Source organism: Lithobates pipiens, unplaced genomic scaffold (assembly GCF_037356315.1).
Source record: "Lithobates pipiens isolate NorthernLeopardFrog02 unplaced genomic scaffold, aLitPip1_a1.2 Scaffold_10, whole genome shotgun sequence".
NCBI classification, from domain to species: domain Eukaryota; kingdom Metazoa; phylum Chordata; class Amphibia; order Anura; family Ranidae; genus Lithobates; species Lithobates pipiens.
In genome coordinates, this window is record NW_027507686.1 from 28,949,661 (window position 1) to 29,238,018 (window position 288,358).

General features: G+C 44.5%; 2 protein-coding genes and 1 long non-coding RNA gene across 3 annotated transcripts; 2 read left to right on the top strand and 1 right to left on the bottom strand.

The window, feature by feature from the left end:
• Positions 1–2,469: 2,469 nt before the first annotated feature.
• Positions 2,470–164,828, top strand: JPH3 (junctophilin 3). Its single transcript, XM_077453355.1, has 5 exons — positions 2,470–2,971; positions 84,047–84,824; positions 142,179–142,303; positions 147,163–148,067; positions 163,554–164,828. Exons 1-5 carry the CDS (start codon positions 2,590–2,592, stop codon positions 163,632–163,634), a joined length of 2,271 nt encoding a protein of 756 aa, XP_077309481.1. The 5' UTR covers positions 2,470–2,589; the 3' UTR covers positions 163,635–164,828.
• A 3-nt stretch (positions 164,829–164,831) lies between these two features.
• LOC143928646 (uncharacterized) lies at positions 164,832–170,419 on the top strand. The gene is made up of 2 exons (XR_013262483.1): positions 164,832–166,877; positions 166,910–170,419. It is a non-coding gene; the product is annotated as an uncharacterized LOC143928646 (long non-coding RNA).
• Positions 170,420–186,244: 15,825 nt separating this feature from the next.
• On the bottom strand, positions 186,245–241,244 carry KLHDC4 (kelch domain containing 4). The gene is made up of 12 exons (XM_077453357.1): positions 241,042–241,244; positions 233,634–233,725; positions 230,236–230,314; positions 220,635–220,733; positions 208,974–209,110; positions 207,040–207,132; positions 205,060–205,219; positions 202,939–203,008; positions 192,008–192,216; positions 190,488–190,905; positions 187,914–188,036; positions 186,245–186,551 (listed from the first exon to the last, which is right to left on the bottom strand). Exons 1-12 carry the CDS (start codon positions 241,138–241,140, stop codon positions 186,376–186,378), a joined length of 1,755 nt encoding a protein of 584 aa, XP_077309483.1. The 5' UTR covers positions 241,141–241,244; the 3' UTR covers positions 186,245–186,375.
• Between the last annotated feature and the right edge of the window lie 47,114 nt (positions 241,245–288,358).

The window sequence follows — 288,358 nt, forward strand, 5'->3', positions numbered from 1 at the left end:
GGAGCATCACTGGGGGCTACATTATCCATAGGAAAGGGGCATCATTAGGGGCATCACCCTTAGGAGAGGGACAACACTGGGGCCATGCATCATCCATAGGAGAGGGGTATCACTGGGGGCATTTGTCATCTATAGGAGAGGGGCATCATCCAGAGGATAGAGGGCATCATTCATAGGAGAGGGGTCATTACTGGTGCATCATCCATATGAGAGGAGCATCATGGTGCCATCATCCATACAAAAGGGGCATCACTGAGGGCATCATCCATAAGATAAAGGTCAACACTGATGGCATCAACTAAAGTAGAGGGGGCATCATCCATAGGAGGGGGTATCACTGGGGGGGATTATCCACAAAAGAGGCAATTATCTACAAAAGAGGGAGTATCACTAGGAGCATCATCTGCAGAAGAGGGGACATCATCCACAAACGAGGGGGTATTACTATGGGCACCATCTACAGAAGAAGGTGCATCACTGGTGGCATCATTAGCTTCACTGGAGACAGAGTGTTAGAAACAGACGATTTGTATCTTCAATTGGGGCATCTCCTGGAGGAAAGGGGTACCATTTGTAGGAAAGGGGTCTCTTCTATAGAAGATGGGTTTTCTCCTTAAGAGTGAGGTATCCTCCATAACAGAGGGGTATCTTCGGTAGGGTATCATCTTTATGAGAGGGCTATCTTTCATAGAGAGGGTCATCATCCATAGGAGAGGTATATCTCCCATTATTGAGGGCTATTTTCCATAGCAGAGGGTATCTTCCATAGGAAAGGGGCATCTATAGTAGAGAGATACCTTCCAATCATAGCAGGGGACATCTTCCATTCTGGAGGGGTATCATCTATAGTAGAGAGATACCTTCCATAGCAAAAGGGACTCTTCCATAGGAAGGGACATCTTCCATACTAGAGGGGTATCATCTAAAGTAAAGGGTTATCTTCCAAAGGAGAGGGGTATCTCCCATTATTGAGGGCTGGTTTCCATAGGAGATGGGTTTCATCCATAGGACAAGGGTATCATCTATAGTAGAGAGGTACCTTCCATAGCAGAGGGCATCTTCCATAGGAAAGAGGTATCTTCCATACTGGAGGGGTATCATCTATAGTAGAGGGCAATCTTCCATAGGACAAGAAGCATCTTCCATACTGGAGGGATATCATCTAAAGCAGAGAGCTATCTTCCATAGGAGAGGGGTATCTCCCATTATTGAGGGCTATTTTCCATAGGAGAGGGGCTTCATCCATCAGACAAAGGTATCATCTATAGTAGAGAGGTACATTCCATAGCCAAGGGCATCTTCCATACTGGAGGGGTATCATCTATAGTAGAGAGGCACCTTCCATAGCAAAGGGCATCCTCCATAGGAAAGAAGCATCTTTCCATATAGGAGGGGTATTTTCTATAGTAGAGGACTATCTTCCATAGGAGAGGGGTATCATACATAGGAAATGGGTATCTCCCATTATTGAGGGCTATTTTTCATAGGAGAGGTGGTTTATCAATAGGGCAAGGGGTATAGTAGAGAGGTGTGTCCATAGCAGGGGGCATCTTCCATAGGAAAGGGGCATTAGAGGTATCGTCTATAATAGAGAGGTACCTTCCATAGAAGAGGACATCTTCCATAGGAAAGAAGCATCTTCCATATAGAAGGGGTATTTTCTATAGTAGAGGACTATCTTCCATAGCAGGGGACATCTTCCATAGGAAAGGGTCATCTTCCATACTGGAGAGGTATCATCTATAGTAGAGAGGTACCTTCCATAGAAGAGGGGTATCATCCATAGGAAATGAGTATCATCTATAGTAAAGGGGTGTCTTCTATAGCAGAGGGCATCTTCCATACCAGAGGGGTATCATCTATAGTAGAGAGGTACCTTTCATAGCAGGGGGCATCTTCCATACTGGAGGGGTATCATCTATAGTAGAAAGGTACCTTCCATAGAAGAGGGGTATCATCCATAGGAAATGAGTATCATTTATAGTAAAGGGGTGTCTTCTATAGCAGAGGGCATCTTCCATACCAGAGGGGTATCATCTATAGTAGAGAGGTACCTTCCATAGCAGGGGGCATCTTCCATAGGAAAGGGGCATCTTCTATACTGGATGGGTATCATCTATAGTAGAGAGGTACCTTCCATAGAAGAGGGGTATCATCCATAGGATATGAGTACCATCTATAGCAGAGGGCATCTTCCATACCGGAGGGGTATCATCTATATAGATGGGTAAATCTTTCAAAGAATAGGGCATCTTTCTATACCGGAGGGGTATCCTCTATACCGGAGGGGCATCATCCATAGCAGAGGGGTATCCTCTATACGTGAGGGGTATCCTCTATACCGGGGGGTATCAGCTATAGGATTGGGGCATCTCGGGTCCGGTGTGTCCCTCGTCTCTCCCATTGGCTGTGGCGGAGGGGGCGGTTTCTCCCGGACGGGTAGCTGCATTGCTCCTCCCGCTCCTCCTCCGCTCTTCTCCCCCCCTCCTCCCCCCCTCCCCGGTCTGCTGGGGCGCCCGCCGGGGATCTGAGCATGCAGCATCGGAGGGGCCCCTGATCTCGGTGCAGTGGCCCCGGCCAGTTACATGCATGTCCAGTGGGGGCAGATTTAATTTCGATGACGGGGGGTCGTACTGCGGAGGCTGGCAGGATGGCAAGGCTCACGGGCACGGCATCTGTACGGGTCCCAAGGGGCAGGGCGAGTACAGCGGCTCCTGGTCACACGGCTTCGAGGTGCTCGGGGTCTACACCTGGCCCAGCGGGAACACCTACCGGGGCACCTGGGCGCAGGGCAAGCGGCACGGTATCGGCCTGGAGAGCAAGGGCAAGTGGCTGTACCGGGGAGAGTGGACCAACGGCTTCAAGGGGCGCTACGGGGTACGGGAGTGTATCGGCACCGGGGCCAAGTACGAGGGCACCTGGACCAACGGGCTGCAGGATGGCTACGGCACCGAGACCTACTCCGATGGAGGTGAGAGGGGTCCCCAGACCGACACCTACTGACTGAGGGGACCGGGGGGTACAAGGGGCAGAGAGGGGTCCCCCAACCGACACCTACTGACTGCGGGGACCGGGGGCACAGAGGGGTCCCCCGACCCACACCTACTGACTACAGGATTGGGGTGTGTGGGAGACACAGTATAACGGGGTGTCACAGAGCTACAGGGGGTCACCAAAATAAAGGGGCTCACACAGGAGGGTAAGGGGCACACGGGATGTGAAGATTATGTGGGATAGCTGGGCTGTGGGGGGGACACAGGTGGATAGGGGGGTGCAGGGGTATAAGGAAAGGGCCCAGGGGTATAGAGTTGGGGGCACAAGGGTATGGAGGATCAAACTGGTATGTGGGTCGCAGGAATATTGGGGATAACATACTTAGGGATATGGGGTGATCATAGGGCTATGAGGTTATCATTGAGGATAGCAGAGGTATGGAGGTATCACAGGAATGGGGGAATCATGGGGGATAGCAGGGATATGAGGATCACAGCTGTATGGGGAATCACAGGGGTATAGGGGGTGGGAGGGGTATATGGAATCACAAGAGTATGGGGGATGGCATAGGCTTTTGGAGGATTACAGGGGGTGAAGGGTGATGGGTATTGGGAATCACTGTGACATAAGGGGATAGCAGGGGTATGGAGAATAACAGGAGTATGGGGGAAGACTAGGGAATGGGGGGGGGGGGGTCACAGGGGTATAGGGGGTGGCAGTTGTATATGAAATCACAGGAGTATGGGGGATGGCATAGGTATGGAGGATCACAAGGGGTGGGGGGTGATTGATATGGGGGATCAAGGGGGCATAGGGGGACCACAGACATATGGGGAATCACAGGAGTATGGGAGAAGACTAGGGAACGGGGGATCACGGGGTACAGGAGGTGGCAGGGTTATATGAAATCACAGAACTATGGGGGATTTTATAGGCTTTGGAGGATTACAAGGGGTGGGGGGTGATGGGAATGGGGGATCACGGGGCACAGGGGAGATCAGGGGTATGGGTAATCACAGAAGTATGGGAGAAGACTAGGATATTGGGGGATCACAGGGGTATATGGAATCACAGGAGTATGGGGGGTGGCGTAGGCTTTGGAGGATCAAAAGAATCACAAAGGGTGTGGGGGGGGTGATGGGGTATGCGGGATTACGGGTCATAGGGGGATGGCACGCATATGGGGAATCACAGGAGTATGGGAGAAGACTAGTGAAGAGGGGGATCACAGGAGTATAGGGGGTGGCAGTGGTATATGGAATCACAGGAGTGTGGGGGGTGGCATAGACTTTGAATTATTGAGGATCACAAGGGGTGGGGGTGACAGGGTATGGAGGATCACAGGCACAGGTGGTGGAGGGGATATGGGGGATTGCAGGGGATGACAGGGATATAGGGTGGATGATAGGAAGGGGTATGGGGTAGGTTGATAGGGGTATGGAGGATAGCAGGGGTATAGGGGGGAAAGTAGGGGTATGGATAGGGTGGCAAGCTGGTATGGAGAAGGGTGGTAGAGTGTTGTGACATTGGGCAAGATTGGAGAGTGTCACGGTGGTGGGGCATGGGAGAGGATGGCAGGGCTCTGAGGCTTGAGATAGATGACAAGGTGCTTGGGGAGGATGCCCTGGGAAATGGGGAAGACAGCAGTGACCGGGCATGGGGAGAATGGCAGATGGATGGGGCAGGATGGCAGGGGGTGCTGAGTCCAGGGGTGGATGGCAATGTGTTGGGGCATGTAAGAGTACAGCAGGATGATGGGCAACATAGAAGGATAACCAGACATAAGCTGAATCTGAGGAAATCTCAGGATTTTGGGTGATCTATTGGGGGGTGGCAGTAATACCAGCCCTGCTTGGCAGGGAACAGATGGAGGATTGCTGGTTGGGCCTATGTTTGCACAAGGACTCCTGATTCTGCACGATCCAGAGGCACATGGGGTAGCCGTCACTAAAAAATTCTGCCATCAAATACATTTTTTTCCTATCGTTGGCAAAAAATTGATGAGCACCTGTGCTGGTTCTTGTCTCAGAAGTTGCTGTTCTTGCTGCCATCTGTGGGGTAAATGGCAGAGCTGTGGTGGCACAGACTGGCACAGTTTAAGCTGCCTGACATAAGGGAGGCTTATTCTCCAAATGTTGCTGATGCTGAATATTGTAAGAGAGATGCAGATATTGCATTGGAATGGTATAATAGTACATTGTAAACTTGATGTGTGCAAGGGGAATTTGGCACACTGGGGGTCATTTGATGAGGGGGGACAAGTACAAATAAATAAAAACCCTTTTAAAAAAAAAGTCCCATTTTTATTCCCTCAGTGTGCAGCTCCTATGAGCACATTGCACTAACCATTGCAGCCAGTAGGATTTCTTCCTTTTTCCCATGTGACTGCAGTAAATGGAAATGTGATTGGTTGCTGGATTACTACACTTTGAACCCAATCACTGCACTTTGCCCATTTATTTGGATCGCTTTAAATGGCACTTTTAAACGAAGATTCAAAAGACTGTGGCAAATGTAACAAATCGCCTCCAGTTTTTACAACTGCAACTTTAAGAAAGCAGGTGGCTGCCATGATATATCTCTCAAAGTGAGCGGTTCAGTATTCTGGGACTTTGTGAAAGGCTTTGTAGAGATTTTTCGAGGAAAGTGGCGGTGATCAGGTCATGTAGGGATCAAAGCTGGGTGTTGTAATCTGGTAGCAGCATGAATTGGATGTTTCTTTAATATTGAAGCCGTGTGTTAATCTATAGTAGAGATAAGTAGCTGGTCAGTCCCTAGCTGCTCTGGAAGTCCCTGCATTGAAGAACATACTAGCATTTATAGTTCCCTATCAGCCAGAGACCTACAGGTACCAGCGGCATAATCCAAGAGTTAATATGGGCCTTGCATGTGAGGCTGCAATAAGCGATTTTCTCTGGAGACTTCAATTGTGACAGAGCAGCCTCCATCCTTGCTTCCTCTTCCAGATTAACAGCCTCCCTAATGCTCCTATTTTATAAATCCAGCCCTTCTAATACTCCTGTTTTACACCTTCAGCCTCTTTTATCACCCCTATTTTATACCTCTGGCCTCCCTAATGTGCCTATTTTTTACCTGCAGCCCCGTAATGGTCTTATTTTATACCTCCAGCTCCTGTAATGCTCCTATTTTATACCTTCAGCCTCTCTAATGTGCCTATTTTTTTTACCTCCAGACTCTATTGCTCCTACTTTATGTCTCCAGCCCTGCTAATGCTCCTATTATATACCTCCAGCCCGTTTAATGCGCCCATTTTATACCTCCAGCCCCTCTAATGCTCCTGTTTTATACCCCCAGCCCCTGTAATCCTCCAATATTATACCTCCAGCCTCTAATGCTCCTATTTTATACCTACAACCCCTCTAATGCCCATTTTTATACTTCAAGCCCCTGTAATGCTCCTATTTGTTACCTCCATCCACTCTAATGCCCCTATTTTATACCTCCAGTAGAGCTGCATGATTCTGGCCAAAATGAGAATCATGATTTTTTTGCTTAGAATAAAAAGATCATGATTCTCAAAACGTAAAATCTTTCCCATTATACAAAAAAAAAAAAAAAAAAAATTGGCTAACTGGTTAGTTTTTTTCATTTTTTTTTTTTTTTTAAATTAAAGCAATTAAAAAAAATTGCCTTTGAAAGACGGCTGCGCAAATAAAGTGGGACATAAAATCATAAAATATTGCTACAACCACCACTTTATTCTCTAAGGTGTCTACTAAAAAAAAAAAAAAGAAAAAAAAAAATAAATAATTTATATATATATATATATATATATATATATATAATGTTTGGGGGTTCTAAGGAATTTTCTAGCCAAAAAAAAAGATTTTAACTTGAAACCAACAAAAGTCAGAAAAAGGTTTATTGTTTAAGTGGTTAAACTTTTTTCACTTACACACAAAGACTATTCAATTGACAAATTGTTACAATGTTTATACTTAAAGAGGAAGTAAACCCTGATGGGTTTACTTCCTCTTTTTTTCCCTGCAAAGGTAAAGCATAATGGACTACTATGCATCGCATAGTAGCTCATTATGTGTCACTTACCTGACACAGGAGCCAGCGAAGTCGCCGCTGTCACCTGTAGTCCGCCGCATCCATCTTGGTTGTGGCGTCTCTCGCAGCTCCGACGAATGACAGCGGAGAAGCCGCGATGACGTCACTCCCGCGCATGCGCACGGGAGTCGCGTCTCGGAGCTCCGACGCTGCCATTCGCCGGAGCCGCGATGACGTCACTCCCGCGCATGCGCACGGGAGTAGACAAATTTGGCAAATCCATTCTTGGACTTGCCGCATTTAGTGCGCCTGCGCGCCGCTGTCTACGGCGCATGCGCCGTAGACAGCGGTGCCCATTTTCGGGCAAATATCTCCTAAACCATATAGGTTTAGGAGATATTACTTGGACCTACAGGTAAGCCTTAATCTAGGCTTACCTGTAGGTCAAAGTTGTTTGGAAGGGTTTACTTCCATTTTAAGTTCAACTGATAAAGAATGTTTTGATTCTTGGTAGACTGCCCATTTTTTCTCTTTCTTTCTTTTGAGGGCTGGGGCTTCAGAAGAGCAGAGAGAATGCTTTGCATAGAAAGAATTGTGACACACTTTAGTCAAGATCATTGTAACGATTCTTGACAATAAATTGTGCAGCTCTAACTTCCAGCCTCTAATGCTCATATTTTTTTTTTACCTCCAGCCCCTCTAATGCTCATATTTTTTTTTACCTCCAGCCCTACTAATGCTCATATTTTATACCTCCAGACCCTCTAATGCTCTTATTTTATACCTCCAGACCCTCTAATGCTCTTATTTTATACCTTCAGACCCTCTAATGCTCTTATTTTATACCTCCAGCCCCTCAAAAGCTCTTATTTTATGCCTCCAGCCAATCAAACGCTCTTATTTTATACCTCCAGCGTCTTTAAAGCTCCTATTTATACCTCCAGCCCCTCCAGTGCTACTATTTTATACCCCCAGCCCATCTAATGCTCTTATTTTATACCTCCAGCCCCTTTAAAGCTCATATTTTATACCTCCAGCCCCTCTAATGCTCCTTTTTTATACCTCCAGCCCCTCTAATGCTCCTATTTTCTACCTCCAGACCCTCTAATGCTCTTATTTTTATACCTCCAGCCCCTCAAAAGCTCTTATTTTATACCTCTAGCCCCTCAAAAGTTCTTATTTTATACCTCCAGCCCCCCAAAAGCTCTTATTTTATACCTCCAGCCCCTCTAATTCTCTTATTCTATACCTCCAGCCCCTCTAATACTCCTATTTTATACCTCCAGCCCCTCTAATGCTCCTATTGTATACCTCCAGTCCCTCTAATGCTCTTATTTTATACCTCCAGCCCCTCAAAAGCTCTTATTTTATACCTCCAGACCCTCAAAAGCTCTTATTTTATACCTCCAGCCCCTCTAAAGCTCATATTTTATACCTCCAGACCCTCTAATGCTCCTATTTTATACCTCCAGATCCTCTAATGCTCCTATTTTCTACCTCCAGACCCTCTAATGCTCTTATTTTATACCTCCAGCCCCATCAAAAACTCTTATTCGCATATCATCCAAAAACACATCGTGTTCAATGATGGTCGTTCACATCTATGTGTAGCGATTGCTATGCGAATGCGAGGCATAACGAAAAGGGTCCTGTGTGAGTTTACTGCTATTTTCCTCACCATAGAGATCAATAGAAACCAACATGAAATCGCATCTTGTGTTCAGGTGTGTGCAAATGCTGCTTTTTCTGTGTAGATCTTTACATACTTCCCTCCTCGCAGAAATTGCAGCTGCGCCCAATCCCATCCGAAAGAACAGAACAAGAGATTACAGCGCACACATACACACATTGCTCTGTTTGTATGGTCTTATATTAGCACCATCTTTAATGTAATGCATTGTTAGGGTGTGCCCCCCAAGTCTTTGTTTGTCAATCCCATCCGAAAACGCATTACATTTTTTATTACATTTGCAATGTCTTTAGCACAAATCACAACGCAAAATTGCACGAACTCCAGCAAAAATGCTCATGAGAATCGCACCCATTCATACCGCATAAGTGTGCATCCAGGCTTAGGCCCCTTTCACACTGGGGTCGTTTTCAGGCGCTACAGCGCTAGAAATAGCGCCTGTGTAGCATCTGAAAAAAATGGCCCCTTTCATTCCGGAGGGCTTTCACACTGGAGCGGTGCGCTAGCAGGAAGGTGAAAAAAGTCCTGCTAGCCGCATCTTTGGAGCCACCGGCGGCGCTTTGCAGGCAGATTTAACCCTTTTCCGGCCGCTAGCGGGGGTTAAAACCACCCGCTAGCAGCCACAGACCGCCGCTAAAATTACGGTAAAGCGCCACTAAAAATATAACCGCCGACACCCGCACCGCCCCAGTGTGAAAGGGGTCTTAGAGTGGATATAATTCATAACACTACCCTGATCGAGATCATATAATTCTGTATGTTTTAAATCGTTTAAAATCTGCAGCTTTAAGCCACCCGGTCACACCAGTATGACTTCAGGTACGACATGCGATTTACAAATCGTACCTGAAGTAGCATCTAATGTGTTTCCAAAGCAGATGCAAAGGTTTTTAATTTTTATTTTATTAAAATACCAAAAATGTTATACTTACCTGCTCTGTGTATTTTTTTTAAGCACAGAGAGGCCCCAAACTTCCTTTTCTGGGGTCCCCTGCTGGCGCTGTCTACTCCTCCTCTTCTGTGTCTAACCCCCCCTAGCAAGCTGCTTGCTAGGAGGGCAGACATACATGCTTATTTCTGAGCCAGGCTATGTGCATCTATAGCCACACACATCTTTAAAGGAGAAGTACAGCCAAAACTTGCTTGGCTGTGCTCCTCCTGTGGATTACAGGAGTGCAGTTCGTTCTGCACTCCTGTGACCTTTTTTTCAGCAGACAGCGGGCTGACATCACAAAGTCAGTCCAGGCTCGGGCAAGATCATGACAGTGGATTTGGGATCCGCCCACATGACTGGACCAGCACCCGGCTCAGCCTCCCAGCAAACCATTAAGAGCCTGATTTGGCTGCTTCCAACTCCTCCATAGCCCAGTGAGCATGGGGGGGGCGACAGAGCTAAGAGCTGCTTACTGCAGCAGCTCTCTGCTTATGGAGCTGTGAGAGCCGAGCGATCAGTGGTGTTCGATCGCTCGGTTCTCAGTGTTGGAGGTGCCAGGGAACAGATGCACTATCTGGGTAAGTATGAGAATAAAAAAAAAAAAAAAAACGTACATCTCTTTTAATTAAAGGTCTTTGTTTGGAAACTTCCTATTATAGGGTGACAACGCCCAGTCCCTGTCCCCCAAATGTGCTCCTGCATTGTCCCCCTGTCACAAGCACTCCCTGTTGGCTGGACAGACACACATTGCACAGGCATGGTTCACTATTATCATCATTAGCAAGTGAGCTGGTCCAGAGCTGTATTGTGTAGCGACGCTGGATTGCATATAGACAGGAAGTGGTGGAAAGAGGCTGCTGGAGATCAGCAGTATTAGGGTTGGGAAAATGAAAAAAGGTGTAAATGGTATTTTATAAAGAAAAATATAAATGGCCATGGTTTATGAAATGTAGTGAACAGAGCAAACTAATATTTCATGTGTAATACCTGGGAGATCTTCCAAATTAGGTCCCACAAGGGATGGTTCAGTCCTAGGACACCTTATGCGATGTCCTATTCCCATTCATTAGGACAGAGAACATGCTGATCCTGGTGCAAGAGAACTGTAAGAACCAAATTCTGATGACTTATTTTATAATTGCGACATCATTTAAATATATGTTCTACCACATATTCCCGACATCAGTTCATCGCTGGTCAGAAGACAATTACAGTACATCTACAATGAAACTCTTATTTGGGGGGGGGGGGGGGGGGGAGGGGATAGAGTAGAAAGTAGTTAAAAACCTGGTGAGTTTGTTTTCAGTGCTTCATTAGCAGTACAGGGAAGTACTGGCTGCGTCCAGAGCCAACCACTCACAGGTAATCACCGCTTAGCGATTACCTGCAAACGGCTTCAATTACTCTACAGGTGTCCGTATTCTCCCATTGTTTTCAATGAGGCTACCTCCTGCAACTAATCTCCGGGGGCCCCTGCTGATTTTCTCGAATCTGCTCGCTGTCGGCCACAAACACAGAATGTGCCCTTAAGGCTCGGTTCACACTGCTGCGATGCGGGAACGCTGCAAATCTACTGCGGGTTCCCGCATCGCATGCCTCCAGGTGGCAGTTCACACTGCCCTATGCAAACTGCTGGGAGTGTCAGTGAAAAGTTAATGACACCCCCAGATCAGTTCGCATATCGCAGTGCGATCTGCAAACTCGGACAGGAATCGGATCGCATGGTGTGAACACCCATGCGATCCAATTCTGCTGCGGACCAAAAAAAGGGTCCTGTGCAAGTTTGGGCCGGATGCGATGCGAATTCAGCCATACTATCTGTATGGCTGAACTTGCATCGCACAGAGATCGCATGTGATTTGCACTGCAGTGCGGTGCGAATCACATCCGATCTCGTACACCGCAGCAGTGTGTACCCAGCCTTAACCACTTGCAGACCGGACCATTTTGCTGGTCAAAGACCAGACCACTTTTTGCGATTCGGCACTGCATCGCTTTAACTGACAATTGCGCGGTCGTGCGACGTGGCTCCCAAACAAAATTGACGTCCTTTTTTTCCCACAAATAGAGCTTTCTTTTGGTGGTATTTGATCACCTCTGCGGTTTTTATTTTTTGCGCTATAAACAAAAATAGAGCGACAATTTTGAAAAAAACGCATTATTTTTTACTTTTTGTTATAATAAATATCCCCCAAAAATATATAAAAAAAAATTTTTTTCCCTCAGTTTAGGCCGATACGTATTCTTCTACATATTTTTGGTAAAAAAAATCGCAATAAGCGATTATTGATTGGTTTGCGCAAAAGTTATAGCGTTTACAAAATAGGGATAGTTTTATAGCATTTTTATTAATAATTTTTTTTTTTTTTTTTTACTAGTAATGGCGGCGATCAGCGATTTTTATTGTGACTGCGACATTGTGGGGGACCCATCGGACATTTTTGACACATTTTTGGGACCATTGTCATTTATACTGTAATCACTGCTATATAAATGCAGTGATTCCTGTGTAAATGACACTGGCAGTGAAGGGGTTAACCAGTGAGTGGCAGTGTAGGGGTTAAGTGTTCCTAGGGGTGTGTTACTAACTGTGGGGGGGTTGGGCTTTCATTTAGTGAACACTGATCTCTGCTCCAATCACATGGAGCAGAGATCAGCGTCACTAGTTGCTAGGCAGAATGGAAAAATGCTGTTTACACAGCATTTCCTCCATTCGGCCGCTCCGTGAGACGATCGCGGGGATGCCCGCGGCGATCGAGTCCGCGGGTCCCGCGACCGGACTCACGGGGGTCCCGACCAGCGCGGGAGCGCGCCGCCGGCGGCGCGCTCCCGATGGCAGGGCGGCATTGAATATTGGACGTACCTGTACACCAATATGCCTGCCAGTGCCATTCTGTCGACGTACATCATCGTGCGCTGGTCGGGAAGTGGTTAAGCAGTACTCTTCTGTCTTCCCTTCAGTCTTGCACATTTGTACCGGCTCCTCTTCTGTGCTGAAATGGCTTAGTCTGATTTCACTGCACACTGTGAGCTTCTCACAATGTCCAATAGAAGCTACGGCAAGTCAGAAAGAGCCCTGCCTCGTTTCCTGCCTGGAGGACATCCAGCATCATCTAGGCCATGGGTGATCAACATGTGGCCCCCAGCTGTTGTGAAACTACAAGTCCCATGAGGCATTGCAAGGCTGACAATTACAAATATGACTCCCAAAGGCAGAGGCATGATGGGACTTGCAGTCCTACAGCAGCTGGAGGGCCACAGGTTGAGCACACATGATCTAGACCAGCGATGGCCAACCTTGGCACCCCAGTTTTGGAACTACACTTCCCATGATGCTCGTGCACTCTGAAGTGTAGTTGAGCATCATGGAAAATGTAGTTCCAAAACATCTGGGGTGCCAAGGTTCGCCATCACTGATCTAGGCCTTTCCTCGCCAGCCTGTCCCTGTCCTTGGCCCGCCCATTTCATTCATTGGATTTCAGTTCTTTCATTCATGGAGGTTCAGCAGCATATGTAGGCGGTTTGCATGCACATACAGCCTGGCTAGAAACGCCCACTTCTCCAGATGGACACTCACCCATCAAGGTATTTTTTTATATTTGCATAACTCCTCCCTAGAGCCAGCCTACTGCTTGCATCAGATCTGAGGGCTCTTGCCCCTCCCGCCAGCCTTAATCCACCTGTGTGGCATAGAGACTCAATGATGACATCACTGAGTCTAAAATGAGGTGTGCGATGAAAATGGAAATAATTTATATAAAAATGTTATTATGGTGTGGCTTGGAGGGGAGGGAGGGGGGGAGGTAATTTAAGCAGATTAAACTCCAGTTTTAAAGTGTTACCAAACCCAGGACCCTGCATTCCCTATGTCTGGTCTCTCACAGTACACAGAACATGGAAATGCAATTATTTGAGTAAATATAAACAGCTAAATACATTTTCTCATCAGCAGTTAGAACAGTCTTGTGACTTCTATCACTGTCCGGCCGAGCACTGGTTAAAGCTTGTAGGAGGAGTTTTCATTCTCCTCTGACTGTCTGGACAGTGCTGATTGGCCCTGTGCTGATCACATGCACTCTCCCCAAAAAAAACAGAAAAACTCAATAACAATACACACCAAACCGAGGATGTGCAGAGTGACTCTTAGGGCTCTGTGCTATCAGCAGATGGATTGGGGATAGTAAAAGAAGGGGAGGATCAGAGAAGACAGGATCAAACTGCCCTTTTACACAATGCGGAGGATTAGCCCCTTAGGTTCCACAGTGATTATAACAAGCATGCTTTACTGCATATACAAACAGATTTTACTGTTGTGGGTTTAGTAATACTTTAATGCTGGGTTCACACCATTGCAAATTGGATGAGGATTCCCCACATCCAATTTGCAATATCAGAAGATTTTGACCATCTCTCTATGGAGCCATTTCACATATCTCCGCTGCTGCTCTGGTGCGAATTTGCACATGAGCCCTGTGCGTCTTTTGGTCTGTTTCAGGTCTGAATTCAGCCCAAATTTCGGGCTGAAATTGGACCTGAAACAGTGAACCAGGACGCACCGGAACCCTGCTGGGAGCCACATGCGGCAATGGTGTGAACCCAGCCTTAGAGATTTTCTTTCACTTTCTGTCCCAGAGACACAACAGGAAGGGAGAGCAAATATCTCAATATCTTCATAGACAGTTGTCCTCGGAACCAATGTCCCTGTTGGAAACATTTCTTCTTTTACTGTTCTGGTGACAACAGAAATGTAAAAAAAATTGTCATCACTCTCAGTCCTGGGAATGCAATAATAAAAACCCGACAGGGCCTACAACCGTTGACATACGTAGACATATAATGAGAGTTCTTTCCCCTTTTTTCTGGTCTCCGTATCCCCTCTCCTATCCGGTATGCATTGTGTATTACCTGCTCTTCCCCATGACAGGGTTAGGCAACCTTTTAAACACAGCATGCCAAAAAATGTTTTCAAAGTAATTGAGCATGGCGATTTTATAACAAAATAAATCAAACTTCACACTTTCAATCATGAAAAGGTATTTTTATAAAGTAAATGCTGTAAACGACTTTAGTAATGAGAAATGAACGCCTCAGATCAGCCCCAATTCCTGCAACTCCACACCACAGATCACTGTCCTCCCTGAAAATTTGTTTCACCACTGTAACCCTCTGCACATATGCCCCACCGCTGTATCACTCTGCTCATCTGCCCCACCACTGTTCCCCCTTTCTCATCTGCCCCATCACTGTAACCCCCTGCTCTTCTGTCCCACTGCTGAACCCTCTTCTCATCTCTTCCACCACTGTACCTCCCTGAACATCTGCCCCACCGCTGTACCCTCTTCTCATCTATATGTGTGATATGCAGAGTGGTGAAAGGAAGCATTGATGAGACACATCTACCTGTCCTGGCACACTCATCCTGATCTACCTCTCACATCCAGCCCACATGCTTGTATGTGATGTATGTGATGTACTAGATGTATGTGATGTATGGGATGTACGTGATGTAAGTGATGTACATTATGTATGGGATGTATGTGATGTACAGGATGTATGTGATATATGGGATGTACGTGATGTATGTGATATATGGGATGTATGTGATGTACGGGATGTCTGTGATGTATGGGATGTACATGATGTCCGAGATGTATGTGATGTACATGATGTACGCGTTGTAGGGATGTCTGTGGTGTATGGGATGTATGTGATGTACAGGATGTACATGTTGTATGGGATGTACGTGATGTATGGGCTGTACGGGATGTACATGATGTACGGGATGTATGTGATGTGTGGGATGTATAAGATGTATGGGATGTATGGCATGTACGTGATGTACAGGGTGTATGATATATATGTAAAGTATGTGATGTACATGATGTATGGGATATACGTGATATACATGATGTACGGGATGTATGTGATGTACAGGATGTATATAATGTAAGGGATTTACGTGATGTACGGCATATATGGGATGTATGTGATGTACGGGATTTATGGGATGTATGCGATGTATGGGATGTACGTGATGTATGTGATATACGTAAAGTACATGACCTATGTGATGTATGAAATGTACATGATGTATGTGATGTGCGGGATGTATATGATGTATGGGATGTACGTGATGTACGGGATATATGAGATGTATGTGATGTATGTGATATATGGGATGTATGCGATGTATGGGATGTACGTAATGTATGTGATGTACAGGATGTATCTGATGTACAGGATGTATGGGATGTATGTGATGTACGGGATGTATGTGATATATGGGATGTATGTGATGCATGTGATGTTTGTGATGTGTGGGATGTTTGTGATGTATGGGATGTTTGTGATGTACGGGATGTATGGGATATATGTGATGTATGGGATGTCATATACAAGCATATGAAATGGATGCACAATGAGCTCAGGTCAGGGGCATTTTCTGAAAGCAGTGGGCCTGTGTGCAGGATCATAAGTTGGGCCCACAGCTTTCAGAAAATGCCTCTGACCTGAGCTCATTGTGCATCCATCCCATGGGCATAATGCACTGAATACTGGCTGTGGCTTAAAGGGACACAGAGTGCCGGGGTTGAGTAGTAAGTGACACAAAGGTTCAGGAATAATTTCAACAAAATTCCCAGAAGCTCAACAGTAATTCTACAAACTGTCACTTGATTGGTTTTCTCAATAACAGTGAATTCCCTTCTTTCTGAGATTGGAAGTGGCAACCAACCAAGTCATCTTCCTCCAGATGGCAGGCGGGGCTAGCAGGTCTGCGGTTGGCTTTAACAGTGGCCAAGACAGTCCTCCTCCTCCTGGAAAAAGGGACCACCACCCTAGCAGAACTGCACCCAATCTCTTCCCCTTCACAAAAGCTGACGATCGCAGCTACAGAAAGAGAACCAAACGTTGTTTGCCATCTTTTACAATGTGTGGGGGCACAGTGCCTCCCCCTCAGTACAGGTGTGGTGTGGGGAATTCTGAAATTGGAATGTATTAGTGTCTCACTGACACTTCCCTGCATTGCTCTGCTGATGGGGAGGGAGTCGGGTGCCAGAAAAAGAGGCTTCACGTGCTGCTTGCAGCACCTGTGTCGGGGGTTGCCTACCCCTGGTATATGATATACTGTACATCTTCAATAAAACATGTTTGAAACAAAAAAAAAACCCTGACAGGGGACTATGGTCTTAGTCTGCCATGAACTCAGTATGTTCATTTAAATATAAAGAGAGCCAATACAAAATACTAGTAATGCACTGAAATTTCGGCCGCTGAAAATTATCAGCTGAAAATAGGGTTTTCAGCCTTGTGCCCAAATTTTGCCAAGATTTTGCCACGATTTTACCTTGCTTATGGTGTTATTTTCATGGTCACCTGAATCAAAAAATGCATCAAAAATGCAACATGGATACATTTTTGATATGTTCTTGTTGCATTTTCAAAGCATTTCAATGAGGAAGTGCGTTTTTGGTGCGATTTGCCAAATATGCACCAAAAATACAGCAAGCAGGATTTTTAACACCACTTCAAATGGCTGAAAATAAATGTATTTAAAGTAAATTCATGATATTAAAAAGTTGAATATAATGTAATTAGTTATAAATATATATATATATATTTAAAAAAAGGTAAATTTCGGTTTTGGCCAAATGCATCCTGAATTTTTGGTTTTGGCACCAAAATTTTTATTTCGGTGCACCACTTTAAAATACTCATTCATTGGTACTACACTCCGACAGGTTACATGCTCTATACCAGGCATCTTCAAAGTCCAGCCTGCGTTCCAGTTTAATACGCTCCCCCCTGGTAATTTGGATATAGATATCTTTTGTGGCTCCCATGGCCACAAAAGATATATACCGTATTTATCGGCGATGTCTCGGAGGGGACATGGAGGGGGGCGGAACGAATGCCGTCAGATTACATACAGGAGAATCTCCTGTTTACTCGGTGAGCATCTGTAATAGGAAGTTCCATCTCCTGAGCTGGCATTGGACGGCTGTTCTGTCCATCATAGGAGGAGGGACTTTGTATTAAAGAGGCCGCGAGTAAACAGGAGATTCTCCTGTATGTAATCTGTCTGCAATCGTCCTGTCCCCTCCGAGGCTGCAGATGGGCATGAATAAGGCTGCACTGATGGCAATGGTAAGGCTGCATTTATGGCACTTGTGAGGCTGCATTCATGGCACTTGTGAGGCTGCATTCATGGAACTTGTGAGGCTGCATTCATGGCAATGGTGAGGCTGTAGATGGGCACTGGCCCTTATTTTGCTATACAGTTCTTTGTTTAAATGTAGTTTTTTCCTGAAACTTACATACGGTATATCCAAATAACACACCCAATTATCTTTAGTCCTGAGCGGCGCTCAGGGATTTCTTGGGGGGCCACAAAAGATATATATATATATATATATCTCCAAATAACAGGCCCAAGCTAATTTCGTCACCACACACAGCTACAAAGGCAAGATAATTCTTGATGGGTAGTGTAGTAGTGCTTGGACTAACACACTTAGACCAAATTTTAATGGTTCACAGAATGTCAGGCAAAATGGTCAGCCCTCACGCATGTTCACTTCATCGAATCTTGCCCTCTTTGAAAAAAGTTTGGACACCCCTGCTCTATACCCTTCAACTGACGATAGATGCTGGAGATGCAAGAAAGCTCCTGGTACGATTCATTATATATACTTGCTTTGCCTTCTTATGAAACCTTTTTGATAAGCTGTTGACACTCAAATCTACCACCTTTTTGATGCTTGGATCCCTTTTACATTTGTTGCTCTTAGATTTATCTCCTCCGGCTTTCTCTAAATCCTCTAAACAACTGCTGGTGCATGTCCTCATGGCAGCACAATGCTTAGTTGTCCTTTATTGGAAATTACGTCAACCTCCCTCTCTGACGGAGCTCCACGCCAGGATCAGAGATGTCAAAAGGATGACGTATCTTACAGCTATATTAACAACTGTTGATCAATACAGTAGGGTTTTGAAAATGTAGCATACGATCATCTCTGGTTGTCTTTCACCTAGACCAGGGGCGCATGTGGCCCCAGGCAGCTATGAATGTGGCACAACATAAAATCATAACATTTCTTGAAAATGATGATTTTTTTTGTAAAAATACATTTACACTTAGTAAAAACATGCGGCCGAAGAAAAAAATGACAGTGTCTCTATACTTGACTCATATAAGTCTTAGCTTCCCGAAGAAAAATATCCCATTCTTCACAATCGTAATTCATGCCATCAGTTTTTGGCAGCACCTATATTTGTAAGGAACTTTTCAAGTACGAAGCAAAAAATGGCAAAATCAGTCCAAAATATCTGATGAGCACCTTGAGAATTAATTGAGAATTGCTACATCCATTGAACCAGATATTTATGCCTTAGTTCCCCATGATTAAGCTCCGGGGTGGATTGAAACACGTTGGGGGTGTGGCCTGGCTGGAGCCCAGGCTGAGGCTGTTGCACTTTCTTACCTGGGGTTTGCAGAGATGCGTGGCTCATGTGGACATTTTCTTCCCTGTACATGACTGCTTCATGTACCACGATTGCACTAGATGACTGAGTTGCTCAGTTGACATGCTTACTCTCTGGTCTGTATATTAACAAACCCGACTCATTGCTTCTCTCCTTGACCTCTCAGTCCACAGTAGAACCTCTACTGCTTAAATGTCTGCTACTTTGCGTAGCTCAGCCATCCCAACCATATTAATGGAATCTAAGGCCGCGTACACACGGGCGGACTGTTCGCCCAACTTTGTCCGCTGAACAGTGTTTCAGCGGACAGTCCGCTCGTGTGTGGGCTTCAGCGGACAGTTTCAACGGACAGTCTGACGAACAAAGTTTTTCGGAATTTCCGTAAGACTGTCCGCTGAAACTTGGTTTGAGCGGACAGTCCGCTCGTGTGTAGGCTTGTTCGATAAACTAAGTCTCGCGCATGCTCAGAAAGAATTTACACGGCGAAGGTTGCATTGCAGTGTATTGGACTTCGAATTTCTCGTCCCGTCGTACGTGCCGTTCACGTCATCGCGCAAGTTTTCAGCGGACTGTTCGTTCGTCGTGTGTGGTCAAGTCCGTTCATGCTAATTTTGAACGGACTGTTTGTCAAACTGTTTGACGAACCTAGTTGGGCGGACAGTCCGCCCGTGTGTACGCGGCCTAAGGGTTTCTGCAGAGGTTGTGAGGTGTTCTTTGGATTGTGACTGATTGACCTTCCATCTGATGGTACCTACATATGGTCCTGGGTCAATGTAACTTGGCAAAGCCAACTGCATGAACCTATTGATATTCTAAGCTGCTTGCATGTGTGGCATCCAGACCACCACTATGAGGGAGCCATTCTTCTCACTAGCCATCATTAGAAGGGTCATTTTCCCCTCTGGTGAATTGGGTTTAGCAGGGGTTCCCTGAGACCTGAAAGTTATTTTAAGGGTTCCTGTAGGGCAGCCTTTCTCAACCTTTTCAACACAGAGGAACCCTTGAAATAGTTCTCTGGTCTCGGGGAACCCCTGCTAAAAATGAGAAATCTACAACTCATGATACATTAGTATGATGGTCAGTGGGAAGAATGGTCCTTACACTTGTGGTCATTGGGAAGAATTACCTCCTTACAGAGAGCTAAAAAGATCAATGGTGTCGGTGGGAACTTATCTGAGAGGCAGAAATTGCCCAATGCTGAAGGAACCCCTAGAAACCTCTGGAGGAACCCTGGGGTTCTACAGAACCCTGGTTGAGAATCATTGCTGTAGGGTATAAAAGTTGAAAATGGCTGGTCTAACCATTGTATCTTAAACTTGTCATACACTGTGTATCTTTTTTTTCTCTGTTGTATACCAAATTTAGGGACGCACGGATACCATTCCTTTATTGTATTGCAAGTACGAGATATTTTAAATCAATCCGATACCGAGTACCGATACTTCGTGGTGTGATTTGCATCCATACAAAATGAACTGGCGTAAAGTGAACTGCAAAGAATTGCATGCGATTTGAACAGGAATGAAGTGCGATTCCTATCTGAATCGCACGCAAATTCCCCCACCGTGTGAGCCCTGTAAAGAAAGCGAAGCGCCATGTAGCACAGCAATAGGCAGTTTAATAAAATATTATAACTCACAAAGTAAATATCTAGTCAAATTCATATCTGCAGCGTCCCCGTCCCGCCGATGATAGCAAACCACGGCCGCTGGAGGTGCTTCCAGGTGCAGAGGAGACATTGCAGGACTCTTGTGGGTTTAGGGTGGAAGTGATGTCAGTTTAGGGGCGGACCGCCGGACATCTCCAGCCCTGTGAGCACCTCCAGCGGCCGTGGTTTGCTATCATCTGCAGGACGGGGACGCTGCAGATATGGATTTGACTAGATGTTTACTTTGTAGTTATAAATACAATTTATCTTTAACAAATTCTTAATTTATACAAAGGGGCCAGTTTAGTAGCAAGCTTAATAGAAGGGTATTGTTAACCAGTTTCAGCCCCGGACCATTTTGCTGGCTTAAGACCAGAGCACTTTTTGCGATTCGGCACTGCATCGGTTTAATTGACAACTGCGCGGTCGTGCGACGTGGCTCCCAAACAAAACTGATGTCCTTTTTTCCCCCACAAATAGAGCTTTCCTTTGGTGGTATTTGAAACCACTGCGGTTTTTATTTTTTGTGCTATAAACAAAAAAAGAGTGACAATTTTGAAAAAAACACATTATTTTTTACTTTTTGCTATAATAAATATCTCCAAAAAATATATAAAAAAACATTTTTTTCCCTCAGTTTAGGCCGATACGTATTCTTCTACATATTTTTGGTTAAAAAAAATCACAATAAGCGATTATTGATTGGTTTGTGCAAAAGTTATAGCGTTTACAAAATAGGGGATAGTTTTATGGCATTTTTATTAATATTTTTTTTTTACTAGTAATGGCGGCGATCAGCGATTTTTATTGTGACTGCGACATTATGGCGGACACATCGGACATTTTTGACACTTTTTTGGGACCATTGTCATTTATACAGCAATCAGTGCTATACAAATGCACCGATTACTGTGTAAATGACAGCGGCAGTGAAGGTGTTAACCAGGTGGTGGCAATGTAGGGGTTAAGTGTGTCCTAGTGGCTGTGTTTTACTGATCTCTGCTCCAATCACAGGGAGCATAGATCAGTGTCACTTGTTGCTAGGCAGAACGGGGAGATGCTGTTTACATCGGCATCTCCCGGTTCTTCGTCCCCATGAGTCGATCGCAGGTACCCCGGCGGCGATCGAGTCTGCGGGACCCGTGATCGGTGGCACGCACATGATGGCATGGCAGAAAATTCAAAGGGACGTACCTGTATGCCCATTTGCCTGTCCGTGCTATTCTGCCGACATACATCGTCCTGTGCCGGTCGGGAAGCGGTTACAGGCAAGTACATTAAAGTGGAACTTTAGGCCACAAATAAAAATGGGCAAACAGGGAGGAATTTTAATGCAGAAGAGACATGCTTTGCCTTGCATTAAAGCCTTAGGGCCAGTTCACACCATAGAAACGCAGTCCGGATGCGTTCCAGATGCTTTTCTTCATGTTTTTGACGCGTTTCAGTGCATTTTTGATGCATTTTTTATGTGTTTTGGATGCAGTGTAGGGCATTCCCCCCCTTTTTTTTTCTTAAGGACGTGTGTTCCAGTGCATTTTTGGTGTGTTTAGGTGGGTTCCAGTGTGTTTTTGATGCATTTTACAGTGCCCCAGTACAGTCCAGTGCAGGAAAAATGCAACCTGTTCTATGTTTTTTTTCTGGAACTGCAAGCACTGGTGTGAATGATGCCATTGAAAACCATATAACCGACTTTCCATGCGGTTTTGATGCAGAAACATGAAATGTGGTGTGAACTGGCCCTTAAAGTGATTGTAAACGATCACCTTGTAGAACAACTCATTCAGTTTAAAATTGAAATGAAAGGCAAAACATTTGTGTTTAGATATACTGAAAAAAAAACTAAAAAATTATAAATGCTTTTTGTCCCATTGTTATGAGTGATCGCATTCCCTCTGTTCCATCTGTTGTTGTCTGCATAAGAGCTGGGGGAGGAGAAGCAACAGCACACTGAACTTTACAGTAAATGGCTGTCACAGGGAGGGGTGTGTCAGGACAAGTCTGATCATTGGAGGAAAGCATACTGATTTCCCAGCACAGCTAGAGAACTGACCACAATGTGCTCCCCTGCTTAGCGGGGTCAGTTTTTAATAGGAAAGCAGAGGCAGACTGACAGGAACACCGGGGATTTCACGCAAAGGAAGCAATACAGAAAATCTGAATACTTTCTCATACAACTAAATTTTTCTTACCCAAGCCAGATCTGATCCAACCATGTGCACTAAAGCGGCTCTCGATGCTGTCTCCCTAGCAGATTGAAAGCAGCTGTCAATTAAATGCTGTAATGAGGGAGTGGGGGCGTGGCCAAGCCACCCACTCTGTGTCAATCGAAGCAGACAGGGCGGCTCGGGTGCGAGCGCGTTTGGGTGCCCCCATGAAAGACAGCCTTTAATTTCACTTTAATAATGCACTTAATAAAGATTATTTCTTGTTAACTTCTTCAATATTAATTTTTATCTGATGATTAGCACATGAAAAGTCTCAGCTACTTTTTTTTTCTCTTTCCATTCTGCTCATTTTGTGTATGCGGAAAGGGGGGGATCTACATTAGCAAAGAGGTTCCTTATGCCATTATTTCTCTGATCTCCATTGGCTGCCCATACCAGGAAACATTTTTCAAAAAGAGTGGACCAAGAGTCCAAAAAATGTAATTCAATACCTTAAAGTGGACCTGTCAGCAATCTTCATATATAAATTCCTGACATGTCACAGTATACAGCGACAGTAACACTTCTCAGGCTTCTTGGGACACCTAGTCACTATCTACCTTTGCCTGGAGCATAGACGAGCTCCCTTCCCGGCCAGCACTCACAGCGGTGGGCACAGGACTTCCTATACAGCCTGAGCGGCTCACACTCATATCCTTGGTTCATGGTGTGAATGGACTCTTAGGCTGGCTACGTAACTATTTGCCACAATAAATGATTTTCTCAGATTTTACTGGACACTGTGAGCGTCTCACAACGTCCATCAGAAGCTGCAGCAAGTCAGGTAGAGTAATTTCCTGGCTGGAGGACATCCAGCATCATCTAGCTCTTTCTTCCCCAGCCTGACTGTCCCTGGCCCGGCTGCCCCATTCATTCATTGGACTTTGGACTTCAGTGCATGGCAATGCATCATACTGCATTGTGCTAAAAATTCGGTGACACGTCCATGGCAATTTGATGCATTCGTAGCCCATTATTATCACTGGGCTGCCTTTATGCAATGCATGTTAATTATTATTATTATACAGGATTTATATAGTGCCAACAGCGCTTAACTAAATGAAGGCAGACATTACAGTTACATTACAATTCGGTACAAGAGGAATCAGAGGGCCCTGCTCACTAGAGCTTACAATCTAGGAGGGAGAGTCAATTGATACAAAAGGTAATAGCTGATGGAGAAAGTAAAACAGTGTATTAGTTAGAAGCAGGATAAGCTTCTTTAAAGAGAAGGGTTTTCAGGGATCGTCTAAAGATGGATAGATTTTTGGACTGTCGGACAGATTGGGGTAGGGAGTTCCAAAGGGTGGGCGAAGCTCTGCAGAAATCCTGTAGGTGAGCATGGGAGGAGGCGACAAGGGAGCTGGAGAGCAGGAGGTCTTGGGAGGACCGAAGAGAGAGGCTTGGTTGGTATTTTGAGACTAGGTTAGTGGTGTAGTGGGGGGCAGAGTTGTGGATGGCTTTGTAAATTATTGTTAGTACTTTGAATTTTATTCGTTGGGTGAGCGGAAGCCAGTGCAGGGATTGGCAGAGAGGGGCGGAGGACACTGAACTGTTGGTAAGGTGGATGAGTCTTGCAGTGGCATTCATCATGGACTGAAGGGGGGATAGTGTATGTAATGGTAGTCCAACAAGGAGGGAGTTGCAGTAGTCTAAGTGAGAAATAATCAGGGAGTGAATTAGAAGCTTGGTGTTGTCATTGGTTAAAAAGGGGGCGTATTCTAGAGATGTTGCGGAGTCTAAGGCGGTATGATTTGGACAGGGATTGAATGTTGGCCTGAAAGGACAGTTCAGAGTCTAGGGTTACCCCTAGCACCCTGGCATGTGGGGACGGACTGATAGTTGTGCCATTGATCTTGACAGAGAAGTCAGGGGAAGGGGCATGTGCGGGAGGAAATATTATGAGCTCGGGTTTTAGATAGATTCAGTTTGAGGAAGTGGTGTGACATCCAGGCTGATATGTCTGTTAGTAAATCAGTGATGTGTGAGGAGACTGATGGGGTGAGCTGAGGGGTAGAGCGATAGAGTTGGGTGTCATCGGCAAACAAATGGTAGTGGAAGCCTTGGGAGGCTATCATCTGACACAGGGAGGATGTGCAGATCAAGAATAGAAGCGGTCCAAGGACAGAACCTTGGGGGACCCCAACGGTAAGAGGTGTTGGAGAGGGGGAAGGAGACTTGTAAGTGACACTGGAGGTGTGGTGAGATAGGTAGGGTTCCAACAGCCATGGATACCAAGCAAATTGAGTTGAGGAGGAGGGAGTGATCAACTGTATCAAAGTCAGCAGAGAGGTCCAAGAGTAACAGTGCAGAATAATGACCGTTGGTTTTATCTGTTAGTAAGTCGTTAGTGAGTTTTAGTAGAGCAGTGTCTGTGGAGTGTTGTGGACGAAATCCAGACTGAAGGGGCTCAAGAAGGTTATACTCAATGAGATGGTCGCTCAGTCGATTGTAGACTAAACGTTCAAGGAGTTTGGAGGCAAAAGGGAGTAAGGAGATGGGTCTTAGGTTGTTAGGATTGGTGGGGTCCAGAGAGGCCTTTTTTGGTATTGGAGTGACTAGTGCATTTTTCAGAGGGTTGGGGAAGATAGAGAGGGAGAGGTTGAAGATATGAGTTAAAGAGTGGAGGATAGAGTCAGAGGGTGACCGTAGTATTTGAGAGGGAATGGGGTCCAGCGGGCAGGAGGTTAGGTTGGCTTTAGAAAAAAGTTTATTGACTTCCTCTGTAGTAGATGGGTTAAACAAGAGTTTTGATTGTACAGGAGGACAAAGAGTGTAAACCGAGGGAGATATCTGTAGAGCGGAGATTTCGAGACAAATTGTCTCAATCTTTTTTTTTTTAAGTGATTAGCAATCTCCTGTTAGGCTGGATTCACACTTATGCATTTTTAATGCTTTTTGCATTTTGCAGATTTGCACTACAGAATGTGTTCCATAGGAAACCATGTTAAATAGGCTGTAGTGCAAATCTGCAAAATGCAAAAAGCACTAAAACTGCATAGGTGTGAATCCAGCCTCAATGTTATATTTTGTGACACATTAATGTGACATTAAAGCACAACAGAAATGTAAATTAATCCAAAATCCCCTGTAACTGCTGGGCACTCACCTATGCAGTGCCCCTGGATGACGTAATTCTATTACGAAACGCGTAGGGAGGAGCGCTGACGTCACCTCTTGTCTACAGCTGGAGATCCAGGAAGGACGGGTTTGCTCTTGTGCATCCGGCAGGCGCACTCGGCTTAGGGCTCATGCTTTCTACATTTCTGTAAGTGCAATTGCTTTTATATTTTCCAATAAATCGTGGGTTTTATGCTATTGGAGCCTCTTATTTTTTTTATGGAAAAACACCAACGGGTTTGAGTCTATTGGAGGTGGATTGAGGAGTGTGCGTTTATCAGACCCTGGATATTGCCTATAAGGGGATGCCATAGAAGTAACTCTACTCACTCTGGTGGCGGAATATCACAAACAGTCAGCCTTTTGAAGACTGCTTTGGTTGTTTTGGCTGCTGATGGATGTCTAATTTTTAATTCTTAATTCTCACGGGTGGATAAGAACTTTTTTGCCCAATTTTTAACCCTTAGTTCTCACGGGTGAATAAGAACTTTTTTGTAATGATATGTTCAGAGACAATTCATCTTTAATTATTTTTAATTTGTTTCACTTACAATATTTTTTTGGATATATTGAGAGGCGATCTAGCATCTCTCGCTTTATTGTTGTTTATTTTATTGTTTGCTGCATGTGTCTTGTTATACGTACAGAGTATGATTTTCATGGTTCATGCACATGTGGCTTTATGCTAGATGGTGTCATATTTATTTAAGTCACTATTGTAATGATTTATTGTTTTTTATAGGGATTATATCAAGCACAATTCTTGGGTTCATTATACACTAATAATATATTTTATTCAGATATATTATATTAAGTTAGCGCAATTCTTTTTATTTTCCGTTATTATTGCATCCACTGACGCCGATTCTGGGGGCTATTATTGCGTCCATTTACACTATTATTGGAGGTTATTATTGTTTTTATGGACACCAACACTGGGGGATATTCTTGTGTCCACTGACACCAATATTGGGGTTATTTTGCACTCATTGGCACCAAAGCTGGAGGCTATTATTGTATCCACTGGCACCAGGCCTGGGGGTTATTTTTGCATCCACTGACATTAGTGTTGGGGTTTTTATTGTATTCACAGACAACAACACTGTGGGTATCATTTACACCAGAACTGGGGCTATTATTGCGTCCACTGACACTAGTGCTAGGGGTTATTATTGTGCCCACTGACACCAGTGTTGGGGCTATTATTGCCTCCACTGACACCCATGCTGGGGGTTATTATTGCATCCATTGACACCAGTGTTGTGGGCTATTATTGTATCCACTGACAAACAACAATACTGAGGGTATTATTGCACTGACTTATTATTGCACTTCCAATGCATTGAAGAGATGGCTCTGGGAAAGGCTGACAGGATGCTGTTTCCTGAAAACATCACAGCCCCCTGCCTCAGTACTCTCAGTCCTGATCCAAGCACAGGGCTGGCTATTGGGTAGAGCTATATCAAAATGCATAGAAGGCCCACATGTAATGCTGAGCCTCCATGATTGAAAGAACTGAAATCCAATAAATTAAAAGGGGTGGGTCATGGACAGTTAGGCTGGGGAGGAAAGGACTAGATGATGCCGAATGTCCTTCAGCCAGGTAATCTAAGGTACTGCAGCTTTTAATACACATTGCGAGAATCACACAGTGTGAAGCAAAATCTGAATAAGCAATTTCAGTCCATCGACAAATATGTAATAAGAAAAAGTATTTCCGATGGAGCCTAAAAGTGGCTGATGCTACATAATACAGTCATAAAAACCCTTCAGCTGTTGTCATTATCAGAAAACCTGCCCTGGGAAATGTCAGTGTGCATGTAGACAGGAATTGGCTGCAAAGAGAATGTGGGAGATCAGAAGCAGTAAAACATGACAAAGAATGCAAAATTAAAAGGAAACTGAATTATATACTAAAAATGGCAATTTTTCAATTTTGGGCTTCCATCGATTTTTAAATCACAGGGTCAGCAGCTTTCTAAATGTCATTTTATTAGATTTGGATTTGTGTAATCCTAGCGCAAAATGTTGTAATGAAAATTTCCTATTGCAATTAAAAATACTGATTGCAAATAGAAATCATCCATTATCTGCGGGTTAATAGCAATAGAAATATGCTAATTCTATGATTGTTACTAACCAGAAACAAAGATGTTGATCATTATTATTTTGTTACACTCTATGTTATTGTATGTTATCACCCCAATGGCCTTTGTAGGACTTTATATTATTATTATATTATTGTTATTTGGTTACATTATATATTATTTTCTGTTATCACCCTAGCCGCCTCCATAGGACCTCACATTTCATTCATTGGAGTTTGAGGGAGAGGTTATTATTATTATTATTTATAATATTATTTTTATTATTTTGTTACATTTTATATTTGATGTTATTGCGGCAGCGGCCTGTGTAGGACTTCACATAACTTTATTTTGAGGTTGAAGAGGTTATTATTATTTTTATTATTTTGTTACATTGTATTTTATGTTATCACCCCAGCTGCCTGTGTTGGACTTTTAATTACATTATTTTGAGGTTGAGGAAGAGGTTATTCTTTATTATTATTATTTTGTTACATTGTATATTATTTTATACTATCACCCCAGTGGCCTGTATCACATTTCACTTTTTTTGGGGGGTTGCAGAAGAAGTTTTTAATATTATTATTCTCTATATTAATATATATATATATATATATTTTTTTTACATTGTGCATTTTAAGTTGTCACTCCAGTGGCCCGTGTAGGACTTCACATTTCATTATTTTGAGTTTTTGACTGGTCCTCGTCACCCACTTCCGGGAGACTGCGCCACGGTGACCTTGGCCCCCCTCCTCCTTCCTCCGCTGCCGGGCCAGTTAGAAAGCACAGCGCACTTTGCACATGTGCAGTAGGGAGGTCTCACCACGAATGGCAGCGGCAGCACCCGAGAGCCAATCTGAAAATCGGCTGGGGTGCCAACATTGCGGGATCGATGTACCAGTAAGTGCTACAGCATTTGTAGCTGCTGACTTTTAATTTTTTGGGGAGGAGGCAGAACTACTCTTTAATATTTTTTTCTTTTTTTACATTGTACATTTGATGTTGTCGTCACAGTGGCCTGTGTAGGACTTGACATTTCATTATTTGGAGGTTGAGGAAAGAGGTTGAGGTTGTTATTATTATTATTAGTATTAATATTATTAACAATACTAATATTATTATTTTGTTACCGTATTTATTATTTTTTATTCTCACCCCCGCAGCCTGTGTAGGACTTCTCATTTAATTATTTGGAGGATAATGAAGAGGTTGTTATTATTATTAGTATTATTAATAAGAATAATATTATTATTTTGTTACATTGTTTATTATTTTATATTCTCACTCCTGCAGCCTGTGTAGGACTTTTAATTTCATTATTTGGAGGCTAAGGGAGAGGTTATTATTATTATTATTATTTTTATTATTATTAATAATAATAATAATAATAATAATAATAATAATATTATTTTGTTACATTGTTTATTATTTTAGGTTCTCACCCCCACGGCGTGTGTAGGACTTCTCATTTCATTATTTGGAGGTTAAGGGAGAGATTGTTATTATTATTATTAAAAATAATAATAATAATAATAATATTATTATTTTGTTACATTGTTTATTATTTTAAATTCTCACCCCCGCAGCTTGTGTAGGACTCCTCATTTCATTATTTGGAGGTTAAGGAAGAGGTTATTATTATTATTTTGTTACATTGTTTATTATTTTATGTTCTCACCCCCGCATCCTGTGTAGGACTTCTCATTTCATTATTAGGAGGTTGAGGAAGAGGTTATTATTATTATTATTTTGTTACATTGTATATTATTTTATGTTATCACCCCAGCGGCCTGTGTAGGACTTCACATTTTATTATCTGCAGGTTGAGGAAGAGGTTATAAATATATTATTATTATTATCTATATTAATATCATTACTATTTTTTTTTTTTTTTTTTTTTTAATGTTATCACCCCAATGGCCTATGTAGGACTTTATATGTGATTTTTTGGAGAGGAAGAGGTTATTATTATCATTATTCTTATTTTGTTATCACCTCAGCAGCATGTATGTGACTTCTCATTTTATTATCTGGAGGTTGAGGAAGATAGAGGAATGTGGTTATAATGAAATAAAAAGGACCGTCGCTGCTAATACAAGGGGTTGGTGATCCTAAGTATGAACAATCAGGGGGTCCCGCTCGGGGTTTGCGCCAGCCTTGCAGTAATAATATTTTTCTCTGGTCGGAAGCGCGTCAGTCTCCGGGGAGAAAGCAGCGCAGTGTTTCAGCAGCCCACCTCTCGGATCATGGGATTGATCGGCGTGCTGATTAATTTATGGTGGTGGGGGGATGGACTCAGCAGGTCACAGTCTTGATCAATACATAATCCGGGGGCCAGTGTTCCCTGGAGAGCCGCACCATCCTGCATTACGGTGCAACCATTGTGCCTTCCTCCGGCGCCCGGCTCCCTCTGCGGATTGGGGGGGGGGGGGACAAAAAAATGTCACAGGACAATTAGATGCAGCTGCTGGGCCGCAGCAAGCAGGAGGAACTGAGCAATGTAAAATGCTGAAAAAATCAATGAACGATGGCTGGAGTTGCAAGTTCCTTATTAGCAGACAGCACCCCCCACCCCCCCCCCCCCTCCTCCTTCTTCCCCTCCCTGCGAGGAAAATGTCAGCGTAATAACCAAGAGCAGGTCTTATTTGCTGGATTCCCCTAAGAGAGCAATATATATGCAGCTCAGCTCTGCAGTGCCTTCATCACTACAGAAAGGCCCAGTCCTGTCGGATACCAACCAACCTGAGCCAGCTGAGGAGGGGAATACAGATTCATAGAGAAAATCATAGATATTATTATTACCAGTAATATTTATTAACACTGAATAGTAAAACACCATCAGAGACAGCTAGATAAATAGACAGATATACTGTAGATAGATCAATCTTCCAAAGGAATCAATGTAAAAACACTGGGAAAAATCAATCACTAACTATTAGAATTGAATATATGTTTACAGGAATTTAAAGTGATCAAGGTCAGAGATCATACTGCACTAGGGCATACATCTAAATGGTACTGAAAGCAGCATCTCTCCTGTGTGTAGTGCAGCTGGTCAATTTACTAGAGACTGGTGACATCACTGAGAATGCAGCCTATCCATTCATTAGAGACCGGTGACATCACTGAGAATGCAGTCTATCCATTCACTAGTGACCAGTGACATTACTGAGAATGCAGCCTATCCATGCGCTAGAGACCAGTGACATCACTCAGAATGCAGCCTATTCATTCACTAGAGACCAGTGACATCACTGAGAATGCAGCCTATTCATTCACTAGAGACTGGTGACCAGGGGAGGGCTGGCAGCCTTAGGCCTGGGGGGCAAGTCCAGTCAAGTGGCCCATTGAACCACTGAATCAGCTCACCACCCATCTACACCACATTCCCCGTAGAGAGAGAGAGGGAGACTGCTCCACATTGCCCCAAAGAGAGAGAGACTGCTTGACACTGCCTGCACAGAGAGAGGGACTGCTTCACACTGCCTGCACAGAGAGAGACCGCTTCACACTGCCTGCACAGAGAGAGACCCCGCTTCACACTGCCTCCACAGAGAGAGACCGCTTCACACTGCCTGCACAGAGAGAGACCCCGCTTCACACTGCCTCCACAGAGAGAGACCGCTTCACACTGCCTGCACAGAGAGAGACCCCGCTTCACACTGCCTCCACAGAGAGAGACCGCTTCACACTGCCTGCACAGAGAGAGACCCCGCTTCACACTGCCTGCACAGACCCCGCGTCACACTGCCTGCACAAAGAGAGCAGTCACTTTCTGTGCAGGCACTGTGAAGCAGTCAGTCTCTGTACAGGCAGTGTGAAGTGGAGCAGTCTCTCAGAGAATGGAGCAGTCTCTCAGAAAGAGACTGCATGATTGCCCCCAGAGAGACTGAGAAAAAGAGCTTGCCCCTTCCCCACACCCAGTACACAGACCAATGAGACTGCAGGAAGATGAAGACTAAAGACTGTGCTGTCACTGCCACCACACTAAGCACTACCTGTGAAGTCCGGAGCTTCTCTGGTGAGTGAGCACCACACCACTGGGCAAGCCAAGCAAGCAGAGTAGCTGAGAATCACAGTGAGCGCAGCAGGCTAAACACGCAAGTCCTGCTGTCTCCCCGGCATGAACACCAGATTCACAAGGGTGCAGGTTCCTCCTGTCTCAATTGCGGATAGTAAGAAATGCACATGCAGACACATGCTGGAGCACCGGACAGATTAAGGGCATTGTGGGCCTGGTGCTGCAGTGGAGCATGTTTAGGAGTGGCAGGGATATGAGGTAAGTAATGTCATATCTAGGGTTGCCACCTGTCCAGGATTCACCCGGACAGTTCGGGTTTGGGTTCATGTGTCCGGGTTTCAGACTGTCTGAAACCCGGACACATTATTTAGACTGGACTATGGCTTTTCAGCAGGATTGCTGGTAGTGGTTGTCTCAGCTGCGAGTGTCTGTTACACTCTTTCACAGTCCCTAAAGCCAGCACTAACAAACCACCCCCCCCCCCCCAAAACACATACAGATGGGAGAGGAGAGAGGGCTCGATCTGCACCTCTTCCACCCCAACCCTACCCCTCTGTGTCTGCCCACACTCCAATCCCTAGCGCTGTGCCTCAGAAAAGGAAAGTGGGAGCCAGAAATTTGAAGTCCAGCAGCCTCAGATCCATCTGGTGCTGACTGCCAAGGGGTGAGTGGGCTCACCATCCATCCATCCCTGTCTGTGACTGAAGTCTCCCCCCTTCTCTCTCTTGCCTCTGAGTAAGTACAATAAGGCAAATTAGGGTTCTCAGAGCACCCTTACATCAGAGTTCCCCTTTACACCAGAGGCCGTAGTGTTTCCCCTTACATTAGAGTCCTCTTCGTACATCAGAGTTCTCAGTGTTCGCCCTTAAAGCGTAGGTCCACCGTAAAGTGGAGCTTCCGCTCATTGGAACCCTCCCCCCCTCCGGCGCCACAATTGGCACCTTTCAGGGGGGAGGGGGGTGCAGGTACCTGTACAGTACAGGTATCTGCACCCACTTCCGGCGTAGATTCTGCAGAAGCTACATCCCTTTCCGCAGAATCCACGCCCCTTTCCGAAGGTCCCCCGCTGCCTGATGGGAAACACACGGATCCCAGAGACAGCGGGGACCATCCTTATTGCACAGCGCGACTTGCGCATGCGCAGTAGGGAACCGGGAACTGAAGCCGCAAGGGTCCACTTCCTGATTCACATACCCAAGATGGTGGCGGCAGCACCCCGAGAGACGATCGAGAGATCGGCTTCGGGGTGCCGACATCACGCGCACGCTGGGCGGGTAAGTGTCATTATTTTAAAAGTCAGCAGCTGCAGTATTTGTAGCTGCTGGCTTTTAAAAACAAAACAAAAAAAAAACGGCGGACTCCCGCTTTAAATCAGGGTTCCCAGAGCATCCCTTATGTTAGAAGCCCCAGAGGTCTCCCTTACATCAGAGTCTGCAGAGTCCCCCCCCTTACAGTGAAAGGGAACTCTGCAAGTTCAGATGTAAAAGGGGAACTCTGTGGATTCTGATGTAAAGGGGGACTCTTGTTATTAACTTCATATGATTAGAAATGTTATTTAGTAGCAAAATATATGTATAGTTTATACTAAAAATTGCTGTGCACCACAAAAGTGTTCGGGTTTGACTTGAAGAAAAGGTGGCAACCCTAGTCATATCCCAGCTCTTGCCCAGACTTGGTCACAGCCCCACAGGGCTGTAATGTTAGGGAAGCCCAGAACTTGAATTACCAAGCTTCCGTAAGAGCCGTGTGTCGGTGTGTGCTCTGAGGTGAAAGTTTCCAAGCCATCAGAATACAGTGATCAGTGCTGGCAGCTATAGCAGCCAGCACTGATTGCTAAAAACATAAAGACACGCTGGTTGTACTGTCAGTTGATGGAGTCAAATTCTGTACAACCAGTCTGCACAGAGATAGATTGAAATGTCTGCTGAACCGGCAGAATTTCAATCTGTCTATTGTGGCCTAAGTCCACCAGTCTCTGGGTTTAATAATATCCTCAAATCTTTTGAAAGGGGGCTCCACTTAGGTGTAGAAATTCACTTTGAACTCCACCTTATTTCCAGAACTCTCTTTAGGGTCCTTTAACACTGAAGGCGCTGTACAGGTGTTTTAGTGCTAAAAAATAGCACCTGTAAAGCACTTCTTATGCCACCCCAGGTTTCCCACTGGGGCGGTGCGCTTGAAGGACATTCTGAAAAGTCCAGCAAGCAGCATTATTGGGGCGTTTTGGGAGAGGTGCCCAGCCCATTGAAATGAAGGCAACACGGCCGTTTTTAACACTTTCTTTGGCCACTAGTGGGGGTTAAAAGTGCCCCGCTAGCGCCACTAAAACAATGATAAAGCGCCACTAAAACGAGCAGCGCTGTACCACTACCGCCCACATCGCCCCAGTGTGAAAGTACCCTTTGGTATTAGATGTGCAAACAAAAAGGTGAGACCACATCTAATACCTACAGAGAGTAATGGAAATAAGGTGGAGTTCAAAGTGAACTGTGTCATTACCTGCAGGGATTGGCATTTAGGGGGGTTAAAGCAGGCAGGGATGAAATGTGATATCAACTTTTCACTGCCTGTCAAATGCCTCTGAAAAGTGACCTGAGCATGGATCACTTTTCAGAAGAGTGGCAGTGGCTGCTGCAAGTGAATACAAGCATTTAGGCTCACACTGGTGTGCTGCGGTTTGGCTGCAGTGCGGGTGTACTGGCGGGTGTCACACCCCCTCAGACTTCTTTTAGGTTACTCATTGTTGCTGCATGTCCTGAAAGTGCACCAAACATGCAGCATGCGGGACGTTTTGTGCACTTTCAGAACATGCAGTAAAAATGTGCATCCATGTCCCAGGGGCAACATGCATGATGACTGCCAGTACACCAGCACTGCAGCCAAACTGCAGCATGTCAGTGAGAGCCCACATCATACCACCTAGCCCTAGGAGGGCAAGGTACTGGCACAGGCTGCTAGAAAAAAACTCTTTGGCTGCAGAGAGGAGGAGAGAGTAGGAGCTCACTTATTTGGATGGTCCCGGCCTCCCAGGAGCCTCACTGGATTCCAGCCAGATTGAGCAGAGAGCAGGTCCAGCCTCTGCCAGCCAATGGTGTGGAGTAGGGAGGGGCTGGGCGGGGCTGTGCTGTGTAACAGACTGTCAGCCCTGACATGAAGACATCGCTGGCTCACAGTACTGGACTCGGCCAGCTCAAGAACTGTGCATGTTGCGGTTTTGAGCTGACGACACAGCAGCCTTTGCCACCGCATATCAGAGCAGCCCAGGGGGCAATTGCATCCCTGCCCCCTGGCCCAGCCCTCCCCTGCTGGTGACATCACTAAGAATGCAGATTATCCATGCGCTAGAGAATGGTGACATCATGAGGAATGCAGAGTATCCATTCACTAGAGACCAAAGACATCACTAAAAAATGCAGCCTATCCATTCACTAGAGACCGGTGACATCACTGAGAATGCAGCCTATCCATTCACTAGGGACCGGTGACATCACTGAGAATACAGCCTATCCATTTACTAGGGACCAGTGACATCACTGAGAATGCAGCCTATTCATTCACTAGAGACCGGTGACATCACTGAGAATGCAGCCTATCCATTCACTAGAGACCAATGACATTACTAAGAATGCAGCCTATCCATTCACTAGAGACCAGTGACATTACTAAGAATGCAGTCTATCCATGCGGTAGAGACCAGTGACATCATTAGGAATGCAGCCTATCCATTCACTAGAGACCAAAGACATCACTGAAAATGCAGCCTATCCGTTCACTAGAGACCAGTGACATCACTGAGAATGGAGCCTATCCATTCACAAGAGACCAGTGACATCACTGAGAATGGAGCCTATACAGTTACAAGAGATAAGTGACATCACTGAGAATGCAGCCTCTACAGTCACTAGAGACCAGTGACATCATTAGGAATGCAGCCTGTCCATTCACTAGAGACCAGTGACATCACTGAGAATGCAGCCTATCCATTCACTAGAAACCGGTGACATCACTGAGAATGAAGCCTATCCATTCACTAGAAACTGGTGACATCACTGAGAATGGAGCCTATCCATTCACTAGAAACTGGTGACATCACTGAGAATGGAGCCTATCCATTCACTAGAAACTGGTGACATCACTGAGAATGGAGCCTATCCATTCACTAGAAACTGGTGACATCACTGAGAATGGAGCCTATCCATTCACAAGAGACCAGTGACATCACTGAGAATGGAGCCTATCCAGTTACAAGTGACATCACTGAGAATGCAGCCTCTCCAGTCACTAGAGACCAGTGACATCATTAGCAATGCAGCCTATCAATTCACTAGAGACCAGTGGCATCATTGAGAATGCAGCCCATCCTGTACTGAGTTTAGAAAATGTTTGTTGTGTGTAATTTTTTCTCACTATGTTTCTAAACACGTATTTGCTATTGGAAATCCTCCTCTATCGCAGTGTTTAATTCAGAGTGTGCGGCGTGTTGCTGATAACCGTAATTATGAGACAAGTGATAGAAGCGACAAGAGGTCTCTGCTGAATGGGGGAATACCTAGCTGTCATACGGATGTAAAGTAACCTACTGTAACTGCTCTTGTGAGTGACATTAATTGCTGCAATCAGCATTTATTTCTGCCCCCGGCCAGCGGGATTGTAAAATGACCGGACAGCACAAAGCCATCTGCCTGCAGATCCATGTCTCGGCCTGTACCCAGCTCATTGTACTGTGCTTCAGATTACTGGGAGGAGCCACAAGTATGGAAAACTAAAATTCTGCTTAAAAATTATTGGATGTCGGTGGGAGGTATGCTGTGTTAGTGCCTCAGATGTTGCTCTTCTCCAGCACCACCTTTTCTAAGAGATGATTGGTGCCAATAAAGTGAGAGCTTGCACTGAACAGAATCAAGTAACAGGAAGTTGCAGTCCTACCAAGAGCAACCATGAAAGCCCACTTAATGTGGCTATAAGTAACTCTATAACATTCAGGACCTACATTACATCCATATGCACACTGGCATGCTGCACGGCACAGAGGGATCTGCTATCATGCTTCAGATATACCTAGAGGCACTCTAAAAGTCCTGCTCAATGTACAAATATCAGGTAATAGGCAAACAAAAGGAGACTGGTAACATCACTGAAAATGCAGGCTATCCATTCACTAGAGACCAGTGCTATGACTTAGAATGGAGCCTATCCATTCACTAGACACCAGTGACATGACTTAGAATGGAGCCTATCCATTCACTAGAGACCGGTGACATCACTGAGAATGCAGACAATCCATTCACTAGAGACCGGTGACATCACTGAGAATGCAGCCTATCCATTCACTAGAGACTGGTGACATCACTGAGAATGCAGACAATCCATTTACTAGAGACCGGTGACATCACTGAGAATGCAGCCAATCCATTCACTAGAGACCAGTGACTTCACTGAGAATACAGCCTATCCATTCATTAGAGACCGGTGACATCACTGAGAATGCAGCCTATTCATTCACTAGAGACCAGTGACATCACTGAGAATGCAGCCTATCCATGCGCTAGAGACCAGTGACATCACTGAGAATGCAGCCTATTCATTCACTAGAGACTGGTGACATCACTAAGAATACAGCCTATCCATTCACTAGAGACTGGTGACATCACTAAGAATGCAGCCTATCCATTCACTAGAGATCGGTGACATCACTAAGAATGCAGCCTATCCATTCACTAGAGACCATTGACATCACTGAGAATGCAGCCTATTCATTCACCAGAGACTGGTGACATCACTAAGAATGCAGCCTATCCATGCGCTAGAGAACAGTGACATCACTGAGAATGCAGCCTATCCATTCACTAGAGACCAGTGACATCACTAAGGATGCAGCCAATCCATTCACTAGCGACCAGTAAAATCACTGAGAATGCAGTCTATCCATTCACTATAGGCCGATGACATCACTGAGAATGCAGCCAATGCATTCACTAGAGACCAGTGACATCACAAAGAATGCAGCCAATCCATTCACTCAGAAACTGGTGACATCACTGATAATGCAGCCTATCCATTCACTAGAGATCAGTGACATCACTGAGAATGCAGCCTATCAATTCACTAGAGATCAGTAACATCACTGAGAATGCAGCCAATACATTCACTAGAGACCAGTGACATCACTGTGTTTTGACTTTGGCACAGTCTAGCTATGTTTCCTGGACAGGAAATTGAAGTTTCTGTCAGGTTAAAATGGACCTATTATTACAAATGTATGTTCCTTTCTGGGATGGAAACAAACATTAGCAGAAGGGCTAAAGTACTTACCTTTGCTGAAGAACCCACTGCTCTAGGTTTCTGCTAATATAGACAAAAGCTATGGGGGGGGGGGGTGTACAATCAGATTGGCTAAGATGCAGAATGAGGAGCACATCCATTCAGCCAAGTCCATATAAAGGCAAAGTTCTCACACAGGAGCAAAATCTCGTGTATCTTTCTAGTTTGGTGCTGCACTACTTCCTCTCATACTCATTACCTCCAGCTCTTCTCCTTCATGTTGATGGTTTGTCTTGAGGTCAAAGATTCACAGTCGGAAGTCATTGGAGACTTAATGGTGAACATTAGTGCAGATCGTATTGTAAAATATCGACGTCTGCTACCGCAAATTCAATTGTGCCTCCCAAGGACACGTATGGAAGCGCTCAGCGCAGATGTATATATGTTTCAAATTAACGCTAAATGGAGAAACGTCGTGACTGAGCCCACGAAGGGCAGAGACCAGACCCATCATGCTGTGGGGTTTAATGCTGGAAAAATGTCACGACTGGGTCCGAGAAGCACAGAGACTAAGCCCATCACGTTCTCGGGGTGACCTCTGAATGGTGTCCAGTTATGTGTCTGAATAATCTTCTGGAATTTGACTCTGTGGCCGATTTGTCTGAGCTCCGGAAGATTCCCTGTTTCTGTTATGCTCTGTCCAATATTTTTCAAGGTATTCCCCTCCCCCTTTCTGGGCCCCCATTACCTATCCTCCCCAAGAAGTCACATTGGAGGCCACGTTGGCAGCACCCCACTATGAGGCCACATGTTGCCTTGTCCACTGCCCAACCACTTGTGATTTATCAGACAGCACAGCATGGGAGGGTGACAACATTTTCTGAAAAAGTAACGAAATTACATAAAAGAAGCAGAAGCCCCTCCTCATGTGAATTTTTTATTGAATCTCGTGGTGCTTTGTGTATTTCTTCCAGATCTGTGCAGTAATCCAGCGTGAGACTTTGGGGTTGATTTACTAAAGGCAAATAGACTGTGCACTTTGCAAAGTTACCATATAGGTTTATTGGGGTAAAAGATTGCACTTACAGAATTGCTGGTGACGACGTCAGATTGTGACGAAACGCGCGTCGGGAGTTTTGACATGCTCACGTCATCGTGCTGTAACACAATGGACGAGTGTCCGCAAAGCCAGCGGCTCTTTTCTTGACTTTTATTACCAGCAATTCTGTAAGTGCAATTTTTTACCCCAATAAACCTATATGGTACATTTTTTACACTATGGTGAGTCTTTTATATATTTTTTGGGCACCGCTTGATCTATTGCCCTGGTGGTTGATGTGTGAGTTTTCCTGGTCGTCTGGTGCTTAGTTCAAGATTCTTCCTAATCAATATCTATGGATATTCAACACTCTTCTGGATAGAGGCCCTGGCTGGGTAAGCTTGCCTTTTGGTATGCATGCACTCTGTGTGGTGGAGGTGCACCGTCTTTGAGAGGTGTTCATATTGATATTACCAGTGTGCACTATATGGACTATATATATTTTTGCTAACACATAGGTTGCTGTGTGTGTCCGTTCTGGACTTTATTCATATCGCTATTATATATATTCTTTTATTTTTTATTTTTCTTGGCGCTGCTTTAGTGAATTTTAAATATAAATCATTGTATGGGCAACCGAAAGGAAGCTCCCGTGATCCTGATTAGATGATGGAAGTCAGCAGAGCTTCCCCTCATATAATGAAAAAGTCACTCCCATTTAGATTCACTTTCCACACTGACATTATTACAGCTTTTTCATCAGAGCAGAAACAGGTAGGAAACTACAACAAAGTTTGTTAAAATTCTTGCAATGTATAATGTACATTGATCACCCAGTGGGGATTGGGGTTTTTTTTTGTTTTTGTTTTTTCAACAAAAGTGGAGTTACTCTTGCATGCAGAATTTTTTATTTTTTTGTATATTCCTTCAGGCCCTAATTGCACGTGAACGTATTGGAATGACATGTAGAATCGCAACAAATTGTGCGTCGTGTTTGTGGTGCCATTATTTCTTGATGGCACCCAAAACGTGCGATGAACTCTTTTGTCTCTGAGCAGGAGCTTCCTGTAGTAAAGACCGCTCACCGCTGTTCTCTCCCAGGGTGCAGGGTGACTGCTCTTGTCTCCGCCCCCTCCTGTCGTTTTCTGCAGGCAGCCTCTAGTGGGTGGAGCCTGCCAGATCCCTCCCAGAGCTTTGTTCTCTGCGCAGGCTACATGCAGCACAGTGATCATCTCTCTGCGATTTTTACTGGGGATTTATTTCAATAAACATTTTTTGTGCCCACAGTTAAAGTGTTATTAAATCCTTCTTGTAAATATGAATGAATAACTGTAGATGCATACTTTGTTACTATTGCTTCCTGACCCCAGTGTTGTGTTTCCAGCATTACTAGCCTATAAAAGTTTCCCCTATTGAGTTTACATCTATAGGGTGTCACCGTTGTCTCCAGTGTTTCCCTGGGGCCACACCAACTTTCTCGCTCCTGCCACCTAGTGCCCTTCTTGTGGAATGCATACTCAGGAGGTGGATCTTGCGCTGTGTCTAGCCGGTGCATGCTCAGAAGTGTCCATTCCTTTTCTGTGCTCTGTCTCTTGGCCCTGGCACCGCATGGCAGCGCTGTGCTTGTGTGGGGTATATGCCAAAGGCCTCTGCTGTGCTGGCGGCGGGCAGACACAACACTAGCAACCCCTACTGCTGTGAATAGGGCGTGTGCATAAAAAAGTAAGCATTTGGGCCACACATAAAAAAGTCAACAGTGTTACTTTGTATCTCTCAATCTCCTGTATGATCATTGTTTTTAAACAGTGTTACTTTCTATCTCCCTATCATCCATCTGTACAATGTTTATAAGCATTGTTACTGTCTATCTCTCTATCTCCCGACTGAACAAAGTTTATAAACAATATTATGGTGAATCATCCTATCTCCTATCAGATCAATGTTTATAAACAATGTTACTTTGTATTGCTCTGTCTCTTGTCTGAACAATGTTTATAAACAATGTTACTGTGTATCTTCCAATCTCCCATTAGATCCATGTTTATAAACAATGTTACTTTGTATCTCTTTATCTCCAGTCTGAACAATGTTTATAAATAATGTCACTGTGTATCTTCCAATCTCCCATTGGATCCATGTTTATAAACAATGTTACTTTGTATCTCTTTATCTCCAGTCTGAACAATGTTTATAAATAATGTTACTGTGTATCTTCCAATCTCCCATTGGATCAATGTTTATAAACATTGTTACTTTGTATCGCTCTGTCTCCTGTCTCATCAATGCTTATAAACAATATTACTTTCTATCACTATCTCCAGTCTGAACAATGTTTATAAACAATGTTACTGTGTATCTTCCCATCTCCCATCAGATCAATGCTTGTAAACAATGTTACTTTGTATCTTCCAATCTCCCATCTCATCAACGTTTATAAACAATTGTACTTGTATCTCCCTACCTCTCGACTGAACAATGTTTATAGACAATGTTAGTTTGTATCTCCCTATCTCCCATCTGTACAATGTTTATAAGCAATGTTACTTTGTACCTCTCTGTCTTATCAATGTTTATAAACAATGGTACTTTGTATGTCCTGATTGAACGATGTTTACAAACATTGTTACTTTGTATCTATTTATCTCCAGTCTGTCTCCCATTTATAAGCAATGTTACTTTGTATCTCTCTATCTCCTGTCTGACCAATGTTTGTTTATAAACAATGTTACTTTGTATCTCTCTGTCTCCTGTATCATCAATGTTTATGAACAATAGTACTTTGTATCTCCCAGTTGTACAATGTTTATAAACAATGTTACTTTGTATCACTTTATCTCTGTCCATTGTTTATAAACAATGTTACTTCGTATCTCTCTATCTCCTATCAGATCAATGTAGAAATATTACTTTGCATTTCTGTATCTCATATAAAAATAAAAATATTTCACACTATTTGGGTGAAGCTCAATGTAAAATGTAATTTTACACTTTGGGTTTATTATTACTTTATTGCTTGTACTGGCTTTGGAGGTATCCACGGCCCAACAAGATGGATCTCCACTTTGCCTTGAGCTTTGATGTGGGAATCACAGCTGCATCAGAGGAACACTGTGTCTCTGCGCACAGATAACAGCGGCGCCCCGTGTTTCCATGAAGCAGCGAGTGTAGGCTGGGAGGTAGATACTTCAAAAGCCTGTACAGGTAGAAAGGAACAAGGTTATAAGGAGTGGGGACAAAAGCTGTGGTGTTACATGGCGTTGGGCTGCCCGGATTTAGAGCAGGTTGGAGATTATTAAAGCGATAATTACTAATTTTGGTGATCTAAAAAGCTCCGCAGATCCCCCTCTCTGCCCGGGAAGGTTATTCATACATGTCCAGATGTTTTCACACCCCTGCAATAATAGTTTAGTGCGTTCTGTAGGCATTGTGTGGGCTGCCGGCACCGTTCTCAGATCCCTGCCTGCAGAATGATACAGAATAACCGGCGGCTTTTCATTGCAGCAACAGCAACATTAGTCTAAAGAGCGAGTCCACCCAAAACGGGTATTTCAGCCATGGGTGGCACCTGGATGGTTGCTTCACCCACTGGCAACCTTTGGGGTCCCTAGGGGTAAGATCTCCCCTCACTTCCTTGTAGACTTTTCTTTCTATTAAACAGAATGCAGCAGAAGGAGTGAGACTAGTGTGCACATCACTGAATAATCAAGGCATGTAGAGGCCACTTATAGCATAACATATGAAATGACACACCAGCCTTGTACACTACACTATGTGAAAAAAAGGTATGACCTCTTAGCCGCGCACTCTGGAACCAAATTCCAATTTATAATGAAATAAATAAATACATAAAGTGAGCAGCCCGTAGTGTGACCATAAAATCAAAATGTGAAATAGAAATTAATAAATTTCATACCGCGCTCAATAGGACCAAATCATGTCATATAAATTACTCCATATGCATGTGACAAATAATATAAATAAACTTTATAAATGCAACAATCAAATTATAATAGTAAAGTCCATAAACTACAACCAAACGATTCTTCAATCCGGGGCAGGGGAGAAGCAGAGCCCTTGACAGTAAGTGTCCCTCGTGCGTCTCTCTTCTCCCTCCTGCTGGGTGCGGGTCTAGATGAAGTTGTCCAGGGAGACTCCCTGGAGCAGGAACCGGCAGCTCTATACAGGCTCAGCAATGGCCCTGAGCCAGGCACCACCGCACAGGGGATCCCCCGGGTGCTCCGGTTCCCCCCCTGGATGGACTCCGACTGTGGCTCCAAGTGGGTCTGGAAAGAGCCCGCTACCCCCTTGAAAGCCAGTGTGGCCACCTTTCAGTGCACATCAATGCTGCCATATCAGTGCACATCAGTGCAGCCTCATTGGCGTGTTATCAGTGCCGCCTCATCTGTGCCCTATCAGTGCAGCCTCATTGCCCTATCAGTGCAGCCTCATGAGTGTACTATCAGTGCAGCCTCATTGGTGTCTTATCAGTGCACCATCATCAGTGCTTCCTCATCAGTGCCCTATCAGTGCAGACTCATCAGTGCCCTATCAGTGCAGACTCATCAGTGCCCTATCAGTGAAGCCTCATCAGTGCCCTATCAGTGAAGCCTCATCAGTGCCCATCAGTGCAGCCTCATAGGTGTCCTGCCAGTGCAGCCTGATCCGTGCCCTATCAGTGCAGCCTCATCAGTCCCCTATAAGTGCAGCCTCTTTATTGCCCTATCAGTGCAGCCTCATGAGTGTACTATCATTACACATCAGTACCCGATCAGTGCAGCCTCATCGGTGTCCTATTAGTGCACATCAATGCTGCCATATCAGTGCACATAAGTGCAGCCTCATCGGTGTGTTATCAGTGCCACCTCATCCATGCCCTATCAGTGCACCCTCCTCAGTCTCCTATAAGTTAAGCCTCTTTATTTCCCTATCAGTGCATCATCATCAGTGCCACCTCATCAGTGCAGACTCATCAGTGCCCTATCAGTGCAGACTCATCAGTGCCCATCAGTTCAGCCTCATAGGTGTTCTGTCAGTACAGCCTCATCCGTGCCCTATCAGTGCAGCCTCTTTATTGCCCTATCAGTGCAGCCTCATGAGTGTACTATCAGTGTACATCAGTACCCCATCAGTACAGCCTCATCGGTGTCCTATCAGTGCACATCAATGCTGCCATATCAGTGCACATAAGTGCAGCCTCATCGGTGTGTTATCAGTGCCACCTCATCCATGCCCTATCAGTGCACCCTCCTCAGTCTCCTATAAGTTAAGCCTCTTTATTGCCCTATCAGTGCAGCCTCATAGTTAGTCAGGTTGAAAAAAGACACAAGTCTATCTAGTTCAACCACAAAAAAAAATAAAAATAATATCATACAATCCCATATACCCAATTCTATACCCACAGTTTATTCAGAGGAAGGCAAAAATCCCCAGCAGAGCATGATCCAATTTGCTAGAGCAGGGAAAAAAATTCCTTCCCGATCCCCCGGGAGGCAATCGGATTTTCCTGGATCAACTTTACCATGAGTGTACTATCAGTGCACATCAGTACCCCATCAATGCAGCCTCATCGCTGTCCTATCAGTGCACCATCATCAGTGCTGCCTCATCAGTGACCTATCAGCGCAGACTCATTAGTGCCCTATCAGTGGGCCATCATCAGTGCCACCTTCTCAGTGCCCCATCAGTGCAGACTCATCAGTGCCCTATCAGTTCAGCCTCATTAGTGCCCATCAGTGCAGCCTCATAGGTGTCCTATCAGTGCAGCCTCATCAGTGCCCTATCAGTGCACCCTCATCAATGCAGCCACATCAGTGCCCATCAATGCTGCCTTATCAGTGCAGCCTCATCAGTGTCCCATCAGTGCAGCCTCATCAGTGTGGCCTTATCAGTGCCCATCAATGCAGCCTCATCACCACACATTAGTGAAGAAGAAAAATTACTTATTTGCAAAGTTTTTTTTTTTAACAGAAATCAAGAAAAAAAATTTTTTTCCAACATTTTAGGTCTTTTTTCATTTATTTTGCAAAAAAAACACAAAAACCCAGTGGTAATTAAATACCACCAGAAGAAAGTGCTATCTGTCTCAAAAAAATGATAAAAATGTCATATGGGTACAGTGTTGCATGATTGCGCAATTGTCATTCAAAGTGCGACAGCACTGAAAGCTGAAAATTGGCCTGGGCAGGAAGGGGGTGAAAGTGCCCGGTAGGCAAAAGGATGAAAAAAAACTGAGGTCTCCTAACCTTTTTAGCTGGCTCCTGGCAAATGTGTCCAGCCTTGATATACATACATATCATTGTATTTTATTTCCAGTCATTTTAATCATTTACAGTATTTTGTTTGTGTTTTATCTGGAACCTCCTATTAGCTCATGGCCGATGACAGGCACATCTCCCTGTCTGTCGTCGATAAGATTTGCGCGGGCTTTGACTGCAGGCCCCGGCAATTGCAAATGGCCGCCCCAGCGCCAGGCGATGTTGTCAGAGCTGTCACAGCGCGGTGCCCTGATTGATGGCGCGCTGGTTGCGTAGCACCATATGCCAGTCACTCGGCTCCACGGGGAATTTGACGTCGGCTGTCACACATGGAAATCAGGCGGCAGACTCGGAATAAATGAAGTTCTGCGGAGAGGCATCTCACACTCCATTTCCCCCTGTGCGCGTTTTTCCGTTGGGTAAATATTACCGCGCATCCCCTGACAAATTTAAAGCCGTAAATGGTTTTATAGGGCATTTTATGGTGCTTTACATGTAGATGACTTCCGTGACATTGTGTTCCCCGTCACCGGTGCAGGGGGGAAAATTTATTGCCGGCGTCGGCATGACGTTGGCCAATATTCACAATTTTTTTTTTCTTCTTAGATCTTTCAAGAAGAATTCTCCCATTACTATTCTATTTTTATTTTTTTTATTTTTTATCCAGATTTTTTTTAAACATTTTTTTTTATCCCATTGGGATCTCCTGTCCCTGTGACACCCGTACTGAAAATTGTGAGAGTGTCTGTCACTGAGAAAGGAAGACATGAACATCAAAGAAACAGGCTCTCTTATAACTGGCTACACAGTTACAATGCTGCAGTCTGATCACTGGGAGAGGGGGACTGAGGAAATGCTTCCTTCTGCCTGCAGCAGACTGATGACATCATCTCAGCCTAGGCAAAGTCACTGACTAGAGGTCAAAGGTGGCTTTTTAATGGTAAAAGGCAGGGCTTATCTGATAAATGATACGGTTGGTGCATATTGTCACGTGTCAGGGTTTTAATCATGCAGACTTCTGATGTTACTGACAGGTCCACTTTAATCGCCTCCCACCCGCCTAGGGATGGGCCGAACAAGCCCTGGTTCGGTTCACACCAGAACAACTGGAACAGGCAAAAAGTTCTAGAAAACATGCAAACGCTAAAGTTTATAGCACACGAACATGAAAAATCAAATCTAATTTTAAAGGCTTATATGCAAGTTATTGCCATAAAAAAGTGTATGGGGACCTGGGTACTGCCCCAGGGGACATGTATAGATGCAAAAAAAAAAAGGTTTTCAAAACGATTGTTTTTAAAGGAGCAGTGATTTTAATTATGCTTAAAGTGAAACAATAAAAATGAAATATTCCTTTAAATATCGTGCCTGAGGGTCCCCTTAGTCTGCCTGTAAAGTGGTGCATCTGTGCGATGTGCAGAACATGCCGCAGCAATAATGAAATTTCTAAAGGAAAAAATGTAATCTAAACTTGCTTGCGGCTGTAATGTATTGCCGGTAATATAGATGATAAAAAAACAACGATGCCCCCCCTCAGTCCATACCAGGCCCTTCGCCCTCCCCCACCCAAAAGCACCTTGTTCCCATGTTGATGGGGACAAGGGCCTCTTCCCGACAACCCTGGCGGGTGGTTGTCAGCGTTTACGGGCAGGGGGCTTATCGGAATCTGGAAGCCCTGAGATTCCCCCCCCCCCGCCATGTGAATTGGTAGCTGGTACATTGTACCCCTACTCATTCACCAAACAAATGTCAAAAAGTAAAAACCACAAGAGAGTTTTGGACAAGTCCTGTATTAAAAAAACAAACAAAAATGACAGACCTGAAAAATAGCAAAAATGCAAAACGCTCCGACTCCATGGGAGGCCTCCTGCCAGCTGCTGTCTCTTCGCTTTGACAGCTCTTATATAAGCAAGGGCGGGGCCACTCGGTGATGTAACCGGGTGACCCTGGCTCCTTCTGACGTCATGCAGGGGGGCAAGCGGCCTGGTATGGTTCAGGAGGGGGACGGGGGTCGCCAGGCTGCATGCTTGGATAAGGGTCTGGTATGGATTTGTTTTACTTTTTGGCATGGCATTCCCCTAAAAACCAGAGGGCCTGGTATGGATTTTGGGGGGACCTCACGCCGTTTTTTTCTTAATTCTGTCATAGGGTTCCCCTTAACCACTTCAATACACTGTATTATATACACTACACTGACTGCACTATATACTCTGCACTATAATATATATACTACACCGACTGCACTATATACTCTGCACTGTATTATATACAATACACTGACTGCACTTTATACTCTGCACTGTATTATATACAGTATACTACACTGACTGCACTATATACTCTGCACTGTATTATATACAATACACTGACTGCACTTTATACTCTGCACTGTACTATATATACTACACTGACTGCACTATATACTCTGCACTGTATTTTATACAATGCACTGCACTATATACTATGCACTGTATTATATATACTACACTGACTGCACTATATACTCTGCACTGTATTATATATTCTACATTGACTGCTCTATATACTCTGCACTGTATTATATATACTACACTGACTGCACGCTCAATCCACTAACTACCCGCCTAATCTCTCTCTTAATTCACACTATGCATGGCCGCCGTGTAAGCAGCCTTATATAGTGTGGGATGTGGCCAATCATGGCTCTCTGCACCCTGCCTTTGGCCAATCATTGCTCTCACAGCACATCACGCTGTGATTGGCCAAAGCATACAGGTCAGGTGCATACTTTGGCCAATCAGCAGCCTTGAATGCACTGCGATCTCGCAGTGCATTATAGGGCGCTCCTTAGCGGGTGAACGTCCCCTCAAGCCCATCACTACGCCCGCCGTATAGACAAATGATGGCGGAATCTCTTCTCGTTCTGGGACAACGTCATATGACGTTGCCCAATCTTACCGCGATCGCGTACCCCTGGGGGAGCATGGCTGTCGCAGGCGCGCTGTGTCTCTGGGACATGGTGTGATCCCGATCTCAGTAAAGGGCTCTTTACCCGTGTCCAATCACAGCCGATCACATGTAAACACGGAAGTGCCATTCATCAGCTCTCCTTTCCTCACACTGACAGAGTGTGAAGAGATGAGAGCCGATCGGCGGCATCTCCTCACATGGGAGACCTGTACTGATCTTCAGTGCCCTGATGATCTGTGCAGCCCCAACAGTGCCCATTAGTGATGCCAATTCACATCAGGGAGGCCATTCTGTGCCCATCAGTGATGCCAGTCAGTGCTTCCTTTCAGTGACACCCAACAGTGCTGCATCTCTGTGCCACCTATCATTGCCCATCAGTGCCCACCAGTGCTGCCTAAAGAAGATCAGTACACCTCAGTGCTGCATATTAGTGCCTCCTCATCAGTGCCACCTCATCAGTGCTCATCAGTGAAGGAGAAAAATTGCCTGTTTGCAAAAAAAAAAAATTCTCACAAATTTTGGTCCTTTTTTTTTTAGCAAAAACAAAACAAAACTCAGGGGTGACTAAATACCTACAAAAGAAAGCTCTATTTGGGGTGGGGGGGGGGGGGGGAGTTTATAAAAATGTCAAATATGTAGATACAGTGCTGCATCACCGCACAATTGACATTCAAAGTGGTTCAGCGCTGAAAGCTGAAAATTGGCCTGGGCAGGAAGGGGGTGAAAGTGCCCAGTAGGCAAGTGGTTAAAGGGGGTTCTCCATTACAAAAAATGCCCATCTTAGGATGGTATTATGTATGCTTTCAATGGAGGGGTATGTAGTATTGCCCCTCCCCCCCCCCCCCCCACACTTCCCATGGCACATATTCTCCCTGAACTCCCTTCTTCCCCATTGAATTAGAATAAAATCTCAAAATCTTCAGTCTCATTGTTCCTCTCTGTGCTCAGTAGACACCGAAGTGTCAGCAAGACAGGAGAAATTAAAACTCATTGTCGGCAGGCTCGATCCGTAGGCCGCCATGAATTATGCAGGCCTCTAAAGGAGCGCACATTAAGAATCTCGCACTGGAATTCACTCACCGACGTGTTTTCAAAGAGGGATAACTTCAGCTAATAATCAGGATGAATTTAGCCTCTGCGCCCTTCTGCCACTTGCGCCATTATTTGCCTTGATAGCGAAACTGGCCATCTCTAATTATGGCAAAAAACAATGCAGAAATCCAGCCATATGGGATGGTCAGATGTTTTGCAAAATGTATTCTTGGCTGTGTTCCCAAATGTCTGACACAGATCAGACACAAAGTTACAATGTTGCAGTCTGTTCAGGGGGGAAAGAAAATCTTTGATTTAGTTTTAGTTGTTTTGTGTGTTTAAGAAAGGTTCCAGTGAAGTGATAGCGATAAAGATTATACATTATTCAGAAATATCATTGGCTTCCTCGCGCCTCTGGGTGTCTGTCTTTAGTTTTTCCTTGGGAAATTTGAGTGAAATTTGAGTGACTCTCCTGCGTTGCGTTCTTTGCGATTTTTGTGTGCGTCTTTCTAGTGGCACCATTCATCTTTCTCTCCACACCGTAAATGCGTCAAAAAAGTTGTGAATTTGCCAAGCACGCTTTGCAACGTGTGTTTTTTGCATGTTGTTTGCACAAAAAACGTACATGTGTTTGGGGTGTCATTAGGAAATAATGGCATCGCAAACACATTGTGCATTTTAGCTAATTTTTCGTGCATTTGCAGAAATGGGGGAGGATAAAGTGCACTTCTGACAGAATTTGCCCTACGTCCAGATTTGAACAGGGCCCAAAGATCAAGTTTAATCTGCTTCAATTTTGCCTTCCTTGGTTCCTCCCTTCGCCCAACCAAGAGGATAATGATATTTGAAAAAGAAAAAAAAACTTTCTATTTTCATGACAAACCTTATTTTAGAGCCACAGATGTCATCACTGTCACATGTCTCTGTGTTTCTCTATTCAGTGCAGGCAGATCAGGCTGGTGGGAGTAGCAGGCAGGGTGCTGTACACAGCTTCCTGAAAAACATCACAACACCCGCGATATTTAATAATATTATTAATATTATTATTATTTCTATTGATAATATTATTATTTTAAATATATATGTTATATTTGATAAAATTTTATATATATATATACGCACACACACACATTATTTCATTGTTATTATTAATAGTATAATATATTATATTATAATAATATAATATATTATTATCAATAATTATAATATATATATATATATATATATATATATATATAATATTTATATACAGTATTTAATTGTTATTATTAATAATATAATTATTATCAATAATAATATATATATATAATAATATATAATTATTATTATTATTATATGGGTTTTATATAGCGCTAACAGTTTGCACAACGCTTTACAACATGAGGGCAGACATTACAGTTACATTACAATTTGGTACAAGAGGAATCAGAAGGCCCTGCTTGTTAGAGTTTACAATCTAAAAAGGAAGGGTCAATTTTATATATATATATATATATATATATATATATATATATATATATATATATATATATATATATATATATATATATATTTATTATCAATAATTATATATATATATAAATATATATATATATATATATATATATATATATATATATATATATTCGTTCTTTTAATAATAATATTATTATTATTAGAGGTAACAATAATAAAAATGTGTGTGTGTGTGTGTGTGTATATATATATATATATATATATATATATATTGTCTTATGATTCCTATGTACCCACCTGGTGCCCCTGACCTTTCATATCCTCCCCTAACCCTCCTAGAGACGTGTCAGTAATCAAGTTCATATTGTACAAGGGTGCTTATGATGTCATTGGGTCCAGGTCCCCGAGAACGATCATATAGCGTCCGCCCCGTACTGCGCATGCGCAGTACGGGGCAGAAGAAGCTTTGTAAAATTTCCAAAGCTGAACGGCGCCTGCGCCGTGAGTGGAGGTGGTAGCCCCACCATCCAAGCGGGCATAGGGTTGTGAAAATTAGATGGCTCCTCGCGGGCGAGCTTCGCTCGCCACGCTTCGGGCTCGGCCTCGCTGCGCTCGGCTCTTTTTTATTCCTACTCTATGTCCACTTGGATGGTGTGGCTGGACTCAGTGCGCAGGGGCCGTTCATCCTCGGCTATTTTCGGAATCTGTGTTGCTGTGTACTGCGCATGCGCAGTACACAGCGGACGCTATCTGATAGGGGACCTTATATGATAAGACACCAGCCATCAAAGTCTATCTGTCTGTCTTTTATATCCACACTGTAACCGTACAGGTTATACGGAGAGAAGGGACTGAAAGGATCAAAAATATCTCCAACCAACTCAAAGGGTCGACCAGTAAAGCCTTCCTAAAACAGAAGGTGTTCATATGTCTCATCCCATCACATATCCCAAAAATAAGAGGACCAGTCTATATTTTAGGAAAGTGGGCGGAGCCATGGAAATCATTCCTTCACACCACATTTTGCCAGATGATCATCCAGAACCGCTGGTGCAAAGTGAAAATATAACCTAATATCATTGAGCCATTTATTCCAAACTGCATACAGCTGTTTCTGGCTTTTTAACTATTATCAGTGCAGTGTATGGAAACCCTGCACTATATACACATAGAATTCTGCTTTTGTACTTTTATTTATTTATTTCGATATTGTAGGACCACTATAGAGTTGCTGGTGGCCGTTCCTCCTTTCTCGCCGGCTGCAGTATTTGAGGAGGGGTAGTGTGAAGGAACACGTTTGTAGCTCAGTTAATTGACAGGGGGAGGGGGGAATAGGAGACTCATATCGCTACATCAACACCTCCACCGCGATGGGCGTCTAAGCGTTGTGTTGGCGGCTGGGAAGTAATGAAGACGGATGGCCCTGCTTCTCCTGAGAAGCCATCATGCAGTAATGCAATATATTCCTCGCATTCCCTGCCATCTCCATATGGAAGTGTGCCGGGATCTGATTAACTGCGCACAGGCAGCCAGCAAATAGGAATTTGGAGATCTCTTCTCCGGGAGATGGATTTGGCCACTTATGTCCTCTTCTACGTGTTATCGGGGGCCTTTCTTTTATGGATGTATGAAAAAAAAAAAGAATTTGCACCCCGAGGGTGAAAAGCTCCCAACCAGGGCAAAGAAAGCGGTTAATTGGACAGAAATGAGACTTGTTGGAAAGTACGAAACTTGTGTTTATTAAATATCAATAAAAGTAATAATTCTTGTTAGGCACACGGTGTTATAAGGAAAATACATAAACAAAACTGTTAGGATGCAATCAAAAAGTCCAGTAACATTATGCACGATTACTAGAGTTTTTGAATTTTAGACATCCAACGCTATTGGCTATTGGATGTTTGTTTTTAACTATGACCCCAAGGAGGGGATACTATACTGATATTGTATTCATATACAATCGGTCTCATCGGACCACAGCTTATGGTTCCAGTAATCCATGTCCTTAGTCTGCTTGTCTTCAGACAACTGTTTGCGGGCTTTCTTGTGCATCATCTTTAAGAAGAGGCTTCCTTCTGGGATGACAGCCATGCAGACCAATTGGATACAGTGTGCGGCGTGTGGTCTGAGCACTGACAGGCTGACCCCCCACCCCTTCAACCTCTGCAGCAATGCTGGCAGCAGTCCTACATCTATTTCCCAAAGACAACCAATGGATATGACGCTGAGCATGTGACCTCAACTTCTTTTTGTCCATCATGACGAGGCCTGTTCCGAGGCAAACCTGTCTTGTTAGGCCGCTGTATGCTCTTGGCCACCATGCTGCCACTCAGTTTCAGGTTCTTGGCAATCTTCCTATAGCCTAGGCCAGTGATGGTGAACCTTGGCACCCCAGATGTTTTGAAACTACATTTCCCATGATGCCCATGCACTCTGCAGTGTAGTGGAGCATCATGGGAAATGTAGTTCCAAAACATCTGGGGTGCCAAGGTTCGCCATCACTGGCCTAGACCATCTTTATGCAAAGCAACATATCTTTTTTTTAGATCCTCAGAGAGTTCTTTGCCATGAGGTGCCATGTTGAACTTCCAGTTACCAGTATAAGAGAGTGAGAGCGATAACACCAAATTTAACACACCTGCTCCCCATTCATACCTGAGAACTTGTAACACTAACCAGTCACACGACACCAGGGAGGGAAAATGGCTAATTGGACCCAATTTGTACACTCACTACTTTACATTGTAGCAAAGTGTCATTTCTTTAGTGATGTCGTGTGCGATTTCAACAGGAATGCGCTTGAATTGTAACGCAGAGGTTTCGGAGCATTTTCATGGGTATGAATACTCTTGAAAATACTTGGCATTGGCACAGATACCGATATCGATGCAACCCTAATTTGTAGAATACAAAGTTGCATTCATTTGCGTCTTTTATATCTGCCCAGAGTTCAGCTTTCATAGACATTTATTGGGTTGGGGATTTTAGAAATGATGTTATTAATGATGATGAACACTGAAGATACGAGACGTTGTTTATAATAAATGTGATGCATCGGAGAAGAATGTCAGAGCGAAGTATGGGAGTTCTTGGTTTTTAGAACGTTACGTTCTGTTCTTTCTGGGAAATCCTCCTGGACTGGCTCTTTAATATGTATAAAAAAAAAGGGGGCAGATCTATGCAAAGCAGAAATCCAGCGTCAAACTGGCAGAGACATTATAATCCTGACCACCATTAAATATCGCCACCTGTCGAGGGGTAGAGAGCGCCCCCCACAGGCAGATCTGTTATGTATTAGTAGGACAGAGCGCCGCGTCCTCATGGTGTATTATATAGTCTATTATTAAAGTGCTCAGAAAAAGATACAATAGTGAAGTAATTAACCACTAATGAAGACTTGGTTCTGTTAAACAAAAAAGCTGGCGGGCCAGATTTTACAAAATTATACCGAAGGCCAACCACCACCAGTAATAGATGATGAGGCTTGAAGGGAGCAGGACGCCACTCAACCGACTCGATGCTTATTGGAGTGTATGGCCTCAGACAGCACTGCTCCACTGGCCACGCCCCCTTATGCATTTTACCCCACCCGGAGCTTAGCCATAGCCCCCAGTGGGCTTGACAAAATGCATTAGTGGGTGTGGCACAAGCTCCATACTGGAGGGTGCAGACGTAAAGAAACGGCTGGGAGCCTTGGCCTATGGATTACTACATTGGCTCTAATGAAGGGGGAGTGTGTCTTCAAAAATTGTCTGGAGGACTCTCAGCATCATCTAACTTAGTGGTCTTCAAACTGCAGCCCTGATGCCAAATATGGCCCTTTGCTTGCCTTTATCCTTTATCCGGCCCTTCAGCCATTATTCCCCCCCCCCCCCCACTGACACCAACATTGGGGCCTAATTTCCGCCACTGACACCAACAACGGGGCACTAGTCCTCCCACTGACACCAGCTATTTCTACCCTGAGGCCTGGTTCACACCTATGCAACACACTACAGTCCATTTAACATGGTTTCCTATTTAACACATTCACATCTGTGCAATTTATGGAAAGGGCCAGGGACTTTTTTCATTTTTTTTCGTTCTATAGACTTTAATGGATCAAAAATGTGTATTGAAAAATACAAAATGCACCTAGAATGTGCAAACTGCAACCTGCATAGGTGTGAATCAGGCCTAATATCAAAGATCAGCATTCTTTACTCCCACTGGCCACAGTCCGGCCCCCAGTAAATGCAGGCCCCTTTTTTACAAAGTTTGGAGACCCCTGATCTAGCTCTTTCCTCCTCAGCCTGACTGTCCATGGCCCGCCCCTTTCATTCATTGGGTTTCAGTTCTTTCAATCATGGAGGCTCAGAATCCCATGTGGGTGTTCTGCATGCAAATACATGCAATGCATGCAAATACAGTCTGCATTGGAACGCCCACTCCTCCACACTGACACCCGCCCATCAAGGCCATTTAAAATTTGCATAACTCCTCCCACTGCTTGCATCAGGACTGAGGGCTACTGAGGCAGGGTGCTGTGGTGTTATCAGGAAGCAATGTACAGCCTCTTCCATCAGACATGATCTGCCTACATTGCATAGAGCTGGGGTCTCCAAACTTTTCAAGCAAAGGGCCAGTTTATTGTCCTTCCAACCATGGGGGGGTGGGGGGCAGACTGTAACCAGTGGGAATATGCAATGCCCCATCATTGGTAATAATGGGAAGAATAGCGCCCCATCATTGGTGTCAATGGGTGTATACTATGCCCCATCATTGGTATTAGGGGGAGGACAAGTGCCTCATCGTTGATATCAATGGAAGTTATTTACCACATTATTGGTAATAATGCGAATATTAGTGCACCATCATTGGTGTCAGTGGGAGGAGAAATGCCCCGTTGTTGGTATCAGTGGGAGGAATAGTGTTCCAACGTTAGTAACAATGGGGAGAATAGCTCCCCATCATTGGTGTCAGTGGGAGGAAGAGTACTCCATCATTGGTGTCAGTGGGAGTAATAGTGCCTCATCATTGGTGTCTGTGGGAGAAATCACATGCCTGATGAAGGGGTCTTGCGTGACTCTGAAGAGTTGCACTCTCCTTGTGTTGCGATCATGCAATAAATCACCCGTTTGGACGCTATTTATGTCGTTCCATGGTGTGCTGCCAAATATCTTCACTGTAACTTGAACCAGTATCCAGCTGGTTGTTGCTACAGCACCCAAACTCGAGAGCTCATCCAGGAATGTGTGCGATGGGAATATGAAGTATTATGTGGGAGGAATAGTGCCCCATCGTTGGTGTCTGTGGGGGGAAGAGTACTCCATCATTGGTGTCAGTGGGAGGAAGAGTACTCCATCATTGGTGTCAGTGGGAGGAATAGTGCCCCCATCAATGGTGTCTGTGGAAGTAATAGTGCCCTATCATTGGTGTCAGTGGGAGGAATAGTGCTCCATCATTGGTGTCTGTGGGAGGAATAGTGCCCCATCATTGGTGTCTGTGGGAGGAATAGTGCCCCATCATTGGTGTCTGTGGGAGGAATAGTGCCCCATCATTGGTGTCTGTGGGAGGAATAGTGCCCCATCATTGGTGTCTGTGGGAGGAATAGTGCCTCCATCGTTGGTGTCAGTGCGATGAATAGTGCCCCATCGTTGGTGTCTGTGGGGGGAAGAGTACTCCATCATTGGTGTCAGTGGGAGGAAGAGTACTCCATCATTGGTGTCAGTGGGAGGAATAGTGCCCCCATCAATGGTGTCTGTGGAAGTAATAGTGCCCTATCATTGGTGTCAGTGGGAGGAATAGTGCTCCATCATTGGTGTCTGTGGGAGGAATAGTGCCCCATCATTGGTGTCTGTGGGAGGAATAGTGCCCCATCATTGGTGTCTGTGGGAGGAATAGTGCCCCATCATTGGTGTCTGTGGGAGGAATAGTGCCCCATCATTGGTGTCTGTGGGAGGAATAGTGCCTCCATCGTTGGTGTCAGTGGGGGCAATAGTGTCCCATCATTGGTGTCAGTGGAAGGAATAGTACACCATCATTGGTGTCAGTGGGAGGAATAATGCCCCATCATTGGTGTCAGTGCGATGAATAGTGCCCCATCGTTGGTATTAATGGGAGGAATAGCTCCCAGTCTACGGTGTCAGTGGCAGGAACTATGCCCCACTGTTGCTGACAGCGGGGGGGGGGGGGGGGGAGAATAATGCACTGAGGGCCAGATAACAGCAAGCAAAGGGCCACGTATGGCCCCCCGAGCTGCAGTTTGGAGACCACTGACACAGAGAAGCGCAGACTAAAATAAGATATGTAGTAAAAATTGAAAGGTTTCATTTGATAATGTCATTATTCATAGACGTGTGCACAGGGTGTGCCAGGCGTGCCTGGGTACACCCTAATCACCCTGTGTGGTGCAGATTCCCCCTGTTTAAACCCCTGATATTTCACCAAGGCCCTATAACAAAAAAAAAATGTGCAAAAAAAAATAATAAAAAACAAATGAATACAAATAAACATGACCTATGAACACCATCCACTGCCCTACTGACCCCAATCTCTGCCCTACTGACACCATCAGTATACTGTATATACACATGCACACATCCATGTGTATTTGAGCTGTACACTGTAATGCAATAGGCTGTGCACAGCTATGTCATTATCATATTGAAGGGGGGGGGGGGGGGAAGAAACCAGAGAAGGCAAAATATTAAAACCACCCAAAGCCCTTCCCATCGACTCCAATGCATTTTGCCAAAATCGTTAGATTTTGGCCGAAATTTCACGGAAGTGAAAACTCTCAATTTTGCTCCTTTCTCGGTAACAAGTTACATTTATACAACCGGCCTTCTATGTAAGAAGGAAAGTCCCTGGTTAATTTCAGCTGTCAGTGAGTAGATGTGGCGGCGGGGGGCCGGTGGGGGCCCCCCTCTGGATATCAGGGTTGCATGATGTGCGATCGCAGAGCGGCCCCGGCGGCCGGTGATAGATTATTATAACACGGATCCTCTTGTGTGCCATTCCTGCGAGATCAGCACCATGGACAGCCCCCCTCCCCCCCCCATCTCATCATATCTTCCAGCACTGAGTGCGCAGACAGGGCCACCCTGAGCTACCCGGCCCCAATGCAGCACAACCGAGAAGGGCCGGCGGCATTTTCTGCCGTCTAAGGACTTTGTTGATTGGCCATTGAGTAACCGGGTAGTGCCAGAGCAGTTAATGGATAATGGAGATTACATCTGGTCAGCATTTTATCTCCCCCCCCATCCCCCACCATCCCCCACCTCCCTCTGCATACACCGCAGCCAACAGTGACTCAAGAATCTGCTTCATTAGAGAATGTTTTATATCTCAGGTGCTCCAGCTAAGACGCGCTCGCATTGTGCGCCGCTTTCATCGCTTTCTCTCTCTCTTTTTTTTTTTTTTTCCATTCATGTTTTTATTCCATTATGAATCATTCCTGTTTGTTGACATAAAGAGCCACAAAACTGCAAAATCATATTTAAAGGACCCCCCCCCCCAAAAAAAAGAAAAAAAATGAAAGCAGGAGCTGTGTGGCCCCTCCCCCTCTTCGGCGCGTCACGACTGAGCTGGTCTGATCTGGCACAAAGGACGATATTTAGAAAGCCGTGTCACCGGCGGTGAATCAATCACTGTCATATAAATCGCATGAATCCGGGAGACTCACCTGCAGAGAGATGAAAGGAAGACTGACACTATTGGATGATAGATCGATAGATAGATAGATAGAATGTATACATACACTATATTACCAAAAGTATTGGGACGCCTGCCTTTACACACACGTGAACTTTAATGGCATCCCAGTCCGTAAGGTTCAATATTGAAGTTGGCCCACCCTTTGCGGCTATAACAGCTTCAACTCTTCTGGGAAGGCCGTCCACAAGGTTTAGGAGTGTGTCTATGGGAATGTTTGACCATTCTTCCAGAAGCGCGTTTGTGAGGTCAGGCACTGATGTTGGATGAGAAGGCCTCCAACTCTGCCGAGTTCAGTTAGTAGAGCTCTGAGAGCTGATTGGTGGGAAGGGACATTCATTAGGGGCGCCCGGGCACCGTTTGCTGTGTCACGTCACCCCCTCTGTGTAGAATGGATAGATTTATGCATAACATGAATCTATCCATGGCCACTGTAGCCACTCCCCTTTTCAGACGTCATGCGCCTGAATTCCAGCGGCGGGGGTGTATTTTTGAAGCACCTGATTAGAGCCATATGATCTAATAAGCTTTAAAAAAAGGTGGAGTGGTGGCGCAGAGAATTGCACTCGGAGTCCACCCAGGTGTGTTAGAAAATCAAATGAATATTCACTTTTCTAACACTGAACCGCCTCTCAGCCAATTAGGAGACGTGGGTATAATACCCGTCACCTGATTGGCAGAAGGCACAGGAGTTCTGATTGGACTCATCCCACAGCTCGCCACCTGACCTGCTGCCTGATCCCCCACCAAGATGGGGGTAAGTGCCAGGTGTGCAGCGGGCGGGCAGCGGTGGGTGGGGTTGTGGCTGCATTTGACGGGCAAAGAGGCTGCATTTGATGGGCACAGTGGCTGCATATGATGGGCACAAGTGGGTACATTTGATGGGCACAGTGGCTGCATTTGACGGGCACAGTGGCAGCATTTGATGGGCACAGTGGCAGCATTTGATGGGAACAGTTGCTGTATTTGATGGGCACAGTTGCTGCATTTGATTGAGCACAGTTGCTGCATTTGATTGGGCACAGTAGCTGCATTTGATGGGCACAGTGTCTGCATTTGACGGGCACAGTGGCGGCATTTGATGATGCACAGTGGCTGCATTTGATGGGGCACAGTGGCTGCATTTGATTGGGCACAGTGGCACCATTTAATGGGCACAGTGGCTGCATTTGATGGGGTGCAGTGGCTGCATTTGATTGGGCACAGTAGCTGCATTTGATTGGGCACAGTAGCTGCATTTGACGGGCACAGTGGCTGCATCTGATGGGGTACAGTGGCTGCACAATGGCTGCATTTGATGAGGCACAATGGCTGCATTTGATGGGCACAGTGGCAGCATTTGATGGGCACAGTGGCTGCATCTGATGGGGTATAATGGCTGCATTTGATGGGGCACAATGGCTGCATTTGATGAGGCACAATGGCTGCATTTGATGGGTACAGTGGCTGCATCTGATGGGGTATAATGGCTGCATTTGATGGGGCACAATGGCTGCATTTGATGAGGCACAATGGCTGCATTTGATGGGTACAGTGGCTGCATTTGATGAGTGCAACTGGCTGCGTATGATGGGCACAAGTGATTGCATTTGATGGGCACAGTGTTTGCATTTGATAGGAACAGTGGCGGCATTTGATGGGCACAAAACGCTGCATATTATGGACACAGTGTTTGCAATTGATGGGCACAGTGGCTGCATTTGATGGGCACAAAGGGCGGCATTTGATGGGCACAGTGGTGGCATTTGATGGGCACAGTGGTGGCATTTGATGGGCACAGTGGCGGCATTTGATGGGCACAGTGGCAGCATATTTTCAGTATTTTTCAGAATTTTTTAGTTTGTTTGTGTCCACCCAAAAATTTTAAGCACCAACCGCCACTGGACAGACCCCTTTTCATACAGCACACAGGAACAGAGCTGAGACTGTCATTCACAGGCTGTGTACAGTCCCTCCCCATCACCTTTTTTTCTCTTGGGGTCAGGAAAACTCATCAGAAGTGATTCATGCTGATAGCAGAGAATGAAGCAGTCAGAAATGACACTTTGTGCTCTTAATTGAGACAAGTACACACTATAGAGGGGTGATGCTTTGTTCATATTTCATGTCTGAGGTTTCCAACCACTTTCATTTTTTTCTTGGCTGTTGTATCGCTAAGACACATGAACTTTCTTCGTGGAAATGGCGGCGGGCCTGCGATTCGATTGATTTCTGAGGCATCAGAAGGAATCTGCGTAGAGAATTCTCATCTTGGAAAAAATATGAAACAATTATGATGAAAGGGACTTTGACAGACGCACAATGGGAGCGCGGCGCTGCGCGCGTTACGTCGTGCATGCTGGAGAGAATAATGCAGGACTCTCCGACAATTACAGACAAAAGAGACGAGGGAACTGTTGGGGAATTAGGCGATAGCTGCAGCCAGCCGCTAATTCAATTGATGGGAATCCGCCGAGACCTTCCTAGAAAAGCGGCATTAGAGAGGAGCGTGATATTAATTGTGCCGTGATTGACTTCATTACTCCGCCTAAAAGTGAAATGTCCACCTCTATAAGATGAAGGCTGTGTCTCACTTGTGCGACTGGTCATGCGCTTTGGGACTTCAGAATCGCATGACAAGTCGTACTTCATGATTTCCAGTGAGTACCGTTCATATCTGTGCGACTTCAAGTCGCAGCGACTACAAAGTAGTCCCTGCACTACTTTGGTCACTTTGATCGGGCTTGAGGTCCACAGACTTCAAGAATACACAGGATCTTTCCAGTCGCATCAAAATCGCAGCAAAAAAATTGCGATAAAATCGCGTGACTTTCAGGTCGCAATAGTGGAAATCTAGGCTAAGAAACATAATATTCCCAAGTCAATAATATAGGTTGTAGGGATTGTAGTGCCTTGTAGATTCTTACCTGCTTCCGGTATGATACTGAGATAGTCCTGTTTTTCGCAGGTATTATTTTATAGAGGACACAGACAGCACGGGAGTTCTAACCCTTCTATACTCCATTCAAACAAAAAATGTTTTTATTTTCACGGAAGAATTCAGGCAGTGTTCAATAGATGGAAAAGGGGGGCAGGGAGTCGACTGAATAACAGCAACTGTACTTCATTGAAGGGTTTTAAATTCTTACATATATCCAGTGAAGTGACCAGCCTCAGGTGACACACAGATATGAAATACATCCTCCTACATAAGTTTTACCTGTTCATCTGCAGCTGTCTCTCCTCTACATCCATTCAAAGTGCTGAATTTATAAAGCTTGCCTGAGTGTTCAGAAAAAAGGGGGAAGAGAGCTGAAATTACACTCTGCGGTGCTCAGTGAGGAGAGCTCTGACAGCTGTTTGGAGGGAAGAGAACCCCCTTCACGCAGAACACAGGAATAGGGCAGAGGCTGTCAATCACAGGCTAAGTGCTGGAGCACCCTCCCCTGTCACCATTTTTCTCTTGTTGTCAGGAAAACTTGTCATCAGCAGCAGACAGAAATGACACACTTAAATTACAATTACACACTATAGAGCAGTGGTCTCCAATCTGCCATCCGGGGGCCAGATGCCACCCCTTTGCTTGCTTTTATCCTGCCCTTGGGGCACTTTTCATTCCACTGATGCAAGGTGCCAATGATGGGGCACTATTCCTCCCACTGACACCAACAATAGGGCACTATCCAACCCACTGACACCAACAATGAGGCATTATTCTTCCCACTAACACTAACAATGGGGCACTATTCCTCCCACTGACACCAATGATGAGCCACTATTCCTTCCACTGACAGCAATGATGGGGCACTATTCCTCCCAATGACACCCAATGATGAGGCACGATTCCTCTCACTGACACCAACAATGGGGCACTATTACTTACACTGACAGCAACGATGAGGCACTATTCCTCTCACTGACACCAGCGATGGGGCACTATTCTTCTCACTGACACCAACAATGAGGCACTATTCCTCCCACTGACACTAACAATGAAGCACTATTCCTCCCACTGATTCCAATGATGAGGCACAATTCCTTCCACTGACAGCAGTGATGGGGCACTATTCCTCCCAATGACACCCCAAGATGGAGCACTATTCCTCTCACTGACACCAACAATGGGGCACTATTACTTACACTGACACCAACGATGGGGCACTATTCCTCCCACTGACACCAACAATGTGGCACTATTACTTACACTGACACCAACTGACACTTATTTAATACTTTCTTCAGCTCTGTGTACACAAAAGAGCATGGGGGAGCGCATGTCCATAATGGGGGTGATAGTGACACAGCCCCAAATGATCCACAATGGCTCAAAAGTGATATGGTCCAGAAATATTTAGACAGAATAAAGGTGGATAAAGCACCTGGCCCTGATGGCATCCACCCACGGATCCTAAAAGAATTGAGCTCTGTAATTTCAGAGCCATTGTATCAAATTTTTAGGGACTCATTAATGATGGGAATAGTCCCACTGGATTGGCGCAGGGCGAACGTGGTGCCTATATTTAAAAAGGGATCAAAGTCTTTACCAAGTAACTATAGACCTGTTAGCTTAACTTCTATAGCTGGGAAGATACTGGAGCGTTTAATAAAAGACCACATCGACGAGTTCTTGCTGAACAAAAACACTTTAAAGCGGAGGTCCACCCTAAAGTGGACCTTCCGCTCATCGGAATCCTCCCCCCCTCCGGCGCCACAATTGGCACCTTTCAGGGGGGAGGGGGGTGCAGTTACCTGGATAATCCAGGTAACTGCACCCACTTCCGGGATAGCTCTCCGCGGAAAGGGGCGTAGATTACGCCCCTTTCCGCAAGTGCCCGCCCCCTTCTGCAAGTGCCCCGCTGCCTGCTGGGAAACACACAGATCCCAGAGGCAGCGGGGACCGTCCTTATTGCGCAGCGCGGCTCGCGCATGCGCAGTAGGGAACCGGGAAATGAAGCCGAAAGGCTCCATTTCCTGATTCCCATACCCAAGATGGCGGCGGCAGGACCCGAGTGATGATCTAGAGATCGGCTTCGGGTGCCGACATCGCGGGCGCGCTGGACAGGTAAGTGTCACTATTTTAAAAGTCAGCAGCTGCAGTATTTGTAGCTGCTGGCTTTTAAAAAAAAAAAAAAACGCGGAGTCCCGGCGGAGTCCCGGCGGACTCCCGCTTTAAGCAACAGACAACATGGATTCATGAAAGACAGAAGTTGTCAGACAAACCTGATTTCTTTTTATGAGGAGGTAAGTAAAGCCTTGGACAGAGGGGTGGCGGTGGACGTGGTATACTTGGATTTTGCAAAAGTGTTCGATACAGTTCCGCACACACGGCTCATGTGTAAGGTAAAGTCTACAGGTTTGGAAATATCAGTTTGTAAATGGATAGAAAATTGGCTAAAAGACAGAATTCAGAGAGTAGGGATTAATGATTCTTACTCTGAATGGTCTAAGGTTATCAGTGATGTACCCCAAGGTTCAGTACTGGGACCCTTACTTTTTAACATCTTTATAAATGATATTGGGTCTGGGATCAAAAGTAACATTTCTGTCTTTGCAGATGACACCAAGATATGCAGTGGAATAACGTCCTTACAGGATGTCTCCAATTTACAAGCCAACCTCAATACACTGTCTAATTGGGCGACTATGTGGCAGATGAGGTTTAATGTTGAGAAATGTAAAGTTATGCACTTGGGGGCTAAGAATATGCATCATACATGCTAGGGGGAGTACAACTGGGGGGGATCTATAGTGGAGAAGGATCTGGGGGTTTTGGTAGATCATAAGCTCAATAATAGCATGCAATGCCAAGCTGCTGTTTCCAAAGCAAGCAAAGTCCTTTCTTGTATTAAGAGAGGTATGGACTCCAGAGAGAGAGATATCATTTTGCCCCCCTGTACAAATCATTAGTAAGACATCACCTGGAATATGCAGTTCAGTTTTGGGCACCAGTTCTCAAAAAGGATATCGGGGAACTGGAGAAAGTGCAGAGAAGGGCAACCAAACTGATAAGAGGCATGAAGGAACTCAGCTATGAGGAAAGATTAGAGGAACTGAATTTATTCACTCTTGAGAAGAGGAGAATAAGGGGGGATATGATCAACTTGTTCAAATATATTAGGGGTCCATATAGTGAACTTGGTGTTGAGTTGTTCTCTGTACGGTCAACCCAGAGGACAAGGGGGCACTCTTTACGTCTAGAGGAAAAGAGATTTCATCTTCAAGTACGGAAAGGTTTCTTCACAGTTAGAGCTGTGAAAATGTGGAATAGACTCCCGCCAGAGGTGGTTCTGGCCAGCTCAGTAGATTGCTTTAAGAAAGGCCTGGATACTTTCCTGAATGTACATAATATAACTGGGTACTAACATAGGTAAAGTTGATCCAGGGAAAATCCGATCGCCTTTTGGGGGATCAGGAAGGAATTTTTTTCCCCTGCTGTAGCAAATTGGAGCATGCTCTGCTGGTTTTTTTTCCGCCTTCCTCTGGATCAATTGTGGGCATAAAATTGGGTATTTGGATTGTACGATTATTTTTTATTTTATTTATTTGTTTTTAAGGTTGAACTGGATGGACTTGTGTCTTTTTTCAACCTGACTAACTATGTAACTATGTACTATGTAACCATTGATGGGGCACTATTCCTCCCACTGACACTAACAATGGGGCACTATTCCTTCCGCTGACACCAATGATGAGGCACAATTCCTCCCACTGACACCAATGAGGGGGCACTAGGTGTTTTTTTTATGTGGTGCACCTGGTTATTGATTTATTTTATTTTATTTTGGCTGCTAAAAAAATGAGCAACTAATAGAGCGATTATTTCCACCTGTGTGATTGAACACATATTGGTAGCAGGCCGTGTCCCTCGCCTTCCTGCTCACGGGCGAAGACGAGCTTAATCGGGAAGGTGAATTGGGTTTAGGAGTGTTTTCAAAGCACATAATCCTCTTTGTGCTTTGTCTACTGAGACCCGATGGGGGTTGTATCTTATAGCGGACCTGGGAGCTGCAGACAGACAAACAGGACATATCATGGACCTATGTGCCCTTTCACTGGCAGTGCCCGCGCAGGACTACATGTGCCAGCAGAGCCTGCAAATCCCCGTCACTTCCATGACTACTGAGCATATTTATAAAGCTGTGAAGGTGACTTTCATCAAACTTTCCCTGGTGGTGAATCAATCACTGTCATTTAAAATGCATGCACATTGCACATGGAAGATTCACTTGCAATGAATGTTCGGTGAATGTCCCATTTACATATTTTTTAAATATACCCCTATGTGTTGGTTAATATAACTCCAAACCCAATTATTCATAAACTTTAAAACATTACCAGACCCCCAACAGTAAAATCAGTCTCTATATGCAGTAAAGCATGCTTGTTCTACTCACTGTGGAACCTAAGGGGTTAATCCTCAGCATTGTGTAAAAAAGGCTGTTTGATCCTGTCTTCTCTGATCCTCCCCTTCCTCCACAGTCCCCAATCCATATCCTGATAGAACAGAGCCTTGGGGGCACTCTACACATGCTCAGTTTGGTGTGTATTGCTAGAGTTTATTTTTTCACTCGGCCCTGTCTCCCAATTGTCCCGCATTGTCACACACATGCTCCCCTAGTGGAGACCAAAGGCATTGCTCAGGCATGGTCCACTGTTGTCACTATAATGAAGCTGGTCCAGAGAAGGTGAAAAAGGCTGGAGGAGATCAGCAGCACGGAGAAAGGACTGGGAAGATAAAAAGCAAGGAAAATAATATTGCAATTGTTTAGGACAGGGCTTGACAAATTTGCTTTAAATCTAGGAGCCAGCTAAAAAAATAGGAGCCAGTTTTTTAAACTAACAAATCTTATTGGTGTAAGAAGTCACATGTTCCTAAAGGTCAGCTTATCCTTTAACCCCAGAGCCATGTTTGCGTTTTTTGCACACGTTTAAAAAATTATTTTAGGCCTGATAATTACATAAAACCACCAAACAAGATATATTTTCCAAAAGCAGACACCTTAGAGTATAAAATAGCGGTAGACCCAATTTTTTATGTCACATGCTATTACCGCAAGTTAAAAAAAACACATTAACCACCTGCCTACTGGGCACTTTCACCCCCTTCCAGCCCAGGCCAATTTTCAGCTTTCAGTGCTGTTGCACTTTGAATGACAGTTGGGCAGTCATGCAAAGCAGTACCTAAATGAATTTTATTCCACACAAATAGCGCTTTCTTTTGGTGGTATTTAACCACCACTGCGTTTTTTATTTTTTGCTAAACAAGTGAAAAAAGAATTTTTAGAAAACAAAACAAAACAGTTTTCATAGTTTGTTATTACATTTTGCAAACAAGTAATTACCGTATATACTCGAGTATAGGTCGATCCGAATATAAGCCGAGGCCCCTAATTTACCACAAAAAACTGGGAAAACTTATTGACTCGTGTATAAGCCGAGGGTGAGACATGCAGCAGCTACTGTTACATCCCTGTGTCCCGTCCATCCCTGTGTCCATACCTGTGTCCCGTCCATGCCTGTGTCCCGTCCCTCCCTGTGTCCATCGCAGCCTACCTGTCTCTTTGCCTTCTGCAGCCTCTGTGAGCCATGCCGCGCCGCACCTCTCCTCCTCGTCTGACAGACGGCGGCCATTCCACTGTTCAAAAGCCGCGCCTCTCTGTCTGTGATAGGCGGAACACTCAATTTCCCAGCAGTCAGTGTTCCGCCTATCACGGACATCCTCTCATCCTCGTCCGTAGTATGAGAATGAGCGGATGTCCGTGATAGGCGGAACACTGACTGCTGGGAAATTGAGTGTTCCGCCTATCACAGACAGGGAGGCGCGGCTTTTGAATAGTGGAATGGTCGCCGATCTGCGTGACTCGAGTATAAGCCGAGGGGGGCACTTTCAGCCTAAAAAAAGGGGCTGAAAATCTCGGCTTATACTCGAGTATATACGGTATTCTATTTCATTGATGTGCGCTGAGGTGGCTGCACTGATGGGCACTGATAAGGCGGCACTGATGGTCACTAATAGGTGGCACTGATAGGTGGCACTGATGGGCACTTATAGGCACTGTTAGGTGAAACTGATAGGCAGCACTGATGATGAGGCACTGATTGGCAGCACTCATCAGCACTGATAGGTGCCACTGGGGGGAACTGATGGGCATTGATAGGAGGCACTGGCAGGTGGCACTGGTGGGCACAGATGAGGCGGCGAGCATGAGGAAAAAAGAATAGCCGATCATCAACGCTGTTTACATCACACAATCAGCTGTCATTGGGTCGGCCCCTTACTCCGATCTATGATCAGCCGAGTCTCATTTACTCGCTGATCACAGAGTGCACAGCGAAGGAAGATCATGCACGAGAGGGCATGCATGGATGCCCTCCCGGCAGTTGAGCTGCTATTTTAGCTTGGCTAAAATATAAAAGCCGTAGGCGTATATGTGGGAGTGGGGGGCTCAATTTTTTGGGGGGGAGGGGATTTTATGTGCTTGGGTGTAACTTTAATTTTTTTACAATTAAAAAAAAAAAATTTTTCCCACCACATAGGGATCAAAAAGTCCCCCGTGTGATTTTTTTTTTTTGGTGACATTTAGGGGTTGATTTACTAAAGGCAAATCCACTTTGCACTACAAGTGCTCTGCAAGTGCAACTGCGATCCCTGATGCATGCCATCGCAGCGTCAGGGATAAGAAACATAGAAAAGAACAGCGGTTCTCCTGGCATGCAACAGCAACGCATGTTAAATTGCAGAGGTGTGAACAGGGGCCTATTAGGCTAGGTTCGCATTTGTGCATTGTGGGAATGTGTGCAACATTCTGTGCGTTCCCGTAGCACAGAAACAACGTGCATCCCTTTTGCAGGCACGTAACGGTGCAACAAAAAGTACCATGAGTTCTAATGCAGTGCAAAAAAAAAAAGAAAGGTTCATGCACTTCTTTTGTGCAATTTTTACATGTAGGGTAACACATTGAAATGAACGAGTTGCCCGAAACAAGATGCACAAAATCGCATTCATACCTGCACCTTCATTTAACATGGTTTCCTATGGGACACGTTTACACCTATGCATTTTTCAGCGGCTGCATTTTTTTAAAAGGCTCGGAGACTGGTACTCACACATGCAATGCACCGATTGCTGCACGATTTGAAATTGCGGGCAGAATTGCCAAGTGTAAATGGGGGCAGTGGGTTATTAGATGGGTTTCCACCCATGCCCACAAATGCCGCTGGGCGCTTTATTACCCATCCATTTATTACCCAGAAGCTGGTGGTATTTGTGTGCATGTGTGGAAATTCAATGTGCAACAGGTCTCCTCCAGCTCTCAAATGCATTTTCTAACTTTTTTGCGTGCATGCGTTTTTTTTTTTTTTTAAATGGCAGGACAGAGGGCAATCCAAGAGCGGCATAGTCCCACTTTATTGCGCATAACATTAGTTACAGGAACATGTGCATGACTGTATTGCACAGGTGCGTTTCAGCTTTAGGCTGGGTTCACACATATGCAATAGACGTGTGCACTGCTGAAAAATTTGTACGGTTTCATTCGTTTTTTTTTTTTTCGGAAATTCAAAAATTCGGAAATTAGAAAATCCGAAAATAAGAAAGAACAAAAATTCGAAAAAAGAACAAAAATCCAAAAATTTGAAATAATAACTAACTATTAAATTATAGGTATTGGAATTTCCTTTCAAATTTGGCTGTTAGTGAACGTAGCAAATGCAAATTTATCTGAAGTAACGGATTATCCAAAATAATAAATGAATGCCGCATCTAAACAAATGGAACAGAACAAAATAATAATTATTAATAATAATAATAATAATATGTTTTTATTATGAGTGTTACTTATTATTATTATTTTTTTACGTTCCATTTGCTTAGCTGCGGCATTCATTATTACGGATAATCCGTAACTTCGGATTAATTATTATTTGTTACGTTCACTAACAGCCAAATTTGAAAGGAAATTCCAATACCAATAATTTAATAGTTAGTAATAGTTAAGTTATTATTAGTTAGTTATAATTTCAGATTTTCGAATTTTCGGGTTTTTGAATGTTCGGACTTTCATTAATATTTTAGGAATTTTGTTCTTTAGAATTTTCTGACTTTCACTCGAATGCCCTGTGCACACAGTCAGACATTCCAACGACAAAATCCGTCAGATTTTTTCCGATGGATTTTGACCCAAACTTGTCTTGCATACACACGGTCGCACAAAGTTGTTGGAAAATCCGATCATTCAGAACGAGGTGACGTAAAACACGTACGATGGGGCTATAAAGAGGGCCAGTAGCCAATAGCTTTCGTCTCGTAATTTATTCTGAGCATGCGTGGCACTTTGCCCGTCGGAATTCTCTACACACGATCGGAATTTAAACGATCGGATTTTGTTGTCGGACATTTTTAGATCCGGCTCTCAAACTGTGTGTCGGAAATTCTGACGGAAAAAGTCAGATGGAGCCCACACACAATCGGATTTTCCGATAACACAGTCCGATCGCACATTTTCTGTCGGAAAGTCCGACCGTGTGTACAAGGCAATAGTTTTTGATTTTTTTCGAATTTCCGAATTTCCAAATATTCGGAAACATTTGGATATTTCCGAATAAACAAATTTGTCTTAATTCCTTAAAAAAACGAATTCGGAACTAAACTAATTACACATGTCTAATATGCAAATTGAATGTGGGTTTCCCCGCATCTAGTCCGCGTGACATGGTGACCGGCTCTCATAGGCCCCTTTCACACTGGGGTGGTTTTCAGACGCTACAGCGCTAAAAATAGGACCTGAAAAAACCCCGGAGGGTTTTCACACTGGAGCGGTGCGCTAGCAGGATGGTGAAAAAAGTCCTGCTAGCCGCATATTTGGAGTGGTGAAAGGAGCGTGTGTATTCACCGCTCCTACCCATTGAAATCAATGGGACAGCATGGCTATACCGCCAGCAAAGCGCAGCTGCAGCGGCGATTTGCGGGCGGTTTTAACCCCTTTTCGGGCGCTAGCAGGGGTTCAAACCACCCCGCTAGCGGTCGCAGACCGCCGCTAAAACGTCGGTAAAGTGCCGCTAAAAATAGTGGTGCTTTACCGCCGAGGCCCACACCGCCCCAGTGTGAAATGGGCCATACAGTAAAGTATTTATTCCAGAAATAGTCGCACATAAAAAAAGTAACATACAAAGGCAAAGCCGATACAATATTGCACATAGTTAAAGATTGCATTGCATTTAAAGTACACGAGTATGCATGATATCTATAACACCCGACGCGTTTCGAGAGATGGGGCTCATTCTTCAGGGATGTATGCATATGGGATATATCTGGAAATGAATAGTCAAAAAGTAATGTAACACATGAATAAATGATGGACAAATGATAAGAGGGTCCTCACAGAAAAAGGAAAGACCCCATACTCACCAATCAGCAAAGTCTAGGTTCAGTATGTTCACTGAGGATGGCATCAATTTGCCACCTGGGCTTTGCCGATTGGTGAGTATGGGGTCTTTCCTTTTACTCTTTTTCCATTTCATATACTACAAGGCCAGTACTGAAACAAGGCCATCCAGTGCCCAGGGTGAAGATACCACACTGCACCCCCCCGCTTCTCTTAGAGTTAGGGTCAGGGAGTCCCCATCACTACAAAAAAAACATTGTGCCCAGGGCAGCCGGCCCTCCTGCCCTCCCCTTGTTCCGGCCCTGTACAAGGCTATCAGTAGCCCAGCCTCCCCCCCCCCCCCCCAAGGTGGCGATATAGCGGGGAGCGCAGCAGTGAGACATCTGGCTGGATGTAGACTCGCTCTCTGCTCAGTGAAAGTCCCCATCGCCGCAGGTAGAAGAGTTAATTGAACGTTCGGCATGAAAACAATCTGAGTGCTCCGGAGAAGCCAATTTTAGCTCTCGGAATAAAAAAAAAAGGTGAAATTTAAAAAAGGTCTCTTTGAAGGAAACCGTCAGTGACCTAATTTACTCATCCACCTTGGAGTATGTGCGCGGTCAGCGACAAGTGAGTCAGCGGGAGCGACAGAATATTTTCTTTTCGGGGGGCATCGATTAATACCTATCACAGCACAGAGAGGTTGTTTTATGACGGCACTGCAACCTTTTATTCTGTGCAAACAAAGGCAGGCGCTGAGCTTCTGAAGGGGCCGTGAGATCTATAGGGGGAGGGGGTGGGGCGGCTTAGGGAGCGATGAGCTCACAGCGCATAACGCTGAGAAAGGCCGCAGCCAACGCAATGCACCCTTTAAAATGGACCTTAGTAACTTCACAAGCCTGCATGGATACATTTCTGACACCATATACAGCACTATCTTTTTTTTTTTTAAATGCTCCACCTTTCACAAATAAAAAGCTGTCCTTCATCTCCAGTCAGTGTCAAGGCTGAGATGATGTCATCAGTCTGCTGCAGGCAGGAGGAAACATTTCCTTAGTCTCCTCTCTCCCAGTGATCAGTCTGTTGCAGGTAGTGGGAAATGCTTCCTTCGTCTCTTCTCCCCCTGTGATCAGTCTGCTGCAGGCAGGAGGAAGCATTTTCTTAGTCTCCCCTCCCCCAGCGATCAGTCTGCTGCAGCCTGGTGAAAGCATTTCCGCAGTCTCCCCTAACCCCGTGATCAGTCTGCTACAGGCAGGAGAAAGCATTTCCTTAGTCTCCTCTCCCCCCAGTGATCAATCTTCTGCAGGCAGAAGGAAGGATTCCCTCATTGCCCCCCTCTCCCCCCCCAGTGATCAGTCTACTGCAGGCAGGAGGTAGAATTTCCTCAATCTCCCCTCCCTCAGTAATCAGTCTGCTGCATGTAGGGGGAAGCATTTTCTCAGTCTCCCCTTCCCCCCGGTGATCAGACAGTATAATATTTCAGACAAGCTTTTTTATCATTTAAAAAACATCTTTTGCTCCAGTTAGTGGTTTTGCCTTGGCTAAGATGATGTAATTCGCCTGTTGCAGGCAGGAGCAAACATTTCCCTAGTCTCCCCTCACCCCAGTGATCAGTTTGCTGCAGACAGGAGGAAACATTTCCTCAATCTGCCCTCCCCCAGTGATCAGTCTGCTGCAGCAGGAGGAATCTTTTCCTTAGTCTATCCCTCCCCAAGTGATCAGTCTGTTGCAGGCAGGGGGAAGCATTTCCTCAGTCTACCCTTCCCTTGGAGATCAGACAGTATCATTTTTCAGACAAGATTTTTTATCATTTAAAAACCATCTTTGGCCTCCAGTCAGTGGCTTTGGCTAGGCTGAGATGATGTCCTTAGTCTGTTGCAGGCCGGAGCAAACGTTTCCTTAGTCTCCCCTCCACCCAGTGATCGGTCTGCTGCAAGCAGAAGGAAGCATTTCCTCAGTCTCCTCTACCTCAGTGATCAGTCTGCTGCAGGCAGAGTAAACATTTCCTTAGTCTCCCCTTCCCTAGTGATCAATCTGCTGCAGGCGGGTGGACGTATTTCCTCAGTCTCCTCTCTCTCCGTGATCAGAGTGCAACATTGTACCTTTGTAGTGAGTCACAAGGTGAGAGGTAGCAGCAGGGGCTAATTTGTGTCAGGCATTTGTGAACACGGCCAAGAACCGCACCGACCCCAGGATTTACATGACTGTGTGCTGGCCGGCACCTCGATCCGCAAAGTAGATGGTGACCCTGGATGATGCTTGAACATAGATGGCGTCGTCATTCTGGAGAGAAAAGCAGATGAAAGGCCTTGTCAAGGAAAGCATTGTCATTTCTGGACACCCTAAAGGGGGCGGCTATGATAATACGCCTTCAAATAGCATTATGTACTTTTTCTGAACCCCACATCTTGCGCGTGTCTGGAGGTGGCAGCAGGCAGGTCACGTGGTCCATTGAAAGCACTCCCTGTCTTCTGTAAACCTTCCAGCTGCTGCAACTTGGCAGTGATCACTAGAGAGAGGGCAAGTATATTATATTTCTTAGATATTACAAGAAAACCTTCCCTACAAATTTCCATTTTCTCTTAAAAAAAAAAAAAATTAATTATGCATGTCGTAACGAATTCCGTTGGCGCCTGAGCTTCCGCCGATAACGCTCGTGCTATTATAAGACGTAGAAGGTGTTGAGCGTATGACTCACATCTGCTGAGAAAGGAACATGTTTTGTTAAAGAAGCACCCCGATCTAATTAACATGCAGCTTGTTATTTTAAAAATAAGTATTCCGGTTGAAATCAAGATAATAAAAATTCTTTCCTTTGCGACAGTATGCAATTAATTAGCAAATCCAGTGCCTGACACCCGTACATGCTATGTGTCTGCACCGCTATGTCCTGCTGGTTTATGGAAGACAGGAAACTCACAGCAATACTAAGCAGCGAGCTTAGCTTAACCACTTAAGGACCGAGCTTCTTTTTTAGATTTGTTGTTTACAAGTTAAAATTGCTAGAAAATTACTTAGAACTCCCAAACATTATACATTTTTTTTTCTAACGCCCTAGAGAATAAAATGGCGGTCGTTGCAATACTTTCTGTCACACCGTATTTGCGCAGCGGTCTTACAAGCGCTCTTTTTTTTGGGGGGAAAAAATACAACTTTTGAATAAAAAAATAAGACAACAGTAAAGTTAGCCCAATTTTTTTTTATATTGTGAAAGATAAAGTTACGCCGAGTAAATGGATATCCAACATGTCACGCTTCAAAATTGCGCCCGCTCGTGGAATGGCGACAAACTTTACCCTTAAAAATCTCCGTAGGCAACGTTTAAAAAATTCTACAAGTTGCATGTTTTAAGTTACAGAGGAGGTCTAGGGCTAGAATTATTGCTCTCAATCTACCGATCGCAGCGATACCTCACATGTGTGGTTTGAACACCGTTTTTATATGCGGGCGCTGCTCAGCGGGGCGAGGCAAGTATATTTTATTTCACATTTTATTTTTTTATTTTTACACTTTTTTTTTTTTTTAATTGTGTCACTTTTATTCCTATTACAAGGAATGTAAACATCCCTTGTAATAGAAAAAAAACATGACAGAGCCTCTTAAAGCGGGAGTCCGCCAGGAGTGCGCGTTTTTTTTTTTTTAAAAGCCAGCAGCTACAAATACTGCAGCTGCTGACTTTTAAAATAGTGACGGGTCCAGCGCGCCCGCGATGTCGGCACCCAAAGCCGATCTCTCGATCGTCTCTCGGGTGCTACCGCCGCCATCTTGGGTATGGGAATCAGGAAGTGGAGTCTTTTGGCTTCATTTCCCGGTTCCCTACTGCGCATGCGCGAGTCGCGCTGCGCAATGAGGATGGACCCGCTGCCTCTGGGATCCGTGTGTTTCCCAGCAGGCAGCGGGGGACTTTCGGAAAGGGGCGTAATCTACGCCCCTTTCCGCAGAGAGCTATCCCGCAAGTGGGTGCAGATACCTGTACTGTACAGGTACCTGCACCCCCCTCCCCCCTGAAAGGTGCCAATTGTGGCGCCGAAGGGGGGGAGGATTCCAATGAGCAGAAGGTCCACTTTAGGGTGGACCTCTGCTTTAAATATGATATCTGGGGTCAAAAAGACTTCAGATCTCATATTTTCACTAAAATGCAATAAAATATATTTTTTAAAAATTATCATTTAAATATTTTTTTTAAAATGTCCCTTTAAGAGCTATGGGCAGAAGTGACGTTTTGACGTCACTTCCGCCCTGCAATGTCATGGAGACGGGTGGGGACCATCTTCCCCTCACTCGACTCCATGCCAAGGAAGGCACAACATCCGATCGCTTACGCCGCTGTCAACGGCTGCAGTAACCAGAGGGCACCAGAGTGTGGCGGGAGGGGGAAGGTTTCCCTCTCCCGCTGCTGATAAAAGTGATCTCTCTGCGAATCCGCCGCAGAGACCTCTTTTATCTTGAAGCGGACCATTGGCCGAACAAGAGGATACCGGGGTTATGGCAGTTTATGGGAGCTCGACTCGCGCATGCGCAGTAGAAAACAGGCTGTAAGGCTGCAAAGCTTCACTTTCTGTTTTCCTTACTACAGATGCTGCCACCTGCGCCCGAAGCCGATTGAAGAATCGGCTCGGGAGAGGACACCGCGGAAACCCTGGACAGGTAAGTGTCCTATTATTAAAACTTAGCAGCTGCGGTATTTGTAGCTGCTGTCTTTAAAAAAGAATTCTGAAGCAGCTTGCAGGTCCTCTTTAAATAATTAGGCTGCCCTATGCATTTTGTAAAGCGTGACAATGTGCAAAAAAAAAAAAAAAACGCACAGAAAGATTCACATTCCCTTGATTCTCAGATGTGAATGCAGCCTTAGGCTGGGTTCACATATATGCGAATTGGATGCGTTTTTAACCACATCCAATTTGCATAACTTGTGAATGTGATCGCCTTCCAATGCAGCCGCGGCGCGGTTTCAAAAAAGGTCCTGTGTGTTTTTGGGTCCGGTTCAGATGCGATGTCAGTTAAAAATTTGCATCTGAATTGTACGGGAACCGGTGAACAAAAACACACCGGACTGCCGCACCGAAACCACGGCCGCACATGTGTGAACCCAGCCTTAGAGTCATCATTTCAGTGACTCTACTCTTATCAAACAGCTCAGTGGGAGGTTTCAATCAGAAATACCGAGCTTCAAGGCAAAGCTACTTCTGCAATGCTGCCCCCTTTAGCTATCCCACACTACTCTGGGAATCCTTTATTTGTAAAACAGTAATTGCATACTGTATGTATAGTACAAAACCCGACATAAAGAAATAATTTAAAAAACATATAAAGAGTGACAACTAAAGTAAATGTCATCCAAACCCTGAAGATTCGGAGGCCGCGGACCCTCTGATGTACTGTGAGCGCGGATGAGGGATTTGTTTTGCGCGTTTTGCGTTCTGCGGGTTTATGTTTTCTTTATTTCTCCATGAAGTTTCCCCGGAGATTCCGCCTTTGTCTGGCAACAAAGACTTCCTTCGGCTTGGAGAAGAATGATTAATAGAGTGATATCCAGGCGAGTGATAGCGCATGATATGCCACTGATGATGCAGCGCCAGGCGTCCTTTTTGACGTTGTGTTTGATGTTTGGCGTGTTTTCTTTATTATCTCTAGTGAATTGAATCTCCTGAGGCCGCCATTGTGGCAGGCTCCCGGTGAGCTCTGCGCGGTGTAGAAAGGGAACTGTGACAACGCCGGGAAATCCTCTTCAGGGGGTCTCTGCTTTTCTGAGAGATGGATCCAGATCAACTTCCAACACAAGCGTATCAGACATAGAATATGACTAATAGGGCCCATTCAGACCTCGACATCTCGTTACACATGCGTGTAGATGCTCATTTTTCTCCCATTCATCTGCACTGCGTTAAGGCAGCCTGCTAAAAGAAATGGGTTGCCAGTGCACTAAATCATGCAAAAAAAATAAAAATGGCCATGAACCTTATTCGGCAACACACGGTCACATTTTCCGATGAAAAGCTCTCATCGGTCTTTTGCTGGCCGAAATTCCGTGTGTATGTGGCATTAGAGTCTGCAAAAGACTTGAGACTGGTGCGGAGGTTCACCTTCCAGCAGGACAACGACCCTAAACATACAGCCAGAGCTACAATGGAATGGTTTAGACCAAAGCATATTCATGTGTTAGAATGGCAAAGTCAAAGTCCAGACCTAAATCCAATTGAGAATCTGTGGCAAGACTTGAAAATTGCTGCTCACAGACGCTCTCCTTCCAATCTGACCAAGCTTGAGCTATTTTGCAAAGAAGAATGGGCAAAAATGTCACTCTCTAGATGTGCAAAGCTGGTAGAGACATCCCCAAAAAGAAAGGTGGTTCTACAAAATATTGACACAAAAAAAAATTGAAAACCATTTATCATTTTCTTTCCACTTCACAATTATGTGCCACTTTGTGTTGGTCTATCGCATAAAATCCCAATAAAATACATTTACGTTTTTGGTTGTAGCATGACAAAATGTAGAAAATTTCAAGGGGTATGAATACTTTTTCCAGGCACTGTACGTCTGCAGTCTCTGATGCTGAATATTAACTGAATTTCATATGTGGCCCTTTTATGATGTCAGGGGCTCCCATATGTCAAAAATGTGATCGCCCATGCTAGAGCGCATCACTTGAGAGACAGTTCTGAGTCTGCTGACATCACATCCAAGATGGCAGCACCCAGAAGCAGTCTGGGCACATTTGGATGCCTACACAAGAGAGGCTTTTACATAATGAAATAAAAAATACCATTTATATAAATATATATGAATGATCTGATGACTGATCAATGGGTACATAGCAATCGTCAGTACCTAGCTTCTGCTGCACTCATCACGGCATGTTAACCAGCGATGGCGCCAGAACCATTAAGCTTGGGTGACAAGTTTGACGATTAAATGAGAACAGGGCCTTTGCAATTCAACCGCTTGTGCAAACAGCCGCAAGCGCAAACTCTCCGAGCTACTTAGACGCAGCTTTGACATAATGCATCCCCCCGGCTGAGCTGCCGCAACATCTGCTGCCTCGGCACCTGAGACCACATACCTGTCATAGAGAGAATCTACCATAGAAACAAATCTTCACATATTCCTGGCTCAGTGCCACAGATCCAATCTGTGATGTAGCACAAGTACGGCTAAAGGGGGGCTTATCTGGGGACGGGTCACTTTATTGGAGAAAATTTAGGGAGCTCATTATTTATTCTTGTCTTTATTTATTTTTTCTGTAACTTTTACAGTTTGCTGTTCCATGTTTCCACAAATTATTATTCCTCTACTGACCATCTGTGTTTCGTGGAAGCAACCCCTCTTCCTTGCTAAACAACTGCTAAGATAAAATTTCTGCCGTGCTGGTAGCCCATTGTCCAATGATAGTTATCTATCTATCTATCTATCTATCTATCTATCTATCTATCTATCTATCTATCTACCCAGTATGTGTCTATCCAATCTATCTTTAATCTTCTTTTCTATACATAATAAAATATAATATGTAATAAATAATATATTATCTATCTATCTATCTATCTATCTATCTATCTATCTATCTATCTATCTATCTATCTATCTATCTATCTATCTATCTACTGTATCTATCTAGTACCTGTCAACATCTATCTTTGAATGAACAATATATTACAACTATGTAGTTGGGCATTATGAGAAAACTTAACATATCATGTATTATTTCTAGTATGAATTCTATCTATCTATCTATCTATCTATCTATCTATCTATCTATCTATCTATCTGTCTGTCTGTCTGTCTGTCTGTCTGTCTGTCTGTCTGTCTGTCTGTCTGTCTGTCTATCTATCTATCTATCTATCTATCTATCTATCTACCCAGTATGTGTCTATCCAATCTATCTTTAATCTTCTTTTCTATACATAATAAAATATAATATGTAATAAATAATATATTATCTATCTATCTATCTATCTATCTATCTATCTATCTATCTATCTATCTATCTATCTATCTATCTATCTATCTATCTACTGTATCTAGCTAGTACCTGTCAACATCTATATTTGATGTATTCTTCCTATACATAATAACATATAATACATAATGAATATACAATATATTACCACTATGTAGTCGGGCATTATGAGAAAACTTAATATATCATCTATTATTTATATTATGAATTCTATCTATCTATCTATCTATCTATCTATCTATCTATCTATCTATCTATCTATCTATCGATCTATCTATCTACCTATCTACCTATCTACATATTATCTGTCCATCTATCTATCTATCTATCTATTCAGTATGTGTCTATCCAATCTATCTTTAATCTTCTTTTCTGTACATAATAAAATATAATATGTAATAAATAATATATTATTATCTATCTATTATCAATGCATTCTATCTATCTATCTATCTATCTATCTATCTATCTATCTATCTATCTATCTATCTATCTATCTACTTTATCTAGCTAGTACCTGTCAACATCTATCTTTGATGTATTCTTCCTATACATAATAACATATAATAAATAATGAATATACAATATATCACAACTATGTAGTCGGGCATTATGCGAAAACATAATATATAATCTATTATTTCTATTATGAATTCTGTCTATCTATCTATCTATCTATCTATCTATCTATCTATCTATCTATCTATCTATCTATCTATCTATCTATCTATCTCTCTAATTACCTATCTATTCTATCTTTGATTCATTCTTTCTATACATAATTTAAATATAATACATAATGAATATAGTTATACAGTGTATTCTATTACAACTACAGTGGGGAAAATAATTATTTAATCCCCTGCAGATTTAGTAAATTTGCCCACATACAAAAGAAATGAAGGGTCTATCATTTTCATCATGAAGAGAACAGAAAAGCGCCCATTAAATGTAATATTTAATGTATATAAAAACAGAAAGAACTGCGCTTGTCAGATACAAAAGTCAATATTATGTGAATAGCAGCACCGCTAACATGAGATCTAATCACATCAACAAGTATGTAGAAACAATTGTGTTGCGCTTAAATAACTAAAGTGAATTAAAAAAATAATAATATAAAAAAATTTAATCAAAGAAATTCAAAATAATTTAGGTCCATGTGTCTTCAATATGACATTAGAATGCTTTCTCATTAGTAAACAGATGCAGAAGTTCTTATCCACTCAGCTTTTCCACCTTGTGAGAAACACCACCACCATAAGTATGGATGTACGCTTACCAGAGAGTGTTGACCCCCTATTACGGGGGGTCTAAATGGGGCTCTTATATCTCATATGCTCCATCCATGGTGACTTCTCAGCATCAGAAAGACGAGGGAAATCATCCAAACATCATATGGAAACTAATACTCCTCAGATATTCAGCCAGCAAAAGTCGGATTTGAGCTTTTGGTCAGAAATTCCGACAGTGTGTACGCTCCATCGGACTTTTGCTGGCAGAATTCCACGCAGCAAAAGATTGCGAGCAGGTTCTCTATTTTTCAGTCGGAAAAAGTTCCTAACCGAAAATGCGTTGGTCTTTATGTAATCACGCATGCTCGGAAACAATTCAACACATGCTCGGAAGCATTGAACTTCATTTTCTCGGCTCGTCATAGTGTTGTACGTCACCTCGTTCTTGACGGTCGAAAGTTCCAAGAACTTTTGTGTGACCGTGTGTATGCAAGCCAAGCTTAAGCGGAATTCCATCGGAATAACCATCCAAGTTTTTTCTGATAGAATTTCTGATCTCGTGTATGGGGCATTAGTCTTAGATCTTGGTGCTCAGTGGAATATGTCAGCAAAGAGATGCTTTGGACAAAAGAGTTTCCACCTCCGTGCTTGATTGTAGGGATGGTGTTCTTAGGGTCATAGTCAGCATTTTTCTTCCTCCAAACACGGCACGTTAAAGGGGTTGTAAAGGTAAATGTTTTTTCACCTTAATGCATTCTATGCATTAAGGTGAAAAAACATCTGACAGTGCCTACGCCCCCAGCCCCCCCCATTTTACTTGCCTCACCCCTCGAAAGTCCCGCGCTCGTCCCCCGACATCCTTTCCACCGCTCAGCCTGGCCCGCTGATTGGCTGGAGTGGATGGATGGAAAGCAGCGCAGCCATTGGCTCGCGCTGCTGTCAATCACATCCACTGACTCGGAGCGCCGGGGGGCGGGGCCGTGTGATACAGCGAGCGGCTATAGCCGCCGGTTGTATCACGGGAGCGCACCCGCAGATGCTTCTCACCATGCGAGGGAGCTCGCATGAACGTGAGAAGCATCTGCGGGAGGAAGCAGAGACAGCCGTCAAGGGATTCCAGAAGAGAAGGTTCGGGGCCACTCTGTGCAAAACGAGCTGCACAGTGGAGGTAAGTATAACATGTTTGTTATTTAAAAAAAAAAAATTCACTTTACAACCCCTTTAAGTTAATGCCAAAGAGCTCAATTTTGGTATCATCTGACCACAGCACTTTCTCCCAATCATTCTCTGAATCATTTCACAATCGTTCACACCTAGGCGTTTTTGGGCATTTTTCTGCTGTAAGCCTCAGCTCTAAAAACACCCGACAAGCAAAATCCCATTCATTTCAATGGCCCCTGTTCACATCTGAGTGATCTGTCGCCTGAAGCAAAACGCCTGTCGCTCAAAAAAGTACAGGATCTTCTTTTTTGGCAGATTACAGGCGTTTTACTGCCTTTACATTGGTGAACTTTTAATCTTGAAAAGGCCTGTACAAAAACGCTACAAAACTCTGCAAAAACACCCGAAAAATTGCTAGAAAGACGCAGGAAAAATAGCAGCGACTAGGTGCGAACGGAGCCTTAGATGTTCATTGGCATGACTGTACATATGCCTTCTTGAGGAGGGGGACTGCCCATTTTTGGAGGAAGAAAAATGCTGACTATGACCCTAAGAACCCCATCCCTATAGTAAAGCATGGAGGTGGCTAAAGGTACAGGCCGACTTTGCCGCATTGAGGGACCATGTATTGTAAAATCTTGGATGAGAACCTTCTTCCCTCAGCCAGAACACTGAAGATGGGTCATGGATGGGTCTTTCAGCATGACAATGACCCAAAACATATATCGCCAAGGCCACAAAGGAATGGCTCAAGAAGAAGCACCTTAGGGTCATGGAGTGGCCTAGCCAGTCTCCGGACCTATAAAACATTTATGGATGTAGCTGAAACTTCGAGTTGCCAAGAGACAGCTGAGAAACTATCTTCAGGCCGGTCACGTGACTCGTGGCCACTTTACAGCTCTGATACATGGCTTCTGCGAAAAGGGCCGAAATCTCCCTCTGGCGTCAGTCGAGGAGATCTCCCGCAGAAGCCCTGTCTCAGAGCTCCAAAGCGGCCGCAAGTCATGTGACCGCGTCACGTGAAGATAGCTCTAAATAGGTATTTACAACGCTCATTTTTCAAAATGACTTGCATAGTGTGATATGCCAGGCTCTAATAGAGGGGCTGGCAGTGACCATTGTAGGTTTTTCATTTTTAATAATAGTAGCGGCGGCGGGAGTCGGGGCAGACACAGAGAGGGAGCTGACAGGCAAGGAGGAGGGAGAGAGGAGAGCAATGTGGTCAGGGCTCAGAACTTCTGATTTTCATGGTCAGTACAGAGAGGGGATACAGGAAGTAGCAGGTTCAGGGAGGTTTTTTTTTTTTTTACAGACGGGGGCAGATTACACAGCACAAGCACCGTGCTGTTTAATCTGCTTTAAGGGACCAGGATCTGCATTTTTTTTTTTTGGGGTTAACAAACAATTTAATATTTTTTAATAATAAATAATATATTTTAATAATAAATAATATATCATTATTTATTTATTATCAATTCTATCTATCTATCTATCTATCTATCTATCTATCTATCTATCTATCTATCTATCTATCTATCTATCTATCTATCTATCTATCCTATACATAACAACATATAAATTACAACTCCGTAGTGGGGCATTATGGGAAAGGTGAATTGTGTTTTCTCTGGTAATTGTCTCAGCTGGAATCTTGGAATGTTTTTTTCTATGAAGTCTCTGTACACAAATATAACAAAGAAATATCACCGAGTAGTTTCATAGTTGACGTTTGTCTTTGTTCCTTTACAGAGAATACGTTTTCAATTATCAGTGCTTTTCAGCCATTCGGATTCGATCTTTCATTCTTTCAGCTGTCACTTTCTTTAAAGAAGACCGGTCATTTCCACATAGGTACTAAATGGGCTGCAGCAGTGCAAGGCTTGTAGATGACAAATGTGGGGGCCCCAAATCCCCAGCCAATCAGCTTCAGCTTTTTACTGGTAGTATCTTGAGCTTCCCCTCCCATTGGAAATAAGTCCACTGATCATACTCTGTTTCCCCGAAAATAAGACCTAGCGTGATTATCGGTGATGGCTGCAATATAAGCCCTGCCCCCCAATATAAGCCCTTGTTAAAGTCCTTGTAGGTCTTCTTTTCAGGGTAGGGCTTATTTTCAGAGAAATGGGGTAGGACTTATTTGGGGGGTAGGGCTTAAATTGCAGCCATCGCCGACAACCACGCTAGGTTTTATTTTCGGGGAAACAGTGTAGTTATTAGCCAATAGGAGATTGCAGGAAGTGGGAGGGCTCTTGACACTACCAGAAAGTGTTGAAAATGATTGAGATTAGGAGGACCCAAGGTGCTATAATGGTCATTGTATTGTCACAGCTGTCCCAGCACTTTTATGGTGATGACAGGTGATTGATGTCTATAGGGCACCTCGGACAGTTGTTATTTCAGACATTTTGAATAAGGTGGTCCATTACAGTTTTTGTTAACGCTGTCCTCTATTTTTGTCTCTTCCAGGTACCTATCAAGGCCAGTGGGCCGCGGGAATACGACAAGGGTTCGGAGTGCGCCAAAGCGTTCCCTATGGGATGGCTGCAGTTATCAGATCCCCTCTTAGGACCTCTATAAACTCGCTCCGTAGCGAGCATACCAATGGCACGGCCATGCACCCGGACGCCTCATGTGGGGTGGCCGGCAGCCCCGCCGTGTCCAGGGGAGGGTTTGTGTTGATGGCGCACAGCGACGCGGAGATGTTAAAGAACAAGAAGAAGGGCATCTTCCGGAGGTCCATCCTCAGCGGACTGAAGTTGCGCAAGTCGGAGTCAAAGAGCTCATTGGCCAGTCAGCGGAGCAAGCAAAGCTCCTTCCGCAGCGAGGCCGGCATGAGCACCGTCAGCTCCACCGCTAGCGACATCAACTCCACCATCAGCCTAGGCGAAGGCGAGACGGAGCTGTCGGTCATTGAGGACGACATCGATGCCACCACCACCGAGGCCTATATGGGCGAGTGGAAACACGATAAGCGCTCTGGCTTTGGGGTGAGCCAGCGCTCCGATGGGTTGAAGTACGAGGGAGAGTGGGCCAACAACAAGCGGCACGGCTACGGTTGCATGACCTTTCCGGACGGTACCAAGGAGGAGGGAAAGTACAAGCAGAATGTCCTGGTGAGCGGAAAGAGGAAGAACCTGATCCCGCTCCGGGCAAGCAAGATCCGGGAGAAGGTGGACCGGGCCGTGGAGCAGGCCGAGAGGGCGAGCAACATTGCCAAGCAGAAGTCGGAGATTGCGGCATCAAGGTGAGGAGGCGGGGTTCTTGTGCATGTGCATTCTTGGAGGGAAGAGATACATGGTTGCCAACATTACCCGAGTTTGTGGGACAGCTGAAGGGGTGGAGCTTTCCCCCGAAATAGGTGGGGTTAAGGCATGATTTAATATGTTTTGGTTGGAATTATATTGGACCAGGGGTGTGGCCTGCTTTACAGTGGCATATAATCAGGAATGTCGGGAAATGTGTAAGTAGAGTTTTAGTGTTAGTGTTAAGGGCAAGGTGTGGGTTAGTGTTAGGACTGCAGTTAAGGGTTACCATTAAAATCAGGCTTATTGTTAAGATTTCCATTATGGTGAGGTTCAATGCAAGTATTACTATTAAGGTGACTTTTAGTATTAGGATTGCCAATGAGGAGAGGGTTAGTGTTAAGCCCCGTACACACGAGAGGACTTAAGTCCGACAGACTTCCGAAGGAGTTCCGTCGGAGTTCTGCTGGAATTCCGACGGAGTTCTGACAGACTTTTCGGCTGAGCGGACTTGGCCACACACGATCACACTAAACTCTGACGGATTCGAACGTGATGACGTACGACTGGATTCGAATAAGGAAGTTCATAGCCAGTAGCCAATAGCTGCCCTAGCGTCGGTTTTAGTCCGTCGGAGTAGCATACACATGAGCGAATTTTTCGAAGGGACCGGGTCCGGCGGAGTTCCTTCGGAAAAATTTGAAGCATGCTCCATATTCTAAAGTCCTTCGGACTTTGGCGAGTCAAAAGTCCGTTGCAGCCCACACACGATCGAATAGTCCGACGGACTCAGTCCGTCGGACTTTGGATGTTGAAAAGTCCGCTCGTGTGTACGCGGCAATAGGGATACTGTTGGGGTAAGGATTAGTGTTAGGATTACTGATAAGGTGAGGGTTAGTGTTAGGGTTTCTGTTGTGGTGTAGGTTAGGATGAGGGGGTACCATTAGGGTGAGAACTAGTATTAAGGTTAGGGTTACCATTAAGGTCCAGGTTGGTGTTAAGGTTACTATTAAAGTTTAGGGTAAAAAAATATCCAATAGGCGCTTAGACTCTGATGTGAGTTCGTACCGATTAGTGAGAGGACGAAAACATTCAAATATCTCACTGGCTCACAACAGACAAGGCTACCCTCCAGTGAGTACCCCAGCAGGTTACCAGAAAAAAAATATGCACTACTAATTTTAAAGCGAGCCAGACCAAAGAATAAAGGAGTCCAAGTTAATTTATTAGCTATATTTAAAAAGACAGCTAATGCATTTTGAGGATAAAGAAAAACTCCTTCATCAGGGGTTCAGTTAAAGCATTTGTTACCCTAAAAAAAAAGGATTCTGTCCCTTTAAAGCATGTTATGCAGAACAGTGCTTGTGTTGTGTAATTTGGCCCCCTGTATCACCTGAAATACCTGGCTGATTTTGCCTGGCTATACAACCCCCCCCCCCCCCCCGTAAACTGACCACGGTTAATCATGGCTGCTGAGCCCTGACAACGCGGTCAGCTTATGTGCCTTCATCATCTGCAGCCTGCTCTCTGCTCTCCTGTGTCTTCTGTGTCCTCCTCACCCTGCCTGTCAGATAGTCTGTGTGTGAGCCCCCCTCTCCCCTCCCCTTGTAGCACCGCTCTGAGCAGTGCAAACATTACTGTTCACAAGCACTGCCAGCCCCACTGGTAGTGGAACATGTAGTATATATCATGTGCCGTTTTTTCAACATTTATCTTCTAAATACCTTATACGTTCTTCCCCATCAGTGGTCACATGACCGCCGTTGCTCTCTCCCTCGGATGTATATAATACAGAGGGAGGTCACGTGACCGCCCGGCATGTGTCAGAGGGAGAGCTCAGCCCCTCCCTCCCTAGTACATACCCTGGAGAGGCAAGGCTCTCGTGACAGCTACAGTGCGGCCGGCTAGTTCTGGGATGCCGTCATATGGCACGGCAGTGTCCCCTGATCGTGTGGGTGGCGTGACCTGTGATAGCAGTGTTCGGAAGACACTTCTCTAAAAGGAACATGTACACTGATTATTAGTGTCCTGATTATTAGTGCAGTTCCAACAGTGCCTATCTGTGCCCACCAGTGCTACCTATCAGTGCCACCTCAACAGTGCCACCCACCAGTGCAGCCTTATCAGCGCACATCAGTGAAGAAGAAAAATTGCCTGTTTGCAAAGTTTTATAACAAACTACGTAAAGGTTTTTTTTTGTTTGTTTTTTTGGTATTAATTTGTTTATTTAACAAAAAAAAAAAAAACCCAGTGGTGATTAAATACCACCAAAAGGGAGTCCTATTTTTATGAAAAAAAAAAAAAACAATTCATATGGGTACAGTGTTTTATTACAGCGCAATTGTCATTCAAAGTGTGACAGTGCTGAAAGCTGAATATTGGCCTGGGCAGGAAGGGAGTAAAAGTGCCCAGTAGGCAATTGGTTAAGGGTAGAATTGGTGTTAAGGTTACCATTAAAATGGTTGTAAAGGCAGAAAGTTTTTTTATCGTAATGCATTCTATGCATTAATATAAAAAACCTTCTGTGTACAGCATCCCCCTTTTAGCCCCCCTAAAACTTACCTGAGCCCATCTTGATCCAACGATGCCACAGGAGAGTCTCGGCTGGCAGGGACACTCCCTCCTTATTGGTTGAGATGGCAGTGCAGCGCCATTCAAAGTCAGTGAACCAATGAGGAGAGAGAGGGGGTGGGGCCGGGCCGTGGCTCTGTGTGGCTGAATGTAAGTATAACACGTTTGTTATTTTTAAAGAAAACAGGTTCAGGTTACTTTTAAGGTGGGAATTACTGTTATAGTTACGGTTAAAGTAGAACATTTTGGATAGAGTGAGGGAGGGTTATAACCCCTGTCAGATTTTCTTTTGCCACCTGTGTCCCGTTGCAGAGATTTCCCTTCACTTCCTGTCTCATAGCCAAACAGGAAGTGAGTGGAAATCTCTGCAAATTAAGGGAATTCCTTGGGGACCCCCCAGGTCACCAGAATTAGTGTTCCCCTCTATTACTTTTCTGGCAACGACCCAAAATGTGGGATTTTCTTTTACTTTCACTTTTCAATGATAATGGTAAATAGGACAAACAGAGAGGATGAATCTCCCTAACTGAGGCACAGACAGCAATAAAAACTTGATGGCGGGGGTCTAATCCCGCTCCACTCCATCCAATAGAAAAAATAAAAAGCTTTGCCTATAGGCTCCTTTCACACTTGTGCGACTTGGGACTGCAAAGTCACACGGCAAGTCGTACCCTAATGATTTCCAATGAGCACCACTCATATCTGTGCTACTTCAAGTCGCACCGACTTCAAAGTAGTTCCTGTACTACTTTAGTTCGGCTTTGATGCAAGTTGAGGTCCATAGACCTCACGTTTACACAGGCATTCCCTGAAATCGCATCAAAATCGCGGCCGTGACTGTGCAGCAAAATCACGTGACTTTCAAGTCGCGGCAGTGTGAGGGCGGCCTTAGTTATACTTTAGACCCCTTTCACGCTGAGGCTGCATTCACACGACAGCGTTTTGTGAATGACAAAACGCGGAACTCGAATTTGAGATGCCATTCATTTGAATGACACCTCAAATCACGGTGCGGGACACATGTCGCCCCAGAGTAGCTACTTAACTACTTTTGGGAGACATGCGTCCCAAGATGTGGGTTTGGTGCGATTGCAGCATGTTTCGCGTGACAATCGCAGCAGAACCGCACCACGATTTGAGGTGTCATTTAAATAAATGGCATCTCAAATCCGAGTTTGGCGTTTTATCATTCACACCTCGGCGCTGTCAAATCCCGCGATTCAAAACGCTGTAGTGTGAAAGCAGCCTGAGGCAGTTTTCGAGCGCTTTAGCCTGTAAAACGCCTGAAAACTGCCTCTCATGCCTCCCAGTGTGAAAGCCAAAGTGCTTTCATACTGGGGTGGTGCGCTTGCAGGATGGGAAAAAGAGTCCTGCAAGCAGCATCTTTGGGGCGGTGTAGGAGCGGTGTATACACCGCTCCTACACTGCCCCTGCCCATTGGAATGAATAGGCAGCACTTCTGAAGCGCCGCAACACAGGGGTGGTTATTCTTCGGCCACTACCGGGGTTTAAAAGCACCCCGCTAGCGCTGTTTTGGGACCATTCACATTTATACAGCGATCAGTGCGATTAAAAATGCATTGATTACTGTGTAAATGGACCGACAGTAAAGGGGTTAACCCCTAGGTGGTGCTGTAGGGGTTAAGTGTGTCCTAGGGAGTGATTCTAACTGTGATAACTGTGGGGGGAGGGGCTGTGTGTGACACGACACTGATCACAGCTCCCGATCACAGTCATTAGGCAGAACGGGGAAATGCTTGTTTACATTAGTATTTTCCCATTCTTCCTCTCCGCGAGACGATTGCGGGTATGCCCGCGGACTTGATGACCCGCGGCCTGACTCACAGCAGGCACACACCTGCTATCCGGACCTCGCGAGATTACATACATTAACATGATTTCGCGCAGCGAAGCCAACCTGCTGCAGTAGAACTGTGGCGGCTGGTCAGCAAGCGGTTAATGTGAGGACCAGTGGCGTCGCTAGGGGGTGGACTTTAGGGCTATAGCCCCGAATCTAGGGCCCATAGCTCTGAGTCTCTGCAGGGGTCCCCAAGGGGAGGGAAGGCTCTCTGGTGATCCTGATTTTATGGGGGAGGCTCTCTGGGGACCCTGATTTAAAGGGGAGGCTCTCTGGGGACCCTGATGTAAAGGGGGCTCTCTGGGAACCCTGATGTAAGTGTGGCTCTCTGGGGACCCTGATGTAAGTGGGGGCTCTCTGGGGACCCTGGTTTAAGTGGGGGCTCTCTGGGGACCCTGGTGCAAAGGGGAGGCTCTCTGGGGACTCTGATGTAGGGGAGATCTCTGGGGACCCTGAAGCAAGGGGGATGCTTTCTAATGACTCTGATTTTAAGGGGGAGGCTCTCTTGGGACCCTGATTTAAAGGGAAGTCTCTCTGGGGACCCTAATGTAAGGGGGGCTCTCTGGGAACCCTGATGTAGGTGGGGTCTCTCTGGGGACCCTGGTGCAAAGGGGAGGCTCTCTGGGGACCCTGATGTAAGTGGGGGCTCTCTGGGGACCCTGGTGCAAAGGAGAGGCTCTCTCAGGGCTCTAATGTAGGGGGGCTCTCTGGGGACCCTGATGTAAGGGGGGGCTCTCTGGGGACATAAACAAACACACACACATATATTACTGTATATGACATGTGTATGCCCGCCCAAGCGTATGACTTTCTTTACTATGCTGCTATGGGCTCTAGCCCCAGAACTTTTGTAGACCTAGCAATGCCCCTGGTGAGGACTATGTTGATGTTGAGGTGAGAAATAAAGGGATGAAAAGAATAGATGATGCTGGCCATCCTCCAGCCAGGAAATGAGGGGGGGGGGGGGGCTCTGTCTGACTTGCTGCAGCTTCTAATGCACATTGTGAGAAGCTCACAGTGTGCAGTGAAATCAGAGTAAGCCATTTCAATCCAGGAGAGGAGCCGCTACAACTGTGCGAAGACTGAAGGGAAGGCCAGAGGTCAGATTTAATGGTTATTTATTGCACAGCCATAGAGTGTTTAGTACATAGAGTATATGTGGAGTCGCACTAGTCGCAGGACGGTAAGTTGTGTCTGAGCACCTGCAGCTGTCACAATGAAGGAATTCCTCTGCTTGACCCAGTTCCCTTCCTAATCCATTAAAGCCTGTTGTGTTCACCTGTCCGCCCTCTCTGATCACCTTGATGCGCAGTCAGTGCCGTCGTCTTCCTTTTCAGACTCTCAGATGTGACGGAGCGTACGGGGGAATCGCTTTGTGCTGCCGCCCACCTGCCATGTGTGTGCAGCGCTGGGCTCCAGCGATTCATCACCTGTGTGATCGCAGTGGCTCTATGAGAAGTGGGGGGGAGGGGGAGGTGCAACGACACCCATTAAAAGCCAGACAGATCATGTGCCAATAAAAAAAAGAGAGAGCGGTGCGGAGTGATGCTTTGCACACTAAAAAAGGAGATTATGGAGAGAGACGAGACAGAAAAAGTGATCAGACATTACCGGAGTCTGACATGTTGTTGGAAGGAATGATAATTCTCATGTGATGCAAGGTAATGACAGAGCTTTCTGCTTCTGTGGGGCATCGAGGACACAATATGATTCCATCTGGCTGTGATCTCACGTCACTTAGCAGTTCAAGTTCCAGTTGGAACATTGACTGCGGCTTTGAAATCGTGCGACTTCATCTGAAATGGTATGATTTCAAAGCCGCTCAATGTCAGTGCGACTTGGAAGACATCTGTGCGGCTTCATGAACAGATGTCTACGCAAGTCGCACCCGAAATCACCAAACGTCGTGCAGGAACTATTTTTTTTTGGAATGGACGGGGCACTGCAAAGTCGGCGTTGCACCCATTTGAACAGTGCTGTTGGCGGCAATAAGGTGCCTGTCAAAACGCATGACAAATCGCTCCAATGTGAGCGAGAGCTGAATGTCCTCTCATCAGCTATCAGGGAAATAGTGAGCACACATCTAATGGTTAAAGCAGAACTCCAGCCAGACATCTTATATTGTCTATAGGTTTCAGGCAGTTACTTTAGGGTCAGAGTTAATGTTGGGGTTACCATTAAGGTGAGGATTAGTGTTAGAATTATTATTAAGGTGAAGGTTAGGGTTACCAGCCTGGTTAGCGTTAGGGTTCCTGGGAAGGTGAGGATTGGCATTAGAATTATGGTTAGGATAGGTTAATGTTAGGATTAATATTAAGTTAGTATTACTGTTGAGGACGCGTACACACGCGGGGACTGTTCGCTCAGCTTTGTCCGCTGAACAGTGTTTCGGCGGACAGTCCGCTCGTGTGTGGGCTTCAGCGGACAGTTTCAGCGGACAGTCTGACGAACAAAGTTTTTCGGAAATTCCGAAAAACTGTCCGCTGAAACTTGGTTTGAGCGGACAGTCCGCCCGTGTGTAGGCTTGTTCGTCAAACTAAGTCTCGCGCATGCTCATAAAGAATTTACACGCCGAAGGTTGCATTGCAGTGTATAGGACGTCGTTTTCTAGTCCCGTCGTACGTGCCGTTCACGTCATCGCGCACGGTTTCAGCAAACTGTTCGTTCGTCGTGTGTGGGCAAGTCCGTCCATGCTAATTTTGAGCGGACTGTCCGCTGAAACTGTTTGACGAACAAAGTTGAGCGAACAGTCCCCGCGTGTGTACGCGGCCTAAGACTCAGGTACGTTTTTTGCCGCGTACACACGGGCGGAGTGTATGGCCTACTTAGTCCGTCTAAACACATTTCAGCGGACAGTCCGCTCGTGTGTGGGCTTCAGCTGACTTTTTCAGCGTGCAGTCTGGCGTACTAAGTATTTCGGATTTTTCGAAATTCTGTCCGTCATACTTTGGTTTCAGCGGAAAATCCGCTCGTCAGTAGGCTAGTTCGACGGACTAAGAATGGCGCATGCTCAGAAAGGATTTACACGGTGGAAGGGTGCATTGCTGTGTATTGGACTTCCTATTTCTAGTCCCGTCGTACGTGCTGTACACGTCATCGCGCAAGCTTTCGACAGACTGTTTGTGCATCCGTGTGTGGTCAAGTCCGTTCATTCGAAAGTATGACGGACTGTCCGTCGGATTGTATGACGGACTAAGTAGGCCATACAGTCCGCCCGTGTGTACGTGGCTTTAGGGTTACCATTGAAGTAAGAATTACTCTAAGGCCGCGTACACACGGGCGGATTGTCTGCCCAACTAAGTTCGTCAGACAATCCGACAGACAGTCCCTCCAACTTTTGAATGAACAGACTTGGACGGACAAAATTACAGAAATTCCGAAAGACTTAGTCCGCCAGACTGTCCGCTGAAAAAGTCAGCTGAAGCCGCGTACACACGAGAGGATTGTCTGTCCAACTTAGTCCGCTGAAACGTGTTTCAGCGGACAATCCGCTCGTGTGTGGGCTTCAGCTGACTTTTTCAGCGGACAGTCTGGCGGACTAAGTCTTTCGGAATTTCCGTAATATTGTCCGTCCAAACTTGGTTTCAGCGGACAGTCCGCTCGTGAGTAGGCTAGTTCGACGGACTAAGTATGGCGCATGCTCAGAAAGGATTTACACGGCCGAAGGTTGCATTGCAGTGTATTGGACGTCGAATTTCTAGTCCCGTCGTACGTGCCGTACACGTCATCGCGCAAGCTTTCGGCGGACTGTCTGTTCATCGTGTGTGGTCAAGTCCGTTCATTCGAAAGTAGGACGGACTGTCTGTCGGATTGTCTGACGAACTTAGTTGGCCAGACAATCCGCCCGTGTGTACGCAGCCTTAGGGTTACCATTAAGATTCTTGTTACTGTTGGGGTACCATTAAGGTGAGAATCGATGTTAGGGTTACCATTAAGGTTCAGGTTAAGCTGAATGTTCGTATTACCACTACTGTTAAGATTACAGTTAGTGTGGATGCTGCTGTCATGGTGAGCTTTAGTGTTAGGATTTCTGATAAGGAGAAGGTTAATGAGCAAATTACTGGTAAGGTGAAGGTTAACCTTAAGGATTCATGGTAAGGTGAAGGTTAGTGTTAGGCTTACTGGTAAGCAGAAAGGTAGTGTTAGGATTACTGATAAGGAGAAGGTTAGTGTTAGAATTACTGGTAAGGTGAAGGTTAACCTAAGGATTATTGGTAAGGAGAAGGTTAGTGTTAGAATTATTGGTAAAGTGAAGGTTAGTGTTAGGGTTACTGGTAAGGAGAAAGGTGATGTTAGGATAACTGGTAAGGTAAAGGTTAGTGTTCGAATTACTGGTAAGGTGAAGGTTCATGTTAGGATTCATGGTAAGGTGAAGTTTAGTGTTTGGATTACTGGGAAGGTAAAGATTAGTGTTAGGATTATTGGTAAGGAGAAGGTTAGTGCTAGGATTACTGCGAAGGTAAAGGTTAGTGTTAGGATTATTGGTAAAGCGAAGGTCGGTGTTAGGATTACTGGGAATGTAAAGGTTAGTGTTAGGATTTTTGGTAAGGAGAAGTGTATTGTGACATCATAGAGTCCCTGCTGTTAGTATACAATGTCCCAATGCTTGTGTGGGTGGAGGAATCCATTTATTCTTTCATTCTGCTCTCTGGCTGATCAAAAAACAAAAAGCGAGTCATCTATGGCCAGTTTTAGGGTTCCTGACAAGATCAGGGTTGGAAATAGGATTGAACAACACACTCCTGCACTAGAGTCAGCTGACTGTGTAGTGTCACAGGTGCCTGATGGAATCGTGGAAAATCTCATAGATGCCTTGCTGCCCTCTAGGACTGGGGTGATCCTGACAGTGCTGTGAGAATGGAAAAAGAAAAGAAGGACGCACTGCCAGCAGTGGCTCCGGTGTTCCCTCCTCCAACGGCTTCCGCCCTATGTCTCCACTGCCTTTCTCCTAAGCGCTAGGCATCCAATAGGATCGCCTGACGTTTTGGGCAATCTGGAAACAGGTCTCACGACCCGATTCCTGATTGGCGGGGAGGAGATTTAGTGCTTCCAGCTGTCACCACGTGCTTCAATAAATCAGCCCCCCCCCCCCACATTGGAATCCATGGTCCGGAACCCTATATGTAGTTTAGGGGGCCCAGATGCATGGATAGGAGGGGCTGCGCCTGTGTGCCCCTAAAGGTCAGGCCACCACTGGTTAGTATTAAGGTTAGGGTTAGGGTTAGCATTGAGCTGCATTAAGTGTTAGGTTTACTATTACAGTGAGGTTATTGTTACCAGCAAGGTGAATATAGGATTGGCATCAGGATAATGGTTAAGGTAAAAGCTTGTGTTAGGATTACTGTTAGGGCATTGTTAAAAAGGACGTTAGCGTCAGGGTTGCTGTTAAGGTGAAGGTTAGTTTTAGGAATAATGTTAGGGTGAAGGTTAGTTTTAGGAATAATGTTAGGGTGAAGGTTAGTGTAACGGTTAATATTGAGGTGCAACTGAGGAATACCATTAAGATAACGGTTAATGTTAAGGTCACCATTAATTTGCAGCAGGTATGTGTTAGGATTACCATTAAGATAAGTAAGGGAGGGTTTTAACCTCCTTCAGTTTTTGTTTTGACATCTGTGTCCCATCGGGGAGATTTCCCTTCACTTCCTATCCCATTGCCACAACAGGAAGTGAGTGGAAATCCTGGAAAATTAAAGGAATCTCTTGAAAGATTTCCCCTCTAGTACTGTTCTAAGGACAACCCAAAATTTGGAATTTTCTTTTACTTTCACTTTCAATTTTTTCAGGAATTAAAGTTTAATTTTAATTTTATAATCATTATTAGGAAGGGAAGATCCTCACCATACCAACATCCAAAATATGTATATAAGAATTGAGAAACTCAAAAAATTGGTCGACTTTGTGGGCACATAATGAGAGGAAAGATCATTAAAAAAAAGTATAAATTTTATTACAATATGATTAAAAAACATATAAAGACATACAAACAACACCCTGTATAGACACAGTTACCAGTTACCCAATAGTGCAGTTACAGAGGGCTGAATCAGAAGTATAAAGATTGACTTTGTAATATGTCCAATAAAGAGAATTGATCCAGTAACGCCTCCGAAAACTTGACACGTTTCACTGAATTATTAGCTTCCTCAGGACAAATACGGGGTAGGTGCTGGTAAATCTGTGGTTCAGGGTATAGGGACACCTCACAACACTAAATAGACATCCAAGAAGACAAAGTTTCAAATCTCATATATATGAATACGAAAACAATATATATATATATATATATATATATATATATATATATATATACAAGTCATGTGGTCTATAATAGACACAATTGATGTGTAGCAGGTATCTGAGTTTGACATGTAAAAATATCAAAGTGTAAACAAGAGAGGTAAATTGGAATCTGCTCTGCAAGGTTGCACACAGAGAAGAAAGCTGTATACACCGGAGCAGCTTCCAAGGGGGTTTAAACTCTTCCTTGGAAGCAGGGGGTGAAAAATGTGGTGTATTGAAGGATGCATTGGTGCAAAGTAATATGTAATGGGGGATCCAGGGGTGCAAAATTTAGGGTAATGGATGCAGGGGCTGCAGCATGTGGGGTAATGTGTGATGCAGGGGCTGCAGAATGTTGGATAATGTGGGATGCAGGGGCTACAGAATGCTGGATAATGTGGGATGCAGGAATGCAGAATGTAGGGTCAAGGGGGGTGCAGAATGTGGGGTAATGTGGGATGCAAGGGGTACAGAATGTGGTGTAATGTGTGATTCAGGGGGTGCAGAATGTGGGGTAATGTGGTGTGTAGAATGTGGGGTAACATGGAATCCAAGGGGTACAGAATGTGGGGCAATGTGGTGTGTAGAATGTGGAGTAACATGGAATCCAAGGGGTACAGAATAATGGGTAATGGGGGTGCTGGAGGTGGAAAATGTGGGGTATTTGGGGATCCAGAGGATGCAGAATGTGTGGTAATGGGGGATGCAGGGGTGCAAAATGTGGGGTAATGGGTGATCCAAGGTGTGCGGAAAGTAGGGTGATGCAGGAGGCAAGGGGTGCAGAATGTGGGGTAATGTGGGAGACAGGGGGTGCAGATTGTGGAGTAATAGGGGGTGCAGAATAAGGAGTATTGGGAGATATAGGGGATACAGAGTGTGGAGTAATGGGGATGCAGGATGTGAGGTAATGGGGGATTCAGGGGGTACAGAGTGTGGGCTATTAGGGGATGTAGAGTGTGGGTGCTGATAATTGGGGATGGTGGAGTGTGGAATGATGCAGTGTTGGGTAGTGGCGGGTACAGGAGGTGTAGAGTAAGGAGAAGGGGGTATGCAGGGGTTATGGAGAGCAGGATAGTGGGGACTGTGGGGTAGTGGGCAGGACTGAGATGTACCCGGGGGGGCCTGTCAGGCAGGCTGTACCCATGATTTCTTCTAGTGGCTATATATATATATATATATATATATATATATATATATATATATATATATATATATATATATATATATATATACTGTATATACACACATTTGTCGTGCATTATTGCCATGGCAGAGTCGGAGGCTTGGTATGAATCATGCTGAGGACAGCCTGGTTCCCTGTCCAGATGGCTCCTCTCTGCCATGGCACTCCATACAGCAGGCCCCGTCATTTATGGCGTCTGTCCATAGCTGTTACTCATTATGAGTCACTTTCCAGCATCTCGGAGCGAGAGCCACTTCTGTGCACTAAATGATGCTTCTAAGCATCTCTTGTCTCTCCTCTGCAAAATATGAGTCCGGAGGCAAATCCAGCTACCAAACGCCATGTGTAACGTGCTGCGTATTATGGGACTGCAGCTCATCCTAGGAAGCATGCAATGGCACCGCCTGGGCCCACAGTGGCGTCATCCAAAAATAAAACCTGTTACTCTTATAATAGTATTAAACATTTGGGGTTGGTGGGTCATCTAAATACCAAATCCCTCCAAATAATGAAGTCGATAACCTTGAAAGTATAAATACCGGTAATAAATAAATATATATGGCATTCTTCAGGAGCCAAGCAGAAAGATTGATCTAATAAAATATTATTTCAATCTTTTTTGTTTATATTAATATGTTTGTAAACTGCATAAAACATATGACAAGGTTCATTTTTCTGTATAGATTGTTATACAAAATTAAAATATAGAAATAATCTGTAAAATGATACAAATGTTCTACAAAATGATACAAAATTTCTACAAAATAAAACAAATGTTCTACAAAATTATATTATACAAATGTTCTACAAAATGATACAATTCTACAAAATATTATAGAAGTGTTTTACATAAAGATACAAATGTTAAACAAAAATATACTGTATTATACAAATGGTATACAATATTATAAAATGTTATACAAAGTCATATACAAATTTTCTACAAAATGATATTATAGTAATATAATACATAACAATACAAATGTTAAACAAAAATATATTATACAAAATGTTTTACAAAATTATACAAATGTTATTCAAATCTTATACAAAAATACACAAATTTTATACAAACATATATCATAGAAAGGTCCTGCATATTGCTATGAATGTTATAAAATTTTATTATTTTGCTATTTTGCCCTGACCAGTCTGTATAACAAAATGAACCCTTTTTTTATGTTCTCTTGTGATTTTAAAATGTATTTACTGTACATTAATAAAAATAATAATAATTCAAATATTTTTCTTTTCATATTTTAGTTTGTTAGATCTTTTTGTATGCTTGGCACCTATAAAGTCTGATATACTTTCAAAGGTTATTTACTTTGTTACCATAATGATGGCAATGTAGGGAGGTAGATCCCTTTTAGATTGTAAGCTCTAAGGAGCAGGGCTTTCTGCTTCCTCCTGAATTTAATTGTATTGTAACTGTATTGTCTGCCCTCATGTTGTAAAGTGCTGTGCAAAATGTTGGCACTATATAAATCCTGTATAATAATATTAATAAGAATGTGTGGAGACTATAATGATTATATATACCTGCAGAGACTAAGATCCCTGGTGGGTAGACATTCAGCTGGTTCACCATGAACCAGACAAATTTCTATCCATGTATGGGCAGGTTGGTTGTACAGAATTCAATCTACAGATCCACTTCTGCTCAACCAGCATGTCGGATTTTCCCACTCGATCAACACTGCAGGCTATAGCTGGCAGCACAGATCAGTGTATTCTGATGGAGGGGAAGTCTTCCCGCTGTCAGAATACAATACCTCAGCAGGGAGGATTTCCCCATCCACATCAAGTGTGGGAATTTGGGAATAGAGTCATTGATCAATCTATAGGTTGCTTTAGCGGGTCGTGGGAGAAGGTTCGTGGGACTTAAAGGGGAGAGCCAGCAGGGAAAAAAAATAATTTAAAGTCAGCAGCTACAAACACTTTTAATAAGCACACTTACCTGTCCAGGGTGCCCACGATGTCGGTCGCCCGAGGCCGACCATCCCTCGGCTCTCGGGTCCTGGTGCCACCATTCCGACTAAGGGAAACAGGCAGTGGAGCCTTGCAGCTTCACTGCCCATTTCCTACTGCGCATGCGCGACTCGCGCAGCGCTTTGTGAATGGGGCGCGCTGTGTTCTGGGACACACACAGTTCCCAGAACACACCGCGCCCCATTCACTAGAAGACGACGCGAGGAGGAGAAGACCAAAGATCACCACGGAATAGGAAGAGGCAGATTAGGACTATCTGCCTAGCAACAGGCATTTCTGGTAAGTAAAAAAAAAATATTTTTTTTTTCCTCCTATTTTTTAGGATTATTTTTAGGCAATTTTTTTTTTTTTTGAGTGACCCTCCACTTTAAGTTTCTTTATGGTTGGGTCACCCACAAGTTTTGTGGTCTTGTAGTGGGACATATACAATCACTGGCCACTTTATTAGTTGTTCAATTGAATTGTTTCACTGTTCAATTGCTTGGAAACACAAATTGCTAATCCGCCAATTACATGTCAGCAACTCAATGCATTTAGGCATCTAGACATGGTGAAGACGACTTGCTAAAGTTCAAACCGAGCATCAGAATGGAGAAGGAAGGGAACTCAAGTGTCTTTGAATGTGGCATGTTTGTTGGTGCCAGATGGACTGGTCTGAGTATTTCCAAAACTGCTGATCTACTGAGATTTTCACCATCTATAGGGTTTATGCTGGGTTCACACTGCAGCATGGAGCAACTCACAGCAGGGGTCCAGTGCATCCCTGTTCATCGTTTCAGGTACGATTTCAGTCCGAATTTCTGGCTGAATTCGGACCTGAAACGGACCAGGAGACTCATAGGACTCCAGTGCAATTTGCACCGGAGATGCTCCAGAGATGTGTGAACAGGCTTCATAGAGAAGCAATCTCCTGAACATGCGAATTGGATGCATGGAAACCCACTTCCAATTCGCAGTAGTGTGAAGCCCAGAAAATTTCCAGTGCACGGCAGTTGTGTGGACGAAAATGCCTTGTTAATGTCAGAGGTCTGAGGAGAATGGGCAGACTGGTTGGAGATGATAGAAAGGCAACAGAAACTCAAATAACCACTTGTTACACCCAAGGTATGCAGAATACCATCTTTGAATGCACAACACATCGAACCTTGAAGCAAATTGGTTACAGCAGCAGAAGACCACATGATGTGACCTGTCAGCTAAGAACAGGAAACGGAGGCTACAATTCGCAAAGGATCACCAAAATTGGACAATAGAAGGATGGAAAATTGTTACCTGGTCTGATAAGTTTTGATTTTAGCTGCGACATTCAGATGGTCGGGTCAGAATTTGGTGTAAACAACATGAAAGCATGGATCCATCCTGCCTTGTATCACCGGTTCAGGCTACTGGTGGTGGTGTGATGGTGTGGGGGATATTTGCTTGGCACATTTTGGGCCCCTTAGTACCAGTTGAGTATCGTTTAAACACCACAGCCTACCTGAGTATTGTTGCTGACCATGTCATCCCTTCATGACTACAGTGTCCCCATCTTCTGATGGCTCCTTCCAGCAGGATAATGCACCATGTCACAAAGCTCCAATCATCTCATCACTGGACAATGAGGTCACTGTGCTCCAATGGTCTCCACACTCACCAGATCTCATCTTATAGAGCTCCACACTCACCAGATCTCATCCAATAGAGCACCTTTGGGAAGATTTGCATCATGGATGTGCAGCCAAAAAATCTGCAGCAACTGCGTGATGTTATCATGTCGCTATGGACCAAAACCTCTGAGGAATGTTTCTAACATCTTGTTGAATCTATACTATGAAGAATTAGGGCAGTTCTGAAGGCAAAAGAGGGTCCAACCCGGTACTAGCAAAGTGTACCTAATAAAGTGTCTGGTGAGTGTATATTACCTCTATGTGGAGTCACTGTGAAGGGAAGGTTAGTGCAGCCTTCGTCTTTATGGTGACCGTCACTAATAGGCTATGGCAGGTGAAGGATTGTCAAAGCTGGACTGAAGATTGGAAACATGTTGACTCATTGTAAACCTAAGTTCAGACCTTTGCATGTTGGGAACATGCAAAAGATCACGTGCTTTTGCGCTTTCCCACCATGCAGAGAAACACGCTGCCATTTAGCAGCCGTATGGCAGTGCCATTAAATTGTACAGCCAAAACTGCATGGCGCCGCACATTTTTTGGAAAACGGTCTAGGACTTTTTTTTCTGTGTTTCTCGTGGAAAATGTTTTCAGCATCTTGGATGGAGTGGGGATTTTTCTGTCATTCCCAGGCTTCATAACAAAGATTTCCCTTCACTTCCTGTCCAGCTGGCAATTGGGTTGATTTACTAAAGCTGGTGCACTGAGAAACCTGGTGCAGCTGTGCATATTAGCCAATCAGCTTCTAACTTCAGCTTGTTCAATTGAGCTTTGACAATAAAACCTGGAAGCTGATTGGTTTCTATGCAGAGCTGCACCAGATTTTGCACTCTCCAGTTTTAGTAAATAACCTTGGTTTCACCAAACAGAAAGTGCGGAAAAGTCTCCAACAGCAACACCGACCCAAAAAAAGAATAAAATAGAGTTGGGGAAGGCTAGAGCTCCGAAGTTTTATTCTTGTATCCCTGTTACAGATTTTCTCTCACTTCCTGTCTGATAAAGCGTGGCCAACACGGCGGGCTCAGTCACCAAGTGGTGGCAGAAATTTCCGGACAGTGACATGATGGAGGGCAGACATCCTTCACGCTCTCTTCCTCTAAATTGGAACTCTGATAAGGACTCCAAGCGGCAGACCTCTTATCTGGAGACACAAGATGCGGCTCTCCACTCATAATGACTACAACACATAGACTCAACAATTGTTCAATGTATTCATTAAAGAGGAGGGACATTAGAGTGTAAGCTCCTCTGGTGCAGAGACTGATGTGACTGGCTCAGTGTTCTCTGTACAGCACTGCGAAATATGTCAGCACTATATAAGTGTATAATAATAATAGTGTCGAATTGTGGAAGTGGAGGGGGGGTATTAGAGTGTAAGCTCCTCTGGTGCAGAGACTGATGTGATTGGCTCAGTGTTCCTTGTATAGCACTGTGGTATATGTCAGTGCTATATAACTGTATAATAATAATAATAATAGTGTGTAATGGGGGGGGGGGGGGATATAAAGTGTAAGCTCCTCTGGTGCAGAGGCTGATGTGACTGGCGCTATGTTCTCTGTACAGCACTGCAGTTAGGTTTGTCACCTGTCCAGGATTCACCTGAACAGTCTGGGTTTTGAATCATGTGTCCGGGTTTCAGTCCTTCTGAAACCCGAACACATTATTCGGACAGGAATGTGGCTTTGAACAAGGCTTAACAGGAGGGTGAGGGGGCACTATGTGCATCACGTTATTATTCTCTGGAGTGCCCAAAGGAGTCATAGGTCTCTATATCCCAGGTATACAATCCTATAGTGGATATTAAAACAATTTTTTTTTACTGTGTTGCTAAAGTATCCGGGTTTGGCTTGAAGAAAAAGTGGCAACCCTAACTGCGGTATATGTCAGTGCTACTCATACATATAATAATAATACTAATAGTGTGAATTGTGCAATGTTCCCTGTACAGCATTGCATATGTATATATCAGAGCTATATAAATGTATAATTATAGTGTGTAATTGTGGTGGGATATTAGAGTGTTAGCTCCTCCGGTGCAGAAACCAATGTGTTCTCTGTACAGCACTGTGATATATGTCAGTGCTATATAAATGTATAAAAATAATAGTAATGGTGTGTTTGTGTGTGTGTGTGGGGGGGGGGGGGGGGGGGCATTAGAGTGTAAGCTCCTCCGGTGCAGAAACGAATGTGATTGGCTCAGTGTTCTCTGTACAGCACTGTGATATATGTCAGTGCTATATAAATGTATAATAATAATAGTAATGGTGTCTTTGTGTGTGTGTGTGTGTGTGGGGGGGGGGGGGGGGTGGTGGTAGGGTGGGCACATTAGAGTGTAAGCTCCTCTGGTACAGAGACTGATGTGACTGGCTTAGGGTTCTCTGTACAACATTGTGGTATATGTCAGAGCTATATAAATGTATAATAATAGTAAGGACTCTGTCTGACATGATGGAGGTCAGACATTCTTCACGCTCTCTTCCTCTGAAGTGTGACACTGATACAGAGGCGAGGCGGCAGACTTCATATCTGACACACAGGATGCGCCTCTTGACTCAACAACTACAACCACTTACTTCTGGGAGGCCAGAACTTTTCTTTTTAGTTTTGACTTAAATATGGAAGGATATGTGAGAGGACCCCATGCCATTCCTTTTTTTTTTTTTTGCATGGGGTCCCCCTTAAAATACAGACCCTTATTTGAGCATGCAGCCTAGGTTGCCACAAAAGGAGGCGGCAGCAAGCATGCCCTCCCAACTGTCCCTGATTTGGAGGGACAGTCCCTGATTTGGAGCAATGTCCCTCTGTCCCTCATTCCTCCTCATTTGTCCCTCATTTTGGTCTGATCTATATAGATGTATATAAAATGCACTTTTTATCTTTCAAAGTGTTTCCCAGTGCTAAACCTTTCATCATTTCTAAATTGCTGCATTTCTACATTTTAAAAGCCAATATAAATGAATGGTAGTGTAAAAAAAAAAAAAGCACTTGTGGATTTAATTAACCTTTTTTTGGGGTTAATTCTCCTTTAAAGGGGTGTGGCAGGGGGGGCGTGTCCTATGCCTACATACACTTGCTAGCAGGTGTCCCTCATTCCCATCTAAAAATGTTGGGAGGCATGCTGTAATAATATATCAGGCACATGCCCTGCTGAAGGAACAAAAAAAATTACATTGGGTCCCTCCTTTCCCCCTGCCAAAAAAGAGTGTGCCCCCTCCCCCACCTCCTGTAGCATTTCAGTTCTGGCAATCATGGATTCTCAGCATCACATATGGGCATTACTTATGCAAACATAAGGAACGCCCACTCCTTCAGACTGACACCCACCCATTTATATTTGCATAACTCCTCCCATTGGCCAGCCCGCAGCTTGCATCAGGACAGAGGGTCCTTAAAGCGGTAGTAAACCCGCATTTTTTTTTTTTTTTTTTTTTAAACCTGCAAAGCAAAAGGCATAATGAGCTAGTATGCACCGCATACTAGCTCATTATGAAATACTTACCTTAGAACGAGGCCCCGACATCTCGCCCGATCCACGCCGAGGAAGCCGACATGCTCCCTCGGCGTCTCTTCCGGGTATCGCGGCTCCGGCGCTGTGAGTGGCCGGAGCCGCGATATCGTCACTCCCGCGCATGCGCGCGGGAGATTTAAATCCGGCCGGACGAGCGCTGCCGGATTTTCGCGGAGAGAACCCCCTTGTGCGCATGCGCCGCTGCAGTCAGCGGCGCATACCGAGGGGAATATCTCCTAAACCGTACAGGTTTAGGAGATATTTTTTTTACCTACAGGTAAGCCTTATTATAGGCTTTCCTGTAGGTAAAAGTTAAAAAAGTGGGTTTACTTCCACTTTAAGAGGAGTACTAAGGCCGGGGGCTGGGATGTTTTCTATGTACAGCCCCCTGCCAGCCCCTCCCACCAGCCATGATCTGCCTGTATTGTATAGAGAAGCACAGAGACTCAGTGATCACAACTGTGGGTCTAAAATAAGGTTTATTTAACCACTTCCATACCGGGGCATTTTCACCCCCTTCCTGCCCAGGCCAATTTTCAGCTTTCAGCGCTGTCACACTTTGAATGAGAATAGTGCGGTCATGCGACGCTGTACCCAAATAAAATTTTGATCATTTTTTTCCCCCGCAAATAGAGCTTTCTTTTGGTGGTATTTGATCGCCGCTGCGGTTTTTATTTTTTGCACTATAAACAAGAAAAAGCGACAATTTTGAAAAAAAAAAACCACAATATTTATTACTTTTTGCTATAATAAATATCCCAATTTTTGTTTAAAAAAATAGCATTTTTTCCTCCGTTTAGGCCGATACGTATTCTTCTACATATTTTTGGTAAAAAAAAATCGCAATAAACATATATTGATTGGATTGCGCAAAAGTTATACCATCTACAAAATAGGGGATAGAATTATGGCATTTTTATTATTTTTTTATTTTTTACTAGTAATGGCGGCGATCTGCGAATTTTATCGTGACTGCGATATTGCGGCGGACATATCGGATACTTTTGACACTATTTTGGGACCAGAGGAATTTATACAGCAATCAGTGCTATAAAATGCCTTGATTACTGTATAACTGTGACTGGCAGGGAAGGGAATAACACTAGGGGGTGATCAAAGGGTTAACTGTGTGTCCTAGGGAGTGATTCTAACTGTAGGGAGAGGGGACTCACAATGGAGGAGACTGATCCGTGTTCCTCTGTAATGAGAACACACGGATTGGTCTCCTCTCACCTGACAGGATGTGGATCTGTGTATTTAAACACAGATCCACGTCCCTGCTCTGTGATGAGCAAACACGGGTGCCTGGGGGACATTGCGGTCGCCAGGCACATGCATCGGGTCACAAGTGATGTGGCAGGCGCGGCGCTCTCCACAATGCAGGGAATCCCAGGACGTCATATGATGCCCACCCAGAGAGAAGGAGGAGGGTTCCTGTGGGCATCATATGACTATACAGTGGCAGGGTAGTTGTTAAAAAAATGTCATAAGTGTGTTGATGAGCGGGGAGGGGGGAACCAGGTAAGGAAAAATATAAGCAGGTTAAATTTAAGATTTAAAGCGGAGTTCCGCTTAAAAAATTTAAAATTAAAAGTCAGCAGCTACAAATACTGCAGCTGCTGACTTTTATTAATCAGACACTTACCTGTCCCAGGGTCCAGCGATGCGGGGGGAACCAAGCCCTGCTTGTCTCCCCCTGCTCTCTGCTGCGCTGGCATTGTCACTGTGGGCGCCCGGCTGTGGCTTTACAGCCGGGCATGCACTGCGCATTCGTCAGCCGCGTGGCTCGCCGTGATTGGCTGAGCAATCATCTGGGACCTGTGACGTGTCCCAGATTATTGCCAAGAGGGAGGGAGGAGAGGTGATCTCCCTTCTGGTGCCGCTGTGCGCCAGGAGGAAGTGGTATCCAGGTCCCCCCAAAAAAATGACATGCCACATGTGGCATGTCAGGGGAGGTCACCTTCCCTTAAAGCAGAAGTTCCATTTTTGGGTGGAACTCCGCTTTAAGCTCTCACAAAGGTAAACGGAGAGGATTCCTGACACCTCCTGACTTGGGCTTTTTTTTTGTTGTTGGAATCAATGTTTATTGAAGCCGATAAGAAAAGAGCCGAGGAGGGGAGAAAATTTTATAGAGAAAAGTTGAAAAAAAAAAAAGACCAGATGGCCAACTTGATCCCAAGAAAAGAAGTGGGAGTGATGACAAGTGTCGGCAGAAAATTCATTTGGCACAGCGGAATTCTGCAACAAGATTATCTCACAGAATAAAAATCTTCTCTTATTACCTCTTCATCTGCATATCCAGAATATATACAGGCAGAGGAAAGGAGAGCGTGGCTTCCCGGTGGACAGCGCTGAGGTCCTGGGCTCCATTTCCCATTAAGTTCTCAATGTGAGGACGACTAAATGGTTTCCACCCAAAATTTCCAATCCAAAAAATGAATGTAAGCTCCTCTGGTGCAGAGACTGATGTGACTGGCTCAGTGTTCTCTGTACAGCACTGCGGTATATGTCAGAGCTATATAAATGTATAACAATAATAGTGTGTGACAGTGGGGGGACATTAGAGTGCAAGCTCCTTTGGTACAGAGAACGATGTCACTAGCTCAGTGTTCTCTGTACAGCACTGCGGTATATGTCAGAGCTATACAAATGTATAACAATAATAGTGTGTGATTGTGGGGGAGGGGGGCATTAGAGTGTAAGCTCCTCTGGTGCAGAGACTGATGTGACTGGCTGAGTGTTCTCTGTACAGCACTGCGGTATATGTCAGAGTTATGTAATATGTGATGGTGGTGGGAAATAGAAATGACACCGATGGAGTTGGATGAAGAATTTTGAGTGTGAGATGCTGCAGGTTGCAGAGTTGTCACCACCAGAGGAATTGCAGGGGGGGGGGGGGGGTGTTGGATGGTGGTAGAGGGTAGAGTTGCGGTGTAATCCTGGAATGGAGGATGAGTCTCTCTCTCTCTCTTTCTCTCGTCTTTGCTGCTTCGGGGTTGGAGTAAAGTGTGTTTTCTTAGACAGGCTAACAGCTTAATTGCTGCCTTTCAGTGCAGCTCTCTGAAGCTTGTAAACCCGACCGCTTGACTTAAAAAGCCCTTAATCTGTACGGGAAATCTTAGTTCATGAGCCTGCGTACAGTGAAAGTGATCCTGATAAAGCGAAGGACTATAAGAGGGACCCCGGCTATTCACACTCCTTGTGCTCCTACCTTCTGTAAATTATTCCTGGGTGCTCCCACTCCCCCATATTATTCTTGGGTGCTCCCACTCCCCCATATTATTCCTGGTTTCTCCCACCTCCCCCATATTATTCCTGGGTGCTCCCACCTCCCCCATATTATTGCTGGGTGCTCCCACCTCCCCCATATTATTCCTGGTTTCTCCCACCTCCCCCATATTATTCCTGGGTGCTCCCACCTCCCCCATATTATTCCTGGTTTCTCCCACCTCCCCCATATTATTCCTGGGTGCTCCCACCTCCCCCATATTATTCCTGGGTGCTCCCACCTCCCCCATATTATTCCTGGGTGCTCCCACCTCCCCCATATTATTCCTGGTTTCTCCCACCTCCCCCATATTATTCCTGGGTGCTCCCACCTCCCCCATATTATTGCTGGGTGCTCCCACCTCCCCCATATTATTCCTGGTTTCTCCCACCTCCCCCATATTATTCCTGGGTGCTCCCACCTCCCCCATATTATTCCTGGGTGCTCCCACCACCCCCATATTATTCCTGAGTACTCCGACCTCCCCCATATTATTCCTGAGTACTCCGACCTCCCCCATATTATTGCTGGGTGCTCCCACCTCCCCCATATTATTCCTGAGTACTCCGACCTCCCCCATATTATTCCTGAGTACTCCGACCTCCCCCATATTATTGCTGGGTGCTCCCACCTCCCCCATATTATTCCTGAGTACTCCGACCTCCCTCATATTATTGCTGGGTGCTCCCACCTCCCCCATATTATTCCTGGGTGCTCCCACCTCCCCCATATTATTCCTGGGTGCTCCCACCTCCCCCATATTATTGCTGGGTGCTCCCACCTCCCCCATATTATTCCTGGGTGCTCCCACCTCCCCCATATTATTCCTGGGTACTCCCACCTTCCCCATATTATTCCTGGGGACTCCCACCTCCCCCATATTATTCCTGAGTACTCCCACCTCCCCCATATTATTCCTGAGTACTCCCACCTCCCCCATATTATTCCTGAGTACTCCCACCTCCCCCATATTATTGCTGGGTGCTCCCACCTCCCCCATATTATTGCTGGGTGCTCCCACCTCCCCCATATTATTCCTGGGTGCTCCCACCTCCCCCATATTATTCCTGGGGACTCCCACCTCCCCCATATTATTCCTGAGTACTCCCACCTCCCCCATATTATTCCTGAGTACTCCGACCTCCCCCATATTATTCCTGAGTGCTCCCACCTCCCCCATATTATTCCTGGGTACTCCCACCTCCCCCATATTATTCCTGAGTACTCCGACCTCCCCCATATTATTCCTGGGTACTCCCACCTCCCCCATATTATTCCTGGTTGCTCCCACCTCCCCCATATTATTCCTGGTTTCTCCCACCTCCCCCATATTATTTGTGGGTGCTCCCACCTCCCCCATATTATTCCTGGTTTCTCCCACCTCCCCCATATTATTCCTGGTTTCTCCCACCTCCCCCATATTATTCCTGGTTTCTCCCACCTCCCCCATATTATTCCTGGGTGCTCCCACCTCCCCCATATTATTCCTGGTTTCTCCCACCTCCCCCATATTATTCCTGGTTTCTCCCACCTCCCCCATAATATTCCTGGGTGCTCCCACCTCCCCTATCATATTACTAGGTGCTCCCACCTCCTCCTTATTATTCCTGAGTGCTTCCACCCAGGGCCGGGACGAGGGGTGGGCAGGAGGGATGGTTGCCCTGGGCACTATGGTATCATGTGAAGTGGGGGGGACACCACAAGGAGACGGGGGAGGGGAATTGTGTTGAGAAGTGGAATTTGGGGGGAAGGAAGCAGGTAAGAAATGTCCTAGGAGGGCAAATATGGGGAGGTGTGCTAGGAATGGTGATCTGGGAGGATTTGTGTTGGGAGGGGGGATAGGGGAAGAGGATTTGTGTTAGTAGGGGTGGTTGGGGGTATCTGTGCTGGGGGGAATTTGTGCCAGATTGGGGAGGGGACTTTGTGCTGGAAGGGGGGATTTGGAGTGGGGATTTATGCTTAGATGGGTAATTTGAGGGTTAGGGGATATGTTCTAGGAGGGGGGACTTTTTTGTGGGTGGGGGGGGGAATTTGTGCTAGAGCCATATGGGTAAAGAGAATTTGAGCTGGGGTAATAGGGGGCAAAGATTTCTGCTCGGAGGGGCAATTTCTGGAGGGGGGTGGATTTGTACTGAGAGGATGGGGAATTCTTCCTTAGGAATTGAGCTTCCTTTTTAGTATACATTTTTTTTGGAAGGGAGTTTTTTTGGCATGGTCGCCCTGGACTCTAGATGACCTTGTCCCGGCACTGCTTCCACCTCCTCTGTATTATTACTCAGTGCTCCCACCTCTTTATTATCCCTGGGTGCTCCCACCTCCTCCATATTATTCCTTGGTGCTCCCACCTGCTCTGTATTATTACTTGGTGCTCCCATCTCTTTATTATCCCTGGGTGCTCCCACATTCTCCATGTTATTCCTGGGTGCTCCCACCTCTTCTTTTTTATCCCCCAGTGCTCCTAACTACTTTGTATTATCCATGGGTCCCCCCAGCTCCTCCATAGTAACTCCTGAGTTTTCCCACTTCCCCCATATCATTCCTGGGTGCTCCCACTTCCTCCAAATTACTGGGTGCTCCATGTTCTGTACTATTCCTGGGTGATTCAGCCTCCTCTTTATTAATCCTAATTGCTCTCACTTCTTATGTACAGTGCCTTGAAAAAGTATTCACACCCCATGACATTTTCCATATTTTGTCATGTTACAACCAAAAATGTAAATGTATTTTATTGGGATTTTATGTGATAGACCAACACAAAGTGGCACATAATTGTGAAGTGGAAGGAAAATGATAAATGGTTGGCAAAACTATTTACAAATAATTTGTATTCAGCCTCCCTGAATCAATACTTTGTAGAACCTCATTTCACTGCAATTACAGCTGTAAGTCTTTTTGGGGATGTCTCTACCAGCTTTCTACATCTAGAAAGGGACATTTTTGCCCATTCTTCTTTGGAAAATATCTCAAGATTGGATGGAGAGCGTCTGTGAACAGCAATTTTCAAGTCTTGCCACAGATTCTCAATTGGATTTAGGTCTGGACTTTGACTGGGCCATTCTAACACATGAATATGCTTTGATCTAAACCATTCCATTGTAGCTCTGGCTGTATGTTTAGGGTTTCGTTGTCCTGCTGGAAGGTGAACCTCCGCCCCAGTCTCAAGTCTTTTGCAGACTCTAAGCCCTTGTACACACGGTTGGACATTCCGACGTAAAATGTCCGATCGGACCGTGTTATCGGATAATCTGACCGTGTGTGGGCTCCATCGGACTGTTTCCGTTGGAATATCCGACCGACAAAGTTTTAGAGCTGGGCTATAAAATTTTCCGACAACATGGTCCGATGGGACTTTGTCCTACCGTTTGTAGAGAATTCCGATCGGACAAAGTGCCACGCATGCTCAGATCAAATTCCTAGACCAAAGCTATTGGCTACTAGCCTGAACGTAGTCCAGTCGTAACGAAATAACGTCATCACGTTCTGAACGATCAGATTTTCTGACAACTTTGTCCGACCGTGTGTATGCAACACAAGTTTTGGACAAAATCCGTCTGACAAAATCCGACGGATTTTGTTGTCGGAATATCCGACCGCGTGTACAAGGGCTAACAGGTTTTCTTCTAAGATTGCCCTGTATTTGTCTCCTTCCATCTTCCCATCAACTCTGAACAGGTTCCCTGTCCCTGCTGAAGAACATCATTCCCACAACATGATGCTGCCACCACCATGTTTCACAGTGGGGATGATGTGTTCAGGGTGATGTGCAGTGTTAGTTTTCCACCACATATAGCGTTTTACTTTTAGGCCAAAAAGTTCTTCCACATGTTTGTTGTGCCCCCCACGTGACTTCTCACAAACTGCAAACACAACTTCTTATGGCTTTCTTCTTCCCATTCTTCCATAAAGGGCAGATTTGTGGAGAGCACGACTAATAGTTGTCATGTGGACAGATTCTCCCACTTGAGCTGTGGATCTCTGCAGCTCCTCCAGAGTTACCATGGACCTCTTTGCTGCTTCTCTGATGAATGCTCCCCTTGCCCGGCCTCTCAGTTTAGGTGGACTGCCATGTCTTGGTAGGTTTGCAGTTGTGCCATACTCTTTTCATTTTCATATGATGGATTGAACAGAGCTCCGTGAGATATTATAATATTTTTTTATAACCTAACATTGCTTTAAACATCTCCGCAACTTTATCCCTGACCTGTCTGGTGTGTTCCTTGGCCTTCATGATGCTGTTTGTTCACTAAGCTTCTCTAACAAACCTCTGAGGGCTTCAAAGAACTGCTGTATTTATATTGAGAATAAATTACACACAGGCGGACTCTATTTACTAATTAGGTGACTTCTGAAGGCAATTGGTTCCACTAGATCAGTGGTTCTCAACTCGTGTCCTCAGGACCCACTAATAGGTCAGCTTTTAAGTATTGCCTTGGGGGAGATGCAGACTAGAATACTGCAATCACTGAGCAGCAAATTATATCACCTGTGATGTATTTCAGTTATCTCGCAAACCTGGCCTGTTAGTGGGTCCTGAGGACAGGAGTTGAGAACCAGTGCACTAGATTTTAGGGGTATCAGAGTAAAGGGGGTGCTGAACACACATGCATGCCACACTTTTCACATGTTTATTTGTAAAAAAAAATTGAAAAAAATTTATAATTTTCCTTCCACTTCACCATTATGTGCCATTTTGTGTTGGTCTATCACAGTGATGGTGAACCTTGGCACCCCAGATGTTTTGGAACTACATTTCCCATGATGCTCCTGCACTCTGCAGTGCATTTGAGCATTATGGGAAATGTAGTTCCAAAACATCTGGGGTGCCAAGGTTCGCTATCACTGGTCTAGCACATAAAATCCCAATAAAATACATTTACGTGTTTGCTTATAACATGACAAAATGTGGAACATTTCAAGGGGTATGAATACTTTTTCAAGGAACTGTATTATTCCGTAGTGCTCCCACCTCCTCCGTCTTATTCCTGGATGCTCCCACTCCCTCCATATAATATCTGACCCACTATACTGTATGTAATGCGATTTACTCATCATTCAGAGAGAATCTTTGTAGTCGCATACAGGAAGAAAAACGATATTCCTTTCTTTTGAAATGTGAAAAATCTATTTTCACTGGCAATGAAAACTCCTAAATCTCTGGTTGATTTGGAGTGACAGAAGACGTCTGAAGGAGCTCAGCTGTGACAGTTCCTCTCAGTACAGGATTCCTTCATTAAAAAATATGAGCAGGTTGTGTATGGTGGGCAATGAGCCATGAATTGTGTACGGGGGAAGGAAGATTTTCTTATCAGTACAGGAAGAGTTCTTTACAGTAAGAGCGGTTCAGCTATAGAGTGCATCACCACAGCAGATAGTAATGGTAAAATCAATAATGGAATAAGGGACTGGTGAATGTTTTACAGTGTATGATATCCACGGGGCAAATTTTATAATATAATACTGTATGATGGGAAGAGTTTGATTCCAGGAATTGATCTGAGTGCATGTCCTGCGAGCAGAGAAAGAGATCAATTTCTAAAGAGAGGCAAAGCAATGCCCGTTCAGTTCACCGGGTTTTGGATAATTTCATCAAATACACGCTTGTTCATAAAACAATGCAAGGTCTGAGTAGTATACTCCCAACAACTACCAATCAGAATCTATCCTGTACTGAACATCAGTGAAGTGAATTCTGATTGGCTGGAATAGACTCCTTAGTGCTGGTTTTAGTCTGACAGATGAAATAAAACTACAGTAAAACCTTGCAAGCATAATTCGTTCCGGTAACATGCTTGTAATCCAAAGCACTTGTATATCAAAGCGAATTTCCCCATAAGGAATAATGGAAAATCAAATGATTCGTTCCACAACCATTTATTCATAGGTCCTTCAGTTTATAGTCCATATAAAAAGATTATAGCAATGTGATAGGTTGTGTAACCATAAAATGTCCATCCACAAATGGAAGCCTCCACAAGGGGATTAGAAGCAAAATCCAGCAGGAGCTCCAGAGTATAAAAGAGAAGAGAGGCGCCTCTAAGTGTAGCAATATGGTTACATTTAATGAAGGTACAACATATGACAACTCACATGGTTGATGATTATCCACTTCAGCCCCGGAAGAATTTACCCCCTTCCTGGACAGAGCACTTTTTGCGATTCGGCACTGCGTCGCTTTAACTGACATTTGCGCGGTCGTGCGACATGGCTCCCAAACAAAATTGATGTCCTTTTTTTCCCCACAAATAGAGTTTTCTTTTGGTGGTATTTGATCACCCCGCTATAAACAAAAAAAAGAGCGACAATTTAGAAAAAAAACACATTATTTTTTTACTTTTTGCTATAATAAATAACCCCAGCAAATATATTAAAAAAAATATTTTTTTCCTCAGTTTAGGCCAATATGTATTCTTCTATATATTTTTGGTAACAAAAAAATCGGAATAAGCGATTATTGATTGGTTTGCACAAAAGTTATAGCGTTTACAAAATAGGGGATAGTTTTATGGCATTTTTATTAATATTTTTTTTTTTTATATGGCGGCGATCAGCAATTTTTATCGTGACTGCGTCATTATGGCGGACACACAAACATTTTTGACACATTTTTGTGACCATTGTCATTTATACAGCAATCAGTGCTATACAATTGCACTGATTCCTGTGTAAATGACACTGGCAGTGAAGGGGTTAACCACTAGGGGGCAGTGTAGGGGTTAAGTGTGTCCTAGGGGCGTGTTGCTAACTGTGGGGGGGGTGTGGCTGTGTTTTGCAGATCACTGATCTCTGCTCCAATCACAGGGAGCAGAGATCAGTGTCACTGTTGCTAGGCAGAACAGGGAGATGCTTGTTTACTTTAGCATCTCCCCGCTCTTCCTCTCCGTGAGGCGATCGCGGGTATCCCAGCGGCGATCGAGCCTGCGGGACCCGCAACCGGACTCACAGAGCTTCCCACAGATGCGCCCCCACTGCCTCTTAAAGGGCAATGTACAGGTGCGGGATTTTGCCTGTACACGCCCTTCTGCCTACGTATATCGGCGTGAGGTGGTCGGGAAGCTGTTAAAAGAGGCACATCTAAGTATGCAGGCATCCAGGGTAAAGCTGTCTGCAATTGTGATCAGGAAGACTACCCTGCAGTAGAGCGATCTGAAAGCGAGGCTTGAACCGCTCGTGGAGAGCAGCGTGGAAGGGACGACGTGAGTGGTGGTGAGGAGGATTGTCTATGTGGATATCTATACCCCGGATGCCTGTATACTTAGATGTGCCTGTTTTAATCATCAACCATGTGAGTTGCTAAATGTTGTACCTTCATTAAATGTAACCATATTGCTACACTTAGAGGCGCCTCTGTTCATCCGCAGACACCCGCCATCCCATAGGAATGCATGTATGTCCGTATTTCATCCGCAAACGGATGGATGAAATACGGACATAATGTCCGCATGTGTGAAAGGGGCCTTACTCTCAAACCAAGGTTTTACTGTATAACAAAATGTAAAAAACTGATACACAACATCATCTAATATCATCTAATAGATATTATTTATTTTATTGTATTTAGAATTTACACTCATTTTAAAATATTTGACTTCAGTTATAGTGTCTCTAGTTCCTGATGAAGGGGGTGCGGCCTTTTCCTCGAAACACGTTGTTCTGATTTGCTTAAAATTAGAAAATCAGTACATTTAGACTTTCATCTGTCTTCCTTAAGGGCCAGGTCACACCATATAAGTGCATCTGAGTTTGCGTGTTCCCACGCGTTCCTAGCAGCCCATTCATTTCAGTGAGCTGCCAAACGTGCCAGAACGCACATAAAGTATGGCAAGCACACTTTTTAAATTCACACCTCACCATATTCCATGCTACTTGTCTACCAAGCCTTTTGATGCCCAGGTTTGCTAAATGCATTGGCAGAGGGCAGCGTGTTTCTGTGCAGCGTGGAAATACGTGCTCTTGCACGCATTCCTGCATCACAAGTGGTGTGAACTAGCCCAAAGTTTGCGGTAACGTGCATTGTGCGTTGTGGGACTGTCATTCATTCTTAATGGAATGTGGACTTTAGCCACTTACAATGCACAATAACCCATTATCATGCATTGTGGTGCAATTTCTTTGGTGGAGTTTAGCGCATGAAGAAGCCCAATTAAATAATTTGGCTGTCCCAAAACAACGCACTTGAATGGACAAAGTAATGCACCCCAAAAGTGTGATCCCAGCCTAAAATGATACACTGGGGACATGTAGATGAGGCAACATTCACAATAACCATCTATCAGATGCCCATACCGTTTAGGCCAGGGGTCTCAAACTGCTCTCAAATGGCGAAACAACAGCAGGTCCCATCATGCCTCTGCCTGGGGTCAGCCTTGCAATGCCTCATGGGACTTGTAGTTTCGCAACAGCTGGAGGGCCGCCAGTTTGAGGCCCCTGGTTTAGGCCTTCACAATGATTGCTCAGTGATTGGCTGCTCTACATGGTGCACAACTTTTACATTGCATTTTATTATTATTTATTTAGTTTTTTGTATGCATTTTCCGGACGGGGGGGGGGGGGTATTTAATGTACTTAAATGTATGTGTGGTGCATTTTTACATGTGTTGAGTCATTTTGAGGGTTTAGAGAAACTGCAGGAAAAATGTTGCTTGCAGGACTTTTATAGCTGTTGTCTAATAAATGACTTAACAGCCCCGTCCAGTACAATGGCTCCGACCACACTATTCATGGTGCGCACCGCTTCAACCACAAGTGTGAATAGTGCAGATCAGCCAATCAGCTTTCAGGTGACCACAGTCAGATTAGTGGACGGCCATGTCTTGGTAGGTTTGCAGTTGTGTCATACTCTTTCTATTTTCGTATGATGGATTGAACAGTGGTCTGTGAGATGTTCAAAGCTTGGGATATTTTTTTATAACCTAACTCTGCTTTATACTTATCTACAACGTTATCCCTCACCTGTCTGGTGTGTTCCTTGGCCTTCATGATGCTGTTTGTTCACTAAGGTTCTCTTACAAACCTCTGGGGGCTTCACAGAACAGCTGTATTTATACTGAGAATAAATTACGCACAGATGGACTCTATTTACTAATTAGGTGACTTCTGAAGGCAATTGGTTCCACTTGATTTTAGTTAGGGGTATCAGAGTAAAGGGGGCTGAATACAAATGCACGCCACATTTTTCACATATTTATTTGTAAAGAATTTTGAAAACCATTTATCATTTTCCTTCCATTTCACAATTATGTGCCACTTTGTGTTTGTCTATTACATAAAATCCCAATAAAATACATTTATGTTTTTGGTTGTAACATAACAAAATGTCAAAAGAAAAGAAAATGTCAAGGGGTATGAATACTTTTTCAAGTCATTATTTATAGTAATATTGCTCTGTGTGATCCTCGGCTCATTATGACGACAATCCAGCAACAGGAATTCTGCAGCCAATTTATAGACGTTTTTTTTCTGTAAATCTCACAGATGATTGGCTCCTCATTACACCATCGTAGTAAATAATTCAGAATTTTTATACACTGTATTACAATGTATCAGTTCAGTGAGAAGTGACCAATCACCGGGCTCCATATACTGTCTTCCAATGTAGAGGAGTTTAATGACGAATATATAAAATCCAGCGGACAGATTTCATAGAACGTGTCTGTGGTGCAGATCTGTCCTCATGCTTATAGTAAATTACATGTAATTAAAAGCTCATTATCCTAATAAATGTGTGCGGGGATATACAGCTTCCCACACTTGTAGCAAATCCTCTCCTGTGTCCTCTCACTTCCATCTCCACACTATAATTCTATGAAGCTGCAGCAGCTACACTATATTGCCAAAAGTATTGGGACGCCTGCCTTTACATGCACATGAACTTTAATGGCATCACAGTCTTATGCTGGCCATACACTATACAAACAATCAGCGGAAATTTGGTCATTAGACCGCTTGTTCGTTTTTTTCCGGACAGTTAATGGACACAAAATCGATAATCGGTTGGGACGTTTTTGAGCCGAAAAAAAAAAGAACAAGTTTGGAAATTTTCTGCGGAACGAACGATAAATTGAAAGGCTGTGTTTCCCGTCCGACCTGTCCGCACTAGGTATATGTAAATAAACGAACATAAAATGTATTTATTTATGTCCACTGAACGATTTATCGGTCATTACGTGATGGCAGCATCGTTTGTGCTCACGGCCGAACGTTTGTTTTTTCGAATATTGGGTTCGCCCGATTTTTCATATAGTGTATGGCCAGCATTAGTCTGTAGGGCACAATATTGAGTTGGCTCACCCATTGCAGCTATAACAGCTTCGACCCTTCTGGGAAGGCTGCCCACAAGGTTTAGGAGTGTGTCTATGGGAATGTTTGACCATTCTTCCAGAAGCGCGTTTGGGAGGTCAGGTACTGATGTTGGATGAGAATGGGTGGGCCAACTCAATATTGAGCCGCATGGATTAAGACACGCCACTAAAGTTCATGTGCGTGTAAAGAAAGGTGTCCCAATACTTTTGGCAATATAGTGTAGCTGCTGCAGCTTCATAGAATTATAGTGTGGAGATGGAAGTGAGAGGACACAGGAGAGGATTTGCTACAAGTGTGGGAAGCTTTATATCCCCGCACACATTTATTAGGATAATGAGCTTTTAATTACATGTAATTTACTATAAGCATGAGGACAGATCTGCCCCATAGACACGTTCTATGAAACCTGTCCGCTGGATTTTATATATTCGTCATTAAACTCCTCTACATTGGAAGACAGTATATGGAGCCCGGTGATTGGTCACTTCTCACTGAACTGATATATTGTAATACAGTGTATAAAAATTCTGAATTATTTATTACGATGGTGTAATCTGTGAGATTTACAGAAAAAAAACGTCTATAAATTGGCTGCAGAATTCTACGGACTAAGACTGGGACACCTTTAAAGTTGAGGGCCACCCTAAAATAAAATAAAAATGTCATTAATATTCTTTAATATTCTTAAAAAATGTAAAAAAAATAAGATTTTTTTTTTTACTTACCTGAAACTGCTGTTGCTAGGCAGTCTTCCTAATCTGCCTCTTCTTATTCCGCGGCGCTTCCTCCTCTTCGGCGAGTGGCCCGTTGCCTTCTGGGACATGTGTGCATCCCAGAAAACAACGGGGCCATTCACAAAGCGTTGCACGACTTGCGCATGCGCAGTAAAAAACCGGCAGTGAAGCCGCAAGGCTCCACTGCCTGGTAGCCTTTGTTAAGATGGAGGCCTCGGGCTGCCGACATCGGGGGCTCGCTGGACAGGTAAGTGTCCTTATTGAAAGTCAGCTGCACTTCCGGTTCCGGCGCCGCATGTGCTAGCTGCGCCTTCTCTCAGCTCCCGCTCCGGGCTCCCTGAATCGGCCTATAAATTCGGCCTGAGTGGCCCCTCAGCCCAGATATCGCCACCGGGTATCCCCCCCTTACCTCCTGGCACAGATGGACCGGTTTGTGGAGCGGACAGGCCGCAAATCGAGCCCCCGGCTTCGGCCTACATCAATACCGGATCGAACGCTCAGGTGTCTGACATGGAGGTTAGTGGCGCTGCTGCACAGGCTCTCCCCTCCTCACTTCCCGCTCCTCCCCAGGGACAGAACCCTTCTCTGGCTCAACACCAGACCCCACCAGGGGTCACTCTTCCCCACAGCCCCCCCGGGGATGAAGGCCACACGCATCGCATTGCACAGGCCGTGGCTGCTCTCCTCACCCCCATGATAGCAGCCTCTGTGGAGAAGGCGGTCAACGCTGGGATGCAACAGTTGAAAACGCAACTTACTGAACATACCACCAGACTTAACGAACTAGAACATCGTGTCTCAGAGGTAGAAGATGAACTCTACCAAGCTCAGGCCACAGAACGATCCCAGGATAAAACCAATCAGTTCATCCTCCAAAAATTAGAAGACCTGGAAAATAGGTCCAGAAGGAGCAATTTGCGCTTTGTTGGCGTCCTTGAGTCGCTCCCTGCAACTGCCCTATCGGAGTTTTGCTCCAAACGTATCCCGGAAGCTATGGGCCTACCAGGCCCTTTCACGGTCGAACGCGCCCACCGCATGGGTTCCTTCAATGCTGAACGAAAGTCCCCTCGTCCCATCATTGCAAAATACCTCAACTATGCTGACAAGTCGCTCATTCTCCAGAAATTTAGACAGTCCCCCGACCTCTACATTGATGGGGTTAGAATACTCCTTTTTGCCGACTACTCTCTTGATGTCTCCAAGAGGAGGAAGGCCTTCCAGCCGATTTGTTCTGAACTGTTCAAGCAGCAAATAAAGTTTACTCTGGCCTTCCCGGCTACTCTATGGATAAAGTCGCCTAAAGGTGACCAACTCTCCTTTCAGGACCCATCGGAAGCGGAATCCTACCTCAACACGTTGAGACCAGACTTACACCCTCACACGTCTTCCAAATCTGGAACAAATCTCCGCTCCCTGGATCAACGTAGCCCGCGCAAGGATTCTCCTAAACGTTTCCGGCCTTCAGCTCCCGACCATCGGAACCGCAACACCCTGCGCTGATCTCCATTGGCTCGTTCACTGGATTTCTACCTCTCTACCTCAGGTCGTATGACTTGGTTACTGTTTTTTCCCGGGTGCTCCCTCCTTATTTCTTTTCGTTTTCTTCTTGGCTTCTTCCAGAGCGCCTGACTTATCCCTATCCTAATCTTGACCTGACTTCGCTGCCCTCCTGTTGCAGCCGAGATCTGACTTTTAACCTCCGGCTCCCTGCCGGTCTAAATGGACCTATCCAGCCCCGGGCATGGCCCCATCCTGGGGTTTATAGTTATTAATTAATAGTCAATAGCTAACCATTTTTGGCAGCCCACCCGGTTGTTCTCTCCCTAATCCACATTACTTGGCCCCTCGGCTATCCTACCACATTGTAATTGTTACTCTATTTTATTTGTACTTGTTGTTTAATCCCTTTTGGTTCACAGGTACCCGTCATATTAAGTTATGCCATATAGCTGTTGTTATGTTGTTATGATCTATGTTGGACGTGTGCCTTGTCTTTTTCTTCAGGAGTCCACTGTGCACCTTACTCCGGCCATCCCCTATCAGGTGGTCCCGGTCCCCATAGCCCCTATATCCCCCCTGTGGCTCTCGGGTACTCGGGCTGTACTGACACCCTTTTTCTGCACGGGGTCCCATGTGGGGAGCCGTCTCGCACAGTGTTCTCATGCGGAAAAAAGTGAAGTTTGCACTAATAGATGTTGTATATTGTTTAATATCCCTTCCTACCCCGACCTCTCTGTCCTTCCTCCCCCTGTCACCCTCCCTATCCTTTTGCCCCCCAGGTGCGCTTTGCCTGTGGGACGGTTGCCTTTGCACTACATCAGTCCCAACTCTAAATACATTTTATGCTCTCCTCTTGCTGATACTTTGCTTACACGGCCGCTCTATTTATTCCCCTCCTTATTGTAATCTCTTAGGGTAGTTTCCTGGAATGTGAAGGGTCTCCGTTCTCCTCACAAGAGGATGAAGATCCTTCGCCATCTTAAAAGATTGAAGACTGACATAGCCTTGCTACAAGAAACCCACCTCCCAGCTTCTGATTTTCATCGTATGCAGAAACTGTGGGTAGGCTCGGTATTGGGTTCAGAGTCGGTTGGACGCAAAGCGGGTGTTCTCCTCTTAATTCACAGAAACCTTCCCTGTTCCATCCTATCCACTCACGCAGATGACCAAGGGCGGTTCCTTTCGGCCCGAGTAAAAATAGAGTCAAAGGAACTCCAGATCTCCAATGTATATGCCCGCAACAGTCCCTCTAAAGCCTTTTATTGCCAGTTATCCACCTGGCTCCTCGATGTCTCACACGTTCCTCACTTAATTGGTGGGGACTTTAACGACCTTATGGATCCGGTAGTCAACAGATCCTCCCCGAAGTCCCCTCCCGCTATTCCCTCTCAAGCCACGCTTACCCCTTTAGCCTCTACTATAGAGTCACTACACCTCACAGACATCTGGCGTCTATCCCATCCAATAGATAGGGAATATACTTTTTACTCCAACCCCCACAAGGTCCTGACCAGGATAGATTACTTTTTCGGCTCCGATAATCTCCTTCCCCTGATTTCTGACTCGGAGGTGGGGGATATAGCTATCTCAGATCACGCCCCCATAGCTCTCACTTTGGATCGTCTAGATCTCCCGCCTCATCCCAACATATGGCGATTCCCCTCCTTCCTGCACGGTAATACTGACTTCAAGGCCTATATGGAACGCTCCTGGGAGGAATTCTCCTTGGCCAACTCCCCCCATCTGGGCGACCCCAACCTCCTTTGGGATGCTGGGAAAGCATTCCTAAGGGGACGTATCATTTCCTATGCCTCTACCTTTAAACGCCATTCCATGGTCAAATTTAAATCAGCTAGCACTCGACTGCACAAAGCCCAAATCTCCCTTAACACCTCTACCTCCTCTGCGGACAGAGATGAATGGGCCGCCGCCAAATCCTCCTTTGACGCTTGGGCCTCCACCCTTGAGCTCACTAAAAAGGCACATTTTGACGCCACCCTACACAAATTCTTTCGGGATAAATCGGGGTCCATCCACTCTACTCCCCCTGCCATTAACAAGACCATGTTGGAATTCTATTCTGCTCTCTATGGCCCTGACCCGATCGATGTGCCTACTGCCCGGTCTTTCCTTGACAAAGTTCATCTGCCCCACATTTCCCCCGCCCAGCTTGAAACCTTGAACTCCCCTATCACCCTAACCGAAATAGAACACACCATCAAACACCTTCGCCCTTCCAAAGCCCCTGGCCCTGACGGGTTTAACGGTGAGTTCTACAAAACCCTCCTTAATATCACTGCTCCTGTGCTACATTCTGTCTTCTCAGGTATCTGGTGGGGGGGCCCGTACCTGCCCACGGGCAACCAAGCCATTATTAAACTCTTGGCCAAGAAAGGAAAGGACCCCTTGGAACCAGGTTCTTACAGGCCCATTTCTTTGCTGAACCTGGATGTTAAAATCCTGTCAAAAATTGTGGCCACTAGGTTGGCGGATATCCTCCCTGACCTCATACACCCTGCCCAATCCGGTTTTGTTAAGGGTCGTACGCCCACTCTGAATATACAGAAAGTACTCCTGGCCCTTGAACAAGCTAAATGAGATCCAAAGGGAGACTATGCCATCATTACCCTGGACGCTGAAAAAGCCTTTGATAATGTCAGCTTTGATTGGCTCTCACTGTCCCTTACCAAAATGGGTTTTTTCGGGTCCCTTTTGCCATCTCATAAATACCATGTATTCGACCCCTTCAGCCAGGGTGGTGGCAGCGGGACTCCTCTCCGAGGAGTTTCGTCTCCACAAGGGCACTAGGCAAGGCTGCCCTCTGTCCCCTTTATTGTTTAACATCGCCCTAGAACCCCTCTCCAGATATCTCTCTCAGGTCGCTCCCTTGAGCGGCATCTCTGTAGGACCTTTTGAGCTCCGGACATCTCTCTTCGCAGACGACATCCTCATTTTCACTTCAAATCCTGCTGTTGACATCTTACATATTAAAAGTATCTTTGACACCTTCAGGTTATGTTCAGGGCTCCGTATTAACTATGCCAAGAGCGAAATCCTCCCCATTGGTACTCATTCCTCACCCCCTTGGATACATCATTCCCTTTTCCAGGTGGCCCCGTCACACATCACCTACTTGGGAATAAAAATAGGGAAACTGCCCTCCTCACTATACCACCTCAATTTTCCCCCTCTTTTTACTAAACTTAATCAGGAGTTATCTAACTGGATGGATCTCCCCCTGTCGCTCCTGGGAAGGTGCCACCTGGTCAAAATGATTAGCTTCGCTAGACTGTTATACCCTCTGCAAACTATTCCCCTATTGCTTAAACATAAAGATGTTGCTGCCCTCAATTTGAATATCTCAAAATTTTTATGGCATGGCAAAAAGCCTCGTATAGCGTTCAAAAAACTGCACCTTCCTAGGGGCGAGGGGGGTATTGGTTTACCTCACATTAGACTGTATAACCTTGCTTGTTTACTTAGGACTAGCCTTGATTGGATTGCCCAACATTCCCGTCACTCGAACTTTACTCTGGACTCCTTAGTAGCCCTCCTTCATTGCAGATGGAAGACTGTCCCTCTCCCGCTTCAACACAACCTTTTGTTACGAGACACGGCTTTGGCCTGGAGAGAGGTCAGAAAACTCCTCAAGCTCCCGGCTCTCATCTCGTGCCACTTGCCGATTCAAGGGAACCCTGCCTTTCTACCTGGTCTCCACTACAACTCCTACGGCATATGGGGGCAACATGGACTCTCCAAATTTTCCTCACTGTGTAACCCCTCATCTGGGAAGCCGCTGCCCTTCTCGACCGTGGCATCTTTGTTCTCCTTGCCGGTCGCACGCTTTCTATTTCAACCAATGCACCAGCTTCATCTCCAGTACATGTAAAGCCGAACCTCTGAGATTCAAATCTAGCTTCCTGGACCGCCTGCTTCAATCTGGACAGTATTCCATCTCTGACATCTACAAACCTCTTCTTTTGAGCTTCTCTCCACCGCTTTTGTCTACATCTATTGCCAACTGGCGCAAAGACTTCTCGGATCCGGGATTAGTTGACAAACTTCTGCAAGGCCTCTGGGAGGTCCTCCGCCTCACACCTAACGAGACCTGGAGAGAAACCCAGCTAAAAATAGTTCACCGAGCGTTTATTCCTTTCCTCTCCTCAAAATCCACAGTTGACGGAACTCTCTGCCCATTATGCTCGGCTTCTAGACCCTCACTATCCCACCGCTTTTGGTCGTGTTCTTTCATCTCCTCCTTTTGGGATCAAGTTATAGCTTTTATTTTGGAGATCACCCTACTGAAACTGCCCAAGGACCCCCTCCTACTGATCTTTGGCTACTGGGACCCAGTTTTGCTGCCCTGGTCTCTCTTCTCCACAGCCTCTACCCCTGCTAAGCCGGCCGTCCCTCCTCCCTCCAGAGATTGGATCCTGATTTGCCTACTCATCGCTAGACGCCTTATCCTCAGGAACTGGCTCTCCTCTCAAAGCCCTACTATCTCCCAACTCAAACATGAATCTCTTGCCCTCCTGTACAGAGAACGTCTCCTTACAGACTTTAAAAATGCCAAATCCAGGTCCCGTTTTCTTCTCCGATGGCAACATTTTATCTCTTCAGCCCTTTCTTCAGATGACCAACGTGCTTTTTCCACTCTAGCTTTCTCCTATGATGAGCCGATCTCTGAAAATTAACGCCTACCCATGATCTCCCTGCTCACTGCTGTCTCTGGTGATCGTGTTAACACTCATTCCATATACCTGGGACTACTCCATCAAGACTTTTTTCTCCTTTGGCAACCGCCACCCCCCCCCACGCCCCCCCCCTTCCGCCCTCCTTGTTTTCCCCCCGGTTGAAATTTTGTTTTCCATCATGTCAATCATTTCCTGCTTCCCAGTGGTTAGTACACAGATCCATCCAGTTTTTCTATGCTCACTTTACTCGTCTAGTTACGGTATTTTAGCTTAGGTTATGTTTTCGTAAGAAGACTGTTTTGGTCTCACTAAAGAAGCCTTCTCATGCTATTTATCCCCCTATGTGTTTAACTCCTTGGCTTATACATCAGCCCTGTTAACTGTAATTGTCTTTACATGCTCTGCTTTGATGATCTCCCTTTGTGCCTTCCCTTGTTTTTTATATCACTGCTGTACTACACGAAAAGTCTGATGGTAACCTGTCTTAATGTCTTTTGTTCAATTTTCTCAATAAAAACATGTTTAAAAAAAAAAAAAAGTCAGCTGCGGACTTTGAAAAAACAAAAATCGTGCCCGGAATGCCCCTTTAAAGTTTATGTGCGTGTAAAGGCAGGTGTCCCAATACTTTTGACAATATAGTGTATATTGAACCCGTCTTCATTACCTGTCTGAGCGACTTCAATCATCATCCATCTCCTCTCCTCCTGATCCATCGGTAGCCCATCTCTGACCAGTGGCGGCTGGTGTTTTTTTTTGGGGGGCGGCAACCACCCACCCCCCCACTGTTTGCCAGTCAGTCCGGCACTTACCCCATCGTGACGGGTGGCCGGCAGCGTGGTGTACTCTCCTCCATGGCAGCTTTGAGCTCCTCCCCTCCTCCTCCTAGCCATCCAATAGGATCGCCTGTTCTTACAGCCAATAGGGTGACCAATGTCAAAACCCGCTTCCTGATTGGCCGGGAGGAGGATCGGTGTTACAGCAGTGAATATTAATTCGCTGTTGTAACACACCTGGGTGGACTCGGAGCGCGCACTCTCTGCGACCTGAGCCCATCCTATATTGAAGCCTATCGGAGCCCCTGGCTCTAATCGGTGCTTTAAAAAAAAAAAAACAGCCGATCCGCATTGGAATCCGAGCGCCGGCGTTATGAAAGGGGCCGGACACATGGATAGGGGAAGTGGCAATGGACAGGGGGAGGGTGGTGCCCTTGTGCCCTTAATGTACGGCCGCCCCTGCCTCTGACTATGTGTGGGCGTGATCTTGAGGGCTCATACACAAAAAAAACGACCTCAAGAATACACAGGCATCGCTTCAAGTTGCGGCAAAAAATTGCCGCAAAATCATATGACTTTGGGGACGCAATAGTGGAAACATAGCCTATAAGTTCTCACACTCCCTCTGTTCTCAGCTGCATGCAGCCTGATTGCATTTTTTGTGCTTTTTGCATTTTGCAGATTTGCGCTACAGTCCATTCAACATGGTTTCCTATGGAACACATTCTGTACTGCAAATCTGCAAAAAGCACTAAAAATGCCATAGGTGTGAATCAGGCCCAAGCCCTTGTACACACGGTCGGAGAATCCGTCGGAATGTGTCCTATCGGACTGTGTTGTCGGATAATCCGACTGTGTGTGGTCTGCATCGGACTGATTCCGTCGGAATATCCATCGGACCAAATTTTCCAACATGTTGGAAATATTTACGACAAACTGGTCCAATCGGACATACTCCGATCATGTGTAGAGAATTTTGATCGGACAAAGTGTCACGCATGCTCAGATCAAATTCCTACACCAAAGCTTGTGGGCTACTAGCGTGAATGTAGTCCCGTCGTAACGAAATAACGTCATCACGTTCTGAATGATCGGATTTTCCGACAACTTGGTCCGACCGTGTGTATGCAACAGTTTCGGACACAATCCGTCGGACAAAATCCGTCGGACAAAATCCAACGGATTTGGTTGGCAGAATGTCCGACCGTGTGTACAGGGGCTAAGAGCAGGGGGGAGGAGAAGCAACGGCACATTGAGCTTCCCAGGGGCGTGTCAGAACAAGTGTGATCATTGGAGGAGAGCACTTAGTTCCCAGCATGGAGAACTGACCACTCTCTTACTTTGTGTGGTCAGTTTTGATAGGAAAGCAAGGGGATTGGCAGGATCATCAGGGATTTCACACAAAGCAAGCAATACAAAGAGAAGAGGATACTTCCTCATACAAGTACATGGTACAGCAGGGACATATCAGGAATATGAAGTGTGGGGGTAACCAGTGTTAATTTTGGCAGCATATTTCGATTTTGTTTTAGTTTTAGTCTTAGGAATAAAATGGTATTTTAGTTTTAGTCCCAATTTAGTCTTCTGCAATTGTTTTAGTTTTAGTCATATTTAGTCGACTAAATCTCCAGGACATTTTAGCCGACTAAAACAAATTTTAGTTATCTGAAATCTAACGGGTGTAGTTAAATTAAAATGCATTATTTAAGCATTATAGCATTCATTTCTCTACAATTTCCAAGCTCATTATATACTGCTGGAGTGGAAAATCAAATACATTATTTATGGTATTGAGGTGTGAACATGCACTACAGACCAATGTTAATTTTGACGTCAAATTTCAATTTAGCTTTAGTCTTATGCCCCGTACACACCATCAGAAATTCGGCCAGCAAAAGTCCGATGTGAGCTTTTGGTCAGAAAATGCAACCGTGTGTACGCTCTATTGTGATTAAAATGGTATTTCTATATACCTAACAAAGACCAGCTAGAGGTCTTTTGCTGCCCGAATTCCCAGCCAACAAAGGAATGAGCGAATGTTCTCAATTTTCGGTCGGAAAAAGTTTCGATCGGAAATTCCGATCACCTGTACCAATTTCGATGCGCAAAATTCCTACGCATGCTCGGAAGCATTGAACTTAATTTTCTCGGCTCGTCGTAGTGTTGTACGTCACCGCGTTCTAGCCGGTCGAAAGTTCCGAGAACTTTTGTGTGACCATGTGTATGCAAGCCAAGCTCGAGCGGAATTCTGTTGGAAAAAAAATCAAGATTTTTCAGACGGAAAATCCGCTCGTGTGTACGGGGCATTAGTCTTTTGACTAAAATGCCATTTTAGTTTTAGTCGTAATTTAGTCATCTTAATTGTTTTAGCTTTAGTCGTATTTTAGTCGACTAAAATGGTACTAAGTTAGTCGACTAAAATGTTTTAATCGACGAAATTAACACTGGGGGTAATAAACGCTTTAACTTTAACCTGTTCCCGCCAGGGGTGGATCCAGAGTCTAATCTCGGGAGGGGCACTGCTATAAAATATATTTTTTGGGGGCAATTTATATGGGAAATGGCTGGTATTTGCGCTTCAATCATTACGGCACCATAGTTGTTATGGTGTCAGGATGATTGAAGCGTATTATTTATATTAATACATTGTAATATAAAATTAAATGGTTCAACTCACCATAATGCAGAATCAGTGGGAACCCTGAGGATGTCACTTGCCATGTCGCCTGCCACCAAATGTGGATTGTCACTTGCCACGTCACTTGTCACCAAATGCGGATTGTTACTTGCCACGTCACCTGCCACACATTGCGGATTGTCACTTGCCACGTAGCCTGCCACACATTGCGGATTGCCACTTGCAACGTAGCCTGCCACACATTGCGGATTGTCACTTGCCACGTCACCTGCCACACATTGCGGATTGTCACTTGCCACGTCACCTGCCACACATTGCGGATTGTCACTTGCCACGTCGCCTGCCACCAGATGCGGATTGCCACATAGCCTGCCACACATTGCGGATTGCCACTTGCAACGTAGCCTGCCACACATTGCGGATTGTCACTTGCCACGTTGCCTGACACACATTGCGGATTGCCACTTGCCACGTCACCTGCCACACATTGGGGATTGTCACTTGCCACGTCACCTGCCACACATTGCGGATTGTCACTTGCCACGTTGCCTGCCACACATTGTGGATTGCCACTTGCCACGTCACCTGCCACACATTGCGGATTGTCACTTGCCACGTTGCCTGCCACACATTGCGGATTGTCACTTGCCACGTCACCTGCCACACATTGCGGATTGTCACTTGCCACGTTGCCTGACACACATTGCGGATTGCCACTTGCCACGTCACCTGCCACACATTGGGGATTGTCACTTGCCACGTCACCTGCCACACATTGCGGATTGTCACTTGCCACGTTGCCTGCCACACATTGCGGATTGCCACTTGCCACATCACCTGCCACACATTGCGGATTGTCACTTGCCACGTTGCCTGCCACACATTGCAGATTGTCACTTGCCACGTCACCTGCCACACATTGGGGATTGTCACTTGCCACGTCACCTGCCACACATTGCGGATTGTCACTTGCCACGTTGCCTGCCACACATTGCGGATTGCCACTTGCCACGTCACCTGCCACACACTGCGGATTGCCACTTGCCACGTCACCTGCCACACATTGCGGATTGCCACTTGCCACGTCACCTGCCACACATTGCGGATTGTCACTTGCCACGTTGCCTGCCACACATTGCGGATTGCCACTTGCCACGTAGCCTGCCACACACTGCGGATTGCCACTTGCCACGTCACCTGCCACACATTGAGGATTGTCAATTGCCACGTTGCCTGCCACACATTGCGGATTGCCACTTGCCACGTAGCCTGCCACACATTGCGGATTGCCACTTGCCACGTAGCCTGCCACACATTGCGGATTGCCACGTCACCTGCCACACATTGCGGATTGTCACTTGCCACGTCGCCTGCCACACATTGCGGATTGCCACTTGCCACATAGTCTGCCACACATTGCGGATTGTCACCTACTGTGTCACTTTTCTGCTAAGGTGGTCTTTTCTTGGGTCCCAGAGTGAAGATAGGCAGCAGAGAGATGATGCAATCTCTCTGCTGCACACAGTTTCCTACACAGTGAGGGCGGAACTGGAGGGATGCAGGGCAGTGAGAGATGATGTCATCTCCCTGCTCCCCTGCCTGCTGGCTTCCTGATTGGCCAGCAGCCCTCCTAAGCCGCCCAGCTGCCCCCCCCCCCCTCACCGTCCACTCAGCGTGGGTACCTGCGGAACTGGCCGCGCGGGTACCCGCGGAACCGACTGCGATTGGACCCGCGGAACCGGTCGCGATTGGACCCGCGGAACCGGCCCGCTGGTACCCACGGAACCGGCCGCGATTGGACCCGCGGAACCGGCTCGCTGGTACCCGCGGAACCGGCCGCGATTGGACCCGCGGAACCAGCCTGCCGGCTGCCGGTATTCTCGGGGGGGGGCAATTGACCCGTTGCCCCCCCTGGATCCGCCCCTGGTTCCCGCCGAGCATGCTCAGATGTGCATACTCGGCTTTCGGGGGTTGTACAGCTGCGGGCATCATCCCAGTACCGTTGTTTAGAGCGGCCGATTGGCTATCCAGGGATAAAAGCCACTCGGTTGTTATCCCGGAGGAGCAGGAGGAGATGTCCCCCCTCCCTCCACCTCCCGCCGCTCTTCCCAGGCCTCCCGGTGGCATGGGAGACCCGATCGACAATCTGCCGCTTCTGGTGGCTAGGGACAGTCTCGAATGAAGCCGGAAATGGCTTTGTTCCAGCCTCCTTATTGTAAACATAGAAGCGACGTCACAACGTCACTTCCTGTTTACTCGGCTGCCAATGGCGCCGGTTTAAAAAAAATATACAGTATTTAGAATCGTCGAAAACGGCGATCTGAATACTTTACAGTGCAAAGGAGGAATTAGAGGTCTTTTAGACCCCCGATCCCTCCATAAAGAGCACCTGTCACCACCTATTACTGTCAATGTTTACATTGTGACAGCAATAAAAGTGATCAAAAAAAAATTTTTTTTTTAAACACAACTTAATAATATAGAAAAAAAAAATAATAAGAAAAAAAAAATGTGTATATGTAAACGGTGTTCAAATCACACAAGTGAGGTATCACCGCGATCGTCAGAGCGAGAGCAATAATTCTAGCACTAGACCTCCTCTGTAACTCTAACCTGGTAACCGTAAAAAAAAAAAAAATTTTGCATCGCCTATAGAGATTTTTAGGTACCGTAGTTTGTCGCCATTCCACGAGTATCAGCAGTTATAAAGCGTGGTATGTTAGGTATCTATTTACTCGGCGTAACATCATCTTTCACATTATACAAAAAAATTGGGATAACTACACTGTTTCGTTTTTTAAAAATCCATGAAAGTGTCCCTTCTCCCAAAAAGTTGCGTTTAAAACACCACTGCACAAATACCGTGTGACATAAAATATTGCAACAATCGCCATTTTATTCTCTAGATCCTCTGCTAAATATATATATATATATATACAAATACGGATTTTAAAGTGGGGTGCCCCCTAAAAAAAAAAAAAATTTAAAGTCAGCAGCTACAAATATTGCAGCTGCTGACTTTTAATAATCGGACACTTACCTGTCCCAGGGTTCAGCGATGCGGGGGAACCAAGCCCCCCCTCGTTCCGCGCTCCACTCGCGGCGCCGTCATGCGTACTGTGGGCACCCGGCTGTGGCTTCACAGCCGGGTACCCACTGCGCATGCGCGAGCGGCGCAGGCCGCCGTGATACACCGTACAGTCACCTGGGACACGTGACAGGTCCCAGGTGAATGTGCGGCGCGAGAGGAAGTGATGTCACCAGCCCAGGCAAGGAAGAAGGCAGACTACGAGGGACCCCCTAGCAACAGGTATTTAGAGGTGAGTAAAAAATTTTTTTTTTGCCAATTAATATATATATATATTTTTTTAAAGAATTTTAAGCAACTTTTTATTTTTTGGTGGCAACAGCACTTTAACTTGTAAACACCAAATGTCAGAAATGGGCTTAGTCATGAAAGGGTTAACAACGGCAGCCTCCTATTTCTTTCAGGTTAGATAGTTGAGAAAAAAAAAAGGGGGGGAAATTTCAATCTTTCAGATTTCTGAAATTCTTGCACAAGCCCAAGCTTGGCTGCCATGGCATGCTGGGACTTGTAGTTCCACAGTTACATATAGAGATGTGATATTTGTTCATGAAAGGTGGCGAGTTCCTCCTAGAGAAGTATCGCCGCAGCGAGGGAAGATGAAGTGGGAAGGTGCAAGGAGGAGGAAGGGGGGGGGGGGGTATTCGCCTCTCGGTGCTTCCACCGCCGTGCAAATTGTCCCTGAATTATTAATATCCGCTGCAGACAGCTGGCCTTCTGCAGACAGTGTGGAGGGCTGGGAGTGGAGCCTACGCAGCCTGCAGAAACCAGCTGAGCCATGCCACCTGTCTTATGCCACCTCACCCTCTTTTTTTTTTTTTACACCCCAAATTCCACCTATAGGGAGCGCCCGATAGGCTCTCAGTTTTGGGGGGGCGTTCTGTGCCTGCCCCTCCCCCATGACACCTGGCAGTACAGCAGGACACACTGCATAATAAATATCCATATTAATGGACTGACGGAGGGGGCCGCTGCATAATTAATCACAAATCTCTGACACAAAGGACCCCGGAAGATTTATTTTTATTAATTCTAATTATTCTCTAAATATCAATGCCAAAAAAAACAAAACGCTGTGGGGCGCAAGTGACAACCTATCACAGATCCCTCAGTATTATTCAATTATATGTAATACTATTCATTTATAATATTATTATTTAATATATTTATTAATATTATTCCATTTTAGCATGATCTCACTAATGTGACTACTTCCATTTAAATCACAGCCGGCTCCCCCCATGCACTCCCACCATTAACCTGACAAAATATTTGTAAAGTGGACCTGTCAGTAACTTCACCCATCTGCATGATTTATATCTCACATCGCACAATACGCAGCAATACTTTCATTTTCAGAAAAAAAAATTAAACAGCCATGCTCCAACTCCAGCCAGCGACTTTGCCTAGGCTGAGATGATGTTTGCTGCAGGTAGGAGGAAGAATTTCCTTAGTCTCCCCTCCCCCTAGTGATCAGACTGGATGATGCCTGAATGAAGATGGTGCCATCCTTCTGGAAAGAAGGCCAGAAGAAGGTATTGTCAACGGGAGTCCTGTAATCTCATTGAGAGGTAATAAATATCTGGAAGGGTTACAGTGACACATTACTGAGCAGGCAGGGACTTGCCATGAAAATATATCTAATGGTAAGCCTTTATTTTCTGTTTAGGCAGTCTTGTGATTTTCAATGCCTGGCCAATTGGGAGGTGGGGGGGTCTATAGAAGACATAATATTAAATACTAGATGTTGGGGAAACAGAGTAAAAAATAAATATGTGTGTGTGTGTGTGTGTGTGTGTGTGTGTGTGTGTGTGTGTGTGTATATATATATATTTTTTTGCAATATTTGGGCAGCCTATAGAAGGGAAGGAACTCGTCTGTGGTATGAGCGTGAAAATAGGCTTCATTGCCTCCCAAAATATACTGTTTCCCCAAAATCTATTATTTAATATTATGTCTTCTATAGCAATGGATCCCCCCAACTCCCGTATATATATATTCATATTCATATATATTTATATACACACACACATATATTGGGATGCCTTTACACACACACATGAATTTTAATGGCATCCCAGTCTTAGTCCGTAGGGTTCAATATTGAGTTGGCCCCCCTTTGCAGTTATAACAGCTTCAACTCTTCTGGGAAGGCCGTCCACAAGGTTTAGGAGTGTGTCTATGGGAATGACGAGAAGGCCTGGCTTGCTTCTCTGCTCTAATTCAAGGCTGACACCTTAAGAGTTGCCTTCACTGGAATTAAGGGGCCAAGCCCAACCCCTGAAAAACAACCCCACACCATAATCCCCCCCCCCCCCCCCACACCAAATGATTTGGACCAGTGCACAAAGCAAGGTCCATAAAGCCATGGATGAGCGAGTTTGGGGTGGAGGAACTTGACTGGCCTGAGCGGTATACTGTATATACTGTTAGAGGAGGTATGCTGTATATACTATTAGAGGAAAGATATACTGTATATACTATTAGAGGAGAGATATACTGTATATACTATTAGAGGAGAGATATACTGTATATACTATTAGAGGATATATACTGTATATACTATTAGAGGATATATACTGTATATACTATTAGAGGAAAGATATACTGTATATACTATTAGAGGAGAGATATACTGTATATACTATTAGAGGATATATACTGTATATACTATTAGAGGATATATACTGTATATACTATTAGAATAGATATACTGTATATACTATTAGAGGAGAGATCTACTGTATATACTATTAGAGGATATATACTGTATATACTATTAGAAGAGATATACTGTATATACTATTAGAGGAGATATACTGTATATACTATTAGAGGAAATATGCTGTATATACTATTAGAGGAGAGAGATACTGTATATACTATTAGAGGAGAGAGATACTGTATATACTATTAGAGGAGATATTCTGTATATACTATTAGAGGAGATATACTGTATATACTATTAGAGGAGATATACTGTATATACTATTAGAAGAGATATGCTCTATATACTATTAGAGGAGATATGCTCTATATACTATTAGAGGATAGTTATGCTGTATATACTATTAGAGGAGAGATATACTGTATATACTATTAGAGGAGATATACTGTATGTACTATTAGAGGAGATATTCTGTATATACTATTAGAGGAGAGATATACTGTATATATTATTAGAGGAGATATACTATTAGATGATATATACTGTATATACTATTAGAAGAGATATACTGTATATACTATTAGAGGAGAGATATACTGTATATACTATTAGAGGAGATATATACTGTATATACTATTAGAGGAGATATGCTATATATACTACTAGAGGAGAGATATACTGTATATACTATTAGAGGAGAGATATACTGTATATACTATTAGAGGAGAGATATACTGTACATACTATTAGAAGAGATATACTGTATATACTATTAGAGGAGATATGCTGTATATACTATTAGAGGAGAGATATACTGTATATACTATTAGAGGAGAGATATACTGTATATACTATTAGAGGAGATATACTGTATATACTATTAGAGGAGATATATACTGTATACACTATTAGAGGAGATATACTGTATATACTATTAGAGGAGAGATATACTGTATATACTATTAGAGGAGATATATACTGTATACACTATTAGAGGAGATATACTGTATATACTATTAGAGGAGAGATATACTGTATATACTATTAGAGGAGATATATACTGTATACACTATTAGAGGAGATATACTGTATATACTATTAGAGGATATATACTGTATACACTATTAGAGGAGATATACTGTATATACTATTAGAGGATATATACTGTATACACTATTAGAGGAGATATACTGTATATACTATTAGAGGAGAGATATACTGTATATACTATTAGAGGAGATATATACTGTTTACACTATTAGAGGAGATATACTGTATATACTATTAGAGGAGAGATATACTGTATATACTATTAGAGGAGATATATACTGTATACACTATTAGAGGAGATATACTGTATATACTATTAGAGGATATATACTGTATACACTATTAGAGGAGATATACTGTATATACTATTAGAGGATATATACTGTATACACTATTAGAGGAGATATACTGTATATACTATTAGAGGAGAGATATACTGTATATACTATTAGAGGAGATATACTGTATATACTATTAGAGGAGAGATATACTGTATATACTATTAGAGGAGATATATACTGTTTACACTATTAGAGGAGATATACTGTATATACTATTAGAGGAGAGATATACTGTATATACTATTAGAGGAGATATATACTGTATACACTATTAGAGGAGATATACTGTATATACTATTAGAGGAGAGATATACTGTATATACTATTAGAGGAGATATATACTGTATACACTATTAGAGGAGATATACTGTATATACTATTAGAGGAGAGATATACTGTATATACTATTAGAGGAGATATATACTGTATACACTATTAGAGGAGATATACTGTATATACTATTAGAGGATATATACTGTATACACTATTAGAGGAGATATACTGTATATACTATTAGAGGATATATACTGTATACACTATTAGAGGAGATATACTGTATATACTATTAGAGGAGAGATATACTGTATATACTATTAGAGGAGATATATACTGTTTACACTATTAGAGGAGATATACTGTATATACTATTAGAGGAGAGATATACTGTATATACTATAAGAGGAGAGATATACTGTAGTGGGGGTCAAATCGATGTTTGTTTTCAACCACAGTGATGGGAAAATTTAGAAATAATAGAAAACTTCTTGGTCAAAGGAATTTTCAGACAGCGTATGTGGTTTTCGTTCAGAAAATACATTCATTTTAAAACAGAATGTTAAAAGCAAGTGACATTTTCAAACAAAATTCTTTCATTCAGAGAATGTAAAAAGATTTTTCGTCTCAGTATTCTCTTCTAAAAAACTGATCGGTGTGGCCAGCATAAGGCTCGGTGCACACCTATGCAGTTCGCTTTTGATTTGATCTCTGCAGTGCTTTTTTCTGTGCGTTTTGATTTTTGCACACGTGATTTTGCTGTGATTCGCGTTTTTGCTTTTTTTTTTGTTTGGCCAGTTTGTTGGGCAAATTAAAAAACACAAATTGCTGCAAAAATGCATTACATGCTGTTCTTCAGCTTCTCCATTGAAGTCTATTGAACCAAAAAAGAACAGTTTTGTGTTGAAAAAAGTCCTTGACCTTTTCCAAATACACAGCAGCTGAAAAAAGCATAGATGTTAAAGTGTCTCATAGGAAACCATGTTAGATAAACTGTAGTGGGTTTCTGCAAAAAGCACCAAAAAAACACATAGGTGTGATCCAGGTCTAAGACGTTTAGTAACATAATTGGGGTAAACAAAAAACTAAAATTAGGCCTTTATAGTACAAAAAGGGCAAATAATCGTTGCTGTAAGGGGTTCCTTTTTTTTACTGTGGAACAGTAAAATTAATATTTACAGTAGTGATTATTTCTTCTTTTTGTACTATAAAGGGCTCACTTTTTTTTGTTTTTTAACCCCATTATGTTACAGCCCCAATAATCATTTACTTTCATCATTTGTCCGCTTTTGTACAGCTAAGTAGCCAAAATCCTATTGTCGTACAGCAGCCCCCAATGGGGATTGTGCTGGGTGGACTGAAGATCTTTGTGATACTTCTATTATTATATTATACAGGATTTATATAGCGCCAAAAGTTTACGCAGCGTTTTAAAATATAAATATGTTCTGATATTTTTTCTGTGGCACTATTGATAAACTATAGATGAGGAATTTTCTTACCACTCACAGTCGAAAACCAACAAGGAATAAAATTAGGAAATACTAAAAAAAAAAAAACGATCAGCTGCTCACATTAAACGTATGTGTCCCCCACATAAATACAGTTATAAATACATAAATCATGTGGCGCTTGCTCTAGTAATTAACCATACATCATAGTTAGTAAGAAGAGTAATGTTTTACCATAGTAAAAAAAGTAACATTCCTGAAGAAGCCACGTGAGCGGTGGCGCAACGCATTTCTGGTCACAGCCAGGACTGGAAGTCCATACTTCCTTTTATTTGCATGATTGCTATTACTGGGACATACTAAGGAGAGGAGCGGAGATTGACGTTGCGGTCACTGGAGTCATGGAGAACCGCATGAGGATTTCTCGTTTAAGCGCTACTAGACCTGTATGAAAAGCTGGGTCTATATCCAAGGTGAGCGGGCACGCTACACATAGGTGGAGCATGGGCTCTGCGAGCACAGCGAGGTGGAGCAAATTTATTCGGATCATCTATTGACCGAATTGCACAGGATTGAGAAATTTCTGAACACCAGATATTGGATTGGAAGTTTAATATTAGAGCTGCACGATTCTGGCTAAAATGAGAATCACGATTTTTTTGCTTAGAAGATAGATCACGATTCTCTCACGATTCTAACAAATTGGGCTAACTTTAATGTCTTTTTTTTTTTTTTTTTATTCATTGTAGTGTATTTTTTACCAAAAAATTGCATTTGAAAGACCTCTGGGCAAATACAGTGTCACATAAAATATTGCAGCAATTGACATTTTATTCCCTAGGGTCTCTGCTAAAATATATATAGTGTTTGGGGGTTCCAAGTAATTTTCTAGCAAAAAATATTGAACAAAAAAAAATTAAGAAAAAGATTTAGACTTTAAGTGGTTAAACTTCCTGCATGTTGTTTTAAAACTTGGCAGACTGCCTGGATTTATTTTTCCATACAGAAGTTTATCCCTTTGATCTATGAAGGAAGAGTTTGTTACAATGTTTCATGTTAAAAACTTGGCAGACTACCCTTTATACACATAGGCTCCGGGGAGGCTTGGGAGTCCCCAATATCTCTAAATACTACATAGCGGCCCAGATCTCCCCGTTGACTATGCTTCATGCAACCACGGATGTTCCTCTGTGGGTGCTCCTGGAGGTGCCTGGCTGTGACCCGTGTTCACTTCAGGCACTCCTCTGGCTCCCCAGGAATCTGTGCCCTCCTTCCCTGAGCCCCATGCTGCTACATGGTCTGCAGGTGTGGGACTCAGTTCGCTCTTCCAACAATCTGATGTCCCCCTTCCTACCCCTACTCCCCATCACCCATAACCCTCTTTTCCCATCCAGTCTGGTGGAGCCCCAGGCATTCTCCTGGTGGCCTTCGCATGGCTACCCACAAGTCCAAAATTTTCTTTCCTCACATTCATTCCCCTCCTGGGAGAGTATCCGGGAAACACAAAGGGCGCCGGGTACAGAGCATTATCACTTTATCCAATTAAAGCACTGGATTGCAACATTGCGCCGCATGTCCACCTATCCCTTCCAAAAAGCTTTTTTTGAACATACATGCCATCATGCCCCAGGGTCCCCAGGCCTTATTTCGGACATTTATGCCTCCCTGAATGGTCGCCCTTCATCAGCACCCCTCTCTTATATGACTCAATGGGAAACAGACCTTCAGGCTCCAGTAGACCCTGAGGACTGGAACAGGGCCTGGAAAACGGTCGCCAAATGCTCGTTCAACACAAATACCCTTGAGGCTGCATATAAAGTAATGTTCCGATGGTATTGGGTACCTGCCCGCACAGCTCGGGGATTCCCTGGGAGTACTGACAGATGCTTCCGCAACTGTGGACAGCGAGGTGATGTTATGCACACATGGTGGGCTTGCCCAAGGTTGGTGGGGTTCTGGTCTAGGGTTTTTTGCTGCAGACACTCTTTCACCTAACGATCAGCAGGGATGCTAAGCTAGCTCTCCTACATTGCCCGGTTCCTGGCTTGCGAGGCCCTCAACAGAAGCTGGCTACCTATCTATTTATAGCGGCCAAGCGGACCATTGCCCAAGCCTGGAAGTCACAACGGGTAGATTTTCAAGGGGTTAAGACCTGTATGACTGCTATGTTACTTCAGGAACGTATGTCCAGTATTGTCCATGATTCTCATGCTAAATTTCTAAAAATCTGGGAGCCGTGGATCTCCTATGAGTTCCCCGCGCTCCAAGCGGCATGCCTGGGCTTGGTCTAATTTCTCCTGGCGGGGCGTCCACGCCCGAGCTCCCCCCCCCCCCTCCTTTCCTCCCCCTCTCTTCTCTTTACCCTTCCTTCTTCTGTTCCCTATCTCTCTTTACTCTCCTTTGTAATCTCTCCCATTGTTAATAAATACTGCTACCACCCGTGAATGGGGGTAGTAGGAAAAGGGCTCACCTTCTGGAAACAACAAGGGAACAAGTTGTTTGGTACTGGAACTGGATATCATCTCCTACTCATTTCCCTTCGTTATCTTATGTTTATTAGAAGTATAATGTGATGGTTTGCCCTTTGGTTTTGTATTCATGTTTTGTGACCCCAGTGAGGGCACTCAAGGAGCAGATTGTAATCTCTTGTTTATTTCTACTTGGCAGACTGCCCTGATTTTTTTTTCATACAGAAGTTTATCCCTTTGATCTATGAAGGAAGAGTTTGTTACAATGTTTCATGTTAAAAACTTGGCAGACTGCCCTGATTTTTTTTTCACACAGAAGTTTATCCTTTGATCTAAGAAGGAAGAGTTAATTACAACGTTTCATGTTAAAAACTTGGCCGACTGCCCGGATGTTTACTTTTGAAAGCTGAGTGAGCAGATAAGTCTCTCCACTTGTTATATGAAAGAAACTCTGCAATAGAGATCGTCAGGGGGTTGAATCGAGATCATGATTTTTTAACGATTAATTGTGCAGCTCTATTTAATATGTTTTCCGGCTTCTATGGGCATTGACAGACAGTACTTTAGTGAATAATTCGAACTTCACCGGCAGCGCTGGGACTACGGTATCAATTTCCACTAGTGAATAAGTTGTCAATATTGAATTATCTAACCTTTGCACTCTAAAGCATTGGAATTGTGAATTCAATTTCCAGTAAATCACATAGCACTATTAGCGTACTCATTGATAAGTACTAGTTGGACCAATGAATTGATGAGTGAATTTGTTTTTCATGAATATTCTTTAGCACGGTTTGTATATATATATATATATATAGATATATATATATATATATATATATATATATATATATATATATATAAATATATATACATTTTATTGTTTGTGCAGATCACATTAACTCTGTAGCTTCATTAGAATGTTACTCCTATTACTAACTATGGCGTATAGTTAATTATTAGAGCAAGCGCCACATTATTTATGCATTTATATTGATAAACTGCCACCATCATTCTATAAAAATGGTGTCTGGTGGGTTACGTGAAGCACTCAATCAATAATCAATAGTCAGTCAGTGACAAGCATCTCCATTGACCAAGCTCCAAAAAATTTGAAGGAGGCAAGGAGGGCTCTCTGGCATGCATATGTTGCTGCCAGCAGAAAACTGGGTACTTGTGTGCCAAGAACTGAGCGGCCACAGTATCACTATATTTCTGCTGACAAGGAATTATGGGAAAAAATGTATAGTGGGCAGCTGTGATAGCGGGTTTATCTTCCAATAGAAGGGTCATGTGGTTACAGGGCTTCGGCAGTAGATTGCAGAGGGGTGGTTCACCATTTTTGTTTAAAGTGTTACTCAACTCAAAACGCTAAAATCAGTCTGTATATGCAGTAAAGCATGCTTATTATACTCACTGTACAACCTAAGGGGTTAATCCTCCGCACTGTATAAAAAGGCTGTTTGATCCGGTCTTCTCTGATCCTCCCCTCCTTCCACTGTCCCCAATCCATCTCCTGATAGAACAAAGCCTTGAGGGCATGCTACACATGCTCAGTTTGGTGTGTATTGCTAGAGAGTTTATTTTTTCTTGGGTGACAACACTCTACCCTGTCTCCCAATTGTCCCGCATTGTCACACACATGCTCCCCTAGTGGAGACCAAAGGCATTGCTCAGGCATGGTCCACTGTTGTCACTATAATGAAGCTGGTCCAGAGAAGGTGAAGAGTCTATGGAGTCAGGCTGCACATGCTCAGTTTGGTGTGTATTGCTAGAGAGGTTTTTTTTTCCCTTGGGAGTGTGCATGTGATCAGCACAGGACCAATCAGCACTGTCCACAGAGGGTCAGGGGTCTTGCAGTCTCATAGGACAGAATGAGGAGACTGAAAACTCCTCTTACAAGCTTTAACCAGTTTCTTGTCTGGACACTGATACAAGTCATAGGACTGCTATATACTGCGGATGAGAAAAGGTGTTTAGCAGTTTATATTTACTAAACCTATTGCATTTCCATGCCCTGTGTACTGCGGAAGACCAGATATAGTGAATGCAGGGTCCGGGGTTTAGTAACACTTTACATTCTCTGGGTTTTGTAGCTCAGCATGCTGTCATTTTCTTGTGGCTGCCTAGCTCCATCTTTCGTGCCACCCAGCACAACCTCACTAGTTTGGATTTGGATTAGGGGTAGGTCTGTTACTTATAAAAGATCTGAACAAATTAATGGGGTGGGCAACTACATGGCAGGATTAATCTAGAAAAATTTAAAATAATGCACCTCTGGGGGAATCTAGGATGAAAAAGGACCTGGGGGTCCTAGCAGATGATAGGCTCAGCAATGGAATGCAATGCCAAGCTGCTGCTAACAAAGCAAACAGAATATTTGCATTAAAAAGGGGATCAACTCCAGAGATAAAACAATAATTCTCCTGCTCTACAAGACTCTGGTCCAGTGGCACCTAGAGTATGCTGTCCAGCTCTGGGCACCAGTCCTCAGAAAGGATGTACTGGAAATGGAGCGAGTACAAAGAAGGGCAACATAGCTAATAAAGGGTCTGGAGGATCTTAGTTATGAGGAAAGGTTTTGAGCTCTGAACTTATTCTCTCTGGAGAAGAGACGCGTGAGAGGGGATATGATTTCAATTTAAAAATACCGTACTTGTGACCCCACAATAAGGATAAAACTTTTTTGTGGAAGGGAGTTTAATAAGACTCGTGGTCTCTCATTAAAATAAGAAGAAAAGAGGTATAACCTTAAACTACGTAGAGGGTTCTTTACTGTAAGAGCGGCAAGGATGTGGAATTCCCTTCCACAGGCGGTGGTCTCAGCAGGGGGCATCGACAATTTCAAGAAACTATTGGATAAGCACCTGAACGACCACAACATACAGGGATATACAAAGTAATACTGACATATAATCACACACATAGGTTGAACTTGATGGACTTGTGTCTTTTTTTAGATCTCACCTACTATGTAACTATATGCAACTTTGGTATTCTGGGATTTGTAGTTCTATAATGGATCGTAGGTTACATCTGCTCTCCCTACCTTTTTCATGTCTTCTCTCACACAGGACGTCCCACTCCAGAGCCAAGGCTGAAGCGGCAGCTGCTGCAGCTCTGAAGGCGCAAGAGGAAGCTCAGATCGCCAGGATCGCTGCCAAAGAATTCTCTCCATCCTTCCAGCACCGAGAAAACGGTCAGTGCCTAGTTCTAGGACCCAGGGGGAGGGGTAAGAAAATCATCAGAAGATGGTCTGACAGACCCAAATACGTCTATCCGACCTTCTGCATCAATAAGGCTAAAAAGATTTGTAAAGTAGGACAGTTTTTAGACCCCCCCCCCCACCTTACTATATGGCTGCAATGGGACAGGGTGACAACATTATTCTACAGGCTCCATGCCACTGGTCTGCTTCTGTGCCCACCATGAGCTCTCTCCTTCCCCTAAAAAGAAAAATGTAAGGTCTGGGATGACCTCCCACACACCTCCATCCCTAAAATGCACAAATGTTCTCCTTCCCCTAAAGCTGAACTTTGGGGAAATTTCAGAACTTCCTTTCGGTACCATTAAAAAGCACTTTCATGTACCTGATCGATCGCTCCTGCAGGCTTCTTCCTTACCATGCCACTGGTTTCCCAAAGCAGCTTTTCAGTGCTTCATTGCTCGCACTGTGATGTCATCATGTACAATGCCGGACCAGCAGACCTGCATTGTAAGTAAGGATGCTGAGGACCCCTCCGCAACCAAGAGAGTCAAGAGAAGGAGGGATAAGGTAAGTAATAGTGTTTTTTTTTTTATGTACCCTAGGCAAAAAAGAGCATTTATTTTAGCCCTTGCAATGTGGGGGTAGTATTGAAATTTCCTGGAGTTCAGCTTTCAGCTCAATCTCCTGACCATCATCATGGGAATCCTCTGCGGGGTTTTTTTTTTTTTGCAGTCTGTTTTCCATTGCAAATATTTTCCAGCACTTCTTTCCTCCAGCACTTCCTTTCCTGGAGACAGAACAGGAAGTGACAACAAATCTTCCCAAAGTGGCAGGAAATCCACTCTTAGCCCTTGTACACACGGTCGGAGATTCCGTCGGAATGTTTCCTATCGGGCCGTTTTGTCGGATATTCTGACTGTGTGTGGTCTCCATCGGACTGTTTCTGTCGGAATATCCGACGGACCAGTTTTTCCAACTTGCCGGTAAAATTTTCCGACAAAATGCTCCGATCGGACATACTCCGATCATGTGTAGCCTACACCGACGGACAAGGTGCCACGCATGCTCAGATCAAATTCCTAAACCAAAGCTATTGGCTACTAGCCTGAACGTAGTCCCGGCGTAACGAAATAACGTCATCACATTATGTACAATCGGATTTTCCGACAATTTAGTCTGACCGTGTGTATGCAACATCACTTCCGGACCTCTTTCGGAATTAATCTGTCGGAATTACTCCGACGGATTTGGTTGTCGGAATCTCCGACCGTGTGTACGAGGGCTAAGACAGTTGTCACCTAAACAAGTTGCTCCCAATGGAAGATTTCCCCAGTATTCCTGTTTGGGTGACAATTGTAACATTTTGGATTTCCCTGGCTTGTAGTCTCAGTGACGAAAAGAGAGGGCGAACCTCCTCAGTGGGCAATAAATTCCAGACCGGGGGGGTCCAACCCCTCCTGGCCCCACATACACTTTAAAAGGTTCTTAGTTGGTAAGATGTTAGAGAACAAAGAGGTATGATGGTCTTTTCCGAAAACCCAACTATTCTTCTGATTGGCTGCCCTTTTCCACTACAGACCCCTTCTGCTTCCACGCCCCAAGCTGGCAGTCCAACATCTTGGAAAAGACGCTGCACAAGTCTGAGCTAATCCTGATACTAGGGGGAAGGGGCAGACCAGGAAGCAATTAGGCGGCACGTCTCTAGAGCCAGGGCTTCACCGCAGTGACTGCTGCTACGTCCGCCATCAATGCCGCCCGCCTTCGAGTGATCTTCTTTCACCGTCCCATTAATAAACCCCAGTGGGCCCAAGCTTCACTGTACAGGGTCTAATGCAACACGCCGCCAAGACCGAATGTCAGGGAATAATTGGTGCTTCTACTACAATGGAGATCACTATGTAAGGAGGAATCACAGGAATTAAGAGTTTTTATATACTGTATATCTATATCTTTATATATATATATATATATATATATATATATATATATATATATATATATATATATATAAATATGCAGTATCTCACAAACGTGTACACCCCTCACATTTTTGTAAATATTTTATTCTATCTTTTCATGTGACAACACTGAAGAAATGACACTTTGCTACAATGTAAAGTAGTGAGTGTACAGCTTGTATAACAGTGTACATTTGCTGTCCCCTCAAAATAACTCAACACACAGCCATTAATGTCTAAACCACTGGCAACAAAAGTGAGTACACCCCTAAGTGAAAATGTCCAAATTGGGCCCAAAGTGTCAATATTTTGTGTGGCCACCATTATTTCCCAGCACTGCCTTAACCCTCTTGGGCATGGAGTTCACCAGAGCTTCACAGGTTGCCACTGGAGTCCTCTTCCCCTCCTCCATGACGACATCACGGAGCTGGTGGATGTTAGAGACCTTGCACTCCTCCACTTTCTGTTTGAGGATGCCCCACAGATGATCAATAGGGTTTAGGTCTGGAGACATGCTTGGCCAGTTCATCACCTTTACCCTTACATTGTAGCAAAGTGTCATTTCTTCAGTGTTGTCACATGAAAAGATAAAATAAAATATTTACAAAAATGTGAGGGATGTACTCACTATTGTGAGATACTGTGTGTATGTATATATATATATATACACTACCGTTCAAAAGTTTGGGGTCACCCAAACAATTTTGTGTTTTCCATGAAAAGTCACACTTATTCACCACCATACGTTGTGAAATGAATAGAAAATAGAGTCAAGACATTGACAAGGTTAGAAATAATGATTTGTATTTGAAATAACATTGTTTTTACATCAAACTTTGCTTTCGTCAAAGAATCCTCCTTTTGCAGCAATTACAGCATTGCACACCTTTGGCATTCTAGCTGTTAATTTATTGAGGTAAGCTGGAGAAATTGCACCCCACGCTTCTAGAAGCAGCTCCCACAAGTTGGATTGGTTGGATGGGCACTTCTGGCGTACCATACGGTCAAGCTGCTCCCACAACAGCTCAATGGGGTTCAGATCTGGTGACTGTGCTGGCCACTCCATTACCGATAGAATACCAGCTGCCTGCTTCTGCTGTAAATAGTTCTTGCACAATTTGGAGGTGTGTTTAGGGTCATTGTCCTGTTGTAGGATGAAATTGGCTCCAATCAAGCGCTGTCCACTGGGTATGGCATGGCCTTGCAAAATGGAGTGATCGCCTTCCTTATTCATTTATTTAATGAAGATGCCAGTTGGGGACCTGTGAGGCGTCTGTTTCTCAAACTAGAGACTCTAATGTGCTTATCTTCTTGCTTAGTTGTGCAACGCGGCCTCCCACTTCGTTTTCTACTCTGGTTAGAGCCTGTTTGTGCTGTCCTCTGAAGGGAGTAGTACACACCGTTGTAGGAAATCTTCAATTTCTTTGCAATTTCTCGCATGGAATAGCCTTCATTTCTAAGAACAAGAATAGACTGTCGAGTTTCAGATGAAAGTTCTCTTTTTCTGGCCATTTTGAGCGTTTAATTGACCCCACAAATGTGATGCTCCAGAAACTCAATCTGCTCACAGGAAGGTCAGTTTTGTAGCTTCTGGAAGGAGCTAGACTGTTTTTAGATGTGTGAACATGATTGCACAAGGGTTTGCTAATCATCAATTAGCCTTCTGAGCCAATGAGCAAACACATTGTACCATTAGAACACTGGAGTGATAGTTGCTGGAAATGGGCCTCTATACACCTATGTAGATATTGCACCAAAAACTAGACATTTGCAGTTAGTATAGTCATTTACCACATTAGCAATGTCTAGAGTATATTTGTTTAAAGTTAGGACTAGTTTAAAGTTAGCTTCATTGAAAAGTACAGTGCTTTTCCTTTAAAAATAAGGACATTTCAATGTGACCCCAAACTTTTGAACGGTAGTGTGTGTGTATATGTGTGTGTGTATATATATATATATATATATATATATATATATATATATATATATATATATATACGCGTGTGATTTCCTGGTGGTGAGATAAGATAGAGAGAATGTCAGGAGCCTGCTATTTTCTACCTTATGGAGGGTCATATTGCAGGTGTCACATTTGGATGGTGGGTATAATCAGAAAGGTAAAGAGAATGTCAGGTGCAGAATACTGTCGACCTTATTAAGGGTCATGCTGGATGTGTGAAATCCTGGTGGTGGGTGTAATCAGAAAGTAGAATGTCAGCAGCAGTGTATTTTCTACCTTCGCCATTGAGCTGATATGGCCACATGACCAAAACATGGACAACGTCATTAAACAAATATGACCATGTGGCATGGTGACCAGGGTGTGGTGACGTCATTACCTAACATGAACATGCTATTGACCAAGTTTGCCCATATTTGGTCAATGATGTCACCAGCACACCCTCCTCACAGTCGCACATAACATATGGCCATATTTCACGAATTTCATTGACCAAATCTAACCAGGTAGCCATATTAGGTCAGTGATGTCTCCAGCATCCCTGTCCCAGAGCCACAAGTAACAAAAGGGCAGGGATGTTGATGACCTCATTGACCTAATATGGCTACATGGCATTGAGCAAATATGGCCAAAGTTGGCCATGTGACCATATTAGGTCAATGATGTCACAAGAATCCCCATCCCTTTGTTATATACTGGTGGCATCCTTTTGTCATATTTGGTCCATGACATTATTCAGATATTGCCATGCAGGGAGAGCAATTTCAAGACTGCAGCAGATTGAGCCAGCAGCCAGCAATCATGTAACCATTCTCCTAGATTTGGTTCAAACTCTAGCTTATTTCTAGTCATAGGTATCCGTATGTTGTTACAGGAACATGGGTTGTTTGCTATGCCTGCATAACATTGGTTTTCCCTTTCTCTGTGCACAGGGCTCAAATGCCAGAGGCCAAAACACCAACACTCCAGTGACGACATCGAGGTCATCTCAGCAGAAACCCCACCGCAGCAAGACAGCCCAGAACTGTACCGGAAAGGGACCACCCCGTCCGATGTCACTCCGGAGGACAGTCCGACAAGGAGCCCGCTATGCAGCCCACCCTCCACCCCTCCTCTGTCGCAGCCAGCCCCCAAGTCCAGGAACAAGAGTGCCCACTTCTCCCGACAGCTATCTGTGGATGAGGACAGGGGAGGGGACATCCAGATGCTGCTGGAAAGCCGAGGTGGGGACTATGTAAGACCCAACAGTTGGGGAGAAGTTGGCGGGGGTAGAGTGGGGATAGGGCCGGGTAACCCGCTGGGGCCTTGTTCCATCCCAGAAGACCTGGTGATGAAGAGCACTGGCCACAAGCACCAGGTCTCCAACCACAAGCCGAGGGAACGGTGGGCCGATTCACCCACCACGGTATCATGGACTTCCCACCGGACCCACAACCACAGCCCAGGTGGTAACAAGCTGCTGGAGGTGGACGAGGAAAAGCTCAGCAACTACGAGATGGAAATGAAACCCCTGAAGAGGATGGATTCTTATATGCAAGAGATACACACCCAAAAAAGACACTACAGCAAAGGCGGCCCATGGAATCCCGCCGAGGGCCACCACCTAGAGGACCGCACCTACGGGGTTCAGAGACTGAGGTCCAAACCGCAGAACAAAGAGAACTTCCAGCCGGCAGCCCTGGCCGAGCCCACCGTGCAGAAACTGGATACACTGCGGTTTGGGGAGAAGGGCGAGTCGCGGCTCCTGCGACGGGATTTGACCCTTTCCCCGCCGCAGAAATCTTTACCTGTTGCACTAGAATCCGATGAGGAGAGCCCGGCGGAGCTCAAACCCACGGTAAGGGCTGAGCTTCTTATCTGCTCTTCACTATCATTTTTTATACTTTCTATGATATTGTATAATATCAAAGAACAGACTTTACGGTGTATGTATAGTCAAAACGTTTCGTATATATTGTGGATAGAGTAGGGAAGGATTAAAACCCTCTTCAGTTTATTTTCTGCTGTCTGTGTCCTATTAGGGAGATTTTCCCCTAAAGGAAGTTTATTCTGCTTATATTTTGCACATTGTGAGAAGCTCACAGTGTGCAGTGAAATCAGAGGAAGCCATTTCAGTCCAGGAGAGGAGATGGTACTACTGTGCAAGACTAAAAGGATTTAACTTTCTGCATGGGAGACAGAACAGGAAGTGAGAGGAAATCTCTCCAAAGTCTCTTAGACAGCTATTACTTCACTTTTTTTTCCCTCAATAAAAGTGGTCACCAGATGGAGAGTTAATCTCCCCAGCGGGGACCCAGATAACAGTAAAAAAAAATGACCGTGTCTAACCCTCCCTGCTCCATCCAAATGGCTATACATAGGCTTTCTTTCAAAAAAATAATTATATATTCCACAGTTAGTTATACAAATTCACAGTAGATACAGTGACTTAAAAAAGTAGACCAAAAAGACTTTTGACTAATTTTTCTGATTTGTTGAGAATTCTGACCCCGGGGGGATCCAACATTTTCATCTCCTAAGGTGGCTTTTTTAAAGTGTGTTTTTTGTTGGATTTTGCATTTTATTCATTCTTTTTAGCACGGAGGAGCATTTGTATTCCATTTTGGGTTTCAGGGAGCCACTCCTAATATTTATTATAGCTACAGCCCAGGGGACATTGATTGAACAAGCTGAGAAATAAGGATACATACAAGAATACAGAACTGGGCAAACTAAAAGCATTTACCCATAAAAAATTTTTTAGTAGTAACAATAATAAAAAACAAAAAAATAAATAATGGGCAGAAAAAAATGCAGATCATATAAATTGTAGCATTCCCTCACATTAGTGGTTATGGCAAGAACGCTCATTACATTAGTGGTCAGTGGGAAAAATGCTGCTTACATTTCTGGTCAGTGGGAAGAATGCCTCTTTACATTGGTAATCAGTGAAAGGAATGCCCCTCATGTTGGTGATCAGTGAAAGGAATGCCCCTCATATTGGTGATCAGTGGGAGGAATATTCCTTACATTGATGGTCAGTGAGAAGAATGCCCCTCACATTGGTGATCGGTGTGAAGAATGTTCCTTATATTGGTGGTCAGTGGGAAGAGTGCCCCTTATAATAGTGGTCAGTGGGAAGAATACCCCTTCATTGGTGGTCAGTGGGAAGAATGCCCCTAACATGGTGGTCAGTGGGAAAACACCCCTTCATTGGTAGTCAGTGGGAAGAATGCTCCTTACATTGCTGGTCAGTGGGAAGAATGCCCCTTACATTGGTGATCAGTGGGAAAAATGTTCCTTACATTGGTGATCAGTGGGAAAAATGTTCCTTACATTGGTGGCCAGTGGGAAGAATGTTCCTTACATTTAAGGTCAGTGGGAAGAGTGCCCCTTATATTAGTGGTCAGTGGGAAGAATACCCCTTCATTGGTGGCCAGTGGGAAGAATACCCCTTCATTGGTGGCCAGTGGGAAGAATACCCCTTCATTGGTGGTCAATGGGAAGAATACCCCTTACATGGTGGTCAGTGGGAAGACTACCCCTTCATTGGTGGTCTGTGGGAAGAATGCCCCTTACATAGGTGAACGGTGGGAAGAATGTTTCTTACATTGGTGACCAGTGGGAAGAATGTTCCTTACATTTAAGGTCAGTGGAAAGAGTGCCCCTTATATTAGTGGTCAGTGGGAAGACTACCCCTTCATTGGTGGTCAGTGGGAAGAATACCCCTTCATTGGTGGTCAGTGGGAAGAATACCCCTTACATGGTATTCAGTGGGAGATTTGCCCCTTACATAGGTGAACGGTGGGAAGAATGTTTCTTACATTGGTGGCCAGTGGGAAGAATGTTCCTTACATTTAAGGTCAGTGGGAAGAGTGCCCATTATATTAGTGGTCAGTAGGAAGAATGCTCCTTACATTGGTGGTCAGTGGAAAAAATCTCCCTTATATTGGTGGTCAGTGGGAAGAATGCTCCTCACATTGGTGGTCAGTGGGAAGAATGCTCCTCACATTGGTGGTCAGTGGGAAGAATTTAAAGAAGAAATTGCTCATTCTGAATTAACCTCTATCGGTCTCTGGAGGAAGTCTGGTGGTCTATGGAACCCTGGTTGAGATGGGCTGCTCTATACAATGTATCAGTTTCAAACTTTCAATATTAACGCTTTCACTGCTGGCCACGGCTTTAGGGCTTGGCACTGTGGGCTAAATTTGACCCTGTCCCATGGCCGAGTTTGGACCAAATCTCAGCTCATCTCTTCTCCTGTTCCTCTCGGACGAGCTGCAAGATCCCCGGGGTTAAAGATGGACGGTTACGGCAGGGTGTTGGTGCATGTCTTGTATCCAGCCAGCTGACTGTCACCCTGTCGCATTTGGTTGGCTGCCTTGTTTCTAGGCAACATCTTACGCTTCCCCTCTCTCAGCAGCATCTCCGTCAGCTGACAAGGGGAGAGGCGATGCAGAGGATAACAGGAGGGGCTGCAGCAGACGATTAGCACTGATTAGCTTTTGCTGGGCTTATAATACGGTTTCTACAATGTGCGCATAGTGTGTGTACGTGTGCATATGGTCGATGCTCGACATCCAATCACATTCAATCATTATATCTTCCCCACACAGTCACACATTATTATTATTATTATACATTTATATAGCTCTGAGATATACAGCAGTGTTGTAAGGAGAACACTGAGCCCTTCACATCAGTCTCTGTATCAGAGGAGCTTACACTCTAATGTCACTTCACAGTCACACTTTACTATTATTATACATTTATATAGTTCTGACTGACATATATATGATATATTGTACAGGGAACATTGAGCCAGTCCAGTTAGCGTCTGCAGCAGAGGAGCTTGCACTCTAATGTCCCTCCATATTCACACACTATTATTAATATTTTACAATTATATAACGCTGACATATCCCATAGTGCTTTACAGAGAATACTGAGCTAGTCGCATCAATCTCTGTACCAGAGGAGCTTACACTCTAATGTCCCCCCCCACAGTCACACACTATTATCATTATACATTTATATAACTCTGACATATACCGCAGTGCTGTACAGAGAACAATGAACCAGTCACACCAGCCTTTGCACCAGAGGAGCTTACACTCCTCTGGTGCAAAGGCTGGTGTGACTGGTTCATTGTTATTAATATTATCATACATTTATAGATCTCTGACATATACAGTGGGGCTGTACAGAGAACACCGAGCCAGTCACATCAATCTCTGTACCACCAGAGGAGCTTACACTCCAATGTCCCCCCACAGTCGCACACTATTATCATTATACATTTATATATATAAATTTATAATATTATCATACATTTATAGATCTCTGACATATACAGTGGGGCTGTACAGATAACAATGAACCAGTCACACCAGCCTTTGCACCAGAGGAGCTTACACTCTAATGTCCCCCCACAGTCACACTTTACTATTATTATACATTCATATAGCTCTGACATATACTGTAGTGCTGTACAGAGAACACCAAGCTGGCCACGTCAGTCTCTGTACCAGAGGAGCTTACACTCTAATGTCCCCCCACAGGCACCTACTATTATTATTATACATTTATATAGCTGTGACATATTCTGTAGCGCTGTACAGAGAATACTGGTGAAGGAGGGACAATAATAAATATGTGTTCAGAGACACCCGAGCTTACACAGCAAGCAAAAAATTGTGTATAGTGGAGGGGTATCCTGCACTATGCCATCAATGGGCTCATAATTATTCCGATGGTTCGCTAGCGGTTGGACAGAAGATGGCTCTTCCAATCTTTCAGTTTTTGAAATAACGCTGCGTTAATAATTTTTCAGAACATAATTACACCACAACAGAATGAATTCACCGGGAGGAATCAGCATGTATCGCCATACTGAATGTTTTAGTGGTTTAATCAAGATTTTTCTGTGACCCTGGGAAGAAGCGTTCTGTCTATAAACTCCGTCCAGAACTTTGTAATTCCCCATTTACAGGTCGGCTAACCCAATCGATTTTACTCGCAGTGTACTAAAGGTCCGCAGGACATTTGCAGGACATCTAGGCGAGGTATACAGTTTATTGCATTATGCAGTAACCCAGATTATGGAAAATCGTTATCAGATACTTACGGTCATTTTCCTTTCCTGGGATCTCCTCATGACAGCATATCTTGGGTCAGCTCCATCCACTATGACCCCAGAAAGACCACCGTAGTAGCAAATAAAGAAAAAAGAGCAATCGTCCCTTACCCAGCGTTCTATTTCTTAGTCTTGTGACAGGACACTGGATGGGGATTATGCTGTCATGAGGACATCCCAGGAGAGGAAAATTACGGTAAGTACGGAATCTGATAACAATTTTTCGTATTCTTGGGTCTCCTCATGACAGCATACCTTGGGACATACTGTAACTAGCAATACATACAAAAAGGAGGAGGGAAGAATAAGACACAACTCATAAAGCAAAAAATGCTGCATAATGCTCATTTACTTTTGGGAACAGAACAGCCTTGCCAAAATGGGAATGGGAGGCTGACATTACATCAAGTTTAAAATGCTTAACAAATGTATTCGGTGAGCTCCAGCTGGCTGCATTGTATATAATTTACGTCGAAACCCTAGCATGAGATGCACAAGATGCCGATGCTCCCCGTGTTGAATGAGCTCTAATCTCTTGTGGTGGCAGCAGACCTTTAACAGGGTATGAGACGCGTATTGTATTTCGTATCCAAGAAGCGATGACTCTCTGAAAGACTGATTTCCCCTTCTTTGGTCCTTTCGAATAATGAGATTTTTATCTACTCTGAACTCCTTGGTTTTTAGGAGATACAGTAGGTCTTGTTAGGGTAACCATGTCCAAGCCAGAGAAATCTTCTTACTCCCCTGCTAGGGAGTGTAGAACTGCCTCCCAAATGTAATGGAAAGCAGAGGAAACTTTGAGTATAAATTCCGGAGAAAGCCAAAGAAAGACTTTGTCGGAATGGACAATACAGAAAGGTTCTTCCGAGGAGAGTGCTTCAAGTTCAGAAGCTCTTTGAGCTGAAGTTATAGCACTAAGGAAAACTACCTTCCAAGTAAGCTTTTCCATGGGACATGATTCAATAGGGTGGAAAGAAGGACCTCAGAGGACTTCCAATACCAGAGTCAAATCCCATGAGGGAAAAAAAACATTTTCAATGGTGGTTTTACTTTCATAGCTAGTTGGAGAGAATGTTGCACCAACTTTCAAGCTATTGTAGCTGAGACCCATATCTAGACCCATCTGAAGCAACGTCAACATTTCCACTAGATTAGGGACTAGGGCATGGGTGCTCAACCTGTGGCCCTCCAGCTGCTGCAAAACTACAAGTCCCATGAGGCACTGCAAGTCTGAACAGTTACAAGCATGGCTCCCAAAGGCAAAGGCATGATGGGACTTGTAGTTCGGCAACAGCTGGAGGGCCACAGGTTGAGCACCCATGTACTAGGGGATCGAATCCTTCCGATTTTGCCAAGGAAAAGAGCTTCCTCCATATCCGATGATAAGTGACATTTGTGGAGGATTGTCTTGCTTGAAGCATAGTTTGCACGACAGACAGAAGAAGAACCTCTGCTAACAATTTCTCCCTTTCGGTAAGAACGCAGTCAGGTTCAGCCTCTGCGGATTGTGATGGTTACAATGCTTCTGGAGCAACAGGTTTGTACTCCAAGGTAGATGATAAATGGGAGCTATCGTCATCTGGATTAGGAGTGGAAACCATGGCCTCCTTGGCCAGAAGGGTACTACATTGATTGCTATCTTCCTGCTGATTTTCAGAAGGGTTTTCAAAATTTAGGCTGTCATTGGAAATACATACAACAGGTTGAACTTCCAGTGGATAGAAAGGCATCCTGAGGCATTGCGTGGCGACTGAAGAAGTGGGAGCAGAAGTGAAGAAGATGGGCATTCTTGGGAGTCACCATCAGGTCCATTTCCGGAATCCCCCAGTTGTTGGAGATTGGTCTGAGATATCTGGGATTTAAGGAACATTAGTTCTTGTCTGGAAACTCCCGGCTTAGCCTGTCCGCTAGGGCAGTGGTCATCAACCCTGTCCTCAGGGCCCACTAACAGGCCAGGTTTTAGGTATTACTTTGGGGAGATGCAGTCAATAAGGTAATCACTGAGCAGCAAATGATATCACCTGTGATTTTATTTCAGTTATCCTGCAAACCTGGCCTGTTAGTGGGCCCTGAGGACAGGGTTGATGACCACTGCGCTAGGGTATTCTTTTTTTTCGCAAGAAATACGCTAGGGTATTCTTGCTTCCCCAAAGGTATAAACACAGTCAAGGTCTGCAGGTGTTAGTGTCCCAAGGGCCCCAGTTTGTAGACCACTGGTCTAGATAATGGTATGCTCTTATATTGCGCAGATGCAGAAGGGCTATCAGCGACTAGAAATTTTTTGAAAAGGGGCTATGGACAGGCCCAATGGGAGACAGGTAAATTGGAAATGCTGAAAAAACAAGTAATAAAAAGTGATCGCTGTATATTTATGGCGATGACGTCCCATGTTGGCTCCATCCCACCCCAGGACCAAGACAACCTAGCAAAGAAGCTAGCTCCCATACCAAGCATGCACCTGCACATGGGCTGTGCAATCAATACATCCCCAGCCGAAAAAGGGGAAGGCGAACCACAAAAAAGAGTGGAAAAGCACATGCGCACACCCTAAGGAGCCTGCAGAGCTGGTTGAGAGACCAGCAGACATGCCGTACAAGCCGGCATGCAATGGCCAGGGAAAGGGATCATACTTACCTGGAGCTCTCTTGTCCAAAGGGCATTTTATACCCCAAACAATGCAGGCAATAGAGCCTGGCACATGCAATATACCGGATTTACCAGGACTTATGGACATCTGCCACCCTGGAGAGGCTGAACCAGGGTGGGAAGAAACCAGCAGCATAGACAGGGAACAAAAAAAAGGAACTGGTGTAAGGACGAAAAAAAGAACGCTGGGTAAGGGACGATTACACTTTTCTATTTGCTACTAAGATGGTTCTTCTGGGGTGAAATGGAGGCGGAGCCGATCCAAGGTTTACTGTTATGAGGAGATCCTGCAGGACATTTGCAGAACATCTAGGCAGGTCTACAGTTTATTGCCTTTTGCAGTAACCCCAGATATTCACATTATTCACGCTTCTACGCTTCTACGCTTCTACCGTGATAACGCCATGCCACTTCCATTGCTCTGCTGTAGTCATTTTTGATATGACACTATTTTTTTTACATTGCTCCCCCTTGTGGCTCTGCTTGTACACTACATGATCAATGTCTGTGAACACCTGACCGTCACACCTATATTATATGGTCAGATGTACATAAACTCCCCCTCCTATTATGGAGTTCAAGTGTCTCCAGTGAAGGGTTCTGTTAATACTATATTATACTAAGACATTGTATACAATTGTGCTCTTCCAACCTTGTGGTAACAGTTTGGTGAAGACCTTTATCTGTTCCCCCATGACTGTGCCCCTGTGTACAAAAGCCAGCTCCATAAAGACATGGTGTGACCAGTTTGTGTTTAGGGACTTATGTGTCCTGTACAAAGCCCTGAACTAGAATGGCAATGGTTAGCTAGGTCTTCTTATCCAACATCAATACCTGACCTCACAAATGGGCACAGATTAACCCCAGACACCCTCAGAAAGTCAAGAAGAGTTGAGGATTTTATAGCTCCAAAGGGGGCAACTCCATAATAACTGTCCATGGCGGGGAGGGGGCAACTCAATATTAGTAGAGAGGGGAAACTCCATAATAATGGCCATGGCAGGGATGGGGCAACTCCATATTAATGATCATAGGGGTAAGGGGCAACTTCATACTTATGGCCATAGTGGGAGGGGGCCACTCCATATTACTGACCATGGGGGAGAGGGGGGAACTCCATAATAATGGCAATGGGGGGACGACTCCATATTAATGGCCATGGGGGAGGGGGAAACTCCATATTAATGGCGATGTGGGGGGAGGGGGCAACTCCATATTAATGGTCATGGGCTGGAGGGGGGCAACTCCATATTAATGGCCATGGGCGGAGGGGGCAACTCCATATTAATGGCCATGGGGGGCGGGGCAACTCTATATTAATAGCCATGGGGGGAGGGGGCAACTCCATAATAATTGGAATGGGGGGAGTGCACAACTCCATATTAATTGGAATGAGGTGAAGGGACAACTCCATATTAATTGGAATGAGGTGAGGGGGCAACTCCATAATGGCCATGGGGGAGGCAACTCCATATTAATGACCATGGAGGGAGGGCCAGCTGATCTCTGGGAATAAGACAAAATCAACCCTTTAGTCCAGGGGTGCAGGAATAAAGTGTATTGCTTACCCAGTTGGGCTCCAGCACTGAGAGCTCTGTGGATGGGGGTGGTCCCTTGCCATCAAGTACAGCGCAGGGCTATTAACCCTACATTGTACATGGGGAGTCAAGATAGCAAGCATGGTCCTAAGCTGCTTGGATGCTTGGAGAGCATGCTGCGGGGGACCGGTCACATGGATCAAGGAAGCCTGCTGGAGCCTTGATAAGGTAATTAAAACACCTTATCCCTGCACCTCTATACTCAGTGGGCATTTAACCCTTGCAGTCCATGCATTCAAGTAAGTTAGAAATGGTAAAGCAAAGTCTCCACAGGGCTACTAAGGAGGCAGAGCCTACATATTTAACTGCCTCCCAGAGATGCTCTCTTGTTCTGAGATGACGTCATATGACGTTGCCCCGGCCTCATCGCGCTGCATGCCCCAGCGGGCACAATCGCAGGCGCGCTGTTTCCCTGGGATATGGCGCAAACCCGATCTCAGTAAAGAGCCAATGACGTGGCTCGTTACCCATGTGATCAGCTTTGTCCAATCACAGCTCATCACATGTAAACAAGGAAATAACTATCAGTACCGCCTATCAGTGCTACATATTAGTGCCTCTTCACCAGTGCCGCCTCATCAATGCCCATCAGTGCAGCCTCATCAGCACACATCGGTGAAGGAGAGAAGAATTACTTATTTACAAAATTTTCAGACAGAAACTAAGAAAAACTTTTCTTTTTTTTCAAAATGTTCTCTTCTTTCCTTTTTTTGCTAAAAAAAAATAAAAAACTATTTGTGTGAAAAAAATTATAGAAATTTCATTTGGGTACAGTGTTGCATGACCGCACAATGTGTGACAGCGCTAAAAGCTGAAAATTGGCTTGGGCAGGAGAGGGGTTAAAAGTGCTCGGTGTTGAAGTGGTTAATCAGCAAACATTGAGGCCCCCACATCAAAATAACTGTAGAGAGGTAGAGTCATTAGACATGTAATCTTGATTTCAAGTAACCAGGAGAAAAGTTGAACTCAGAACGAACAAGGTGCATGCAATCCTAATCTAGAGCAGCACTTTTTTTTTCTCCTCTTTAATCTCTCTCCTCTGCACAGAATGTAATCTCTTCCTGCAGTCTCTAATATGAGCTGGGGAGATGTCTGCTCTTTCTCTGTCTGTATTTTCTGCTTTCACCGCCCATCGAAGCAACCAATGCATTGTTATCTCCCCTCCCACTTTGACCAATCAATATTATTTCAGGAGGAGAGATTTTCCTGCAGGTGTAACTTCCTCTGCAGCTTCAGATATTCCAAAATGCTCAACATCACCCCCTAGTTAAAAATTTGAGGCTGGGTTAACACTATTGCAATGCCAGACACCGCAATGTGATTCGCACCGCAATGTGATTCGCACCGCATTGCTGTTCAGATCACATTCGATGCGAATTCAGCGTGGAGGCGGCAGAGACTGCAGGAAGTCAACAAAAAATCTCTGCAATAGGGACACAACTGAAACAATACTTTGAGTACAAAAAGGTTTTTATTACTGTGTGTGTCCCCATTTTGGGACATTTCCCCTCACTTCCTGTCTAGGTACCAGAACAGGAAGTGAGGGGGAATCTCCCCATTGGAGGCGCAGACAACTTTCAAAATCAACCTCTCCACAACCAAAGCTAAAATAAAGTTTGGGTTTGACGCTTTACTAAACTCTGTGTATATACTGCATGTAATCTAGCTTGGTGATTCTTTTTAAAATGTATGTCAAACCAAAAATGTGTCTTTTTTGCTTTGGATGGAGCCACAGGGTATTAGAACTCCTGACTTGTTTTTACTGCTATCTGGGGCTCTGTTTTGCCAGATGGGAAGTGAGCGGAACTCTGCAACAGGGACACAAACAGAATTTAAAATATTAGAGTGGGGGGAGGATAGAACCCAAACTCAATTTTTATTTCTATGCCTAATGAGGGTGACAGAGTGCAAAATCTTTTAATTATTCACAATAAAGACAACATTGAACAACTAACGCGTTTCAGAGGTTTAGAATCCCCCCCTTTCCCCTTATCATGGCTTATAAATGTTGTAACTGAACACAATAAAATAAAAACAACTCTCCACCAATCACATGTACATGATTGACTGCAAATGGTTATACTGGAGTTATGGCTGCAGCTGTCAACCATAATCCTGGTATCGAAATTTTCAGCCAGCAATCCTAGTGGCTAATTAGCTGCTGAATTGCTTTTACAGGCAGTGGGAGGGGGCGGGGATTGGTGCCCATCAGGTGGTTGCGCCCGCTTACACTAGAGGTGTTTGGTGACCTCTATGATCTAGGACAGGGGTCTCCAAACTTTCTAAACCAAGGGCTGGTTTACTGCCCTTCAGACTTTAGGGGAGCCGGACTGTGGCCAAAATGTCCCACTGTCAGTGGGAGTAAACAATCCCCCATCACTGGTGTCTGTAGGAGGAATTGTGCCCCATCATTGGTGTCAGTGGGAGGAATGGTGACCCATCCTTGGTGTCAGTGGGAGGAAATGTTCCCCATCATTGGTGACATTGACAGGAATTTTGCCCCATTGTTGGGTGTCATTGGGCGGAATTGTGACCCGCCATTGGTGTCACTGGGCCCCATTGTTGGGTGTCATTGGGCCCCATTATTGGTGTCAGTGGGAGGAACTGTGCCCCATCATTGGTGTCATGGGGAAGAACTGTGCTCCGTCATTGGGCCCCATTGTTGGTGTCATTGGGAGGAATTGTGCCCCATTGTTGAGTGTCATTAGGCAGAATTGTGACCCACCGTTGGTGTCAGTGGGCCCCATTGTTGGGTGTCATTGGGAGGAATTGTGCCCCATCATTGGTGTCATTGTGCCCTATTGTTGGTGTCAATGGGCGGAACTGTGCCCCATCATTGGTGTCATTAGAAAGAACTGTGCCTCATCATTGGAGTCATTAGGCCCCATTGTTGGTGTCAATGGGAGGAACTGTGCCTCATCATTGGTGTCATTGGGAGGAACTGTGCCCCATTGTTGGTGTCATTGGACCCCATTGTTGGTGTCAATGGGAGGAACCGTGCCCCATCATTGGTTTCATTGGGCCCCATTGTTGGTGCAATGAAAGGAACTGTGCCCCATCATTGGTGTCATTGGGAAGAACTGTGCCCCATCATTGGTGTCATTTGGCCCCATTGTTGGTGTCATTGGGAGGAATTGTGCCCAATTGTTGGTGTCATTGGGCTCCATTGTTGGTGTCATTGGGAGGAACTGTGCCCCATCATTGGTGTTATTGGGCCCCACTGTTGGTGTCAATGGGAGGAACTGTGCCCCGTCGTTGGTACCATTGGGAGGAATTGTGCAATCATTAGTGTCCGTGAATAAAAAGACACCCCAAGGGCCAGATAAAAGCTAGCAAAGGGCCGCATCTGGCCCCCGGGTCACAGTTTGGAGACCACTGATCTAGGAGACGGGAAGCAACAAGCATTCTCATCACTTCTGGTTTGGGCAGATGTAAACGCTGCCATTTTTTATGGGAAAGCATGAGATCGATGCATTTTTTTTCTGATCTTATGCTTTCAAGGGTAGAGGAGAGATCTGGGGTCTTATACCCCAGACCCCAGACTTCTCCATGAAGAGGACCTGTCATGCTTTATTTCTATCACAAGGGATGTTTACATTTCTTGTGATAGGAATAAAAGTGATACAAAAAATGAAAGGGTCCGTGTAAAAATAAAATAAAAAGTTTTGAATAAGAAAAAAAAATGTAAGAGCCCTCGTACCCCCCGCGCAGAGCCGAACACATAAGTAGGTCATGCAAACAGTATTCGCACTACACATTTTATGGACAGGCCAACATTTTTATTATATGTTTGACCTTTTAGAATTTTTTCTTAGTAAAGAATCAGATCTTTTAGTGATATCTCATTTTGAGTTGAATAATAACCAGGGGCAGTGTGGGGAAAGGTCAAAAGCATGAGGTTGGTTTTCAGTGCAGAGAATCTCTCTCAGGATTCTGTAAGTGAATATGCAAACAAAAAGAAGGGTTATGTCATGATCGGGGGTCAGGCTCGAAGACCAGTTGCTATAGCAGTAGCGGGACCACCACTGACCAGCAGGATAGGTACACAGGCAGTCACCCTGGTGAATGACGAGAGCTCACCTGAGGGGCGGAGTCTAAGTACTAACCGGTGTTCACCAGAGCTCCTGTTGATGTAGATGGATTGGTGGGATCGCCCCATCAGGAGGTGAACATGTTGGGGTCCAGTAGCAGATAAGCAGGTAAGGATCAAACAAAAACGTAGTCAGTTAACAAGCCAAAGGTCAGTAACAAGTAGTTGCAGTTTGGGATCAGGCAGAAGCTTAGTCGAGGAACAAGCCAAGAGTTGATAGCAAAATATGCAACAGGGAGGGGAGGAGGTATAACTGCAAGCACAACATTTCTAGTGCTAGATCTCCTTTGTAACTCTGAACTGGTAACCAGTAAAAAAAATGTAATGCATCGCCTTTTGAGATTTTTAAGTATCGTAGTTTGTCGCCATTCCACAAGTGAGCTCAATTTTAAAGCGTGGCAGGCTAGGTATCTATTTACATGGCATAACATAATTTTTTATATTTTACCCCCCAAAAATTGTATTTTTTGCATTCAAATTCTATCAATTTAGTTTTTCCCAAAAAACTGCATTTGAAAAACCACTGCGCAGAGTGTGATTAAAAAAAAACTGCAACAACCACCATTTAATTCTATAAAAAAAAGTATTTATTAGCAGGTTGCAAACTAGAGACATGGTATACAACCTTGTAATACTACCAATACTGCTTTATTTTTTATATAATTACAAGTACTAAAAGCATCTTACTCAGTCCTGTGAGAGCATTTATAAGCCCTGATGAAGGAAGGGTTTGAACCCCTGAAATTGGTTGGATGTTCCAATAAACTAGACATAGATAAACATCATGGAAACACTCACTTAAAGCGGAGTTCCACCTAAAAGTGAAACTTCCGCTTATCTAATTCCTCCTCCCCTCTGATGCCACATTTGGCACCTTCCGGGGGAGGGGGGTGTACCTGTTCCCACTTCGGGGATACAATGCCACTGGCGAAGTACGTCAGCAGTTCGGCCTCCCTCCTCCTCCCTCCCCTTCTGCCTGGCCAGTGAGAAATCACAGCATGCTTCGTGCATAATCATTAGGGACCCGGCCGTGAAGCCGAAAGGCTATACTGCCGGATTCCCTTTACCAGCAATGGTGGTGGCAGCACCCGACCAGCTGATGTAAACATCGGCTGTGGTGCCAGTGTCATGCCGAGAAAGTTCCCCCGGTGGATAAGGACCCCCTTGGACCCCAGGACCCCCTTGTACTGCGCATGCGCTGCGCTTGAGCAGTACGAACGACCACGGAGCCGCCGAAAGTAGCCGAAGCTGAACACAGTGAGGTTGATTTACTAAAGGCAAATAGACTGTGCACTTTGTAAATTGCAATTGCACTCTGCAAGTGCAGTTGCTCCAGAGCCTAGTAAATGAGGAAAAGCTCCGCTGAATTCCATCATCCAATCATATGCTAGCAAAAAGGCTGTTTTTTTAATTTTCCTTGCACGTGATTGGGTATTCTTTGCAAAGTAAAGCTTTAGCTCATTTACTAAACTCTGGAGCAAATGCAATTGCAGAGTGCAATTGCACTTTGCAAAGTGCACAGTCTATTTGCCTTTAGTAAATCAACCCCAGTGTGTCAGCTGTACACGGCGCCTGCGCACTACATTCTGCCCTACGTCCAGGTTCAAGCCCCACCATCCAAGTGGACATAGAGTTAGAATAATAATATGTCGAGCAAAGCGACTCCGTGCCCGAAGCGTGGCAAGCTCAGCGAGCCCGCGAGAGGCCCTGTTACAGGCGCCGTGTACAGCTCACTGTGTTCAGCTTTGGCTATTTTCGGCGGCTCCGCTGTGGTCCGTACTGTGCAAGCGCTGCTCCTGCGCAGCATAGGGGGGTCCTTATTCGCCGGGGGGAACTTTCTTGGCAGAACACCAGCATCGCTGGACTCCAGGACAGGTAAGTGTCCTAATGTTAAAAGTCAATTTTTAAAGGGGCGGGCGGAATTCCTCTTTAACTGGTGTACCTTTCATTCCTAATAATAATTCCATAAAGATTTATACCAAAAAAACGGGACTGTCATGGTACCCAAAAAGTCTACTGAAACCTAAATCATTATTTAATGAATGCTGACATTGGGAGGACGTCATGTGATTGTCCAATGTAGGGAACACTGGCAGTGTGATGTCATGTAATTACGATCGCTGATATTGGGATGATGTCATGCGATCGCTCAGGCACAGATAAATCTAATCCAGTGCCTCTCTGATGTTTCAGATTATTATTTCTGTCTATGCATCTGTTGCAGATTTCCCACATTTCCTGTCTAGTGAAAAAGTTGTCAGCAGGACAGGAGGTAAAGGGAAAATCTCTTTAATAAAGCACTGGGTAGCAGTAAAAATAAAAAATTAAATTAAAATTAAAACAGACAACAGGTTCAAATCCTTTTCTAGGCTATCCAAAAATTTCAAAAAAACATTTTTGGTTTGACATACACTGTAAGGGGTGTATTCCTAACAATAAATCGCAAAGCTATGCACTCTGCAAAACTGCATCTATATTCATCTTAATGTTACTAGGCACATTTTTTTTCTCCAGGTCACATGTTCTTCATTTGTGAGAATAACGTGAATCAGGAAAATACCAAATTATAGCCCCTAGAGGGAGCTGACAATTATAGTAAATAAGTATTAATTTCTTATGATTATCAGCTCCATCTAGTGGCCATGGTGTGGTATTTTTCTTATTCACACTATTTATCAGAATGAAGAACATCCAACCTGAAGTAATAATAGCCTAGTAACATTTAATTTTGCATGCAGTTTCACAGGATGAATAGCTCTGCCATTTTTTTTGTATAAATACACCTGTAAGTCTGTTTCGTCCACATGGACTATGCTATTCCTTTTTTTCTGTTCTGTTTTCTAACTCTTTCTGTCTCCTTTCTTTCTCTTTCAGGGCTCCGCCCCCATCCTGGTAGTCATGGTTATTTTGCTAAACATCGGAGTTGCCATTTTGTTTATTCACTTTTTCATTTGATGGGACTGCTCCAACGTTTGCAAAAAAAAAAAAAAAAAAAGATAAATAATAAAATTTTCAAACTAAAAACAAAAAAAAAACAAAAACATATATATGTAAACTAAAAATTCTAGAAGTCTGGACGCAGCTTATAGAGCCAGGAATGCAACTATGGCTCCGTCATCGGCTGAATTTTCTGATTGAGCCTCTACATTTTAATATCCATTATTTAATTTTATTTATTTTTTCTTCCAAAGGAACAAGAATTAAGTTTAAATCACAGTTTGCCTTTCCCCTCCCGTGGGTAACGTCATTTCTTTTTTTTCTTTCTTTCTTTCTTTTTTTTTTTCTGTTTGTTGGGTTTATTCCTTCTTGCTTGTTTGGCATGTGAGAATGCAAAAAGATATTGACTTTTTTGGTTTTCTTTTTTTTACCCTGGTCAGTCCTTTCCTGAAAGCTGCGTTGTACATGTGAAATGGGTTTTAACAGGAAAAAAACAAAAAAAACCTAGAAAAAAAAAACAAAAGACAAAGACACTTGGTTGACCCACTTAATGGACGATGTTGCGAACCGTTCATGGTCAGAGGTTACCCACGACTGTTTAATGGTCTTCATTCTAGGCGGATGCTATGAAAAAAAAATGGAATGTGTAGTGCCATTGCTGATTAATATTTTAATATTTTTTTTGATTGTAGCATTTTTTTTTTTTTTTTTACAGTTTTTTTTTTCTTTTTACAGTTAAACTTTAGACAGGTGGACATTCACTAGAGTTCACAGCAAATGGTTCTTTATGAAGCCAGTTCTATTATTTTCCACTTTTTATTGGACCCAAATTCTAAATAGTTCTTTCCCCAAAAAATTAATTTGTAATTGTCTACGAATTATATGTGTATTTCCAGCCCAAAAAAAAAATTTTGGGCTGGACAGAGAAAAAAAAAAAAAGTTATGCATTGAAATGAACCCCTTTCTTTTGTTTAACACGAAACTGGACAACTCTAGGGCAGATAATTCTTGAAGCTCAGATTGTCATCAACCAAGGGTCCACTTACCCCTCTCAGTTCCGCCGTTCACAATGGCGCCCCAAGACGCCTCGGACACGTGAAAAAAAAAAATGAATACAAAAATAATTTGGATTAACGACCCATTTGTGGTCTTGCAGAATTACTCCAAAGGTTTTTTTATTTTTTTATTTATTTTTTTTATACTGTCCAGAAATTTTTGTTTTTTACTGAATGTGGTCCAATAAAAAGTAAACTTAATAGTTCACTAGCATACATTTTTATGTTAAATTGTGTTCACTTCACACATCCAATTTATTTCTGAGAAACGCATAATTTATTTTATTTTTTTTCCCTTTCTATATACTGCTCACCAATAAAATTAGAATCCGCCAAAGAATTTTAGAACACGCAACCAATCAGTCTGCAACGGGAACTGATGACCTAGGTCTGTAATGCAGTGATTGGCTAGCCAAAAAAAGAAGCTTACCTCCATTATTTTCATGTCCCCTTTGTACCTGAACGGACCTGTGAAGTGAACACAATTTTTTCTTAGCCCCGCCAAGAATGCTTTGGAGGATTTCATTTTCATGGTGCAATATTCACTTCTGACCGGCTAAGAACAGCAACCTCTTCCTTCTACCCCCACAAAAACTGGAATGTAAACTGCGGGGCATTATACAAAACTCGCTCTGCCGCTGCTGAAAACCATCCCTTCCCCCAAATCGGGATTATAACAGCAATGTGAACATTGTATCTCTGGCAAAAAAAAAAAAAAAGTTATTTTAATCAGCTGAAAAAAAAAAATACCCGAACCCCCCGTCTGTTCCTGCATGCATGATGTTGGCTTCTAGTCTTCTTTTCATCCACTGTAATTTTAATCAGAGTGCCACCTGTCTCTTCACTAACGCATTTTGGGCCATGAGAAATTTTGGAAAATGTTAAAATTGTTGGTTTTACGTAGAAGGAGTTGTTTTTTTTTTTTCTGACCTGATACTCTTCCTTTGTCTTGGCACCAAATTGGTGGCATTGATGGGTTGGCCATAAACCGCTCACCAATCCTTTGCTAGTTAATATTTGGCCTGTGGACTATTGGGTGGTTCATGTAGGAAGACCTACTAAAAGAGACGCTGGGACTTCAAAATGAATTCGTACAGTCAAGTGGAGGAAGATTTCCAATAAGCCCACTAGCTTTGGTGAGGTGCCTCAGGTGGTTTCCTCAATGGGAACTCGGAGGCGACTCAAACCATGAAGTATAGAACGGAGCACCGAACCGCGAGATGAGCGAGTCCAGGAAACAAGTGTTCATAATTTGATCATATAATCACCGACGCCATTCAGGAGCCAAACACTCTTCCTTCATCAGGGCTAAAAAAAAAAGAATTTAACTGCTGCTAATCATTTTGGTATAACGGTTTTTAAAGAGAACAATGTCAGATTTAATATCGATCCATTTGTGTCCAATTGTTTCAAGCCCTGATGCAGCAGTATGTTTGATCCCCAAAAACGCTTTGGACTTTATATGATGAAATTATGAGCAATTAAAGACTTCTTGGACTCTCATCTTGTGGTTTGGCTTCCTTTTCTAAACTTCTATGGTTTATACAGGAAAAGAGCATCCTGTATACTATCTGTAGAGCAGCTGTGTTTTCATAGCATGGAATTACAATGATCAGCAGGACCTTTCCAAGCTGGCCAAGCAGTTCTGTTACAAATTTTTTTCTATGTTAAGAGACAAAGTTATAAGAGAAAGGTTGGATTCAAAGATTTGAGAATTTGAAATAACACCACCTGATTATTATTATTTTTTTTTACAAATGTCTTTACAATCTACAAAACCTGGAAGAAGAAATGCAATTTTATGAGTGTGGTCATGAGAAGGACCATAAAAGGAGTTGGTCCGGGTTTAACTATGTGAGATTTCCGGGTTCCAATGCAATTCTACCCTGACGGCTAACAAATGAGAAGTATCAGATCACCAAGCAAAAGAAAGGTCCTTAATCAGGCAGAGGTCAGGGCAGGCAGCGTTAGGGTTGAGCCATTACATGGGCAGAAGGTCAAGGCAGGAGGCAGATAGGAGTCATATCATGGGCAGAAGGTCAAGGCAGGAGACAGATAGGAGTCATATCACAGGCAGAAGGTCAAGGCAGGAGGCAGATAGGAGTCATATCACAGGCAGAAGGTCAAGGCAGGAGGCAGATAGGAGTCATATCACAGGCAGAAGGTCAAGGCAGGAGACAGATAGGAGTCATATCACAGGCAGAAGGTCAAGGCAGGAGACAGATAGACAGGCAGAAGGTCGAAATACGTGCCCTACAGACAACAGGAACCAGAAGACGGCCTTCATTAAAACAAAGAGTAGTAGTCTGATGTAGAACAGAAGAAGCCAATTTATCCTCCATACAATGTACCTACTACAGTCACCCAACTTCTTTGTCCCAATCCTTTCCTCTGCTATATGTGAAGTCACACGTACCCCACTGCCACTGCCAGGCAAGGTTCCAGGCAATCAGGTGACTTGATCCAACATAGCCGAATATCTTCTCAGTCTGTCTATCCCAGTAAAACTGCCTGACATATTTTTCACACAGCGAGACAACTTTCATTCAATTGATCATTCATTTTATCAGCCTGTTACCATTTTAACCCCTTCAGCCCCGGAAGATTTTACCCCCTTCCTGACCAGAGCACTTTTTGCGATTCGGCACTGTGTCGCTTTAACTGATAGTTGCGCCGTCGTTCGACGTCGTACCCAAACAAAATTTACGACTTTTTTTTTTCCCCACAAATTTGATCACTTCTGCGGTTTTTATTGTTTGCTTTATAAACAAAAAAATAGCGACAATTTTGAAAAAAAAAACCATTTTTTTTTTACTTTTTGCTATTATCCAAAAGTTTTTCAAAAAAACAAATTTCTTCATCAGTTTAGGCTAATATATATTCTTCTACATCGTTTTGGTAACAATAAAAAAATCGCAATAAGCGTATATTGATTGGTTTGCGCAAAAGTTATAGCGTCTGCAAAGTATGGGAAAAATTTATGGCATTTTTATTATTTTATTTTTTTACTAGTAATGGCGGTGATCTGTGATTTTTAGCAGTACTGCTACATTGCGACGGACAGATCGGAGATTTTGACACTTTTTGGGTCCATTGGCATTTATACAGCGCTCAGTGCTATACTGTGTAAATGTCACTGACATGAAACGGGTTAACACTAGGGGGCGATCAAGGGGTTAAATGTGTGTTCCCTTAGCATGTTCTAACTGTATGGGGATAAGAGTGACTAGGAGAGGAGCCATATCGTTTTTGCTACTTAGTAGGAAAAAACGATATGGCTCCTCTACTCTGACAGCACAGGGAATTGTGTGTTTACACACACAAATCCCCATGCTGACGCTCGTGCACGTGAGTGCGCATGGCTGGCAGCGATTCTGCCCACCAGCCACACGCATCAGGTCCCCCTCTGTGCAGCGGGTGCCTCCGGCGACTTGAGCGCTCCCTCTGGTGGTCGAAAACAGGTAGAACGTACCCGTACGGGATTTCGCTCAGGAGAGCCATTGTACCGCAGTATATCTGCATGACACAGTCGGCAAGTGGTTAAAATGGTTCATGCAAGGTTCTGAGCAGGATGTTATCATAGTAGCTTGTATGAGATTCTGAGCAAGAGGACATTATGGTGGCTCATGTGAGGTTTTGAGTAAGATGATATCATGGTGGCTCATGTAAAGTCCTGCGCAGGATGACATTGTGGGGGCTTATGTAAGGTCTTAAACAGAATGACATCTTGGTAGCTCATATGATGTCCCTGGCGAGATGACATCATTGTGGCTTATGTAAGGTCCTGAGCAGGAATTCATGGTGGCTCATAAGGTCCTTAGCAGGATGACATCATGGTGGCTTATGTGAGGTTCTTAGCAATATGACATCATGATGACTCGTGTGAGGTCTATAGCAGGATGACATCAGGGTGGTTCATGTGAGGGTCTTAGCAAGATGACATCATGGTGACTCGTGAGATCCTGAGCATGTTAACATCAGGGTGGCTCATATAAAGTTCTGAGCAGGATGACATTATGGTGGCTTGTGAGGTCCTTAGAAGAATGACATCATGGTGGCTCATGTGAAGTACATAGTAGGATTACATCATGGTGGCTCACATGAGGTCTGAAGCAGGATGACAACTTGGTGGCTGGTGAGGTCCTGAGCAGGATGGCATCATAATGGCTCATGTGAGGTCCTGAGCCGAATGGCCTCTTGGTGGTTCATGTAAAGTTTTGAACCGGACAACATCACTGTGGCTGGTGTGCGGTCTTATGTGGTTGATGTGCGGTCTTCAGCAGAACATTATGGTGGCTCATGTGATGTCATTAGCAGGATGACACCATAGTGGCTCATGTAAGGTCCAAAGCAGGATGACATCATGGATGCTCATTTGAGGTCCCGAGTAGGATGACATCACAATGGCTTTTGTGAGGTTCTGAGCAGGATGACATCTTGGTGGTTAGTGAGATCCTGAGCAGAATGACATCATGGTGGCTCATTTGAGGTCCCGAGAAGGATGACATCACAGTGGCTTTTGTGAGGTCCTTAGCAGGGTGACATCACCGTGGCTCATGTGAGGTCCTGAGCAGGATGACATCCTGGGGGCTCTTAAAGTTTTGAGCAGGACAACATCACTGTGGCTCATGTACAGTTCTTAGCTGCTTTACATCATGGTGGCCCATGTGTTGTCTCTAGCAAGATGACATCATGGTGGCTTATGTGAGGTCCTTAGCGGGATGACATCATGGTGGCTTATGTGAGGTCCTTAGCGGGATGACATCATGGTGGCTCATGTGAGGTTCTGAGCAGAATGACATAATGGTTTTTCATGTGAGATCCTTAGCAGAATGACATCTATGTCCAACCAAAAGAAACAAGTTCTCTTAACTGCCCTTTCCTGCAGCTTATGCTCATCTTTCCTTGACTGTTCTTTTTTTCTGGGAGAGCAAAGCGAAATACCCGGTACTTTCATGTTTTGATATTGGGATCCTTTCATGTCCCCCGCTATTGGGTTCTAGAGCTGGGGGGTGGGGGGGGGGGGGAGTCCTTAGCGACTACAGGGACTTGGAGCTTACAAAGCCCTTCTACTCTTCTCTCTGGAAGTTGAATGTGGCAAGGTGCAGAGGAGGAAAGCTAAAAAAATAAGCAGCAGGACAAGAAGGGGGGCAATTGGGTAAACCTGTTGCAAAGCACGGGTTCACCTTAAAGTGAATGTAATACAATGCACATAAGAAACCTATCACTCCACTAGAAACGTCTGATGGCACCAATTTTCTGGGCATTGATAGACTTTGTTCTGCCCCCCTGACCAATGCTTGGGACTTGTTGGTAATAAATAAATCAGAAGATTCTGCAGTGCTGGATGGTGCAGCTGCAGCATTATCACCAGGTCCTACATTCTTCACCACCAGATATTGGGGGAGGGGGGGGGGGTCATCATTTGTTGGGGGTGGGATGAAGTCGTTAAGTGGGTCTCAGAGGGTCCATGGATGTCCACGCTTGAGATTAACAGCATGTTATTTCTTTGCACAATATATGCAGAATCTGACTGACCTTGTACAGAGATACTTTGGAAATGACAAAAACAAAAAAAAAACAAAAAAAAAATGAAGAAAAAAAAAAGACAGAAACAATGTATTCTTTTCTATATGTCCCCCAATCTCCATTTGTTGGAACTTCTTTGTACCATGCCTGCTGACCCCGTTCCCTCAGTTCCTTATGATAAATATGCATATTCATTAAAAATTACGCATTCTTGTTTCACCTTGCTTGTGGAGCCTCGTATAATTCCACCATCATGTGGAGTCACCAGTGTTAACGCTTTTGTTCACAGGTCCCACGAGAAAATCAAGTACTTTCCTGAATCACTCAACATTCGACTTGGAGAGAAAAATATCCTAGGAACATTCGATGTTGCTAGGAATGTACATGTCGTTTTTAGGATTATTAGCTCTTTTTTTCAGTAAATAGACCCGTGTTTGTCAGGGCACAAAACATATTTATTATTTCTTAGCAACACATGCACATTTCACAGTCCTTTATCTCTTTACAGCCAACAAGACATGGCCCTTTAAGTCCCTGTACACACGGTCGGACATTCTGCCAACCAAATTCGTCGGATTTTGTCTGACGGATTGTGTCCGAAACTGTTGTATACACACGGTCGGACTAAGTTGTTGAAAAATCCGATCATTCAGAACGTGATGACGTAATTTCGTTACGATGGGACTACATTCAGGCTAGTAGCCAATAGCTTTGATGTAGGAATCTGATCTGAGCATGCGTGGCACTTGGTCCGATCAAAATTCTCTACACATGATCGGAGTATGTCCGATCGGCCCAGTTGGTCGGAAAATATTTCCAACAAGTTGGAAAATTGGGTCCGACGGATATTCCGACGGAATCAGTCCAATGCATAGCACACACAGTCGGATTATCCGACAACACGGTCCGATAGGACACATTCCGACGGATTCTCCGACCGCGTGTACAAGGGCTAAAAGTTTGTAAAACCAGTGGTGTTAGATGGGCTGCCTGGTCATGTGATCACTGTAATTGGCTGTCACAGAGATCAAGTGATCCAGAGCCTGGCCCTCTAGCTCCCAATCATTAACAGTGCCTGGGAGCTTACAGTGACAGCAAAGCCACTGTGCTGGTGATGCTGAGTGAGCAAACTCTTAGGAGGCCGGGGGTATGCATATACAGTGCCTGAGAAAAAGTATTCACACCCCTTGACATTTTCCACATTTTGTCATGTTACAGTCAAAAACGTAAATGTATTTTATTGGGATTTTATGTGATAGACTAACACAAAGTGGCACATAATTGTGAAGTGGAAGGAAAATGATAAATGTTTTTCAAAATTGTTTACAAATAAATGTGAAAAGTGTGGCATGCATTTGTATTCATCCCCCGTTACTCTGATTCCCCCTAATTAAAGTCTCGTGAAACCAATTGCCTTCAGAAGTCAACTAATTAGTAAATAGAGTCCACCTGTGTGTAACTTAATCTCTATATAAATACAGTTGTTCTGTGAAGCCCTCAGAGGTTTGTTAGAGAACCTTAGTGATCAAACAGGATCATGAAGGCCAAGGAACACACCAGACAGGTCAGGAGTAAAGTTGTGGAGAAGTATAAAGCATCTCACGGAGAACTGTTCAATCCATCATCCGAAAATGGAAAGAGTATGACACAACTGCAATCCTACCAAGACATGTCCGTCCACCTAAACTGACCGGCCGGGCAAGGAGAGCATTAATCAGAGAAGCAGGAGCTGCAGAGATCTACAGCTCAGGTGGGAGAATCTATCCACAGGACAACTATTAGTCGTCTCTCCACAAATCTGGCATTTATGGAAGAGTGACAAGAAGAAAGTTATTGTTAAAAGAAAGCCATAATAAGTCCCATTTGCAGTTTGTGAGAAGACATGTGGGGGACACAACAACCATGGAAGAAGGTGCTCTGGTCAGATGAGACCAAAATAGTTTTTTTTTTCCTAAAAGCAAAACGCTATGTGGGGCAGAAAAGTAAAACTACACATCACCCTGAACACACTATCCCCACCGTGAAACAGGGTGGTGGCAGCATCATGTTGTGGGGATGCTTTTCTTCAGCAGGGACAGGGAAGCTGGTCAGAGTTGATGGGAAGATAGATGGAGCCAAATACAGGGCAATCTTAGAAGAAAACCTGTTATGCCCTGTACACTCGACCGGTTTTCCCGTCGGAATAAACTCTGAAGGTTTTTCCAACGGAGTTCCGTTGAAACTGTCTTGCGTACACACAATCACACCAAAGTCCAATCATCAAGAACGTGATGACGTACGGCACATATGATGGGACTAGAAAAAGGAAGTTCAATAGCCAGTAGCCAATAGCTTCCGTCCCCTACTTGCTTCAGAGCATGCGTCGTTTTTGGTCCGTCGGAACAGCATACAGATGAGCGGTTTTCCCGATAGGAATTGATTCCGTCGGAAATATTTAAAACATGTTCTATTTCTAGGTCCGTCAGAATTTTCGAAAAAAAAGTCTGATGAGGCATACACATGATCGGAATATATGATGAAAAGCTCCTGTCTGACTTTTTCTGTTGGACATTCCGCTCGTGTGTACGCGGCTTAAGTTTGCAAAAGACTTGAGACTGGGGCGGAGGTTCACCTTCCAGCAGGACAACGACCCTAAACATACAGCCAGAGCTACAATGGAATGGTTTAGATCAAAGCATAGTCATGTGTTAGAATGGCCCAGTCAAAGCCCAGATCTAAATCCAATTGAGAATCTGTGGTAAGACTTGAAAATTGCTGTTCACAGACGCTCTCCATCCAATCTGACAGAGCTTGAGATATTTTGCAAAGAAGAATGGGCAAAAATGTTCCTCTATAGATGTGCAAAGCTGGTAGAGACATCCCCAAAAAGACTTGTAGCTGTAATTGTAGTGAAAGGCGGTTCTACAAAGTATTGACACCGGGGGGCACTATACAAATGTTCCCCACACTTTTCACATATTTATTTGTAAAAAAATGAAAACCATTTATCATTTTCCTCCCACTTCACACTTATGTGCCACTTTGTGTTGGTCTATCACATAAAATACATTTATTTCTTTGGTTGTAACATGATAAAATGTGGAAAATGTCAAGGGGTATGAATACTTTTTCAAGGCACTGTATGTGGAAAGCAAGGCTGCCACATTATGTGCATGGCCAGTGTTGGGGCTGTATAGGTTCTGCAAGTGCAGAAAAGTGCCTGTTGATCTGCTGAAAATCCAGTGAGCTCCTAACTTCCTGTAGTGAACTGACAACACTGCTTGTGCTGCACAGAAATCCCAAGCGTCATGGAGCGCGCTCCCCAAGGACATGACAGTGAGAGTTCAGCAACACAGACCGCATCAAACCTGTAACAGAATATATTAAAACAATGCCTCAGACACAAAGATTGTCCTCCTGTAGTCACTGTGAGGAGCCCTATCCATAACCTTCATCTCCTGCCCAGCCAATTAGGAGTCACTGTACATGCACGCTGCTCAGCTTTGTGAATGAGGCCCAGATCTTCACTGACCTGTGCAAGGCATTTCCTAGCAGCTGGTGGTGTCAGGCGTTGAGGCCTCACATGCAGCTTAGTGTTAGCGCAATACATCATATTAATAAAGCTTCATAGGCAGAGAGGGAATTGTTCAGACAACACTTGTGGACCCGACAGGACAATTCTGCACACGCCATGTAGCAGCGCCATCACGGATTTATGTTATGGCTGCAAAACAGATGGCAGCAGCTCTTTTCTGGAATGTGGTGGAAGAAAACAGGGGCCAAGTCAAAAGTGGTATTACCAATGAAAATTCAGGTTAAAAAGTATATATAAAATTATATATTCTAATATTAAAAAGGGGGAAAAAAATATATATACATATATATATATATATTTTTTTTTTTTTTTTTTCAGGGGACAGCAAATTGACACTGTTATACAAGCTGTACACTCACTACTTTACATTGTAGCAAAGTGTCATTTCTTCAGTGTTGTCACATGAAAAGAGAGAATAAAATATTTACAAAAATGTGAGGGGTGTACTCACTTTTGTGAGATACTTTATTTTTGGAACCTTTTGTCTTTACTTGTAATAGCGATTAGCGACTTATAGCGGGACTGCAATATTGCGGTGGACAAATCGGACACCTAACTTACACTTTTTGGGAACCAGTGACACTAATTTAGTGATCAGTGCTAAAAAAATATGCACTGTTTCTGCACTATTGTCACTGGCAGGGAAGGGGTTAACATCAGGACAATCAAAAGGGTTACATGTGTTCCTAGGGAGTGCTTTCTAACTGTGTGGGGAGTGCTTGTACTGTGAGAAGGAAGAGAAACACAAAATCACTGCCTTCCCTTGTCACAGAATGGCGATCTGCCTTGTTTACATAGGCAGATCGCCGTTCTGCCTGTGCCTCAAACAACCAGCAGGACCAGACCCGGTAGTCCAGGATCACGTACATGTACGCGATTCTGCACAGAGTGGCCGCCCTGCCACAGTAAATGTGCATGGGACGGTCAGCATCAGGTTCAACTGAGAAAATGTATCATTTTAAGAAATAAATAAGGTAATTTTGAAATTGATGGCAGCAACACGTCTCAAAGTTGGGACAGGACAACAAAAAGCTGGCACAGCAAATGGTACCAAAAAGGGGGAGCTAGAAGAACATTTTACAATTAGGTTAGTTGGCAACAGGTCAGTAACATGATTGAGTATGGTAACATGAATGGGTATAAAAAGAGCGTCTAATGCCGCGTACACACGGTCGAACTGTTTGACGTACTTAGTCCGTTGAAACACATTTCAGCGGACAATCCGCTCGTGTGTGGGCTTCAGCGGACTTTTTCAGCGTGCAGTCCGGAGTACTAAGAATTTCGGATTTTCCAAAAATCTGTCCGTCGTACTTTGGTTTCAGCGGACAATACGGTCGTCAGTATGCTAGTTCGACGGACTAAGAATGGCGCATGCCCAGAAAGGATTTACACGGCGGAAGGGTGCTTTGCTGTGTCTTGGACTTCCTATTTCTAGTCCCGTCGTACGTGCTGTACGTCATCGCGCAAGCTTTCGACGGACTGTTTGTGTATCCGCGTGTGGTCAAGTCCGTTCAGTGGAAACTACGACGGATTGTCCGTCGGATTGTATGACGGACTAAGTACGCCATACAATCCGCTCGTGTGTACGCGGCATTAGAGAATCAGAGTGTTTCAGAAGTAAAGATGGGCAGAGGTTTACCAATCTTCAATTTTACGTAGAGGAATATTATTCTAAAATGGTTCAACAATTTTTAGATGCAGCTTATTACAAAGATTTCAAAATATATCATTATCTACAGTAGATGATATCAAACGATTCCAAAAATCTGGAGAAATTTCTGCACATAAAAGGGACAAGACATAAATATTGGATGCCTGTGATCTTCGGGCCCTCAGACAGCACTGCAATAAAACAGACATGATTCTGTAATGGACATCACTGCATTGGCTCATGAATACTTTCAAAAATAACTACAGTATGTGAACACAGTTCACAGGTAAATCTCTATCATGCAAAGAAGAAGCCATGTCTGAACAGGATTCAGAAACGCTGCCGTCTTCTCTGGGCCAAAGCTCATTTAAAATGGTCTGTTGCAAAGTGGAAAACTGTTCTGTGGTCAGGCAAATCGAAATTTGACAATCGGTTTGGCAACCACAGGGATCACATCCTCCAGACTGAAGAGAGGGACCTTCCGGCTTGTTATCAGCGCTCAGTCCAAAAGCCTGCACCTCTCATGATATGGGGGAGGGGAAAGGCACCATCAATGCTGAAAAATATATCCAGTTCTTAGAGCAACATATACTCCCGTCCAGGCGACATCTTTTTCAGGCCTTGCATATTTCAGCAGAACAATGATAAAGTGCGCACAGTACAGGACTAGAACATAGCTTCATAGTAGAAGAGTCAGGGTGCTTAACTGGCCTTCCTGCAGTCCAGACCTTTCACCAATTTAAAATATTTGGTGCATCTTAAAAAAAAAAAAAAAATACAACAAAGAATACCGAGGACTGTTGAGAAGTTAGAATCTTATGTCAGGCAAGAATGGGATAACATTTCTCTCCCAAAGCTCCAGCAATTGATCTCAGTTCCCAAATACTTACAGAGTGTTGTTAAAAGAAGGGGGGATGCTAGACTGTGCTAAACATGTCCCTGTCCCAAAAATTTTAAGATGTGTTGCTGCCATCAATTTCAAAATTACCAGATTTTTTTTTCTTAAAATGGTACTTTAAGTTTGAACAGTTGATATGTTTTGTATTGTGAATAAAATATGGAAATCATTGCATCCTGTTTTTATGTCGGTCTTACAGTGTGTTAACTTTTTTGGAAATGGGTTGTACAGTATATATATTTACCAGTACAGAGTTAATAGTATTAGGTAGACATTAGATTAAGTCGTTTAGTTGCATCTCCATTTTAATCTGTACTCAACTATGACTTTTTATAATTGCCCAAAATGTCTCATTATTGGTACCTTAGCCAACTAATTGCTTTTCCTGGCAGCTATTGCACCCGCTATCAGTGATCATGTGACTATACAAAGCTGACCTGCCCACTTCCTTCAACTTGAGAAATGTGCTTTCTATTTAAAGGTTGCTTCGAGAACGTCAAAGAAGTTTGTTTTTAAATATTTGCAAATTTATTAAAAATAAAAAAAGGAAAAACATCCCATGTACATAAGTTTTCAAAGCCTTTGCTCAATACTTTGAAGAACCTTTGGCACCAATTACAGCCTCAAGTCTTTTTGGGTATGATGCTGCAAGCTTGGCACACCTATTTTTTGTCAGTTTCTCCCATTCTTCTTTGCAGGACCTCTCAAGCTCCATTAGGTTGGATGGGGAGTGTCAGTGCACAGCCATTTTTAGATCTCTCCAGAGATGTTCAATCGGGTTCAGGTCTGGGTTCTGCTGGGCCAGTCAAGGACATTCACAGAGTTGGCCCATATCTTGGCTGTGTGCTTAGAGTGGTTGTCCTGCTTGAAGATGAACCTTTGCCCCAGTCTGAGGTCCAAAGCGCTCTGGAGCAGGTTTTCAACAAGGATGTCTCTATACATTGCAGCATTCATCTTTCCCTCGATCCTGACCAGTCTCTCAGTTCCTGCCACTAAAAAAACATCCCCACAGCATGATGCTGCCACCACCATGTTTGATATTGGCCAGGTGATGAGCGGTGCCTGGTTTCCTCCAGACATGACACTTGCTATTCAGGCCAAAGAGTTAAATCTTTGTTTCACCAGAGAATTTTGTTTATTCAGTTGCCTTTTGGCAAACCCCAGGTGGGCTGCCAAGTGCCTTTTACTGAGGAGTGGCTTCTGTCTGGCCATGCTACCATATAGGAATGATTGGTGGAGTGCTGGAGAGATGGTTATTTTTCTGGAAGGTTCTCCTCTCTCCACAGAGAAACAATGGATCTCTGTCAGAGTGACCATCAGGTTCTTGGTCACCTCCCTGGCTAAGGCCCTTCTCCCCCGATTGCTCAGTTGGGCCGGGCGGCCCGCTCTAGGAAGAGTCCTGGTGGTTCCAAACTTTTTCCGTTTACAGATGATGTAGGCCACTGTGCTCATTGGGACCTTCAACGTTGCAGAAATTTTTCTTTACCCTTCCCCTTGATACAATCCTGTCTCGGAGGTCTACAGACAATTCCTTGGACTTTATGGCTTGGTTTGTGCTCTGACATGCACTGTTAACTTTATATAGACCGGTGTGTGTGACTTTCCAAATCATGTCCAATCAACTGAATTTATCACAGGTGGACTCCAATCAAGTTGTAGAAACATCTCAAGGACGATCAGTGGGAACAGGATTCACCTGAGCTCAAATGTGTGCGTCATGGCAAAGGCTGTGAATACTTCTGTACGTGGGATTTTTTTTTCGTTTATTTTTTTATTTTTTATACATTTGCCAAGATTTCAAACAAACTTCTTTCATGTTGTCATTATGGGGTATTGTTTGTAGAATTTTGAGGAAAATAATTAATTCAATCCATTTTGAATTAAAGCTGTAACATCCACTGTGTCCAGTGGACATAGCATATCACGCCCCAGCGCGGCCCATGGGGCACGCACAAGGCTTATTTTGAGGAGGATGTCATATAACGTCCACTTGGATCTTGATTGGATCACAAAATGTGGAAAAGGTGAAGCGCTGTGAATAAGTTCCGGATACACTGTCTACTATAATTTATGGGGTTTCCTTAAGCTGCCCATACATGAAACAATTTTCTTATACAATTTTCCTTTTTATTTACCAAAACCATACAATATAAGGTCAAACCTAAACATTTTAAATTTGTATGCGATCAGGCAGGTCCTTGCACTACATAGTTGAAGGTAAAAACCTACCAAATCTAAAAGGAAATTATTAAACAAGAAAAATGTATAATGTGTGGCTTGCCTTAGAGTGGATTTAGATAGATAGATAGATAGATATGTCTTGCTATCCACAGAGCAGAAGAAGGTAAGAATCCTATATGAAGTTTGTCTATAAGGTATAGCATTGCCCCAAAAGGGATTTTTAGTTCTCAACAAAAGTGGAGCTCAAAGTTATGAGCCCTTGGAACTTCTCAGCTAACTGGAGTGTCAACAAACACGGATTAGTGATCTTCAGTCTGCGCCCGCGACCTTTCCCGAGTGTCGGAATCCTGACAGGGCTGCAAACTCTCTGAAGACGTGAGGTGGCATCGCTTGACCGGCAGACAATGCATTCTACACAATCGACAAGTCACCGATAGAGCCGAGGTCCCACTTGACATGAAAGTGCTTCTGTCTAACATAAAGGGCTTCATCAGCTGACACATGCTTACCATTTAGCCTGCAACAGATGAAGAGAGAGAACAGGCCGGCGAGAAGATTTTAAAGCGGGATTGCACCGTGGAAAAAATATTAAAAGCCAGCAGCTACAAATACTGCAGCTGCTGACTTTTAATAAATGGACACTCACCTGTCCCGGGGTCCAGCGATGTCGGCAGCCGAGGCCAATCGATCGATCGGCTCTCGGCTGCTGCCGCCACCATTCTAGGTGAGGGAATCAGGAAGTGAAGTGCTGCGGCTTCACTTCCCGGTTCCCTACTGCGCATGCGCGAGTCGCGCAGCGCAATAGGAATTGTCCGTGCTGTCTCTGGGACCCGTGTGTGTCCCAGCAGACAGCGCGCAGGGACAGGAAGAGGCATAGACTCCCGTGGGAGTCTATGCCCGGAAGTGGGTGTAAATACCTGTCTTTGACAGGTATCTGCACCCCCCTCCCCCCTGAAAGGTGCCAATTGTGACACCGGAGGGGGGGAGGGATCCGATCAGCGGAGGTTCCACTTTAGGGTGGAACCCCGCTTTAAGACTTACAGCAGTCAGGGTATAAAAACAAAAAGACAAAAAAAAAAAAAAAAACAAGCCTCATTTCTTGCCTTGAGTAATTAGGCCTTATCTAGTTTTTTTCCTCTTTAACTGTCCCCGGCCCACCTCTATCATTCATTGGATTTCAGATATTCTAATCATGAAGGCTCAGGATCACATGTGGAAACTGCTTACGGCAGTCTACATGCAAATATATTGCACAGAAACCCAGTGATGACATCACTAAATCTAAACGCAGGTATGTAATAAAAATGGAAAGACTTTATTTAAAAATGTCATTAGCGTTTTGATTGGGGGGGGGGGGGGGGGGGGTTGCCTGGGAAAGCCAAATACAAAGTGGATGTGGTATTTCATGCACCAATGTGCAAGAGAACAAAAGCTGGATCTTCACGGTTATTTCATGCAGTACTTTACAATGCATTGTGGTGCGCTGCAGGTCCTTCGCCACCTCCTGCACATGTGCATTTTGGTGCCATTATAAATAGAACTGCACAAAGTTCTGTGTAACCATAACACTGATGCGTGAAGCTAACCTTAAAGAGGACCTGCAGTCTGCTCACATTATTTGTAATAAAAACATCTTTGCCATTCTGAAGCTTCCCTCCAACCACTTTGCATATTATTTTATATATAATGTGACTCTGTACTTGCAAAATAGGCTGCAGAAATCTTCCTCCACTGAGTCTGGCTGCATCCATTTTAACTGTAGGCAGCTGAAGCTGCTGCCTGTTCACTTCCTGGATTTATACAGACACACGGCTCCAGCTCTGCTGCTCTCATTGGCCCTCTTATGACTCATCCCCCCCATCCCTTCCTGACAAACGCTCACAAGAGAGCGAGCCGTGCACGATGTCACAAGCCTAGGCTTTTTACCAGACAAGAAACAGGAAGAAGTTGGCTGTATAAGATATTTACTGGCAGGAAAAAAAAAAATAAGTTTTACTATCCAAAGTTAAAACAACAAGGGCAGAAGATTTAATAGATGGAAAAATTAGTAAAGGTCTTTTTTAACCAGTCCCCGACCAGCCGCTGCAGTTATACTGCGGCAGGTCGGCTCTCCTGGGCAAGGTGTTGTAGCTGTACGTCGGGTGCGCGCAGCCGCAGCGATCGGATTCGCTTCAGGACCAATCAGTCTCCATGCCCAGGACAATGATTTTTTGGCCTGGGGCTGGTGATCAGTTCTGGCGAATAGGAGACTGTCCCCTGCCTATGTAAGTGTAAACACAGGCAGGGGAAGTGATATAATCTCCCCATGTGGAATCCTTTTCGGTTCCAGAGAGAGGACATCCAAAGTGAGTTTCACCAACACTCCACTGACACAGTACACATAGGCACACTTGTCAACCCCCCGGTTAACCCCTTCACTCCCTGTGTCACCAAGTGCAGTTTTCATATCCTTCTTTAATCACTGTACTGGTTTCATTTGTGACACTAATCAGCATTAGGGCAGCTAGTAGTAGGCCCAGGTACCCCCCCCCCCCATAAAGGTTTAACCCCTTGATCGCCCCCCAGTTAACCCTTTCACCAGTGTCACTAATATAGTGTACAGATCTCTTCTGATCGCTGTATCTAGTGTCACGGGGGATGCTAATTAGCCAGTTAGCTAGTTATGGGGTACCCCGCCATATATTGCTGAATAAAAGGTTTAAACCTCCGATCGCGCCCCCCCCCCCCCCCCCCCCGTACAGGTTTTAGTGTTGGGGTCAGCTCCAGGGAGAGTTGGAGTATTGCCAGTAGCACGGACGCCCAGATCTATACTAATGTCTCCAATAGTTTAGGGCTCCCAAAAACACAGCGTTAGTGGGATCAGCCCAGATACCTGGTAACATCTGCGTTTAGCCGCTCCGCCTAGCCCAGCCCACCCAAATCAGGTGCTTTTTTTTGCCTGCGAGTCACACCAGTTGCACTAGTAAATTTAGAAGCCACAGTGTCTAATCGGAGGTACACTAGTGAAGAGGCCTACACATTTCTGAGCACGACAGATGAGAGTGAATAGGAAGTTAGAATACGAACCCGTAGACAGCAGCGGCACCCTGACAGATAGTTCTGGCGATGGAGTAGTGGTCCCTGCTAAGGTCAGGCATACCCGGCCCTGTTCTTCTTCTTCTGTTGAGGTGCAAGAACCGCAGGGCTCTCATATCTAGCAGAGAGCCAGTACTAGTGCTGCTCATCCTTCTGGTGAACTGCCAAGCACCAGCAGCCTAGTACATCCTGGTCGTACATCCAGCACTGCAGTAACACTTAGTGACATGGCGTGTCCCATAAGTGCAATTCAAGCTGGTGCGGTGGCTAGCACAAGTAGTGTCCTGCAGCCACCAAGAAGACAAAGACAGGCCCATCGAGCCCATAGTGCCCTTCCTGCGGCACTTGCCAATCCTAATTGGGAGCCCACCACTTCTGCAGCACCTGTACTTCCCCCCCATTCACTGGCCAACCCAGAATTCAGGTGGAAAACAGTTGATTTTACATCACTTGATTTTTATTCGCTGTTTTTCACTGAAGATCTCTGTAGATCTATTGCGGACCAAAGCAATTTGTAGGCTGGTCAATTCATCATCACTAATCCCCAGTTGACCCTTGCCAGAGATTGGAAACCTATTACGGTTTCCGAATTGAAGACCTTCCTGGGCCTATCCCTCCTCATGGGCATAGTTAAAAAGTGAGTTGCGGTTATATTGGTCCACTGACCCAATTCATCATATGCCCACGTTCTCTACCACCATGACCAGGGCTAGATACAAGCAGAACTTGCGGGTCATGCATTTTAATGACAATGAACTATCGTCCTCTGGGTGACCCTGGATACGATCGGCTCTACTTGTAAACCACTTCAACCAACAGCCTTGTTTACTGCCCATCAAGTTGTCTTTGTTGAGTAGTCCCTGATTACGTTTTCTGGCCGCTTGTCTTTCAAACAGTCCCTGCAAGCGTGCCAGATATGGGGTCAAGTTGTATAAGCTCTGTGACAGGTCCACAGGCTATACATATAGGTTTATGGTTTACAAGGGAAAAGATAGTCATGTGGAGTCTGAGAACTGCCCAGACTACATAGGGAGCTCTGGTAAGATTGTGTGGGACTTGGTGTCACCCTTATTCAGAAAGGGGTAGCACTTGTATGTGGACAATTATTATATGAGCGTGCCACTTTTTAGTCACCTTTTTTGATTGTGGAATTGGCGCATATGGCACCGTGCGATCTAATCGCTGAGGCTTCCCCCAGCGGCTTGTAGAATCCTAACTTAGACGGGGGGGGGGGGGGGGGATAGAGTCTGCTTGAAGTTTAATAATTTGTTAGCAGGGAAGGTTTTCGTTTTGTCCTCCTTTCAAACAGACACGATGGTCCAAATTCCAATGGCGACTGTTGTGGAGAAACCCCTCTCTGTCCACAAATACAACCTTAACATGGTAGGGGTGAACCTCAACGACCAATTGTTGGCACCGTACCCAATTGCCCTTAAGGCCAGACGCTGGTACAAAAAAAAGTGTCTATATTTATTCCAATTGGCTCTGCTGAATTCCTTAAATTCCAGCAAGAGATCATCACAGCCTTTCTGTTCCCAGACGGTGCTCTGGTTTGCCTTCCTAACACCAATGCAAGGTATTTTCCGTATGTCCTCACTGGTAACCCTACCCACAGAAATCCCAAAAGATGTTGTGTCTGCAGAAAACGTGGATTTAGGCCTGATACCCGCTTTTATTGTCCTTCCTGTCCTGACCAACCTGGTCTCTGCATCGGTGACTGTTTCAAATGCTACCACACACTAGTGGAGTATTAGCATAGGGTACAGCATTAAACAGTCCTAGGGCACACCTACACATGGTCTCGAAAGATGAGATGGCCATCACATTCTGAGAGACCCTAATCTGCAACGTTTACAGTTGTATATAAAAGTGCAAAAAAAAAAAAAAAAAGCCAAAAATATTTGTGTTTTTTTCTTCTCTCTCTTTATGTTCGCTCTCCATTGCTCTATATCTATTGTTACTGTATTTTAGAACGGTAATGTTTTATTTCAGAGGTAGGCAACCTTTTGTTTTCAAAGAAATCGAAAGTGCCAAATTTATGACAAAAATTTCAACTTCACAATCTCAATTACGAAAAGGATTTTTTATAAAGTAAATGCTGTAAACTACTTTAGTAGTGAGAAATGAACACCCTGCACTCTCACGCCTCACATCAGCCCCAATTCATGCACCTTCACACCTCAGATCTCTGTCTCCCCTGCAAATCTGTTTCACCACTGCTCATCTGCCCCACCACTGTAACCCCCCTACACATCAGCCACACCTCTGTACCCCCCTGCTCATCTGTCCCACCACTCAAACCCCCTGTACATCTGCCCCACCACTGTACAACCCTGTTCTTCTGTCCCACCACTGTAACCCCCTGCTCATCTGCCCCACCAATATACTCCCTTTCTCATCTGCCCCATCACTGTAAACCCCTGCACATCTGTCCCTCCACTGTAACCCCCTGCACATCTGCCTCACCACTGTATGCTCCTGCTCATCTGTCCCACCACTAACTCCCTGCATATCTGCCCCACCACTGTACTACCCTGCACCCCCCCCCCCCCCGCTCATCTGTCCCACCACTGTAACCCCCTGCTCTTCTGTCCCACCACTGTAACCCCCTGCTCTTCTGTCCCACCACTGTAACCCCCTGCTCTTCTGTCCCACCACTGTAACCCCCTGCTCTTCTGCCCCACCAATGTTCCCCCTTTCTGCCCATGCACATGGCATGTTTGAGCAATATATAATTTAGTGGCAACTTTGTGCAAAAAAAAATTATAATTTTCCCGCAACTTGTGGCAAAATATAAAATATTCTATGGAATAAACATTCTACTCTGTCCTATGAGGCTGCAGGACCCCTGACCCTGTCTGGACAGTGCTGATCACATGCATCCTCCCCCAAAAAAAAAACTCTAGCAATACACACCAAACTGAGCATATGGAGGGTACCTCCAATGCCCTCTCCTATCAGCAGATGGATTGGAAACAGTGGAAGGAGGGGAGGATCAGTGAACAGGATCAAACAGCCTTTTTACACAATGCAGAGGATTCAACTCTTAGGTTCCACAGTGAGTATAACAAGAATGTTTTACTGCATATACAGACTGATTTTACTGTTGTGGGTTTAGTAACACTTTAAAGATATATAAGGGAAAGAGGCTGCACCAGAGGGTGATCTTGGTCAGACAATTGGGAACACAGCCAAGAACTGCAGGCACCAGGATTTACATGATTGTCTCATCTCTCAACCAGAATCTCAGTCCAGAATGTAGATGGTGGCCCTGAGTGATGTCTGAACAAAGATGGCTCCATCCTTCTAGGAAGAAAATTAGATTAAGACATTGTCAGGGGGAGTCCCATGTTCAACTGGTTATAGGCAATTGTTCGCATTCCCTAATCGGAATGGGAACCCACGGCCAAAGCGTCAAGTTACAAATTGGGGTGAATATTAATTTTCTCAGAGCTGGAAAGAGTTACTATATCTTTTGTGGCTGGCCCAGGATATTTCCCCGCAGCACAGAGAGGAGTAGCCAGCTGGGACAATGTGCCGTTGTTTATGTTGTCACATTGCATCAGACGCAGCTATCAGGTGTTTACTCCAACCATAGAGGAGGCTGAGAGCCCATCGGGAGTTTATAAAAAAAAGGCATCAGAGGTGCCAAGCAGGTCCCAAGTCACTCAGCTTCAGGATTCACTTACTAGAGATTATAACATGAAGCGAGTGTGTGCAGTGTGAGAGAACAAGATTTCATTTATCAAAATGGAGCCTATCCATTTACTAGAGACCAGTGACATCACAGAGAATGCAGCCTATCCGTTCATTAGAGACCAGTAATACGCCTGAGAATGGAGCCTATCCCCTCACTAAAAACTGGTGACATCACGGAGAATGCAGCCTATCCATTTACTAGAGACCGGTGACATCACTGAGAATGCAGCCTATCCATTCATTAGAGACCAGTAATACGCCTGAGAATGGAGCCTATCCCCTCACTAAAAACTGGTGACATCACGGAGAATGCAGCCTATCCATTTACTAGAGACCGGTGACATCACTGAGAATGCAGCCTATCCATTCATTAGAGACCAGTAATACGCCTGAGAATGGAGCCTATCCCCTCACTAAAAACTGGTGACATCACGGAGAATGCAGCCTATCCATTTACTAGAGACCGGTGACATCACTGAGAATGCAGCCTATCCATTCATTAGAGACCAGTAATACGCCTGAGAATGGAGCCTATCCCCTCACTAAAAACTGGTGACATCACGGAGAATGCAGCCTATCCATTTACTAGAGACCGGTGACATCACTGAGAATGCAGCCTATCCATTCATTAGAGACCAGTGATACACCTGAGAATGGAGCCTATCCCCTCACTAGAGACCGGTGACATCACTGAGAATGCAGCCTATCCATTCACTAGAGACCAGTGACTTCACTGAGAATGCAGCCTATCCATTTACTAGAGAGAGATCGGTGACATCACTGAGACTGCAGCCTATTTATTCATTAGAAACCAGTGATACGCCTGAGAATGAAGCCTATCCCCTCACTAGAGACCGGTGACATCACTGAGAATACAGCCTATCCATTCACTGGAGAACATTGACATCTGATTGTTCTCAGAAATATTCTCTCTTGGTTGAATAAAAGACATCAAAGAGACAAAAATACATATAAAATTAATTCTCTGTTAATTTTGCAGCAAAAACCGTCAGAAAACACCCTCTCTCAGGAGTCAGTAACCAGTCCAGAAAAGTTCTACAAGAACACTGAATTGTTCATGGAGCTGTGAAGACGGTCTAATCCCTAAACTCATAGAACGTCTTTGCCATGGCATGTGCCACTTTTAGCACTTTTTTTTCTTTGGCCTCGGACCCCAGGTTGGTTCGAGCCAGCTGGATCCAGTACTGTTCTGTTCGGGGCAGGTAATCCGAGTACTTCTCCTTCGGTTCCACTGCGGGATGCTCGTCATCATCTGTGGGCGGGACAAAGAATGACACGAGGCTTAAAATAGGTCCATACAGAACCTCCACAACTTCACATACCTGTTGAACCGCAACTCCATTCAACCACTAACTGTGAAGGTTAGCCTATGAAAGGTCCACCTCAGGACTGGTTGCTCCCTCCATCCCCATGCAACAGTGCTGAGACAATCACCAGGCATGAAAGGAAGGGGAGCGAGTCACATGTTCCTCTATGCTCAGAGGTATCACATATGTCAGTACCGAATCAAGCAGTGGAGGAGGCGGCTCACTTTAACCACTTCACAACCGCCCTAAAGCAGTTTGACTGCTAGAGGGTGACCGCTGCTCTGGATCACGTATATACACACACACACACACACACACACACACACACACACACACACACACACACGATCCCACACTTCCGGGTAGCGGGCTCACTCTCACTGTGATTATGCATAGCGGGAGCCGATCTGCAGGTACTGCGGACTCGACGTCTGCTGGCACCCGCTGATCGTTCGTTACAGAGGCACGTCAGATTGCTGTTCTGTCAGTAGGGAAGGCATGGATCCTGTGTTCCTGTAAAGCAGGGACAAGAATCAATGTCTTCCCTTAGTAAAAGCACCTCCCGTACTGTACACAAACACTGGCTAGGCACACAGTTAACCTTTGATCTGCCCTGATGTTAACCCCTTCCCAGCCAGTGTCAGTACAGTGACCATGCGTACTTTTAGCACTGGTCACTGGTTCCCAAAAAAGGGGTCAAAAGCTTCAGTGTCCGATTTGTCCGCCACAATATCACAGTCCCACTATAAAAGTCGCTGACTGCCACCATTACTGGTAAAACTTAATAAAAATATCATAAATATATCACATCGTTTGTAGACGCTATTACATTTGCACAAACCAATCAACATACGGTTAGTGGGATTTTTAATTAATTTTTTTTACCAAAAATATGTAGCAGAATACAGACTGGCTAAAATTGATGAAGAAATTATATTTTTTTAATTTTTTTTAATTTGATATGTTGTATAGCAGAAAGTAGAAATTCCTTTTTTTTTTCAAAAATGTTTTTTTTAGATTTCTAGCAAAAAAAAAAAAAAAATGCAGGAGGGGGATCATGTATCCCAAAATAAAGCTCTATTTGTGGTAAAAAAGGGACATACATTTTATTTGGGTACAGTGTGGCATGATTGCGCAATTGTCAGTTAAAGTAATGCAGTGCCGTATCGCAAAAAATGGCCTAGTCATGAAGGAGGGTAAACCTTCTGGAGCTGAAGTGGTTAAGTAGGGGTTCTATCAGGGTGCAATCTTCTGCACATGCTATACACAAACACATCTATGAAACACATACAAAGATCTCATCATACCGCTATCCTCCTCGCTTTCATCATCATCTTCATCCTCCTCTTCCTCTGCTCCTCCCTCTGCGCCTTCGGTCTCTTCCTCCTCGCCACCGTCAGAGTCAGATTCATCCAGCCACTCTTGTGTTTCTGTTTAGACAAAAAAAAAATAAAAAATTTCAGTAAACACAATACTGCTTAGCTGAATTATTTTTTAGATCAGTAATGATCAACATACTAGATACAGGGGTCCTCAACTGCAGCCCCCAATACCCATAGGGGGACTTGCATAATATTCAGCATATGTAATGTCAGGAAGGACTGTCAGAGACTGAGAATAATCTGCTGGAGATGGTCAGAGACTGGTGACATGCTATCGGTGTATCCAAAAAAAGGTGAAAAAACTGACTCCAAACAATAGTGATTCAGTAAATATATATATATATATATATATATATATATATATATATATATATAAATATAAAATAGAACTAAAATCAGCAGCTGCCCCTTTAAGTAAAAGTGTTACTTAAAAAAAAAAAAAATAACCATATGAAAAAGGTATAAAACCTTTAATCACTGTATAAAACAGTGATTAAACAGTCCAAATGAATAGAAGATATCATAAAACGTGTATAAAACTTTAAAACAGCTTTTCCCATCACTGTGCTTCAAAAAGGATGCGACTTGTACACTCACAGGATGCACAGGGAGCTTCTTGATGACGCACTTCCTGCGAAATGCATTAAGGCTGTGCAGTCGCCACATCTGACGTCACCTGCGAGGGACCCGCATCACTCCTGGGAACGCACGCCATCCCGGTGCGAGTGGCTGAGTGACTTTACTGAGGGGCTGTCTGTATTGGTACTTACCTAAAGCACCTTATAATGTATGTGCAATATATACACTTTTTTACTGCCAATTTAAAAAAAAAAAATACTGCACTATATTACTTATTACTCTCTTTGGGACTGGCTCATTGTCATCGAGTGAGGGGACTTCTTGGGGAGTGTCTGAATGTGCTGGATCCACAATTGCTGTTGGACATCATAAAAGAGAACATTATTGGATTAGTGTGAAAAGTTATTGAGGCCCTATATTGGCCATTTGTGTGCCTTTTATCTTCACTCTGCTGGAGCACCTTGAATGAATCTACAAGTCACATCCTTTCTGAAGCTCGGTGATTGGAAAAGCTGTGAAGGACTTCTAAATTATATACACATTTATATTAATTTGGACTGTTTAAATCGGCGTTTGTCAAAAAGTAGCGTTGTACCCTTTTTATGCCATCTGTGTAGTTGAGGGCTGGAAATATATAGTAGGAGACTGTTAGAGATTGGGGTTATGTCACATGAAACTGCTAGAGATCACTACTATTACAGCCCATTTTTAAATCAATGCCCCTTTCTACTGGCTGCTGGAGTCCAAAATGACCTATGTCTGAAGACTTTGGATGGACTGTACTTACTCTTGTTAGTGATGTTATCTACCATATAACTACAGCGCTCTTTCAAGGATTATCTGTATGTTTACTATGCACTGCATTCGCCCATTGCGGCTCCAAGGTGCAGAGTTACCACATACAGGTCTTTTGTTTATGATTGGGTCCCATGACATGGATTATAGGTCACTTCAGCGTGCAGGTGCCTACATCAGGGGTTCCATCAGTGCAGGGGGGGGGGGGGGGGGTCCAGCTTATAAAGTCACCTCTGTCTCAGCTTCCGATGGGAGGGATATAGTCTTTTGCTGCCTAAGGAGGAGGGTTATAGGGGTTTTTAGTTCGGGAGAATATATGTTACTAAGGAGATGGTGGTGTTTTTCTAGGAGGGAGGGAGGAATGAGAGTGTTGTAGGAGCTTTTTGGTTTTATTTTGATGCTGTTTTACCTATACACTTATGAAGAAGTAGCCTTTGGATGGTTAATTGTATTACCTTTTTTGTTTTTTGGCTTTGCAGGTTATTTATATTTTACCAGAAAATTGGGCAATATGTTGCACACGTGTGTTCTAAAATTAACTACTGCGCTAGTATTGTGACATAAAAAAAACTGGAACTACCACTATTGCGTTCTCTAGGGTATCTGCTTTCAGAAAATATATAATGTTTGGTGGTTTTAACTAATCTTTAGGCCTAAAATGATTTTTTTTTATAAACTTGTGCAAGAAACTGGTCATGAGAACACACAGGGGCTTTCATTGCTGAACTCCTCACCAGCAATACTCATAAGTATTAAAGTGGACCTGTCAGTACCTATACCTCTATAATAATATATTACAGATATATTTCAAAATACAGCAACTGTAGATGGTGATCCTAGATGATGGCTGGACAAAAGTAGGCATTACACATTACTTAGCATTCGCATATGTAACATGGGAACATATATCTAATGGACAGGTCCGCTTTAAAAGCCAGGGGGATCAATAGAACCAAGCAGCTAGCACTTTTAGAAGAGAAGAGCTGTGGCAGTCTCCAGGTTTCCTTTCTTCCACGTAGTTTGGCTTTATTTTATGTCTCTATGCATGTGCTGCTTACAGTAACCAATCATATTCTTCCTTCCAGAGGAAAATGTGCAGTACAGACAGACAACCTCCTGACTTACTCGGGTCCATTTCCACCAGCACTTTCCATTCCTCCATCTTGTGAAGGTCAAGGCAGTAGAGGTCATTCAGCGTGAACTGTCGGTCGCCAACCTCGAACATTCCTCCGTACACATACAAGAGCCCTTGCTTGACGGTGATCATGGTGTTGGAGCGCGGGCACGGCTCTACCCGCAGCCCTGTTGCTTCTTCCTTCTCGTCGTCCTCTTCTTCTGCGCTGTCCTCCGGGTCGCTGGCTGGTCCTGCCTGGTTGGAGATCACCTGCTTGATGGTCATCACGGTCCCATCTTCAGCCACGATCTCCTTGATGATTTCCACGGGTTCTGCTGGGCACTGAGCAGATGCCTCGTCACTGCCAGCTGGCTCGGATTCTGCGTTCTTATCACCACGCCGCCTCTTCTTTCGTTCTGATTTGGGGCCCTGAAATAATAAAAGACACAGACTACAGATTAAACAAATCTCTAGAGACAACAGTCAATGAGAGCATGAACTTGAGATATCTTCTCTTTACCCCAAGATTAAAGGTGTGCTTCAGGATAGTTTAAAAATTAGCTAAATGCAGCTTTTAATAATGGGTAACCTAATTTCTGTATAAAACGAGGGACTGAAGAAGTGCACATCGCAGCTGTTAAAAGCTACTTATTGTACAAAATGAATTGTTGTATTCAACCGGCATGTCCACAGTCCAGAAGGCACAAGTGGACATGGCAGACCAGAAATCTCCTGGCCAGTCAGTCAAGGTATGATGTCATGCAGAGCAGGAAAGATCAAGTGTCTCCTGGCTTGTCAGTTAAGGTATGATGTCATGCTGGGCAGGAAAGATCAATTGTCTCCTATCTTCTCAGTCAAGGTATGATGTCATGTTGGGTGGGAGAGATCAATTGTCTCCTATGTTCTCAGTCAAGGTATGATGTCATGCTGGGTGGGAAAGATCAAGTGTTTCCTGGCTTGTCAGTCAAGGTTCAGCTGGTGACCGGCTTTCTTGTAAAAGTGATCTGGGTGGCTGCAATGGCCCCCTTCCTCCCGCTGCCAACTGCATTGTTCCCTGAGCCTAGGACTCCAGTAAATAGATGGCTGCCCACAAAGGAGATGGAGGAACATCTGTCCCCCAATCTCCTCTGTGATGAATTAAACCTGGAAGTGATGATGATTTAATCACTTCTGGCTTCAGAGCAGTCATCCCCTGGCTGTTACAACCAGGGAAGCAGCTAACCAAGCACAATCTGTACTTGCTTAGCTGCTTTGCAGGGCAGGGGAGACATTGGGGGATCTAATAAACCCCTAATGTCTTCATAAAGAGGGCCTGCCGCCTGTCCAAAGGTATTATAAGGGGGGTATACCCCCTTGTGGTAGGAATGAAGGTAAATAAAACGTAAAAAATAAAATAAAAAAAGGCAACCCTGTCTCCCCAATGTGTACAAGCAAATTCACATGCACACATAGGTCACACACACACACACACACGTAAACAGTGACCGCACTACACATGAGATATTGCTCCAAACATCAGAGTGAGACTTACTTTGATTTGGCCAGCAAACCAGCGGTTCTTCGTCTGATCATAAAAGTAGATGTCGTTAAAGAAATCCCCTTCGATGCTTTCCTCCTCTTCCTCATCGAAGACACCCCCAAAGAGAATGCTGCGGTAATTAACGCCGACCGCCATGGCAAAACCTGTCCGAGGGTTAGGCTTCACGCCAGATGGGTTTAGTCTGGTCCAAGTCCATTTATCTGGAGGGAAAATAAAAGATATTGGGTCCAGACTGTGGAACAAACAGCCATGTTGCTGTGAGCTGCATTGTGCATGAGCGACTGGGGTATCTGGACACGCATGGTGTAATGATGCGCAACAGTTGGAATTTTTTTAAAACACCTACAGTAGAAGCTGCTGATCCACATACACAGAGGAGAATGTATTCCCTTTTGTTTGTTTTTAGCGAACCAGGCTGGATCAGAGGTAGGTAGATGTAAAAGAACAACAGTCAGTTTACATCCGATGCTCCATAGGGGTGAATGGACCGTCCAGTCAGGTCTGCCTGAAGAAGTGACTAACACGGTCATGTGAAAGGGGCCATAAAGAGATACAAAGCAACTTTGTTTATAACCACCTACCGACCTGCAGCGTACCCGCGTGCCACTGGAGTTCAAGTGGCTATAATGGAAGAATACCTAAAGCTGTAGACATCATCCCAGTACCGTTTTTTTTTTTTTTTAAATGCAGGCGGTCAGCTCTCTTGTAAAAGCAATCCTAGTGGCCAACTAGCCACTGGATTGCTTTTATAAAGGAGCAGGAAGGGACATTCCCCTCTCCCAACCGCGCTTCCGCTGGCTGATCAGAGAGCCGAACAAGGCCCGGATCGGCTTTAATCGGCTCTCGTTTATGGTAACCCGGAACCATTGACCTGACATCCCCTCCGATTTATCTGGATGTAAACGGCACCATTTTAGAAAAATCAAAAGCATTCGAAAATGCCAATCTTGGCATGATCAAATGCTTTTAAAAGAAGGACAGAGGAGGGATTTTGGATTCTTATAGACCCCAGATCTTTCCATAAAAAGCACCTGTCATTGCCTATTGTTGTCACAAGGATGTTTACATTCCTTCTGACAACAATAAAACTGATAAAAAAACAAAAACAAACCTAAAGTGCCCCTCTCCCCCGTGCTCAAACACAGACGGCGTGCATCAGTGCAGCGATTGTCTCGCACGTGAGGTTTTGTTGTGAACGTCAGATCACGGGTAGTCATTCTAGCACTAGACCTCCTCTGTAAACCTAAATTGCTAACCTGTAAAGACTTTTAAAGCCTCACCTATGAATAGAAACTTTGATGCCGTTTATCGTGTGCAAATTTAAAACGTGACATGTTTGGTATCCATTTACTCGGCATAACATCATCCTTTATATATATATATATCACAAAAAATCTGATTATGGTTTTTTTTGCATTCAAATAAAAAAAAAAAAAAAAATTTCCAAAACAATCCCGTTTGAAAAAACGCTGCGCAAACACCGTGTGACATAAATTTTTTATTTATTTTTGCAAAACCCACCAATTTATTCTCTAGGACCTCTGTTTAAAAAAAAAAAAAAAAAAAAAAAAAGGAATTTTCTAGCAAAAAATACAAAATTGTTACGTGTAAAGAAAAAGTGCCAGAAAAAGGCCCGGGCAGAAGGGGATAAATATACATGAGATAACAAGATACAACGTGACATTGTTTATAAACATTGATTATATGGAGGACAGAGAGAGAAACATTGTATCTTTCTATCTCCCACCTGAACAATGTTTATAAATAAGGTTACTTTGGATCTATTTCCCATCTGAACAAAGTAACCTTGTTTATAAACATTGTTCAGATGGGAAATAGAAAGATACAAAGTAACCTTGTTTACAAACATTGTAGCTTTCTATCTCCCACTTGTACAAAGTAACCCCGTTTTTATAAACATTGTTCAGATGGGAGATAGAAAGATACAAAGTAACCTTGCTTATAAACATTGTTCAGGTGGGAGATAGAACGATATGTTTATAAACAAAGTTATTTTGTATCGTTCTATCTCCCAACTGAACAATGTTTATAAACAAGGTTAACTTGTATCTTTCTATCTCCCATTTGAACAAAGTAACCTTGTTTATAAACATCGTTCAGACGACAGTGAGAGATGAAGTGGTTAATAATCAAGTTTGATGGACAATTTAGACCTCAGTAAGGACAGACGTCACCAGAGGATAGAGATGGGTGGAGTGTCTCTACCTCTTGCCAAATAAAGTTTTGCAAGTGAGACTGACATCTACACTCGACTTTGTATTTAGAGTTAGTGATGAGGCCCGGACTTCACACAACACCACTGACTAGAGTACAGCTTGGGGCTTTTGAGCGGTAACTTATCTGGCTATGTGTAGAACTACAAGTTCCAGCTTTCTTGACTGTCAAAGAAAAAAAAAGTCTTCCACTGAGGCCGCGTACACACGCGGGGACTGTTCGCCCAACTTTGTCCGCTGAACAGTGTTTCGGCGGACAGTCCGCCCGTGTGTGGGCTTTCAGCGGACAGTTTTAGCGAACAGTCTGCTGAACAAAGTTTTTCGGAAATTCCGAAAAACTGTCCGCTGAAACTTGGTTTCAGCGAACAGTCCCCTCGTGTGTAGGCTTGTTCGTCAAACTAAGTTCCGCGCATGCTCAGAAAGGATTTACACGCTGAAAGTTGTAATGCAGTGTATAGGACGTCGTATTTTCCGTCCCGTCGTACGTGCCGTTCACGTCATCGCGCACGGTTTCAGCAAACTGTTCGTTCGTCGTGTGTGGGCAAGTCCGTCCATGCTAATTTTGAGCGGACTGTTTGCTGAAACTGTTTGACGGACAAAGTTGAGCGAACAGTCCCTGCGTGTGTACGCGGCCTAACAATCAAGATGGATGGGAAGTCCACAATGCACAAGTGTGACTTCCTCCCCCCTCCATGTCTCTCCGCCGGCCCAGTTGTTCCATTTAGAAAATTGCTTCAACTTTTCCCCCCTTTTCTTTTCTTGAAGCGTCTAAGTGCGTCCGAAAGCCTAATCACCCGTGTCCATCCATATGCTCCCTGTGACGTCTGCAGGCCCGCGGGATGTGTGTTTATTCAGATGAAACAGCGGATCAGCTGGTTAACGCGGCCGCTCGACATTCTCATATTTTTTTACTAGAATGCAGATTTAGAGCATTAAGGAGGACGCCGCATAACAAGTGCAGCACAAGGCTGATAAAACCACACAGCAGATACTGCAGCCGTGCTGAAGATAGCAAAGTCTACTTCAAATCTGACCTCCGGTCTTCCCTTCAGTCTTGCACAGTTGTAGCGGCTCTTCTCCTGGACTGAAATGGCTTCCTCTGATTTCACCGCACACTGCGAGCTTCTCACAATGTGCATTAGAAGCTGCAGCAAGTCAGACAGACCCCTGCCTCATTTTATCCAGCATCATCTAGAGCTTTCCCCCTAAGCCTGATTGTCCTTGGTCTGCCCATTCAATTGTTTGGATTTCAGTTATTCCAATTATAGAGGCTTGGCATTACATGCAGTCGTGCGTACAAATTCAGCCTGCCTAGAAAATCACTTCTCCAGACTGACACCCACCCATCAAGGCATTTTCATAATTGCACAACTCCTCCTAAAAGTCAGCCCACTGCTTGCATCAGGACTGAGGGCTCCGGAGAGGAGTACTGAGGCCGGGGGCTGGGATGTATTTAGGAAACTATGAACAGCCCCCTGCCAGCCCCTCCCACCAGCCAGAATCTGCCTGTATTGCACAGAGATGCACAGAGGTCCAGTGATGACATCACCGGGACTAAAACAAAGTATGTAATGAAAATGGAAAGGTCTCATTGAAAGAAATGATCGGGGGGGGGGGGGGGGGGGGGGGTAACTAGGAATGGAAAACTGAAGCATTATGCTTAACCACTTCAGCCCCGAGCCTCTTTTTTACACTTTTTTTTTTTTTGCTAGAAAATTACTTAGAACCCCCAAACATATATGTATATATATATTATTATTTTTTGAACACCCTAGAGCAGGGGTGTCCAAACTTTTTTCAAAAGAGGGCCAGATTTGATGAAGTGAACATGCTCGAGGGCCGACCATTTTGTCTGGCATTCTTTAAACCATTAAAATTCAGTCTAAGTGTGTTCATCCGAGCACTAATACACGGCCCAACAAGAATTCTCTTGCCTTTGTGCTGTGTGTGGTGAACAGATGAGCTCGGTTGTGTTATTTGGATATACTGTATTTAATCGGCTTATACCACGCACCTTAACTTTAAAAAGGAAGTCTCAGGAAAAAATATTTAATAAAAATCTTACATTTTAAATAAAGACATGTGAAGCAAAATAAGGGTCAGTGCCCATCTGCAGCCCCCAGCGTATTGCCATGAATGCAGCCCCCAGCGTATTGCCAGGAATGCAGCCCCCCAGCGTATTGCCAGGAATGCAGCCCCCCAGCGTATTGCCAGGAATGCAGCCCCCCAGCGTATTGCCAGGAATGCAGCCCCCCAGCGTATTGCCAGGAATGCAGCCCCCCAGCATATTGCCAGGAATGCAGCCCCCCAGCGTATTGCCATTAATGCAGCCCCCCAGCATATTGCCATTAATGCAGCCCCCCAGCATATTGCCATTAATGCAGCCCCCCAGCATATTGCCATTAATGCAGCCCCCCAGCATATTGCCATTAATGCAGCCCCCACATTGCCATTAATGCAGCCCCCAGCATATTGCCATTAATGCAGCCCCCACATTGCCATTAATGCAGCCCCCACATTGCCATTAATGCAGCCCCCACATTGCCATTAATGCAGCCCCCACATTGCCATTAATGCAGCCCCCACATTGCCATTAATGCAGCCCCCACATTGCCATTAATGCAGCCCCCACATTGCCATTAATGCAGCCCCCACATTGCCATTAATGCAGCCCCCACATTGCCATTAATGCAGCCCCCACATTGCCATTAATGCAGCCCACACATTGCCATGAATGCAGCCCCCATATTGCCATGAATGCAGCCCCCACATTTCCATGAATGCAGACTCACCATTGCCATCAGTGCAGCCTGATTAGTGTCCCTCTGCAGCGTTGGAGAAGACAGGGAGGGGGTGGGATGAGCGCCGACAGACATTACAGGAGAAACTCCTGTTTCTATCGATGGCCTCTTTAATTGAAAGTCCCGCCTCCTGTGATGGACAAAACGGTTGTCCAATGGCAGCACAGGATGAGACTTCCTTTTACACAGGAAGCTGTCCTGAATCCACGGCACTCGTCCCGCCCCCTCCATGGCAGCCAGCATATCTATCATTTGTGGCCCCCGACGATCGGGGATTCGTTGGGGGCCACAAAAGGTATATATGTGAACATGACCAGACGGGCCGTCTGGAAAGCGGGCCGTGATTGGCCCGCGGGCCGGACTTTGGACATGCCTGCCCTAGAGAATAAAATGGCGGCCGTTTCTGTCACACCATATTTGAGCAGCTGTTTTTTTGGAAAAAATAAAATTTTGAATTAAAAAATAAGACAACAGTAAGGTTAGCCCAATTGTTTTTTTTAAAAAAATTTCAACATTTTGGCCAAAATTTTTTGCAACAAATTTTTAGCCTTAAAAATCTCCATAGGCGAGGCTTAAAAATGTCTACAGGACAGTAGTTTTGAGTTATAGAGGAGATCTAGGGCTAGAATTATTGCTCTCACTCTCACGATCGCGGTAATACCTCACATGTGTGGTTTAAACACAGTTTTCATATGCGGGCGTAACTTACGTATGCGTTTGCTTCTGCGCACGAGCTTGAAGGGACGGGGCGCTTTAACCACTTGCCGACCGCTGCAGGCCGATATATGTCGGCACAATGGCAGCAGTGGGCAAATGGGCGTACCTGTACGTCCCCTTTAATTGGTGGGGAGAGTGGGCGCGTACCCCGTGACTGTGCCCATGGACTCGATGTCCGCCGGTGTCCCGCAGAGGCAGAACAGGAAGATGCCTATGTAAACAAGGCATTTCTCCATTCTGCCTAGTAACAAGACAGATCTACTGCTCCCTGCCATCGGGAGCAGTGATCGCTGTCATGTCAGTGGTAGCCCATCCCCCTCCCCACAGTTAGAATCACTCCCTAGGACACACTTAACCCCTTGATCGCCCCCTAGTGTTAACCCCTTCCCTGCCAGTGTCATTTACACAGTAATCAGTGCATTTTTATAGCACTGATCGCTGTATAAATGACACTGGTCCCAAAATAGGGCCAAGTGTCCGCCATAATGTTGCAGTCACAATAAAAATCGCAGATCACCAACATTACTAATAAAAAAATAAAAATGGCAAAAAACTATCCCTTATTTTGTAGACGCTATAACTTTTGCGCAGACCAATCAATATACGCTGACTGCAATTTTTTTTTACCAAAAATATGTAGAAGAATACATATCGGCCTAAACTGAGGAAAAAAAAAAAAATATTTTTTTTAGATATTTTTCAGGGATATTCATTATAGCAAAAAATATAGCTTTTTTTTCAAAATTGACGCTTTTTTATAGCGCAAAAAATAAAAACCGCAGAGGTGATCAAATACCACCAAAATAAATCTCTATTTGTTGGGAAAAAAGGACGTCAATTTTGTAGGGGTACAGCGGCGCACGTCCGCGCGTCAGTTAAAGCGACGCAGCGCCGAATCACAAAAAGTGCTCTGGTCAGGAAGGCGGTAAAATCTTCCAGAGCTGAAGCGGTTAAAAAATTTAAATTTGTTTATTCATTTAACTTTTTTTTTTTTTTTTTTAGCAAGAAAATTAATTTTACTTTTACATTTTTTAATTTTGACACTGTCTTTCTAAAAATAAAAATTGGGGTCACTTTTATTCCTATTACAAGGAATGTAAACATCCCTTGTAATAGAAAAAATGCATGACGGGACCTCTTAAATATGAGATCTGGGGTCATAAAAACCTCAGATCTCATATTTACAATAAAATGCAACAAAAACATTTAACGTCAAAGTACTGACATACGGGTACGTCATTTTGTGTGAAGTGGTTAAGGGAATGAAATGGTGGAATCTGAGCAGACATTATGGTGTTACGACCTGAAAAGGTTCTGTTCACACCTGGGCGATTGGAATCACCGCCATTCTGCCCGCAATTCCAAATCGCAGAATGCCTGTGTGATGCCATTACTCCTTAATGGCACCCCAATTGTGCCACCATGAATCATCGCACTAGCGTCCCACGATTCCAATCGCGCAGGTGTGAACGAAGCCTTATGCCGCGTACACACGATTGGAATTCCGGCCAGAAAAAGACTGATGAGAGCTTTTCATCGGAAAATGCGACCGTGTGTATGCTCCATCGGAATTTAGCTGTCCGAATTTCCGCCAGCCAAAAATTGATAGCATGTTCTCAATTTTCCCGATGGAAAAACTTTCTATCGGTAATTTACGATCGCGTGTATGCAATTTCCATCACGCCAAAAATCACACATGCTCAGATTCAACTACGAGACGGAAGCTATTGGCTACTGGCTATTGAACTACCTTTTTCTAGTCGCATCGTACGCGTTGTACGTCACCGTGTTATAAACGATCGGAATTTGGTGTGACCGTGTGTAGGCAAGATAGCTTGAGCCGAATTCCGTCGGGAAAACCATCAGAGCTTTTTCCGACGAGAATTCCGATCGGGTGTACACGGCATTAGAGTTATGGGAGGAAGGCTGGCGGCACATGACAAACTGATCCAACAAATGCCTGTGCCTAGGCTGAGATGTCATCAGTCTGCTGCAGGCAGGAGGAAGCATTTCCTCAGTCTCCCCTTGCTTCATAGATCAGACTGCAACATTGTAACTTTGTAGCAAGTCATAAAGTTGGAGGCCGCATTAGGGGCTGATCAGTGTCAGACATTTGTGAGCACAGGGAAGAATTACACAGACACCAGGATTTACACGATTGTGAGTCAGCATTTCAGTCCAGGAAGTAGATGTGACCTCGGGTGATGCCTGAACAAATATGGGGTCATCGTTCTGGAGAGAAATGCAGATAGAGGCATTGTATGGGGTAGTAGTGTGATCTCTGTGAGAGGGAATACAATATCTGAAAGGGTTGCACTGACTCTCTCCCAATCCAGGTGGTGATAAACCATGAAGTTAGTATAATCCAAATAACTGTGTGCAGCAATATGAATAAAAGCACAAGTAAGCTGATGCTGCAAGCCTATATGCCCCATACAAAAGGAAAGAGATTTTTTTTTGCTGAATAAGCATGTGTTAGTTGCATGCTGCGACTCCCCAGAGATCCGCCCCGCCCCCAGGCCTACTGTCTCCCAAGATACAGCATGTCACCAGCCACCCGCTGCTCCCGCTAATTACTGGTTGGCAAGGCCGGCATCGAGCGCATCACCACCTGATGTTTGTTTTGTGGGCTGCATGAACAAGGCATCAGCCCACTGGTGAAATTATAGTGTGCCGCTCGAGGGGGAGAGTCAGTTACATAACACACAGGAGCGGGGGAATGTTTATTATATTTAATTCAGCCACAAATGGGGATCCTAAAGTAGTGATGAAAGGTATGAGGACAGTTCTATGGGAGGTGGTTGGACAGGGAGTTCATGCTATACGATATTGGTCTCCAAACTGCGGCCGTTCCTTGCCTTTATTCTGCCCATGGGCTCCATTTCTCCCTCTGGCACCGATGGACCACTATTCCTCCCACTGACACCATTATTGGGCCACTATTCCTCCCAATGAACCCAAAGATGGAGCACTATTCCTCCCACTGACACCAATGATGGGCCACTGTTCCTCCCACTGACACCAATGATGGGGCACTATTCCTCCCACTGACACCAATGATGGGGCACTATTCCTCCCACTGACACCAATGATGGGGCACTATTCCTCCCACTGACACCAATGATGGGCCACTGTTCCTCCCACTGACACCAATGATGGGGCACTATTCCTCCCACTGACACCAATGATGGGGCATTATTCCTCCCACTGACACCAATGATGGGGCACTATTCCTCCCACTGACACCAATGATGGGGCATTATTCCTCCCACTGACACCAATGATGGGCCACTGTTCCTCCCACTGACACCAATGATGGGGCACTATTCCTCCCACTGACACCAATGATGGGGCACTATTCCTCCCACTGACACCAATGATGGGGCACTATTCCTCCCACTGACACCAATGAAGGGGCACTATTCCTCCCACTGACACGAATGAAGGGGCACTATTCCTCCCACTGACACGAATGAAGGGGCACTATTCCTCCCACTGACACGAATGATGGAGCACTATTCCTCCCACTGACACCAATAATGGGCCACTATTTCTCCCACTGATACCAATGATGGGCCACTATTCTTCCCACTGACACCAAAAATGGAGCACCATTCCTCCCACTGACACCGATGATGGGGCACCATTTCTTCACTGACACCAATGAGGAGTAACAATTGACACAAATGATAGGGTACAATTTCTTCCACTGACACCAATGATTGGCCACTATTCCTCCCACTTACACCAATGATGCACTATTCCTTCCACTGACACCAATGATGGGGCACTATTCCTCCCACTGACACCAATGATGGGGTACAATTTCTTACACTGACACCAATGATGGGGCACAGCCGACCACAGCTGCTATGTGATCTGTTTACTCCCAAGTGACCACCAAGCTTGAAGCATTTTTACTCATTGGCCACAATTCAATCAAATATTAATGGCCCCTTCCAAACCAATACTCCCAGTGCGGACTGTTTGCTAACCACTTAAACACCAAAGGGCAGCATGTGGACCTCAGGCTGCAGGTTGAGAACCAGAGCCCAGGACCTTCTATATCGGACCCTGCAATGTTTAGCAACATGTGATCAATCAGATCGCCCAAGCACAGTGAAGTTGGGTAAAGAAAGGAGCATGCCCATCCCTGTGCGGATACCAGTCCTCAGAGGTATCGGGTAGCTAGATAAGTGCTGTAAAGGCACCGTAGGGCCTTTTCTGTAGAGCCACTGTGTGAACTTGCTTTCTAAAAACATCTAACAGGTTTGCTTTTTGGCTAAATTCGCTGCCGACAGCACCATCTTTGTTCAGCCATCACCCAGGGTCACCATCTACTTCCTGGACTGAGATGCCGATTCAGAGACGACACAATCATGCAAATCCTGCCTGTGCAGCTCATGGCTATGTTTTAAAAAAAAATGTCTGACACAGATCAGCCCCCTGCTGCAACCTCTCAGCTTGTGGCTTGCTAGAAAGTTACAGATATAAACAACAAAAGAACAACTCTCTAGGCAGAAATCTCACAGTGCATCCTACCTGCTAATGGAAACAGGTGCTGGCTCTGCATGTAGGAATGATTTGAAGAAAAGACTGGACAGCCACACTCTGTTGACACCTTTATTGAAGGCGGTTTAAAAATTCTTCTGGTACAAAGGACATCAGAGGCACAGGATCAATGGAAAGCTGACATGTTTCACACCACTATGACTAAGCACCCCATAGTGGTGTGTCAGCTTTTCATTGATCCTGTGCCTCTGGTGTCTTTGTACCAGAAGAATTTTTAAACCGCCTTCAATAAAGGTGTCAACAGAGTGCGGCTGTCCAGTCTTTTCTTCAACTGAAAGTTACAGTTAGGTCAGGGATTGGAGACTGAGGAAATGCTTCCTCCTGCTTGCAGAAAACTGATGACATCAACCCAGGTTACACAAAGTCACTGGGCGGAGATCAAAGACAGCTCTTTAATGATAAAAGGTGGAGCTTTTCTGATAAATGACACTGTTGTTGTATAATGTGACATGTCAGGAATTTACTGTTATGGAGTAAACTAACCGACAGGTTTGCTTTAATCATTGAAGCACCTCTCACTTACCATTCAGGTTTTGTGTAAATTGCTTTTTAACTTTCTATTTGGTTTGCAATCAAGAAAACAGAAGATACTGCTCACCTGCACCCTCTGTCTTCAGTAAGAACAGGTCTGTGTGGACGGTCCCTTTATCAACATCCTTCTTTATTCTCTGGAAAGAATGATTACAGTCAGAGACCACCAAAACTTAAGACACACTGGGTGAAATTATTCTGAACTGGCATCATATGTTGGCACTGCTGCCAGCTAGTAGATTAAATCTGACCTCCGGCCTTCCCTTCAGTCTTGCACAGTTGCAGCGGCTCCTCTTTTGGACTGAAATGGCTTACTCTGATTTCACCGCACACGGTGAGCGTCTCACAATGTGCACTAGAAGCTGAAGCAAGTCAGATGGAGCCCCGCCTCATTTCTTGGCTGCAGCATCATCTAGCGCTTTCCTCCCCAGCTGATTGTCGCTGGCCCACCCTTTTCATACAATCATGAAGGTTCAACGTCATATGTGGGTGTTACCTAGGGTGGTCTGCATGCAAACACAGCCTGCCTAGGAATGCCCACTCCTCCAGACTGACACCTATCCATCAAGACATTTTGATATTTGCATAACCCCTCCAAGGAGCCAGCCTACTGCTTGTATCAGGACTGAGGGATCTTGAGAGGAGTACGCAGGTAGGATGCTACCATGTTTTCAGGAAGCTATGAACAGCACTCTGCTGGCTTCTGCCACCAGGCTATGATCTGCCTGCATTGCTCAGAGACCCAGTGATGACCTCATTGGGTCTAAAATAAGAAACATAATGCAGAAAATAAGAGAAGTAGACTGCTGGTGGTTTATTTCACATATCCCATAATGGAACATTTTCAGAAACAGAATTTGATGCATACACATTGGTTGACAAGTTGTGTGAGGTCATGTGATGCTCATATTGGGCCCTTTCATGAAACTGGAAGGCTACAGATTACCTTACTAAGGTTTAAATTAATAAGTGGACAGGAAAGCGTTTCAAGATGAGGAACCGCAGTATTGGTAAATATTCTCCACCTACAATATTCTGTGATGTAAAAACCACATGCAGTTTAACAGTGGAGTCTGAGAGTCACATACATTACACTGGCTGCATGAACAGATCTTGGCTATTCATAAAAAATGAATAATTTAAAGTGGTTCTGGCCGCACAGTCTCTAAACATTTACCTCTCTCAATTCAGCGCTATCCCATCTGCAGCAACACTGTATGCTCTTCCCGATCTCACAGGAGACACAGGCAGCAGCGGGAGCCATAGGCCCTGCTGCTGTCAGTCAAATCCTGTGAAGAGAGAGTGGGGAGTGTAGCCTATGGACACACACAGCACGGCTTGGAAGAGCACCCACACAGGTACCCCTATCAGGGCTGCTGTAAGGAAACCACAGGGCCCCATACAGCCAACATGACAGGGCCCCCACCCAAATAAACACAATTTACTATGCTTCAGTTATGAATAAACACAGTGAGTGATCAGTACTGATCAATCATTGTGTTCATTCAGGAAAGGAAGGGGCTGGTAAATAAGACATATTTACTGGACCCTTCCCCCACTTTCCATCCTGAAGGTTCCTATTGTGTGCTTGCAGTTTCTGGCGGTAAGGAAAGAAGAGAAGCCGGCAGCCCTGCCAGGGTAGAGGGGGGGGGGGGGGGGGCACACAGGGGGACCTGGGCAGCAGGCGGAAATATATGATGTACAGGGAGGATGATCAGTGCGGCAGGGGAGCAATTACTAGAACCAATCCCCTGTAAAGCTCTCTTGGCAGCAGCTGAAAGCCGGTAGGATAAAGAGGGGGAGAAGCCAGCTTTCAGCTGCTGTAGAGATATCAATTTTCTATCGAATATGAATTATGATACAAATGTCCTACTCCTTTACATATATTATAGATAGGTCAATTATAATGCCACACTACACTTGACCCTCCACGTACTTCATATAAAGTCCTGCCTCCCTGTTCCCTTTTCTCTTTTGTACAGCTGCTGTAGAGAGCCACACATGGGATTGGTTTCAGTAATTGTCCCTCCGCCACGCCGATCACTCTCCCTGCCCACATCCAATTCACCCTGCTGCCTGGGCCCCCCTCTGCTGGCCCAAACCCTGTACCTTATCACTTTAATTTTGTACGCATTACCTATTCCACTATTAGAAGCAACACTGCAGCCTGTGTGCACGCACAACTCACCTGCTTGGAATAACCGCCATAGATGACCAAGCTGCCATCCTGAGTGGTGGTCATTTGACATCCGGATCGTGGTGAAGGACCTGTCCCAGATGGAGCGATCTTGGCCCACGTAAAGGTGTCAAGGTTAAATGTGTATAGGTCATTATAGTATATGTAGTCCCTAGAAACGAGCAGACACTTTTTTAACAGAAAGTAGCTTGGAATGGGCAGTAAGGCGGAGGACATCCAAGGCAGAGATGAGAAAGCACACAAACAGCAGGCAAAAAAAAAAAACCCAGCAGGAATGGGCCAGGTCGAAACGAAAAAAATAAATAAAAAAAAGTAAAGAAAAGGGCAAGCAGGAGAAAGAGGGCAGGGAGGAAAACGTAAGGCAGGAGAACAGAGGGCCCAGGTGAGAGAACCGAGGGCAGTCAGGGCTCAGGCGAGCAGAACCGAGGGCAGTCAGGGCTCAGGCGAGCAGAACAGAGGGCAGTCAGGGCTCAGGCGAGCAGAACAGAGGGCAGTCAGGGCTCAGGCGAGCAGAACAGAGGGCAGTCAGGGCTCAGGCGAGCAGAACAGAGGGCAGTCAGGGCTCAGGCGAGCAGAACAGAGGGCAGTCAGGGCTCAGGCGAGCAGAACAGAGGGCAGTCAGGGCTCAGGCGAGCAGAACAGAGGGCAGTCAGGGCTCAGGCGAGCAGAACAGAGGGCAGTCAGGGCTCAGGCGAGCAGAACAGAGGGCAGTCAGGGCTCAGGCGAGCAGAACAGAGGGCAGTCAGGGCTCAGGCGAGCAGAACAGAGGGCAGTCAGGGCTCAGGCGAGCAGAACAGAGGGCAGTCAGGGCTCAGGCGAGCAGAACAGAGGGCAGTCAGGGCTCAGGCGAGCAGAACAGAGGGCAGTCAGGGCTCAGGCGAGCAGAACAGAGGGCAGTCAGGGCTCAGGCGAGCAGAACAGAGGGCAGTCAGGGCTCAGGCGAGCAGAACAGAGGGCAGTCAGGGCTCAGGCGAGCAGAACAGAGGGCAGTCAGGGCTCAGGCGAGCAGAACAGAGGGCAGTCAGGGCTCAGGCGAGCAGAACAGAGGGCAGTCAGGGCTCAGGCGAGCAGAACAGAGGGCAGTCAGGGCTCAGGCGAGCAGAACAGAGGGCAGTCAGGGCTCAGGCGAGCAGAACAGAGGGCAGTCAGGGCTCAGGCGAGCAGAACAGAGGGCAGTCAGGGCTCAGGCGAGCAGAACAGAGGGCAGTCAGGGCTCAGGCGAGCAGAACAGAGGGCAGTCAGGGCTCAGGCGAGCAGAACAGAGGGCAGTCAGGGCTCAGGCGAGCAGAACAGAGGGCAGTCAGGGCTCAGGCGAGCAGAACAGAGGGCAGTCAGGGCCCAGGCGAGCAGAACAGAGGGCAGTCAGGGCTCAGGCGAGCAGAACAGTGGGCAGTCAGGGCCCAGGCGAGCAGAACAGTGGGCAGTCAGGGCCCAGGCGAGCAGAACAGAGGCAAACAGAAGGCAGTAATTGGGCAGTCCAGGGCAGTGAAGAAACAGACGAGAGGACAGGGAAAGGGCAAGCAGGAGAACAGATGACTACAAAGGGGCAGGTGAGAGCACAGGGGGCAAGGAAGGGGCAGGTGGAAGCAGAGGGCAAGTAAAGGAACAGAGGGCAGTGACGGGGCAAGCAGGGGGGGGAAAAAAAGGGCAGAGGTGGGGTGGGAACAGTGTGTGTGAGGCAGGCAGAAGAGGATTAGGGAAGGGTAGGCAGGAGAACAGAGGGCAGGGAAAAGGCAGGCAGAAGAACAGAGGACAGGGAAGAGGAAGGCAGAAGAACAGAGGACATGGAAGAGGAAGGCAGAAGAACAGAAGACATGGAAGAGGAAGGCAGAAGAACAGAAGACATGGAAGAGGAAGGCAGAAGAACAGAGGGCTTAGAAGAGGCAAACATGAGAACTGATGGTAGGGAGAGGAGGTATACTCTTAGGATTAGGACAGGCATGAGTTGGTAGGACACACCGACAGGCTCACCTTGTGCTTTCATGGAATCCTCCAAACACGATCAGTTGTCTCTTGGTATAAACCATGCGGTGCCCACTTCTTCCAGAGGGGCCTCCAGTAGCCCTACATATGAAAAAACAGGTCAGTCAGCACTTTGGTTTACCAAGCTGGAAAAGCTGATTAACAGGAACAATATGGGGCCGATTTACTAAAACTGGAGAATGCTAAATATGCTGCAGCTCTTCATGGCAGCCAATCAGCTTCTAACTTCAGCTTGTTCAATTAAGCTTTCACAAAAAAAACAAAACAAAAAACTGCACGCTGGTTTCTATGCACCATTTTTCTTTTTCTATGAACCACACCAGTTTTTGCACGCTCCAGTTTTAGTAAATAAACCCCTATGTGAAACAGAGCCTAAAAAGAATAAAAAGAAAAGAAAAGAGAAAAGAAAAAAAAAACGTATAAAAATGTATTGAGAAACCAGTGATGGAAGACACTTCCATATCATTTCCCCACCTGTCTACTTGTGTTGGCTAAAAATTCAAAAGGACAATGTTTGACAGTATCATATTGCTGGGAAATAATTATTTTAGGGCTGCTCTGATTCTTAGCATATCCTTATATATTTTTTTACTCCCTAGAAGACTATAGCATGTATTTATATCAGGTTCAGAGTCACTTCTATTTTTCTCAGGTATTTATCTATCTTTCCTGCATCTGGAACAGATGAAAGCTTCTCATCCTGAAGTATCTGGAGAGACACCTGCAGGAAGGACGGGATCTGTCACATCTGTCCTAGCAACCAAGCGCTTCACGACGGCAGGCGGACCAGATGGGATGAGCGCTCTGCAGAGCTCCTCTGGCGCTGCACTTGTCACCTGTGCACCTGACACCTGGCCAGCCCGGGGACCTCCGCACAGCTTCCAGAACCAATCACTGCTAGATAAGCAGCCCCCTGGGAACTGCTGTTGTTGTGGTGATGGTAGGCTTGACACAAGGAGGAGACAATTAACTACATACAGAGACCCGGTACACAATTAGAAGACTGTGAAAAGAATACAACAGGTCCTGACATCTAGCCAATTAGTCCATTACAAATTCTGCAGAGATCCCAGCTGTTTAAATTGAGCATCCAGCTATAGTAAGAAAACAAATCCCCCAGTTCGGCTCAATACAAATTGCTTCGCTTTAGCAAACTTTACAGAGTCCTACATGCTCCTGCCCTGTAGATACTGATCGCAGAACAGTGCAGGCAATGAAACTTTACAGAATGAGGACCGAGACCTAGCGCTATGTTCACATTTTATGCGTGTCAGGAACGTGTGTAAAATCATGCCTCTCCAGACATACAAAATCATGCTGATTATTAGCAGATGCGTGGCTGAGCCACCAATTCCTAATGGCACCCCCATGTATCTAACATTCAAATTTTCATGTGTGCATGGACACACAGGCTAACATGGAGGGCGGTTTAAAAAATAAATAAATAAATAAGTCAAAACACCTGTAAAACAGTGATTTTTGAGCTGCAGTGTGCATAAAGGCCTTTGGGTAACAATGACTTTCGCAGTGTGAAAAATCAGGGCAAGAAGTGTTTTTGATTTTCTATATTATTTGGCTGGTCATCACAGATACTGAATGGTTAAGCACAGCTACCTTGCAGCACTGCAATCCCAGATTTCTTTCTTACTCCAATCATAAGCAAAATGGAGTTTGCACATTTCTTGCAGGTGTTCCAGCTAATTCTTTGGACCCAAAATCTTACTGGTAGGTTGAATGGTGTGCTGAATTTCCCACACCACAATGTCCAACCTCACATTCTTGGCAGGAAAGCAGGGAGGGGAAATGAACACTGTGCTAGCAACCTGTGTCCACAAGAACAGTCACCTGTCACAGCCAAAGCAGCAACTGCCACCTGATGTGCCTAGAAATGTGTGAAGCACTAAACTCTTGTCAGTCCTTACTTGATATGCTCCCACGTCTTGGTGGCGAGATGAAGCACCCACAGGTCCTTGTAGTGGTAAAACTGCTCCCCATCAGGAGATGCAAATTCTCCTCCGAAGACCCAGATCTGCCCACCGGCCTGCGGTACTGCCACTGCCTAGGAGGAAGACAGAAGAGAGCAAAAGGTCACAACAATCACACTATGAACCTTTTTTTGGAGGGGGGATCCCAGCAGTGATAGAGATAGTGATAAAAACCTGAGTTTGCAAGGAGGCAAATGCCAAAAGCATAAAATATAAAAGTCAAGATTCAATTTCATTCCGACTTATGTCATAAGCAGCCAATATATTTCAGGGCTTAAAAGGTTCCCTCCTTCACCAGGGCTACAAACACCACAAAGGATTATGATCAGTATATAGTATTGACTGGTGTAAGTGGTATAGGATATCTGGCATAAACACATAATGTTATGCAATACAAAATTTGGAAGTCAGGTACAGATGGACACACAGTGTGTGTGTGTGTGTGTGATTATATTTATATTTTATTATTATTATACAGGTTTTATATAGCGCCAACAATTTGTGCAGCGCTTTACAACATGAGGGCAGATATTACAGTTAACATTACAATTTGGTACAAGAGGAATCAGAGGGCCCTGCTCGTTAGAGCTTACAATCTAAAAGGGAAGGATCAACTGATACAAAAGGTAATAGCTTGGGGGGGGGGGGGGGGGGGGGGTGAGCTGATGGAGGAAGTAAAACAGTGTTAGTTAGAAGCAGGATAGGCTTCTTTGAAGAGAAGGGTTTTTTAGGGGACAGTCGGACAGATTGGGGTAGGGAGTTCCAAAAGGATGGGAGAAGCTCTGGAGAAATCCTGTAGGAGAGCATGGGAGGAGGTGACAAGGGAGGTAGAGAGCAGGAGGTCTTGGGATGACCGAAGAGAGCAGCTTGGTTGGTATTTTGGGACTAAGTTAGTGATGTAACTAGGGGCAGAGTTATGGATGGCTTTGTAAATTTTTGTTAGTACTTAGAATTTTATTCGTTGGGTGAGTGGAAGCCTATATATATATATATATATATATATATATATATATATATATATATACGAATATTTTTTTCTTCTATTTTTAAATAAATTTGAGGGCAGCAATCTATGTATTTTATATACTGTAAGTAACACGTAGATCAACTATAAAAAGGAAGGGTAGAGAGAATTAAAAATTAATAAAAATCAGGTACAGCTTTTCAATACAACAGTTTTAAAAAGGGTGGGAATACATCAATCAATATACTTGGTGGGAACAATTTGGTAAATCCTCAATGTAATACATAAGTGCATATGGAACAAATGCAATAGGATCCAAAGGGCTGAACACTTGAAAACCAGATCCACTTTATTAATAATGTTCAAAACGCCATGTACAGCAAAAAGTAGACAGAACCAAGTAACACAGTCACAGTCAGGGTTTCGTGGCGATAGCGCTTATTTATGACTAGTGACTAGTCATAAATAAGCGTTAGCAGAGCAAGATGCATTGACTGTGTTTCCTTGCTCCCACAGTGAAGATTATTAATGAAGCAGATCCACTTTTCAAGTGTGCAGCCCTTTGGATCCTATTGCAGTTGTTCCATATGGCTGGATGAGCGGTGCTTGCACCTGAATACACAGGCGGTGAAATGGATTGTGTGGGGGACCTACCTAGAACAGCAACATTCACATTTAAATACGAAAGTGAAACTTTGTAAAAACAAGACTTTTTATGGAGTGAACTGTACTGTAGATACATCTATTCACACTGTACTGCTGAACTATAAAACCTGACAGGGGTTCTAACCCCCTCAACACGATCCAGAAAAAGAAAAAGAAATATTACACTCTAAGTGCAAGGCACTGCAGTGACAGCCCCTCTGGAACATGTCTATGATGCCTAGCACTCAGAGTATTTTCTCAGTCTTAGGACATCTAGTGGTAAAAATGAATTACTGCAGGGGACAGTGGCTTTACTGAGTTTGGTGGTCTTACTGACCAATAAGGAGGCTTGAAAACAGAAAAGAATTGAGGATTTTTTTCTTTGTACGCTTTTACTTCGTAAAATAAAAAAATAATTTTTTTTTTTTAAATGAATATTTTATTGGGCTAATTATATCATACATGCCAGGAGCTCCGTATTAATAAACATCTCCGCACGCCAGAGGGTCTTCTGAGAGCAGGCGCTGTACACATTTCTCTGTCAATCAAGTCTATTAGCCTGAGCGGCATACAGATAATTGTCACGGCAGACAAACTGCTGTACTCGTTCAGCTCCAGCGCCTCCATCTAATACAAGCAGCAAATGAGGCTTCGCGGACGGCGCGGCTGCTCACACTCATGTTTATGAGCATTACATGCATGACATAATAAGTGCAGCTGTCTCACTTCCACACACAACACCTCCAATGCCATCACATCTTTAGGAATTATTCCTGAATAAACAGAAGGAGAAGAGTTCCTGCCATTCCAGGAACTATTTTGCTTAAAAGGGACCTTTCCAAGAAACCAGTTGGGTCGATGTTAACACAATGTCCCCACCTACTCTTATTCACGTTTATTAAAGAGACCCTGTCACCTTCCCCATACAGAGGAAAGAGACAGTTTTGGACACTGACCGTGCCCCAAAAAACAAAACAAAACACATTATCTGTCCTGATTGCTGCCGCTCTCCCCTTGCACTTGCCAGAAATTCCCAACTGTCAAAATGACAGCCGGGTGTTGCTGTGTATATACAGGAGCTGTAGAAGCTGCTGTCAAAAAAAACTGGCACAGTGTTAATTAAAATTATTCAGACAGATACAAAATAACATTGTTTATAAACATTGTTCAAACAGGAGATAGAGAGAGATACAAAGTAACATTGTTAATAAACATCGAGGCCTCGTGCACACAGGAGGGTTTTGCAAACTCTCTCAGAAGCCTTTCCTGCCTGCAGCAGCGTTTTAGAAAAAAGAAACAGCTGTGGCTTGTAAATGTGTCTAAAACCTTTAGGCACATTTACAGGTGTCAAGCACTTGGGCAATAATTCATTATAGTTGTCCAGATTAATAAATCATTTTGGCCATTGAACTGAATTAATGTTCAAGCAATAAAAGCGCCTAACGTTATCACACGTTCAGATGCGTTTACAAGCATCAAGTGTTTTATCTTCCAAAACTCTGCTGCTCCTGGACGCACTGGCAGAGGGGTTTTTTTTTCCTGCCTTTAAAAGCTGCTAAAAGTCTATGTGTGCATGGACATATAGGCTAACATGCAGGGGAGTTTAGAGGCAGGAAAAAAAAAAAAAAAAAAAAAAAGACGCCTGACACCCCTAGAAGCAGCTGTAAAAAACGTCCAGTGTGCATGAGGCCTGATCAGATGGGAGAGTGATACAAAGTAACATTGTTTATAACCATGGATCACACAGGAGTTAAACACAAAGTCATGGACTGGAGATGGAGAGATACAAAGCAACGTTGTTACTTTTGAATCTGCTCCATTCACCTGCAGATTAGAAGGATGAGCTTCTCTCTGCATACTAGGTCAGTTACAGCAACCTGACAGAAAAAGAATTTTTTTTAAATAGGTTCCAATTAAAATCCTTATTAACCCTTAGTTTACCCCAATCAGCCCTAATTAACGCCTTCTTACCCTTCTCCCCGTATCCTTCCAATTTCTTTAAATACTGAAATAAAGTTTTTTCTGGTTTTGGATACTTTTTTTTTTTTTGTCTATGGATTGCATAGAGAATAATAGCGTTTTTGCAGAACAATATCACCAAAAGAAAAAAACTTTGCTTGCCCTGGACAAGTAAAAAAAAAAAAAAAAAAAAAAAGTTGGCATATGTACTACCTTGGTATCTTAAGAAACAAATAAGAAATGTAAAATAAATAAATAAATAAATAAATAAAATAAAAAAAAAGGGATGGCTGCCCTGGGCACAGAGTGTATTGTAGGGTTGGGGGCGCTGCAAGTTCCTTCTACTATGAGGCTGACAGGAGAAGTGACAGGGGTATCACTACTTCCGTCAGCCAAGCACTGGAAGCAGCAAGGAGAGGAGAAGAGCAGGGAGGAGGTGCGGACTGTGCTCGCTTTCCCCTTCCTCCTTTATAAGCTCACACATAATGAAGGAGGACGCAATTTAGCATCTTTGCCCTGGGCACTGGGTGTGAAAGCTGAATTTCTTAAAGTTCACTCTCTGACCCAGTCAAACTAAACTTTTACACCTCTCCCCAATTGCTCCTCTTTCTAACTTTTGTTAGGGCTTATAGAAAGTAATGAGATCCATCATGTGCGAGTGTTCAGGTCTAGCACTGCATTGTAGGGGATCATATGCTACCCATACCCATCATGTGTTTTACAATGGAAGGAGGAGCTGTGGGGGAACATTGTGAGGAGGAGTAGTAGAAGTAGCTGATAGGTGGGCTTTAATGAGACCCTGCCAACATATACAGTATGTATTTTTCAAATATTTGTTCATTAGGTCTGCAACATTGAAGTCAAAAGACCAAATACACTACAAATCTTTGCTGGGGGGATGGGGACGCCATGCCCCATACAATGCGACTCCATGTAAGACATCTGGAAAAGACAGAGATAAACTGGAAAAGCATAAAGAAAAAAAACAGTATTTGGGGAAGCATGATCTACAAATGAATACTATTGTAATTGTAGCCTGCTACAGATAGAAACAGAAAATGAATAAAAATAAATAAAATAAAAAAAGGAATTACAAAAAACTTATGTAGCAATAAAAAGTTACATTGGTGTAAAAAAATAACCAAAAAAAAAAAAAAAACCACAACAATACTAATTATCAACACCCTTCCCCCATCCCTACGAGATCAATAGCCCCTCCGCTTCGGTGTTTCCAATATTTGTGCTTATTTTAGAATTATGATCCTTTTACTGATGTTATACAGCACTCAGGAGCCTGCTAGCAGTCTATAATTTCATAAAATAATGAATGCCGACATGTTATTTGCTCAATGGATTACATGTGAAATGTTTTCATTTCCTGCGCTGAGCCCGGTAGCAGTACTCGCTTTAGAAGGACCTTCAGAGCTAAAAACAAGTCAAAGTAACAGTAATTAAAAAGGAAAACGGATGTTGTCATGGAGATATTAAGTGCTAATGATACCGTTTCGGGTTGCATTATATAGCACTTTACAAACTGTGGTTTTTAATTAAACACCAGAATACTGAATGAACTTTGTTCTATAGGGAAGGTGTTTTTGTTTTAAAGTGGTACTAAAGCAAAAAAAATTCTCACCTTCATACACATGGGTCAAACACAAGGCCTGCATCTGAATCAGGCACGCCAAGGCCATTTCATGAGGCCCTCGCACCTCTCTTGCAGCTTCGGTACCTCCCCTCATCTTGTCTCTGTAGTCGGCAACAGAGAGGACAGAACTACTCCTACAGATCCTGCACCTCTCTTTGTCTCCTCCTCCCCTGATCTTGTGCAACTGACTCCAGCCCTCCTCTGGTACTCCTCCAGATCTAGCCCTTTCTGCATCCCAGCTTTGCCCCCAGCTTCTTCATGGCAGCAGCACAAGGTGGGGGAGGGGGTGCACTGTTATGTATGGGAGTGTGGAGGACTCTTGACTTCCAATGGTGGGGAGGGAGGCTTTTGACATCTGATGTAAGGGGGGTGGGGGAACTATAAACATCTGCTTATAATTATTATGAGAATAATATAATTCTATGCCAGTTCAAAAGGCGGGTTTGCCAACCACTGGTATCATCCTCAATAAAATTTTATTGGAGGCTGCGAGGACAGAACACCATTGTAGAACCATATTCTCTTTGAGACGCCCCCCAATAAAGCTTCTTGTAGATAATACCAGTGGTGTGCGACCCTCTTTTTCAGACTTACATTGTCTGCTACAGGAGTGTGAGTGGGCTTCGTTCCAGTCTGCACCTGCCCTTCACAGCTTACACCACCCAGTTTTGTGACATTAGCAATCGATCAATTGATCGAGCTCTGGGGGTTGTTGGCCGACTGGGGGGGGGGGGGGGGGGGCGGTCGCTGGTTGGGTGAGGGCTGTGTGAAAATTGAGCCGGAGCTACCACAGTAAACAGGTACAACATGTGTAGGGGGATTTGTTTCACCACTTTAATGCAGGGCATTACTAAACTATATTACCAACCACGTGCTTCAAAAAAATAAATAAAAAACCCATTGAAATCCATGCGTGTGGCGCCCTGCATGTAGATTAGGGGCGGGCGCAAGGATTAAGGGGGCGTATGAGCAGCCGCCACTGCCTGTTTATCTGCAGTCTTCTCTACATCCGTTTAAAGTGCAGAATTAATAAATCTTGTCTGAGCGGTCAGAAAATACGAGGCGGAGAGCTGAAATTCCACACTGCAGAGTTTACTGAGGAGAGCTCTGAGAGCCGATTGCAGAGAACAGATCTAGCCCACCTTCAAACAGCACACAGGAACGGAACTGAGGCTATCCATTTGCTGGAGGTCCCTCCACTGTCACCTTTTTTTCTCTTGATGTCAGGAAAACGTGTCAGAAACGATTCATGCAGATAGCAGAATAATGAAGCCACAGACAGAAATTACACTTAAGCCCCACACACACACCATCAGATTTTCTGCTGATTTTTTCCTTCAGATTTACCAAAACCATGTAGTTAGTAGAAGGGCCTGCCTGATTGCATACAAATTGCAACTCCTAAGGTTTGACCTCATATTATATGGTTTTGGTAAATCTGAAGGAAAAAATTTTTTTTTTTGCAGAACATCTGATAGTGTGTTAAATGAGACAAGTACACACTATAGTGGGATAAGCTTTGTTCACATTTCATGTCTGAGGTTTAGAACCACTTTAAAGAGGAAGTAAACCCTGATGGGTTTTACTTCCTCTTTATTCCCCTGCAAAGTAAAAGCATAATGGGCTACTATGTATCGCATGCTAGCCCATTATGTTGCACTTGCCTGCAAAATGAAACCCGTGATCATCCCCAAGGTCCCCGCTAATGGAAGCATCCATCTTCACCCCTCTTCCTTCCGGGGCCGTGGACTCCGGCTCTACGACTGGTCAGGGCACAGCCCTATAAAAACTGAAGGATCGTGCCCTTTCTTCAGTGTGCATGTGCCAATGACGGCGGCGCAGGAGTACATGGTAAATATCTCAGTACCTACAGGTAAGCCTTATTATAAGTCCTACCTGTAGGTAAAAGTGGTGTGCAAGGGTTTACAACCACTTTAAGGTAAAAGGCATTTAAACATTGGCATCTAAATGGATACCCCCTCAGCATACAGCTTGCTATGGGGCACTCACAGAAGAGGAGGAGTGGACAGCTTCCTCCAGAAGAGGAAGAAAGGGGCTGCTCTGTGCAATACCATTACAGTGCAGGCAAGTATAACATGTTTTATATAATTGTAAAAAAATTGTCTTTACAACTGCTTTAAGCTTTTATTTCGGCATGCTTTATGTTTTAATAATAGTTTACTTACTGCCCCATCCAAAATCACACATTATTATTATACATTTACATAGCCCTGACATGTATAGCAGTGCTGTACAGAGAACACCAAGCCAGTCACAGCAGTCTCTGTACCAGAGGAGCTTACACTCCAATTCCCCCCATCCCACCACAGTCACACGCTATTACTATACATTTATATAGCTCTGACATATACCACAGTACTGTACAGAGAACACTGAGCCAGTCACATCAGTCTCTGCACCAGAGAAGCTTACACTCTACAACCCCCCCCCCCCCCCAAAAAAAGGATCACAAACTATTACTATTCTACATTTATATAGCTGCAACATATACTGCAGTGCTGTACAGAGAACACTGAGCCAGTCAGTCACATCAGTCTCTGCACCAGAGGAGCTTACGTTCTGAATTCAGCTCATAGTCGCACACCTGGCTGATGTTTACTGGTACTGTCATCTATCATGCTGTAATATATTTTTTTCCTTTTACTGATGCAGAAGATCCACATAGGCGACCTTCACCTGTGTATTATTGATAGGAGATTCTGTGGTAGAGTCGCCACCTGCTGGTCGATGGCAGCACACAGTTCTGGTGCAGGAGATATTTCCAAGTTTTGCACAGACCGAGCACTTTGTGTTTTCTGTTCTGTCCCCTTTTGAGTAATTTAGATATCTGGGAAACCCCTATTTTTACCTGCTTTTAAAGTGGACCTTCACTCACACAAAACACTTTTTAGCTTTACAGTCAGGGCAATTATGGGAGGGGGTCATGTGCCTTGGGCACAGTGTTTCTATAGGAGGGGGAGCATGTTGGGACCTTCAGCCGGTCTCTCTCCGACAGATGTGATTGCAGTGTCACTATTGTTAGCATTCTTCTTTCCCGTCCAGAATGCAGCAGTAGTCAGTACCACCACCTTCGGCACTAGCCCCGAGCTCTTGCAACTTTTACCTATTGTCAGCTTCCTCTGCCAACAGGTTTATCAAGGAGCATATATAATATATAATAAGAGATTTTGTAATAAGTCTGCTGCTTTGCTGAACGCCTACGGCTCCTCTCGTTACTTAGAGAAAGTGACGCCCACTCTTCCCGGGTACGCCGATCTCCACAGCTGACAGTGGGCGGAAGGAAATCCCAGATTCCCTGACAGGATCGCTCTAACAAAGAATTAGCTTGTCATCTGGAGGGCGCAATTAAACTGTTAGTTGCCACAGCAAAAAAAAAAAAAAAAAAGGTCATCTATGAGACACAGCCCACGGGGCAAACCTCGAGGCAGCATCTGTAGGCATGGGCAAAGTGCCAATTGTTGAACTACAACTCCTAGCATGTCCTGCCACTCAATGGCATTTGGCAACGCAATTTTCATTTGTGAAACAATCTTGGATAAGGTGAGAAAACCAAACAAAATAAAATAAAAAAAGGGATTACCTGTGTTAGTGCAAAATCTGGTGCAGCTATGCATGGTAGCCAATCAGCTTCTAACTTCAGCTTGTTTAATTAAGCTTTGACAAATAAACCTGGAAGCCGATTGGTTTCTATGCAGAGCTGCTCCAGATTCCGGATTCTCCAGTTTTAGTAAACCAACCCAACACGGTTATCTTCTATACAGATTAGAGCTGCACAATTAATCATCAAGAATCGTTATCACGATCTCGACTGAAGTGTTTCACAATTCTTTCTATGCAAAGAATTCTCTCTGCTCTTCTAAAGCCACAGACCTCAAAAGAAAGGAAGAGAAACACTGGGCAGTCTGCCAAGAATCAAAACATTCTTTATTAGTTGAACTTAAGTATAAACATTGTAACAATTTGTCAATGGAATAGACTGTGTGTAAGTGAAAAAAGTTTAAAGTGTAAAGCCTCAGATATAAATAAAAAAAAAAAAAAAAAAAACCTGCAAGACAAAGGCATAATGAGCTAGTATGCATAGCATACTAGCTCATTATGAATTACTTACCTGAGATCAAAGCCCCTGAAGCGGTCCTCGTTCCTCTCCTCCGATGCTCCCATCTATCCCGGAGTGACTTCCGGGGATCGCGGCTCTGACGCTGTGACTGGCCAGGGCTGCAATGACGCCACTCCCGCGTGCTGGTGCCGCCACGGCATGATCGCCATTAGAAACGGCATGCTCAGTGTGCGCCTGTCCCTGATGTATATGGGGCATGCGCATAGACATCGGTGCTGCTCTTTGTGCAAATATCTCCTAAACCTTTTAGGTTTGGGTTTTTAGGCTTTTAGATTTGAGAGACATTTCTTGCACCTACAGGTAAGCCTTAAAGGGATTGTAAAGCAATTTTTTTTTAAATAACAAACATGTTATACTTATCTCCACTGTGCAGCTCGTTTTGCACAGAGTGGCCCCGAACCTGGTCTTCTGGGGTCCCTTGGCGGCTGTCTCGGCTTCCTCCCGCAGGTACTTCTCACGTTCATGCGAGCACCCTTGCATGGTGAGAAGCACCTGCGGTGTGCGCTCCCGTGATACAGCCGGCAGGCTATAGCCTCTCGCTGTATCACTTGGCCGCGCCGCGTCATTGGATGTGACTGGCAGCAGTGCGAGCCAATAGCTGCACTGCTTTCAATCCATCCACTCTAGCCAATCAGTGGCCAGGCTGAGTGGCGAAGAGGGCGCCGGGGGGTGAGTGTGGGACTTTGAGGAATCAGGTAAGTAAAACGGGGGGGGGGGCACCGGCACTGTCAGATGTTTTTTCACCTTAATGCATTCTATGCGTTAAGGTGAAAAATATATTTATCTTTACAACATATAAACACTATAATATATATATATATATATATATATATATATATATATATATATATATATATATATATATATATATATATATATATATATATATATATATATATATATATATATATATATATTATATATCCCGTATTTATCGGCGTATAAACACACACTTTTTTTCCCCCTTGAAAGCAAGGGAAAATCGTGGGTGCGTGTTATATGCTGATTTTGAGGAAAGGAGCGATGGAGCCGAGATACACAAAGCCGAGTGTACTTCGGCTAGACTCGGCTCCACCTCCACTGATTGCGAGAGGAGCGAGCGCCACCTACATACAGAAAGCTGAGTGTACTTCGGCTAGACTTGTCTCCTTTCGTAGTCCCGCCCCTGACTGTGAACAAAACCAAGTCTAGCCGAAGTACACTAGGCTTTGTGTATCTCGGCTCCGCTCGCTTCTCTCCGCTCAGTCAGCGGAGATCGGCTCCAAGTTTAAAGTGGTTGTATACTTATTTTTTTTTACTTTTACCTACAGGAAAGCCTATAATAAGGCTTACCTGTAGGTAAAAAAAATATATATATTCCCCTCGGTATGCGCCGCTGACTGCAGCGGCGCATGTGCACAAGGGGATTCTCGGCTGAAAGCCCGGCAGTCGCTGGACCCGACCAGGATGAAATCTCCCGCGTGCATGCGCGGGAGTGACGATATCATGGCTCCGGCCACTCACAGCGCCGGAGCCGCGATACCCGGAAGAAACGCAGAGGGAGCATGTCAGCTCCCTCGGCGTGGATCGGGCCAGATGTTGGGGCCTCGTTCTAAGGTAAGTATTTCATAATGAGCTAGTACTAGCTCATTATGCCTTTTCCTTTGCAGTTGGCAAAAAAAAAAAAAAAAAACATTAGCGGGTTTACTACCGCTTTAAATAAGGGCGATGCTGCAAAGATACTAACAATGCTGGCTGCAAAGGCACTGGGCAAGGCTGCAGATGGACACTGACAAGGCTGCAATGATGGACAAGGCTGCATTTAAATGCAATTTTTTTCCTTAAACTTCCCTCCTAAAAGTTTTTTTCCTTAAAAATTCCCTTCTAAACTTGGGGTGCGTGTTATACGCTGATAAATACGGTATATATATATATATATATATATATATATATATATATATATATATATATATATATATACACATATACACATACATACATACATACACACACACACACACAAAAAAAGTCTTCTTTTTGTTTATCTTGCAAAAAATTAAAATTAAAATAAAAAGTCTACTTGTGTGGGGAAAAAATAAATAAAAAATTATGAGAATTTCATTTGTGTACAGTACTGCATGACTGAGCAATTTCCAGTTAAAGTAGACCAGTGCCAAAATGCCATGGTCATAAAGGGGTTAAAACCTTCTGGAGCTGAGGTGGTTAAATGGACTTGGCACTGCCAAGGAAACGGGAGAAGGGTCTTACCTGATGCGCACAGCGTCGAGGTGGTGGGTTTGGGACGTCGATTTTATTCCAGCTGTTCTTCTTTATATTGTAAATATACAGCTCATTATACAGAAAGGTCTGAAATAAATAAAAGACAAAAATATTAAAAACAGAATACATTTCCTGACCCTAAAATAAAAAAAAATATGTTGGATTGTAAAAAAAATCTAAACAAACAAAAAAACATACCAATATATACTGTATTTGCTACACAAACCAATGACGAGATCTGTTTCCAGGTATGGCCTCAGATTGGGTGGCCCTGCCGGCCTTATACTGTCCTGTGGCTTCACACAGAGCCCAGGACTGTGCGATGAGAAGTAGGATGAATTGTTGGCATTTGTATAGATTTTAGAAGGACTGGTGGGGGGGGGGGTTTGGGGTGTAACACAGGCTAGCATTAGGTTATGGTTTATTTAGATGTTTATATAATATTCCCTTAATCCCTTGCAGCACTTTTGAACAGGGATTTCTGGGCATGACTTCTCTCTGGTCAGTCATTCTTTGCCATCCCTTGCAAGGCCTCCAGAAGTCTTCAGAGATCATGGGGCATTAATAATTGAATTTAGAATGATTAGGGTGTTTAGGCGTGTACCAATTACATTGCACCACTAGAATAGAGTGCCTTGAAAAAGTATTCACACCCCCTTGAAATTTTCCACATTTTGTCATGTTACAAACAAAAACATAAAATATATTTTATTGGGATTTTATGTGATAGAACAACACAAAGTGGCACATAATTGTGAAGTGAAAGGAAAATTATAAATGGTTTTCAACATTTTTTTTTACAGAGAAATATGTGAAAAGTGCGGCGTGCATTTGTATATAACCAGCCTGCTGGTTTTACTTACAATTATCGGAGAAGACAATTGCTCAGCAGGAGGGATTGCCCTGTCAACACGGTCTGTCTTGATGTGGGACTAGTGCAAAAAAAATTTTCTGCAACCTGTGACTGCAGGAAAGAAATTTGCACCATCTGAGGTCTGCCTTAATCTATCAGTGAGACTGGATTGTGCCTTTAAAAGCCTGAAGGAGTCTGATCCACACGGGTTTGGCATAGGTGAGGAGGCAGATTTATTCATTCCCACCATGGGGGCTGACACTGATCTGCAGATTAGAGCACACAACACGCCACAGCCTGCAGGCAATCAGAGCCCATTAAATATTAACAGGGAGCTGACACTCGGAGACCAGTAATGGGCACAGATTTCTATTGGTTTATGTTTCAGCGCTGGGAGGGGGGCGGTATTGACGTCTGGAGGGGGTTCGCTTGGAGTCTCGCAGGATGTGAAATATTCCAGGAACTCAGATCTGTCAATGTCCAGGGCAAAAGAATTACAACATACAGTATACATACATTTCAGCGTTTTCTAATACCCTGTCCTGACAAATGCATTTTCACACATTGCAAAATACACGGTGCACCAATTACCCCACACATAGAATATGAATCAGAATTACAGTCACAATTACAATATACTTGGAGCTCAAAAGAAAAATTCCAGGTATGGATATTTTATACTTAGTTATATTGATCCATTGGACCAACTACACTGTCAAAAAAAAAGTATGTGAACCCCTTGGAATGAACTGGTTTTCTAGCGTATTTTGACATAAAATGTGATCCGAGTCATAAGAAGAGACAAACACAATGTGCTTCAAGTGGGTTGTAAAGGCAGAAGTTTTTTTTTTTTTTTTTTTTTTTTAGCTTAATGTAATACTTGCCTGAGCCCCATCTCTATCCAGCAATGTGTACGAGTGCCTCGGCCGTCCAGAATTCTTCCTCCCGATTGGCTGAGACACAGCAGGGGCGCCATTGGCTCCCGCTGTTGTCAAAGTCAGATAGCCAATGAGGAGAGAGGAGAGAGAAGGAGTAGGGCCAAACCGCGGCTCTGTGTCTGAATGGAGCTGTGACTCAGGTCGGGAGCCCCCTTAGCAAGCTACTTGCTGCAGGGGCACTCAACAGGAGAGAGGGGCTATGAGCGACGGCGAGGGACCGGAGAAGTGGAGGATTGGAGAGGGAGGGAGAATCAGGAGACCGGACTAAAGTAAACGTATGGCTAACTAATAGCACTTGTGCATTCTATGTTCTGCTAATGAATACTTAAAAGCTTAAAGTGAATGTCTGCATTTAAATTTAGGAGAGCGTTTTCCCTCTGCTTGATGCTACATTGCAATGAAATAAGTCTGTATAAATATTAGCATAACAATAATAGGTGATCATGTTGGGCTTGCACAGATACATGACGGTGATATTTGCATAGGCTTGCCATTACTAAAACTCTACATGACATTGCACTCACCCATGTGACTGTCGCTCACAAAGTAAATGAAAGTCAATTAAAATCAATCGATGCATCTTTCAGGAAGAAATGTTTTTTTTATCTTAAACATTTTGTTTAACTTTAAATAGAAATTATATCAGCTGCATCCAAGTTGCTCCGTCCTGCAGCCTCTCTCCAGGATCAGATGCTGGCAGAGAGGTAGGAGAAGGCAGCTCTGTGCTGCGAGGCATCCTATTGGACATCTCACAGCTCAGTCACTAGAGCTGTTGCAGACTCCCTCTGAGACGCAGAAGAGACATCCTTGTATTAGGAAGAAGAGGACTGACTGCTCTGCACAGTGCTCTGTAACTGTGTAGAGATGGCACTGTTAAGAAAATGACCTTAAGCTCCGGAGGTCTGCAGATCAGGCAGATCTGCACCATTACCTGTAACAGTGATCCATGGCTGCAGGAAGAGGCAGGACAGAGCTGTATCAAAACTGGTGCTAAAGCCCACAGGGAAGGGCCAGAGTCCTGGCGCCATTTTAAAACTTGATTTGGGACAAAAATTGTCAATGATACAATATGACAAAGAATCAAAGTCAGATGTACTGAAATATAGCACACTGGTGCCCCCAAGTGGCCAAAAAAAACAAAACAAACAGTGAACTGATTTCTATTATCAAAGCAGAACTAAAAGCATTTTTTTTCTTATTTTGGATGGCGTAAGGGAGGGTTATAACCCATGTAAGGTTTGTTTTTTTGGCATCTGTGTCCCATTGCGGTTATTTCACTTCCTGCCCTATAGGCAAAACAGGAAGGAAGAGGAAATCCCTCAAAATAAGGAAATCAACACCAAAACTATTGCTCCACTGGAAAATTTCACTCAATTCCGGTTCCGATGACAATTTAAAATTTGGGATTTTCTTTAAGTTTCAATGATAACTGTAAACAGGACAAATAGAAAAGATAAATCTCTAATGGGGGCAACAAACAGCAAAAAACACACACACACGATAGGGACTCCAATCCCTCTCTACTCTATCCAAAACAAAGTTTTGTCTTTTCATTTTAATAGCTCCTCATCTTCAAGTATATCAAGGCATTTTTTCCCACATTTTGGATAACGTAGGAAAAGATTAAAACCACTGTCAGCTTTTCCTTTCTGGCAATCTGTATATCTCATTTGGGAGATTTCCCCCTTTACTTCATGTCCTATAGACTCAACAGGGAAGTGAGAGAAATCCCCTTTTAGTCAGGGTACCAATTGTCCTTTGCTATTCAAATAAATTCTAGACTAATTACAATCAGTTTTAGTCTAGGATTTATTTGAATTTGATCCCAATATATGGTTTTTCAACCATGTCAAATCAGGTGTGATTGAGTGAAATTAAATATCAATATATGGTTGCATACATTTTCAAGACCGAATATTAGAAACATTGTGGCCTCTCTAATCATCCCCTTTTATTATCAGAGATTTCTCTATCCTTTGAGGTATCGGGTATAGATTTCAGTCTATATAACCATTAAGACACTGTTCAGTCCAGATAGGACATGTATGTATTGAATGGTGTCACCATCAGGAGTTGCTGTGCCTTAGCTATGAGTGTCCCCAATAGTACGATTGTCTAACGTTGGCAGGTTGGGTGGGATCGAGTTAAAAAAAAATATTAATATATAATTGAAGGTATCTGTATAATCTGTAAAATTATCTTTGTTTATCTTCAATAAAAACTAATGGGAAAAAAAAAATTATATATATACATATATATATATATAATTGAAGTTAGTTTCAAGACTAGATATTAGCACTTTAGTGGCCTTTTATTTATTTACTTTCACCATTAGAAATTTTTCCTATCTCTGAAGGTTTCGTATTTAGGATTGCAGTTTTTAGTAATTTAGACACTGTTCAATCAAAATTTGGCATACATGTATTAAACTGTGTCACGCTGTGCCTTATGTATGAGTGTCCCCACGAGTCAGATTGTCCTTGGTTCCAGCCATACGGATAAATTTGGCTCTTATTTTTGGCAGGTCATATATCTCTGTGCATTGACCAAAGGTTGTATTAGGGATTTACTGGAGACCCTTTGAAGGCCACACTCCCGTTCTTTATGACTGGTTGCGTGATGTTTGATGTGACCATGTCTACTGTTTTATACACTACAAGCATAGGACTTAGTCCACTGTTTTATACACTACAAGTATAGGACTTAGTCCAGTGTTTTATACGCTATGCATACAAGAACATTCCTCCTCCCATTAGGGGCCATTCAAATGTAGGCGCTCTGGGAAGTGGATTTCACTCACTTCTGGTTTATGGATTAATTTTATCACCCATGTCGTTGGTTTTTAGAAATAAAATTAAAAACAAAAAAAAGTCCACAGTGTAACTAGGGGCGTTGGTATACTTTTTAATGTGGTGTGTGCGGTTTAGGAAGACCCATTTTAGTTTGGATAAGCCATTTAACTATTAATGTTGCCCTCAAACACTTACCAAACAATTTTATATTTATTTTGTTCCTCTAAGTTTACTGTTAGGGAATTATCGCCTGACTCCAAAAACAAATTGGGATTTGCAAATATAACTTTTTGCCTAACCAAGTAGTATACACTTGACTAGATGGTACGTAAACTTTTATTAACGGTTTGTCTTGCTTGTTTTAAACTTGTCCCTTTCTCTTGGGCATTTGCCCACTTTTAAAGTGGCCGATTTGGATCAACGTCTTTTAAAGCCCAGAACGAGGTGCGTTTTTTTTTGTTGGATGGATATATTAAGCAGTGAATCAGCGCGCCGCTCGTGCCCCAAGACGACGTCAGGTGTGACAAAATGCGTAGGGAGGAGCAATGTGCTAACAACACCACGATACACAGAAGTCCCAGGCCACGGGTTGCTCCTGAGAGCCGGTCGGCTTGGTTTTTACTACATATGATGCTTTTATTTAAATGTAAGTGCAATACCTCTTATTTTTCTTTATAAAATAAATTCTTTATGGTTTTATGCTATGGAAGCTCTCTATCATTCTTTTCTGGGAAACATCTGCTATAACCTTCCCGTATGAGCTATAAACTCCTGTGAAGACGCTGAGATCTTGGCTGCGTGCAATCAAAGGCCCGGGCTGGGTATCAAGCCATAGGCGTGTGTGATCTCCTATAATTAAGAGATCCATAGGAGCCGGTAAGCAGCAGTTTGTGTGAAGGTGGAAGGCAGACCTTTTTTCTTTTATCACCACTCCTGGGTGTTTTGTGTGACATTTGCACAGTGGAGATCAACTTTCAATCTGAATGGACTGTAAATTATACACCATTTGATTAGTTTCTCACTTTCTGTTTGATTTAAATAAGGTTATCGTAGTATATTTGTCATTCTTTTAATATAAAGTGCAACTTGAGATTTTGAAATTGCTAGCTGAAGATATGCCTGTGTGAACAAGGCCTTAAACAAATATATCAGTTTAGAACAACAAAGATAGTTATAATGAAAACCTTGTAACATTGTTATTGCAAATCCTGTAATCAGGAAGCCTGCAAGAAGAGTCAACGTTGCAAAGTATCCATAGAACGAAACAATCACTGAGCGAACTTTGCACTTCGGACAAGGGCTGCTCATCTAACGTGACCCAAGCCCATCCCCCCCGTTTTTTTTTTATAAATGCAGCATAAAATAGCCCATCAAAAAGGAGAGAGAGAACGAGAGAGAGAGAGAGAACGAGAGAGAACGAGAGAGAGAGAGAGAACGAGAGAGAACGAGAGAGAGAGAGAACGAGAGAGAACGAGAGAGAGAGAGAGAGAACGAGAGAGAGAGAACGAGAGAGAGAGAACGAGAGAGAGAGAACGAGAGAGAGAGAACGAGAGAGAGAGAACGAGAGAGAGAGAGAGAGAGAGAGAGAGAGAGAGAGAGAGAGAGAGACGAGAGAGAGAGAGAACGAGAGAGAGAGAGAGAGAGAACGAGAGAGAGAGAGAACGAGAGAGAGAGAGAACGAGAGAGAGAGAGAACGAGAGAGAGAGAGAACGAGAGAGAGAGAGAACGAGAGAGAGAACGAGAGAGAGAACGAGAACGAGAGAGAGAACGAGAACGAGAGAGAGAACGAGAACGAGAGAGAGAACGAGAGAGAGAGAGAGAGAGAGAGAGAGAGAGAGAGAGAGAGAGAGAGAGAGAACGAGAGAGAGAGAGAGAGAGAACGAGAGAGAGAGAGAGAGAGAGAGAACGAGAACGAGAACGAGAACGAGAACGAGAACGAGAACGAGAACGAGAACGAGAACGAGAGAGAGAGAGAGAGAGAGAGAGAGAGAGAGAGAGAGAGAGAGAGAGAGAGAGAGACCTATGCACTTTGGAAGGAAGCCCGGTAAATAGAAGTATATTTCATGATTCCTCCCCTCCCAGGTTTGCCATTTGGTTGCACTTTCATACAGTTTTTTTATGGAGAGGAAGACCTTAACCACTTAACAACCGCCCATTCCCGATTAACGGCTTCAGGGCGGTTGTTTAACTCTGAGAGGCCGTTAATTAACGGCCTCCCAGAATTCTGCTCTCGCGCGCCCCCTGGGGCGCGCACACGAGAGCATCCGTGACCGCTGGGTCCAGTGGACCCGGCGCATCACGAATCACGGTAATCCGTCAAATGACGGAGTGATCACTTGTAAACAAGCCGGCGTCATGTTATGACGCCGGTTCCTCCCTCCCCTCTCTGTACCGATCGGTACAGCGGAGGGGGAAGAGATCGGTGTCAGCAGCGATGTGGGCTGCATCTGCAGTGCCCACATCGCTGCTCACCGAAAATTAACCCCTCAATTCCCTGCAAATACTCTGCATTACTCTGCAATTCCCTGCAAATACTCTGCATTACTCTGCAATTCCCTGCAAATACTCTGCATTACTCTGCAATTCCCTGCAAATACTCTGCAATGCCCTGCAAATACTCTGCAATGCCCTGCAAATACTCTGCAATGCCCTGCAAATACTCTGCAATGCCCTGCAAATACTCTGCAATGCCCTGCAACACTCCGCATTGCCCTGCAAATACTCCGCATTGCCCTGCAACTACTCCGCATTGCCCTGCAACTACTCCGCATTGCCCTGCAACTACTCCGCATTGCCCTGCAACTACTCCGCATTGCCCTGCAACACTCCGCATTGCCCTGCAACACTCCGCATTGCCCTGCAACACTCCGCAATGCCCTGCAACACTCCGCAATGCCCTGCAACACTCCGCAATGCCCTGCAACACTCTGCAATGCCCTGCAACACTCCGCAACGCTCTGCAATACCCTGCAACACCCGCCAATACCCTGCAACACTCTGCAATGCTCTGCAACCCCCGCCGATACCCTGCAACACTCTGCAATGCTCTGCAACCCCCGCCGATACCCTGCAACACTCTGCAATGCTCTGCAACCCCCGCCGATACCCTGCAACACTCTGCAATGCTCTGCAACACCCGCCAATACCCTGCAACACTCTGCAATGCTCTGCAACACCCGCCAATACCCTGCAATGCTCTGCAACGCAGTACTCTGCAACACCATGCTCTGAGATACCCAGCCATAGTCGGTGATACCCTGCAATAGCCAGCCATAGACATCTCCCGCCGCCCTCCGCCCTCCGGTGCTTCTACCGAATCGCTAATACGATCAAAGCCAGAATCTTTTTTTTTTTTCAGGCTTCCCAGCTTAGAGGTGAGATGTGGGTCTTATTGACCCCACATCTCACTGTAAAGAGGACCTGTCATGCCATATTCCTATTACAAGGGATGTTTACATTCCTTGTAATAGGAATAAAAGTGATCAAAAAAATTATTTTTGGGGAAAAAAATGTCAAACTAAAATAAATAAAGTAAAATGAACAATAAAAAAAAGTTTTTTTAAAAGCGCCCCTGTCCCCATGTGCTCGCATGCAGAAGCGAACGCATGCGTAAGTCCCGCCCACATATGAAAACGGTGTTCAAACCACACATGTGAGGTATCGCTGCGAACGTTAGAGCGAGAGAAATAATTCTAGCCCTAGACCTCCTCTGTAACTCAAAACATATAACCAGTAAAAAAAATGTAAATCGTCGCCTATGGGGATTTTTAAGTAGCGACGTTTGCCGCCATTCCACGAGCGTGTGCAATTTTGAAGAGTGACATATTAGGTATCTATTTACTCAGCGTAACTTCATCTTTCACATTATGCAAAAATTGGGCTAACTTTACTGTGTTTTTTTTTTTTAAGCACAAAACAGTTTTTTTTCCAAAAAAAAGCATTCGAAAAATTACTGCGCAAATACCGTGCGAGATAAAAAGTTGCAAAGACCACCATTGTATTCTCCAGGGTGTTTGCTAAAAAAACATATATAATGTTTTGGAGTTCTATGTAATTTTCTAGCAAATAAATGATGATTTTTACATGTAGGAGAGAAATGTCAGAATTGTCCTGGGTGCTCCAGAACACCTGATGGCGCTCCATGCATGTTGGGCCTCTGTATGTGGCCACGCTGTGTAAAAGTCTCACACATGTGGTATCACCATACTCGGGAGTAATAGCAGAATGTGTTTTGGGGTGCAATTTGTGGTATGCATATGCTGTGTGTGAGAAATAACCTGATAATATGACAATTTTGTGAAAAAAAAAAAAAAAGTAAAAAAGAATCTTGATTTTGCAAAGAATTGTGGGAAAAAATGACAACTTCAAAAAACTCATCATGCCACTTACTAAATACCTTGGAATGTCTTCTTTCCAAAAAGGGGTCATTTGGGGGGGTATTTGTACTTTTCTGGCATGTTAGGGTCTCAAAAATTGAAATAGGCCGTCAGTACTTCAGGTGTGATCAATTTTCAGATATTGGCACCATAGCTTGTGGACTCTATAACTTTCACAAAGACCAAATAATATCCACCAATTTGTACTTATTTTTACCAAAGATATGTAGTAGTATAAATTTTGGCCAAAATTTATGAAGAAAAAATTACTAATCTGCTAAATTTTCTAACAGAAACAAAGAAAAATTCGTTTTTTTACAGAATTTTCGGTATTTTTTCTTTTATAGCACAAAAAATAAAAAACCCAGCGGTGATTAAATACCACCAAAAGAAAGCTCTATTTGTGTGAAAAAAAGGACAAAAATTTCATATAGGTCCAGTGTTGCATGACTGAGTAATTGTCATTCAAAATGCGAGAGCACCGAAAGCTGAAAATTGGTCTGGTTATTAAGGGTGTTTAAGTGCCCAGTGGTCAAGTGGTTAAATAAGCAGACCTCGTCACCGAGGTGCAACATCAGCATTAGCTCAGACATGATAGAGTGATAAGTAGTAAGTAAAAGAATACTGTACTTTTTGGCCATTGAAATATTCACCTCCAAAGAGAATCAGCTCGTCCTTGTCAGGGTGGGAGGTGAGTGAGGCATTCAGCCTGTGGGGAGAGGAAGGTGGTGGTAAGTGATGGATTGCTCTATATTACATAGGGTAAAACTAGCATATGGTAATGGTAAGGTAATGGTAATGTACATTTCTAATCTACACTGCAACATATATACTGTACTAACAAAATTTTATATGCATGTGGAATTTTTATATTTACCACATTCAACCAATGGAGGGAGCTGTGTGCCAGAGCAATAAGTAAAACAGTTGTACAGATAGGACAGAGGAAGGACCTCTCCCCTCTACCAGCAGTGATCCTAACACCTTGTTTTTTCAGGAGAAAGTGACTCGGTCTGTTTAACCATTTGCTGTTTATAAAAGAGTCCTGCATTAAGTTGGTCATAACAAAAATATGGCTCTGTGGGAGCCTGGAACCGCAGTAAATGGATGGGATAGCAAGCTACAAAGAAAATCGAGGACCAACCATTCCTCGATCTCCTCTGCAACGAATGAACCCGGAAGCGAGGTTTCGGAGCTGTCATTCCCTGGTTGTTAATGCCAAAGAAGCAGCTGATCGAGCAATCTGTACTTGATTAGCTACACTGGAGGGTCTAAAAGACCCCTGATGTCTCCATAAAGAGTACCTGTCACCTGCCCAATGTTATCACATAGGGGGATTTTTTTAGCCCCCCTGTAATAACATTTTAAATGAAAAAATAAATAAATAAAAAATGAAATTAATAATATTTAAAACAAATAAATAAAAAAAAGTCGAAAACAACCCCTGTCCTCCATGTGCATACATGCAAGTACAAATATGAGCACAGGTCCTGCATGGGTATGTAAGCAGCGACTGCACCACACATGTAAAAAGTGTTGCTGCGAACATTAGAGTGAGAGTAATAATTCTAGGGCCATCATTCACAATTAACTCTACATTGATAACCTGTAAAGGTTTTTAAAGCGTCACCTATGATGCAACGGTATTTATTATTTTGCCAGAAAATTTTGCGTTTGATGAACAGCTGTACAGATATTTTGTGACATACAGTGCCTTGAAAAAGTATTCATACCCTTTGAACTTTTCCATATTTTGTCATGTTAAAACCAAAACCGTAAAAGTATTTAATTGGGATTCTATGTGATAGATCAACACAAAGTGGCACATACAGTACATCACAAAAGTGAGTACACCTCTCACATTTTTGGAAATATTTTATTATGCCGCGTACACACGACCGGACTTTTCAAGGGACTAGGTCTGACGGTCTTTCCGACGGACGTTCGGCGGAGTTCCGATGGACTTTCCAAATGAACGGACTTGGCCACACACAATCACACCAAAGTCCGACAGAATCGAACGTGATGACGTACGACCGGACTATAATAAGGAAGGTCATAGCCAGTATTAAATAGCTGCCCTAGTGTCGGTTTTTGTCTGTCGGACTAGCATACAGACGAACGGATTTCTCGGTCCGGCGGGAAAATGTAAAACATGTTGTATTTCTAAAGTCAGCCGGATTTTTGGCAAGCAAAGGTCCGACGGACTCATTCCGTCTGACCTTTGCTGTTAAAAAGTCTGGTCGTGTGTACATGGCATTATATCTTTTCATGTGACAACACTGAAGAAATGACACTTTGCTACAATGTAAAGTAGTGAGTGTACAGCTTGTATAACAGTGTAAATTTGCTGTCCCCTCAAAATAACTCAACACACAGCCATTAATGTCTAAACCGCTGGCAACAAAAGTGAGTACACCCCCAAGTGAAAATGTCCAAATTGGGCCCAAAGTGTCAATATTTTGCGTGGCCATCATTATTTTGCAGCACTGCCTTAACCCTCTTGGGCATGGAGGTCACCAGAGCTCCACAGGTTGCCACTGGAGTCCTCTTCCACTCCTCCATGATGACATCACGGAGCTGGTGGATGTTAGAGACCTTGCGCTCCTCCACCTTCCGTTTGAGGATGTCCCACAGATGCTCAATAGGGTTTAGGTCTGGAGACATGCTTGGCCAGTCCATCACCTTTAGCCTCAGCTTCTTTAGCAAGGCAGTGGTCTGAGCACTGACAGGCTGACCCCCCACCCCTTCAACCTCTGCAGCAGTCATATGTCTATTTACCAAAGACAACCTCTGGATATGCCGCTGAGCACTTGCACTCAACTTCTTTGCTCGATCATGGCGAGGTCTGTTCTGAGTGGAACCTGTCCTGTTATAACGCTGTATGGTCTTGGCCACCGTGCTGCAGCTCAGTTGCAGGGTCTTGGCAATCTTCTTATAGCCTAGGCCATCTTTATGTAAAACAACAATTCTTTTTTTTCGGATCCTCAGAGAGTTCTTTGCCATGAGGTGCCATGTTGAACTTCCACTGACCAGAGACTGAGAGTGATAACACCAAATTTAAGACAACTGCTCCTCATTCACACCTGAGATCTTGTAACACTAACGAGTAACATGACACCAGGGAGGGAAAATGGCTAACTAGACCCAATTTGGAAATTTTCACTTAGGTGTGTACTCACTTTTGTTACCAGCAGTTTCGATATTAATTATTAATGGCTGTGTTGAGTTATTTTGAAGGGACCGCAAATTTACACTTGTATATAAGCTGTACACTTACTACTTTACATTGTAGGAAAGTTTAATTTCTTCAGTGTTGTCACATGAAATGATAGAATAAAATAGAAGAATAAAATATTTACAGTGGTGAGATACAGTGGTTACACTTTTGTGAGATACTGTATGTGCCACCTTGTGTTGGTCCATCACATAGAATCTCAATAAAAGATATTGCAATTGTGAAGAGGAAGGAGAAATGATAAATTACAGAGATAGAGATTACAATTTTAGGGATCACATTTATTGGGGGAAATCACAGGAGTAAGGGATCACGTCTATTAGTGATCCCAATTTTTATCCTGAGTGGCAGGGACAGATTAGTTAGATTTTCTTTGCCAGCTAGCATGAAGGTGTGCTGAAGACCTCTTTACACGGTTTTGTATTTTGCCATACCCATGAGCACCTCTCTCCTTGTGGCTGGTCTCAAACTGATCTGAGCACTTTTTTTCTGGTGCAGCAGGCGGGTCCAAACACCCAGGAGGGACCAAGGCTAGCCATACATTATACAATTGTCTTGTACAGTTTTTCATTAGATTTACCAAAACCATATAATATGGAGGTCAAACCTAAACACTTTCAATTGGTATGTAATCAGGCAGGCCCTTGCACTACATATTTGAAGGTAAGTCTAAAAGGAAATTGAATAAGAAAATTGTATCATGCATGGCCAGCTTAAAAGTCCCAGCATTCCCTGTTCTTCTATGTCTGAGAGATCCCAACCCTGCAGGAAGGGCAACAGGTTGTCTTGCCTTGGGCTGGGTGGAGCACACGCCGTTTCCACCACCTGAGTCTTCTTGGCATCCAGAGACTGGAACTCGGCGATCAGAGCCTCCAGATCCTCCTGGGGGAATACAAAGAGAAATCAAAATTATACAAAATATAAATCGACAGCTTCACACATGGAAATACCTACACAATTCCTTCCTGTCCCCCAGATCCATTCTATTCTACACTAGAACACAGTTCCACTTCTGGGCTGCTGTATAACAGACACTCCAAACTTAAATTACTTAATTCCTTACTCCAGGCAGGAGTTGAGCTCAAAAGATTGCACACCCTGGCAGAAAATTGTGAAATGTTGGCATTAATATTGAAAATATGACTGATCATGCCAAAAAACTGTCTTTTATTTAAGGATAGTGATCACATGAAGCCATTTATTATCACATAGTTTTTTGGATCCTTTTTAAAGAGGAAGTAAACCCTGAGGAGTTTACTTCCTCTTTCATTCCCTGCAAAGGCAAAGCATAATAGACTACTGTGCATCACATAGTAGTCCATTATGTGTCACTTACCTGACAACAGGAGCCAGCGAAGTCGCCGCTGTCCCCTGTAGTCCGCCGCATCCATCTTGTTGGTGGGGTCTCGCAGCTCCGCCGCTGTCATTCGGCGAAGCCGCGATGACGTCACTCCCGCGCATGCGCACGGGAGCCGACACGCGCGGCAGCTCCGTCGCTGAGAATGCCGCGCTCAGTGCGCCTGCGCGCCGCTGTCTTCGGCGCATGTGCCATAGACAGCAGTGCACGTTTTCGGGCAAATATTTCCTAACCCATATAGGTTTAGGAGATATTGCTTGGACCTACAGGTAAGCCTTAATCTAGGCTTACCTGTAGGTCAAAGTGGTTTGTAAGGGTTTACAACCACTTTAACCACTTTCAGACCGGACCATTTTGCTGGTAAATGACCAGAGGTCTTTTTACACTTTGGCACTGCGCTGCTTTAACTGGTAATTGCGCGGTCATGCAATGTTGTACCCAAACAAAATTTGCATCCTTTTCTTCCCACAAATAGAGCTTTCTTTTGATGGTATTTGATTGCCTCTGCGATTTTTATTTTTTGCGATATAAACGTAAAAAGACCGCAAATTTTGAAAAAAAATGATATTTTCTACTTTTTGTTATTAGAAAAATCCAATAAACTCAATTTTAGTCATACATTTAGGCCAAAATGTATTCAGCCACATGTCTTTGGTAAAAAAAAAGTCAATAATTGTATATTTATTGGTTTGCGCAAAAGTTGTCACATCTACAAACTAAGGTACGTTTTCTGGAATTTACGCAGCTTTTAGTTTACGACTGCCTATCTCATTTCTTGAGGTGCTAAAATGGCAGGGCAGTACAAAACCCCCCCAAATGACCCCATTTTGGAAAGTAGACCCCCTAAGGAAATTGATAAGAGGCATGTTGAGCCCATTGAATATTTTATTTTTTTGCCTCAAGCGATTGAATAATGACAAAAAAAAAAATTTTTTTTTTTTTTTTTTTTACACAAAGTTGTCACTAAATGATATATTGCTCACACATGCTATGGGCGTATGTGAAATGACACCCCAAAATAAATTCTGCTGCTTCTCCTGAGTACGGGGATACCACATATGTGGGACTTTTTGGGAGCCTAGCCGCGTACGGGGCCCCGAAAACCAAGCACCGCCTTCAGGCTTTCTAAGGGCGTTACAGTTTTGAAGGCCATAAAATGCCAAGATGGCACAAACCCCCCCCAAATGACCCCATTTTGGAAAGTAGACACCCCTAAATTTAGGGGTACACTAGTGAGACTAGGTAATAAATGGCGGGTGCCCTGAAACTATAAAAAAATAACTAACCAACCAGCGTCACCTGTAACAGTTATATGGTGATCACTGGTGAAAGGGTTAACTAGGGGGCAATCAGGGGGCTTTATGCGGTAGTATATGGGGGGTCCCTGGCGCTATAAAAAGCTGCAGCGAACCTAAATACCTACCTGCCTAACTAGCGTCACCTGTGACACTAATACAGCGATCAGAAAAACGATCGCTTATTAGGCTGGGTTCACACTGGAGCGATGCGGGAACGCCACGAATGCGCGGCGGGTTCCCGCATCGCATGCCTCCCGGCGGCAGTTCACACTGCCCTATGCGAACTGCTGGGAGTGTCAGTGAAATGTTACTAACACCCCTAGATCAGTTCGCATATCGCAGTGCGATCTGCAAACTCGGATCGCATGGTGTGAACACCCATGCGATCCGATTCTGCTGCGGGCCAAAAAAAGGGTCCCGTGCGAATTTGCAGCGGGTGCGGCGAATGGCTGAACTCGAATCGCACAGAGATCGGATGTGATTTGCACTGCAGTGCGGTGCGAATCACATTCATTCTCATAAACCGCTGCAATGTGAACCCAGCCTTAGTGACACTGGCGACGGGGGGTGATCACGGGGTTAAACCTTTATTGGGGGGGTTAGGGGGGTACATTAGAACTAAAGGGGGCTAACTCTAACTGCCCTAACAGTTATTACAGTCACAAATGACACCAATGCAAAAAAAAAAAAATGACATTGGTGTCACTGTGACTGGGGGGCAGGGGTAATTGGGGGGGTGATCGGGGGGTAAAGGGGGGGTGTGAGTGTGCCTGGCATGTTCTACTGTGTGTGTAGAGTGTTGGTGCAACTCACCGATCCGCTCTCCTCCGTGTCGGAACGAAAAATACCGACACGGAGGAGAGAATACATCACTTCCTCTCCTGTGTTTACATTACAGGAGAGGAAGTGATGTCACGGGGGATTCCTATTCGTCGGGAGCGATCGCGAGGAGGTGGCCATGAATGAATGGCCGCCCCCTCGTCCCGGATCGCTCCCGGACGAAAACCGACCGCCGCAGGCACCGGGCGGGGGCCCGATCGGGCCCCCGACCCGCGGGAGGCAAGGGACGTACATGTACGCCAATATGCCTGCCCGTGCCATGCTGTCGACGTACATCGTCGTGCGGCGGTCGGCAACTGGTTAAAATCATAATAAAAAACAGAAATCACCCAAATGGCCCTGATCAAAAAAAGTTCACATACAATGGAATGTTTGGCCTTGGTACAGACACAGAAGGTGGCGCACACACAGGTTAAAATGCCAATTAAAAAGGTTAATTTCTCACATTTGTGGCCTTTTATATCACGATTAGTGTCTGTGTATAAATAGTCAATGAGTTTGTTAGCTCTCACGTGGATGCCCTAAGCAGGCTAGATACTAACAGATACTAACTCATGAGGAGGTAGAAAAGAACAGTCAAAAGACCTGCGTAACAAAGTAATGGAACTTTACAATGATGGAAAATGATATAAAAAGATACCCAAAGCCTTGAATATGCCAGTCCTGTTTAATCCCTTATTAAGAAGTGGAAAATTAGGTGCTCTTTTGATACCAAGCCAAGGTCGGGTAGACCAAGAAAAATTGCAGCCACAACTGGCAGAAGAATTGCTCAGGATACAAAGAAAAATCCCACAGGTAACCTCAGGAGAAATACAGGCTGCTCTCCAAAAAGACGGTGTGATTGCTTGCACAATTCAATGGTACTTGAACAAAAAAAAGAGTTGCATGGTTGAGCTGTCAGAAGGAAGCTTTGACTGCACCAGTGCCCTAAAAAAGCCCAATGAGGCCTGTCAAGGTGGTGTTGGGCATATTGTAAGCAGGCATTTTTTTGTGGCACTTGTACAGTAAAGGCTTCTTTCTGGCAACTTGACCATGCAGCTCTTTTTTGTTCAAGTATCATCGTATTGTGCTCCTTAAAAACCAACCATACTGTCTTTTTCCAGAGCAGCCTGTATTTCTCCTGAGGTTACCTGTGGGAGTTTTTCTTTGTATCCTGAACAGTTCCTATGTGTGACTGACATCTTTCTTGATCTACCTGACCTTGGCTTCGTATCAAGAGATCCCCAAATTTTCCAATTTTATTAAAGTGGTTGTAAACCCTTACAAGCCACTTTTCACTACAGGCAAGCCTATAATAGGGCTTACCTCTATCTACCCTGGATAGCTTCTTAACCTGCAAGCTTTAGGCAATATCTCCTGTATCAGTATGTGCCAACGTCATCGGCACATGCGCACTGAAGCTACAACTTGTATGTGCCGTTGCTTCAGCTGATGTACAGTTGCCTTTGTCTTGCAGGTTTTTTTTTGGGGGGGGGGGGGGGTTTACAACCACTTTAAAATGATTGAACAGCACTGACTGGCATATTCAAGGCTTTGGGTATCTTTTTATATAATTTTCCATCGTTATAAAGTTCCATTACCTTATTACGCAGGTCTTTTGACTGTTCTTTTCTGCTCCCCATGGCTTAGTATCTAGCCTGCTTTGGGCATCCAAGTGCGAGCCAACAAACTCATTGACTATTTATACACAGACACTAATTGTGATATAAAAAGCCACAAATGTTAGAAATTAACCTTTACTACACATTTTAACCTGTGTGTGCGCCACGTTCTGTGTCTGTACCAAGGCCAAATATTCCAGGGTATGTAAACTTTTTATCAGGGCCATTTGGGCGATTTCTGTTATTATGATTTAAAAAGGATACAGAAAACTGTGTGATAATAAATGGCTTCATTTGATCACTATCCTTAAATAAAAAAGACAGTTTTTGGCATGATTAGTCATATTTTCAATATAAAAATGGCATCCATGATGCAAATATCCAGTTCCACCACATCCCAAAGGTTCTCTATTGGATGAGATGTGGTGAGTGTGGAGGCCATTGGAGTGCAGCGACCTCATTGTCCAGTGGTGAGATGATTGGAGCTTTGTGGCATGGGACATTATCCTGCTGGAAGGAGCCATCAGAAGATGGGGACACTGTAGTCATAAAGGGATGGACATGGTCAGCAACAATACTCAGGTAGGATGTGGTGTTTTTTTTAATGATGCTCAATTGGTACCAAGGGGACCAAAGTGTGCCAAGAAAATATCACCCACACCATTACACCACCACCACCAGCCTGAACCGGTGATACAAGGCAGTTTGGATCCATCGAGACTCATCAGAACAGGCAACGTTTCTCCAATCTTCTATTGTCCAGTTTTGGTGATCCTGTGCCAATTGTAGCCTCAGATTCCTGTTCTTAGTGGACAGGAGTGCCACCCGGTGTGGTCTTCTGCTACTGTAGCCCATCTGCTTCAAGGTTCGACATGTTGTGTCTTCAGAGATGGTATTCTGCACACCTTGGCTGTAATGAGTGGTTATGTGAGTTACTGTTGCCTTTCTATCATCTGGAACCAGTCTGCCCATTCTCCTCTGACAACATTTTCCTCCACACAACTGCCACTCACTGGATATTTTCTCTTTTTCGGATCATTCTCTGTAAACCCGAGAGATCAGCAGTTTTTGTAACACTGAGACCAGCCCGTCTGGCACCAACAACCATGCCACCTTCAAAGATACTTAAATCCCCTTTCTTCCCCCTTCTGATGCTCGGTATGAACTTCAGCAAGTCGTCTTCACAGCGTCTAGATGCCTAAATGCATTAAGTTGCTGCAATTGGCTGATTAGCAATTTGTGTTACCAAGCAACTGAAAAAAATATACCTAATAAAGTGGCGAGTGAATGTATACATACACACACACACACACACACACACACATACACACTTGTTTCCCCAGGTCTCATCAGCCAAGTAACATTGCGGGTTCTCTTCATTCTCTATTGATGGGTGAATCCTAAATGATGAGTGCAATGACATGGCACCATTATCTGCAGCATTCTTCTGTGATTCCAGTGTGGGGGCAGAGTCTTGACAACCCAGGCTTGCAGAAAGTGGGGGTGGGGGGGGCAGAGTCTTGACACTCAGGCTTGCAGAAAGTAGGGATCGGAGCATTGACAACCCAGATTTGCAGAAAGTGGGGGGGGGGGTGAGGGCGGAGCCTTGACAACCCAGGTTTACAGAAAGTAGGGATGGGAGCAGTTTCAACCCAGACTCGCAGAAAGTAGGGGTTGGAGCCTTGACAACCCGGGCTGGCAGAAAGTGGGCGGAGCCTTGACATCCCAGGTTTGCAGAAAGTAGGGATTGAAGCATTGACAACTCAGACTCACAGAAAGTAGGGGTTGGAGCTTTTACAACCCGGGCTGGCAGAAAGTGGGGGGAGGGCACAGCGTTGACAACCCAGCCTCGCAGAAAGTGAGGGGCGGAGCATTTACAACCTCCAGAAAAGGGGGAGGGGAGAAGAGCCTTGATAACCCAGGCTTGCAGAAAGGAAGGGGACGGAGCCTTGACAATACAGGCTTGCAGAATTTGGGGGCGGAGCCTTGACATCCCCCCAGGCTCACAGGAAGTAAGCTGAAAGAAGCTGGGTGTCATTCAACCACGAATTGAGGAGTGATGGGGGATGATGATTGGAGGAGGATGGATGGGACTGGGAGATGACTATTGGATGAGGATGGATGGGACGACGATTGGATGAGGATGGATGGGACGGGGGGGATGATGATTGGATGAGGATGGATGGGATGGGGGGATGATGATTGGATGAGGATGGATGGGACGGGGGGGTGATGATTGGATGAGGATGGATGGGACGACGATTGGATGAGGATGGATGGGACGGGGGGGATGATGATTGGATGAGGATGGATGGGATGGGGGGATGATGATTGGATGAGGATGGATGGGACGGGGGGGTGATGATTGGATGAGGATGGATGGGACGGGGGGGTGATGATTGGATGAGGATGGATGGGACGGGGGGGTGATGATTGGATGAGGATGGATGGGACGGGGGATGATGACTGGATGAGGATGGGGTGATAATGATTGGATGAGGATGGATGGGATGGGGTGATAATGATTGGATGAGGATGGATGGGACAGGGGGGGGGGGGGGGTGATGATTGGATGAGGATGGATGGGACGGGGGGATGATGATTGGATGAGGATGGATGGGACGGGGGGATGAAGACTGGATGAGGATGGATGGGACGGGGGGATGAAGACTGGATGAGGATGGATGGGACGGGGGGATGAAGACTGGATGAGGATGGATGGGACGGGGGGATGATGACTGGATGAGGATGGATGGGATGGGGTGATAATGATTGGATGAGGATGGATGGGATGGGGGGGTGATGACTGGAGGAGGATGGATGGGAGGGGATGATGATGATGATGATTGGATGAGGATGGGTGGGATGGGGGATGATGATTGGAGGAGGATGTCAGCTGGTTTTCCTTTTTTTTTGCTTATGCTAGAATGAGGCTTTAAAGGGGAACTCATGCCTTTCCCTTAAAGCTGTCAAACAATACAGAAATCTCTTATTTAAAAAAAAAAAAAAAAAAAACGGAATAAAAAATTCACATTTCTCTCAGTAATTTGGGTGGAGGATCTGCGGTGGATGGCCCCTTTAATCCCCAGGTCCCGCCCTCACCTCCTCCTTTTTGGACCTCTTAGAGACTTTCTTCTCCATCTTGGCGGCCGTCTTCTCCGCCCCCTTCACCTTCTTCTCCTTCTTCCCTTTCTTCCCCATGGCTGCGCTTCTCCACACCGGGGGACACGGGGTGACGTCACCGCAATGCTACCAGAGTCCCCGGGAGATGACGCCACGGCCATGCGGCCGACCGGGTCACATGAGTGCGAGACGTATTCTAACCCCGCCCCCTGTGTACCGTGTATTCTGGAGTATAGCGACATGCAGAGGCCTGTGTACCGTACTGTGTTTAATAGGCGGTCATAGAGCTATGGGAGCGCCGTGTACCGTATTGAAGGGGCGGAAATTATTTTGCCTTATAAATTAACCAATTTAGATTAAAAATCAAAAAGTCAGGCAAAACATTTATGTATAGATTTAAAAAAGTGATCACATGACATCAGTTCTATGCTGCAAATGGGGTTTAGAAAGCTGAGGGGGTGGAGACTGCAGAGGGCGTGTCAGCAGGAGGCAGGGAAACAGCAGGACACTGGTCTTCCCAGTGAAGAGCTGTGTGGGGGAAGGGCTGTGTCACCACAAGTCTGACCAATGGTGTACAGGCGGGGTGAGCTGTCAAATACAATGCAATTGGGATGGATGTACTCTCATGCCTAGCGGGCCGGGGTCAGTTTATTGCGTCTACTGATACTAATGCTAGGGGTTATTATGCATCCACTGACACCAATGCTAGGGGTTATTATTGCGTCCAGTCATACCGATGTTGTTTTTTTTTTTGTTATTGCATTTACTGATATCAAGGTTGGGGGTTATTATTAATGTCACTGTCACCAATGTTGGGGATTATTAATGTCACTGACACCAATGCTGGGGGTTATTATTAATTCCACTGACACCAGCGCTGGGGGTTATTATTAACCCTTTCATGACTAAGCCTATTTTTGGCATTTGGTGTTTACAAGTTAAAATCCATATTTTTTGCTAGAAAATTACTTGGAACCCCCAAACATTATATATATATATTTTTTAGCAGAGACTCTAAAGAATAAAACGGCGATTGTTGCAATATTTTATGTCACACGGTATTTGCACAGCGGTGTTTTAAATGCAACTTTTTGGGAAAAGGGACACTTTCATGAAAAAAAAAAAAAAAAACAGTAAAATTATCCCAAATTTTTTGCATAATGTGAAAGATAATGTTACGCCGAGTAAATAGATACCAAACATATCACACTTTATAATTGCACGCACTTGTGGATTGACGACAAAGTACGGTACCTAAAAATCTCAATAGGCGACGCTTTAATTTTTTTTTTACGGTTACCAGGTTAGCGTTACAGAGGAGGTCTAGTGCTAGAATTATAGCTCTCGCTCTGACGATCACGGCGATACCTCACGCGTGTGATTTGAACACCGTTTACATATGCGGGCACGACTTCCGTATGCGTTTTCTTTGCTTCGCGAGCTCGCGGGGACGGCGGGCGCTTTAAAACATTTTTTTTATTTATTTTAAAATGACTTAATTGTTTTAAAAAAAATAAATAAAATTTGATCACTTTTATTGTTGTAAACATCCCTTGTGAAAGTAATAGGTGGTGACAGGTACTCTTTATGGAGGGATCGGGGGTCTAAAAGACCCCCCACCCCTCCTTTACACTTCAATGTATTCAGATTGCCAAAAACGGCAATTCTGAATACCGTATATATTTTTAAAACCGGCGCCATTGGCAGCCGAGTAAACGGGAAGTGATGTCATGACGTCACTTCCGTGTTTACTATGAGGAGACTGGAACGAAGCCGATTACGGCTTTGTTCCAGTTCCTCCCCAGCAGCCGGAGGCATCAGACGTGGAATCGGTGCTCCCGATCGAGTGGGAGCACCGGTAACAGCCTGCTCCTCCGGCATAACAGCTGAGTGTCTTTTAGCCGCATCGGTTGTTATGGCTGGATAGCCAATCGCCTGCTGAAAAAAACGGTACCGGGATGATGCCTGCAGGTGCAGGCATCATCCCGGTATACCCCCCGGAAGCCGAGTACGCAGATCTGTGTACGCTCGGCGGGAATGCCAGTGACACCAATGTTGGGGGTTATTATTAATTCCACTGACACCAGTGCTGGGAGTTATTATTAATGCTCTGACACCAGTGCTGGGGGTTATTATTAATGCTCTGACACCAGTGCTGGGGGTTATTATTAATGCTCTGACACCAGTGCTGGGGGTTATTATTAATGCTCTGACACCAGTGCTGGGGGTTATTATTAATGCTCTGACACCAGTGCTGGGGGTTATTATTAATGCTCTGACACCAGTGCTGGGGGTTATTATTAATGCTCTGACACCAGTGCTGGGGGTTATTATTAATGCTCTGACACCAGTGCTGGGGGTTATTAATAATGCCACTGACAGCAATGTTGGGGGTTATTGTACTCCAACCTCTTTAGTGTGCACTGTGATATGCTGCAAAAAAATCAGGATGACTTAACTTTATGGGCATTGCGGTGCTCTGCTATTGTACAGCCCTGTAGAAGTAATGGGATCTCTCTATAACTTTCAAGTTGACCTCCACCAGTGTATGGCCACCTTTACACCCCATCACCCCAATGTCAGTTCATCTCTCTGGTGACCCGAGTAATGATGGGTGACAAGTCCCCCCCCCCCCCCAAGGGATTGGGATTCTGTCTACCCCAGCAGAGTTTACGCCTGAAGTGTTCAATCCGCGTTCATATAAAAAGTGCGTCTCGGAGCCTCGCAGGGCGGCCTGTTGGCTTAGCTCTACTGAGGGTTCAATCGTCGGGGAAATAATTTCTGCAGTGTCAGCAAATCTTCACACATGGGTGACATGGAGAGCTAAAAAAGACTGAAGGATTCCGCCATTCTTTGTTATGTCCGGTTATCTTATCTGCATCCTAAAGGGGACTCTGTATTCTTTTTATAGTAATTGGATGTGATTGGCTTAGAGGTCCACCGTAGTGAATATTTTATTCTGGTGACTGTATGAGGTCATCACCTGCAATTATCATGTTCAGTTTTTAGGCTCCTTCTAATATTTCACATTCCTTCATTTATATTTATCTCAATGCCGGCCAAGCCGTCCAGCAAAAGTGTCAGGGTGACAACTCTGCTGCATGATTTAGCTGTACTGTGCAAGAAGCTCGAAGCCCAAAACGGTGCATGAGCTAATGTGCCGCATTTGTCACGTGTAGGGCACCCCATTGAAGTGAATCGGCTGCCTTACGCATGTAGAGCAACAATGGTACAAAGAAATGTGCGTCATTATGTGAATGGGGCCTGAGACTTTGAACACTGTTTTGTTTTGATGCACCAGGAATGTCTTTAGCGGATTCAATCATTAACCACCACGGGCACTTTCACCCCATCCCTGCCCAGGCCAATTTTTAGCTTTCAGTTTTGTCACACTTTGAATGACAATTGCGCGGTCATACAGCACTGTCCCCCAATGACATTTTTATCATTTTTTTTCACACAAATAGAGCTTCCTTTTGGTAGAATTTAATCACTATTGTTTTTTTGTTTTTTTTGCTAAACAAACAATGATGGGTGCTGAAAGGCTGCACTGATAGGCACTGATGAGGCAGCAATGATGGGCATTGAGCAGGAGGCACTAATGAGTGGCACTGAAGGGCACTGATAGGCAGCACTGATGGGCACTGAAAGGTGGCACTGATGAAGCAGCACTGGCGGGCATTGATCAGGAGGCACTGATGAGTGGCACTGATGGGCACTCATAAGTGGCACTGAGAGGTGGCACTGATAGGTAGCACTGATGGGCACTGATAGAGGGCACTGATGAAGCAGCACTGTAGGGCCTTGATCAAGAGGCACTGATGGGCACTGATAAGCGGCACTGAAAGGCACTGAGGGGAGGCACTGATAGGCAGCACTGATGGGCACTGAAAGGTGGCACTAATGAAGCAGCACTGGTGGGCATTGATCAGGAGGCACTGATGAGTGGCACTGATGGGCACTCATAAGCGACACTGAGAGGTGGCACTGATAAGTAGCACTGATAGGGGGCACTGATGAAGCAGCACTGCTGGGCCTTGATCAGGAGGCACTGATGAGTGGCACTGATAATTCTGCCCCATCATTGGTGTCATTGGGAGGAATTCTGCCCCATCATTGGTTTCATTGAGAGGGATTGTGCCCCTTCATTGGTGTCATTGGGAGGAATTCTGCCCCATCATTGGTGTCATTGGGAGGAATTCAGCCCCTTCATTGGTGTCATTGGGAGGAATTCTGCCCCATCATTGGTGTCATTGGGGGTAATTCTGCCCCATCATTGGTGTAATTGGGAGGAATTCTGCCCCTTCATTGGTGTAATTGGGAGGAATTCTGCCCCATCATTGGTGTCATTGGGAGGAATTCTGCCCCTTCATTGGTGTCATTGGGAGGAATTCTGCCCCTTCATTGGTGTCATTGGGAGGAATTCTGTCCCTTCATTGGTGTTAGTGGAGAGAATAAGGCCCCACCGTTGAATGAATGAATGAATGAATGAAATACTTGTATAGCGCACAATGCGAACTGAATCGTTGGTATCAGTGGATGAAACAAGTGCAGAATAACAAGTGCAGAATAAAAGCAAGCACAGCTTGGAGACCAATCCAAGAAAGGATATCACCTCAAGACTTTCTGTATTTGGGCTCCATTCACACCTATGCCGTTTGCTTTTTAGCATTTCCGCAGTGCTTTTTGCTATGCTTTTTGCCTTTATTACTGCAATTTTGCTGCAATTTGCGTCTTTCATGCTTTTTTTATTTATTTATTTTTTATTGTTGTTGGGAAGATAAAAAAAGCAAAATGCAAACCGTGGCAAAATCACACTAAAAACGGACAACATGCTTTTTTGCAGCTTCTCCATTGAAGTCTATCGAACCAAAAAAGCACTGTTTTGCGTTTGGGGCTGGGTCACTCCACATCAATCTGGATACGTTTCTGCATGCACATTTTTAAGGGTTTCTTTAATGTGTTCCGGTGCATTTGTGACGCGTTTCGGGATGCGTTCCAGATGCTTTTTTACTTTTGTACTGCTTTTTTTTTTTTTCACTGTACTGGGGGCCAGTGCATTTTTTTTTGTTGAGTTTTTGGTGCATTCCAGGGCATTCCGGTGCTTTTTTGATGCATTTTACTGAATTCCAGAACAGTCATGTTAAAAATAATGTCCTACATTTCTGCAAAAAGCGTGAAAAAAACGCATTGGTGTGAATAGAGCCGGAGGCCCCATACACACTATTAGATTTTCTGCAGCTTTTTGTCTTCAGATTTACTCAATATAACTATTACTCTATATAATACGGGGTCAAACCTTAAGAGTTTACATTTGTATGCAATCAGGCAGGCCCTTGCACTACATGGTTTTGGTAAATCTGAAGACAAAAATCTTCAGAAAATCTAATAGTGTGTATGGGGTATAAGTGTAGAATATAGTCGCGTGGTCGAAGAGTGCAATTCCTGAAATCTCCCAGCAGAGGGCGGTCTATTCCCAGTTTTCTATTCCCCTACTATTCCACGGTTCATCCGCCAGGCGCCTTGTGTGATCGTTAGATTCTTTCTAATGCAACTTCCCCGCTAGTATTGCATCATTGTTTTATGTGAATGGCTCTTCTACAATCCTAGACAAGAAAAAGGAACAGACTCTTGAAATCCCGGGCGTGTCTGATCGTATATAATTATGTCTGACGCACACCGCCGTAATTATACATATACATTTTTTGTTTGCCTTTGAAGAAGATGGGTTTATGTTAACAATGGAAGGATTCTTTCTGAGTCTAAATTCTGCATGTAAATCTGAAAACAAAATCATTTTCGTTAGCGGTCGCGGAATATTACTGAACCGCAATTAACATTTTAAATCTGCTCCGTGGTCTTCCGCCAGCAGGAAATCCTCCGATACTTATTTGTTTTCCTCTAAATTATATCCATTTGTTTACGAAAAAAAATTGTTTCTGGAAGAAGAGCGGGGGTTCATATTTCAGCCTGCATATGTTAAAGTGGACCTGTCATCTACTTTACAAATCCGCCTGAATAAATCCCTGGCATGTTACAATAGACAGCAACAGTATCATTTTTGAGAAAAGTTCCACCTGTTACCATTAAAAAGCAGTCCCCCAAGTGCCAATCAGTGACTTTGCCTTGGCTAAGATGGCGTTGTCGGTCTGCTGCAGGCAAGAGAAAGCATTTCCTCAGTCACTCCCCCTCCGAGCGATCAGACCAGTGGTAGCCCGTCCATTAGGGGCGCCCGGGTGCCGCTCCCTCTCTCCACTCCACCCCCCTATATGGTAATGGATAGATTCATGCATAGCTTTAATCTATCCACATCCACCGCAGCCACCCCCTATTTATGCGTCTGCTACTTTCATGGCGCCAGGCGCATGAATTACAGCTGCATTTTTTACATTTTTTTTTAAGGCTCTAATAGGCTTCAAAATTGGGTGGGCTCAGGACGCAGAGGATGCGCTCTGATCCCACCCAGGTGTGTTACAACAGCAAATTAATATTTGCTGTTGAAACACTGATCCTCAATCCGGCCAATCAGAAGCGGGGTGTGAGACACAATGTGCGAAAAGAGAAGACTCCCAATTGGCCACCGAGGAGGAGGGAGGAAATGTAAGCCACCGTGATGACCAGGAGAAAGAGAAGCCACAGGAGAACAGCAGGAGAACGTGATGGGGTAAGTGCTACTGACCTCTGACCTACCGCCCCGGGGGGGGGGGGGTGGCATACTGTTTGCCCCCCCAAAAAACTATTTCCACCAACTGCCACTGGATCAGACTGCAACATTGTAAAATTACTGTCATCTCTGAGCTGGAATCTCAGTTCAGGAAGTTAGATGGTGACCCTGGATGATGTCTGAACAAGGATGGTGCCGTCCTTCCGGAAAGATAAGCAGTTGAAGGCATTGTCAGGGGGAGTACTGTGATCTCTGTTATGCCGCGTACACACGACCGGACTTTCCAGCAGACTAGGTCCCGACGGTCTTCCCGACTGACTTTCGGTGGAGGTCCGACGGACTTTCTGAACGAACGGACTTGGCCACACACGACCGGACTAAGTCCGTTTGAAAGTCCATTCATTTTGAACGTGATGGCGTAAACGGGACTAAACAAGGAAGTTCAATATCCAATAGCTGCCCTTGCGTCATATCTGCTCCATCGGACCAGCACACAGACGAACGGTTTTCCAGCTTTTTAGTCCGTCGGATAGATTTGAAACATGTTCTATTTCTAGGTCCGTCTGACTTTTGGGGAAGAAAAAGTCCGCTGGAGCCCACACACCATCGAATTGTCCAACGGATTCCGATCCGCCGGACCAAGTCTGCCGGAAAGTCCGATCGTGTGTACGCGGCATTAGAGGTAATTAATAACTAGAAGTTTCACACTGACACCCGACTCAGCATTTATGGACTTTATAAGTGAACATAGATGTGATGCTAATTCTGAATTCAGTCATTCTTGCCACGAATAAGCACCCTTTGGTTACCAGAGGGCACCCAACTGATCATTGGAGGGAGGGGGCAGGATGAACAGACACTTTAATGCCAGCACAGTCCCCTCCCCCTCCACAAGGGGAGCCATTCATTATTTATACTACTGGTTTCATTTACCAGCAGATAAGCAATACAGAGAGTTCCTTTTAAATGCTGCCAGCAGAGTTACCTACATTTATTTTATTTTCTCAAAGTCCTCTGTACACCAGAAATTAGGCTGCGAGTGGGGGTGTCCACACTGTGAGGTAGTCAGGATCGAATGCATTGCATAGTGCGGACAAAACATGTTTCAGGCACTGGGGGGGGGGGGGGGGGGGGGGGTTGAGATTTCAGGTTAGCAGAGTATAGGGTGGACCTCAGCAGTTGGAACATGCACATTCACAGTCCTCTGTGTATATATACAGTGCCTTGAAAAGTATTCATACCCCCTTTTCCACATTTTGTCATGTTACAACCATAAATATAAATGTATTTTATTGTGATTTTATGTGATAGACCAACACAAAGTGGCACATAATTGTGAAGTGGAAGGAAAATGATAAATGTTTTTCTAAATTTTTCACAAATAAATATCTGAAAAGTGTGTGCGGTGCATTTGTATTCAGCCCCCTTTACTTTGATACCCCTAACTAAAATCTAGTGGAACCAATTGCATTCAAAAGTCACCTAATAACTAAATCGAGTCCACCTGTGTGTAATTAATCTCAGTATAAATACAGCTGTTCTGTGACGCCCTCAGAGATTTGTTAGAGAACCTTAGTGAACAAATAGCATCATGAAGGCCAATGAACACACCAGACAGGTCAGGGATAAAGGTGTGGAGAAGTTTAAAGCATGGTTAGGTTATACAAAAATATCCCAAGCTTTGAACATCTCACGGAGCTCTGTTCAATCCATCATCCGAAAAATGGAAAGAGTATGGCACAACTGCAAACCTACCAAGACATGGCCGTCCACCTAAACTGACAGGCCGGGCAAGGAGACCATTCATCAGAGAAGCAGCCATAGAGGCCCATGGTAACTCTGGAGGAGCTGCAGAGATCCACCGCTCAGGTGGGAGAATCTGTCCACAGGACAACTATTAGTCGTCTCTCCACAAATCTGACCTTTATGGAAGAGTGACGAGAAGAAAGTCATTGTACGAAAGCCATAAGAAGTCTCGTTTGCAATTTGTGAGAAGCCATGTGGGGGACACAGCAAACATGTGGAAGAAGGTGCTCTGGTCAGATGAGACCAAAATTTATTTTTTTTGTCCGAAAAGCAAAACGCTATGTGTGGCAGAAAACTAACACTATACATCACCCTGAACACACCATCCCCACCGTGAAGCATCATGTTGTGGGGATGCTTTTCTTCAGTAGGGACAGGGAAGCTGATCAGACTTGATGGGAAGATGAATGGAGCCAAATACAGGGCAATCTTAGCAGAAAACCCGTTAGAGTCTGCAAAAGACTGAGGCGGAGGTTCACCTTCCAGTGGGACAACGACCCCCCAACATACATACAGAGCTACAATGGAATGGTTTAGATCAAAGCATATTCATGTGTTAGAATGGCCCAGTCAAAGTCCAGACCTAAATTTAATTAAGAATCTGTGGCATCCAATCTGACAGAGCTTGAGCTATTTAGCAAAAAATGGGCAAAAATTTTCCTCTCTAGATGTGCAAAGCTGGTAGAGACATCCTCAAAAAGACTTACGGCTGTAATTGCAGTGAAAGGTTCTACAAAGTATTGACTCCGGGGGGCGCCATACAAATGTACCCCCCACATTTCATATATTTATTTGTAAAATATTTTACAAAAACATTTATCATTTTCCTTCCACTTCACAATTATGTGCCACGTTGTGTTGGTCTATCACAAAAAAATCCCAATAAAATACATTTACGTTTTTGGTTGTAACATGACAAAATGTGGAACATTTATAGAGGTGTCAATACTTTTTTCAAGGCACTGTATATATAACCAATTTTCAAAAAAGTCTCTGTGAATATATAACCAATGTTCAAAAGTCCACCAAAAATATTCCATCAATCGCAAAAAAAGGTCTTGTGTGCAGTGCTCCTTCACCCAGAACGGAATCCTCTTACTCTTGTGTTTAGTACCAAAAGCATTTATCATTCCATCTGCTTTAAAAACAACACCGCATGCTTCATGCGCATCCACCAATGCTATGCTCTCACCAGATAATTATGACCCCTATATAGAAATATATTGGTCTATACAGGCATCTGAATAACTCTCCCTCTGATTGGCTGTCCAATCTTCCAGGTCCTCTAGATGATCGCCTCTCAATTCGTATTACCTCCACCAACCCCCAAACAGTTCTTACATGGGGTGGCTGCATTTGTTTCTATTTTTCAGGATTTGTTCCTTTATTTTCACCTGGTGAACTGACCAGTAACCAGAGCCGCTGATAAGGCAGTACAGCCAGCCCTCCTGTACTGGGCCCAGGCCCCATCAGTTCAAAAGGGGGACCTGGGCACCATCCGAGCAGGAGGGCCGGCTGCATTGCCTTATTGCAAATACTTATTCTCTTGTGCCTCCCTCTGCAGTGCTCCCAGCTTCTACTCCTCTTTCTTCCTTCAACTGTGCTGCAGGGGGATCGGCTGTAGCATCTGCATCAGTAGAGGCCCATCCATTAGGGGAACCTGGGCGCCACCCCCTCTCTCCAAGCCACTCCCTTTATTTAAAGGATAGATTCATGCATACAGCAATCAGTGTGCTATAAAATAGTGTCAAAAGTGTCAGTAATAGCGGCGGTATTGTTCGATCTTTAGCCATGTTCCGTGTTATCCACTAGCCAATTAGGTGATACTCAGTTCACTATAAGATACCTTTTCAAAGATGGTCCCATTAGAGCCTGAGGAAGATGCACGCATGCTTCGAACGTGCGCACCCCCCCACTGACCTTGATCCGGAAGTGATGACATCACAGCACTATGTTCTGATGTCTGCAGTTCCCCTTCTCTGGACACCGGCAGCGTCGGACTCCATCTCTGCAGTCACCAGATAGGACTGTTCCATGGTAAACACTGGCCAGAGCCTGCTCCTCCTGGACAAATTTTATGTTACAATGCCTGATCCCGTCTTCTGTTTGTGAGTGTATCAACTATTCTTTTACACTGAACCTATTAAAGAACTTTTGATTTACTACACTTAGAAGGCACTGCTTTTTTTTCCTGTTTATATTCCAGATTCCCTTCTATCTGCAAACTGGCAGCCTTCTTAGAATACTAGTTCTTGCTCTGCATATATGGACTTTCCATTATGGGCTTGATTTAAATACTTTTTTTTTATCTATTCCACCCTAAACAGAGTGTGCTGAATTTACCCCATTTTGTTTGAAAGATTGTCAATCCGACTTAGCTCTGCGACTTTGGTCTAATATCGATCAAACTTCCATCCGACATTAATGAACGGGATACAATTTTGATCTGACTTTGAGATAGTCCGGCATGTCCTTTGACCAATCAAAATAATACCGGGGTGACATAAGTTATTTTTCCTGCTGCTGAAATCCATTTCGGATGTCACAATTTGGATAGTTAAGATGATGATCTTACTTGGATAGGAGGACTTCAATGATATTGAATAGGCTAAAATCGGACCAAAGTCAGACCAAAGTAGTGCAGAAACCTTTTCTAAAGTCGGATTGACACAAGTCGGAGCAGTTATGGCTCTCATAGGGAATCATTGATTTAAACATGTCATGCAAATATGTGCTCTCAAAGTCTGTTGTACCATTATGAACCTGGGCCTAAAAAGTCACATCAAAGTCTGACTTCAGAGTTGCACTGAAAGTCACGCTAGAGCAGTTATTCTCAACTAGGGTTCCTCCAAAGGTTGCTAGATGTTCCTTCAGCATTGGGCAATTTCTGCCTCTCCGATAAGTTCCCACTGACACCATTGATCTTTTTAGCTATCTGTAAAGGGGGTAATTCTTCCCAATGACCACAAGTGTAAGGACCATTCATCGCACTGACCATCACACTATGTATCATGAGTTGTAGATTTCTAATTTTTAGCAGGGGTTCCCCGAGACCAGAGAAATATTTCAAGGGTTCCTCTGTGTTGAAAAGGTTGAGAAAGGCTGCGCTAGAGTGAACCGAGCCCTAGAGGGAGAGTTATTCAGATGCTTGTAAAGACCCCTATATTGCTATATAGGGGTTATAATTATCTGGTGAGTGCATCGCAGTGGAAGATGCACATGAAGCACATGGTGTTGTTTTTGAAGCAGGTGAAATTATATATATTTTTGGCACTAAACACAAGACTAATGCAGGCCATACATCAAATTTCCGAATGATATTTCTTCCGTAAATCAGAAATGTCATGCTTTTTGCTATCGGATGGTACCAGCATTGATTTCAAAATTTGACCAACCAAGCCTTCAATTTTACTTTATGTTGCTACAGAAAATAATTTTCGTGTCTGGGAATCTTCTTTTCTTACCAGGTCACAGCTCACACACATTTCTTTTTCTGATTATATTTCTCGCGTGATTCTCCCATCATTGAATAGAATTTTTTTTTCCAAAAATTTCCAACATGCCCGATCACTCAAATTCGAAAAATTTCCCGTTGCTGCAGACTACCAATGGTGTGAAATTCGAATGAAAATTTCTTAATTACGATTTTCCAAAGAAAATTATTTCGTAATTCAACCCATGTATGGCCAGCTTAAGAAGATTCCGTTCTGGGTGAAGGAGCACTGTATATAAGAACTAGTCACAGCTGAAGGAATATTTTTGGTGGACTTTTGAACATTGGTTATCCATTCTAAGAGACTTTTTTGAACATTGGTTATATATTCTAAGAGACTTTTGTGAACATTGGTTATCCATTCTAAGAGAATTTTTTGAACATTGGTTATATATTCTAAGAGACTTTTTTGAACATCGGTTATATAGACACGGAGTTAATTTATAAGCACTAGTAAAGGTATACACTGATTTTCACTCATGAATGATCTTATTTATGTTTTTTATATATTTATTTTAGGTTGTTTTCACATATTCACTTGGTTTGATATGATTTAAGGGAAAATTCTTTATTTATTCATGTTATCATACGTTTTGTATTTCCTTGTAACAATTATCCAAAACAATAACATAAAAATAGTAATCAAAAACCTGATAACTTGTTTGATTCTCTTTTCTTAAAGACAGGTTTCCTTTAAAGGGAACGTATATGGATACGACGCTTTGGAAGACAAAAATAAATACAAATAAAGGAAAAGAGTAAAAAAAGAAAGAAAGAAAGAAAGAAAGAAAGAAAGAACTTCTCTAAACCAGCAAATAGTAACAAATATTGTATGAAAATTTCAGCAGTCAACTGGTCCTGGGGGAAGTATTCTCAGGGGTCTTCCTGTCCGATGCTCCCATTGAAGGACACTACCAGCAGCTTAAACAACACCTCCTCCAGCTGAATACACCTGATAACGCAGAACAGCGATTCACATAGACAGGAAACAAACTTCCTGCTACTATATATATAATTCTACACTCTGTTGTCACTTGTACTCAACACTTTTGTACAGTGCTTTGAAAAAAGTATTCATACCACTTGAAATTTTCCACATTTATCATGTTACAACCAAAAACGGGAATGTATTTTATTGGGATTTTATGTGAAAGACCAACAGAAAGTGGCACATCATTGTGAAGTGGAAAGAAAATGATAAATGTTTATTTTTATTTTTTACAAATAAATATCTGAAAAGTTTATTGTGCATTTGTATTCAGCTCCCTTTACTCTGATACCCCTAACTAAAATCTAGATGAATCAATTGCCTTCAAAAGTCCCCTAATTAGTAAATAGAGTCCACCTGTGTGTAATTTAATCTCAGTATAAATACAGCTGTTCTATAAAGGCCTCAGAGGTGTGTTAGAGAACCTTAGTGAACAAACAGCATCATGAGGACCAGGGAACACACCAGACAGGTCAGGGATAAAGTTGTGGAGAAGTTTCAAGCAGGGTTAGGTTATAAAAAAATATCCCAAGCTTTGAACATCTCATGGATCTCTGTTCAATACATCATCCGAAAATGGAAAGAGTATGGCACACCGGCAAACCTACCAAGACATGGCCGTCCACCTAAACTGACAGGCCTGTCAAGGAGCGCATTAATCAGAGAAGCAGCCAAGAGGCCCATGGTAACGCTGAAGGAGCTGCAGAGATCCACAGCTCAGGTGGGAGAATCTGTCCACAGGACAACTATTAGTCGTGCTCTCCACAAATCTGCCCTTTATGGAAGAGTGACAAGAAGAAAGTCATTGTTGAAAGAAAGCCATAAGAAGTACAGTTTGCAGTTTGTGAGAAGCCATGTGGGGGACACAGCAAACTTGTGGAAGAAGGTGCTCTGGTCAGATGAGACCAAAACTGAACTTTGGTCTCAGCAGGGACAGGGAAGCTGGTCAGAGTTGATGGGAAGATGATGAAGCCAAATACAGGGCAATCTTAAAAGAAAATCTGTTAGAATCTACAAAAGACTTGAGACTGGGATGGAGGTTCACCTTCCAGCAAGACAATGACACTAAACATACAGCCAGAGCTACAATGGAATGGTTCAGATCAAAGCATATTCATGTGTTAGAATGGCCCAGTCAATGCAAAGACCTAAATCCAATTGAAAATCTGTGGTAAGACTTGAAAATTGCTGTTCACAGACGCTCTCCATCCAATCTGACAGAGCTTGAGCTATTTTGCAAAGAAGAATGAGCAAAAATGTCCCTCTCTAGATGTGCAAAGCTGGTAGAGACATCCCCAAAAAGACTTGCAGCTGTAATTGCAGTAAAGGTGGTTCTACATAGTATTGACTCAGGGGGGGCTGAATACAAATGCCTCCCCCCCACACTTTTCACATATTTCTTTGTAAAAAAAATGTTGAAAACCATTTATCATTTTCCTTCCACTTCACAATTATGTGCCACTTTGTGTTGGGCTATCACATAAAATCCCAATAAAATACATTTAACTTTTGGGTTGTAACATGATAAAATGTGGAAAATTTCAATGGGTATGAATACTTTTTTAAGGCGCTGTATGTATAACAACTTCAGAATTGTTGTAACTTTGCTAACCTTAGAGGTCCTTATTCATCTATATAGATCTTTATATAACTAGAGGGATTAGCAGCTGGAGGAAGGAGGTCCTGATTCACCTATATAGATCTTTATATAACTAGAGGGATCACTAGCAGGAGGAAGGGGGTACTGATTCATCTATATAGATCTTTAAATCACTAGCGGGATCACCAGCAAGAGGAAGTAGGTCTTGATTCCTCTATATAGCACTTTAAATCACGAGAGGATTCATGGCTCTGGGAAGGGGTTAACACTGCAGCACTCCTTTCCAAGGGCTCTTTCCATTACGCAGTGTCGGTTCTGCTGTAAAGGCAACTCACGTATGCTCTCCATCCCTGGGATCATGCCGTTTTATGTTAGTTCTCATTATCTCTATTCCTGCTTCTTATCACAGAGCACTAATGCAACAGATTGCACTGGTCACATGACCCTGTTGTACCATCTACCCCCCTCCAGGCAGTGTCACGACGACGACACATATATTAAAATCGCATCTCCGTCCTTGGAAAGCCTGTATATAAATCTGTAGCACGAATCGCCTCGTGTTTCAGTCCTGATTCCAGTTCCTTAAAAAGGATCTTCAGGCTGTATGAAAAAAAAATCTAAATACTGTAGCTGCTGACTTTTAATAAAAGGACGCTGACCTGTCCAAGGATCCAGTGCTGTCCTCACTGTGGTAAGTGTAAAGAAATGTGAAGAATGCTTTCAAAAATATATATTTTAATTGTTTATTCTTATCAGTTTCCGAAATGCAAAGTGAGCAAAAAGAGAGAAAAAGAGAAAACAACATAAAATCAATATTTGGTGTGACTACCCTTTTGGCTTCAAACCAGCATTAATTCTTACACTTGAACACTTTGAACACTTGCACAAAATTGGGGAATTTGTAGGATTAAAGTCAGGTGTATGATTAACCAATTATACAAAACAGGTGCTAATGAATTTTATAAGTAGGCTGAAACACAGTCATTAATTGATACAGAAACAGCATAGGAGCAGCGTGTAGGAGGCTTAAAACTGGATGAGGAACAGCCAAACTCTGCTACTAAGGTGAGGTTGTGGAAGACAGTTTCATGTCACAGGTCATACACCATGGCAAGACTGAGCACAGCAACAAGACACAAGGTAGTTATACTGCACCAGCAAGGTCTTTCCCAGACAAAGATTTCAAAGCAGACTTGGGTTTCAAAATGCGCTGTTCAAACTCTTTTGAAGAAGCACAAAGAAAGGGGAAAGGTTGAGCACTGTAGACACAGTGGTCGGCCAAAGAAACTTAATGCAGTAGATGAAGGACACATCATGCTTACCTCCCTTCAACTTTGGAAGACATCCAGCAGTGCCATCAGCACAGAACTGGGTGAAACCAGTGGGACTCAGGTACACTCATCTACTGTCCGGAGAAGTGTGGGCAGAAGTGGTCTTCATGGAAGAATTGCAGCCAAAAAGCTATACCTCCAATATGGAAACAAGGCTAAGCAACTCAGCTATGCAGGAAAACATAGGAACTGGGGTGCAGAAAAAATGGCAGTAGGTGCTCTAGACTGATGAGTCACAATGTGAAATATTTGGCTGTAGCAGGAGGTAGTTTGTTGGTGAAGGACTGGAGAGCCGTACAATAATGTCTGCAGGCAACTATGAAGCATGGTGGAGGTTCCTTGCAAGTTTGGGGCTGCATTTCTGCAAACGAAGTTGGAGATTTGGTCAGGATCAATGATGTCCTCAATGCTGAGAATTACAGGCAGATATTTATCCATCATGCTGCACCATCAAGAAGGCGTGTGACTGGCCCCAAATTTATTCTGCAGCAGGACAACCACTCCCAAACATACAGCCAATGTCGTTAAGAGCTATTTTCAGTGTAAAGAAGAACAAGGAGTTTTGGAAGTGATGGTGTGGCCATACAGAGCCCTGATCTCAGCAGTATGGAGTCTGTCTGGGATTACTTAGGCCCCTTTCACACTGGGGCAGTTTTCAGGCGTTACAGCGGTAAAAATAGCGCCTGTGTAGCGCCTGAAAAAAATGGCCCTTTCACTCCAGTGTGAAAGCCCTCTGGAGCGGTGCGCTGGTAGGACGGTGAAAAAAGTCCTGCTAGCCGCATCTTTGGAGCGGTGAAGGAGCGGTGTATCACCGCTCCTAAACGGCTCTTACCCATTGAAATCAATGGGACAGCGCGGCAATACGGCCAGCAAAGCGCCAGCAAAGCGGCGCTTTGCGGGCGGTTTTAACCCTTTTTCGGCCGTTAGCGGGGGTTAAAACCACCCCGCTAGCTCCCGCAGACCGCCGCTAAAACAACGGTAAAACGCCGCTAAAAATAGCGCCGTTTTACCGCCGATGGCCGCACCGCCCCAATGTGAAAGGGGCCTTAGGGAGACGTAAGGATTTGAGGCAGCCGACATCCACAGAAGATCTGTGTTTAGTTCTCCAAGATGTTTGGAACAACCTACCTGCCGAGTTCCTTCAAAACCTGTGTGTGAGTGTACCTAGAAGAATTGATGTTGGTTTGAAGGCAAAGGGCGGTCACTCCAAATATTGATTTGATTTGGATTTCTCTACTGTTCAATAAAAATTCAATTTTGTTAATTGAGAAAAAGAAGTTTGGAGACATGGTTGGGGTTCTTGCCCATGTAGACTGAGGGGTGTCCAGGATAATCTGGTTGGAAAGAGAGGACTGATTGTCAGTGTTCTGTGAATTGATAAGTTCTTATTAGGGGCTCAGAACTTCTGAGATTCTAATGCCGCGTACACACGACCGGACTTAGGTCCGACAGACTTTAGACGGAGTTCTGACAAAGTTCTGACGGACTTTCCGAATGAACAGACTTGGCCACACACAATCACACCAAAGTCCGACGGATTTGAACGTGATGACGTACGACCGGACTAGAATAAGGAAGCTCATAGCCAGTAGCCAATAGCTGCCCTAGCGTCAGTTTTTGTCCGTCGGACTAGCATACACCCGAGCGGATTTCTCGGTAGGAACTGGGTCCGGCGGAGTTCTGGCGGAAAAATTTGAAACATGTTCCATTTCTAAAGTCTGTCAGACTTTTGCAAATCAAAAGTCCGCTGCAGCCCACACACGATCGAATAGTCTGCCGGAATTGTTCCGTCGGACCTTTGATGTTGAAAAGTCCGGTCGTGTGTACGCGGCATAAGAGTTTTGGGAAGATCCTTTAAACTGCAAGGACTCTAGTCTCGAAGGGGGTGAAGCCGTAGCAAAGGAAGTCTTTAAAGGCAGCAGGAGGGGATCAGCACCTGGGTTAATGAGGCAAAGTGGAGTGGCTCACAGGTGGTGGGCAAGGTCAACCCTCTGGCAACTGAGATGGGGGTTTCTCAACTTCTGCAGCCTGTCCGGCACCCTGTTACGTGGAGGAACCCTGACCCAGTCATATATGTTTCAGACTGTTTCTCATAATGCTTCAAAGAAAGCCAAAAAGAAGGCACACATTCTACATATTAGCTGGTCCTGCCCCAAGGCACAACCACTATGGATTAGGGTCTATGAATAATTGGAATTAAATTGGTTGTAAACCTCAGACATGAAATATGAACAAAGCCTATCCCTCTATATCCTGTAATTGTGTCAATTAAGAGCACTAAGTGTCATTTCCGTCTGCTGCTTCATTTCTCTGCTATCAGTATGAATCACTTCTGACAAGTTTACCTGACACCAAGAGAAAAAAGGCGTTGAGGAAGGAGCTCCAGCACACAGCCTGTGTCTGACAGCCTCAGCTCTGTTCCTGTGTGCTGTGTGGGGAGGGGTGTGTATCTTCCCTCCAATCAGCTCTCAGGGATCTCATCACTAAGCTCTGCAGTGTGTAACTTCGACTCTCTGCCCCCTTTTTTTCTGACAGCTCAGACAAGCTTTATAAATTTTGGACTTTGAACGGCTGTAGAGAACAGAAAATTGCAGATAAACAGGTAAAAATTATGTAGGAGGATTGATTTAATCACCGTGTATCACCTGAAGCAAGTCACTTTATTCCGTATATGTAAAGGTTTACAACCACTTTAACCCCTCTGCTAGGGTTGCCACTTTTTCTTCAAGTCAAACCCGAACACTTTAGCGGCGCACAGCAATTATTATTTTTTTATATTATAAACTATATATATATATTGTTATTAAATAACATTTCTAATCATATGAAATTAATAACAAAAGTCCCCCTTTACGTCAGAGTCCGCAGAGTTCCCCTTTTACATCTGAACTCGTAGAGTTCCTTTTCACTCTGCAGACTCTGATGATAAGGAGAACTCCGGCATTCAGCACCTCTCATCCAGATGTATCTGAGACTGCTGGACTTCAAATTTCCAGCCCCCACTTTCCTTTTCTGAAGTACAGAGCCGGGGATTGGAGTGTGGGCAGACACAGTGGGGTAGGGGGTGGGGGGGGAGGTGCAGATCGAGCCCTCTCTCCTCTCCCGTCTGTGTGTGTGTTGGGGGGGGTTGTTAGTGCTGGCTTTGGGCAGAGTGAAAGAATGTAACAGTCACTCTCAGCTTAGACAACTGTAGCCAGCAACCCTGCTGGGAAGCCATAGTCCAGTCTGAATAATGTGTCCGGGTTTCAGGCAGTCTGAAACCCGGATGCATGGTTCCAAACCCGAACTGTCCGGGTGAATCCTGGACAGGTGGCAACCCTACCCTCTGCACTTTTAGCAGCTGATTTAAAGTGATTTTAAAGGCATTAAAAAAAAAATAATACCTACCTGCTCAGTCATACCTACCTGCTCCGTGCAGTGGTTTTGCGCAGAGCAGCCCTGATCCTCCTCTTCTCAGGTCCCCCACCGATGCTCCTGGCCTCTCCCTCCTGCCGAGTGCCCCTATAGCAAGCAGCTTTCTACGGGGGGCACCCGAACAGGCATCCCTCCGGAGCTGCAGCTCTGTCTGTCAGACACAGGGTCGCAGCTCAGACCCGCCCCCTCTCTCTCCTGATTGGCTCAATGGCTGTGATTCGTTTAGTATTTTTTCAGGAAAATATGCATTTGAGAAATAGTTATGCAAATATTAAGCTGCATCCTGTAAACAATGAATAAAAAAGAAGAGATTATTATTATTATTATTTTTTTTAACATTGTGCATAGACAGGTAAATTAAAAATATTGGGATTTTTTATATTTCTGAAATCCTAGTCACTAGTCGCCATCTCATCGGATCGCCAGTCATCTAAAGCTTGCTGCAGCATGCGTGTCGTCACGGCTCCTCACACGCGTGTGTTGAATGGTGATATGATTATTATTGTCTGTAGAACGAAGCCAGAATCACTCAAGTGATATGTCAATAACGTGCTATGGGGTAGTCTGAGTCATTAACACAACATCCTCCCGCTGCTCAGACCGCGCAGACCAACGTCACCGCTGAGACAAGGAGCAGCACAAATATCACTGCCTACTCTATTCAAAGAAAAGCCAATATCACTGATTACACTGAGGCCGGGTTCACACCATCGCCCCATCCGTCGCATAGCAGGGCTCCGCTGCGTGCTGGTTCACTGTTTCAGAACCAATTTCAGTCCGAATTTCGGGCTGAATTCGGACCTGAAACGGATCATAAAAGTCGCACATTTTTCCTGCAAAAACGCACCGCACCTGCTGCGGAGATATAGGAACCGGCTCCATAGAGAGCCAGTCACAATCTCCTGCTATGCAAATTGGATACGGAAAAAATCCCACACCTAATTCGCATAGGTGTGATCCCAACCTTATTTACTAAAGCTGGAGAGTGTAAAATCTGGTGCAAGTCTGCAAAGAGACCAATCGGTTTCCAGATTTTTTTTTTTTTTGTCAAAGCTTATTTGAACAAGCAGTTAGAAACTGATTGGCTAGCGTGCAAAGCGGCACCAGATTCTGAGTGCACTCGTTTTAGTGTGGTTGCATGTGGATATGGTCAACCCGAAGTGGACCTGTCATCAGATATACATTTCCATAGGTATTTATTACTTCTCATAGAAATCACAGGACTCCCCCTGACACTGCCTTCATCTGATTTTCTCTCCAGAAGGACAGAGCCACCTTTGTTCAGGCATCCGCCAGGGTCACCATCTACTTCCTGGGCTCAGATGTCAGCACAGGGATGACGCAATCATCTAAATCCTCGTGCCTGTGCAATTCTTGGCTGTGTTCACACATTTTTGATACATATCAGCCCCCACTACAGCCTCTCACCATGTGCCTTGAATTTTCAATGTTGCAGTCTGATCACTGGGGGAGGGGAGACTGGGGAAATGCTTAATTCTGCCTGCAGCAGACTGATCACTGGAGGAGGGACTGAGGAAAAGCTTCATTCTCTCTGCAGCAGACTGATCACTGGAGAGGAGAGACTGAGGAAATGCTTCAGTTTGCCTGCAGCAGACTGATCACTTGGGGAGGAGAGACTGAGGAAATGTTTCATTCTGCCTGCAGCAGACTGATCACTGGGGGAGGAGAGACTGAGGAAATGTTTTATTCTGCCTGCAGCAGACTGATCATTGGAGGAGGAGAGACTGAGGAAATGCTTCATTCTGCCTGCAGCAGATTGATCGCTGTGGGAGAAGAGACTGAAGAAATGCTTAAAGCGGTTGTATACCCGCTGACATTTTTTTTTTTTTTACAGACCTGTAAGGCAAAAGGCATAATGAGCTAGTATGCACCGCATACTAGCACATTATGAAATACTTACCTTAGAACAAGGCCCCAACATCTGGCCCGATCCACACCGAGGTAGCTGACATGTTCCCTCGACGTGTCTTCCAGGTATCGCGGCTCCGGCGCTGTGTGTGGAGCCGCGATGTCGTCACTCCCGCGTATGCGCACGGGAGACTTCTTTCCGGTAGGGTCCGGCGTCTGCCAGGCTTTCAGCCTAGAATCCCCTGTGCCGCTGCAGTCAGCGGCTCATTGCGAGGGGAATATCTCCTAAACCGTACAGGTTTAGGAGATATTTTTTTTTACCTACAGGTAAGCCTTATTATAGGCTTACCTGTAGGTCAAAGTTCAAATTTTGACTATACAACCACTTTAATTCTGCCTGCAGCAGACTGATCACTAGGAGAGGAGAGACTGAGGAAATGTTTCATTCTGCTAGCAGAAGACTGATCACTGGGGGAGGAGAGACTGAGGAAATGTTTCATTCTGCCAGCAGCAGACTGATCACTAGGGGAGGAGAGACTGAGGAAATGTTTCATTCTGCCAGCAGCAGACTGATCACTGGGGGAGGAGAGACTGAGGAAATGTTTCATTCTGCCAGCAGCAGACTGATCACTGGGGGAGGAGAGACTGAGGAAATGTTTCATTCTGCCAGCAGCAGACTGATCACTGGGGGAGGAGAGACTGAGGAAATGTTTCATTCTGCCAGCAGCAGACTGATCACTAGGGGAGGAGAGACTGAGGAAATGTTTCATTCTGCCAGCAGCAGACTGATCACTGGGGGAGGAGAGACTGAGAAAATGCTTCCTTCTGCCTGCAGCAGACTGATTACTGGGGAGGAGAGACTGAGGAAATGCTTCATTCTGCCTGCAGCAGACTGATCACTGATCTTCTGTATATTGTGACTTGTCAGGAATTTATGGAGACTTTTAAAGTTACTAACTGGTCTACTTAAAGAAAAAAATTGCACAAAAATTCACAGCATGGACAAGATTAGGGGGGTCATCTGCTGAGCATCATGGGAGTTGTAGTACAGCAGCTGTTGAGCAGTGCTTGGTCTGTGGAAGGCTCCATCCACTCAGGCAGAAGAACATTCCACATGAATGGTCAATGAGCAGAGACTGCAGACAGAGAAATTTCTATTATTCTCCTCTGACGCTTCCTGGATTAATGGGGCTCCCTGATTGGTGGAAGGCGGGGGGTGTGTCTCCCTCCACGATCGACCGTTAAATTGTGTTTTATTAAAGGTGGTGTCAGTATAAGGCCAATGAGCTGCAGTTCTTCAATAGTCCGGAATACATTCAGGGGACGTGTTTCAATGAGACAATTAAAGCGAAAGTAATATAAAACTGCTTCTTATTCCTTCTGTATTGAACCGCATTGTGATTGGGCTGTCCCCCTTTATATTGTAAAGCTCTGTGCAAACTGTTGGCGCTGTATAAATCCTGTAAAATAATAATATCTTCATTTCCGAGCAGCTGTTCTAATCGCGGGAGAATTTCACCTAAATACCCCACCACCACTTTGTTTCTTTTGCTGCCCCCCACATGGGGCCGCACACTTTTATACAGCTTGGGTTATACCATGGTGCAAGTTGTGAAAGGTTAATTGTGGGGGATCCCAAGTCAACATTTATCATGGAGCTGCTAAATGCACAAGCAACAACCTTACCTGTCTAGTCTTTTGTCAATAAAGTTGAACTTGATCTCTGGAAGGTTTACCCCCCTTACTGACCAGGTCAGTTTTTGCAATACAGCATTGCGTTACTTTAACTGACAATTGCGCGGTCGCGTGACGTTCTACCCAAATAGAATTGATATCCTTTTTCTCCCACAAATAGAGCTTTCTTTTGGTGGTATTTGATCACCTCTGCATTTTTTAATTTTGTGCTATAAACAAAAAAAGACCATCAATTTTGAAAAAAAAAAACTGAATATTTTTTTATTTTTTGCTATAAAACATATCCAATAAAAAATGTAAAAAATAAAAATTGAAAAAAAATCCCAATAGGCATATATTAATTGGTTTGCGCAAAAGTTATTTTTTATTTTTTTTACTAGTAATGGCAACGATCAGCAACTTAGAGCCCTTTGACACTGTGCCGCCCCGGGCGTCAATGGTAAGGCGGCGCTAATTTTAGCAATACTTTACCTTCGTTTTAGCGGCGCTATTCGGCTGCTAGCGGGGCGGTTTTAACCCCCAGCTAGCGGCCGAAAAGGAGTTAAATACGCCCGCAAAATGGCGCCGCATCGGCGTTTTGCCAGCGGTATAGCAGCGCTGCCCCATTGATTTCAATGGGGAGAAGCGGTGAGTTCAGCGCTCCTTCACCGCTCCAAAGAAGCTGCTGCCAGGACTTTTTTTGACTCCATGCCAGCGCACTGGAGTGAATGGAGCAGCTGTTTTAGGGCGGTTTGCTGGTGCCATTTTTAAAGCTAAATCACCTGCAAAATGTCCTCAGTGTGAAAGGGGTTTTATAGCGGGACTGAGATATTGCGGTGGACATTCTAACACTAACTGTCACTTTTGGGGAACCAGTTACACTAATACAGTGATCAGTGCATAAAATATGCACTGTCACTGTACTAATAACACTGGCTGGGAATGGGTAAACATCAAGGGCGATCAAAGGGTTAACTGTGTGCCTAGCCAGTGTTTTACTATACTGTGTGAGGTGCTTTTACTGGGGAGAGAGATGGAATATATTCCCTAATTTTGGACACAAATTCAATCCCACCCCCCCCCCCCCCCCCCCGGTCAGAACTGTAATCTTCCTTGCTTACATAGGCAGATCACAGTTCTGTGTCTCTGTCTAACGATCGGCGAGTGCCTGGCTGCTGCCCATCGGCTTCTGCTGTGTGTAATCACAGTGGAAGCCAGCCACTGCCCCACTGCCAGTGCACACGTGTGCCCCTTACCCGGAAGTGAGGGTTCACCTATATATGTGATCCGGTGCACATATATATATATATATATATATATATATATATATATATATATATAGGTGATGCAACCAGTGGGAGGAGTTATGCAAATATCAAAATGTCTTGATGGGTGGATGTCAGTGTAGAGGAGTGGGCGTTCCTAGGCTTTATTTTCAGGACAGGTGTCCCCATTGGATGGTTTCCCCTCCATCCCTGTTCTGATGATTTTGGATTTCCAATCACATCCCAGTCATAGGGAGAGTGAATCACACAGTCAGCAATAAAAACCTAATAGGTGGTCTAACCCTTTCCACACTCTATCCACAACTAAGGTGGGGGCTAAGGATACCCTTTATTCCAGTTTATGATTGAAGGTTCAGCAGAATCTGGTCAGACTGGAAGAAGCAAAATCTTCTGTTTCTGATCTGCAGATGTAATTGGATGGTTTGTTCTGTAGCAGTGTAATTGTTCGATGTCCTGTATACAGAGGGGGGAGGGAGTGTGCAGGCTCAGTAATTAGCAGTGGAAAATCAGCGGGTTCTGCATTTTTAAAAATGTTTCAGAGAAATGCATAGGAGATCCCAACTGGCATTGTTCAGCGGAGATTCTGGTGAGTCACACAGGTGCCTCCAGCCAGACTGCAGTTACTTGTTGAACGTTGTGCACAAGTAGGTCAGGTATGATTCTGCAGCTTCAGCCACCCAGATTGTAATAAAACTTGTATGGTGATCAGCATGATACAACCCATCCTGTGTCTTCTCATCACGTCTGCCCTTTTTCACATCGTCCTACAATCTGCATAATATCTGTTCTTTGCTACACGCTATTATTTTTCTGTATCAAATCATTTTTTTATTAATTATTAATCAAAATTTCATAAAATTAAAAAATTTCAAAACACAATGTAGCAATATGGACTACAGTTGTAAAGCACCGTACCCTCCGGTGTTTCAAAGCATTGCCTGTCCCTCTAGTGATCAGTCATCCCACTTACTAACACCGCATGGAGAGGGACAGTCATTGAACCAGGATTAGAGCCGGAAGTAGAGTCCGAGACCGAAGTAGAACCTGACCTGGAAGCTGGATGCAATTTTTAGGAGGCAGAACAGGAACCAGAGTCACTGGAAGAGATACATTCCCGGTTGAGACAGAGGATATGTACCCCAAAAAGATTGACTTCAAATAAACTTATACCCACTACTCAACTACTCAACCTCCCATTCAAGCACTTGCCTCCTTTACTTTAATCTTTAGTAAAGGATGACCTTGATCCACCCTCTGACACTACTGGGTGGGTGTCAGAGAATCACCAGACTTCAACGTCGGCACTTCCCCGTGCGCCTGCGGGGAAGAGCTGCACAACGACGCATGCATATGCGTCGTACGACACAATGTCGTACACGCATGTGCAAGCCTATGCACACGGCTATGGGCCTTACCTGATTGGCCTGACAGTCCTATAAAAGGCATCAATGTGCTCTGTGTCTTTGCTGGTTTGTCTCCTCAGCTCACCTGTGTTCCTGTGTTCCTGTGTTCCTGTGTTCCTGTTCCTGTTCCTGTTGACCACTTCCTGTTGTGACCCGGCTTGTTTGAAGACCACTCTGCTTCTCTCCTGATCTGACCCCTGGCTTGTTTAAACGGACTTTCTGCACTTAGCCTTGCTGGCTCACGGACTGATACCTGTGCTTGACCCTCGGCCTGCCTCTGGAATATCCTTTATCTCACGGACTGATACCTGTGCTTGACCCTCGGCCTGCTTCTGGAATATCCTTTGTCTCACGGACTGTACCTGTGTTTGACCCTCGGCCTTCACTCCAGGTATTGGAACCCCTGGCAGGCGTTTACCTCTACCAGTTCCAAGATCTTCTGCACGGGCATCTCTTCCTTCAGTGGACCTGCTGCATTCCAGTCACCTGCTGGCAACCCGTGCCTCTCTGTGCCCTGTACCCGCTGTTCCATCCTCAGGGGTACTGTGCACCCAGCTGCAAGGGAAGCCGCTCTCAGCACTTCGGCTTTGGTGAGTACCTGACAGTGGGCCACTAACTTATTATTGGCCTGTCGTAAAATCAATGTGACTTCTCCTGTTGATGTATAGAATTTGCTATCAGAAGACCCTTCATTAGGTCAGTTATTAGTTGTTACAACTTCTAGTTTGTTAGATGGTTAATTGTTTAGCTTTCATGATGCAGTAAAGTAATTCCACAGGTTGTGCTCTGTCTTCAGGGACCAAAGACTTTCAAGTGGGGGGAGATATTTTCATCTACAGGTCATTTTACAAATGTCTACCTAAATATTCCTAAAGTTTTTTTTTCTTACCCCCTTCTTCCTCCTTCTCTTTATCTATTTATTACATTTACAAAGTTACAAAATTACTTTTCCCTTTGGGCCGGTTCACACTGCGACGCGAGGCGAGGCGACACGGCTCGCCTCGCCTCGCTCCCGCAAGTCGCCCCCATTCAGTGCTATGGAACCGTTCTGAGAGGAGCGACTCGAGTCGCTCCGACTCAGAAAAAAGGTTCCTGTACTACTTCGGGGCGACTTCGGGGGCGACTTGCATTGACTTCTATGCAGAAGTCCTCTGCAAGTCGCCGCTGAGGTCCGTGCAGGTCGCGGCGAGGCAAGTCGGAGACGCCTCGCCGCGCATCGCTGTGTGAACCGGCCCTTATTATTGTGTTGTTAATCTTTCTTTTCCACTCTTCATGGGTAGGGGGTAAGGGGGGACAGCCATCTCTGGGCAATCCATTTCCTAGCCTGATAGAGACATCTCATTATTGCTAGTTGAATCGGGTCAGAATCTACTTGATGTTTCATATATCCCAATACACATAACTTAGGTTCTAACTGTAGCTCTACTTTAAATATTGATTTTACTATATCCACAACATCTCCCCAATACCTATAAAGGTTGGGACACCTCCAAAGCATATGTATGACTACCATCTGAATCTCCACATCTAGGACATGATGGCTCCGGGCGTCTCCCAAACAAAAAAAGCTTTCTTGGTGTATAGTATGTTCTATGAATTATAAAGATTTGTGTTACCGTAATTTTTGTGCTGTGGCCAGTGATATTAATTCTACTGAATTTAAGATACTATCCCATGGGTCATCTGTCATTTCGCCCACATCTTGTTCCCATTTTACCCTACAAGAAAGAACCAAATATTTTTCTTCTGCTACTTGATGTATATTGGTGTACAGTTTTAATATTATACCTTTAGAGGAGGTGGCATTCACTACCAATTTTAGAAAGGGGGCCTTACTCCATTCTAACTTTATTGTCTTAAATTGGCCCGTCAGCGCACATGCCTTATCTGTTTATATTGGTAAAAACACCTATTTGAGAGTCCAAACTCTTGCCTCTGCTCCTGAAATGTTTTCAGTGTTTTATCCCTATATAATTGTGACTAGGGTTGCACCGATACCAATACTAGTATCGGTGCTGATACCAAGCATTTGCACGAGTATCGGTACTCATGCAAATGCTCCGATGCTTGATTCGATACCTGCTGTATCAGGCCAGGCATCCTCAGCTTAGCAGGGAGGGTGGACAGCCTCACAGGTGATCGTGCGGTGGTAGGGGGGAAGTACAAGCACCGATCTCCCTGTGTGGCTTTCAATAAAGCACCTGACAGCCACTTCTCCTCCTCTCACTCCCACGGCTGTCAAATGCTTTACTGAAAGCCACACAGGGAGATTGGTGCTTGTACCTCCCCCCACCACCCACCACCGCACTGATCTTCCCCTGTGTCCTCCTCCCCCACCTCTCCGGGTCGCCCTCTGGCTCCCCATGTGCCCCTTTCTCTCTCCGGGTCGCCCTCTGGCTCCCCATGTGCTCCTCTCTCTCTCCGGTTCCCCGTCTGGCTCCCCCATGTGCTCCTCGTGTGACAGCTTTACCACTCCCCTTTGTGTCCAATTATTAAAGTTTTCCATTTTCTTCAGTTCTGACAGATTTTTATTATCCCATATTGGCATGTACTCAGTAGGACCTACAGTACTTATTTAAACAGGGACCTTACTATATACCCTTTCAACAGTAAATGGATTGTAGGGCAGTCTGTGTCTGACTTCAATGACCTTCCCTCTATTAATATGGAGTGTGGCGTACAGGCCAGCAATGCCCGCATAATGTAACTGTAACATTGTGGGATGTTTAACTCAGTGGCAGATGCCTTTTAAGTAAGTTCACAGCGAACAGGAACTTTCGTTGAAGGGCATGGTAGCCCACTTTTATTAAAAAGGAACAACATAAAGTTCATACATGCACTTGGTTGCCCACACAGGGGTTCTTCTGCCAAAAAAAAATACATGAAAAATGCCAAGCCACCTGGCTCTCTACAGCAGCACTGCCACCTAGGCTTTACAATTCAGCCCTCTTGGCCTTATAACAGGGTTCCCGCACAACTACTGTACCTCTTTTCAGCTTCCTTGCTGCTCAGGCCTTCCACTTCAGGCTCTCATTTGTCTCAGATGCGCACAGCTTTAACACACACAGTGTCTCTCTAGAAAGCAGCCCCTCACTGCTCTGATCCTCAGACTTGGGTCTCTGGCTTTCTCTAGTGCACACCTGCACTCTCTGGACTCCTGGAGACCTCCTGTCTCTCTGGGTGGAGCCCAGAACCCTAATCCTAACTTTGCTATAAGCCCAGGACCCACCTGCTCAATCAACCAGCCAGACTCCTGGCTGTTCCAAAAACCCGGTCCCAGGATTGGAGATTCCATCCCACCCATAACGCTATGGAATCTCCGGGCTTCAGGTCCCCAATTGGATTTTACAAACTTTGGAGGAAACTGATAAAACAGATTCCTCCACATTAAATAGTCCTGGAGCCCCTCAACCTGCCTATTTGAGAACCCTGGGCGACAATTACTAGGACAGGGAACTGTACTGTCACATAACATACAGTGCCTTATTTATGTGTGCACCCCCATAGATGTTGAAGTTGAGCTGCCAAAACGTAGCACTAGGGGTGTGGCACCGCCAAACCACCCATTTTCTTTGGCAGCTGTAATACCCAAAGGCGTATCCCGGTTTCCTTCTCCGTGTTAATTCCCTAAATAATGTGTCTAATCTTCTAAACCAGCTTCCATTAATCCATACTGGGGAGTTTTGCAGAATATATAAAATTTGGGGCATGCACACCATCTAGATTACAGCGCCCTACCACTGAAAGTGGTAGACGACACCATGTCTTCCGTTTTTATTTTAATGTTTCTAATCAGGGGACCAGGTATTTCTCAATATATAACTAGATATTGAAAGCTCTCCGCCACTTATATATGCCTAGCTCTATCTGGTATTTTTCCTTCAAGTGGATCCACCGGGAGCAAGATACATTTTTCCCAGTTAACCATTAACCAAGAAAATATGCCGAAGTTCTTAATAGTATCCATTACTGTGGTCAGAGAGCCCTTCATGTCTCCCAGGAATATAGTGTAGTGAGATTTTTTTAATAATCTATGCCTCTACAAAAGCCCTTTATTTCTCCTGTTGTTCTGATGGCTATGGCTAATGGTTCTATAGCCAGGGCGACAAAAGGCACCCCTGCCTTGTCCCCCGGGCCAAAGAAAAATACTCTGACATTGCTTTATTAATCATCACTCTTGCTTTAGGACCACTAGAAAGCAGTCTCACCCTTCTGGTAAAGATCGACCCACATTTAAACTCTGCCATGACTTGCCACTAGGGATGAGCCGAACACCCCCCGGTTCGGTTCGCACCAGAACTTTCGAACGGACCCCCACGTTCGTTACGAACGTTAGAACCCCATTGAAGTCTATGGGACTCGAACGTTCGAAATGGAAAGTGCTAATTTTAACGGCTAATATGCAAGATATTGTCCTAAAAGGGTTTGGGGACCTGACTCCTGCCTCAGGGGACATGGGTCAATGCAAAAAAAAGTTTTAAAAACGGCAGTTTTGGCGGGAGCACTGATTTTAATGACGATTAAAGTGAAAAAAAAAAGTGAAATATTCCTTTAAATATGGTGCCTGGGGGGTGTCTGTAGTATGCCTGTGAAGTGCCACGTGTTTCCCGTGTTTAGAACAGTCCCTGCACAAAATGACATTAAACGGAAATAACACCATTTAAAACTGCTTGCGGTTTTAATGTTATATCTGGTTCCTGCAATATGGTTGAAAATCATTGAGAAAAATGGCATGGGTAGCCCTCCCTGCCCATTACCAGCCTATTTGGGTCTTGTACGCATATTAAGGGGAACCCTGTACCCATATTAAAAAAAGGAAATGCGTGTGGCCCCCAGGCCCTATATACTCAGAACAGCAGTATACAGGCGGTGCAAACAAGACAGGGACTGTGTAGGTTTGTTGTGTTAAGTTGAATCTGTTTGTCATTTTCAACTGGTACATTTTTAACCACTTCAGCCTCGGACCAATAAATACCTTAAGGACCAGAGGTCTTTTTCCAATTTCGCACTGCGCTGCTTTAACTGGTAATTGCGCGGTCATGCAATATTGCACCCAAACGAAATTTGCGTCCTTTTCTTCCCACAAATAGAGCTTTCTTTTGATGGTATTTGATTGCCTCTGCGATTTTTATTTTTTGCGATATAAATGGAAAAAGAGCGAAAATTTTGAAAAAAAATGATATTTTCTTCTTTTTGTTATAAGAAAAATCGAATAAACTAAATTTTAGTCATACATTGAGGGCAAAATTTATTCAGCCACATGTCTTTAGTAAAAAAAATGTCAATAAGCGTATATTTTTTGGTTTGTGCAAAAGTTATAGCGTCTACAAACTAGAGTACATTTTCTGGAATTTACACAGCTTTTAATTTATGACTGCCTATCTCATTTCTTGAGGTGCTAAAATGGCAGGGCAGTACAAACCCCCCCCCAAATGACCCCATTTTGGAAAGTAGACACCCCAAGGAAATTGCTGATGGGTATGTTGAGCCCATTGAATATTTATTTTTTTTGTCCTAAGGGATTGAATAATGACAAAAAAAAAAAAAAAATGTACAAAAAGTTGTCACTAAATGATATATTGCTCACACATGCCATAGTTATATGTGGAATTGCACCCCAAAATATATTCCGCTACTTCTCCCGAGTACGGGGATACCACATGTGTGGGACTTTTTGGGAGTCTAGTCGCGCACGGCATCCCGAAAACCAATCACCACCTTCAGGATTTCTAATGCCCCGTACACACGAGCGGACTTTTCAACATCCAAAGTCCGTCAGACCGAGTCCGTCAGACTATCCGATCGTGTGTGGGCTGCAACGGACTTTAGCTTCGCAAAAGTCTGACGGACTTTAGAAATGAAGCATGCTTCAAATTTTCCCGACGGAACTCCGCCGGACCCGGTCCCCTTCGAAAAATCCGCTCGTGTGTATGCTACTCCGACGGACTAAAACCGACGCTAGGGCAGCTATTGGCTACTGGCTATGAACTTCCTTATTCGAGTCGGGTCGTACGTCATCACGTTCGAATCCGTCGGAGTTTAGTGTGATCGTGTGTGGCCAAGTCCGTTCGGCCGAAAAGTCTGTCAGAACTCCGTCGGAACTCCGGCGGAACTCCTTTGGAAGTCTGTCGGACATAAGTCCTCTCGTGTGTACGGGGCATAAGGGTGCAAATTTTTGATTTCACCCCTCACTACCTATCACAGTTTCGAAGGCCATAAAAAGCCAAAATAGCACAAAACCCCCCCAAAATGACCCCATTTTGGAAAGTAGACACCCCAAGCTATTTACTGAGAGGCATGTTGAGTCCATGGAATATTTTATATTTTGCCACAAGTTGCGGGAATATTACAAACTTTTTTTTTTTTGCACAAAGTTGTCACTAAATGATATATTGCTCACACATGCTATGGGCATATGTGAAATGACACCCCAAAATACATTCTGCTGCTTCTCCTGAGTACAGGGATACCACATGTGTGGGACTTTTTGGGAGCCTAGCCGCGTACGGGACCCCGAAATCCAAGCACCGCCTTCAGGATTTCTAAGGGCATAATTTTTTTATTTTACTCCTCACTACCTATCACTACCTATCACAGTTTTGACGGCCATAAAATGCCAAGATGGCACAAAACCCCCCCAAATGACCCCATTTTGGAAAGTAGACACCCCAAGGAAACTGCTGATGGGTATGTTGAGCCCATTGAATATTTATTTTTTTTGTCCTAAGGGATTGAATAATGACTTAAAAAAAAAAAAAAAATGTACAAAAAGTTGTCACTAAATGATATATTGCTCACACATGCCATGGTTATATGTGGAATTGCACCCCAAAATATATTCAGCTACTTCTCCCGAGTATGGGGATACCACATGTGTGGGACTTTTTGGGAGTCTAGTCGCGTACGGCACCCCGAAAACCAATCACCACCTTCAGGATTTCTAAGGGTGCAAAGGCCATAAAATGCCAAAATAGCACAAAACCCCCCCAAATTACCCCATTTTGGAAAGTAGACACCCCAAGCTATTTACTGAGAGTCATGTTGTCTGAACGAAAAAAAAGAGATTGATCGGTGGGTATGCCCACCATTAGATACCTCCCTTCATCCACCCACTTCTAATGATGGACATACATGCACCATTTATATATGCCGAAGCATGGGGGCATCCTCCCGCAAAAAAGTTATGCCACGTACATACGTTCAAACTTTTCCATGGGCAAGCCCCCTGTCGGAATTTTGACCGTATGTACGCGGCATTAGGAGCAAAATCGCTCCTCCACCCCTTATGCCCCCATGCTTCGGCATATATGCTCTTTTTTAACTGTGGTGGTGAAATCACCGCCTACAGCACTGGAGTCGCAGCTTTATGTATCGTGGGAGCAAACGCTGTTGCTGTCAAGATAAATAAATCCGCGCTGCAGCTGAATGGCGTACCTGCTAAGCAAATTATGGTTAACGTTAAAACAAAGTAACATCCCAGTAAAACCTTACCATACCATACCTGCAAAGCAATTGCCAAAAAAAACTGTAAAAAATAAAACATTTTTTAACACAACCTGTGCCTAAAATATATATATGCCGAAGCATGGGGGCATCCTCCCGCAAAAAAGTTATGCTGCGTACATACGTTCAAACTTTTCCACGGGCAAGCCCTCCGTCGGAATTTTGACCGTATGTACGCGGCATTAGGAGCAAAATCACTCCTCCACCCCTTATGCCCCCATGCTTCGGCATATATGCTCTTTTTTAACTGTGGTGGTGAAATCACCGCCTACAGCACTGGAGTCACGGCTTTATGTATCGTGGGAGCAAACGCTGTTGCTGTCAAGATAAATAAATCCGCGCTGCAGCTGAATGGCGTACCTGCTAAGCAAATTATGGTTAACGTTAAAACAAAGTAACATCCCAGTAAAACCTTACCATACCATACCTGCAAAGCAATTGCCAAAAAAAACAGTAAAAAATAAAACATTTTTTAACACAACCTGTGCCTAAAATATATATATGCCGAAGCATGGGGGCATCCTCCCGCAAAAAAGTTATGCTGCGTACATACGTTCAAACTTTTCCACGGGCAAGCCCTCCGTCGGAATTTTGACCGTATGTACGCGGCATTAGGAGCAAAATCGCTCCTCCACCCCTTATGCCCCCATGCTTCGGCATATATGCTCTTTTTTAACTGTGGTGGTGAAATCACCTCCTACAGCACTGGAGTCGCGGCTTTATGTATCGTGGGAGCAAACGCTGTTGCTGTCAAGATAAATAAATCCACGCTGCAGCTGAATGGCGTACCTGAAAACATGAAAAATGGTTAACAATAACACAGTAAACAGTAAAGTATAAAAAATTTGAGAGAAGAGAGAGAGAGAGAGAGAGAGAGAGAGAGAGGGAACAATAAAACGACAACTATTTTTGGTTTTTATATTTTATATTTTTTTTGGTTTTTTTATTTTACTTTTTTTTTTTTTTTTTTTTTTTTTATACACTTTTTTTTGAACTGTAAACTGTAACTGTAACGGTTCGGGTCTCTCAAAATGCGATGGCATCTTGGGAGACCCTGTGTAAGTGTGCCTAGCCTGTGAAATGCTGTACCCTACGCTAATACTTCACTAGTTCATGGTAGCGTTCAAAACACTCACCCTGACAAAGACCAGGATTGCCAGGACAGCGTGGACAATAAGAACGGGTGTCACGCCTATATCCGCGCTTGCTACAGACACGACATCTTTTTTGGGGGGCTCGTTGGGTAGGGGTACTCGGGAGGACATAAGAATAATGCCTCTCATGCAGCCGGCTTACTGCATTTGGTTGGGAATGGTGAGGTACAGAACCGTCTGGAAACAGAAGCTCTGTGACAACCTCTCTTTGGAAGAAAAGAAAGGTTAATGTTCCGCCTGAAGTTTTGTATAGCACAAAAGCATTCAGCAAAGCCAATTGAAATAAGTAAGCAGACACTTTTTTGTACCAGCGTCTGGTCTTACGGGAAGTTAGATACGGCGCCAACATCTGGTCATTGAGGTCCACCCCTCCCATATTTTTGTTATATTCGTGGACACAGAGGGGTTTCTCCACAATACCAGTCGCCGTAGAAATTTGGACCGTCGTGTCTGCATGAAGGGAGGTAAGAACGAAAACATTCTTATTATGCCTCCACTTCATAGCGAGCAAATTATTACACCGATAGCAGGCTCTCTCCCCCAGCCTAAGACGAGAATCTACAAGCCGCTGGGGAAAGCCCCGGCGATTAGGTCGCACGGTGCCACATGCTCCAATCTGATTATCAAATAAATGACTAAACAGTGGCACGCTGGTGTAATAGTTGTCCACGTACAAGTGGTACCCCTTTCCGAATAAGGGTGACACCAATTTCCACACTATCTTGCCAGCGCTTCCTATGTAATCAGGGCAGTTCTCCGGCTCTACGTAACTATCTTTACCCTCATAAACCATAAAGCTCCATGCATAGCCTGTGGCCCTGTCACAGCACTTATAGAGCTTGACCCCGTATCTGGTACGCTTGTTGGGAATGTACTGTTTGAATGACAAGCGACCAGTAAACTTAACCAGGGACTCATCAACGCAGACAACTTTTTGGGGAGTAAACAAGTCTGCAAAACGTTGGTTGAAGTGGTTTATGAGGGGCCGAATTTTGTAGAGCCGATCGTATTCAGGGTCTCCACGTGGACGACAAAGTTCATTGTCACTGAAGTGCAAGAACCGCAAGATCTGCTCGTATCGTTTCCTGGACATGGAGTTAAAGAACACGGGCATGTGGTCAGCCGGATGCGTGGACCAATAAGCCCGCATCCGCATAAATTTATGTGTGCCCATGTTGAGGGAAAGGCCCAAAAACGTCTTAAATTCGGAAACCGTAACTGGTTTCCAATCTCTGGCAAGAGACGGCAACTGGGGATTAGCGGCGATGCGTTGACCAGCATATAAATTGGTTTGGTCCACAATAGATCTATAGAGATCTTCCGTGAGATACAGAGAATAAAAATCGAGTGGCGTAAAATCATCTGTATCCACCTGAATACCGGGTTGGGCAGTGAATGGGGGAAGTACGGGTTCTGCAGAAGTGGTGGGCACCCAATTGGGATAGGTGAATTCTGCAGGAAGGGCACTATGGGTACGACGGGCCTGTCTTTTTCTTCTTCTTGGTGGCAGCGGGACACTACTTGTGCTTGCCACCTCGCCAGCTTGAACTGCACTTATGGGACTCGCCACGTCACCACGTGATACTGCAGTGCTGGATGTACGTCCAGGGTGTAATAGGCCGCTGGTGCTTGCCAGTTCACCAAAAGGATGAGCGGCGCTAGTACTGGCTCTATACTCCATACGAGGGACTTGCGGTTCCTGCACCTCAACATCAGAAAATCGGGGTCGGGTACGCCTGACAATAGCAGGGACCTCTTCTTCGTCGTCAGAGCTATCTGACATGGAGGCGCTGTCCTCTACAGGTTCGTATTCTGAGCCTGAATCTGACAGATCAGTGTCTTCCTCTTCACTATCTGTCATGCTCAGAAACGTGTAGGCCTCTTCACTAGTGTACCTTCGCTTTGCCATTTTGGGCTCTAAATTTAGGGGTACAGTAGTGAGACTCACAGGTAAAAAAGCACCTAGCCTGTCAGCGACTGTATAAAACGCTACAAAAAAAAAAACTGTTAGCGATCGCAGGGATCAGGCCTGACTCTGCGAACGCTGCAGTTATGTGTGTTGTGTTTTGTAAGTGACAGTGATCGATCGATACTGCACTTGGGTGGGCTGGGCTGGGCAGAGGGGCAAAACGCAGGTGCTAGCAGGTATCTGGGCTGATCCCGCTAACAATGCGTTTTTTTAGAACCCTAAATTGCTGGGCACGCTAGTATAGATCTGATCAGATCAGATATTGATCTGTTCGGATACTATACCACTAAGGGAGTTGTATGCTTTGCGCGTGGGTGTTAGCGGTGCTGGCACTAACCTAGCACTGCCTGGGGCGACGCAGACCCTTTCTGACCCTAAAACCAAATTTATATCACCCGCCGGGTGATCAGGGGGTTAAACCTTTATTAGGTAATAAATGGCGGGTGCCCTGATGCTATAAAAAGCGAACTACCTAACCAGCGTCACCCGTAACACTTATACGGTGATCACTGGTGAAAGGGTTAACTAAGGGCAATCAGGGGTTAAAACCTTTATTGGGTATTTATATGGGGGTACCTGAAGCTTTATAAAAACCTGACGGGGAACCTAAATAACTAAATAACTAACTGGCTAACCAGCGTCACCAGTGACACTTATGCAGCGATCGCTGGTGAAAGGGTTAACTCTAGGGGCAATCAAAGGGTTAAAACCTTTATTAGGTTATATATCGGGGTACCTAACGGTATAAAAACCTGGCGTTGAACCTAAAAAAAAACTAGCTTCCTAGCGGGACCAGTGACACTATTGCAGCGATCAGAAAAACGATCGCTTAGTGACACTGGTAAAAGAGGGTGAAAGGGTTAACTGGGAGGGCAATCAAGGGGTTAAACCTTTATTAGGGGGGGTAGGGGGCTACCCTGGACCTAAAGGGGCCTAACACTAGCTGCCCTGACACTTTTTACAGTCACAACTGACACTAAATGTAGTGATCAATAAATAAATGAACACTGCATTAGTGACACTGTGACTGGGGGGGGGCGGGGGGCCGATCGGGGGGGTGATCGGGGGGTGACTGGGGTGAAATGTGTGCCTGTGTGTGCCTGTGTGTACCTATGTGTCAGTGGACTGTTGGTGCACTTACTTGGACGTCTTCACTCCTCGCTGTCCGGTTCAAAAAGACCGCCACGAGGAGTGTGACATCACTTCCTCCTCCTGTGTTTACATTTTCACAGGGGAGGAAGTTCGTCACTGGCCAGGAGCGATCGAGAGGGGATGGGCGGAAACCAACGGCCATCCCCTCATCGCTGATCGCTCCGACACCGAAAGGGACCGCCGTATCTAGCGGGAGGGGGTCCGATCGGACCCCCCACCCGCTAGAAGGCATTCACGTACATTTACGTGATTGTGCCTGCCTGTGCCATTGTGTTGACGTACATTGGCAATACGGCGGTCCTGAAGTGGTTAAAGTGTAGCTCCAGTCAAAAAAACTATTTTTAAGCTTTTTGGAAAACATAGGGAAGGGTTATCACCCCTGTATAATTTGTTTTGTCGTCCATCTTTTTTCATCTCACTTGCTGCTGTCTCCTTGCGTTTGCAAGTAGGAGATGTTTGTAAGTTGGATGTTTGAAAGTAGGGGCCTGCCCTATATGCTCTGCAGAAATGGAGGAAGAAGGTGTTGGTTTTGCCACAACATTGTAAGCCCTCAAAGTGACTCTTGGTGGGCGCTGGAGCGCCCTGCTGTGAACGATTATATCAAGAATTGTAATTACATGCCATTGTTGAACAGTGGTAGAAAAATTGACCTTTGGTGGTTGTGGTGCTGGTGCCACAACACTATAAGTCCTCACCGTTACTCTGGGTGGGCACAGGAAGGGGCCCTCCTGTGAAATATTATATCAAGAATTGTAATTACATGTCCCTGTTAAACAGGGGCAGAAAAATTTGGCCTTAGGCACTGCTGCTGGTGCCACCACACTGCAACCTCTTCCATATACTCTAGTTTTTTTGCTGGAATTAGCCCTGCTGCAAAGCATTGCATCAAAAATTGTACTTAAACACCCCTGTAAAACAGGGGCAGAAAAATTGGGCCTTAGGCACTGGTGCTGGTGCCACCACACTGCAACCTCTGCCATATACTCTAGTTTTATTGCAGGAATTAGCCCTGCTGCAAAGCATTGCATCAAAAATTGTAATTAAACGCCCCTGTTAAACAGGGGCAGAAAAATTGGGCTGCTGGCATCACCCAGAACCAAAAATGTTCTTCCAACATATCAGCGGAGGAGGAAGAGGATAGACAATCAACATAACAGGACAGTCACTCAGCATCAGCATAGGCAGTCTTGAAGGGATGTGGTATTTCAAAAAAAATTATTCGGTTACATCAGCTTCAGGTGCTTGGTAGCTGTGGGTGATCCAAGACTGATTCATCTTGATGAAGGTCAGTCAATCAACTGATTCGGTGGACAGGCGCACCCTGTGATCGGTAACAAAGCCACCAGCAGCACTGAAGGTGCGTTCCGAAAAAACGCTGGATGCAGGACAGGCCAGTAGCTCAATTGCATACTGTGCAAGCTCTGGCCAGTGATCCATCCTCAAGACCCAGTAAGCCAGAGGATTTTCGGTGGGAAAGGTGTCCAAGTCTGACCTTGCCCCTAGGTATTCCTGCACCATGTAAATTAGACGCTGGCGATGGGTGCTGGAACCAATCATACCTTGGGGCTGCGGACTAAAAAATTGTCTGAAAGCATCAGTCAGACGGCCCACCTTCTCCACCGCTCCTTCTGACCGATGCCTCAGCAACACGTTGTCCAGGACCAGGAGTTTGTAACCTCCCAGTCTCTGGGAACGCGTTGCACAGAGCTTTCTGCAAGGCCTCCCGGAGATGTCTCATCCTCTGCTCCCTCTGCGATGGCAAGATAAGGTCGGCAACCTTACCCTTGTACCGTGGATCAAGGAGAGTGGCCAGCCAGTAATGGTCCCTCTCCTTGATCCGAAGAATACGAGGATCCTTCCGCAGGCTTTGCAGGATCAGGGAGGCCATGCAGCGTAGGTTAGCTGAGGCATTCGGTCCGGAGTCCTCTGGGTCACTAAGGACAACATGATCCGCAGCTACCTCCTCCCAGCCACGTACAAGTCCACGTGTTTCTTGGGACTGTAAATCATCCCTATAAGACTGCTGCTGCTGCTGCTGATGCTGATGCTGAGTGCCAGCCTCCACCTCCATGCTGACACAATCATCCTCCTCCTCCTCTTCCTCCTCCTCATCCTTCTTCCTGTGTGATGGGTGGCACAGCAGGAACACTGTCTGGATAAAGGGGGCCTTGAGAGGCAAGGAAGTCCTCCTCTTCCTGCCTCTGTTCTGCCTCAAGTGCCCTGTCCATTATTCCACGCAGCGTATGCTCCAAGAGGTGGACAAGAGGTACAGTGTCACTGATGCATGCACTGTCACTGCTCACCATCCTTGTGGCCTCCTCAAACAGTGACAGGACAGTGCATGCATCCCTGATCATGCCCCACTGGCGTGGTGAGAAAAAACCAAGCTCCCCTGACCCTGTCCTGGTGCCGTAGTCGCACAGGTACTCATTGATGGCCCTCTGCTGGGTGTGCAGCCGCTGCAGCATGGCCAATGTTGAGTTCCATCTGGTGGGCATGTCACATATAAGGCGGTTCTTGGGCAGGTTCAACTCCTTTTGGAGCTCAGCCAGCCGAGCACAGGCATTAAATGATCGGTGGAAATGCACACAGACTTTCCTGGCCTGCTTCAGGACATCATGTAAGCCGGGGTACCTGCCCAAGAACCGCTGCAACACCAGGTTAAGGACGTGAGCTACACAGGGCACATGGGTCAGCTGTCCCTGTCGGAGGGCGGAGAGGAGGTTGGTGCCATTGTCGCAAACCACCATTCCTGGCTTAAGCTGGCGTGGCGTCAACCACCTCTCGGCCTGCCCTTGCAGAGCTGACAAAACATCCGCCCCAGTGTGGCTCCTGTCCCCCAAACAAACCAGCGCAAGCACGGCATGGCATCGTTTTGCCTGCGTACTTGCGTAGCCCCTGGAACGCCTACGGAGCACCGCTGGTTCTGAGGACAGAGCACTGGAAGAGGCCATGGATGAAGAAGAAGAGGAGGGGGTGGAGGAGAGAGGTGTGTCACAACCAATAGTAGCATTTTGGAGGCTTGGTGGCGGAACAACCTCCAACACTACTGCACCTTGTCCTGCATCCTTCCCAGCAGCCAGAAGAGTGACCCAATGGGCCGTGAAAGACAGGTAACGTCCCTGTCCATGCCTGCTGGACCATGAGTCAGCGGTAATATGCACCTTACCGCTGACCGCCCTGTCCAGCGAGGCAAGGACATTGCCTTCCACATGCCGGTAGAGAGCCGGAATCGCCTTCCGTGAGAAAAAGTGGCGTTTGGGGACCTGCCACTGAGGAACCGCACATTGTACAAACTCACGGAAGGGGGCCGAGTCTACCAACTGAAAAGGCAGCAGTTGAAGTGCTAGCAATTTAGCCAAGCTAGCATTCAACCGCTGGGCATGTGGATGGCTGGGAGTAAACTTCTTCCGCCGGTCCAGCAGCTGGGGCAGGGACATTTGCCTGCTATAATCGGACGTGGGTGTACCACTAGCAGAGTTCCCGGAAGCACTTGGCTGTGACACACCTAATTCTACACCTTCATTCCTCTCAGAGCAGGTTTCAGAGAGGACTGAAGGTCTAGTGGGGTTGGAGATGCCAGCTGATGAGGAGCAAGGAGAGGTCCGCTTTGTTCTTTGGTGTGGGTCTTTGAGGTACGCTTGCCAACGAGCTGCATGGCAGGTCAACATATGTCTGGTCAAGCATGTGGTGCCCAAGCGGCTGATGTTTTGGCCAAGTGAGATACGCTTGAGACATATGTTGCAAATAGTAGAGGTGCGATCTGATGCACTCGTCTCAAAAAAGGCCCACACCAAAGAACTTTTAGAATAACGCGCAGAGGAAGCGCTCTGCGCAGGCGGAGCTCTGCGGTGTGATTCAGTCGGTGTGCTGCCCCTAAGCTGGCCCCCGGAGGGCATCCTGCCTCGTTGGACATGTGCCTCCTCCTCCTCCTCCTCCTCCCTCCTTCCAGGCACCCACGTGGAGTCAGTGCCCTCATCATCCCCTCCCTCTTCATCGCTGTAGCAAACCTGGCAGTATGCTGCAGCTTGTGGAACATGACTGCCAGATTGCTGTCCTTCTTGAGCATCCCCTCTCTCTGCGCTCGCGCTACTGCCTTCCTCTAGCTGAGTGTCATCATCAGAGCCCACCAAACACTGGGCATCCTCCTGGAGCATGTACCCAACACTGTGCTCAAAGAGTTCAGGAGACTCCTCAGGAGGACGTGGTGGGTCTAGGGAAGGAGTCACTGATGATGACATTGAGAGGAGGGAAGACGATGCGTTGGCAGCTGCTTTGCTACTACCCTGAGACTGGGTGAGAGAGGATGAGGAGGATGAAGAGGGCTTGGTCATCCACTCTACCAAGTCGTTGGCATGTTGCGGTTCAACATGTCCAGCTGCAGAAAAGAAGGACAAGCATGTCCCATGGCCACGTGCTGATGACAATGCACCGTGTCCACGACCAGCACTGTTGTCTCTAGACACAGAGCCTGCTTGCCCTCTTTTATTGGCTCGCGCCTGTCTGCCTCTCCTTGCTGGCCTTCCAGACATGGTAATGGCCTGAAGGGAGTTGGGTAAAACAGTAGTTGGGTAGTTTATATTGTGCTGGAGGCACACAACACCCACTAACTCCTGCAGATGCCTTTTTTATAGAACAGCAGAGATAAAGGGGTATATACAGATGTATACTGTGCTGTGCTGGAGGCACACACAACTTCCAATAACTCCTGCAGATGGCAATTGGGCTCAAATAGAGAACAGCTATGTAGGTGGATTATAGCGGTATGTACTGGGTACAGAGCACGCAGACAGCACACACTATCTCCTAACACTACTGACTGCAAGCTCTATTATTAAAGATGGATCACTAGCTATATAGGTGAGGTGAATATCACGGTGTATACTGCGGTCAGGGCATGCAGACAATAACCAGAAAACAGCAGAGATAAAGGGGTATATACAGATGTATACTGTGCTGTGCTGGAGGCACACACAACTTCCAATAACTCCTGCAGATGGCAATTGGGCTCAAATAGAGAACAGCTATGTAGGTGGATTATAGCGGTATGTACTGGGTACAGAGCTCGCAGACAGCACGCACTATCTCCTAACACTACTGACTGCAAGCTCTATTATTAAAGATAGATCACTAGCTATATAGGTGAGGTGAATATAGTGGTGTATACTGCGGTCAGGGCACAGACAATAACCACTACACAACAGCAAGATAGGAAATCAGCCAAAAACGATCGGTGTGTACTGTGTTGAAGGTACACAGAACACCCACTGCTTCAGATGCCAACACACTACACGAGGCCGCCTCAAATGCGGCCTTATATAGTGTGGGGCGTGCACTACACAGCCTGAGCTATGATTGGCCACAGGCAGGATGCCTGTGGCCAATCATGGCTCTCCTCGCTGCTGGCGCTGCGATTGGCCAAGCATGCGGGGTCACAGTGCATGCTTGGCCAATCATGAGCCAGCAATGCACTGCGCCATCGCAGTGCATTGTGGGCCGTGCGCGCCACACGAATTTTGACGCGAACGGACCAAGAGTTCGGATTTCGCCGAACGGACGAACAGCCAATGTTCGAGTCGAACGTACGTTCGACTCGAACACGAAGCTCATCCCTACTTGCCACATATAATCCTATTCAACGCTGTCAAATGCTTTAGCAGGGTCGGGGGTAAGGATAGCCCTTGAGCCCTTCTCCTTCACTGGGACTTGCAGATTTAGAAAAACTCCTTTGATGTTTAGGTGTGTTGATCTACCTGGTATAAACCCAGATTGGTCCGGGTGGGTTAACATATCAATTAACCTATTTAGTCGAGCAGCTAGAACCCTTGCCAGTACCTTAACATCCGTACATAACAGTGAGATTGGTCTATATGACAACGGTAAGTGGGGATCTTTCCCCTCTTTATGTATCACTATAATTGTAGCTTCCGTCATAGAGGGTGGTAGTATTCTGTTATAATTGGCCTCATGTAGCACTGAAAAGAGTTCTGCTAACAACATTTCCCCATATTGATTATACATTTTTGTTGGCAATCCATCTAGCCTTGATGCTTTGTAATTGGCAGAGGCAGACACTGCATTATGAAGTTCCTCTTTAGTAACTTGCGCTTCCAACATGTTCCTATTCTCCTCAGAGAGAGATGGAATTGACAAACCCTGAAAAAAGTTTTTCATTTCTCTACTCATATCTCCTTTTTTTGGAACTATATAAATCCGTATAATATTTTTTAAAAACCTTTTTTCTCTCTCCAGGGCACATGGTGACCCCTCCGGTATATACTTTAATAGATATATTGTATGCAATTCTGCATTTTGATTTAGAAGAGCCAGCATGCTTCCTGTTCTTTCCCCCTCTTTCTGCCAACATTGTTTTATAAACATTCTTTTATTTTCTGCTTTTATCAGGGCAACTATTCGAAACATTTGCTGCGACTCAGTCCTCTTAATTCGATTTTCTTGAGATGGATCTTCTATATATGTTTTTTCTGCTTCTGTCCCTCCCTTCATGACTGACAACTCCCAATCTTTGGTTGACTCTCGAGATTTGTTTAAGTATAAGTCTCCTAAGATACGCTTTAAGTGTATCCCATACCATTCCCTGAGACGCTGACGCTCTATTGAGTACTAAAAATTTACCTAGGGCCTCCTTCATATACTCCTCCGAAACTATCAATTACAGCCAACTTGGATTCACCTTCCATTCCTTTTGTTTTTGACTCTCCCTCCCTCCCATTATCAGAATCAAAGGGGAGTGGTCCGATAATCCCTTTGCCATATATTTTATATCCCTTATTAAGGGAAAGATGTTTTCATTGCCCAATGCCAGGTCTATTCTGGAGAGTGTAGAGCGAGTGCCAGATTGGCATGAAAAAATGTGTTGTCTCCGGGAACCACTCTCTCCAGATATCCCTTAATCCTTAAAGCGGAAGTAAACCCATCCATAAAACAGCTTCAATTCCGGCACGTGCCGGAAATGTAACACCGCCATTGGTTGTGCTCTTAACCAAACTGTCAAACCCTCCAATGGCTGGTGTCATAACTGATCACATGTGCAGCATCATGGCAGTTGTAGATTAAACAGAGGCCAAGATGGTGGCTTCCTTGGCTGAAAACGATAGGAGGGTTTACTTCCACTTTAAGTACTTTATATAATGGGGTGTGCGTTCCTGTGCCCCTATCTTCCCTAAGGGAAATCTATCTATCTGTGTATTCAATACCATATTAAAATCTCCCACTACCAATACTGGAGCTCTCGGCTTATCGCCTATAAAATCAAGCACTTTTTTATTGCCTCCATTTTCAAAGGGGGAGGGATATACACATTAAGCAATATACATGAACTGCCTGCTAATAAACAATAAATGAATACATACCATCCTTCACTGTCAATCCTTTCCTGCCTACAGGTGAAAGGCACTGACCTGTGTATTAAAATGCTTGTTCTTCGTGAGTACAAAGTGTACACTAAATGGTACAGGTGGAAGAATTCCTTGTGTTTCAATTTGATCACTATCTCCTTGGTAAGGTGTGTCTCCTGTAGGCAAAGGACAGAGGCCTTGAGAGTGGAGACAAAATTAAACATACAGTAAAACCTTGGTTTGAGAGTAACTTGATTTGAGAGCATTTTGCAAGACAAGCACAAGTTGTAAATACATTTTGACTTGATATACAAGTAGCGTCATGTCACAACAGAGTATAAAAGAAAAGAGAGGCGCCTCTAAGTGTAGCAATATGATTACATTTAATGAAGGTACAACATTTAGCAACTCACTTGGTTGATGATTAAAACAGACACCATCTAAGTATGCAGGAATCCGGGGTAAACCTGTCCACATAGACTGTCCTCCGCACTACCATCAATGTCATTCCTTCCACACTACGCTTCAAGCCACGCTTTCAGATCGCTCTACTGCAGGGTAGTCTTCCCAGTCACGATTGCAGACTGACAGCGGTGAGAGCCGGAGGTGTGGAGGAACGGTCTATGTGGACAATTTTACTCCGGATGCCTGCATACTTAGATGTGCCTGTTTTTAATCATCAACCATTCATTAACCTTCATTAAATGTAACCATATTGCTACACTTAGAGGTGCCTCTCTTCTCATTTTACTCTGTAGCTCCTACTGGATTTTGCTTCTAATCTCCTTGTGGAGGCTTACATTTGTGGATGGACATTTTATGGTTACACAACCTATCACATTGTTATAATCTTTTTATATGGATTATAAACTGAAGAACCCAGGGCTGTTTTTAAGGCAGGGCAAAGGGGGCAGCTGCCCTGGGCCCTGTCATTGTTGTGGGGCCCAAAGCAGCTACCTCATACTTGCCAACTATCCTGGTTGAAATTCCCTTGTCCCTTTTAGGTTTTTAGTCCTGTGCTGTGTCCCAATATCTCAGTGTGAAATGCTGCTACTAATGCTGCCCAGCTCTGCCCTATTGTGTACAGATGACTCACCTGCAGACCCTGTGTTTACATATAAATTACCAGCATTCATATGTAAATAGCAGTGGCATTCACATGTAAATATCAGTGGCTGGCGGCATTGATATGTAGATCATGCCCCCCTGAGGTCATATCCACAGTAATCGCTAGGAAACAAATAAACAAGCAGAAATCACGTGCTGTAACCTCTAGCAACTAATTAGTGAGCCGTAATGTGTGCTGTAACCTCTAGCAACCAGTCAGTGAGCGGTGATGATACACTAACCTCTGGCAACCAATCACAATAGTTGCCTGATCTGATTCAGTAAACTGATTTTGAGTCTAACTGCTAATTATTGTATGTCTCAGAGCAGTCCAATCAGTCCAATCAATATTAAAGATGGCCCTGGAAGGACCTATGAATAAATGGATGTGGAACAAATCATCTGAGTTTCCATTATTTCTTATGGGAAAATTTGCTTTGATATACACGTGCTTTGGATTACAAGCATGTTTACGGAACGAATTATGCTCATAATCCAAGATTTTACTGTAGCTATTTTTTTAACTGGGGCGCCCAATCCCATCACATTCCAAGAACAGATAGGTTTGCTCATCCTGCAAATAAACAAAGGAAATGTATACAATCAAATGAGTACTTAACCAACAAGCAGTTATAACTTTTTATCCCTTAATCTCTCCCCGTGGTCAACACTACCTTTACATATCTATGTGAAAAATCTAATTAAAAAAAAAAAAACTTTTCCTTATTGTGCGTTTGCCCTTTTGTGTCATAAACAGTCCCAATTATGCTTTCTTCCAAAAGAAAGAAGAGAGAAAACAAGGAGAAAAAGACAAAAAAAAAACAATGAATCTGTGTTGGACCCCCTGCCAAAAAAAAAACACTCCCCAAAAAGATGAGAAAAGTGTATACATATATTCTTGGCCTCCCCTCTGTCCTTCCCCCCATCCCTTCCTGGGGGCTTTAGATGTGACCCCGTCTTTTCTCGTGTAAATATAAGGATTTTTCCCTTCCCTCCCTACTACCTTTATCTTGTATTAGTGCCACTGCACTAGTGACTCTCTAAACAATTACACACTAGAGCTTAAAGTGCAAACTGTGTGTCTACATACTGCTATTCTTTTAAATTATACAAAATATTAGGTGTCTTGTTCCTGGGTCCTATTATGCTTGCTTATTTTTTTTCCAACCAAGAGGCTGGCGAAGCGGGTATATAAAAAAAATTGGTTCCCCCCGTTTGCAACGACCCTCGGTCGCGCAGGATATAACATGGCATTTTGTACCTTTAACTGTCTCACGCGCCTCTTGATTTTTTCAAATTTCACTATCCTAGGCTGTACCTCTGTCGAAAAATCTGGAAAGAATTAGATTCTTACGCCATTGTACACTATTTCCTTCATTGCCCTGGCATTCCGCAGTATTATCTCTGTGTCCTTGAAAAATAATCATTTCATAAGAACTGGTCTTGGTATCCCTCTAGGCAGCAGGGTCTTCATAGGAATTCTATGAGCCCTTTCGATGGCAAACAGAGAAGAAATAAACTGTGT

Bases quoted from the DNA above. Each gene is read 5' to 3' on its own strand.
- JPH3 (XM_077453355.1), top strand. From the start codon at position 2,590: ATGTCCAGTGGGGGCAGATTTAATTTCGATGACGGGGGGTCGTACTGC. The intron at 142,304-147,162 runs GTCAGTGCCTAG...CTCTGTGCACAG, and splicing joins CTTCCAGCACCGAGAAAACG to GGCTCAAATGCCAGAGGCCA. The intron at 148,068-163,553 runs GTAAGGGCTGAG...TTTCTCTTTCAG, and splicing joins CGGCGGAGCTCAAACCCACG to GGCTCCGCCCCCATCCTGGT.
- KLHDC4 (XM_077453357.1), bottom strand. From the start codon at position 241,140: ATGGGGAAGAAAGGGAAGAAGGAGAAGAAGGTGAAGGGGGCGGAGAAG. The intron at 230,315-233,633 runs GCAAGACAACCT...CTCTCCCCACAG, and splicing joins TGTGCTCCACCCAGCCCAAG to GCTGAATGCCTCACTCACCT. The intron at 209,111-220,634 runs GTAAGACCCTTC...TCTTCCTCCTAG, and splicing joins CTCGACGCTGTGCGCATCAG to GCAGTGGCAGTACCGCAGGC.